We start from the raw sequence: 276,092 nt of genomic DNA, 5'->3' as shown, positions 1-276,092 counted from the left end.
CCCCCCAGGGGTGCTCAAGGGACTTGTTCAGGCTTTGTTAGAGGAACCAGAGGATGCCAGTGCCCAGTGTCCTCTATCCAGGCAGTGACAGCAACTGCAGGGACAGCAAGGATGAGGCCAGATGCTCTTTCCTGAGGGCACTGTGTGTGTTTTGGCAGTGCTGGGCCAGCAGGAATTCTCTGGCTCCCAGAGCTGGACAGGGATGCAGCAGAAGGCTGATGCTTGCTGGAATAATTCCTCCTCCTCCTCCTCCTCCTCCTTCTCCTCCCTGATTTATTTTGTCTGGCTGAGGCTGCTTTCTCCAGCCCTGAAAAAAACCCAGGGACAAATCCACCTTGCTGGGAGATGCTTCCTTGGGGGTCTGCAGTGTGTCCAGCTGCACAGAGCACATCCTTGGGCTGTGACAAACTTTTTTCCTGGTGGCTGCCCAAAGCTGGCTGCAGGAAGCTCTGCTTTCCACACAACCAGAGGGCTTTGGTGGCCAGTTTAGAGGTTTGGTGTTTCCCCTGGAGGCCTCTCCAGGAGGTGAGCTCCCTCTCATCACCCTCACTAGCTGCTCAGATCCACCACAGCCTCCTTCTGTACTTGTGGGGGTCCTAAATCTGCTGGTTGGATCCTCTGAGGAGGATCTTCTGAGTGAGGCTTTGGCTTGGTGCGTGGTGCACCTGGGGAGGATGGGTCTCAGCTCCATTGGTGCTGGCACCATGACCTCTGGCACAGGTTTCTCTGTGGGAGGTGCCAGAATCAGAGATTCATAGAATGGGTTGGAAGGGACCTTAAAGATTATATAGATCCAACCCCCCTGCCATGGGCAGGGACACCTCCCACCAGCACAGCTTGCTCAAGGCCTCATCCAGCCTGGCCTTGAACACCTCCAGGCAGAGGACAGCCACAGCCTCCCTGGGCAGCCTGTGCCAGAGTCTCCCAACCCTCACTGGAAAGAATTTCTTCCTCATCTCCAGTCTCAGTCTCCCCTCTCCCAGCTCAAAGCCATTGTCCTTCATCCTGACACTACAACTCCAGGACAAGAGGACACAGTCTCAAGCTGTGCCAGGGGAGGTTCAGGCTGGATGTTAGGAAGAAGTTCTTCACAGAAAGAGAGATTGGCCATTGGGATGTGCTGCCCAGGGAGGTGGTGGAGTCCCCACCACTGAAGGTGTTGGATGAGGCACTTGGAGCCATGGTTTCATTGGTCAGATGGTGTTGGGTGATAGGTTGGACTTGATGATCTTGAAGGTCTACTCCAACCTGGTCTATTCTGTGTTTTCCCTACCCCTAATTTCCCTGGCCAACGAATCCCTCTGTGCTTGAAGTGCCAGTTTGGAAGAAGCAGGCTCTGCCCAGCAGCCTAAGGGGGTTGCACTTTGAAAGGACAACCCAGCTGGTTCCTGAAGCTTCAGGTCTTCACTGGGCTTTGTGCCCAGTGGGCAAGGCATGGCCAAGGGAAATTCAGATCAATCCAAACTGGGCTAATCAGGGATTTAGAATAGAGTTAACCAGGTTGGAAAAGACCTCAGAGATCATCAAGTCCAACCTATCACCCAGCACCATCTGATCAACTAAACCATGGCACCAAGTGCCTCATCCAGGCCTCCTCCTAAACACCTCCAGGGATGGGGACTCCACCACCTCCCTGGGCAGCACATCCCAATGGCCAATATCTCTTGCTGGGAAGAATTTCTCCCTAACATCCAGCCTGAACCTTCCCTGGCACAGCTTGAGACTGTGTCCCCTTGTTCTGGTGCTGCTTACCTGGGAGACCAACCCCCAGCTGGCTGCAACCTCCCTTCAGGGAGTTGGAGAGAGCAAGAAGGTCTCCCCTGAGCCTCCTCTTCTCCAGGCTAAGCAACCCCAGCTCCCTCAGCCTTGCAATTTATTCCCAGCCCCAGGATGGACTGAGCTGCACTTGGAGATCAGCAAGGATGTGACCAGCTCTGTGCTGGAGAGAATAGAATAGAATAGAATAGAATAGAATAGAATAGAATAGAATAGAATAGAATAGAATAGAATAGAATAGAATAGGACTAGAGTAGAATTAACCAGGTTGAAAAAGAACTTTGAGATCACCAAGTCCAACCTATCACCCAGCACCATCTGATCAACTAAACCATGGCACCAAGTGCCTCATCCAGGCTCTCCCTGAATACCTCCAGGGATGGGGACTCCACCACCTCCCTGGGCAGCACATCCCAGTGGCCAATCTCTCTTGCTGGGAAGACCTTCTTCCTAACATCCAGCCTGAACCTCCCCTTGAACTTGGATCTCTGTTTGAACTTGGATCTCCCTTTGAGCTTGGATCTCTCCAAGACTGCCCCATGGAGTCATGGAGCCTCTGAAGGGAGGAATCACAGAACTGCCAGGGTTGGAAGGGACCTCAAGGACCATCTAGTTCCACCCCCCCTGCCATGGGCCAGGACACCTCACACTAGATCAGGTAGAGGTTGCCCTCTACAACTCCCTGACAGGAGTTGGTCTCTTCTCTCAGGACAAAAGGAAACAGCCTCAAGTTGTGCCAGGGGAGGCTCAGGTTGGATATCAGGACAAACCTCTTCCCAGATGTGGGAACAGGCTGCCCAGGGAGGTGGTGGAGTCCCCATCCCTGGAGGTCTTTGAGGATGCCTGGTCATGATGCTGAGGGATGTGGTTTAGTGGCAGTGGTGAGGTGGTGAGCTCTGGGTGAGTGGCTGGGCTTGATGACCTCAAAGGCCTCTTCCAACCTCAGTTCTATGGTTCTGGGATTCTACTCTTTGGGGATTTTGTGATTCTATGCAACCAAGAGAAAAAAAAAAACAACAAACTCCAGGGGTCTTGGGAAAAAAAACATTTGCAAGGTAGCATCACATCCTAGAGGCCAGGCTTGAGAAGCTCCCCTCTGCTTTCAGGAGGGGAATCTGACAGCTCCAGGGCACTGCAGTGGCACTGCCTGAGCAGCCAGGGGCTGTGCAGTGCGTGTGAGGGGGGGAGGTCAGTGCTTTTCCCTGCCTTCTGCTGCAGCACTCCCTGGGCTCTCCCTTGCCTGCAATGCAGCCCTTTTAGCAGCAGGTAACACATCCCCCACATGGGAGCAGTGGCACTAAACTGCTGCTCGTGTTTGCAAACTGCCCAGCCTGCCTGGCCCTGCTAAGTGATGTACTTTGCTTGCCAAGAGACTGGGATAAAATACAGCCTGCTTAAATCTTGTATGTGCTCACAGAGAAGCAAAACTAAGCCATTGTGGCAGCTTAATACGCTCCAGCTGCAGCACCTCTGAGACAGGGGAAGGGAACCTGGCCAGGAGCTTGGGAGCCTGGGTGCACAGAACCACAGGAGGTCAGAGGTTGGAAGGGACCTCCAAAGATCATCCAGTCCAACCCTCCTGCAGGACCATGGACACCAGCTCAGGTCACACAGGAACACATCCACATGGGCCATGAAAGGCTCCAGAGAAGGAGACTCCACAACCTCTCTGGGCAGCCTGCTCCAGGCCTCTGTGACCTTTACAGTGCAGAAGTTCCTCCTTGTCTTGAGGTGCAACCTCCTGGGCTGCAGCTTCCATCCATTGCTCCTTGGCCTATCCCAGGGTGCAGCTGAGTAGAGCCTGTCCCTGTCCCCTCCCTCCTGACCCCCAGCCCTCAGCTCTTGAGAGACATTGCTCAGATCCCTCTCAGCCTTCTCCTCTCCAGACTGGACAGCCCCAGGGCTCTCAGCCTCTCCTCCCCAGGCAGTGCTGCAGTCCTCTGATCATCCTCACAGCCCTCTGCTGGAGCCTCTCCAGCAGATCCCTGCCCCTCCTGAGCTGGGGAGCCCCAAACTGAACACAGTACTCAAGATGAGGTCTCAGCAGGGGCAGAGTAGAGGAGGAGGAGAACCTCTCTGGATCTGCTGGACTCACTCTCCTTAAGGCACCCCAGGCTCCCATTGGCCTCCTTGGCCACCGGGGCGCACCGCTGCGAGCCTCGGGCAGCCCTTCCCTCCCACTGCTCTGTGCCTATTCACCTCTGCTCTGTGTTGCAGGTTTCCTTCCAAACGAGTCCCTGAGGCTCCTGCTGGCAGCTCCAGCAGTGTCCTGTAGAAGTGCCCTCCTGCTCCTGGTCTCAGCAGCCGAGGCCCCTGCAAACCTGCTTCTGCAATGGGTGGGTTGTAAGCCCTGGTAAGACCCACGAGTCGTGTCGCCTTCGCTGCTCTCTGCCTCTCTCGCGTGCTCTCTCTCTCTTTCTCTCTCTCTGTCCTTGCTCCTTCTTGCCCATTTATTTCTGTTCTCCATGTGCTCTGCTGTTCTGTCTCTGGGGTTCTCACTGTCAGGTAATGAGGAGCTGTGGGTCCAGTCAGTCTTGGAGATGCCGAAGAGACGAGACATCCTGGCTATCGTGCTGATAGTTCTGCCCTGGACGCTGCTAATCACCGTCTGGCACCAGAGCACCATTGCTCCACTGCTTGCAGTGCACAAGGGTGAGAGAAATCAAACCAGCCCATGCCAAGTCTCTGCATCCCCCACTCCTCCACCTTCCCCTCGCCCTCCTCTCCTCTCTCATTTCATTCCTCCATGGCAGCCATGCTCATCTCAGCCCCCAGTCCGTGCTCCTGCAGTAGCCTTCCCATTGCAGCTCTTCAGAGACGTCAAACTCCAAGCCCTGGGATGTGCTTCCTGCACTTGGAGAGCTCTTTGTGGCCTAAATCCAGAGCACTGACGTTTGCCTTTGTCCCCCCTGATGATCCAGAGGAGAGTGAGTTCCTTCCTGCTGGCCCTCACAGCATTCTGCACACAAGCCAGGCCGCCCTGAAATGAGGGCAGATGAAACAAAGCTGCCACTTGAGACAGCTTCTCTGGGAGACAGGAGGCAAAGAGCAGGTTTGAAGTGCCCTCAAGAGAGCAGCAAACTGGGGCTGTTGAACTCTGAAGGGAAGGCAAGAGGCAGCCTCTCACCTGATTGTTTGGGGGAGCTATGCTGCTGCGAGGCAGGCAGCTTCCACACCGCCTGCCACACCAAACGCTTCATGGAGCCCTGGCCCAGCTCAGATGGATGCTGGAAGTCCTGAGGGATCATCTCTGGCCAGAAGGCTCCTCATTTTTATCCTGCTCTTGGCACAGCAGCAGCATCCAAGGGCTGTGAGGGCTCTTGAGGGCTGGAAGAAGCCACACTGCCTGCTTCTGCCTTTGTTCCTGGTCCTACCCTTCTGCTGAGCATCGGGGCAGCTAGGGAGGCTTGTCTGTGGAAAGAGGTCAGCTCATTCCCCCTCCTTCTCTGGGAGAGCCTCTCTCCTTGGGTACTGTGTCCTTGAGTCCTGTGTCCAGTGCTGGGCTCCTCAGTTTAGGAAAGATGTTGAGTTGCTGGAAGGTGTGCAGAGAGGGCAAGGAGGCTGGGGAGGGGTCTGGAGCACAGCCCTGTGAGGAGAGGCTGAGGGAGCTGGGGTTGCTTAGCCTGGAGAAGAGGAGGCTCAGGGGAGACCTTCTTGCTCTCTGCAACTCCCTGAAGGGAGGTTGGAGCCAGCTGGGGGTTGGTCTCCCAGACAAGCAGCACCAGAACAAGAGGACACAGTTTCAAGCTGTGCCAGGGGAGGTTCAGGCTGGATGTTAGGAAGAAGTTCTTCATAGAAAGAGAGATTGGCCATTGGAATGTGCTGCCCAGGGAGGTGGTGGAGTCAGCATCACTGGAGGTGTATAGGAGACTTGATGGGGTGCTTGGTGCCATGGTTGAGTTGATCAGATGGTGTTGGGTGATAGGTTGGACTTGATGATCTTGAAGGTCTCTTCCAACCTGGTTAATTCTATTCTATTCTATTCTGTACTGTTCATTTCAGTGCTCACACCTGTCCTCCACAAGTGCTCAGCCTTTTGCTGAACAGTCTGATCTGCACTTTGAGCTGCCCAAAACTCAGAGTCTGCCCCAAGCAGCTTAACCTTTCCCCATGACAGTGACTGCTTTGGGCAGTTCTGAAGGGCAGAGTGGCTGTGACCCCCTCTGGCAGCTGGGCAGCAGCTTGGAGGATGAGTGCTCTACTGGGCTGGGAAACAGGGCTTGAAAGCCTGCTTAGGAACACACTCTGTATCAGTTTGACTCACTGCCCTCAAAACTGGGAGCTGTTCTTTGGGAATGGCCACAGACACTGAAGTCAAGCACAGAGATTTGCTCTGCTCTGACTGGGTCCTGAACTTACTGATGGCCTTGATAAGACAATTCCTCTGCCTCTGCTTCTGTGAGTCCCAGTGGAAAATGAGTGGTGAGAGAGCCCAGCCTGAGAGCTCTTGGGAGAAACTGAATCTCCAAGTGCATCAGATTGGAGGGAGCCTCAAAGGTCAACTTGTCCAACCCCCCTGCAGTCAGCAGGGACATCTCTGACTAGGGCAAGTTGCTCAGGTCCACATCAAGCCTGACCTTGAGCATCCCTAGGAATGAGGCCTCCACCATCTCTCTGGGACAACCTGTGCCAACGTCTCAGCAGCCTCATTGTGAAGAGCTTCACATGGATGGCATTTGAGATGCCACTGGGGTCCTTCCTGGCTCCCAAAGGCCACAGGACCTGCAGAATGGAATAGAATAGAATAGAATAGAATATAATAGAATAGAATAGAATAGAATAGAATAGAATAGAATAGAATAGAATAGAATAGAATAGAATAGGATGGGATGGGATGGGATGGGATGGAATGGAATGGAATGGAATGGAATGGAATGGAATAGAATAGAATGAAATTGAGTGGAATGGGATGGGATGGGATGGAATGGAATGGAATGGAATGGAATGGAATGGAATGGAATGGAACAGAATGAAATTGAGTGGAATGGAATGGAGTGGAGTGGAGTGGAGTAGAATAGAATAGAATAGAATAGAATAGAATAGAATAGAATAGAATAGAATAGAATAGAATAGAATAGAATAGAATAGAATAGAATAGAATAGAATAGAATGAAATTGAGTGGAATGGAATGGAATGGAATGGAATGGAATGGAATGGAATGGAATGGAATGGAATGGAATGGAATGGAATGGAATAGACCAGGTTGGAAGAGACCTTCAAGACCATCAAGTCCAACCTATCACCCAGCACCACCTAATCAACTAAACCATGGCACCAAGCACCCCATCCAGTCTCCTCCTAAACCCCTCCAGTGATGGTGTTCCATATATTACATCTTACAGCCCAGAAGATACAGAATCATAGAACTGTTGAAGTTGGAAGGGACCTTTGATTCCATGAAGCCCAACCACTCCCCCAGAGCTCCCAACCCCACCTCTGCTGCTAAGCCACTGCCACTGATCCACCTCCCTCAGCACCACCATGGCCATTAAACCATGGCCCAGAGTCCCACAGTGCCATGGCCACAGGTTTCTTGAACACCTCCAGGGATGGGGACTCCACCACCTCCCTGGGCAGCCTGTTCCAGTGCCTGAGAACCCTTGGTGGGAAGAAATTCTTCCTGATACTTGGTTCTTGCCTTTCTGAGATGCTTTGGGAGGAGGTGCTGAAGAGGAGATGTGCATCCACACACCAGTGGGCATGGAGCAGCAGCCCTGGCATGTGCCAGGCTTCCCAGCTGAGGGGCTGGCCTGCAGGGCTCTGCACACTGTCTTGAGCCCCATCCTGGCTAATGGTATTTGTGTCTGTGTCCAATGCAGCTTGCAGATTCATCTCTGAGTTCATTCCAGGGCCCTCTGCTCACAGAGAGCTCTGTGTTGCTGCTCTGCTGTGCCTTACAGAAGGGCAAGGAAGCTGGGGAAGGGTCTGGAGAACAGGGCTGGGCAGGAGCAGCTGAGGGAGCTGGGGGTGTTGAGGCTGGAGAAGAGGAGGCTGAGGGAGACCTCCTTGCTCTCTGCAGCTCCCTGAGAGGATGTTGCAGCGAGGTGGGGGTTGGGCTCTTCTCCTTAGCATCAGGTGATAGAAGGAGAGGTTGGAAGGGAGCCTCAAAGGTCATCTTGTCCAACCCCCCTGTAGTCAGCAGGGACACCTCCAAGCAGACAGGTTACTCAGTGACCCCATCAAGTCTGAACTCCATCAAAGGATGGAGCCTCAGCCATCTCTCTGGACAACCTCTTCCAGTGTTTCACCACCCTCGTTGTGCAGAACTTCCTCCTGATGTCCAACCTCCATCTCCTCTGCTCCAGTTTCAAACCATTGCCTCTTGTCCTATCACCCCAAGCCCTCCTAAACAGTGCCCCCCCAGCCTTCCTGTGGGACCCCTTCAGCTCTTGATGTCCTGCTGTAAGATCTTCCCAGAGCCTTCTCTTCTCCAGGCTGAGCAGCCCAAACTCTTTGGCATAGAGGAGGTTCTCCAGCCCTCTGCTCATCCTCAGGGCCTCCTCTGGACCCATTGACAGCTCATCGATCCCTGTTGCTATTCTCTTTGTCTAGACCTAATTGCTGGCCCAGCCTGTCTCTTCTGGGTGCTTTCTGAAGCACTCACCTGCAGCCATTGTCCTGGGCTCTCAGGCCAGGCTTGGAGATGGATTTCTAGCAGCAGCAGCTTCTTTTCTCACCTGTGTTTGTCCCTGGTTCCTTTTATTTACTTCTGTATTTACTTATGAAAGCCTCCACCCAAATCTGATTCCTTTCCTCTGAACCCAGGAGGGTGACCTGCTCCTAACCAGCAGCCTGCTGGCTCACTCTGGGCAGGGGGAGGGAGGGGAGGATGCTGGAGGACCAATTCCACCCCAGCTTCTGGTTCTCTCTCATGCCCTTGCTCAGCTGATGGTGGTGACTCTGAACCCAGGAGGGTGACCTGCTCTTAGTCAGCAGCCTGCTGGCTCTCTCTGGTGTGTGTGTGGGGAAGTTCTGGAGGACCAAGTCCACCCAAGCTTGTTCTTCTCTCTCATGCCCTTGTCTAGATGATGGTGGAGACTCTGAACCCAGGAGGGTGACTTGGTAGAGACTCTGAACCCAGGAGGGTGACCTGGTGGTGACTGAACCCAGGAGAGTGACCTGCTCTTAGCCAGCAGCCTGCTGGGTCAATCTGGACAGGGGGAGGGAGGGGAGGATGCTGGCAGACCAAGTCCACTCAAGCTTGTTCTTCTCTCTCATGCTCTTGCACAGCTGATGCTGGAGACTCTGAACTCAGGAGGGTGACCTGGTGGTGGCTCTGAACCCAGGAGGGTGACATGCTCTTAGCCAGCAGCCTGCTGGCCCACTCTGAGCAGGGGGAGGGAGAGGAGGACTGAGTCCACCCAAGCTTCTTGTTCTCTCTCATGCCCTTGCCCAGCTGATGGTGGAGACTCTGAACTCAGGAGGGTGACTTGGTGGTGACTCTGGACTCAGGAGGGTGACCTGGTGGAGATTCTGAACCCAGGAGGGTGACCTGGTGGTGACTCTGGACCCAGGAGGGTGACCTGCTCTTAGCCAGCAGCCTGCTGGCTCACTCTGGGGGCAGGGGGAAGTGCCGGAGGACCGAGTCCACCCAAGCTTGTTCATCTTTCTCATGCCCTTGCCCAGATGATGGTGGAGACTCTGAACCCAGGAGGGTGACTTGGTAGAGACTCTGAACCCAGGAGGGTGACCTGGTGGTGACTGAACCCAGGAGAGTGACCTGCTCTTAGCCAGCAGCCTGCTGGCTCAATCTGGACAGGGGGAGGGAGGGGAGGATGCTGGCAGACCAAGTCCACCCAAGCTTGTTCTTCTCTCTCACGCTCTTGCGCAGCTGATGCTGGAGACTCTGAACCCAGGAGGGTGACCTGGTGGTGGCTCTGAACCCAGGAGGGTGACATGCTCTTAGCCAGCAGCCTGCTGGCTCATTCTGGGGGTGGGGGGAAGTGCCAGAGGACAGAGTCCACCCAGGCTTCTGGTTCTCTCTCATGCCCTTGCCTAGATGACGGTGGTGACTCTGAACCCAGGAGGGTGACCTGGTGGTGGCTCTGAACCCAGGAGGGTGACATGCTCTTAGCCAGCAGCCTGCTGGCTCATTCTGGGGGTGGGGGGAAGTGCCAGAGGACAGAGTCCACCCAGGCTTCTGGTTCTCTCTCATGCCCTTGCCTAGATGACGGTGGTGACTCTGAACCCAGGAGGGTGACCTGGTGGCGACTCTGGACCCAGGAGAGTGACCTGGTGGTGACTCTGGACCCAGGAGGGTGACCTGGTGGTGACTCTGAACTCAGGAGGGTGACCTGGTGGTGACTCTGAACCCAGGAGAGTGACCTGGTGGTGACTCTGAACCCAGGAGGGTGACCTGGTGGTGACTCTGAACCCAGGAGAGTGACCTGGTGGTGACTCTGGACCCAGGAGGGTGACCTGCTCTTAGCCAGCAGCTTGCTGGCTGACTGGGGGCGGGGGGAAGCGCCGGAGGACCGAGTCCACCCAAGCTTGTTCTTCTCTCTCATGCCCCTGCCCAGATGATGGTGGTGACTCCCGGCGTGATCTCGCTGCAGGCTTGGACTCCAAGGAGTACTGCTTGTCGGAGAGGGACATTGTGGAGGTGGTGAGGACAGAGTACGTTTACACCCGGCCGCCGCCCTGGTCGGACACCCTGCCCACCATCCACGTGGTGACCCCCACCTACAGCCGGCCGGTGCAGAAGGCGGAGCTGACCCGGCTGGCCAACACCCTGCTGCATGTGCCCAACCTGCACTGGATCCTGGTGGAGGACTCGCAGCGCCGCACGCCGCTCATCACCCGCCTGCTGCGGGACACCGGCCTCAACTACACGCACCTCAACGTGGAGACCCCCCGCAACTACAAGCTGAGGGGGGACATGCGGGATCCCCGCATCCCCCGCGGCACCATGCAGAGGAACCTGGCCCTGAGGTGGCTGAGAGAGACCTTTAACAAAAACAACAGCCAGCCGGGCATCGTTTACTTTGCTGACGATGATAACACCTACAGCCTGGAGCTCTTCGAGGAGGTAAGAGCCTGGGGGGAAGGGGGCGAAGGAGGGGGCTGCCCAGCTGGCAGATTGACACTGGGCTTGTAAAAAAGGTGCTGGGTGGTGAGATCATAGAATCACAGAACTGTCAGGGGTGGAAGAGACCTCAAGGAGCAGCCAGCTCCAACCCCCCTGCCATGGGCAGGGACACCTCACACCACAGCAGGTTGCTCACAGCCACCTCCAGCCTGGCTGCAAACACCTCCAGGCAGGAGGCTTCCACCACCTCCCTGGGCAGCCTGGGCCAGGCTCTCACCACCCTCCTGGGGAACAACTTCTTCCTCACAGCCAATCTCAATCTCCCAACTTCTATGCTGTGTGTGTCTCCTCTCCTGACCTGTCCATCAGTCTTGCCCTGCTGCAGCTGGGCTTTGATTTTCTCTGGGGCTTGGCTGCTGCTCTGCGTTCCCCAGAGCCAGGGGCAACCTGAGCTGGGTGCTGGGAGTCCCACTTGATCCTGGGACCAGAAGCAGAGAGTTTTACTGTGAAGGAGGCTAATGAGGAGCTGCCTTGTCCTGTGGGCAGCCTTCTCAAGGCTGGACCATCACCTGCTGTCTGCCATGCCCAGCAAAAGAAACCTTGGCCACCCTCCTTCCATGCCCCACCTTGGAGGAGACTCCTGCTCCACCTTTCTTCTCCGCCACCCCTCTGCTGCACTTGTCTGTTCATTCCTGTTCTTGTCTGAGGAGTCCCTGGGGTTTCTCTTCCAGCCTTGCTGGCTTTATTTGTTTACTCCCTACCCCAGAGTGCCCACTGCTTACATTCTGTAGCTGCCCAGAGCCTGGCACCTGCTCTGCTCGGGTCCCCAGCTGGGGTGGCAGCGTGCTTTTAGAGGCAGGACTGGATGGTGCCAGCACAGTGCCTGCAGGATGCTCAGAGAGGCTCTGTGCAGCTGTCTCTGGCTTGCTGCACACCCAAGGAGTGTGCTTTTGTCAGGGCTTGCTTCTCCTCCCAGCAGCAGGGGAGCCCCCAGTGCAGTGCTCCAGGGGGGCTGTCTCTCTGCCAGCAGCCCTGTGCAGCACTCCCCTCCAGAGCTCCTCCTCTTGCAGCACCAGGGCTGGGATGGCCTCTCAGGCTGTTGGGGCTGAGATCTCAGCCTGGAAGTTTGTGGCTCCAGGATCTGTGGTGGGAGGTGGAATTTCAGCCTGTCATAGTATAGTATCATAGAATCAGTCAGGGTTGGAAGGGACCACAAGGATCAGCCAGTTCCAACCCCCCTGCCATGGGCAGGGACACCCCACACTAGATCAGCCTGGCCACAGCCTCAGCCAGCCTGGCTGCAAACACCTCCAGGGCTGGGGCCTCAACCACCTCCCTGCACAACCCATTCCAGGGCTTCATCACTCTCATGGGGAAGAACTTCCTCCTCACCTCCAGCCTCAATCTCCCCACCTCCAGCTTCATTCCATTCCCCCTAGTCCTAGCACTGCCTGAGATCCTGAGCAGTCCCTCCCCAGCCTTCTTGGAGCCCCCTGCAGATCCTGGAAGTCCACAATGAGGTCACCTGGGAGCCTTCTCTTCTCCAGACTGAACAGCCCCAACTCCTTCAGTCTGTCCTCACAGCAGAGCAGCTCCAGCCCTCTGCTCATCCTCCTGGCCCTGCTCTGGACACCTTCCAGCCCCTCCAGATCCCTCTTATCATAGGGGCTCCAGAACTGGAGGCAGTACTCCAGGTGGGGTCTCCCCAGAGCTGAGCAGAGGGGGAGGATGTCCTGACAGTCTTGGAACAGGGGATGGTTCCCATGTGCTTCCCCCCCTTGCCTGTTTCTTCCATTCCTCCTGGGGCTCTAAATAAACTCCTGATCCCCTCCCTGTCTGCAGGTTTGCAGTGGTGTTAGTGCCAGGCACACCTGGCTCCTAGCTCAGACATCTCTTGCTCCCTTGCTCTCCTGAGGCTGGGCCCTTGCAGCAAGGGGTAAAGCAGGAGGATTATTCCTCCCCCAGTTTTCCTACCAGGGCTTTTCTGTGCCCCCTTTCCCTTCACTGATGGCTCTCACTTGAGCTTGGACAGCCACGGGAACAGAGGAGCTTTTGAAGCTGCAAGCAACTGCAGACTGAGTGCTTTCCACAGCCCCCTCCGAGCCCGGCTCTGGCAGCATCTTGAGACAGACACTGCACATGAATAAAGCAGGAAGGCTTCCTTCCTTCACTCGTGTGCTTTGCTCACAGAGGCTTCTCCTCGCCGAGCTGCAGCTGCAGTTAAGGTCAGACGGAGCCACTGAGCTGTGCTGTGCAATGCAGGAGGCAGTCGCTATAGCTCCCCGTGGACAGGGGCTGCCGTTAGCCTCCGGGTAATGCAGAAGGGCATCTGCCAGAGCTCTTCTGCTCTCGTTTGCGGTAATTAGCAGTGATGAGATTAGCTCTGGGAGATCCCTGATCTGAGGGACTGGGCTGAGAGCAGAAGGCGAGGCTGAGCCTGCCGGCAGAGCAGGGCAGGGCGCTGGGGGCGGAGCGGCGCTCGGAGCATCTCTCTGCCTCGGCAAGTGTGGGCATCCCAAGTGTCCCCTGGTGCCTCCTGCCCCTTGCTGTGGACTCTGCGAGGAGCAGAAGCATCCAGTGTGGATCTGCTGGGCAGCAGGAGCAGCTCCAAAGCTCTGTCCTGCCTGCTGGGAGCTCCTGGAGAGGCTGCACCTCGGATGTCCCTGAGGCTGTGAGCGGCCTCCCTCTGTGGATGCTTTGAGCCTTTCCTGTGCCTGAGGCAGCAGCTCACACTCCCTGGCTTGCAGAAAAAAAGCTTTCTAGGGAGGTAGTGGAGTCATCATCCCTGGAGGTGTTCAGGAAACATGTGGCCATGGCACTTGGGGACATGGTTTAATGGTTTGGGACATGATGGTTGGACTCAATGATCTTAGAGGGCTTTCCCAACCCAAGGAAAGAACCTGGAGATGCCATTCCTGCACTTCTGGGTGGCTTTGGACAAGGTGCTGTCTCCCACTGTGCCCTGACTTCCCCAGCTGTCCATGGGGAGGTCTGGTGTCCCACAGCTCTGAAGACTTTTGCCTCAGTTCTGTGTATTATCAGCAGCTTTGTCTTGAGTGTTGAGCTCACCCTTGGCTCCCTGGCTGTCCATTACCATTGCTATTGTTAGCTGCCACTTACCACAGCACTTTGCTTCTCCAGCCCCAGGATGTTCACCCTTGTGCAGGTGAGTTATGAGCTCTGCAGCTTAGCCCAGGCCTGGGAAGCTGCCCCAGGATCTTAGCTGTAAGTTTTGTTCTTGAGCTCAGGGGCATGGTAGAATCAGAATCGCCCAGGTTGGAAGGGACCTCTAAAGGTCACCTGGGCCAATGCCCCTGCAGTGAGCAGGGACACCCTCAACTAGATCAGGACCTCCTCCACTGCATCAGGGCACCCTCAGATAGACCAGGACTCCCTCAGCCAGACCAGGGCACCCTCAGGTAGATCAGGACACCCTCAGCCAGACCAGGGAACCCTCAGCCAGACCAGGACACCCTCAGCCAGACCAGGGCACCCTCACCCAGACTAGGACACCCTCAGCTAGACCAGGACACCCTCAGTTAGATCAGGACTTCCTCAGCCAGACCAGGGTACCCTCAGCCAGACCAGGGCACCGTCAGTTAGATCAGGGCACCCTCAGCCAGACCAGGACACCCTCATCAAGATCAGGACACCCTCAGCCAGACCAGGGCACCCTCAGCTAGATCAGGGCACCGTCAATTAGATCAGGGCACCCTCAGCCAGACCAGGACACCCTCATCAAGATCAGGACACCCTCAGCCAGACCAGGGCACCCTCAGCCAAATCAGGACACACTCAGCCAGACCAGGGCACCCTCAGCCAGACCAGGACACCCTCAGCTAGATCAGGGCACCCTCAGCCAGACCAGGACACCCTCAGCCAGACCAGGGCACCCTCAGCTAGATCAGGGCACCCTCATCCAGACCAGGACACCCTCAGCCAGACCAGGGCACCCTCAGCTAGACCAGGACACCCTCAGCCAGACCAGGGCACCCTCAGCCAGATCAGGGCACTGTCAGTTAGATCAGGGCACCCTCAGCTCGGTCAGGACACCCTCAGCCAGGTCAGGACCCCCTCAGCCAGACCAGGACCCCCTCAGCCAGATGATCTCCTGCAGGGCAGGGAGCCAGGTGCCGTTCTGCCGGGGGGTGCTGGGCGGGAAGCCCCCCGCAGCCCATCCCTGTGCGTCCCCCCAGCATCCGCTGCTCTCGCCCCGCCCGCAGATGCGCAGCACCAGGAGGGTGTCGGTGTGGCCGGTGGCCTTCGTGGGCGGCCTGCGCTACGAGTCGCCCAAGGTGAACGCGGCCGGGAAGGTCTACGGCTGGAAGACCGTGTTCGACCCGCACCGCCCCTTCGCCATCGACATGGCAGGCTTCGCCGTCAACCTCAGGCTCATCCTCCAGCGCTCCCAGGCCTACTTCAAGCTGCGGGGAGTCAAGGGAGGCTACCAGGAGAGCAGCCTGCTGCGGGAGCTCGTCACCCTCAACGACCTCGAGCCGAAGGCTGCCAACTGCACTAAGGTATGGACCCTGCAGCCAGCTGGGCTCAGGTGTGGTGCCTGCAGCCAGCTGGGCTCAGGTGTGGTGCATGCAGCCAGCTGGGCTCAGGTGTGGTCCCTGCAGCCAGCGGGGCTAAGGTGTGGTGCCTGCAGCCAGCTGGGCTCAGGTGTGGTCCCTGCAGCTAGCTGGGCTAAGGTGTGGTGCCTGCAGCTAGCTGCACTCAGGTGTGGACCCTGCAACCATCTGGGCTCAGGTGTGGTCCCTGCAGCCAGCTGGGCTAAGGTATGGACCCTGCAGCCAGCTGGGCTAAGGTATGGACCCTGCAGCCAGCTGGGCTCAGGTGTGGTGCCTGCAGCTAGCTGCACTCAGGTGTGGACCCTGCAACCATCTGGGCTCAGGTGTGGTCCCTGCAGCCAGCTGGGCTAAGGTATGGACCCTGCAGCCAGCTGGGCTAAGGTATGGACCCTGCAGCCAGCTGGGCTCAGGTGTGGTGCCTGCAGCTAGCTGCACTCAGGTGTGGTCCCTGCAGCCAGCTGCACTCAGGTGTGGTCCCTGCAGCCAGCTGGGCTAAGGTATGGACCCTGCAGCCAGCTGGGCTCAGGTGTGGTGCCTGCAGCTAGCTGCACTCAGGTGTGGTCTCTGCAGCCATCTGGGCTCAGGTGTGGTCCCTGCAGCCAGCTGGGCTCAGGTGTGGTGCCTGCAGCCAGCTGGGCTAAGGTGTGGTGCCTGCAGCCAGCTGCACTCAGGTGTGGTGCCTGCAGCTACCTGCACTCAGATGTGGTGCCTGCAGCCATCTGGGCTCAGGTGTGGTGCCTGCAGCCAGCTGCACTCAGGTGTGGTGCCTGCAGCCATCTGGGCTCAGGTGTGGTGCCTGCAGCCAGCTGCACTCAGGTGTGGTGCCTGCAGCTACCTGCACTCAGATGTGGTGCCTGCAGCCAGCTGGGCTCAGGTGTGGTGCCTGCAGCTACCTGCACTCAGGTGTGGTGCCTGCAGCCATCTGGGCTCAGGTGTGGTGCCTGCAGCTACCTGCACTCAGGTGTGGTGCCTGCAGCCAGCTGGGCTCAGGTGTGGTGCCTGCAGCCAGCTGCACTCAGGTGTGGTGCCTGCAGCCAGCTGCACTCAGGTGTGGTCCCTGCAGCCAGCTGTGCTAAGGTGCGGTCCCTGCAGCCAGCTGGGCTCAGGTGTGGTGCCTGCAGCCAGCTGGGCTCAGGTGTGGTCCCTGCAGCCAGCTGGGCTCAGGTGCGGTCCCTTCATCCAGCTGTGCTAAGCTATGGTCCCTGCATCCAGCTCTGTTAAGCTGTGGTCTCTGCATCCAGCTCTGCTAAGGTGTGGTCCCTTCATCCAGCTGCACTAAAGTGTGGTCCCTGCAGCCAGCTCTGCTAAACTATGGTCCCTTCATCCAGCTGTGCTACGGTGTGGTCCCTTCATCCAGCTGTGCTAAGATACGGTCCCTGCATCCAGCTGCACCAAGGTGTGGTCCCTTCATCCAGCTGCACCAAGCTGAGGGGTGCTGCCTCCATGGCCCCTTTTGCAATCTCTGCTGTGTTGCCCCTGCTGGAAGCAGCTCTTGGAAGCAATCTGTGCTAACATGCTGGGGAGAGGAAATGATGGCTGGGGAGGAGCACATGGAGGAAGGAGAGGAAGGGAAAGGTTGCCTGCAGGCAGGAGGTGAGAAATGATGGTGCCAGCCAGGCTGCTGTGTCAGTGCTGCCACACAAGAGCTGCAGGTCAGAGCTGGAGGGGAAGCAGGACTTGCTGGCCAGGATCTGAAGCAGACTCTGTGTCTCTTTTTTGGCTGGGCTGCAGGGATCTCTCTCACAAGGGTCCTTGTTGTGCACTGAATGCTGTCTGCTCCTGGCAAGCTCTGAGTGCAGCTTTGCAGGTTCAGCTTTGCCTTTCTGCTTTTCACTGGTGCCAGCAGCCTCCATTTCCCTGCTGCTGTTTTGCTCACCCATTTGAGGAGGAGGAGGAAGAGGAGGAGGAGGAGTGTCCAGCCAGGCTAAAAGTAGGCTGTGGTCTGGGGGTGCTCTTGCCCCAGATCTCCTCTCTCTCTGTGCTCCCAGCAGCCCTCAGGGTTGGCTGCTGTTCAGCAGGGTGAGGTTTGCATTAGCAGCAATGATGTGCTCGGCTGCAGACACAAGGAGGGATCAGAGCAGGGTGCAAGATAAGCACAGCCATCTGCTCACTGGAGATGCTGCCTTGCATCTGTGTGAGGCTGGGAGCTGGGGGAGGTTTATCAGACCTCAGCCCACAAATGCACAGAGAAAAAAAGCTGGAAAGCAGACACAAAGGCTGCTACTCATCTTTCTTTCCTGGCCCAAACAGGGCTGGGGACCTGGCTCAACAACAAACTGTATCTGCTGCCAGTAGCAACCAAAACCAAAGGAATGATCCTCTTGGGATAGATAAGCAAGAAAGAGTCCATAAATCAGACTGCCTGGAGAAGAGGAGGCTCAAGGGAGACCTCACTGCTCTCTACATCTGCCTGAAGGGAGGTTGGAGCCAGGTGGGGGTTGGTCTCTTCTCCCAGGCAAGCAGTGACAGGAGAGGACACAGGCTCAAGCTGTGCCAGGGGAGGTTCAGGCTGGATGTGAGGAGAAAATTCCTCCCAGCAAGAGAGATTGGCCACTGGAATGTGCTGCCCAGGGAGGTGGTGGAGTCACCATCACTGGAGGTGTTTAGGAAGAGCCTGGATGAGGCACTTGGTGCCATGGTTTAGTTGATCAGATGCTGTTGGGCAACAGGTTGGACTGGATGACCTCAAAGGTCTCTTCCAACCTGGTTAGTTCTGGATTCTGTGATGCTGTGTGCCTGTTACAGACAAAGAGAGTACAACAGAGACACAGAACCACAGAATGCTTTGGGCTGGAGGGGACCTTTTCATGTTGTGTAGAGGAGCGATGGATGTAAGCTGCAGCCCAGGAGGTTCCACCTTCATCACGAGGAGGAACTCCTGCACTGTAAGGCTCCCAGAGCCCTGGAGCAGGTTGCCCAGAAAGGTTGTGGAGTCTCCTGCTCTGGAGCCTTTCCAACCCCATGTGGATGTGTTCCTGTGTGACCTGAGCTGGATTCCCTGCTCCTGCTCTGGCAGGGGGGTTGGACTGGGTGATCTCCTTGGGTCCCTTCCAACCCCTCACATCCTGTGAGCCTGTGACTTTGTCATGTTGTGCAGGCTCCATCTCCAATAACAGTTATTGACATCCTCCACAGGGGAGCTGTGTGCTTGAAATCCTGACACCCCCTCCAGCTGCAGCTCAGCTTGCCTGCTTGCTTTTTGATTTCCTGTTAGAAGACAATGAAGAAGTCTGCTGTGGAGATTCACAGAATGGGTTGGGTTGGAAGGGACCTTGAAGATCATTCAGTTCCAGCCCCCTGCCATGGGCAGGGACACCTCCCACCAGCCCAGGATGCTCAAGGCCTCATCCAACCTGGCCTTGAACACCTCCAGGGAGGGGACAGCCACAGCCTCCCTGGGCAACCTGTTCCAGTGTCTCCCCACCCTCACTGGAAAGAATTTCTTCCTCATCTCCACTCTCAATCTCCTCTCTCCCAGCTCAAAGCCATTGTTCCTCATCCTGGCACTCCCAGCCCTTGGCAAAAGTCCCTCTCCAGCCCTCCTGGAGCTCCTTCAGTTACTGGAAGCTTGCTCTCAGGTCCCCCCAGTCCTATCACTCCCTGACACCCTCAAAAGTCCCTCCCCAGCTTTCTTGTAGCCCCCTTCAGATACTGGAAGGCCACCAGAAGGTCTCCTCAGAGCCTTCTCCTCTCCAGGCTGAACAGCCCCAACTCTCTGAGCCTGTCCCCATAGGAGAGGTGCTCCAGTGCTTTGATCAGCAGTGCTCCAGCAGTGCCTTTCTTGTGCTGGGGGCACCAGAGCTGGTGATATAACCTCTTGGATCCTGTGGTTCTGCACAGCAGGGCTGGAAAGGGTTGGAAATGTTCTCCAGGGATTTTTAAAGGTGACCTGTCTGAAAGCACTGCTCTGGATGAGCCAGATCCTTGCTCCACCTCAGCTCTTACTCCCTTGCTTACTTCTCAGGGGAGGTGGTGGAGTCCCCATCCCTGGAGGTGCTCAGGAAACCAGTGGCCATGGCCTTTGGGGACAGGGTTTAGTGGCCATGGTGGGGTTGGGTTGCTGGTTGGGCTGGATGAGCTTAGAGGCCCTTTCCAACCCAAACACCTCCATGACTCTAAGCTGTACTTTTTGCATGAGCCAAAGCTTCCCTGAGGCATCAACCAAACACGCTGCTTGTGGAGGGAGGGGGGGAAAAAACCCACCCCAAACCCAGGAGGTGGCTGAGAGGCAAAGCAGGTGTTGCTGTGCTAAATGGTGATCTCCCTCCCACATTAAAGAACCCAGCATGAAAAGAGGCAGAAGCTGCTGGATCAGGCTGCAGACTCTGCAAATGAGGCCATTGCAGTTAATGGAATGTAACTGCCTCTGCTGGCAGCGTGCTTCCACACTGCCGAAGTGGGGTCTGCTTCAAAGCAAAGCTGCTGCTGCCTAGCTGTGGGCTTTGTTCGTGCAGCAGGTGGGGAAGCTGGGGAAGAGGAGGCTCAGGGGAGACCTTATTGCTCTCTACTGAGAGGAGGTTGACTTTGAGAGACTTGAAGGTGTGCAGAGAAGGGCAAGGAGGCTGGGGAGGGGTCTGGAGCACAGCCCTGTGAGGAGAGGCTGAGGGAGCTGGGGTTGCTTAGCCTGGAGAAGAGGAGGCTCAGGGGAGACCTTCTTGCTCTCTCCAACTGCCTGAAGGGAGGTTGGAACCAGGTGGGGGTTGGGCTCTTCTGCCAGGCAAGCAGCCCCAGAACAAGAGGACACAGTCTGAAGCTGTGCCAGGGGAGGTTTAGGCTGGATGTTAGGATGAAGTTCTTCCCAGCAAGAGAGATTGACCACTGGGATGTGCTGCCCAGGGAGGTGGTGGAGTCCCCATCCCTGGAGGTGTTCAAGAGGGGATTGGATGTGGCACTTGGTGCCATGGTTTAGTTGTCAGCAGGTGTTGGGTGAGAGGTTGGACCTGATGATCTCTGAGGTCTTTCCCAACCTTATTGATTCTCTGATTCTATGAATCTACTCCTAGGGGGAAATGGTCTCTGCTGAATGAGGAGGTGAGGGTTGGTCTCTTCTCCCTTGGATCAAGTGACAGAAGGAGAGGAAATGGCCTGAACTTGTGCCAGGGGAGGCTTAGGTTGGAGCTCAGGAACAATTTCTTCACTGCACTGTCTCATTGTCAAAAACACTTGTGGGGGCAGACAGGGAATGGAGAAGGGAAGGGCTGTGGGGAAGGTGTGAGCTGTGGCTGTGGCACTTGGAGCCATGGTTTAGTTGGCAGGAGGTGTTGGGTGCCAGGTTGGCCTTGATCATCTCTGAGGTCTCTTCCAACCTGCTTGATTCTGTGATTCTATGACTGTAAGTGTGAGCCCCATCCCTGGCAGAGAGAGCAGCCCCAGGCTGGCAGCAGGTTGAGTGTTTGTGTGTCAGAGAAGGAGAAAGAGAGCTCTTACCTGCTGCTGCTGGAGAGGAGGCTTGGCTCCAAGACTCTCCCAGCACCTGGACTGCATTAAGGTTGATTAAGGATTCAGTTTGGTGGATGAGGAGCCCACAACTGCTGCTTGCACAGCCCTGAGAGCCACTTGTGGAGGGCAGTTTTGGGTTTGCTTTTGCAGAGGCAGGTGAGGCAGTAATTGCAGCAGCAGCAGCAGCAGCATGGCTGCAGTGGCTGAGCAGGGCTCTAATGAAGGCTAACTTTGATCAGCAGGCTCTGAAGTGCTTGTGGGGGAGCCACAAAATGGTTCTTTGGACCCACTCCAGGCAGCAGTTGGTCTCTGCTGCCTCAGTGTTAGCAGGAGAGGTTTAAAGCCCTGCACAGGAGGTGACTGCTCACAGCAGAGCCAAATTTGGTCCAACAGCTTCTTGGGAAGCTGGGGGAGCTCCTGGTTGAGCAGAAGGGTTTGGGAAGGGCTTTGTTCTCCCTCTAGCAAGGCCCTGGTTTGTCAGCAAGGCAGAGACTGGGGATGGAGGGCTTGCAGCTCCCTGGATGGAATGTGCTGAGCATTGTCATAGCAACGAGAGGGAAACCCCTGCCAGGTAGGAAGTGTCAGCACCAACAGGTGAGGGGAAGCAGCAAACTGTGGCTCTGAAAGGATAAAGCTGCTCCCAGCAATTCAGGCTCCAGGAGCACAGCAATAAATGTAATTGAGTCTAGTGAGGAGAGAGGGTTTGGAACAGCTTCCAGAGCTGGGTCTGCCAGCAGCACAGCACGGCTAGGAGAAGCTTTTTACCTGTGATGTTAACATCCTTGTCAGCAATGGGGGCAGAGAGACCCAATGTGGGCACATGACACCAAGCCTTGGGGCCCAGCTGGGAGGCTGGAGGGGAAAGATCCATCCAGAGGGACTTGGGCTTCAGAGGTGAGTCCAAGCTCAACCTCAGGAAGTCCAACAAAGCTAAGTGCAAGGTCCTGCAGCTGGCTCAGGGCAATGCAAGCACAAATCCAGGCTGGGCAAGGAGTGGTGGCTCAAGATTAGCCTGGAGGAGAAGGTCTTGGGGGTGTCAGTTGGTGACAAAGTAACCAGGAGCCAGCAGTGGTCCCTGGCAGCCCAGAGCCAGCTGAGTGCTGAGCTGCAGCCAGAGCAGGGAGAGCAGCAGCACAGGGAGGGGATTCTGCCCCTCTGCTCTGCTCACCTGCAGCACCGTTGTGGCAAAGCCAGATCCTTGCTGCACCTCCCCTGTTACTCCCTGGCTTCCTTCTCAGGGAGGTGGTGGAGTCCCCATCCCTGGAGGTGTTCCAGAAACCTGTGGCCATGGCCCTTGGGGCTGTGGTTTAGTGGCCATGCTGGTGTGGGGTTGGGCTGGGGGTTGGGCTGGCTGCTCTCTGAGGGCTTTTCCAACCCCAGCCAGCTCTGTGACTCTCTGCTCCTGCAGTTGTGAGGGAACTGCCTTCCATCACTGGGGGAAGCTGATGAGCCTTTCAAGGAAGATGGTTGATAACTACATGGAAGGAGCAGGTTAATGTCCCAAGACAGCACACTGTGAATTGGGTAATTCCTGGGCACTGTGCAGGGTGGGTAGCCCAGCCCTGCCTAAATGAAGCTTTATTTTGCAAACCTCCTCTCGGCTCTGAATGCCCCATTAGGCTGCAGGCTAGCTGGAGCCGCTTAACTTGGGCTGTTGGTTTAATGTGCAAGAGTATTTGTTCGTGCAGTGAAGGGGGGCAGCTAACGACTCCTGCCGGCTTCCTCAGATCCTCGTCTGGCACCACAAGGACAGAAAAGCCTGTGGCTGGTGACCGAGGGGAAGAAAGGATTCACAGATCCCAACGTGGAAATCTGACTGGGCATGGCCGAGTGGAGACCAACAGCAGGTAAGGGCTCGGGGGACTGAACTGCAGTGGCAAGCAGCAGGCCAGGGGAAAAGACTGGAGGGTGGGGAGGGGAAAGAGAAGAGCTTTGGGAAGCTGCTTTTCAGCTTCCCAGTTTTCACAGCTCTCGCCCTCCCTGTCTTCTTCACTCATTTTTCCCTCCCTCCTCTCCTTCCTCTCTCTCCCTCCCCTCCTCTTCTCTCCCTCCCCTCCTCTTCTCTCCTCCCCTCCTCTCTCTCCCTCCCCTCCTCTTCTCTCCCCTCCCCTCCTCTTCTCTCCCTCCCCTCCTCTTCTCTCCCTCCCCTCCTCTTCTCTCCCTCCCTCCTCTTCTCTCCTCCCCTCCTCTTCTCTCCCTCCCCTCCTCTTCTCTCCCTCCCTCCTCTTCTCTCCCTCCCCTCCTCTTCTCTCCCTCCCCTCCTCTTCCTCTCCCTCCCCTCTCTCCTCTTCTCTCCCTCCCCTCCTCTTCTCTCCCTCCCCTCCTCTTCTCTCCCTCCCCTCCTTTCCTCTCCCTCCCTCCTCCTCTTCTCTCCCTCCCTCCCTCTTCTCTCCCTCCCCTCCTCTTCTCTCCCTACCCTCCTCTTCTCTCCCTCCCCTCCTCGCCTCAGCCTCTCCCCTCCTCCCTGCCTCAGTCTCTCCTCCCTCAGCCTGTCCTTTCCCTCCCTCCCTCTCTCCCCTCCCTCCCTCTCTCCCCTCCCTCCCTCTCTCCCCTCCCTCCCCTCTCTCCCCTCCCTCCCTCTCTCCCCTCCCTCCCCCTCAGCCTCTCCTCTCCCCCTCAGCCTCTCCTCTCCCCCTCAGCCTCTCCTCCCTCAGCCTGTCCTCTCCCTCCCTCAGTCTCACCTCTCCCCTCTCCGCCCCTCTCCTCCCCTTTAAGTGAAGCTGCTAAAGGGCAAACACCTGGTGAGAGGCTGGGGAGCAGAAGAGACACCCAGGGAATGAGAATTTAGCCAAAGCTGCATCAGGAGCCAGCAAAGCTCTGCCTAAACAAGGAGGCTGCCCCCTGACTGCACCAAGGCAGCACCGGGGCAGGGATGTGGATTCAGCCCCCTGCAAAGCCTGAAGCAGTAGCAGTGAGGGCAGGTCTCAGAGGGGGAGAGGCTTGGAAGAGCTCAGTTTGCATCCCCATCAAAGCCACACAAAGCCGGTGGCAGGGAAGGGAGGGTGTGGACTGAACCCCACCTTGCCCAGGGGAAGGTGTGGACTGAACCCCGCCTTGCCCAGGGGAAGGTGTGGATTGAACCCCACCTCGCCTCAGGGGAAGGTGTGGACTGAACCCCACCTTGCCCAGGGGAAGGTGTGCACTGAACCCCGCCTCGCCTCAGGGGAAGGTGTGGACTGAACCCCACCTCGCCTCAGGGGAAGGTGTGGACTGAACCCCACCTCGCCTCAGGGGAAGGTGTGGACTGAACCCCACCTTGCCCAGGGGAAGGTGTGGACTGAACCCCACCTTGCCTAGGGGAAGGTGTGGACTGAACCCCACCTTGCCCAGGGGAAGGTGTGGATTGAACCCCGCCTTGCCCAGGGGAAGGTGTGGATTGAACCCCACCTCGCCTCAGGGGAAGGTGTGGACTGAACCCCACCTCGCCTCAGGGGAAGGTGTGGATTGAACCCCACCTCGCCTCAGGGGAAGGTGTGGACTGAACCCCGCCTTGCCCAGGGGAAGGTGTGGACTGAACCCCACCTTGCCTAGGGGAAGGTGTGGACTGAACCCCACCTTGCCTAGGGGAAGGTGTGGACTGAACCCCGCCTTGCCCAGGGGAAGGTGTGGATTGAACCCCGCCTCGCCTCAGGGGAAGGTGTGCACTGAACCTCACCTTGCCTCAGGGGAAGGTGTGGACTGAACCCCACCTCGCCTCAGGGGAAGGTGTGGACTGAACCCCGCCTTGCCTCAGGGGAAGGTGTGGGGACTCCTGCAGCGGGGGAAGGAGGAAAGACCAGGCAGAGGCATGGCTGACTCCCTGCCCTGGCTGCTCGCCCTCCACCCCCCTGCTGCACTTCCTCTTCCCTCTTTCCAGAGTGCACTCTGCAGGTGGTTGGCTGGAGTGCAGGGTGGGCTGCTTGCCTCTAGCTGCCCCCAGACTCTGCTTTGGGGATCCAAAGAAGTGCTCAGCTCCCTTTCACTGGAGCGCAGAACCAGGCCTGGGAGGGGGGGAGAAGGTTGCTGCTGCTTCTCCCAGCAGGAGCAGCCAAGGCAGGGGGTTGCTTGGCTGAGCAGTGGTGTATTGGGGGCAGGGGCGAGCTTAGAGCACACTGCCTCAGGCTAAGCGGCTGGAGCCCTGCCTGCTGCAGGGGGCAGCCCCTGGCAGGCCAGCAGAGGAAAGCCTGCACGGCTCTGTTGGCAGCAGCTTTGCAGGGAGCTGTCACCACCGCTCGGTTTGCCTAGCAGCAGGCCTCAACAGATCTGCCATCCCAGCTGGGTTTTGGGGATGGCTCCAAGGGGGGTGGCAGCTAGCTGCAGCGGGGGGATGGACGCTGCAGCGGGGGGGACGGACGCTGCAGCGGGGGGACGGACGCTCCAGCAGGGGCATGGACGCTGCAGGGGGGGGATGGACGCTGCAGCAGGGGGGACGGACGCTGCAGTGGGGGGGGTGGACGGTGCAGCAGGGGGGACGGAGACTGCAGCGGGGGGATGGATGCTGCAGCAGGGGGATATGGACGCTGCAGCAGGGGGATGGACGCTTCAGCAGGGGGATGGACGCTTCAGCAGGGGGAATGGACGCTGCAGCAGGGGGATGGACGCTGCAGCTGGGAGTGCTGCAGCAGGGGGGATGGATGCTGCAGCAGGGGGGATGGATGCTGCAGCAGGGGGATGGACGCTGCAGCTGGGAGTGCTGCAGCAGGGGGATGGACGCTGCAGCGGGGGGGATGGACGCTGCAGCGGATGGACGGACGCTGCAGCAGGGGGACGGACGCTGCAGCTGGGAGTGCTGCAGCAGGGGGATGGACGCTGCAGCAGGGGGATGGACGCTTCATCAGGGGGATGGACGCTGCAGCTGGGAGTGCTGCAGCAGGGGGATGGACGCTGCAGCAGGGGGATGGACGCTGCAGCAGGGGGATGGACGCTGCAGCAGGGGGATGGACGCTGCAGCTGGGAGTGCTGCAGCAGGGGGATGGACGCTGCAGCAGGGGGATGGACGCTGCAGCAGGGGATAGACGCTGCAGCAGGGGATAGACGCTGCAGCAGGGGATAGACGCTGCAGCGGGGGGCTGGACGCTGCAGCAGGGGGACGGACGCTGCAGCAGGGGGATGGATGCTGCAGCAGGGGGATGGATGCTGCAGCAGGGGGGACGGGCGCTGCAGCAGGGGGATGGATGCTGCAGCAGGGGGGACGGGCGCTGCAGCAGGGGGGATGGATGCTGCAGCAGGGGGGACGGGCGCTGCAGAGGGGGACGGACACTGCAGCAGGGGGATGGACGCTGCAGCGGGGGGGACGCTGCAGCGGGGGGGACGCTGCAGCGTGGGGACGGACGCTGCAGCGGGGGGACGGACGCTGCAGCTGGGGGACGGACGCTGCAGCGGGGGGACGGACACTGCAGCAGGGGGACGGACGCTGCAGCGGGGGGATGGACGCTGCAGCGGGGGGATGGACGCTGCAGCGGGGGGATGGACGCTGCAGCGGGGGGGATGGACGCTGCAGCTGGGGGGGTGCTGCAGCAGGGGGATGGACGCTGCAGCAGGGGGATGGACGCTGCAGCAGGGGGATGGACGCTGCAGCAGGGGGGTGCTGCAGCAGGGGGGATGGACGCTGCAGCTGGGGGGTGGACGCTGCAGCTGGGGGATGGACGCTGCAGCGGGGGGATGGACGCTGCAGCTGGGGGATGGACGCTGCAGCAGGGGGATGGACGCTGCAGCTGGGGGTGCTGCAGCAGGGGGATGGACGCTGCAGCAGGGGGATGGACGCTGCAGCGGGGGATGGACGCTGCAGCTGGGGGATGGACGCTGCAGCTGGGGGGATGGACGCTGCAGCTGGGGGGTGGACGCTGCAGCTGGGGGATGGACGCTGCAGCGGGGGGGATGGACGCTGCAGCTGGGGGATGGACGCTGCAGCGGGGGGATGGACGCTGCAGCAGGGGGTGCTGCAGCGGGGGGGATGGACGCTGCAGCAGGGGGATGGACGCTGCAGCAGGGGGTGCTGCAGCAGGGGGACGCTGCAGCAGGGGGATGGATGCTGCAGCAGGGGGATGCTGCACATGCTGCTTGTGTCTGTGTTGCAGAAGGCCTCTCCGTGCACAGCCTGCAGGGCTCCTCTCGGCGGCGCCCTGGACCTCTGCCGACTTCAGGACCTCTGCTGACCTCCCAGAGGTTTAGTGTACTGCAAACGAGCAACACTGCATCCATCAACTCCCTGGATCCACCCCCACCACCACCACCACCACCTTGCCCTTCCTCCTGGACTCTGAGCAGAAGCTCTGGAGGTGGAGAATAAGCACAGCAAAGCCAGGACTGACGTCAGCTGCAGCACGGAGCCCGGCGGGGAGGAGGGCACCCAGGGCGCTGGGGCCGTGGCCCAGCTGCGCTGCAGGGGAGTCTGGACTCGGGCAGGACCTGGAAGCGAGGCTGGGAATGCCCACAGGAGCATGCTGGCCCCTGCTGACTTGTCCCCCACCCTGAGCCAGGGGGACCTGGTGGCCTAAGCAGCTCTCCGGTGAGGGAGGGGACAGCTGCCTTCTGAGATGGCAACCTTAGCCCTCAACCTTAGCCCTCAACCTTAGCCCTTAATCCTAACCCTCCTTTAATCAGTGTTGGTGATGCTGCACAAGACAGGAAGGGGTGGGGGTGGGGGTGAAAAGCCAGGCAGGTTAGGCCAAATCCACTGAGTTTCTCTCTTTGCATTCCCTTCACTGGCTTCATGGGTTGGAGAGCACTCTGACAGACCTCTGGGAGCAGAGGGGCATGGGATGGGACCTCCAAAGTTCACCTAGTCTAACCCTCCTGCAGGCAGCAGGGACAGCTCTAGCTACAGCAGGTTGCTCAGAGCCCCATCCAAGCTGACCTGGAGTGTTTTTAGGCATGGGGCATCTCCCACCTCTCTGGACAACCTGGGCCAGGCTCTCACCACCCTCAGTGTAAAAACAAGGTCTCCCCTCCCACCTCAATCTCTCCCTTTCAGTTCAACTCCATCCCTCCTCACCCTGTCCCTGCTCAAAACTCTGTCCCCAGCTTTCTTGAAGCACTGAAAGGCCACCAGGAGGTGTCCCTGGAACCTTCTCCTGACCAAGGCCAACTCTCTCAGCCTGGCTTCCAGCCCTGCCAGCACTGCTGTGGCCTCCTCTGGCCCTGCTCCCCCAGCTCCCTGTCTGTGCTGAGGGCTCCAGAGCTGCCCCAGCACTGCAGGGGGGGGTGAGCAGAGCACAGCAGAGGGGCAGCATCCCCTCCCTGCCCCTGCTGCCCACACTGCTGTGGCTCAGCCCAGGCCAGGCTGGGGCTGGGCTGGCAGCACTCAGTGCCAGCTCCTGTCCAGCTTTGCACCCCCAAATCCTTCTCCACAGGGCTGCTCCCCAGCCCTTCATCCCCAGCTTGTGTTGAGCCTGAGGGTTGCCCTGACCCAGGTGCAGGACCTTGCTCTTGGCCTTGTTGAGGACCACACAGAGCCACTTCTCAAGCTTGGCCAGGTCCATCTGGCTGGATCCCATCCCTCAGGGGGGGCCACCCACACCCCTCAGCTTGGTGTCACCTGCAGGCTTGCAGAGGGTGTGCTCAGTGCCCTGGGGTCACTGATGAAGATAGTGAACACACAAAGCCCTGAGGGACACCACTTGGCACCTGCCTCCATCTGGACAGCAGCTGTTGACCACTGCCAGCTGAGCACTGCTCCTGGCTGGAGCTGTGCCTGCAGCATGTGGCTCCCTGCCCACCCATGCTACAATGCTGGCAAGTGGCTTGGAATGAGATTGTAGTGGCCACACACAGCAGAGCCCTTCATCCAGGCTCAGCTCTTGGCTCTGAGTTGGTTCAGGGGAGGCTCCCTGGAGGGTGGCTCCTACCCTGAAGGCAGATTTTCACTCTGAGAAACAACAAAGGAATGAAATTGCTGACCAGGAGAGCCTGGCTTTTGAAAGCTGATGCTGCTGCATTTGCCAGGCTACTGCAATGCATCCTTCAGCCCCAGCCCCCTTCTCAGGGCCAGGCCATGCTACTTGCAGAGCTCCTGGTGGGAAGAGCCACACTGGAGCAACTGGGGGTGGATGTAGAGCAGCAGCCTGGCAAAAGGGATCCTGTGCTCAGTGCTCTGCTTCTTCAGCACCTGGCTGGAGGCAGGCTGAACAGCGCTCTAAGCAGACCAGCACTCACTCATCAGAGCCCCTGAGGGAGCACTGAGGGAAGGTCTCTCTGCTGGCACTGTGTTTTGCTTCTCAGTGAGCCCCAGGACAGAAGGAGCAGCACCTGGCTGCCACCACCCACCTTGGTTGGCTGTCTCTGAGCTTGACAACCTTGCTGGAGAAGAAACTGAGGGGCACCAAACCCCTTCTCCCCAACCTCCAGCCCCTTTACACAGCCTCCCTCCAGCCCTAAACTTCCCCTCTCCCAGCTGGTGTCCAACCTTCCATCAGCTCCCCCTGCCCCCAGTTCTTTCCAAAAGGTCTGAAGCACAATTTTGCCCTCTTGAGAAAGCCTGGAAAAAGAGAGTTGGTTCTTTTTTTCCCTCCTAGCCCTAACACCTAGAACTATTAAAATGCTCTAGAGCTAATTGCTAGCTTTGACTGACTCCTTCCCAGGGCAGGAGTCTCCCTCTGGACTAATTGTCTGTGCCCTGATAGCTGGGGGAGGGGGAAAGGAAAAGATTCATGGTTATGTTTTCCCCCTAAGGAATCACAGAGCTGTCAGGGTTGGAAGGGACCCCAAGGCTCAGCCAGCTCCAACCCCCTGCCATGGGCAGGGACACCTCACACCACAGCAGGTTGCTCACAGCCACCTCCAGCCTGGCTGCAAACACCTCCAGGCAGGAGGCTTCCACCACCTCCCTGGGCAGCCTGGGCCAGGCTCTCACCACCCTCCTGGGCAACAACTTCTTCCTCACAGCCAATCTCAATCTCCTCACTTCTAGTTCTGCTCCATCCCCCCCAGCCCTATCCCTCCCTGACACCCTCAGAAGAGTTCCCTTTCTCCCTCTGTGCATGAAAACCATCAGGGGGGGAAGTTGCACTCTTCAGCTCCCAGCCACAGGAGCCTTGCTGGGGTGCAGCCTTCACCCAAAGGTTCCTTGGGATGCACTGGGAGAGAAAAGGATTTGCTGCTGCTGCTGCTCTCTGGGAGCAGCTTCTTGTTCTCTTGTATTAAAAGAGCTCTCTGCACCCAGATTTCCTCTCTTCTCTGTTCAGGTGCTCAGGAGGGGGCTGGAGGTGGCCCTTGGAGCCATGGTTTGGTTGTCAGGAGGTGCTGGGTGCTAGGTTGGACTTGATGAGCTCTGAGGTCTTTTCCAACCTTATTGATTCTTTGATTCCTGTTAGCCTTCCAAGCTGACTTCAGCCTGCACACCCCAGGGTGGAAAGAGACCTTGGTAAAGGACTGCAAACACCTCAGAGCCTTCCAGGAGTTTCCAGCTGAGGTCAGCTCCTAGCTGCATGCCTGCTTCACAGGATAGGCAAAGAAAATGACTGTGCTGGCTTCAAAATGGCTTGAAGGAGGCTGTTAGAGACTCATGGAAGGGATGAGGTTGGAAGGAACCTTTAAAGCTCATCTAGTCCAACCCTCCTGCAGTCAGCAAGGACATCCAGGCAGAAAGGGACCTGGGGGTGCTGGTGGACAGCAGTTGAACAGGAGCCAGCAGTGTGCCTAGGTGGCCAAGAAGGCCAAGGGCATCCTGGCCTGCATCAGGAAGAGTGTGGCCAGCAGGAGCAGGGAAGTCCTTGTGCCCTGTGCTCAGCACTGGTTAGGCCACCCCTGGAGTCCTGTGTCCAGTTCTGGGCTCCTCAGCTCAAGAAGGAGATTGAGAGACTTGAAGGTGTCCAGAGAAGGGCAAGGAGGCTGGGGAGGGGTCTGGAGCACAGCCCTGTGAGGAGAGGCTGAGGGAGCTGGGGTTGCTTAGCCTGGAGAAGAGGAGGCTCAGGGGAGACCTTCTTGCTCTCTGCAACTCCCTGAAGGGAGGTTGGAGCCAGCTGGGGGTTGGTCTCTTCTCCCAGGCAAGCAGCACCAGAACAAGAGGACACAGTCTCAAGCTGTGCCAGGGGAGGTTCAGGCTGGAGGTGAGGAGAAAGTTCTTCCCAGCAAGAGGAATTGGCCATTGGGATGTGCTGCCCAGGGAGGTGGTGGAGTCCCCATCCCTGGAGGTGTTCAAAAAGGGATTGGATGAGGCACTTGGTGCCATGGTTGAGCTGATCAGATGGTACTGGGTGCTAGGTTGGCCTTGATGATCTCTGAGGTCTTTTCCAACCTTATTGATTCTATGATTCTATGATCCCTAGCTAGATCAAGCTGCTCAGAGCCCCATCCAACCTTATCCTGAATGCTTCCAGGGCTGGGGCATCTCCCAGCTCTCTGGGCAACCTGGGCCAGGCTCTCACCACCTTCCCTGCAAAACTGGCCTCAGGTTGCCCCAGAGGAGGTTTAGGTTGAACATGAGGAACAATTTCTTCTCCTTGAGGGTTGTCCAGGCCTGGCCCAGGCTGCCCAGGGCAGTGGTGGAGTCCCCACAGCTGGAGGGGTTTGAGAGCAGTGTAGAAGTGGTGCTGAGGGCCCTGGCTTGGGGGGGAGCTGGCAGTGCTGGGGGGAAGGGCTGGACTCAGTGACCTTGGAGGCCTCTTCCATGCAGAATGATTTTATGATCCTCTGATTCTTTGGATGACCTTGGAGGCCTCCTCCATCCAGAATGATGTCCTGTTCCTCTGATTCTTTGGATGACCTTGGAGGCCTCTTCCAACCAGAATGATTTTATGATCCCCTGATTCTTTGGATGACCTTGGAGGCCTCCTCCAAGCAGAATGATGTTCTGATCCCCTGATTCTTTCCTGATCTTCACCCCAGTCCCTGCTGGGTTGCTACCTTCCCTGCCCGGGAGGAAACAGCTTGCAGGAAACTGCAAGGGATGGAGTCCTGCTCTGAGCTGCTCACACAGGCCTGGCCCCTTCCAGCTTGCAGAGAGGCTGCTGTGCTCCTGGGGAAGCAGAGAGCTGCTGAGAGAGAACAGCTCTGGCCAGCAGGGAGGGGATTCCAGCTGCACTGTCTGTTCTCAGTTTTCAACAAACTGTATTGAACTTTGTTAAATAAAAGGATGGTTTCTAAGAGCCCAGCACCCCCTGCACCTCCCTGCCCAGGGCCAGGGGCACACCCCTGGCCTTTCTCTCACACCCTGCCCCCTCTGCAACAGACAAGCAGAGGCTGAGCAGCTTCTGGGAGATTCCCAGCAGCATCACAGCTTGGATTTGGTCTCCTCCTCTCTCCAAAGAGATGGCAGCTCCTCAGGGACTGCAGAGCTGGTGAGTTAAGGAAGCCTCTCTTCCCTTCCCAACCCCTGGGGTTCCTGTCTGGAGGGACAAACTAAAGCACCAAGAAAGGAGAGCCCTCAGTTCCCAAGCTTTCCCAGCAGGTTTAAGCAGGAAGCAGGGATGTGCTGTCCCCTAGGGATCCAACCCTTCCACTTCCCACACAAAACCCTCCTCCCTGTCCCCCTGCAAGGGGGAACTTCCACCTTGAGAAGTGTTTCACAGGGAGAGCAGGGCTGGAGGGGGGAACTGGGAGCCCAAGCTGCCCTTTTCTGCTCCTTGGGAGCAGGGAGCAGGGATGTGCTGTCCCCTAGGGATCCAACCCTTCCACTTCCCACACAAAACCCCCTCCTCCCTGTCCCCCTGCAAGGGGGAACTTCCACCTTGAGAAGAGTTTCACAGGGAGAGCAGGGATGTGCTCTCCTCTAGGGATCCAACCCTTCCACTTCCCACACAAAACCCTCCTCCCTGTCCCCCTGCAAGGGGGAACTTCCACCTTGAGAAGTGTTTCACAGGGAGAGCAGGGCTGGAAGGGGGGACTGGGAGCCCAGGCTGCCCTTTTCTGCTCCTTGGGAGCAGGGAGCAGGGATGTGCTGTCCCCTGGGGATCCAACCCTTCCACTTCCCACCCAAAACCCTCCTCCCTGTCCCCCTGCAAGGGGGAACTTCCACCTTGAGAAGAGTTTCACAGGGAGAGCAGGGATGTGCTCTCCCCTAGGGATCCAACCCTTCCACTTCCCACCCAAAACCCTCCTCCCTGTCCCCCCTGCAAGGGGGAACTTCCACCTTGAGAAGAGTTTCACAGGGAGAGCAGGGCTGGAGGGGGGCACTGGGAGCCCAAGCTGCCCTTTTCTCCTCCTTGGGAGCTCTGCTTCCTGCCTGAGCAGAGCTGTTTGACAGAGGACAAAACACACTGCATTTGTTAAAACCATTTTCTTCTTTGCCTTTTGAGAGAGAGAGAGAGACAACCTCCAGAGTAAAACTTGGTGGGAGGGGAAAAGAAAACCAACCCCCAAAAGCCTTGAATTCAAGTCCTTTTGACAACCAGCTTGGCTTCCAACAAGTGAACAAGTAGTGGCCTCTTTGCAGTGAGCAGCTCCTGCTGCCTGGAAGCACAACCAAGTGGTTCTCCACAGCTGCTTGCTCACAGCTTCACCACCTCTCTCCTCCCTACCTAATGGTAAAACACCAAGGAGGCCAGGAATAAACAGCTTTAAAGTCACTGGGCAGCTGAGCTCAGCTTCCAGCTCAGATGGCCTCAGGGCTTTCTTTCCTCTTTCCTGCCTCCAGCACCTTTGCACTCTCCCCCATTCACCCAAGGTCCACAGCCCAGCCCAGCCCTGGGGGCCTCAGCAGGGAGATCAGCTTCCACATCCACCTATGAAACAAGGAGCTTGGGGGGCAAGGGTGGGGGTTCCTCCAGGGCCCTTTGCCTCTTCTGAACTTCCAGGCAGAGAGCAAATCCTTGAGCTGGGTCTAGTGGAAATCAACATGCCCCAAGTGGCTGAGCCATCCAGCGTGCCCCCAGACATGTAACCAGGAATCTTCAGGGTGAACCAAACGTGGGGGAAGCAGCTGTCCTCAGTCCACATACTGGCTCCTGCCTAAGGAAGGGATGTCCACAGACTGGATGATCCTCCCTGCAGTGTGCTCCTCAAAGATGACAATCTGCAGAGGAGAGAGGGACACAGAAAGCTCCTTTGTGCAAAGGCTGAGCCTGCTTTAAATATTTATAGGAGGGAAAGGCATCTGATCACAGCAGGGGAAGGAAGCAGCATTTCAGGAGATCAATCAATAGCAGCCTCAACAGTGACTGAAATTCCCCTTCAGCACCTCATGATGCAGAAAATCAACCAGCAGCAGAGGAGGTCTGGGCTTGATTTTGAATGTGATGCAGTGCTCTGAGGCTTAGCTGCCAGCCTCCTCACGTCCCCTTGGCTGTCAGAGCAGCTCCTTCCCTGCCTTCCACAGCACTCAGCTTCAGAGCAGCTCCTTCCCTGCCTTCCACAGCACTCAGCTTCAGAGCAGCTCCTTCCCTGCCTTCCACAGCACTCAGCTTCAGAGCAGCTCCTTCCCTGCCTTCCACAGCACTCAGCTTCAGAGCAGCTCCTTCCCTGCCTTCCACAGCACTCAGCTTCAGAGCAGCTCCTTCCCTGCCTTCCACAGCACTCAGCTTCAGAGCAGCTCCTTCCCTGCCTTCCACAGCACTCAGCCTCAGAGCAGCTCCTTCCCTGCCTTCCACAGCACTCAGCCTCAGAGCAGCTCCTTCCCTGCCTTCCACAGCACTCAGCTTCAGAGCAGCTCCTTCCCTGCCTTCCACAGCACTCAGCTTCAGAGCAGCTCCTTCCCTGCCTTCCACAGCACTCAGCTTCAGAGCAGCTCCTTGCCTGGCTTCCACAACACTCAGCCTCAGAGCAGCTCCTTCCCTGCCTTCCACAGCACTCAGCTTCAGAGCAGCTCCTTCCCTGCCTTCCACAGCACTCAGCTTCAGAGCAGCTCCTTCCCTGCCTTCCACAGCACTCAGCTTCAGAGCAGCTCCTTCCCTGCCTTCCACAACACTCAGCCTCAGAGCAGCTCCTTCCCTGGCTTCCACAGCACTCAGCTTCAGAGCAGCTCCTTCCCTGCCTTCCACAGCACTCAGCTTCAGAGCAGCTCCTTCCCTGCCTTCCACAGCACTCAGCTTCAGAGCAGCTCCTTCCCTGGCTTCCACAACACTCAGCCTCAGAGCAGCTCCTTCCCTGGCTTCCACAGCACTCAGCTTCAGAGCAGCTCCTTCCCTGCCTTCCACAACACTCAGCCTCAGAGCAGCTCCTTCCCTGGCTTCCACAGCACTCAGCTTCAGAGCAGCTCCTTCCCTGCCTTCCACAGCACTCAGCTTCAGAGCAGCTCCTTCCCTGGCTTCCACAGCACTCAGCTTCAGAGCAGCTCCTTCCCTGCCTTCCCCAGCACTCAGCTTCAGAGCAGCTCCTTCCCTGCCTTCCACAACACTCAGCCTCAGAGCAGCTCCTTCCCAGGCTTCCACAGCACTCAGCTTCAGAGCAGCTCCTTCCCTGCCTTCCACAGCACTCAGCTTCAGAGCAGCTCCTTCCCTGCCTTCCACAGCACTCAGCTTCAGAGCAGCTCCTTCCCTGCCTTCCACAACACTCAGCTTCAGAGCAGCTCCTTCCCTGCCTTCCCCAGCACTCAGCTTCAGAGCAGCTCCTTCCCTGCCTTCCACAACACTCAGCCTCAGAGCAGCTCCTTCCCTGGCTTCCCCAGCACTCAGCTTCAGAGCAGCTCCTTCCCTGGCTTCCCCAGCACTCAGCTTCAGAGCAGCTCCTTCCCTGGCTTCCACAGAGGCCAGGAGATAAGAGTCTGCTTCCTCTCTGCTGGGTTGGCTTCCAGCTAGGGACAGGGTCCTGCACTTGGGGCACACCAAGCCCGTGAGCACTGCAGGCTGGGGGCAGAGTGGCTGGAAACTGCCTGGCACAAAAGGACCTTGGGGTGCTGGGTGACAGTTGGCTGAAGATGAGCCAGGGGGTGCCCAGGGAGCCAAGAAGGCCATCAGCAGCCTGGCCTGGATCAGCAATGGTGTGGCAAGCAGGGGTAGAGAAGTGATGTTGCCCCTGGTCTGGGCATTGGTGAGGCCACACCTTGAATCCTGGGTTCAGTTTTGGGCTTACACTCCAAGAAGGACATTGAGAGGCTGGAGCAGGTCCAGAGAAGGACAACAAAGCTGGGGAAGGGGCTGGAGAACAGGGCTGGGGAGGAGCAGCTGAGGGAGCTGGGGGTGTTCAGTCTGGAGAAGTAGAGGCTGAAAGGAGACCTCAGTGCTCTCTGAGAGCAGGCTGCCCTGGGGTGGGGGTTGGGCTCTGCTCCCTAGTCTCAGGTGATAGGAGAGGAAAGGACCTGAAATTGTGCCAGGGGAGGGCTAGGTTGGAGGTCAGAAACCATTTCTGTGCTGCAAGAGTGGTCAGGGATTGGCACAGGCTGCCCAGGGAAGTGGTGGAGTGCCCATCCCTGGAGCTGTTCCAGAAAGGTGTTGGCCATGGCACCTGGGGCCATGGTTTGATGGCCATGCCAGAGCACCCCCCCAGAGCCTCTCACCTCATTGCTCCCTTTCCTCAGCCAGGGGCCAGGCAGGTAGAGAGTCTCCTGAGGTCCAATCTTCCAGTAGCGGCCCAGGTTCCGGCCATTGGCAAACACAACTCCTTTTTCCCAGCCCTAGGAGCAAGGCAGGGCACACAGTCACTGATCACACAACCATCACAGAATGCTCTGGCTTGGAAGGGACCTCCAGGGGTCATCCAGTCCAACCCCCTCTGCAGTCAGCAGGGACATCCTCCACCAGGGCAGGTTGCCCAGAGCCCTCTCCAGCCTCACCTTGAATATCTCCAGGGATGGAGCCTCAACCATCTCCCTGGGCAACCTGCTCCAGTGTTCCACCCCCCTCATGGTGAAGAACTTCTTCCTAACACCCAGCTAGACTGCCTGGTAAGCACCCCCACAGGAAACCAGGCCTGCTGCCACACTTGCATTCTGCCAGGCCACTTTCTGCTTGCTTTCCATGGAGCCCTATGGAGCCTATAGAGCCCTACCAAGCCCTATGGAGCCCTATGGAGCCTATACAGCCCTATGGAGCCTTACAGAGCCCTATGGAGCCTATAGAGCCCTATGGAGCCTATAGAGCCCTACGGAGCCTATAGAGCCCTACCAAGCCCTATGGAGCCTATACAGCCCTATGGAGCCTTACAGAGCCCTATGGAGCCTATAGAGTCCTACAGAGTCCCGTAGAGCCTTATACAGCCCTGTGGAGTCCTGCAGAGCCTTATAGAGCCCTATGGAGCCTATAGAGCCCTATGGAGTCCTGTAGAGCCTTATAGAGCCCTATGGAGTCCTGTAGAGCCTTATAGAGCCCTATGGAGCCTATAGAGCCCTATGGAGCCTATAGAGCCCTGTGGAGCCCTACGGAGCCTATAGAGCCCTATGGAGTCTTATAGAGCCTACAGAGCCCTATAGAGTCCTACGGAGCCTATAGAGCCCTATGGAGCCTATAGAGCCCTATGGAGCAATATGGAGCCCTGTGGAGCCTATAGAGCCCTATGGAGCCTTGTAGAGCCTACAGAGCCCTATGGAGCCTTGTAGAGCCTACAGAGCCCTACGGAGCCTTGTAGAGCCTACAGAGCCCTATGGAGCCTTGTAGAGCCTACAGAGCCCTATGGAGCCTTATAGAGCCTACAGAGCCCTATGGAGCCTTGTAGAGCCTATAGAGCCCTACGGAGCCTTGTAGAGCCTATAGAGCCCTATGGAGCCTTGTAGAGCCTACAGAGCCATATGGAGCCTTATAGAGCCTACAGACCCCTATGGAGCCTTATAGAGCCTACAGAGCCCTATGGAGCCCCATAGAGCCCTCTGGAGCCCTACGGAGTCTATAGAGTCCTATGGAGCCCTATAGAGCCCTACGGAGCCTATAGAGCCTACAGAGCCCTATAGAGCCCTACGGAGCCTATAGAGCCTACAGAGCCCTATAGAGCCCTATGGAGCCTATAGAGCCCTATGGAGCCCTCTTGAGCCTATAGAGCCCTATGGAGCCTTATAGAGCCTACAGACCCCTATGGAGCTTTATAGAGCCTACAGAGCCCTATGGAGCCCCATAGAGCCCTACGGAGCCCTCTGGAGCCCTACGGAGCCCTCTGGAGCCCTACGGAGTCTATAGAGCCCTATGGAGCCTATAGAGCCCTATGGAGTCCTGTAGAGCCTTATAGAGCCCTATGGAGCCTTACAGAGCCCTATGGAGCCTATAGAGCCCTGTGGAGCCCTATGGAGCCTACAGAGCCTTATAGAGCCCTATGGAGCCCTACGGAGCCTATAGAGTCCTACGGAGCCCTATGGAGCCTTACAGAGCCCTCTTGAGCCCTATAGAGCCCTATGGAACGCTCCGTGCCTGAAGCCAGGCACGCTGAAGTGAGCCCTGCTGAAGAGCAGTTATCCTTCATGTGCTAATTAAAAGGAGCAGGCTTTCACTTCATGATTGGTGCTTGTGGAGAAGCTTGATCCTTTTGATCAGAGATGCCTTCAGCGCTTCCCAGGCACAGGACTCTCTCCCCTCCCCTGTTTCCCAGGGGTCAGGAATCCTCTCTTGCTGCTGGCTGCTGCTGCCTAGCACAATTTACAACGCAGCACAGATGTGGAAGTGAGCAGCAGAGCAATGGTTGGCATGAGCCTGGCCTGGGAGGGAGTAGAATCAGAGGGGGAAGTTTTAATATCTCATCTTAAGGCCTGTGCAACAGCAGCAATCTGCCACAGCAGGGAGGTGTGAACACCAGCTCTGGTGGCACATCCACAAAGGAGGAGCAGGAGGGGGATGACAAAGGAGACTTGCCTGGAGCTTCAGGAAAGTGTCCTGGGGCTGATGCTCTATCCACAGCCTCCCACGGAAGAAAGCTGGGCCCACAAAGTAGTCTGGGACTGAACTCCATCCAGCAGTGTGCTTCAGGCTGCAAGACAAGGAGCAGACACAGCAGGGAAGCACCAGGCAGCACTGACAGGAGGGAGAAGTGACCAACCCCCAGCTCACTGCAACCTCCTTGCAGGGAGCCCCAGAGAGCAGGGAGGTCTCCCCTCAGCCTCCTCCACACTAAACACCCCCAGCTCCCTCAGCTGCTCCTCCCCAGCCCTGTTCTCCAGACCCATCCCCAGCTTCATTGCCCTTCTCTGAACCTGCTCCAGCCCTGCAATGTCCTTCTTGGAGTGAGAAGCCCAAAGCTGAACACAAGATTCAAAGTGTGGCCTCACCGGTGCCCAGGGGCAGCAGGAATGGAATGGAGTGGAATGGATGGAATGGAATGGAATGGAATGGAGTGGAGTGGAATGGAATGGATTGGAATGGAATGGAATGGAATGGAATGGAATGGAATGGAATGGAATGGAATGGAATGGAGTGGAGTGGAGTGGAATGGATTGGAATGGAATGGAATGGAATGGAATGGAATGGAATGGAATGGAATGGAATGGAATGGAATGGAATGGAATGGAATGGAATGGAATGGAATGGAATGAAGTAGGTTGGAAGAGACTTTTGAGATCACCAAGTCCAACCTATCACCCAGCACCATCTGATCAACTCAACCATGGCACCAAGCTCCCCATCCAGGCTCTTCTTAAACACCTCCAGGGATGGGGACTCCACCACCTCCCTGGGCAGCACATTCCAAAGGCCAATCTCTCTTCCTGGGAAGAATTTGTTCCTAACATCCAGCCTGAACCTCCCCTGGCACAGCTTGAGACTGTGTCCTCTTGTTCTGGTGCTGGCTGCCTGGGAGAAGAGACCAACCTCTGCCTGGCTACAACCTCCCTTCAGGCAGTTGGAGAGAGCAAGAAGGTCTCCCCTGAGCCTCCTCTTCTCCAGGCTAAGCAACCCCAGCTCCCTCAGCCTCTCCTCACAGGGCTGTGCCCCAGACCCCTCCCCAGCTTTGTTGCCCTTCTCTGGACACCCTCCAGCAAGTCAACCTCCTTCCTAAACTGAGGAGCCCAGAACTGGACACAGGACTCCAGGGGTGTCCTCAGCAGTGCTGAGCACAGGGCACAAGGACTTCCCTGCTCCTGCTGGCCACACTCTTCCTGATGCAGGCCAGGATACCCTTGGCCTCCTTGGCCACCTGGCCTTGCACAGGCTAAGGGACAACCTGCACAACTGGTAGGATTCCCTCCCTGCCCATGTGCTTATCAAGGTCCATGAACACATCCTTGCAATCAGGAGCAACCTGGCTTTATTTCTTCCCTCTGCCACACTCTGGGAGCAGGGGACAAACCTAAGAGAAAATAAGGGTTGTGGAAGTGCCACTGAAGCCTTGAGCTGCTGCCAGCACAAGCTCCTCCCAACCCTTACAAACAGCAGCTCTTGGACTCAGCTGAGTTATTGATCCAGTGCAGCCTGGCTGCTGCTGAATTATTCAGCTAAAAGCCTTCCACAGTGGCAGGCTCCATCCTCCCACACAGGGGCTGGAAGCTGATTGTGCTCCCTTGCTCCTGGTCAGTTGCCAATCTTGCTTCTCTTTGCCCATGGCACTGCCCTTGCCTCACTGGGAACATGCTTCTAAACCCCTGCAGCCTAAGGTTAGCCCCCATCAAGAGGAATCCTTCAGGTAGCCCTCACCCTGACCCAGCAACTGTGAAGATTGGCCTTAGCAATTTCAGAGGCATGGGTCAGGTTGGAAGGGCACTCAGAGATCATCTACTCCAACCTCCCCACTATGGGCAGGGACACCTCTCAACGAGGCTTGGCTGCTCAAGGCCTCATCCAGCCTGGCCTGGAACGTGCCCAGGGAGGAAGCATCCACAACCTCCTTGGGCAGCCTGCTCCAGAGTCTCTCCTCTCACATACTGAAGAATATATTCCTCAGCTCCAGTCTAACCCTGCTCTCCCTCAGCTTCAAGCCATTCTCCTTGTCCTGTCTCTAGACACCCTCATGAAAAGTCCCTCTGCAGCCTTCCTGTAGGATCTCTTCAGGTACTGGAACACAGCTCTAAGGTCCCCATGGAGCCTTCTCTGCAGGCTGAACACCCCCAGCTCCCTCAGCCTGTCCCCATAGCAGAGCTGCTCCAGCCCTTGGATCATCTTTGCAGCCTCCCCTGGGCCTGCTCCAACACTTCCATGTCCTCCTTATGGTGGGGACACCAGGACTGGAGGGGGAGGTCTCACAGCAGCAGAGTGAAGGGGCCAAATCACCTCTCTGGAGTGCAGCCTTTTCCCCTGTGAGAGCTATTTCAGTTGAACATGGCCTCCCTCTCCTTCCTACACAACATGCAGGAGCTGTGATATCTTGGGGGACTGCACATGTGTTGCCTTCTGGTGTTAAACAACAGAGCTGCAAACGCTCTCTCTGGAGCCTGGCCAGAGTCCATAGGGCATCTGTTGCCTTCCAAGTTTGCTGAGGTTTTCTCTAGCCTGCCAGAGGCTTCCTTGCCTCACCCCTGCTGCATTTCTTTTTAAGCCTCCCTTCAATTCAGGCAAAACAGCTTAAAAGAGAGGAAGCCATCTGGGCTTGTTAATGTACTATTAGTAGCTTCCTTGAATTAATCTGTCCCTGGTGAGTTTGCCTGCCTAAAGATATCAGCCAGCCTGCTAATTTCAAGAGAGACACCGACTCCTCCGAGCTGTGGGGGTGTTGGGACCCTCCCCTTTGGCTTAAGTCATCCTTTCACCTGAGCTGATCCTGTTGTACAGGCTGGGAGGAAGGCTTCAGATCCTCTACAGCAGGAATGCATTCCATGGAATCATGGAATGGGTTGGGAGGGACCTCAGAGATCAGCTACTCTGACCCCCCCCCCCCACCATGGGCAGGGACAGCTCCCACCAGCCCAGGCTGCTCAAGGCCTCATCCAAGCTGGCCTTGAGCACCCTCCAGGGAGGGGACATCCACAGCCTCCCTGGGCAGCAAGTTCCAGAATCTCACCCCCTTGAACTGAAGAACTTCTTCCTCAGATCCAGTCTCAACCTTCTCTCCCTCAGCTTCAAATCATTTCCCCTTGTCCTATTCATGGATTCATAGAATGGGTTGGGTTGGAAGGGACCTTAAAGGTCATCCAGTTCCACCCCTTGCCATGGGCAGGGACACCTCCCACCAGCCCAGCTTGCTCAAGGCCTCATCCAGCCTGGCCTTGAACACCTCCAGGGAGGAGGCAGCCACAGCCTCCCTGGGCAACCTGCGCCAGTGCCTCACCATTGCTAGACACCCTCATGAAAAGTCCTCCTCCAGCCTTCCTGTAGGACCCTTTCAGGCACTGGAAGGCAACTCTAAGGTCCTCCTGGAGTCCTCTCTTCTCTAAGCTGAACAACCTCAGCTCCCTCAGCCCATCCTCAGAGCAGAGGTGCTCCAGCCCTTGGATCACCCTTGTGACCCTAAATAATCACAGAATCACCAAGGTTGGAAGAGACCTCAAAGATCATCGAGTCCAACCTGTCACCACAGACCTCATGACTAAACCATGGCACCAAGTGCCACATCCAATCCCCTCCTGAACACCTCCAGGGATGGGGTCTCCACCACCTCCCTGGGCAGCACATCCCAATGGCCAATTCCTCTTGCTGGGAAGTACTTTCTCCTCTCCTCCAGCCTAAACTTTCCCTTGCACAGCTTGAGACTGTGTCCTCTTGTTCTGGTGCTGGTTGCTTGAGACAAGAGCCCAACCCCCTCCTGGCTCCAACCTCCCTTCAGGGAGTTGGAGAGAGCAAGAAGGTCTCCCCTGAGCCTCCTCTTCTCCAGGCTAAGCAACCCCAGCTCCCTCAGCCTCTCCTCACAGGGCTGTGCTCAAGGCCTCTCCCCAGCCCTGTTGCCCTTCTCTGGCAGGGATAAGAGGGCAGCCTTCTCTGCACTGCTTCAGGCAAAAGCTATCAGCAGGGAACTGGGCAGTTCAGACCCCCACCTCCCTGCTTTGACCTTGGTCTTGCCTTTCTGATGCATTTATAAGCTACCTGCCAGGTTTTGCACTGCTGCTCCAAGCAGCTTGGTTTGGTATGGGGGAGCAAACAGTGTGGAAATGCCACAAACCTTTCCATGAAGCTGGGTTTCATCTCCAGGCTGTAAATCTTGAAGTTCTTCAAGGGGGTTTTGTTCAAGGAGATATCACCAACCAAGCCTGCAAGAGCAATGGGGGTAATGAAGAGTTGCAAAACAGCTGAAGCTGAGAGATTTTTCCCTATCTGGAGGAGAGGAACAGCAGGAGATGGAAAGCAGCCACGTTCTGCAATGGCATTAGAGTCCATATGGTCCCATTGCTCATCCAGATTGAGTGGGGAACATTGCTCTGCATTTGGCCTCCCCACACTCTCTGCTTTGCTTCAACTCACCAAGCAGAAAACACTGCTGGCACAGGCAGCAGAGGAGGCTGGGTTGTCACTGGTGGGTTTTTAGTCAGCTGTCCATGTGTGGAGTTTTTTAAAGCAGCAGATCAGTTCCTTCTCTCCCAGGCACAGCAGAGCAGAGCATGGGGAAAGTGCTGCCCCTGCCTCCTGCAGAAGGCATGGGACTGGATGACCTTTGGAGGTCCCTTCCCACCCAGACCACTCTGTGGTTCTGTTTGTCCAGTGCTGACCCAGGGCTTTGCATCCAAGGACCTCAAGATACCTTCAGAGGTAATTTACCTTTAGCATTCTCCTGGTCAAGATATTCTCCATGTAGGAAGCAAAGCCCAGGTCCTGATCCAGCCTCCTAATTACAGCACTGCAGCTGAGGCTGCCTAAGCAGCTCAGAGGCTTTATGAACCTCTTCTGCAGTGAAATCAAATTAGTCCAGGCATGTGCTGAACTCCAGGAGTTGGGTTTGGACAGCTGCTGCAGACAGTTCCCCACTAAAACAGAGTCCTGGGGTTCTGACCTCTTTCAGCCTCACCACTGTGTGTGATACACTTAATGAGTTCTGCTCAACACAGGGCAGGTCACTGCTCCTGATACTGTGTGAGCTGGGCCCAGAGGAGACCACAGAGGGGATCAGAGGGCTGGAGCACCTTGCCCTATGGGGACAGGCTGAGGGAGTTGGGGTTGTTCAGCCCCAAGAGGAGAGAAGGCTACAGGGAGACATTAGAGCTGCCTTTCAGCTCCTGAAGGGGCTACAGGAGGGCTGGGGAGGGACTTTGGACACTTTAGACAAGGGCTGGGAGTGCCAGGATGAGGGGAGAAAGGCTTTGACCTGGGAGAGGGGAGATTGAGACTGGAGATGAGGAAGAAATTCCTTCCAGTGAGGGTGGGGAGACACTGGCAGAGGTTGCCCAGGGAGGCTGTGGATGTCCCCTGCCTGGAGGTGTTCAAGGCCAGGCTGGATGAGGCTTTGAGCAAGCTGTGCTGGTGGGAGGTGTCCCTGCCCATGGCAGAGGGGTTGGAACTGGATGACCTTTAAGGTCCCTTCCAACCCAACCCATTCTATGAACCAGTGAAAATCAGAAGCCTTAATGCAAGCCAGCAAGCAGCCACTGCTTGCCACCTGCCATGCCTGCAGCCCAGGGCTGAGGAGCTGTGGATTTAACACATTCCCTCTGCCACACCATTTCCCACCCACCCCCAGCCAGCAGGCCTGGCTAGCACTGTTGACAGCTGGACTGGGTCTCCAGTTTGGCTCTGTGTAAAGCACAGCAGAGAGGCAGCTCCCCAGTGCTGCAGCTCTGAGAGCACCCAGGGCCAGGGGGAGCAGAGGGAACTCCACTGACCTTTCCTCTGCTCGTTCAGGGCCAGCCCGTAATTGACACGACCACGGTTCTCCACCAGCAGCCTCAGCTGCCTGAAGCCCTGTGGGAAAGCAGAAGGAAGAGCATCAGCTGGAGCAGAGAGAGGCATCTGCTGTGTCAGCCACGGTGCTGAGGGCAGTGGAGGTGCTTAGGAGGGGAGGTGGCACCAACACCCCTGGCAGCTGCAGTTTAGCTGTCTAAAGCCTGCAGAAGAGGAGGCTCAGGGGAGACCTCCTTGCTCTCTCCAACTCCCTGAAGGGAGGTTGCAGCCAGGTTGGGCTCTTCTCCCAGGCACCCAGCACCAGAACAAGAGGACACAGCCTCAAGCTGTGCCAGGGGAGGTTCAGGCTGGAGGTGAGGAAGAAATTCTTCCCAGCAAGAGAGATTGGCCATTGGGATGTGCTGCCCAGGGAGGTGGTGGAGTCAGCATCACTGGAGGTGTGTAGGAGACTTGATGGGGTGCTTGGTGCCATGGTTGAGTTGATCAGATGGTGTTGGGTGATAGGTTGGACTTGATGATCTTGAAGGTCTTTTCCAACCTGGTTAATTCTATTCTATTCTATTCTGTACTGTTCATTTCAGTGCTCACACCTGTCCTCCACAAGTGCTCAGCCTTTTGCTGAACAGTCTGATCCGCACTTTGAGCTGCCCAAAGCTCAGAGTCTGCCCCAAGCAGCTTTACCTTTTCCCATGACAGTGACTGCTTTGGGCAGTTCTGAAGGGCAGAGTGGCTGTGACCCCCTCTGGCAGCTGGGCAGCAGCTTGGAGGATGAGTGCTCTACTGGGCACAGTCCCCATCCCTGGAGGTGTTCAAGATGAGGCACTTGGTGCCATGGTTTAGTTGATCAGATGGTGCTGGGTGACAGGTTAGACTTGGTGATCTCAAAGGTCTTTTCCAACCTGGTTAACTCAGTTCTATTCTAAAGCTCTGCATTACCTGACATTACCAGAGAGCTCTGCACTGAGAAGCCTTCAGCCTTTCCAGAACACTTTTCTTGCTTTCCTCCCTCTTGAATCTTTAAATTCCATTTGGAGATCGCCCACAGAGCCAGAAATGGAGTTTGACAGAGCACAGGCTTATGTCATCCAGCTCTCCCACAACCCAGAACAACAACTGAGGGTATCCACCCCCTCAGCTGCTCCCCAGAGCCATGCTCAGCTCTGCTGACTTGCATGCAATCCCAGCCTGGGCTGGCTGGAGCTGCTCAAGAGACCTGTGGCCATGGCTCCTTGGGACATGGTTTGATGGCCATGGTGGTGTTGGGTTGCTGCTTGGACTCAATGGCCTTGGAAGGCTTTTCCAACCCAAACAGCTCTATGATACCATTAATTTCCCCAGTGAAGTGGTGTCCAACCAGGGTCTAACAACTGTTCCCTGTGCCAGCAGCACAGGGATTGGGTGGGAGGTGTTCTTGAGGGCTGTGCTTCTTCAGAGGTCTCATTCTGCTCCCCACACATCACTGCTGTGAGCAATCTCCACTTACTTACCTGTCCTTCAGGAAGGGTGAGCTCCACTGTGTCGTAGTCCAGCTCACCAACATACATAGTGTTAACAAAGACCTGCAGAGGGGAGCACAAGAGGGGAGAGCAACTTCTCAGCAATTCTGCTATCATCTTCTCTTGCTCAGGGTCCTGTCAGGTCAGCAAAGATGTTGAGGTGCTGGAAGGTGTCCAGAGAAGGGCAAGGAGGGTGGGGAGGGGTTTGGAACACAGCCCTGTGAGGAGAGGCTGAGGGAGCTGGGGTTGCTTAGCCTGGAGAAGAGGAGGCTCAGGGGAGACCTTCTTGCTCTCTCCAACTCCCTGAAGGGAGGCTGTAGGCAGGTGGGGGTTGGACTCTTCTCCCAGGCAAGCAGCACCAGAACGAGAGGACACAGTCTCAAGCTGTGCCAGGGGAAGTTTAGGATGGAGGTGAGGAAGAAGTTCTTCCCAGCAAGAGAGATTGGCCATTGGGATGTGCTGCCCAGGGAGGTGGTGGAGTCTCCATCTTGGAGTGGTTTAGGAAGAGCCTGGATGAGGCACTTGGTGCCATGGTTTAGTTGATTAGATGGTGTTGGGTGAGAGGTTGGACTTGATGATCAAAAAGGTCTTTTCCAACCTGGTTAATTCTATTCTACTCTACTCTATTCTACTCTATTCATGGTGCCCCTGGGCACTGGTGAGGCCACACTTTGAATCTTGTGTTCAGCTTTGGGTTTCGTTGATTAGATGGTGTTGGGTGATAGGTTGGACTTACTGATCTCAAAGGTCTTTTCCAACCTGGTTAATTCTATTCTATTCTATTCTATTCTATTCTATTCTATTCTACTCTACTCTACTCTACTCTACTCTACTCTACTCTACTCTACTCTATTCTATTCCTAAAGTATTCAGAGAGGAAACTGCCTCTGAAACCAGAACTCAGCCCCTGCAGCTGTGTCACTGACTCAGACTAAGTGGGGAAAACCAAACTCCCAACATTTCTCAAGTCCTTCAGTACTCTGAGGTCTGTGGGGACAGGCTGGGACAATTGAGGTTGCTCAGCCTGGAGAAGAGAAGGCTCCAGGGAGCCATTGGAGCAGCCTTCCAGCACCTGAATGGAGCTCCAGGAGAGCTGGGGAGGGACTTTTCACAAAAGCTTGGAGTGCCAGGATGAGGGACAATGGATTAGAGCTGGAAGAAGGGATATTGAGACTGGAGCTGAGGAAGAAATTCCTTCCATTGAGGGTGGGGAGACACTGGAACAGGTTGCCCAGGGAGGTTGTGGATGTCCCCTCCCTGGTGATGTTCAAGGCCAGGCTGGATGAGGCCTTGAGCAAGCTGTGCTGGTGGGAGGTGTCCCTGCCCATGGCAGGGGGGGTGGAACTGGCTGATCTTTGAGCTCCCTTCCAACCCAACCCAACCCAACCCAACCCAACCCATTCTGTGCTTCTATCCACCTCTGAGTTTTAGCAGCCTGGGACCTCAGGCTGATTTCCAAAGGATGAGGCTTGGGGCTTAGCTGAGCACTGCAAGCAGGGAACCACCCTTCTAATCTAACCCTTTTTCAAGGCATTTCACATCCAGCTGCCCAGAGCCAAGCAGTTGCCCCTGCCTGAGGCCGGTGCCAGGGGGCCTCTGCTCCTCACCTGCGCTCGGTCGCGGACGTGGTGGTGCGAGTGCAGCTGTCCCCCGCCGAAGATGATGGTCTCATACAGCACATAGCCATAGGACTGCCCAATGCTCCTGTTCAGGGGCAGGTTCTCCATGTTAATGGGGAACTCTGACTTGATGGGCTGCACAGGAGAAGCACAGTTAGCAGCAGAAGTGGCCTCTCAGCACCATCAGGCCAGCCTGGAGGTGTTCAAGGCCAGGCTGGATGAGGCCTTGAGCAAGCTGGGCTGGTGGGAGGTGTCCCTGCTCATGGCAGGGGGGTGGAACGGGATGAGCTTCAAGGTCCCTTCCAACCCAACCCATCCTATGAATCTATGAATCAAGGCATGGGCTTCACTTCAAAAGATGGAAGTGGCATCTGCCCAGGGAGGTGGCGGAGTCCCTGTCCCTGGAGGTATCACAGTATAAATAAGATTGGAAGAGACCTCGAGGATCATTGAGTCCAACCTATCAACACAGACCCCATGACTAGACCATGGCACCAAGTGCCACATCCAATCCCCTCTTGAACACTTCCAGGGATGGGGACTCCACCACCTCCCTGGGCAGCACATCCCAATGATGAACGACTCGCTTGGTGAAGAACTTTCTCCTCACCTCGAGTCTAAACCTCCCCTGGCACAGCTTGAGACTGTGTCCTCTTGTTCTGGTGCTGCTTGCCTGGGAGAAGAGACCAACCCCCTCCCAGCTACATCCACCTTTCAGGTAGTTGTTGAGGGCAATGAGGTCTCCCCTGAGCCTCCTCTTCTCCAGGCTAAACAATCAAGAGGGGATCAAGAGGGGATTGGATGTGGCACTTGGTGCCATGGCTTAGTTAGTCAGGAGGTGTTGGGTGATAGGTTGGACTTGATGATCTCTGAGGTCTTTTCCAACCTTATTGATTCTATGATCTTCACCCAGAACCAGCACACAGACCCTCCCCTCAACAGCAGGCTTTGATACCAGAGCTCTCTGTCCCACATACTCCAGTTCCAGGTCCCTTCCAACCCAAACCATTCTATCAGTCTCTGAATCCACTCAAGACAGGGCTTCCACTCTGCCACAGGCTGCATTTTTACCCTGTGAGCCTCCAGAGCTCTCTTCCAACCTGAATTACCCTTAAGGCTCTGTGAAAGCTGCAGCAATGAAGACAAGGTACCAGAGAAGGGAGCCAAGGATGTGCCAAACTGGCATCCCAAGAGAACAGAAGTAAGAGAGAGAAGGTTGAAATTGGCCTTCTCTGCACATCCTTCACACAACATTCCCCAGCCTCATGCTCATGGGCTATCAACCCACAGCACTAATCACCTTTTCCAGCTAAGAGGTGGTGCCTTTTAGTGCTGAGGTGCATGACAATGGGGGCAGGCTGAGGGAGCTGAGGCTGATCAGCCTGGAGAAGAGAAGGCTCCAAGGAGACCTTAAAGCAGCTTTCCAGTACCTGAAGGGGGCTACAGGAGAGCTGGGGAGGGACTTTTGACAGGGGTTGGTAGTGCCAGGATGAGGAACAATGGCTTTGAGCTGGGAGAGGGGAGAACAGGAGAGCAGGGGAGGGACTTTTGCCAGGGGTTGGTAGTGCCAGGATGAGGAACAATGGCTTTGAGCTGGGAGAGGGGAGATTGAGACTGGAGATGAGGAAGAGAATGAGGGTGGGGAGACACTGGCACAGTTTGCCAAGGGAGGCTGTGAATGTTCCCTCCCTGGAGGTGTTCAAGGCCAGGTTAGATGAGGCCTTGAGCAAGCTGTGCTGGTGGGAGGTGTCCCTGCCCATGGCAGGGGGTTGGAGCTGGATGAGCTCTGAGGTCCCATCCAACCCAACCCATTCTATGAATCCATGAACCTGGTGGTAGTACCTGCAGAAGAGCTGGTAACACATCCCAGAGGGAGATGTACTGATGCATCAGGATTGCACCATAGGATGCCTTGCTCTCAATCATGGGAGGCAGAGGAAGAGGCTGGTCTGTGATGCAAAAAGAAGAAGAAGAAAGATGGAACCACTTCAGGCACAAAAAGCCAGCACAGATTTAAGGCCCCCGCTCCAGACCTCCCATGGTTATCACAGTATCACTCAGGGTTGGAAGGGACCACAAGGATCAGCCAGTTCCAACCCCCCTGCCATGGGCAGGGACACCCCACACTAGATCAGCCTGGCCACAGCCTCAGCCAGCCTGGCTGCAAACACCTCCAGGGCTGGGGCCTCAACCACCTCCCTGCACAACCCAGTCCAGGGCTTCACCACTCTCATGGGGAAGAACTTCCTCCTCCCCTCCAGCCTCAATCTCCCCACCTCCAGCTTCATTCCATTCCCCCTAGTCCTAGCACTGCCTGAGATCCTGAGCAGTCCCTCCCCAGCCTTCCTGGAGCCCCCTGCAGATCCTGGAAGGCCACAATGAGGTCACCTGGGAGCCTTCTCTTCTCCAGACTGAACAGCCCCAACTCCTTCAGTCTGTCCTCACAGCAGAGCAGCTCCAGCCCTCTGCTCATCCTCCTGGCCCTGCTCTGGACACCTTCCAGCACCTCCAGATCCCTCTTGCCATAGGGGCTCCAGAACTGGAGGCAGGACTCCAGGTGGGGTCTCCCCAGAGCTGAGCAGAGGGGGAGAATCACCTCCCTTGCCCTGCTGGCCACACTTCTCCTGCTGCAGCCCAGGCTCTGCTTGGCTTTCTGGGCTGCAAGTGCACACTGAGAGCTCCTGCTGAGCTTTTTGTCCACCAGCACCCCCAAGGCTCTCTCCTCAGGGCTGCTTTCCAGCCAGTCCCTGCCCAGCCTGCATTTGTGCCTGGGATTGCCTCCACCCAGCTGCAGGACCCTGCCCTTGGTCTTGTTGAACCTCCTGAGGTTGGCTTGTGCCCAGCTCTGCAGCCTGTCCAGCTCCCTCTGGATGGATCCCTTCCCTCCAGCTGTCTGCTGCCCCACACAGCTTGGTGTCATCAGCAACCCTGCTGAGACTGCACTCAGTGCCACTGTCCATGGCACCCACAGGGATGTTGAACAAGACATCCCTCCCATCTTTTGCAGAAAGCCCCAAGCAGAGCCAGAGAGGAGCAGCAGCAGAAGGGGCAGTTAAAGCAGGACTCAGCCTCAGGGCTGTGGGGGGCAGAGTGCTGTGGATCCTGGGTGGCTGCTCACCAATGATGGAGCTGAAGAGCTGTCGCAGCTTGAAGAATTTGGAGGTGTAGTCCCCAGCCTCTGTCAGCACAGCGTCGTAGTCTGGAAGGGAAGCACAGGGGCTTGAAAGCTGGCAGCAGCTCTGGGACAGCCCTCAGGGAGAAGGGAAAGGCCAAGGCACAGTGTCCTTGGCACTGCCTGTGTTATGGACACCTCTGCACTTGCACCAGGCTGAAGGCAGCTAGGGGCTGGAAATGGGAAGCACAAATGGAAGTCTCTCCTCAGAGCTGTGCGCAGAGTGCCCTGCAATGGGGGAGCTGGAGGTGGAACTTCCAAGTTCAGAGATTCATACAGTCACAGAATGGGTTGGGTTGGAAGGGACCTCAAAGCTCAGCCAGTTCCAACCCCCTGCCATGGGCAGGGACACCTCCCACCAGCACAGGCTGCTCAAGGCCTCATCCAGCCTGGCCTTGAACACCTCCAGGCAGGGGACAGCCACAGCCTCCCAGGGCAACCTGTGCCAGAGTCTCCCCAGCCTCACTCTCAACAATTTCTTCCTCATCTCCACTCTCAATCTCCTCTCCTCAAGCTTCCATTCATTCCCTCTCATCCCATCACTCCAAGCCCTTGTACAAAGTCCCTTCCCAGCTTTCTTGTAGCCCCCTTCAGGTACTGGCAGGCTGCTCTAAGGACTCCTTGGAACCTTCTTTTGCTTCAGGCTGCACAACTCCAACTGCCTCAGCCTGTCCCCACAGGGAAGGTGCTGCAGCCTCTGACCATCTTCGTGGCCTCACTGATTGAGAGATTGCATTGGGTTGGAAGGGACCCTCAGAGGTCATCATGTCCAACCCCCTGCACTGAGCAGGGACATCTGCAACTAGATCAGGATGCCCAGGGCCACATCCAGGCTGACCTGGAATGCCTCCAGGGATGGGGCCTGAACCACAGCTCAGGGCAGCCTGGGAGAAATTGGATTGGAATGGAATGGAATGGAATGGAATGGAATGGAATGGAATGGAATGGAATGGAATGGATTGGAGTGGAATGGAATGGAATAGACCAGGTTGGAAGAGACCTTTGAGATCATCAAGTCCAACCTCTCAGCCAACACCATCTAATCAACTAACCCATGGCACCAAGCACCCCATCCAGGCTCTTCCTAAACACCTCCAGTGATGGTGACTCCACCACCTCCCTGGGCAGCACATTCCAATGGGCAATCTCTCTCTCTATGAACAAGTTCTTCCTAACCTCCAGCCTAAATCTCCCCTGGCACAGCTTGAGACTGTGTCCTCTTGTTCTGGTGCTGGCTGCCTGGGAGAAGAGACCAAGCCCCACCTGGCTCCAACCTCCCTTCAGGGAGTTGGAGAGAGCTGCACCCTCACCCCCCAGGGCATGGAGAAGGCAGCAGAAGCAAACTCACCATAACTTGTGACATCTGCTTTGTACTCATCAGTCTGCAAAGCACCATTCATGAAGCCAAAGTTGGTGCCCCCATGAAACATGTAGAGATTGATGGATGCTCCTAGTTTGAGGATGCTTGCAACAGTATTCACCATTTCTGTGAAGGAAGAAGGGCAGTGCCAGGGAGGTCACAGAGCAGGAATCATAGAATCATGGAATCAATAAGGTTTGAAAAGACCTCAGAGATCATCAAGCCCAACCTGTCACCCAGCACCTCCTGACTACTAAACCATGGCTCCAAGTGCCACATCCAATCCCCTCCTGAACACCTCCAGGGATGGGGACTCCACCACCTCCCTGGGCAGCACATCCCAATGGCCAATTCCTCTTGCTGGGAAGAACTTTCTCCTCACCTCCAGCCTGAACCTCCCCTGGCACAGCTTGAGACTGTGTCCTCTTGTTCTGCTGCTGCCTGCCTGGCAGAAGAGACCACCCCCCAGCTGGCTCCAACCTCCCTTCAGGCAGTTGCAGAGAGCAAGAAGGTCTCCCCTGAGCCTCCTCTTCTGCAGGCTAAGCAACCCCAGCTCCCTCAGCCTCTCCTCACAGGGCTGTGCTCCAGACCCCTCCCCAGCCTCCTTGCCCTTCTCTGGACACCTTCAAGTCTCTCAATGTCCTTCCTAAACTGAGGAGCCCAGAACTGGGCCCAGGACTCAAGGTGTGGCCTCAGCAGTGCTGAGCACAGGGCAGAATGACCTCCCTGCTCCTGCTGGCCACACTGTTCCTGATGCAGGCCAGGATGCCCTTGGCCTTCTTGGCCACCTGGGCTAACACTCTTTCAAGGATTCCCAGTAGGCAGCAAAGTTCATAGACTCATAGAACTGTTTGGATTGGAAAAGCCTTCTAAGAGCATTGAGCCCAAGCATCAACCCAACAGCACCATGGCCATTAAAGCATGGCCCAAAGTGCCCTGGCCACAGGTTTCTTGAGCACCCCCAGGGATGGGGACTCTACCCCCTCATGTGTGGCTCTCTGCACACCCCAGGGAGTTCCTCTTGGAGGAACAAAGAGAAAAATGGTTATTTACTTTCAAAAAGAGCACTGCCAAAGAACCACAGAATGGCTTGGCTTGGAAGGAACCTCAGAGATCATCTACTCCAAACTCCCCACTGTGGGCAGGGACACCTCTCAACTAGCCCAGGTTGCTCAAGGCCTCATCCAGCCTGGCTTTGAACACCCCCAGGGAGAAGGCATCCACAACCTGCCTGGCCAGCCTACTCCAGAGTCTCACCACCCTCACATTTCTTCCTCAGCTCCAGTCTAACCCTGCTCTCTCTCAAACTATTCCCCCTTGTCCTGTCTTTAGACACCCTCATGAGAAATCCCTCTGCAGCCTTCCTGTAGGATCCCTTCAGGCAGCTCTAAGGTCTCCCTGGAGCCTTCTCTGCAGGCTGAACACCCCCAGCTCCCTCAGCCTGTCCTCCCAGCAGAGCTGCTCCAGCCCTTGGATCATCTTTGTGGCCTCTTCTGGACTCACTCCAACAGTTCCATGTCCTCCTTGTGGTGGGGACACCAGAACTGGAGGGGGAGGTCTCACAGCAGCAGAGTGAAGGGGCCAAATCACCTCTCTGGAGTGCAGCCTTTTTCCCCTGTGAGAGCTATTTCAGTTGACCATTGGCCTCCCTCTCCCTCCTGCACAGGCTGAACACCCCCAGCTCCCTCAGCCTGGCCTCAGAGCAGAGGTGGTGCAGAAAAGCCAGGCACAGGACCTGACCCTCAGCCATTCACAGAGCCTGGCACAAAGCAGAGGTGAGAGCAGGACAGCAGCTGGGTTGTATCTCCTTTTGCCCTGTCTGTCTAGCAATGAAGCCCAGTGTCCACCAGAGCAGGAGAAGGTGCTCACCATCTGCATCAAAGACGTAGTGAGGTCCTCCCCAGCTATCAAACCATCCAGTCCAATACTCCATCACCATCTTGGGCTGTTTTTCTGCAGCAAAGCACAAGCAGAGAGTTAAATGGAGACAAGGCAGGCCTAGTGCTCAGCCCCTGCTTTCCAGGGAGGCACTGTCCAAATGCAGTTTGGAGGCAGGTCTTACAGGAGCTTTTCCTTCTCAACTTGGCCTAAGAAGAAGTGGCTAAGGAGGAAGAAAGGAGCAAGGTGCTGCAAACCAACCATGCCCACAGCAGGCAAGCAAAGCAGAGAATTACTGTGTCCAGGTCTGGTCTCCAGGCTGGTGACACTTGGGTGTGATGGGTGACCACTAGATGGATAAGGAACTGGCTTGATGGCTGCACCCAAAGAGTGGCTGTCCATGGCTCCATGTCCCAGGGGAGGCCAGGGACAAGCAGAGTCCCTCAGGGATCAGCCCTGGGACCAGGCTTGTTCAACATCTCTGTGGGTGCCATGGGCAGTGGCACTGAGTGCAGCCTCAGCAGGGTTGCTGATGACACCAAGCTGTGTGGGGCAGCAGACAGCTGGAGGGAAGGGGAACCATCCAGAGGGAGCTGGACAGGCTGCAGAGCTGGGCACAAGCCAACCTCAGGAGGGTCAACAAGACCAAGGGCAGGGTCCTGCAGCTGGGTGCAGGCAATCCCAGCACAAATCCAGGCTGGGGCAGGGACTGGCTGCAAAGCAGACCCTGAGGAGAGAGCCTTGGGGGTGCTGGGGGAGGAGAAGCTCACCAGGAGCTCTCAGTCTGCACTTGCAGCCCAGAAAGCCAAGCAGAGCCTGGGCTGCAGCAGGAGAAGTGTGGCCAGCAGGGCAAGGGAGGTGATTCTCCCCCTCTGCTCAGCTCTGGGGAGACCCCACCTGGAGTCCTGCCTCCAGTTCTGGAGCCCTCTATGCAAGAGGGATCTGGAGGTGCTGGAAGGTGTTCCAGAGCAAGGCCAGGAGGATGAGCAGAGGGCTGGAGCTGCTCTGCTGTGAGGACAGACTGAAGGAGTTGGGGCTGTTCAGTCTGGAGAAGAGAAGGCTCCCAGGTGACCTCATTGTGGCCTTCCAGGATCTGCAGGGGGCTCCAAGAAGGCTGGGGAGGGACTGCTCAGGATCTCAGGCAGTGCTAGGACTAGGGGGAATGGAATGAAGCTGGAGGTGGGGAGATTGAGGCTGGAGGGGAGGAGGAAGTTCTTCCCCATGAGAGTGGTGAAGCCCTGGAATGGGTTGTGCAGGGAGGTGGTTGAGGCCCCCAGCCCTGGAGGTGTTTAAGGTCAGGCCTGGCTGAGGCTGTGGCCAGGCTGCTCTAGTGTGGGGTGTCCCTGCCCATGGCAGGGGGGTTTAGAACTAGCTGATCCTTGTGGTCCCTTCCAACCCTGACTGATACTGTGATACTATGACAGAGACCTGCTGGAGAGAGTCCAAGGGAGAGCCAGGAGGATGCTTAGGGGACTTGAGCATCTCCCTGTGCAGAGAGACTGAGAGCCCTGGGGCTGTTTAGTCTGGAGAGGATAAGACTGAGGGGATCTGATCAATGTCTATCAAATATCTGAGGGCTGGGGGGCAAGGGGAGGGGGCCAAGCTCTTTTGGGTGTGCTCAATAATAAGCCAAGGAACAACAGGGTCAAGCTTGAGCATAGAAGGTTCCACCTTCAACATGAGGAGGAACTTTACTGTGAGGGTGACAGAGCCCTGGAGCAAGGCTGCCCAGAGGGGTTGTGAAGTCTCCTCTGGAGCCTTTCCAGCCCCATCTGGATGTGTTCCTGTGTGCCCTGTGCTGGATTCTGTGCTCCTGCTCTGGCATGGGGGGGCTTGGACTGGAGGATCTCAGGAGGTCCCTCCCGACCTCTACCGCCCTGTGATCCTGCGACGCTCTGCTGGGCACGAAGCCACAGCCAGGTGACAGCACACAGTTGTGGGTGTGCTGCTGTTGTGGCAGAGCTGGAGCAGAGAGACAAACCAACTGTCAGTGTTTAGCTTCTGCTAGGCACAGCCATTTGTAAATGTCTGCTTAGCAGCCAGGCAGCTGCCAGCTGAGCTCTCGCAGGTGCAGCGCAGCCACTGCCTGCCAAGGTAGGAACAGCAGACACTGAGCAGCTTAATGCCTTTTTAATGCTGCATATGGTGCTGGCAGGAAGGAATTAGCCTTTGCAGGAATTAGGTCTTCATTAAAGAGGCTCTGCACACAGAGCAATTGCTTCCCATTTGTCACCACGGGCCAGCTCCCTCGGCTCCTGCAAGCGCTCTCCTCCCGGCCCCCACGGCAGGCACCCCATGGGGCAAGGTGTGCTCAGACCTGCCTGGCACTGGCTTCTCCTGCCTCAAGGCACTGTTGCCCTCTGGTTCAGGGCTTTACCTGATGCCACAGGAGCTGGCCAAGGTGAGGGGCATTAAAGGAATTCCTGTTTCCTTAGGGGAGAAGGACTGCAGGTGCCTGTAAGAACCTGATGGTCCCAGGTGGAGAGCAGCTGCTGGGTGCCATGGGTTAGTCCTGAGGTCTGTGGTGACAGGTTGGACTGGATGCTCTTTGAGGTCTCTTCCAACCTTGGTGATTCTGTGCAAGGGGTTGGGAGAGACCTCCAGAGATCATCCAGTCCAACCTCCCTGCCAGAGCAAGTCACACAGGAGCACATTGGGATTGTTTAGCCTGGAGAAGAGGAGGCTCAGGGGTGACCTCATTGCTCTCTACAGCTCCCTGAAGGGAGGTTGGAGCCAGCTGGGGGTTGATCTCTTCTCCCAGTAAACCAGCCCCAGAACAAGAGCACACAGTCTCAAGCTGTGCCAGGGGAGGTTTAGGCTGGAGGTGAGGAGAAAGTTCTTCCCAGAGAGAGTTGTTAGCCATTGGGATGTGCTGCCCAGGGAGGTGGTGGAGTCCCCATCCCTGGAGGTGTTCAAGAGGGGATTGGATGTGGCACTTGGAGCCATGGTTTAGTCATGAGGTCTGTGGTGACAGCTTGGACTTGGTGATCTTTGAGGTCTCTTCCAACCTTGGTGACACTGTGATACATCCAGCTGGGTCTTGAAAGGCTCCAGAGCAGGAGCCTCCACAGCCTCTCTGGGCAGCCTGCTCCAGACCTCCAGCAGCCTCACACCAGAGAAGTTTCTCCTCACTTCCTGGGTTCCAGCCCTTCTTCCCTGGGCACCACTGAAAAGAGCCTGGCACCTTCATCTTGACATCCATCCCTCAGATGTTTATGGACATTGATCAGATCCCTCTCAGCCTTCCCTTCTCCAGACTAAACAGCCCCAGGGCTCTCACTCTTTCTTCACAAGAGAGATGCTCCAGTCCCCTCATCATCCTCATAGCCTCTATTGGACTCTCTCCAGCAGCTCCCTGTCTCTCTTGAGCTGAGAAGTCCAGAACTGGACACAGTATTCCAGGTGTGGTCTCACCAGGGCAGAGCAGAGGAGGAGGAGAACCTCCCTAGCCCTGCTGGCCACACTCTTCCTGATGCACTCCAGGTTGCCATTTGCCCTCTTGGCCCCCAGGGCCCATTGCAGCCCCATGGAGCACTTGCTGCCCACCAGCACTGCAAGAGGATATATTCCATCAATCCATCTCCCAGCCAAAGACAGAGTTTGATCACCCTCAGGAATAAAAGCCCCTGAGAAGGAAGAGCTAATCTTTGATAATCCTTGCAGGCATGAGTGACAGCTGCCTGCCTTGTAATCAGGGAGTGTGGCACAGGAGGAGCTGCTTCTCTACAGCCATGCTGCATTTGTGTTCAGCTGGGGGTGGGGGAGGGGAGGGGGAGGGGAGGTGCCTCCTTCTGCTCATTTGCAGGGGTTGGGGGAAATTGTGTAAGGCCTGAAGGAGGCAAAAGCACAGGCAGCAGAGCCTCTGTAGCCTGTAGAGGGAAAGGAAAGAGCAGTGGGATTCAACATGCAGCACGGCAGCAGCGGGAAGGGAAGGGAAGGGAAGGGAAGGGAAGGGAAGGGAAGGGAAGGGAAGGGAAGGGGAAGGGAAGGGAAGGGAAGGGAAGGGAAGGGAAGGGAAGGGAAGGGAAGGGAAGGGAAGGGAAGGGAAGGGAAGGGAAGGGAAGGGAAGGGAAGGGAAGAGGAAGAGAAAGAGAAGAGAAGAGAAAAGAGAAGAGAAGAGAAGAGAAGAGAAGAGAAGAGAAGAGAAGAGAAGAGAAGAGAAGAGAAGAGAAGAGAAGAGAAGAGAAGAGAAGAGAAGAGAAGAGAAGAGAAGAGAAGAGAGAGAAGAGAAGAGAAGAGAAGAGAAGAGGAGACAAGACCAGGTTGGAAGAGACCTTCAAGATCATCAAGTCCAACCTATCACCCAACACCACCTAATCAACTAACCCATGGCACCAAGCACCCTGTCAAGTCTCCTCCTGAACACCTCCAGTGATGGGGACTCCACCACCTCCCTGGGCAGCACATCCCAATGGGCAATCCCTCTTCTCTGTGTAGAACTTCCTCCTGACCTCCAGCCTGAACCTCCCCTGGCACAGCCTGAGACTGTGTCCTCTTGTTCTGGTGCTGGCTGCCTGGGAGATAAGACCAACCTCCACCTGGCTACAACCTCCCTTCAGGTAGTTGTAGAGAGTGATAAGGTCACCCCTGAGCCTCCTCCTCTCCAGGCTAAGCAACCCCAGCTCCCTCAGCCTCTCCTCACAGGGCTGTGTTCCAAGCCCCTCACCAACTTTGTTGCCCTTCTCTGGACACCTTCCAGCAGCTCAACCTCCTTCCTAAACTGAGGAGCCCAGAACTGGACACAGGACTCAAGGGGTGGCCTAACCAGTGCAGTGTCCAGGGGCAGAATGACCTCCCTGCTCCTGCTGGCCACACTCTGCCTGATGCAGGCCAGGATGCCATTGGCCCTCTTGGCTGCCTGGGCACACTGCAGGCTCATGTTCAGCCTACCATCAACCAACACCCCCAGGTCCTTCTCTGCCTGGCTGCTCTCAGCCACTCTGCCCCCAGCCTGTAGCACTGCCTGGGGTTGCTGTGGCAAATGTGCAGCACCTGGCACTTGGATGTGTTCAATCTCCTGCCCTTGGCCTCTGCCCATCTGCCCAGCCTGGCCAGGTCCCTCTGCAGAGCCTCTCTGCCCTCCAGCAGATCAACTCCTGCCCCCAGCTTGCTGTCATCTGCACATTCACTGCTGATGGACTCAATGCCCTCATCCAGATCATCAATGAAGATGCTCCTTTATCAATGAAGAGCTCCTTTCAGAGGCCAGGGGAGGCGATCAGACAAGAATCGATCCCAGCCTGGAGCATCTGGCGGCTGTTCACACTCCTCCAGGCTGGCATTTGGAGCAAGCAGAGCAACAGGGAGAGAAAAGACCAAGGGATGCAAAGAGAGAGAGGGAATTTGTCACCAGAAAGCACAACTTGTTATTGCCTCACTGCTCCCTCCCTGCACCACCCAGGTGCTCTTCACTTCGAGTGCTCATTAGGCAGCTCCCTCGCCCTGATTCACAGCTCTGACAGCACAGGGGGTTCCAGGCACTGAAGTGCCACACTGGATCAATGCCTTTCTGCAGGCAGCGCTGCTGAGTGCCAGGGAGAAGGCAGGAAGAGCCTGGGACTGCTGTGGGGAAGGTGTTTCATGACATAGCTGAAATCCAAGCGCTCCCCTGCTCGGTTCTGCTGCAGGTCCTGGCAGCAACAGGACCAAATGCTCGGTGCAGTCACCACCCAGCACACCCTGAATGCAGCTTCACTTCTCTACACTGAATATGAGGCAGTGGAGATGACTGAAGCACCCTCTGCACCCTGAGAGAAGGTCAGAAGATCAGCACCCAGCACGCTCCTGAGGGCCTCCACAGCACCAGGGGGAAAGACCTGGGGGACAAGATGATTGAGCTTCAAGAGAGAGCTCTGAGGGTTGCAGAGTGGGATGAAACAGGGCTGAAACAACCTGATCTCCTTCCATGCCCAGGTGACTGCCTGGTGGATGTGGGGAGGCCTGTGAATGTGGTCTGCCTGGACCTCAGCAAGGCCTTTGACACCATCCCCCACAGCAAACTCCTGGCCAAGCTGTCAGCCCCTGGCTGGGACAGCAGCTCTCTGAGCTGGGTTAGGAAGTGGCTGGAGGCTGAGCCCAGAGAGTGGTGGTGAATGGTGCCACAGCCAGCTGGCAGCCAGGCACCAGTGGTGTGCCCCAGGGAGCAGTGCTGGGCCCTGTGCTCTTTATTGATGATCTGGATGAGGGCATTGAGTCCATCATCAGTGAATGTGCAGCTGACACCAAGCTGGGGGCAGGAGTTGATCTGCTGGAGGGTAGAGAGGCTCTGCAGAGGGACCTGGACAGGCTGCACAGATGGGCAGAGGCCAAGGGCAGGAGACTGAACACATCCAAGTGCCAGAGGCTGCACATTAGCCACAGCAACCCCAGGCAGTGCTACAGGCTGGGGTCAGAGTGGCTGAGAGCAGCCAGGCAGAGAGGGACCTGGGGGTGCTGGTTGATGGTAGGCTGAACATGAGCCAGCAGTGTGCCCAGGCAGCCAGGAGGGCCAATGGCATCCTGGCCTGCATCAGGCAGAGTGTGGCCAGCAGGAGCAGGGAGGTCATTCTGCCCCTGGACACTGCACTGGTTAGGCCACCCCTTGAGTCCTGTGTCCAGCTCTGGGCTCCTCAGGTTAGGAAGGAGGTTGAGCTGCTGGAAGGTGTCCAGAGAAGGGCAACAAAGTTGGTGAGGGGCTTGGAACACAGCCCTGTGAGGAGAGGCTGAGGGAGCTGGGGTTGCTTAGCCTGGAGAAGAGGAGACTCAGGGGAGACCTTCTTGCTCTCTCCAACTGCCTGAAGGGAGGTTGTAGACAGGCAGAGGTTGGTCTCTTCTCCCAGGCAGCCATGGGAGCACCAGAACAAGAGGACACAGTCTCAGGCTGTGCCAGGGGAGGTTTAGGTTGGATGTCAGGAAGAAGTTCTATACAGAGAGATTGCCCATTGGGATGTGCTGCCAGGGGAGGTGGTGGAGACACCATCACTGGAGGTGTTCAGGAGGAGACTTGATGGGGTGCTTGGTGCCATGGGTTACTTGTTTAGGTGGTGTTGGATTGTTTGAAGGATTGGATGTGATGATCTTAAAGGTCTCTTCCAACCTGGTTTGGTTTATTCTAAATAAAGGTTTACCAACACCTGAAAGGGAGAAGGAATCTACCACCTAGCAGCTAAACACAGGCCAGAGGGCACTGCTGACTGGAAAGCCTTTAAGCAGGCTCTGGGGAACAGCACACTCCAGACCTCCCTCACCCTGCAGAGGAATCCTCCTGGGGATGCTCACTGATTGCAGGAGGATTTATTTGGGCCAAACCATCACACAAAACCAAAGCAGACCATCAGAGCTTCATTTCCAATGCTGTCCTGGGAAATCCTGAGGAACAAAGCTTTTCTGCCCCTTACCTGTAGTGTGTCCAGGTATTTCAGCAGCTCAGGGTGCAGTTTCTGGAAGTTAATAGTGGCCAGTGCTAGTGGGAGAGAAAAGGGGGAGGTTAGTACAGAGACACAGAAAATGCCTAAGGGATCATCTCCACCTCCTTAGCTATCAGACCTGCACCAGCTCAGTGGGAACTGCAACATGGAATCATTGAATGGGTTGGGTTGGAAGGGACCTCAAAGCTCAGCCAGTTCCACCCCCCTGGCCATGGGCAGGGACACCTCTCACCAGCACAGAGTGCTCAAGGCCTCATCCAGCCTGGCCTTCAACACCTCCAGGGAAGGGACATCCACAGCAACCTGTGCCAGAGTCTCCCCAGCCTCACTCTCAACAATTTCTTCCTATCTCCAGTCTCAGTCTCCCCTTTCCCAGCTCAAAGCCATTGTCCCTCATCCTGTCCCTCCCAGTCACAGAATCACTGAATCACCAAGGTTGGAAGAGACCTCAAAGATCATCAAGTCCAACCTGGCACCACAGACCTCATGTCCAAAGTCCCTCCCCTGCTCTTCTGGAGTCCCTTCAGGTACTGGGAGGCTGCTCTGAGGTCTCCCTGGAGCCTTCTCTTCTCCAGGCTGCACAGCCCCAACTCTCTCAGCCTGGCCCCACAGGAGAGGTTCTCAGCTCTCTGATCATCTTTGTGGCCTCCCCTCCACCCTCTCCAACAGTTCCACATCCTGCTTGTGCTGTGGGCACCAGAACTGGAGGCAGTGCTGCACCTCAGAACAGAACAAAGCTGGAAGGAAGAAGCTCCCCTTCCACTCAGCACAGAGGAGCAGCAGGTTCCTCCTTCCCAGCCTCAGCATTCCCCTCAGCACTAAGCCCTGCTGCCATCAGAAAGCCAGCCCTGCAAGAGGAGGCATCCTGGAGGATGGAGGCACTGCAGCCCTGCATGCAGAGCAAGGCCAGCACTGAACATGTCTGTGCAGGCAGCACTGGGCACAGCCATCAGCTGCTGCCTTTGGCTGCCCCAGCATGACCACAGCACCATCCCCAGACCTGAAGCACCAACACAGCCTCCTCAGCAACCTCCCAGCAAGGCCTCCAGAACCTCACAGCATCACAGCACATCGAGGAAGCCTTGCAGGCCACCCCTGCAGCTCTAACATTCAGAGAGAGCAGAAAGAGAGAGCATCAGAGCAGCTCATGGGGTGTCAGAGGCTTTAATTAGATGCTCTAAAGCACTTGGAGAGCCTCAGGTAAAAGGAACCACAGCAAGGCAAATGTCTTATTAGAAAGCCCTGTCTGGATGCCATGCTGATCTCCCAGGCTGTAGCTGCAGGGATCACTACCCAGGCAGTATCTTCCAGCTTGTCATGTCTGTGGGGGTGGGCAGAGAAACCCCAGCAGAAGGGAAGAAGAGAGAAACTGTTAATTGGCAGGTGATTGTGCCTCTGCCCTGGGCAGCCCAGGGGAACCAGCAGCTGCTCTGTGTGTGTGCTGCAGGGGAAGATCACAGCACCACCAAGGTTGGAAGAGACCTCAAAGATCATCCAGTCCAACCTGTCACCACAGACCTCATGACTAAACCATGGCTCCAAGTGCCACATCCAATCCCCTCCTGAACACCTCCAGGGATGGTGACTCCACCACCTCCCTGGGCAGCACATCCCAATGGCCAACAACTCTCTCTGGGAAGAACTTTCTCCTCACCTCCAGCCTGAACCTCCCCTGGCACAGCCTGAGACTGTGCCCTCTTGTTCTGGTGCTGGCTGCCTGGGAGAAGAGACCAAGCCCCATCTGGCTCCAACCTCCCTTCAGGGAGTTGCAGAGAGCAAGAAGGTCTCCCCTGAGCCTCCTCTTCTCCAGGCTAAGCAACCCCAGCTCCCTCAGCCTCTCCTCACAGGGCTGTGCTCCAGACCCCTCCCCAGCCTTGTTGCCCTTCTCTGGACACCTTCAAGTGTCTCAATGTCCTTCTTCAACTGAGGACACAAGGACTTCCCTGCTCCTGCTGGCCACACTCTGCTTGATGCAGGCCAGGATGCCATTGGCCTTCTTGGCCATCTAGTGTGAGGTGTCCCTGCCCATGGCAGGGGGGTTGGAACTAGATGATCCTTGTGGTCCCTTCCAACCCTGACTGATACTATGGTAGTGGTGGACAGCAGCTGAACATGAGCCAGCAGTGTGCCCAGCTGGCCAAGAAGGCCAAGGGCATCCTGGCCTGCATCAGGCAGAGTGTGGCCAGCAGGAGCAGGGAAGTCCTTGTGCCCTGTGCTCAGCACTGCTGAGGCCACCCCTGGAGTCCTTTGTCCAGTTCTGGGCTCCTGAGGTCAAGAAGGAGATTGAGAGAGTTGAAGGTGTCCAGAGAAGGGCAAGGAGGCTGGGGAGGGGTCTGGAGCACAGCCCTGTGAGGAGAGGCTGAGGGAGCTGGGGTTGCTTAGCCTGGAGAAGAGGAGGCTCAGGGGAGACCTTCTTGCTCTCTCCAACTCCCTGAAGGGAGGTTGGAGCCAGCTGGGGGTTGGGCTCTTCTCCCAGGCAAGCAGCACCAGAACAAGAGGACACAGTCTCAAGCTGTGCCAGGGGAGGTTCAGGCTGGAGGTGAGGAGAAAGTTCTTCCCAGCAAGAGGAATTGGCCACTGGGATGTGCTGCCCAGGGAGGTGGTGGAGTCCCTGTCCCTGGAGGTGTTCAAAAAGGGACTGGACATGGCACTTGGAGCCATGGTTTAGTTGTCAGGAGGTGTTGGGTGACAGCTTGGACTTGATGAGCTCTGAGGCCTTTTCCAACCCTATTGACTCTATGTTTCCCCTAGAAACTCTGAAGCTGCAGGAGCAGTGCCAGGCTTCTGGACCCAAAAGTGACTTCTTCCCAGAGAGCTGGTATCAAATGCAGCCCCAGTTGTGTCAGCCAGAGCACTTCAAACAGAATATGTACAGAAGCAAAAGCTCACTTCTCACTGTTTATACCTTGCTTGGAACAGGATGAACCATGCAGAGAGCTGAGCTGAGGAGCTTGGCACAGGCAAACAGGGTGGGAGGACAAAGGAAAACAGGGATTTAGCCTGGCTGGGACAGGTGAGCTGGCAAGCCTGAAGGCAAACATGGCCAGCTCTGCTCTCCATGCAGATTAACAGCTCCCCACTGACAGTGGTGGAAAGGTGTGAAGAGGCAGGTCCCAAACCCTCAGTTATCCTTTCCACAGCAGGGATGTCTGCACACAGACACAGATTTCCACCCTGCTGCTTCAGCCAGGGCCTGGAGGGAAGGCAGAGTTTTCCTGGAGAAGAGGAGGCTCAGGGGAGACCTTCTTGCTCTCTCCAACTGCCTGAAGGGAGGTTGGAGCCAGGTGGGGGTTGGGTTCTTCTCCCAGGCAAGCAGCACCAGAACAAGAGGACACAGTCTCAAGCTGTGCCAGGGGAGGTTTAGGATGGAGGTTAGGAAGAAGTTCTTCCCAGCAAGAGAGATTGGCCATTGGGATGTGCTGCCCAGGGAGGTGGTGGAGTCCCCATCCCCGGAGGTGTTTAGGAAGAGCCTGGATGAGGCACTTGGTGCCATGGTTGAGTTGATTAGAAGATGCTGGGTGATAGGTTGGACTGGATGAGCTCAAAGGTCTCTTCAAACCTGGTTTATTCTATTCTATTCTATTCTATTCTATTCTATTCTATTCTATTCTATTCTATTCTATTCTATTCTACCCTCTCCTATCCTACCCTACCCTATCCTACCCTACCCTATCCTACCCTATCCTATCCTACCCTACCCTACCCTACCCTATCCATCTTGCCACCCATCAGCTCCCAGAGGGGCTGTGCCAGGTCAGACTGGAGCCAGCCCCCTGGTTAGTGACAGTGCCTGGGAAGGGAGGAGGACTGCAGGGGCTGCACAGGTACTCTGAGACTGCCCAAGGTGTCCTCCCTACAGCATGGGGCACTCCACTGTACCTGCCAGCATGAGGGGACCCACACCAACAAAGGCTTCCCCTCCCCCTCCTGAAAATGTGCTGGGACCACTGAATGAGAGCTACAGTCCTGCAGTCTCATTGAGTCCTGCAATGGGCTGGGTTGGAAGGGAGCTTAAAGCTCAGCCAGCTCCAGCCCCCTGCCATGGGCAGGGACACCTCCCACCAGCACAGCTTGCTCAGGGCCTCATCCAGCCTGGCCTTGAACACCTCCAGGCAGGGGACAGCCACAGCCTCCCTGGGCAGCCTGTGCCAGAGTCTCCCCAGCCTCACTGTAAACATCTCCAGTCTCAATCTCCCCTCTCCCAGCTCAAAGCCCCTGCCCCTCATCCTGGCACTCCCAGCCCTTGTCCAAAGTCCCTGCCCATCCTTCCTGTATCCCCTTCAGGTCCTGCAAGGCTGCTCTAAGGACTCCTTGGAGTCTCCTCTTCTCCAGGCTGAACAACCCCAGCTCTCTCAGCCTGTCCCTAGAGGGGAGGTGCTCCAGCCTCTGGTCAGCTCCTTCTTACAACAGCTTTCTCTGCTCCTGGGCATTCCCAGACCCCTGCAAAAGCTTCCTGGGATGAAGTTGGGGCAGCACTGATGAGAAGAACAGAACCACAGAATCACTGCATTAGCTTTGCACTTTGGGATGGAACCTTCTGTTGCCTCACCTCATTTCTCCAGTGGATTTTGGTTCCCCCTCCTTGAGTGCTTTCCTAACCACCCTGCTGCTAGAGCATTTTGAGCCCTAGTTCTTCCACCCATCTGATTACTTGACATGTTGACTCTAATGAGCAGATTGTTATGACATCTAAGAGGCAAATGGGTATCAAAGAGCTCTCAGCCTGCAACATGCTTGGGAAAAGACAACTGCAAACAGCAACGAGCTCTGAGGCAGTAAACATTCCCAGGGAGGATGGGGAGGGCTAGGCAAGGCAGTGCCACACCAGCCCCTTCTGCTGGCAGCAGGCTGGCAAGGCAGAGAGTGACTCTCTGTGGCCAAGGCTGGGAACTGCTGCAAAGGCAGCACCAGGCAGAGCTTGGAATTTTAGAACAGACCAGGTTGGAAGAGACCTTCAAGATCATCCTGTCCAACCCATCAACCAATCCAACCCACCTAAGCAACTAACCCATGGCACCAAGCACCCCAGCAAGTCTCCTCCTGAACACCTCCAGTGATGGTGACTCCATCACCTCCCCAGGCAGCACATCCCAATGGCCAATCACTCTCTCTGTAGGACTACTTCCTAATATCCAACCTAAACCTCCCCTGGCACAGCCTGAGACTGTGTCCTCTTGTTCTGGTGCTGGCTGCCTGGGAGAACAGACCAACCCCCAGCTGGCTACAACCTCCCTTCAGGGAGTTGTAGACAGCAATGAGGTCTCCCGAGTCTCCTCCCGGCTAAGCAACCCCAGCTCCCTCAGCCTCTCCTCACAGGGCTGTGCTCCAAACCCCTCACCAACTTTGTTGCCCTTCTCTGGACACCTTCCAGCAACTCAACCTCCTTCCTAAACTGAGGGGCCCAGAACTGGACACAGGACTCAAGGTGTGGCCTAACCAGTGCAGTGTACAGGGGCAGAATGACCTCCCTGCTCCTGCTGGCCACACTCTGCCTGATGCAGGCCAGGATGCCATTGGCCCTCTTGGCTGCCTGGGCACACTGCTGGCTTCTGTTCAGCTGCTGTCCACCACTCCCCCCAGGTCCCTCTCTGCCTGGCTGCTCTCAGCCACTCTGCCCCCAGCCTGTAGCACTGCCTGGGGTTGCTGTGGCCAATGTGCAGCCCCTGGCACTTGGATGTGTTCAATCTCCTGCCCTTGGCCTCTGCCCATCTGTCCAGCCTGTCCAGGTCCCTCTGCAGAGCCTCCCTACCCTCCAGCAGATCAACTCCTGCCCCCAGCTTGCTGTCAGCTGCACATTTACTGCTGATGGACTCAATGCCCTCATCCAGATCATCAATGAAGATGTCAAAGAGCACAGGGCCCAGCACTGCTCCCTGGGGCACACCACTGGTGCCTGGCTGCCAGCTGGCTGTGGCACCATTCACCATGAGAGCTGGGAGGATCAGAGCATCACCAAGGCTGGAAGAGACCTCAAAGACCATCAGGTCCAACCTGTCACCACAGACCTCATGATCAGAGTGGGGAAAGCCTCTGGAGCTCACAGTTGGTCAGCCTGGCCCTCTCCTACTGCCATGTGGAAAGAAGAAGAAGAGGGGGGAATAAAAGGAGGGAACAACCTTTGCCTTTAATCATTTCCATCTCCAAAGCTGAGGTTAGAAAATGCTCAGCAGTTCTGCACCAGGGGAGGCTTAGGCTGGAGGTGAGGAGAAAGTTCTTCCATAGCAAGAGGAATTGGCCATTGGGATGTGCTGCCCAGGGAGGTGGTGGAGTCCCCAGCCCCGGAGGTGTTCAAAAAGGGCTTGGATGTGGCACTTGGAGCCATGGTTTAGTTGTCAGGATAGGTTGGACTTGATGATCTCTGAGGTCTTTTCCAACCTGCTTGATTCTATGATTCTATGACTGAGCACTTCTGGCTCTTAGGGAGTTTGTCATCAAGACCAAGGGCAGGGTCCTGCAGCTGGGTGGAGGCAATCCCAGGCACAAATCCAGGCTGGGCAGGGACTGGCTGCAAAGCAGCCCTGAGGAGAGAGACTTGGGTGTGCTGGGGGACAAAAAGCTCAGCAGGAGCTCTCAGTCTGCACTTGCAGCCCAGAAAGCCAAACCAGAGCCTGGGCTGCAGCAGGAGAAGTGTGGCCAGCAGGGCAAGGGAGATGATTCTCCCCCTCTGCTCAGCTCTGGGGAGACCCCACCTGGAGTCCTGCCTCCAGTTCTGGAGCCCCTAGGACAAGAGGGATCTGGAGGGGCTGGAAGGTGTCCAGAGCAGGGCCAGGAGGATGAGCAGAGGGCTGGAGCTGCTCTGCTGTGAGGACAGACTGAAGGAGTTGGGGCTGTTCAGTCCGGAGAAGAGAAGGCTCCGAGGTGACCTCATTGTGGCCTTCCAGGATCTGAAGAGAGCCTACAGGAAGGCTGGGGAGGGACTGCTCAGGATCTCAGGCAGTGCTAGGACTAGGGGGAATGGAATGAAGCTGGAGGTGGGGAGATTGAGGCTGGAGGGGAGGAGGAAGTTCTTCCCCATGAGAGTGGTGAAGCCCTGGAATGGGTTGTGCAGGGAGGTGGTTGAGGCCCCAGCCCTGGAGGTGTTTAAGCCCAGGCTGGCTGAGGCTGTGGCCAGGCTGATCTAGTGTGGGGTGTCCCTGCCCATGGCAGGGGGGTTGGGACTGGCTGATCCTTGTGGTCCCTTCCAACCCTGACTGATACTATGATACTATAAGTGACACCCCCAAAAGTCCTTCTCCTTACCTTGCCCTCCCACAAGCACTTACCTCCTTTCACCAAGCCAAGAGACAGCCCATTCTTGTTGTCTGAGGTCATCAACAGCTCCACAATCCCTCTCTTTAGCAGAGCCTAAATGAAAGAGAGCAAACCCACACTTTGTTAGCAGCCTGAGCTTAGTACCTGTGGGATATTAAAGCACTGAAGTACCTAACCACCCTCCCTGGGGATAGCCAGAGCAGCAGCTTGGCATAAACCCATCATTCCTCTGACATCTCCCATTCCTCCTGAAGCTTCCCTGCCTCCTTCCTCCAGCTTTAAAGACAACTCCAAGATCTGATTTTGATTTAGAGAGCAGGATTAGCTTCTTGCTGATACATAGAATATATAGAATAGAAAATATAGAACAAACCAGGTTGGAAGAGACCTTCAAGATCATCGTGTCCAACCCATCAACCAATCCAACACCACCTAAACAACTAACCCATGGCACCAAGCACCCCAGCAAGTCTCCTCCTGAACACCTCCAATGATGGTGACTCCATCACCTCCCCGGGCAGCACATTCCCATGGCCAATCTCTCTCTCTGTATAGAACTTCCTCCTAACCTCCAGCCTGAACCTCCCCTGGCACAGCCTGAGACTGTGTCCTCTTGTTCTGGTGCTGGCTGCCTGGGAGAAGAGACCAAGCCCCACCTGGCTACAACCTTCCTTCAGTTAGTTGGAGAGAGCAAGAAGGTCACCCCTGAGTCTCCTCTTCTCCAGGCTAAGCAACCCCAGCTCCCTCAGCCTCTCCTCACAGGGCTGTGCTCCAGACCCCTCCCCAACTTTGTTGCCCTTCTCTGGACACCTTCCAGCAGCTCAACCTCCTTCCTAAACTGAGGAGCCCAGAACTGGACACAGGACTCAAGGGGTGGCCTAACCAGTGCAGTGTCCAGGGGCAGAATGACCTCCCTGCTCCTGCTGGCCACACTCTGCCTGATGCAGGCCAGGATGCCCTTGGCCCTCCTGGCTGCCTGGGCACACTGCAGGCTCATGTTCAGCCTACCATCAACCAGCACCCCCAGGTCCTTCTCTGCCTGGCTGCTCTCAGCCACTCTGCCCCCAGCCTGAAGCACTGCCTGGGGTTGCTGTGGCCAATGTGCAGCCCCTGGCACTTGGATGTGTTCAATCTCCTGCCCTTGGCCTCTGCCCATCTGTCCAGCCTGGCCAGGTCCCTCTGCAGAGCCTCTCTACCCTCCAGCAGATCAACTCCTGCCCCCAGCTTGGTGTCATCTGCAAATTTACTGCTGATGGACTCAATGCCCTCATCCAGATCATCAACAAAGATGTTCAGGAGTTGATCACCTGCTGCTGAGAGCAGGTCAATAGACAGCTTCAGCAAACGAGGGCTCCAGGTGGAAGGAGACAAAGCAAAGCAGCTTCCCCTTCCTGGCTGGCTGGCAATGGGAGCTGAAAGGAGGAAGGAGCTGAAAGGAGGAAGGAGCTAAAAGAAGGAAGGAGCTGCACAGCACAGCTCAAGTACCTATGGTCCTCAGCAGTCAGTGCTGAATGAGTTTCCTGGTTCTTCAACACCACAGCAGCAAGGTGCTTAAGATGCACACACAAGGCTCACCCCAGCAGGGCTGCCCTCTCCCAGCTGCCTTTTGAAGGAGAGGGGCTGATGTTTGGAGGAGAGCAGAGGAACTCCTAGCTGCAAATCAACTCCTCCTCTCCCTGTGCCACCCTGGAAGTCACTCCTCCAGCTTCAAGGGGCTTTGGAAACAGGACTTGAGCCTCTGCATTCCGAATTCCCACTGGAAATGGGGAGGAGAACACCTGAGGAGGTCACCTGTGTCACATGCAGCCAGCACTCAGGGGCTGCTGTGTGTTTGAGGAAACCTCTGCCTGCCCAGCCTGCACAAGGAGCAGGCTTCAGCACTGCACACAGCCTGCACCTGAGCAGCTTCACAACTCAGGGTGCAAAGACAAAGCCAGGAGGGGGAAGGCATGGCACTTCAGGCCAGGGGTTGGTGGGCAGGGTGGTGGTGGGCTGATGGTTGCACTTGATGATCTCTGAGGTCCTTTCCAGCCTTAATGATTCTCTGAGTCTGTTCTAATTCAGAGTTTAGACAACCTGGTGAGCTTGTCAAGCTCCCAGCCCTCAGCTGACAGCTGAACAGAGACATCAGACAGGAAGGTGTCCCTGCCCACGGTGGGGGGGTGATGGGTTGAGCACAGCAGGATGGCATTGAACAAGTCCAAGTGCCAGGGGCTGCACTTTGGCCACAACAACCCCAGGCAGTGCTACAGGCTGGGGGCAGAGTGGCTGAGAGCAGCCAGGCAGAGAGGGTCCTGGGGGTGCTGATTGACAGCAGCTGAACAGGAGCCAGCAGTGTGGCCAAGAAGGCCAAGGGCATCCTGGCCTGCATCAGGCAGAGTGTGGCCAGCAGGAGCAGGGAAGTCCTTGTGCCCTGTGCTCAGCACTGCTGAGGCCACCCCTGGAGTCCTGTGTCCAGTTCTGGGCTCCTGAGGTCAAGAAGGAGATTGAGAGACTTGAAGGTGTCCAGAGAAGGGCAAGGAGGCTGGGGAGGGGTCTGGAGCACAGCCCTGTGAGGAGAGGCTGAGGGAGCTGGGGTTGCTTAGCCTGGAGAGGAGGAGGCTCAGGGGAGACCTTCTTGCTCTCTGCAACTCCCTGAAGGGAGGTTGGAGCCAGGTGGGGGTTGGGCTCTTCTCTCAGGCAAGCAGCACCAGAACAAGAGGACACAGTCTCAAGCTGTGCCAGGGGAAGTTTAGGCTGGAGGTGAGGAGGAAGTTCTTCCCAGCAAGAGGAGTTGGCCACTGGGATGTGCTGCCCAGGGAGGTGGTGGAGTCCCCATCCCTGAAGGTGTTCAGGAGGGGATTGGATATGGCACTTGGAGCCATGGTTTAGTTGATAGGAGGTGTTGGGTGATAGGTTGGACTTGATGATCTCTGAGGTCTTTTCCAACCTTATTGATTCTATGATGACCTTTAAGGTCCCTTCCAGCCCAAACCATTCAAGGATTCTCTGATTTCAAGCCTCAGTGCTTTTGGCTGAACCCTGTGGAGCTCTGCTCTGTCCAGCCAGGGATGATTCTGTGGCACCTGAGCTGCCAGAATTCAGCTGCTGGGGGAAGTGGAACTTCTGACAAGTTTCATGAAGGTGTTTTTGGAGCACTGCCTCAACACCAAATTCCTTCCCAGCCAGCTGCCGCACACACACATTGAAATGCACACCAGGATTGCAGGGTGCAGCAGAGGCACCAGGAATAGAAACAGTGTCTGAAGCAGCTGCAGGTGTGTGCTCAGCTAATCCCAGCTCATCTCCTCTGGGGGCAGGGAGGTGCCAACACACCCTTTCCTGGCCTTCACCTCTGGGGAGGCAAAGGCTCTGTGCTCCAAAGAGAGAGATCAAGAGAGGGGAACCTTCCCCTTCACTCTGCTCTTGTGAGACCCCAGCTGCAATACCACCTCCAGTTCTGGAGTCTCCAGCAGGAGGACACAGAGCTGCTGGAGGGAATCATAGAATCACTAAGGTTGGAAGAGACCTCAGAGATCATCAAGTCCAAGCTGTCACCCAACACCTCCTGACAACTAAACCATGGCTTCAAGTGCCACATCCAGGCTCTTCCTAAACACCTCCAGGGATGGGGACTCCACCACCTCCCTGGGCAGCACATCCCAGTGGCCAATCTCTCTTGATGGGAAGAATTTCTTCCTAACATCCAGCCTGAACCTCCCCTGGCACAGCTTGAGACTGTGTCCTCTTGTTCTGGTGCTGCTTGCCTGGGAGAAGAGACCAACCCCCTCCTGGCTACAACCTCCCTTCAGGGAGTTGGAGAGAGCAAGAAGGTCTCCCCTGAGCCTCCTCTTCTCCAGGCTAAGCAACCCCAGCTCCCTCAGCCTCTCCTCACAGGGCTGTGCTCCAGACCCCTCCCCAGCCTCGTTGTCCAGAGGAGGCCACAAAGATGATCCAAGGGCTGGAGCAGCTCTGCTGTGAGGAGAGGCTGAGGGAGCTGGGGTTGCTTAGCCTGGAGAAGAGGAGGATCAGGGGAGACCTCATTGCTCTCTACAACTACCTCAAGGGTGATTGTAGCCAGGTGGGGGTTGAGCTCTTCTCTCTAGCAACCAGCACCAGAACAAGAGGACACAGTATCAAGCTGTGCCAGTGGAAGTTTAGGCTGGAGGCGAGGAGAAAGTTCTTCCCAGAGGGAGTTGTTAGCCATTGGGATGTGCTGCCCAGGGAGGTGGTGGAGTCCCCATGCCTGGAGGTGTTCAAGAGGGGATTGGATGTGGCACTTGCTGCCATGGTTTAGTCATGAGGTCTGTGGTGCCAGGTTGGACTTGATGATCTTTGAGGTCTCTTCCAACCTCAGTGATGCTGTGATGACTCCATGAGGGTGAGGATTCCATGCTTTGTGTGAGTTGTGAGGGGATTTTAATGAGTGTGTTAACTCCAGGGAGGTTGCAACATTGTCAGCCAGATTAGATGTGAAGGAAGCACTTGGCCACATTCAGAGCTTGAGGCCCAACCCAGAACAGAGCCTAGGAGCTCCACCTCACATTAGATCCCACTCCAAGCCAAAAGGCAGCCCTGCAAATCCTGCTCTCCCACATTTTCACCCTTCACCACTCTTAAGACAGCTCCTCAGATGCCAGCTGCACACAACAGCAGAGCATGATGCAAACAGCACTGCAGAAGTGCAGCCACAGGCCTGGCATGGGAATCTGTTCTGACAAGCCTGGGAACCATCACAAGCTCTCTCATCACTGAGGTGGGGAACAGCAAGCAGCACCCAGGGAGCACTTGGTTCAGCCACAGGAGCCTCTCTCTGCCCCATCCACTTAGGGCTCTGAAAGCCACCTGCTCAGGGGCTTGCCACTGGTGGGACACAGGGAGGAAGCAGAGAGGTTTGACATTGCCAGTTCAGGTGGGCAATTAATTCTTTAGCTTCCCAGTGAGGGTGAAGTACTGGAAGCTGCTGCCCAGAGAGGTGGTTGAGGCCCCATCCCTGGAGACATCAAAGGTCAGACTTGCTGGGGCCCTGAGCAACCTGACTGAGTTGTAGATGTGTCCAGTTCTGGGCTGCTCAATTGAAGAAGGACATTGAGAGACTTGAAGGTGTCCAGACGCACCTGGGGAGGGGTCTGGAGCACAGCCCTGTGAGGAGAGGCTGAGGGAGCTGGGGTTGCTTAGCCTGGGGAAGAGGAGGCTCAGGGGAGACCTTCTTGCTCTCTGCAACTCCCTGAAGGGAGATTGGAGCCAGCTGGGGGTTGGTCTCTTCTCCCAGGCACCCAGCACCAGAACAAGAGGACACAGTCTCAAGCTGTGCCAGGGGAGGTTTAGGCTGGAGGTGAGGAGAAAGTTCTTCCCAGAGAGAGTTTTTAGCCACTGGGATGTGCTGCCCAGGGAGGTGGTGGAGTCCCCATCCCTGGAGGTGTTCAAGAGGGGATTGGATGTGGCACTTGGAGCCAGTGTCTAGTAGTCAGGAGGTGTTGGGTGCCAGGTTGGACTTGATGAGCTCTGAGGTCTTTTCCAACCTTACTGATTCTATGGTTCTATGTCCCTGCTGACTGCAGGGGGCTTGCACAGGATGACCTTTGAGAGTCCCTTCCAGCCCAGTGCACTCTGTGACCTCATTCCTGTGCACACTTCACACTGAACCTTCCAAGCAATGCTAAATCACTCCACGAGATGGAGGTAGTGCAGGAGCAGGCAGCACTCTAAGCAGATCAGGACTCCTGCCAGGCCATTATTTGGTTCAAGGCCTTCTGTATAGCTTGTGCCAGAGCACAACCTGAGCCAGAGCTAACCTCAGGGTGCTCAGGGCAAAGCTGGAGTACACAAAGGGGTTCAGAAGATCATGGAATCACAGAAGTGTTTTGGTTGGAAAGGACCTCTAAGGTCATCAAGTCCAAGCACCAACCCAGCACCACCATGGCCATTAGAAGAGCAGGGACTGTCTTCTGCTACAGGACAGGCTGAGGGAGCTGGGGTTGCTCAGCCTGGAGAAGAGAAGGCTCCAGGGAGACCTAATGGCAGCCTGCCAGTACCTGAAGGGGGCTACAGGAAGGCTGGAGAGAGACTGTGTGCAAAGCCCTGCAGGGACAGGACCAGGGGCAATGGCTTCAAACTAGAGCAGAGCAGATTGAGATTGGATATCAGGAGCAAGCTCTTCACCATGAGGCTGCTGGAACACTGCAACAGGCTGCCCAGGGAGGAGGTTGAGGCTCCATCCCTGGAGATATTCAAGGTGAGGCTCAAGGAGGCCCTGGGCAGCCTGTTCTAGCTGGGGATGTCCCTGCTGACTGCAGGGGGGTCAGACTGGATGAGCTCTGCAGGTCCCTTCCAGCCTGGACCATTCTAACTCCCAGCACCTACTCACACACCCCTGGATGGGTAACCTCTCTCACCTGCTACCAGGGGGAGAGCATTCAGTGGGGAGAAATGAAGCCATGACCCTTGGGAGCCACGCTGCAGACCTTGTCAGCTGGCTGCCCTGCAGCTGTTAGCAGGGACAGAGGAGCAGGTCAGCCTGCTGTCAGATCCAGCAGGAGAACCTGGCCTCCTTGGGCACTGGCCAGCTCCTTCATGAATTCAGTTCAGGGGCAGGAGCCAGGGCACAGCCTAAGGGCTAGGGAGGCACTAGGCAAATGAAGCAAGATTAGGAGCATGCTGGTGGCTTGGTTACAGAAAACTTCCTCCTAGCACAGTCAGCAAGGACAAAGAGAAACTTTTCTCCAGTGTCAGCCAAGAGAAGCAAAACAGGACCAGCAGGAAAGAGCAGGCCAGCCCCAGGTCACCTCTCCTCCATTTCCCTGTCACCCTTTTGTCTGGAAGAGGTAAGAACACAGACTTCTCAGTGCTGAGCAGGTCACAGGCCACCTCTGCCACTGCAGAAGGAACCACCCAGGGAAACAGAATAGAATAGAATAGAATAGAATAGAATAGAATAGAATAGAATAGAATAGAATAGAATAGAATAGAATGGAATAGAATGGAATAGGCCAGACCAGACCAGGTTGGAAGAGACCTTCAGGATCAATGTGTCCAACCCATCAACCAATCCAACACCACCTAAACAACTAACCCATGGCACCAAGCACCCCAGCAAGTCTCCTCCTGAACACCTCCAGTGATGGTGACTCCACCACCTCCCCAGGCAGCCCATCCCAATAGGCAATCACTCTCTCTGTGTGGAACTTCCTCCTAACATCCAACCTAAACCTCCCCTGGCACAGCTTGAGACTGTGTCCTCTTGTTCTGGTGCTGGCTGCCTGGGAGAAGAGACCAACTCCACCAGGCTACAACCTCCCTTCAGGTAGTTGTAGAGAGTGATAAGGTCTCCCCTGAGTCTCCTCCTCTCCAGGCTAAGCAACCCCAGCTCCCTCAGCCTCTCCTCACAGGGCTGTGCTCCAAGCCCCTCACCAACTTTGTTGCCCTTCTCTGGACACCTTCCAGCAACTCAACCTCCTTCCTAAACTGAGGAGCCCAGAACTGGACACAGGACTCAAGGGGTGGCCTAACCAGTGCAGTGTCCAGGGGCAGAATGACCTCCCTGCTCCTGCTGGCCACACTCTTCCTGATGCAGGCCAGGATGCCATTGGCCCTCTTGGCTGCCTGGGCACACTGCAGGCTCATGTTCAGCCTACCATCAACCAGTACCCCCAGGACCCTCTGTGCCTGGCTGCTCTCAGCCACTCTGACCCCAGCCTGCAGCACTGCCTGGGGTTGCTGTGGCCAATGTGCAGCCCCTGGCACTTGGATGTGTTCAATCTCCTGCCCTTGGCCTCTGCCCATCTGCCCAGCCTGTCCAGGTCCCTCTGCAGAGCCTCTCTGCCCTCCAGCAGCTCAACTCCTGCCCCCAGCTTGCTGTCAGCTGCACATTCACTGCTGATGGACTCAATGCCCTCATCCAGATCATCAATAAAAGATGTTCAGGAGTTGATCACCTGCTGCTGAGAGCAGGTCAATAGACAGCTTCAGCAAAAGAGGGCTCCAGGTGGAAGGAGACAAAGCAAAGCAGCTTCCCCTTCCTGGCTGGCTGGCAATGGGAGCCCATCTGTCCAGCCTGGCCAGGTCCCTCTGCAGAGCCTCTCTACCCTCCAGCAGATCAACTCCTGCCTCTGGATGATGCCCCTCCACTTTCAAGGGTCAGAAGTTACTCAGGAGAGAGCAGATGGTGTCAGGAGATGTGGTTTGGAGAGGGATGGCCCCCAGCTCACGAGCCAACATTACCCGTTTGACGTAGGCCATGTAGTTGGGGTCCTTGGCGTAGGAGCCATACTCATTCTCCACTTGCACTGCAATGATGGGGCCTCCTCTCTTGTACTGGTGGGAACAAAAGGCAGAAGCTGGTCAGCATGCTTTGCTGAACTCCCAGTGGCACTGCCTTGCAGGGAAGATGCAGGAGTCTCACACAGGCAAAGCTCCACCCTCCCATCCTCCCAAGCTCCCAGGGTGATTCTGCCACTCTGCTCTGGGGAGACCTCACCTGCAGTACTGTGCACAGGTCTGGAGCCCTCAGTGTAGGAAGGATCTGGACCTGATGGGGAGGGTCCAGAGGAGGGCCATGAAAATGAGCAAGGGGTTGAAGCAGCTCTGCTATGAGGACAGGCTGAGGGAGTTGAGAGAAGCCTAGAGAAGAGGAGGCTCCTGGGAGACCTCAGAGCAGCCTTCCAGTACCTGAAGGGGCTCCAGGAGAGCTGGAGAGGGACTTTGGACAAGGGCTGGGAGTGGCAGGATGAGGAACAATGGCTTTGAGCTGGAAGAGGGGAGACTCAAACTGGAGATGGGGAAGAAATTGTTTACTATGAGGGTGGTGGAGCACTGGAACAGGTTGCCCAGGGAGGTGCTGGAGGCTCCATCCCTGGAGACATTCAAGGTAAGACTTGATAAGCCCCTGGGCAACCTGATCTAGTTGGGGATTTCCCTACTGACTGTGGGGAGGTCAGACTGGATGACCTTTGGAGGACCCTTCCAGCCTGGACCATCCTATGCATAACCAAAGGGTTAGCTCTGGAGAGCTGACACAGACAGCTACAGCCCAGCCTGGGTCCCAAAGGGAGGCTTTTATCTTTGTAACTGCTTCAGCCTGCTGCTAGCTCTCACTCATCTGTGGAGACAGTGCCCAGCTGTGGGCAGAGAGGCTTAGGGATTGTACTTGCCTGAAGAGGGGCAACAATGGGCATCAGATGATCAAAATAGGCATCCACAGCCTCTGTGAAGCCCTTGTAGGTCGTCCTCAGGTGCATCTCTGGGTCCTGCAGCAGCCAGCTAGGAGAGAATCAGCAAACAGCATCCATCACCCTGCTCACTCAAGGCTGCCAGAGGTAGCACCAAACATCAAGTCACATTTGGGTGCAGGTATGGGCAACATCCTGAGGCAGTGAGTGACACAAACTGTCAGCCCATGGCTTGGACAGCAGCTCTCTGAGCTGGGTTAGGAAGTGGCTGGAAGCTGAGCCCAGAGAGTGGTGGTGAATGGTGCCACAGCCAGCTGGCAGCCAGGCACCAGTGGTGTGTCCCAGGGAGCAGTGCTGGGCCCTGTGCTCTTTAACATCTTTATTGATGATCTGGATGAGGGCATTGAGTCCATCAGCAGTAAATTTGCTGATGATCTGCTGGAGTTGATCTGCTGGAGGGTAGAGAGGCTCTGCAGAGGGACCTGGACAGATGGGCAGAGGCCAAGGGCAGGAGATTGAACACATCCAAGTGCCAGGTGCTGCACATTGGCCACAGCAACCCCAGGCAGTGCTACAGGCTGGGGGCAGAGTGGCTGAGAGCAGCCAGGCAGAGAGGGACCTGGGGGTACTGGTCGATGGGAGGCTGAACAGGAGCCTGCAGTGTGCCCAGGCAGCCAAGAGGGCCAATGGCATCCTGGCCTGCATCAGGCAGAGTGTGGCCAGCAGGAGCAGGGAGGTCATTCTGCCCCTGGACACTGCACTGGTTAGGCCACACCTCGAGTCCTGTGTCCAGTTCTGGGCTCCTCAGGTTAGGAAGGAGGTTGAGCTGCTGGAAGGTGTCCAGAGAAGGGCAACAAAGCTGGTGAGGGGCTTGGAACACAGCCCTGTGAGGAGAGGCTGAGGGAGCTGGGGTTGCTTAGCCTGGAGAAGAGGAGGCTCAGGGGAGACCTTCTTGCTCTCTGCAACTCCCTGAAGAGAGGTTGGAGCAAGCTGGGGGTTGGGCTCTTCTCCCAGGCAAGAAGCACCAGAACAAGAGGACACAGTCTCAGGCTGTGCCAGGGGAGGTTCAGGCTGGAGGTCAGGAGGAAGTTTTACACAGAGAGAGTGATTGCCCATTGGGATGTGCTGCCTGGGGAGGTGGTGGAGTCCCCATCCCTGGAGGTGTTCAGGAGGAGACTTGCTGGGGTGCTTGGTGCCACGGGTTAGCTGTTTAGGTGGGTTGGATTGGTTGATGGGTTGGATGTGATGATCTTGAAGGTCTCTTCCAACCTGGTCTGGTCTATTCTATTCTATTCTATCCTATCCTATTCTATTCTATATTACACCACGTGGGGCTACCAACCACTCACACCTGCAAAGGAGTCCAGGCTGCAGCTGCCAAACTGTTCTCCTCTTTTCCATTCTGTATTTTGGGGCCAAGCTTGCCCCAGTACAATCTCAAGAGCTGAACTTACCACTCCCAAGGTTCCTCTGGAATTCCCTGCATCCCCAAGGGCACTCTGCAGCCAAGTGCTGCCTCCTAAAACCCCCAGCACCATTCAGCAGATTCCAGGAATTGTTCCCATAGTTTCTGCTCCTCATTCACCAGAGTCACCTCTCTGCTTTGGGGTTAACAAAGTAAGAGGCAGCTTGTTTAAACAGCAGAGCAGTGCTGGGAGAGTTTGAGCAGGGGGAGCTTGTGCCTTCCTTGTCCCTGCAAAGGGAGGCACTAACCAACAGTGCCTCCAGAAGGACTCAGCTCCTGTGTGCCACAGCTCAGCTGGGCTTCCAGAAACATCTCCTCTCTCTCTGCAAAGTGTTCACAGAATGGCTTGGGTTGGAAGGCACCTCCAGAGGTCATCAAGTCCAAGCACCCTGCCCTGAGCAGGGACATCCTCCACTAGATCAGGCTGCCCCAGGGCCTCGTTGAGCCTCACCTGGAATATCTCCAGGGATGAGGACTCAACCACCTCCCTGGGCAACCTGTGCCAGCGTTCCACCTCCCCCATGGTGCAGAACTTGTTCCTCACATCCAAGCTAAAGCTGCTCTGCTCTCATTTCAAACCAGCGCCCCTCATCCTATCACTGCAGGCCTCTGTAAACAGCCTCTCTGCAGCCTTCTTGTAGCCCTCTTCAAGGACTGGAAGGCCACTATTGGGTCCCCCCAGAGCTTCTCTTCTTCAGGCTGAACAACCCCAGCTCCCTCAGCCTGTCCTTATAGGAAGGGTGCTCCAGCCCTGTGAAAGTTCTTCACAGAGAGAGTCATTGGGATGTGCTGCCCAGGGAGGTGGTGGAGTCCCCATCCCTGGAGGGGTTCCAGAGGGGATTGGATGTGGCACTTGGTGCCATGGTTTAGTCCTGAGGTCTGTGGTGACAGCTTGGACTTGATGATCTTTGAGATCTCTTCCAACCTCAGTGATACTGTGACTCCTCTGGAGCCACTCCCTCAGGTCCATGTGCTGCCTCTGTTGAGGGCTCCAGAGCTGGATGCAGTACTGCAGGTGGACTTGAGGATCATAGAATCAATAAGGTTGGAAAAGACCTCAAAGATCATCAAGCCCAACCTGTCACCCAACACCTCATAACTAACTGAACCAGGGCTCCAAGTGCCACATCCAGTCCCCTCTTGAACACCTCCAGGGATGGGGACTCCACCACCTCCCTGGGCAGCACATCCCAATGGCTAACAACTCTCTCTGGGAAGAACTTTCTCCTCCCCTCCAGCCTAAACTTCCCCTGGCACAGCTTGAGACTGTGTCCTCTTGCTCTGGTGCTGCTTAGAGGCCTTGTCCAACCAAAACAACTCCATGATCCTATGACCTAAGAGCCAGCTACTCTAAATCTTTATTAGGGGCTCAACTGTGTGCTCAGGGGTTTGGCTTCTCTTGCCACACTCCCAAGCACTTGCCTGGACTGAACTCTCTGCACACTTACCTGGGCAGCCCACCAAGGTCCCATTCAGAGCAGATATAAGGTCCAGGACGCAGGATCACCCAGAGTCCATTTTTAGCTGCCAGTGAAAGGAAGGCCCTGGAGATGCAGACAGTGTAATTATTGTCTGACCACAGGATCCCTGCTCCATGCACTCCCAGTACAGCCATCACCAGCAGATCTAGGTACCAGAACCAGAAGTGGATTGCCTGATGAAGAAGCTATACTGGACTGGCACCAAACCTCTGTGTCCCCAGGACTCCAGAAAGCAGGGCAAGGGATTAAGAGTCTCCACTGGTTGATCAAGGTGAGGGCTGGAGCACCTCCCCTGTGGCAGTATGAGAGAGTTGGGGCTGTGCAGCCTGGAGAAAAGAAGGCTCCAGGGACACCTTAGAGAAGCCTTCCAGGACCTGAAGGGCTCCAGGAGAGCTGGGAAGGGACTTTGGACAAGGGCTGGGAGTGCCAGGATGAGGGACAATGGCTTTGAGCTGAGAGAGGGGAGATTGAGACTGGAGATGAGGAAGCAAGTTTTCACAGTGAGGTTGAGGAGACACTGGCACAGCTTGCCCAGGGAGGTTGTGGATGTCCCCTCCTTGGAGGTGTTCAAGGCCAGGCTGGATGAGGCCTTGAGCAAGCTGTGCTGGTGGGAGGTGTCCCTGCCCATGGCAGGGGGTTGGAGCTGGCTGAGCTTTAGGGTCCCTTCCAACCCAACCCATCCTATGAATCTACAAATCAAGGCATGGGCTTCACTTCAGAAGATGGAAGTGACACCCACAACCAGCACACAGACCCTCCCCCCAGCAGCAGCCTTTGATACCAGAGCTCTCTGTGCCACATACTTTAGATCCAGGTTTTGACTGAAGTCGAACTTCCCTCTCTCTGGTTCGTGGAGGTTCCATGGCACGTACCTGAAACACAGGAGTTAGGGCAGGGCAGGTGAGGGCCCTGCACTGGTGAAGCACAGTCCCACCAACTGCTGTGAATGAGAGGAGAGGAACAGGTTGCCCAGGGAGGTGGTGGAGGCTCCATCCCTGGAGATATTCAAGATCAGCCTTGGTGTGGCCCTGAGCAGCCTGATCTAGTTGGAGATGTCCCTGGGTTGCACAAGAGGAGTGTGGCCAGCAGATCCAGGGAGGTTCTCTTCCCCCTCTACTCTGCCCTGCTGAGACCTCACTTGGAATATTTTAGAATAAATCTTTATTTAGAATAAACCAGACCAGGTTGGAAGAGACCTTCATCGTGTCCAACCCATCAACCAATCCATCCCACCCAAACAGCTAGCCCATGGCACCAAGCACCCCAGCAAGTCTCCTCCTGAACACCTCCATTGATGCTGACTCCACCACCTCCCTGGGCAGCACATCCCAATGGGCAATCACTCTCTCTGTATAGAACTTCTTCCTAACATCCAACCTAAACCTCCCCTGGCACAGCTTGAGACTGTGTCCTCTTGTTCTGGTGCTGCTTACCTGGGAGAAGAGACCTACCTCTGCCTGTCTACAACCTCCCTTCAGGGAGTTGGAGAGAGTGATAAGGTCACCCCTGAGTCTCCTCTTCTCCAGGCTAAGCAACCCCAGCTCCCTCAGCCTCTCCTCACAGGGCTGTGCTCCAGACCCCTCCCCAGCCTCCTTGCCCTTCTCTGGACACCTTCCAGCAGCTCAACCTCCTTCCTAAACTGAGGAGCCCAGAACTGGACACAGGACTCAAGGTGTGGCCTAACCAGTGCAGTGTCCAGGGGCAGAATGACCTCCCTCCTGCTCCTGCTGGCCACACTCTGCCTGATGCAGGCCAGGATGCCATTGGCCCCCTTGGCTGCCTGGGCACACTGCATGCAGCTCTGGGCTCCCCAGCTCAGGAGGGACAGGGATCTGCTGGAGAGAGTCCAAGGGAGGGCTGCAAGGATGCTGAAGGGACTGCAGCACTGCCTGGGGAGGAGAGGCTGAGAGTCCTGGGGCTGTTCAGGCTGCAGAGGAGAAGGCTGAGAGGGATCTGATCAATGTCTACCAACAGCTGAGGGCTGGGGGTCAAGGGGCAGGGGACAGGTTCTGCTCAGTTACACCCTGAGATACGACAAGGGACAATGGATATAAGCTGCAGCCCAGGAGGTTCCACCTCAACAGGAGGAGGAACTTCTGCACTGGGAGGCTCCCAGAGCTCTGGAGCAGGCTGTGCAGAGAGGTTGTGGAGCCTCCTTCTCTGGAGCCTTTCCAGCCCTGTCTGGCTGTGTTCCTGTGTGCCCTGAGCTGGGTTCCATGGTGCTGCTGTGGCAGGGGGCTGGGCTGGACGATCTCCCGGGGCCCATAACACCCTTCGAGGCTCCCTGGCAGGGCGGCGCGGGAGGGCAGGGGGGGAGGACACTCACGTGGTGAGGGTGTTCAAGCCACAGGCCTTCATCTTCAGCATCCTGTCCTCCCAGTACTCCCTGGGCACTCGGAAGTAGTGCACGGAGCCCCCGAAGATGCGGAAGGGCATCCCCTCCAGCAGGAAGCGGGAGCGGCCTGTCTGCAAGCCCAGCGCCCGGCCCCGCAGCCGCGCCGGCACCAGCTCGCTCCAGTTGAACCTGCAACGGCAGCAGCGCCAGGTCAGGCTGCGCCATGGAGCATCCCCCACGGGGAGGAGGGGGTGGGATGGGGTGGGATGGAATGGGATGGAATGGGATAGGATGGGATGGGATAGGATAGGATGGAATGGGATGGGATAGAATAGGATAGGATGGGATAGGATGGGATGGGAGAGGATGGAATGGGATGGGATGGAATGGGATGGGATGGAATGGGATGGGATGGGATGGGATGGAATGGGATGGAATGGGATGGGATGGAATAGGATAGGATAGGATAGAATGGGATGGGATAGGATGGAATGGGATAGGATGGAATAGGATGGGATGGGAGAGGATGGAATGGGATGGGAGAGGATGGAATGGGATGGGAGAGGATGGAATGGGATGGGATGGAATGGAATGGGATGGAATGGAATGGGATGGAATGGAATGGAATGGAATGGGATGGAATGGAATGGGAGAGGATGGAATGGGAGAGGATGGAATGGGAGAGGATGGAATGGGAGAGGATGGAATGGGATGGGAGAGGATGGAATGGGATAGGAATGGGATGGGATGGAATGGGATAGGAATGGGATGGGATGGAATGGGATGGGGTAGGATGGAATAGGATGGGATAGGATGGAATAGGATGGGATAGGATGGAATGGGATGGAATAGGATAGGATAGAATGGGATGGAATAGGATAGGATAGAATGGGATGGAATAGGATAGGATAGGATAGGATAGGATAGGATAGGATAGGATAGGATAGGATAGGATAGGATAGGATAGACCAGGTTGGAAAACACCTTTGAGATCACCAAGCCCAACCTATCACCCAACACCATCTGATCAACTCAACCATGGCACCAAGTGCCTCATCCAGGCTCTTCCTAAACACCTCCAGGGATGGGGACTCCACCACCTCCCTAGGCAGCACATTCCAATGGCAAATCTCTCTTTCTATGAAGAACTTCTTCCTCACCTCCAGCCTAAACTTCCCCTGGCACAGCTTGAGACTGTGTCCTCTTCTTCTGGTGCTGCTTGCCTGGCAGAAGAGACCAACCCCCACTTGGCTACAACCTCCCTTCAGGGAGTTGGAGAGAGCAAGAAGGTCTCCCCTGAGCCTCCTCTTCTGCAGGCTAAGCAATCCCAGCTCCCTCAGCCTCTCCTCACAGGGCTGTGCTCCAGACCCCTCCCCAGCCTTTGCTGCCCTTTCACAAACTTATGAAATGCAAGAATCATCTTTCTGTGCAGCAGGGTGACACAGGCTGGCTGATTTCCAGCTCCTCACTCCAGCAGCAGCTGTGTGGATCACTGCCTCAGGATGAGAGAACCTCCTCCTTCATTTAAAGAAAGCCCCTGGGTTCTATCCACCCCTCAGGGAAGACCAAGTCAGCTGTCACCATGAACTTACCTCTGCCCACATCACTCCTGGGCATGGTATTTGCCCAGGGAGCTGGAGCAAGGCAACACCAGGTTCCACAGCACTTACCAGCTGGAGCACTCCTGCCATCCCAGCTCCCTCTGGGTCAGTTCCTGCATGCAAGAACCTACCTCCAACTGCCTGACAAGGCTGCCCAGCTCGTTCTGCCTGAACCAAGAAGTCCTGTTAGCAGCTAGCCCAGACTCAAAGCAGTCACATCCATCCCAGCTCCACAGCTCTGAATAGACAAAAGAGTCAGACAACAGCAGCTTGTTGCTCTGGGAGGGTTGCACAGCCAGAGGCCAGCGGTGAATTCCCATCTCAGGACAGCAAAAGCTTTCACAGCATCACCAAGGTTGGAAGAGACCTCAAAGATCATCAAGTCCAACCTGTCACCACAGACCTCATGATTAGACCATGGCTCCAAGTGCCACATCCAATCTCCTCATGAACACCTCCAGGCACAGGGACTCCACCACCTCCCTGGGCAGCACATTCCAATGGCAAACGACTCTCTCTGGGAAGAACTTTCTCCTCACCTCCAGCCTAAACCTCCCCTGGCACAGCTTGAGACTGTGTCCTCTTGTTCTGGTGCTGCTTGCCTGGGAGAAGAGCCCAACCCCCACCTGGCTACAACCTCCCTTCAGGGAGTTGCAGAGAGCAAGAAGGTCTCTGTGAGCCTCCTCTTCTCCAGGCTAAGCAAGCCCAGCTCCCTCAGCCTCCCCTCACAGGGCTGTGCTCAAAGTCTCTCACCAGCCTTGGTGCCTTTCATTCTACAGTAGGAGAGAGGGGAGCAATACCTCAGCCTCTGGCTGCTTTCTAGACTACAGCAGGAATTAGCAAAGGGTGAAGGCTTCTCAGAACTCAGGGCTTACAGGGATTGCTCAGCAGGAGCCTGCAGCAACTACCTGCCCTCCGACACCGGGCAAGGAGACTACAAAGGGACTACATCTAAGAGCTGCAGGACACTGCACAGGCTGGCTGAGAAGCACAGACATACCTGTGTAGCACAGGGCTCTCACAGGGCTCTGAGAGAACAGGCAGCTGGCATGGGTAATACCTGGAAGAGGAAGCCTGGATTAGAGAGTCTCTGCCTTCAGTCAACAAGCATTTATGGCCACACCGCTGGGGGAGAGCAGAGCTGGGCAAGGAGACGGCAACACACCCTGCTCAGAAGGTGGTGCAGGAACAGCAGAGCTCTCATGAAGGTGGCACAGCTCTGAGCAAGAGAAATAAGCAAAAAAATACCTCACTGCCATACTTCAGAGCCATAGAATGGGTTGGGTTGGAAGGGACCTCAAAGATCATCCAGCTTCAAACCTCGTGCCCAAGGGCAGGGACACCTCCAACCAGCACAGGTTGCTCAAGGCCTCATCCAGCCTGGCCTTGAACACCTCCAGGGAGGAGACATCCATAACCTCCTTGGGCAACCTGTTCTAGTGCCTCTCCACCCTCACTGACAAGAGTGACTTCCTCCTCTTCAGTCTCAATCTCCCCTCTCCCAGCTCAAAGCCTTTGCCCCTTGTCCTTGTCTCTCCCCAGCTCTCCTGTAGCCCCCTTCAGGTACTGGAAGGCTGCTCCAAGGTCTCCCTGGAGTCTTCTCTTCTCCAGGCTGAACAGCCTCAGCCTGTCCCCATCAGGGAGGTTGTCCAGCCCTCTGATCATCATTTAAGAGGTAGCTGGTGAGTAGGAATGGGATTTGACCTACAGAAGAAGCTGAGTACTGCCAGAGAATGATGACATGAGCTAGGGACTGGGAGCATTGCTGCCAAGGAGTTGCTATCAGTGTTAGCAGCAGGGAAGGTGGTTGTCCATCCCCATCCAACATATCCTATGGGTACCTGCCCCTCAGCTACCCTAGAACTACATCTTGCACAGACTGCATCCTTTGCACATCACATCCCAAACCAGCAGCCCTCTCCACTTCTGTTGGCCAGCTCGAGACAGAAAGCTCTAAGGGGGCTGCAGGCACCAAGCTTTATTAGAATAAACCTTTATTAGAATAAACCAAACCAGGTTGGAAGAGACCTTCAAGATCATCGTGTCCAATCCATCAACCAATCCAACCCACCCAAACAGCTAACCCATGGCACCAAGCACCCCAGCAAGTCTCCTCCTGAACACCTTCAATGACGGCGACTCCACCACCTCCCCAGGCAGCCCATTCCAATGGGCAATCACTCTCTCTGTATAGAACTTCTTCCTAACATCCAACCTGAACCTCCCCTGGCGCAGCCTGAGACTGTGTCCTCTTGTTCTGGTACTGGCTGCCTGGGAGAAGAGACCATCATCAGCCTGTCTACAACCTCCCTTCAGGTAGTTGTAGAGAGTGATAAGGTCATCCCTGAGTCTCCTCTTCTCCAGGCTGAGCAACCCCAGCTCCCTCAGCCTCTCCTCATAGGGCTTGTGTTCCAAACCCCTCACCAACTTTGTTGCCCTTCTCTGGACTCGTTCCAGCAAGTCAACCTCCTTCCTAAACTGAGGGGCCCAGAACTGGACACAGTACTCGAGGTGTGGCCAAACCAGTGCAGTGTACAGGGGCAGAATGACCTCCCTGCTCCTGCTGGCCACACTGTTCTTGATGCAGGCCAGGATGCCCTTGGCCCTCTTGGCTGCCTGGGCACACTGCAGGCTCATGTTCAGCCTACCATCAACCAGCACCAATTTTAAAGATCAAGGTGGGAAAATCCTAAGCTGTCCAAGCTCTTCCCAAGCCAGGTAAAGCTCCACATTACCCCTGCACTGTGCTAACTGCCAGTGGTGCCTGAATGCAGGCTGTGCTCAGGAAGTGCAGATAGCCAGATCACAGAACATTAGAGGTTGGAAGGGACCTCCAGAGATCATCCAGTCCAAACCCCTTGCCAGAGCAGCATCACCCAGGGCAGTCTGCACAGGAATGCATCCAGATGGGTCTGGAAAGCCTCCAGAGAAGGAGACTCCACAACCTCTCTGGGCAGCCTGCTCCAGGGCTCCAGCACCCTCACTGTGAAGAAGTTTCTCCTCATGTTGAGGTGAAACCTTCTATGCTCCAGCTTGTACCTGCTGTTCCTTGTCTTATTATTGTGCACCACCCAAAAGAGCTTGGCCCCCTCCACTTGCCCCCCACCCCTCAGATATTGATATACATCGATCAGATGCCCTCTCAGTCTTCTCTTCTCTAGACTACACAGCCCCAGGGCTCTCAGCCTCTCTCTTCATAGGGGAGATAAAACATCACTTAAACTCATCTTCTTAATCCTGGACATAACTTGCTTGGCAAATTTCCCACCTTAAAACTCTCCAGTTCCAGTGGTTTCTCACCTAGGACAACTGGTAGGAGGCTCTCAGGCTCCCATTATTTCCTACTGACTATCCTGGATACCCTGAAATCCATCTCCCTCCCTGGGATGGGTTCAAGTGATTCCTGAAACAAACCCACAAACCTCTTCCATGATTCAGCAGAGCTTCATGCTGTTACCCTCAGCTAGGTTTCCACAGCTCAAAGTCCACCTGGGCTCTGTGCTTCCTCTTGAGAGCAACACACAGCTCCCAGCAGATTATTTTCCTCCCTTCTGTAACAGCAGCACAGGTTGCAGTGAAGCTTTTTGTGTGCTGTTGCTAGAGGTTACTGATCTGCTTGCCCCTCTCTGCAGCCATCTCCACCCTGCTGTGGGGGAAGTTTTTGTCCTCTTTTTGCCTTCCCCCCCACCCCCAACAGGATTAGATTACAAAGTGATAGAAGCATTATTAAGGTTGGAAATGACCTTTGAGATCATCAAGTCCAACCATTAACCCAACACCACCGTGCCCAGTAGATCATGTCCCAGAGTGCCCTCCCTACACACAGAATCATAGAATCAGCCAGGCTGGAAAAGAGGGAATGGAATGGAATGGAATGGAATGGAATGGAATGGAATGGAATGGAATGGAATGGAATGGAATGGAATGGAATGGAATGGAATGGAATGGAATGGAATGGAATGGAATAAACCAGGTTGGAAGAGACCTTCAAGATCCAACCTCTCACCCAGCACCATCTAATCAACTAAACCATGGCACCAAGTGCCTCATCCAGGCTCTTCCTAAACACCTCCAGGGATGGGGACTCCACCACCTCCCTGGGCAGCACATCCCAAAGGTCACTTCCTCTTGCTGGGAAGAACTTCTTCCTAACATCCAGCCTGAACCTGTTCTGGTGCTGCTTGAGACTGTGTCCTCTTGTTCTGGTGCTGGGTGCCTGGGAGAAGTGACCAACCCCCACCTTCAGGGAGTTGCAGAGAGCAAGAAGGTCTCCCCTGAGCCTCCTCTTCTCCAGGCTAAGCAACCCCAGCTCCCTCAGCCTCTCCTCACAGGGCTGTGCTCCAGACCCCTCCCCAGCCTCCTTGCCCTTCTCTGGACACCTTCAAGTCTCTCAATGTCCTTCTTGACCTGAGGAACCCAGAACTGGACACAGGACTCCAGGGGTGGCCTCAGCAGTGCTGAGCACAGGGCACAAGGACTTCCCTGCTCCTGCTGGCCACACTCTGCCTGATACAGGCCAAGATGCCATTGCCCTTCTTGGCCAGCTGGGCACACTGCTGGCTCATGTTCAGCCTACTATCAACCACCACCCCCAGGTCCCTTTCTGCCTGGCTGCTCTCAGCCACTCTGACCCAGCCTGTAGCACTGCCTGGGGTTGTTGTGGCCAATGTGTAGAACCTGCCACTTAGATGTGTTCTCAAAGATGAAGTCCAACCTATCACCCAACACCTCCTGACTAACTAAACCATAGTTTCAAGTGCCATATCCAATCCTTTGTTTTGAACACCTCCAGGGATGGTGACTCCACCATCTCAGGCCAGGATGATGTTCCCCTGGAGGAGAAGCTTTTGGGTTGGACAAGTTAGTTCCTAACACACAGGTCTGCCTTTTTAAGAGGCAAGGTGAAGTGCAAGACACTGCAAGTGGAAGAGGAAAGGCTCAGTTCGCTCTGTGCCAGTGAGCAGATGTACCAGACACAATCCTAGACCAAGTCCTCCCTGCATGAGACAAGAGATTTACTTTGGTGTTGGTCTGTGGTGGACCAAGGACAGCTGGGTGAAGAACCAAATGGAAAAGACAAAGCAAGACAAGCCAGAGCAAAAAGCATGGAGGACACGAGCTTGCTTTGCCAGCACTGAAGGGCATGCTTCAGAGGACGAAAGACTTTGCAGCTAATCCCTAAACCCTACTTAGACCTCCCCCAGAGGGCTTTGCTGGTTATTCTGAGCTTCCCCAGGCCAGGGGAAAGTGAAAGCTTTGAGTTGCCTTCGCTCACAACTCATTGCCCCGCAGCCATGGGGTCCTGTGCCATTCAGGCAAGCCCTGGGAGCACATCTGAGGTGGCTGGGACAACGATTGCTGCACTCTGTAGCACAGTTCACTCTCAGGTGACTTGGGCCATGGAGAAAAACACAGGGTAGGAAGGGACACAGCATGTTCTAGATGCACTGGCACCGGAGCCGGGCTCCCACACGTCACCAGGTATCGCTCTGCAATAATCCTCCAAGCACAGATGTGGCACAAACCCAACACCAGCTGAAAAAGAACTTGGCCTCCAGTCCTGCAAGGATTTGTCAAGGCTTCTCCAGAGCTCTGAGAATCAGGTAATGTCCTACTGTGAATCTAGAAGCACAGAATGCATCGGGTAGGAAGGGAGCCTCGAGGGTCATCTGTGGTCAGCAGGGACGTCCCCAACAAGATCAGCTTGCTCAGGGCCACATCAAGTTTGGCCTTGACTGTCTCCAGGGATGGAGCTTTTGCCACCTCTCTGGGCAACCTCTTCCAGGATTTCACCACCCTCACTGTGAGGAACTTCTTCCTAACATCCAACCTTGGTCTAGTTTCAAACCGCTGCCCCTTTTCCTATCCCCACAGGCCCTTCTAAACAGCCCCTTCACAGCCTTCTTGTAGGTCCCCTTCAGACATCAAAGTGCTGCTCTGAGGTCTCCCCAAAGCCTTCTCCAGGCTGAACAGCCCCAACACTCCCAGCCTGTCCCCGTAGGGAAGGTGTTCCAGCCTCCTCTGGAGCTGATCAGAGGGCTGGAGCACCTGTCCTGGAGGAGATCTATAAGAAAACACTCAAGTTCTGAACAGAGCTGAGCAGCTCTGAATCCCCACATCTTCCCTGGGAGGGGGGACACAGAGCAGGGAGAGCTGGACCCAGAGCAGTCTGGAGCGAGAGGGAAACGAGGCTGTGGTGTGAGCATGCTGGGGACAGCAGTGGCAGCTTCAGAGGTGAGTTGGACGTGAGGGAGTGATTGATTCGTGACCGTCCATCACTCACCAGAGCCACGGTGACAGCACCGAGGTCAGCTGGGGTGGCCTTAGCCCCAGGTAAGGGCTGAGTGACAGCGCAGGCAGTGGCTCTTCCCCCAGCCAGGGCTTTTCGGGACGGAGAAGTTGCGCGGCCGGCGGTGATTGAACTGATTTCAGGCTGGAAGCTGACTGCGGCTGACGCTGATCGAACTGATTTGAGGCTCGGAATTGAGCGACACCAATGGAGGGCTCGGGGATGACCCTGCCGGGGGGCAGCTCCGCTCGCCCCGCCGCTGACAGCTGCGGAGCGCTCGCTCTCCCCGCGCGTTCCCCGACGGGAAGGAGCTTGGAATTCCCTGGGAAGGAGCTTGGAATTCCCTGGGAAGGAGCTTGGACCGCAGCGAGCCCGGCTCGCCGCGCACTAATCCTGCCGCGGCGCGGGGGAAGCCCAGTGGTAACCATCGCGCCCCCCGTCAAAGGAGCCTCCGAACCCCCTCTTCAAGCTCGGGTCGCGGCGGCAGGCCTGCGCTCGGAAGCGTGCGGACCCGCTGCCCTCCCTGCCCCTGCCCCTCCGGGGATCCGCATAGCCGCCGCGCCACCTGTGTGCTCCCCATCGCCCCCGCCGCCATCCCTACCGAGGTACGACCCCCGGAGGCGCGGCGGGGCCGGCAAGGCTCTCACCTGCGCAGCAGCAGCCACAGCATGAAGATGAGCAACGCGAAACCCCCGAGGCGGCGCTGCCGCCACCCGCCGCACGGCCACATGGCGACCACCGGCCGCGGTCCCCCGGCCCCTGCCCGCCGGTATCGCCGCCGCCGCGCCCCCCCCGCCCCGCCCGCGCCTTGGGCCGCTCCGCCCGCCGCTCGCTCGCCATTGGCTGTTGATCTCGCTGCGCCCCGCCCACTAACCCCTCCAGCGGCTCCCATTGGCCAACGCTCACCCGCTCGCAGGGTGAGGCGGCGGGGCCGGGGGGACTCCCCTGGCTCCAGGGCGCGCCGGGGCGGGACCCTGAGCCCGCTAAGGGCCACAGCCGCATCTCCCGGGCACCCCCCGGGGCCGGGGGGCGGTGGGGAATCTCCTCTGGCCGCGGGCAGCCTGGGCAGGCGGCGAACTTCGGGGAGAGGCCTGAGCGCTTTAAACTACCCTACGAGAGAAATTGGCTGCGCAGGGCGTGCGGGGAGCAGCCTCAAGGGCCTGCTGCCATAGCACAGAGCCAAGCCCCGAGCGCACCTGCGCCTGCCGGTAACGCCCGGGGATGGCCCTGCCCTGCCCTGCGGGAGAAGAGCGGCCGTCTCCTTTGAAGGGGTTAGCTGAGCCACTGCAACCAGCATCATAGAATCAAGCAGGTTGGAAAAGACCTCAGAGATCATCAAGTCCAACCTGTCGCCCAGCACCTCCTGACTAACTAAACCATGGCTCCAAGTGCCTCATCCAGGCTCTTCCTAAACACCTCCAGGCACAGGGACTCCACCACCTCCCTGGGCAGCACATCCCAATGGCCAATTCCTCCTGCTGGGAAGAAATCTCTCCTCACCTTGAGTCTAAACTTCCCCTGGCACAGCTGAGACTGTGTCCTCTTGTTCTGGTGCTGGGTGCCTGCCTGGGAGAAGAGCCCAACCCCCACCTGGCTACAACCTCCTTTCAGGGAGTTGGAGAGAGCAAGAAGGTCTCCCCTGAGCCTCCTCTTCTCCAAGCTAAGCAACCCCAGCTCCCTCAGCCTCTCCTCACAGGGCTGTGCTCCAGATCCCTCCCCAGCCTCCTTGCCCTTCTCTGGACACCTTCCAACATCTTTCCTAAACTGAGGAGCCCAGAACTGGACACAGGACTCCAGGGGTGGCCTCAGCAGTGCTGAGCACAGGGCACAAGGACTTCCCTGCTCCTGCTGGCCACACTCTTCCTGATGCAGGCCAGGATGCCCTTGGCATTCTTGGCCACCTGGGCACACTGCTGGCTCATGTACTGGACACAGTAACCTCACAATATAACCTCAACAGATGAGTTTTGCAACCCCACTACCTCCAAGAGCTCCTCAAACCCCACAGAAGAGAACAATCACTGCCTCTGCCACTCAGTACTGAGTTGCCACCATTGCTTTATTGATTTAAAATCACTGTGCTTTAAAAAAAGCAATTTAATACAGCACTGTTTTTACTCCTTCCCTGCACACAGCAGGGAGGAGTGATTGGAGGCAACAGAATCAAATGTTTCTGTGCAGAACCTCAGCTCCTGATGTTGGCTTCTGGACTGCAAAGGCTTCTTCGAGGTGAAGCACCAGTGTGTGGTGGGAAGGGGGAGAAGAAGCAGCAGTGGCTGCCTGAAGGGAGGTGTGCTGGGGAAAGGAGTGCTCCTAGATCCCCAAGAGGCAGCCAGCTCCTTGCTCACAAAGCCACTGCGCTCTGCAGGCGATTAGAGCTGCAGTTCTGGTGGCTACCTTGTCCCCAGAGGTGCAGTCAGCACACAGGAGAGCAGGTTTCTAAGCACAGCAGTGAGTTCCCTCCACCAAAAGATTTCACTGATGGAGAAGAGGCCTACGGCGATCGGCTGCACCTCTGCCTGGAGCTCCTGTTTCAGTCCTGACTCAGCAGAGATGACCAGCAGGCCTAGTGCTTCCCTTTCCAAGCAGCCCAGGAGCAAGATTTGGAGACAGAGGCTCCTATTGATGACTCTGATTTGTAGCTCCAGGCTGCACAATGCGAGCCCAGGAACAGCAGCTCTGCCAGGCACAGCGTGCAGCTGTGGCAGCCTGCGGTCGGCATCCAGCTGTGATCCCAGTCAATGTTAAGGCAGAAAGCCTCTGTCCACTGGGGTATCCCTGCCTCCCCTCCCAGGGAGAGGAGAAAAACAGACCAGGCTGTAGCAGAGGAAGGAACTGAAGGTTGGAAACTAGCTCCTGGCTTCAGGCCTGTAGCAGGTTCCTGGCCACTATCATCCGCATCACCTCATTGGTACCTGCAGCAGAATGAGAGAGTGATGGTAAGAGATGGTTCAATTCCAACCCTCACAAAGACAAAAGGAGTCCTACCCCTGATCAGCACAGCAAACCTCTTCCCACCACTGGAGAGAGCAAAAGACAGCCAAGAGATGGTTCAATTCTACCCCTAGTAAAAGCAAACAGAATCCTACCCCTGGTTAGCACAGAAAACCTCTTCCCAACAGTTGAGAGAGCAAAAGACAGGCAAGAGATGGTCCAGTGCTAACCCTAATAAAAGCAAACAGAATCCTACCCCTGGTTAGCACAGAAAACCTCTTCCCAGCACTTGAAAGAGAAACAGACAGGCAAGACATGGTCCAATTCTACCCCTAGTAAAAGCAAACAGAATCCTACCCCTGATCAGCACAGAAAACCTCTTCCCACCACTTGAGAGAGCAAAAGACAAGCTAGAGATGGTCCAGTGCTAACCCTAATAAAGGCAAACAGAATCCTACCCCTAGTTAGCACAGCAAACCTCTTCCCACCACTGGAGAGAGCAAAAGACAGCCAAGAGATGGTTCAATTCTACCCCTAATAAAGGCAAAAGGAATCCTACCCTTGATCAGCACAGCAAACCTCTTCCCAGCACTTGAGAGAGCAAAACACAGCCAAGAGCTGGTCCAATTCTACCCCTAATAAAAGCAAACAGGATCCTACCCCTGATCAGCACAGAAAACCTCTTCCCACCACTTGAAAGAGAAAAGACAGGTAAGAGATGGTTCAATTCTACCCCTAATAAAGGCAAAAGGAATCCTACCCCTGGTTAGCACAGAAAAACTCTTCCCAGCTCTTGAAAGATAAACAGACAGCCAAGAGCTGGTCCAATTCTACCCCTAGTAAAAGCAAACAGAATCCTACCCCTGACCAGCACAGCAAACCTCTTCCCACCAGCTGAGGTAGCATTTCAGAGGTGTTGGGCCAAAATACAGCTGCCCAAGTGGCAGCACATTGCTCAGGAAAGGCTGCAGGGAGATAGATGCTGGTGCTTTTTATTTGGCCATTGAGAAGGTGCAGGCAGCAGGAGTCAAGCAGAACTGGATACAGACCAACACCTGAGTGCTCTGCTTTGGTATTTAACACATGCACAACACAGAGGCAGAAAGGCTGCAGAGCCACTGGGTATGGAGAGGTGTCTCTCCCTTCTCAGGTACCTAGGATGTATGTAGGTGAAGGGATTTCAAAGGAGGGAAAACAAATGGCTAGGAGGCTGAACTGAGACCAATAAAGGGCAGACACTGTGAGATCAAACTGGACAGAGGCACCACTAACATAGTATCATAGTATTACAGTATCATAGTATCAGTCAGGGTTGGAAGGGACCACAAGGATCAGCCAGTTCCAACCCCCCTGCCATGGGCAGGGACACCCCACACTAGATCAGCCTGGCCACAGCCTCAGCCAGCCTGGCTGCAAACACCTCCAGGGCTGGGGCCCCAACCACCTCCCTGCACAACCCATTCCAGGGCTTCACCACTCTCATGGGGAAGAACTTCCTCCTCCCCTCCAGCCTGAATCTCCCCACCTCCAGCTTCATTCCATTCCCCCTAGTCCTACCTGAGATCCTGAGCAGTCCCTCCCCAGCCTTCCTGTAGGCTCCCTTCAGATCCTGGAAGGCCACAATGAGGTCACCTGGGAGCCTTCTCTTCTCCAACATGGCTGCTGGAGATCTGCCCCTGCTGCATGGCTCTTAAGATGCAGTCACTGCTGCCACACACTGAGAGCTCTGGGCCAGGGGATTCACACACAGCACCCAGGGACACCCTGTGCTCAGAGCAAAACAGGATTCTGCCACCCAAGAGTCAGAGTTATGTGGGGAGGTGGTGGCCTCTGGAGGGCCTGTTCTCTCTCCTGGCCTCTGTGCCCAGTCACTGGCAGTGAGAATGTCTTTTACCTTCCAGGATCTGGTGCACTCTGATGTCTCTCACAAACTGCTGCACAGCATAATCCTTCAGGTAGCCGTAGCCCCCATGCATCTGTAGAGCCTGGTTGCAGATCTGAGGAGACAACATCAGTGGTGAAGGGACATGCATGGTGTCAAGGACAAGTCAGTGACAGCAGCTTGGTAAGACCCTGGGCTCTGGGGTTTTTTTTCCTGGGCATCCCAATCTCCATGCAGCAGTACAGGTTAGGGGTTGAGCTGCTGGAAAGCAGCTCCATGGAGAAGGACATTCTGGGCCTGGTGCACAGTTAAGTTCTCCATGAGACAGCAATGTGCCCTGGTGGCCAAGAAGGCCAAGGGTCTCCAGGGGGACATGATGAAGGGTGTGGCCAGCAGGTCGAGTGAGGTTCTCCTCCCTTCCACTCTGCCCTGGTGAGACCACATCTGGAGTATTGGGTCCAGTTCTGGGCTCCCCAGTTCAAGAGGGACAGGAATATGCTGGAGAGGGTCCAAGAGAGGCTATGAGGATGCTGCAGAGACTGGAACCTGTGTGATGAGGAAAGGCTGAGAGACCTGGGGTTGTTTAGCCTGGAGAAGAGAAGGCTGAGAGGAGATCTTATTAATGTCTATAAATGCCTGAAGGGTGGGGGGCAACAAGGGGCCAGGCTCTTTTTGGTGATATCCTGTGACAGGACAAGGAGCAATGGACACAAACAGGAACCCAGGGAGCTCCACCTCAACAGGAGGAGAAACTTCTTTGCTGTGAGGGTGCTGGAGCCCTGGAGCAGGCTGCCCAGAGAGGTTGTGGAGTCTCCTACTGTTGAGACTTTCAAGCCCCATCTGGATGTGTTCCTGTGTGACCTGCCCTGGGTGATCCTGCTTTGGCAGGGTGGGGTTGGACTGGATGATCTCTGGAGGTCTCTTCCAACCTCTACCATTTCATCTCTTAGCAAAGCATGGGGTGAGAGCAGGGTGCCCTCAGTGCCCATCAGTCCTGCTCTCGGGGCTCTCACATTACCCAAGGGCTGTTTCACACTGCTGCTGCATTGATGTGAAGACAAGCAGGTGGAAGTGCCCAGGAAACACTCTGCTCAAGCAAAGCCAAGTTTTGCTGCATTTCCATGGGGCTGCTGAGAGCAAAACCACACCATCAGATCACCATCTAGTGGTCAGACCGGCCGGGAACCTGCCCAGGGATCTGGTTTGTGCTGAAAGAGGACTTCATGTGCCCACCATCTGCCAGCTTGGGACATAAACACAGCAGCAGAAACGCAGAGTGCTGAGAAAACACAGCAGCTTCTTCCCCATGAGGGTGGTGAGAGCCTGGCACAGGTTGCCCAGGGAGGTGGTGGAAGCCTCATGCCTGGAGGTATCACAGTCTCATAAAGGTTGGAAGAGACCTCGAGGATCATCGAGTCCAAGCTGTCACAGGGGCTTTGATTCCAGAGGGTGATCAAACTCTGTCTTTGGCTGGGAGATGGATTGATGAAATATATCCTCTTGCAGTGCTGGTGGGCAGCAAGTGCTCCATGGGGCTGCAATGGGCCCTGGGGGCCAAGAGGGCAAATGGCAACCTGGAGTGCATCAGGAAGAGTGTGGCCAGCAGGGCTAGGGAGGTTCTCCTCCTCCTCTGCTCTGCCCTGGTGAGACCACACCTGGAATACTGTGTCCAGTTATGGACTTCTCAGCTCAAGAGAGACAGGGAGCTGCTGGAGAGAGTCCAATAGAGGCTATGAGGATGATGAGGGGACTGGAGCATCTCTCTTGTGAAGAAAGACTGAGAGCCCTGGGGCTGTTTAGTCTGGAGAAGGGAAGGCTGAGAGGGATCTGATCAATGTCCATAAACATCTGAGGGATGGATATCAAGATGAAGGTGCCAGGCTCTTTTCAGTGGTGCCCAGGGAAGAAAGGCTGGAACCCAGGCAGTGAGGAGAAACTTCTCTGGTGTGTGGCTGCTGGAGGTCTGGAGCAGGCTGCCCAGAGAGGCTGTGGAGGCTCCTGCTCTGGAGCCTTTCAAGACCCAGCTGGATGTATCACAGTGTTACCAAGGTTGGAAGAGACCTCAAAGATCATCAAGTCCAAGCTGTCACCACAGACCTCAGGACTAAACCATGGCTCCAAGTGCCACATCCAATCCCCTCTTGAACACCTCCAGGGATGGGGACTCCACCACCTCCCTGGGCAGCACATCCCAATGGCCAACAACTCTCTCTGGGAAGAACTTTTCTCCTCACCTCCAGCCTAAACCTCCCCTGGTGCAGCTTGAGACTGTGTCCCCTTGTCCTGGTGCTGGTTGCTAGAGAGAAGAGACCAACCCCCACCTGGCTACAGCCACCTTTCAAGTAGTTGTAGAGGGCAATGAGGTCTCCCCTGAGCCTCCTCTTCTCCAGGCTAAGCAACCCCAGCTCCCTCAGCCTCTCCTCACAGGGCTGTGCTCCAGACCCCTCCCCAGCCTCCTTGCCCTTCTCTGGACACCTTCAAGTGTCTTGATGTTTGCAGCCAGGCTGTGAGCAACCTGCTGTGGTGTGAGGTGTCCCTGCCCATGGCAGGGGGGCTGGAACTGGCTGGGCCTTGAGGTCCCTTCCAAGCCTAACAATGCTATGATTCTAAGTGGCACTGATCTAGGAAGTGTCAAGGTGCTGTTCTCCTTTTCCTTTCTTTCCCCCCACTCTTGCTTTGCCTTTCCAGGGGCATTTTATGGTAACCTCTTTCTCAATGGGCTAGGGAAGTCCTCATCTGCTCCTTAGGAGTGATCAGCCTGTAACTTGCATATTATCCTTGGGAAACAAGAATGCTCTGCTCCCTCTCCTGTCCTGTCTCCTTGCATGGTCCCCTAGACAGCAGTGTAGAAAGCACTGAGGCCTGAGCTGTGGAGGGGCTGATCCTGCAGCCTCTAGGGAGTGCAGAATGGTACTGTAAAACAACCTGAGGTCCTGAAGTGAGGGTTCTGAGTCTGGGATGCTACCAGGTCAAACCTCTTTCTGACATCCTGGGTAGCAAGAGAGGTTTCCAAGCTGAGTTTCCAGCAGGAGCAGGGGGAGGTGATTCTGCCCCTCTGTTCTGCTCTTCTGAGACCCAACCTGCAGTACTGCATCCAGTTCTGCTGCCCCCAGCACAAGGACACAGAACTGTTGGAGAGGGTCCAGAGGAAGCCACAAGGATGATCAGAGGGCTGGAAAACCTCTCCTACGGGGACAGGCTGGGAGAGTTGGGGCTGTTCAGCCTGGAGAAGGGAAGGCTCCAGGGAGACCTTAGAGCAGCCTTCCAGTACCTGTAAGGGCTCCAGGGGAGCTGGGGAGGGACTTTGGACAAGGATTGGGAGGGACAGGATGAGGAACAATAGCTTTGAGCTGGAAAAGGGGAGATTGAGACTGGAAATGAGGAGAAATTCTTGAGAGGGAGGCTGGGGAGAGCCTGGCACAGGTTGCCCAGGGAGGCTGTGGATGGCCCCAGCCGGGAGGTGTTCAAGGCCAGGCTGGATGAGGCCTTGAGCAAGCTGTGCTGGTGTGAGGTGTCCCTGCCCATGGCAGGGGGTTGGAACTGGATGAGCTTTGAGGTCCCTTCCAACCCAACCCATTCTATGACTCCATGAATCAAGGCATGGGCTTCACTTCAGAAGATGGAAGTGACATCCACGCCCGGAGCCACCACGCAGACCCTCCCCTCCACAGCAGCCTTTGATACCAGAGCCCTCCGTCCCCTATACTCTAGATCCAGGTCCCTTCCAACCCAAACCCCTCTGTGAATCCAGGAATCTCTGAACCTACCCCAAAGCACTCATCAGTAGCAAAGAGCTTGGCCATGGAGCAGAGCACAGCTGCGTCCTCCCTGCCCTCCTGCAGCGCCCTCGCCGCCTGCCGCACCAGCAGCCGCGCCGCCACCAGCCGCGTCGCCATCTCCGCCAGCCTGAACTGCAGGTACTGCCAGCAGGCAGCACGGGGGGGGGGAAAGGTGAGGTCAGCATCCTTGGAAAGCCTGGAGCACAGCCCCACCACCCTGATCAGCCAGCAGCAGAGCCCTGGAGAGGTTACCTGATTGTTAGCGAGGGGCTCTCCAAACTGTTTGCGCACGGTGAGGTGCTCCTGAGCCAGCAGAACGCAGGCGTGAGCGGCGCCCAGCGAGCAGGAAGCTGGTGGGAAAAGCCAAGGACACAGCACAGGAGGCTAATGCAGATGGGTGACAAGATGACCCTGCTCTCCTCCCCTGGCCCTGCCTTACCAATGTTGATCCTGCCTCCGTTCAGTCCCTTCATGGCAATGTTGAAGCCCTGCCCTTCAGCTCCCAGCCGGTTGGCAACGGGAACAGCGCAGTCCTCAAAGATCACAGCCCGAGTTGGCTGGGAATTCCAGCCCACCTGGGGAGAAAGGGCAGCTGCCAGAGAGCCTGAGCACACCTCCACCTCAGTGAGCTCCTTCCAGAGAGCCTGAGGAACAGCACACCTCCAGCTCAGTGAGATCCTTACAGAGTGCCTGAGGAGCAGCACACCTCCAGCTCAGTGAGCCCCTGACAGAGTGCCTGAGGAGCAGCACACCTCCAGCTCAGTGAGCCCCTGACAGAGTGCCTGAGGAGCAGCACACCTCCAGCTCAGTGAGCTCCTTCCAGAGAGCCTGAGGAGCAGCACACCTCCAGCTCAGTGAGCTCCTTCCAGAGAGCCTGAGGAGCAGCACACCTCCAGCTCAGTGAGCTCCTTCCAGAGAGCCTGAGGAGCAGCACACCTCCAGCTCAGTGAGCTCCTTCCAGAGAGCCTGAGGAGCAGCACACCTCCAGCTCAGTGAGCTCCTTCCAGAGAGCCTGAGGAGCAGCACACCTCCAGCTCAGTGAGCTCCTTCCAGAGAGCCTGAGGAGCAGCACACCTCCAGCTCAGTGAGCTCCTGCCAGAGAGCCTGAGGAGCAGCACACCTCCAGCTCAGTGAGCTCCTTCCAGAGAGCCTGAGGAGCAGCACACCTCCAGCTCAGTGAGCTCCTTCCAGAGTGCCTGAGGAGCAGCACACCTCCAGCTCAGTGAGCTCCTTCCAGAGAGCCTGAGGAGCAGCACACCTCCAGCTCAGTGAGCTCCTTCCAGAGAGCCTGAGGAGCAGCACACCTCCAGCTCAATGAGCTCCTGCCAGAGTGCCTGAGGAGCAGCACACCTCCAGCTCAGTGAGCTCCTTACAGAGAGCCTGAGGAGCAGCACACCTCCAGCTCAGTGAGCTCCTTCCAGAGAGCCTGAGGAGCAGCACACCTCCAGCTCAGTGAGCTCCTGCCAGAGAGCCTGAGGAGCAGCACACCTCCAGCTCAGTGAGCTCCTTCCAGAGAGCCTGAGGAGCAGCACACCTCCAGCTCAGTGAGCTCCTGCCAGAGAGCCTGAGGAGCAGCACACCTCCAGCTCAGTGAGCTCCTTCCAGAGAGCCTGAGGAGCAGCACACCTCCAGCTCAGTGAGCTCCTTCCAGAGAGCCTGAGGAGCAGCACACCTCCAGCTCAATGAGCTCCTACCAGAGTGCCTGAGGAGCAGCACACCTCCAGCTCAGTGAGCTCCTTCCAGAGAGCCTGAGGAGCAGCACACCTCCAGCTCAATGAGCTCCTACCAGAGTGCCTGAGGAGCAGCACACCTCCAGCTCAGTGAGCTCCTTCCAGAGTGCCTGAGGAGCAGCACACCTCCAGCTCAATGAGCTCCTTCCAGAGAGCCTGAGGAGCAGCACACCTCCAGCTCAATGAGCTCCTACCAGAGTGCCTGAGCAGCAGCACACCTCCAGCTCAGTGAGCTCCTTCCAGAGTGCCTGAGGAGCAGCACACCTCCAGCTCAGTGAGCTCCTGCCAGAGTGCCTGAGGAGCAGCACACCTCCAGCTCAGTGAGCTCCTTCCAGAGAGCCTGAGGAGCAGCACACCTCCAGCTCAATGAGCTCCTACCAGAGTGCCTGAGGAGCAGCACAGCTCCAGCTCAGTGAGCTCCTGCCAGAGTGCCTGAGGAGCAGCACACCTCCAGCTCAATGAGCTCCTGCCAGAGAGCCTGAGGAGCAGCACACCTCCAGCTCAATGAGCTCCTTCCAGAGAGCCTGAGGAGCAGCACACCTCCAGCTCAATGAGCTCCTACCAGAGTGCCTGAGCAGCAGCACACCTCCAGCTCAGTGAGCTCCTTCCAGAGTGCCTGAGGAGCAGCACACCTCCAGCTCAGTGAGCTCCTGCCAGAGTGCCTGAGGAGCAGCACACCTCCAGCTCAGTGAGCTCCTTCCAGAGAGCCTGAGGAGCAGCACACCTCCAGCTCAATGAGCTCCTACCAGAGTGCCTGAGGAGCAGCACAGCTCCAGCTCAGTGAGCTCCTGCCAGAGTGCCTGAGGAGCAGCACACCTCCAGCTCAATGAGCTCCTGCCAGAGAGCCTGAGGAGCAGCACACTACCAGCCCCCAGCAGAGAACTTCCCAGCCTGCTCTCAGCCCCTCAGGCTCATTGCCAACTGCCCCAGAGCATCTGTGGTTAACATGGTTTGGCCTGAATGTGCTGAGCTGGAAACTGCAATGAATGTATCTGAGAAGAGGAATCCAGCAAACCCTTCCTGATGTGAAAACCCTTCAGTCACCAAAGAGATGGATATTGATCACACTTCACCAAAGCTGGACTTGGCTTGGACATAACCCACCAGGCTGGGACTCTGGGGCCATCATGAAGGCACAGATGAGCCCATCTCTGCCCTGTACTTCCCTCAAGCACACACAAAGTGAAAAGCAACCCTCATACCTTCTTCTCTTTCTTGCCAAAGCTGAGCCCTGGTGTCCCCTTCTCCAGCACCAGGCAGGAGATGCCCTTGGGGCCTGGGCCTCCCGTGCGACACATGACCACGTACACATCAGTGTCACCTCCTCCACTGATGAAGGCCTGCAGAAGGACATGAGAAGGCTTTTGTCTGCTAACCCTGAGCCTGCAGAAGCAGCTGGGGTACAAAGATGGAGAAGCAAAGACCCCACAGCCAGAAAATATTGAGGCACCCCACTGTACTAAGCTCTGGTGAATGCCCCGAGGTCCTGCCCTGGGAGAATGCAGAGATAAGGAGAGAGCAGGAAATGGACAAGGTGGGGAGACCCAGACCCCCTTGTGCAGGCAGTGCCAGGCAGCAGCTTTAAGATGAGCAAAGAGGTACCTTGGAGCCATTCAGGATGTAGGTGTCCCCTTTCCTCTCAGCTGAGGTCAGCAGGGAAGCTGCATCACTCCCACTTCCTGTAGGAAGGTAAAGAAGCAGCCAGTGAAGCAGCAGCTCCAGAGCCTGCAAACGCTCCCAGGGGTCACACCCCAGGCTCAAGCATCCCAGCAACCTTTATCTTCCTGTCCCCACATCCTGCTGATTGCCCAAATGAAGGAACTTTCCACCTCCAACTCTGTGCAATGCTCCTGCCCAGCTAAGCCATGCTAGGACTGAGGGGAAGGAGAAGGTGTCTTGGTGGAGGATGCTCACCTGGCTCAGTCAGGCAGTAAGAAGCAAACTTTTCCATGCTACAGAGCGATGGGCAGAACTTGTGCCTCTGTTCCTCATTGCCAAAGGTGTCTATCATCCAAACACACATGCTGGAGCAGGAGAGAAGGAGCAGCAGTGTGAACACAGCCCTGGGAGGAAGCTGGGTCATACAAGAACACCCCTGGCACAGCAGAACGAAGCTCCATGGGGTTCAGTCACAAGCACTGAGGCTTGAAATCCCTGAATCATTAAATGGTTTGGGTTGGAAGGGACCTCAAAGATCATCTTGTTCCAAGCCATGGGCAGGGACACCTTTCACTGGACCATGTTACTCAAGGCCTTGTCCAACCTGACCTTGAACACCTCCAGGCAGGAGGCATCCACAACCTCCCTGGGGAACCTGTTCCAGAGTCTCCCCAGCCTCACTCTCAACAATTTCTTCCTCATCTCCAATCTCAGTCTCCCCTCTTCCAGCTCAAAGCCATTGTTCCTCATCCTGGCACTCCCAGTCACAGAATCACAGTATCACCAAGGTTGGAAGAGACCTCAAAGATCATCAAGTCCAACCTGGCACCACAGACCTCATGTCCAAAGTCCCTCCCCAGCTCTCCTGGAGCCCCTTCAAGTACTGGAAGGCTGCTCTAAGGTCTCCCTGGAGCCTTCTCTTCTCCAGGCTGCACAACCCCAACTCTCTCAGCCTGGCCCCATAGGAGAGGTTCTCAGCTCTCTGATCACCTTTGTGGCCTCCCCTCCACCCTCTCCAACAGTTCCACATCCTGCTTGTGCTGTGGGCACCAGAACTGGAGGCAGTGCTGCACCTCAGAACAGAACAAAGCTGGAAGGAAGAAGCTCCCCTTCCACTCAGCACAGAGGAGCAGCAGGTTCCTCCTTCCCAGCCTCAGCATGCCCCTCAGCACTAAGCCCTACTGCCATCAGAAAGCCAGCCCTGCAAGAGGAGGCATCCTGGAGGATGGAGGCACTGCAGCCCTGCACGCAGAGCAAGGCCAGCACTGAACATGTCTGTGCAGGCAGCACTGGGCACAGCCATCAGCTGCTGCCTTTGGCTGCCCCAGCATGACCACAGCACAAAGGCCTTCCCAGCATGTTGCTATTTATAGCCACCTTACATGGCAGAACAGGGAACACAATCCAGAGCTTAATCCTGCCATGCATGCCACAAAGCTCAAGTTACTTCTTGGGGGCACTTTAGGTTTAGTAGCCTGTCTGCTTACTGCCATCAAGAGATGCTCCCAGGGATGTGTCTGCTCAGAGACCCAAATGTGACCAAGAACAGCAGCAGGAGAGCTGCCTCCAGATAAATTTAGAGCCCTCAGACCATCCCTGCTTCTCAGCCAGGCTGCCACATAGAATCACAGAAGTGTCAGGGTTGGAAGGGACCTCAAGGATCATCCAGTTCCAACCCCCCTGCCATGGGCAGGGACACCTCACACCACAGCAGGTTGCTCACAGCCACCTCCAGCCTGGCTGCAAACACCTCCAGGCAGGAGGCTTCCACCACCTCTCTGGGCAGCCTGTGCCAGGCTCTCACCACCCTCATGGGGAACAACTTCTTCCTCACAGCCAATCTCAATCCACCCATTTCTATTTTGTTTCCATTCCCCTCAGTCCTATCCCTCCCTCACACCCTCAAAAGTCCCTCCCCAGCCTTCTTGTAGCCCCCTTCAGATACTAGAAGGTCTCCTCAGAGCCTTCTCTTCTCCAGACTGAACAGCCCCAACTCCCTCAGTCTGTCCTCACAGGAGAGGAGCTCCAGCCCTCTGCTCATCCTCCTGGCCCTTCTCTGGACATGCTTCAGCACCTCCAGATCCTTCCTGAGGATCCAGAGGCTCCAGAACTGGATGCAGTACTCCAGCTGTGGTCTCACCAGAGCAGAGCAGAAGGGCAGAATCCCCTCCCTGGCCCTGCTGGCCACACTTCTCTTGCTGCAGCCCAGGCTCTGCTTGGCTCTCTGGGCTGCAAGTGCTCACTGCTGGCTCATGTTGAGTTTCTCATCCACCAGCACCCTCAAGTCCTTTCCTGGCTCTCAAGCCAGTCCCTGCCCAGCCTTTAATAGTGCTTGGGATTGCCCTGACCCAGCTGCAGGGCCTTGCAACTTGGTCTTGTTGAACCTCCTGAGGTCGTCATGGGCCCAGCCCTGCAGCCTGTCCAGGTCCCTCTGGCTGGACCCCTCCCCTCCAGCGTGCCTGCTGCACCACACAGCTTGGTGCTCCACACATCCAGTGCTCCAGAGCCACACTCACTTGTGGATGCTCATGTAAGCAGTGGTGCTGGTACAGCCTGTGGATAAAGCTTCAAAGATGATGGAGGTGTCGAGCCGTGACAACCCCGAGCCCCCCACGTCTGGTCTCACATAGATGCCACCGAAGCCCAGCTGGGCTGCCCTCCTCATGGTCTCCACAGGGAATATTTCCTGTGGGGACAAGGAACAGTCAGGATGAACTCAGTCCTGGTATTCAAACTCTCCTTTCTGGTATAGCTGGGCCACCAAGCCCAGTCCCAAACACCCCAGAGCTGAAGCTAACTGGGTGGGTTAAAGAGGTGACAGCTACCTAGACCAAGGTTCCTACCACCTTCAGGAGTGAACTCCAGGGTGTCAGAGCGAACAGCCTGGCTTGGGAAGCTGCAAGGGATTGCTGATGGCTCCCACCCAAAGCACAGCAGCAGAATCACAGAGTGTTAGGGGCTGGAAGGGACCTAGAAAGATCATCTAGTCCAACCCCCCTGCCAGAGCAGGATCACCTATACCATATCACACAGGGGAGCAGCTTCAAAGGCAGTCTCCACAGATGCCATCACAGCACCAAGAAGCAGGAACCCCTCTGATGAGACCCAAGGCCCCTCACACCCTAAGGGCAGTGCCACCCTTCTGAGGCTGCCATACCTTTTGGTCCCACTCAGCCATGTGAGGAGCCATCTCCTTGGCAGCAAAATCAAAGGCAACCTTTTGGAACTCCTTCTGCTCCTCAGTCAGGCCAGTGGATGCTGGAAAAGCAGCAAGAGATCTTAGTGCACGCCTGGCGTGGCAAAGCAAGAGCTGCCACATCTTCTGTACCCCAAAGAGCTGCTGAGAGGGGTTGGAAGTGACCTCTGGAGGCCATCAAGTCCAACCCCCAGGCCAAGGCAGGGTCCCCAAGAGCAGGTCACACAGGAACACATCCTGGCAGGTTTTGGAAGCCACCAGAGATGGGACGTCCTTAACTCACACGAGCAGCTCAGAGAGCACTTCTCTGTTCCCTGGGGCCATCGTGAACCGTGCTGCCCGGGGGTGGTGGGCTCTGGGAGGGGGCTCTCTTGAGACCAAACCAACCCAAGGTCCCAGCTGTCTCTGCTCAGCCCTCAGGACCGAGCGAAGGTCAGCACAGCCCCTGGCAGCCGTCAGTATCACAGTATCATAGAATCAGTCAGGGTTGGAAGGGACCACAAGGATCAGCCAGTTCCAACCCCCCTGCCGTGGACAGGGACACCCCACACTAGATCAGCCTGGCCACAGCCTCATCCAGCCTGGCCTTAAACCCCTCCAGGGCTGGGGCCCCAACCACCTCCCGTAGCACAGTGCTGCAGACACAGGACACAGCGCTGGGGCGTCCGAGCGCTGCCATCTCTCTGGGACATACTCCGTGCCTCAGCCCCAGGCTTGCCGACCCCTGGCGCTCCGGCAGAGGTCTCGGGAAGGCGCTTCCCGTGCGGGGGGCACCGCCGGGGCCTGCCGCCCTGCTTGGCGCAGGAGCTGGAGCAGAAGCAGGAGCAGGAGCAGAGGCAGGAGCAGGAGCAGGGCCACCCCGCTGCTGCGCCCCGCGGTCACCGACTCGCCCGCAGCCTACCCGCGGCGCCGCCGCCTCCCCACCCCCGGGCAGCGCTGGCGGCGGCTCCCCGCGGCCGGGCGGGCCGGCGGAGGGGCCGAGGCTCGCCGCCCCGTTCTGCCGGCGGCCGCGGAGCCTTACGGTCGATGCAGGAGGCGATGCCCCGCCGCGGCGGCGACAGCAGCAGCCGGGCAGCGAGGCGGGGAGCCGCTCGCCAGGCCATGGCGGGGCCGGGCGGCAGCGGGCGGCAGGCGGCAGGCAGCGGGGGGCAGGCAGGCAGGCGGCGGGCAGCAGGGCAGGCTGGGAGCTGTAGTCCTGCCCGGCGCGGTGGCTGCGGGGAAGGCGGCGAGGGCTGAGCCTCGGCTTTGCATAACGGGCACCGCTTCCGAGCGGGCGGGACGGCGGCGCCGCGCTTCCTCCTGCCGCTGCCCGGCCCCGGCACAGGCGGCAGCAGCATCCCGCCGCACGGCCCCGCTCCCGCTCCCGCTCCCGCTCCGCGGCGGCCACAGCCGGTGAGGGGCAGCCGGGGCTGGATGGGAGGGAAGGAGGGAGGGAGGGGAGCTGGAAAAGTTGATGCCAGCCGCCCCGGCCGGAGGAGGCCAGCTCCGAGGCAGAGAACTTGCGCAGGGCTGCTGGCTGAAGGGGGCAGGGGCAGGGGCAGGGCAGGCATCTCGCTGCCCTTCCCGAAGGGGCTCTGCACGCCCCAGCCCTGCCGGCAGCAAGCGGAGCCGGAGCCCGCGGTGCCAGGCTGGGCTGGGCTGGGCTGGGCTGGGCTGCGAGGCGAGCGGTGCCCTTCCTTCGAAGGCACGGCTGCCCTCGCACGGCAGAGAGAGGCCAGGCTTCGGCCAGGCACCGTCGGGACCTTTCCTTCCCCAGGGCTGCGGGGCAGAGCAGCCGGTGGTGGTGTCCAGCAGCGCGGGTGTGGAGGGCCCTGCTGCCTCCAGCTCACCACGGGTGTGGTCCTCGGCCGGTGCCAGCGTTCGCACTGATAGAGGAAATGGCTGAGCCGAAGGCAGGACACCGATTTACTCTCCGCTTAGCCGTGCAGCTTTCGCTGCTCCTCTCTTTCGTCACCTCTCCTGAACGAGCAGCACTCCTCTCTTTTCTCCTCTCGTTCAGCAGGTGCTCCTCGGGGAGGAGAAGATAATTCAAAGAGAGCAGAGATGCCTTGGCCGAGCAGGAAGAGAGACAAAGGAGCAGCAGCAGGTCTGTGCTGGCATCCTGACTGATTTAGCCTCGCTCACGGGATCCAAGCTGTAGTGAAAGTACAGACAGTCACCTTAACTGCCTGCCTCTCAAAGCCACATGTCTGACAGGCAGCATTTCCTCTGTCTAACAGCCTGGGCAGCCATGTGTGGCCCAGACAAGGCTGCCAGCTGTACCCCAGGGGCAGTGAGGTATTCTCAGCACGATGTGGTTAAGAACTACAACTCATGAAGAGCTTTCACATCCTCTAGGTGGCCAGCCAAAGGACACCCAGGGTAGTGGCAGGAAGCTGATGTGAGACCATCTGTAAAGCAACCCCAAAAGACCCCCTGCTCTGGCAGGGGGGTTGGACTAGATGACCTTTCCAGGTCCCTTCCAGCCCCTGAAATTGTGTGGTTCTGTGGACAAAAAGCCTTGCACTTGAGGCAGCATTACATGGGGTTCAAGGTGTGAGATGAGTATCAAGTCCAGAGGAGGGTCACAAAGATTGTCCAAGGGCTGGAGCACCTCTGCTATGAGGATGGGCTGAGGGAGCTGGGAGTGTTCAGCCTGGAGAAGAGAAGGCTCCTGGGAGACCTTACAGCAGCCTTCCAGTACCTGAGGGGATCCTATGGCAAGGCTTCAGAGGGACTTACCAGAAGGGTGTCCAGCAATAGGACAAGGGGGGATGGCTTGAAGCTGAGGGAGAGCAGGGTTAGGCTGGATCTTCAGTACCAGGGTGGTAAGACTCTGGAATGGGCTGACCAGGGAGGCTGTGGATGCCTCCTCCTTGAGGGTGTTCAAGGCCAGGCTGGATGGAACCTTGAGCAGCTGAGTCTAGCTGAGAGGTGTCCCCCATGGCAGGGGGGTTGGAGTAGATGATCTCTGAGGCCCATTCCAACCTAAGCCATTCTATGTCTGTGCCACTCATCTGCTTAACTGACTGCAGCACATCACCACCTCCTCACCCTTTAATCACTTCATATTAACTCTTGGGGTTGGTTTTTTGCTGTCTTGAGTGGGGATCTAAACCCCTCCCTGGAGAGGAAGCACAGTGGAGGCTTCATCAAAGCCCTCCAGCTACTGCAGTGGTTTAAATCTCTTCCTTTGCTGATCAGTTTTCCTCTTACTCACTGGGTTCCCCTCCATCCACTTTGGTGCCTGCAGTCAAACACCCATATGTGGAACCAGCCTGGCCAGCTGAGAAGTGTTTCAGCAGCAGTTTCATAGTTTCATAGTTTCATTCAGGGTTGGAAGGGACCACAAGGATCATCCAGTTCCAACCCCCCTGCCATGGGCAGGGACACCCCACACTAGATCAGCCTGGCCACAGCCTCAGCCAGCCTGGCTGCAAACACCTCCAGGGCTGGGGCCTCAACCACCTCCCTGCACAACCCATTCCAGGGCTTCACCACTCTCATGGGGAAGAACTTCCTCCTCCCCTCCAGCCTCAATCTCCCCACCTCCAGCTTCATTCCATTCCCCCTAGTCCTATCACTCCCTGAGATCCTGAGCAGTCCCTCCCCAGCCTTCTTGGAGCCCCCTTCAGATCCTGGAAGGCCACAATGAGGTCACCTGGGAGCCTTCTCTTCTCCAGACTGAACAGCCCCAACTCCTTCAGTCTGTCCTCACAGCAGAGCAGCTCCAGCCCTCTGCTCATCCTCCTGGCCCTTCTCTGGACACCTTCCAGCACCTCCAGATCCCTCTTGTCATAGGGGCTCCAGAAGTGGAGGCAGTACTCCAGGTGGGGTCTCCCCAGAGCTGAGCAGAGGGGGAGAATCACCTCCCTTGCCCTGCTGGCCACACTTCTCCTGCTGCAGCCCAGGCTCTGGTTGGCTTTCTGGGCTGCAAGTGCACACTGAGAGCTCCTGGTGAGCTTCTCCTCCCCCAGCACCCCCAAGGCTCTCTCCTCAGGGCTGCTTTCCAGCCAGTCCCTGCCCAGCCTGCATTTGTGCCTGGGATTGCCTGCACCCAGCTGCAGGACCCTGCCCTTGGTCTTGTTGAACCTCCTGAGGTTGGCTTGTGCCCACCTCTCCAGCCTGTCCAGCTCCCTCTGGATGGATCCCTTCCCTCCAGCTGTCTGCTGCACCACACAGCTTGGTGTCATCAGCAACCCTGCTGAGGGTGCACTCAGTGCCACTGTCCATGGCACCCACAGAGATGTTGAACAAGCCTGGTCCCAGGACTGATCCCTGAGGGACTCTGCTTGTCCCTGGCCTCCCCTGGGACATGGAGCCATGGACAGCCACTCTTTGGGTGCAGCCATCAAGCCAGTTCCTTATCCATCCAGTGGTCACCCATCACACCCATGTGTCACCAGTCTGGAGACCAGGATGTGGTGGGGACAGTGTCGAAGGCTTTGCTCAGGTCCAGGTAAATGACATCAGTTGCTCTCCCCTCATCTATTAATTTTGTCACCTGCTCATAGTTCTTAGCAGGCTCAAAGTGTGGTCCAGCTGAGAAGTGTTTCAGCAGCAGTTCTTAGCAGGCTCAAAGTGTGGTCCAGCTGAGAAGTGTTTCAGCAGCAGTTCTTAGCAGGCTCAGAGTGTGGTCCAGCTGAGTGTGGTTGGGGGTGTTTTAATTGTTTCTTTTAAGATAAAAAAGAGCCTGATGCTAAAATGGCCAAAACTGAGGAGGAGGCTTCGGATAAGGAGGAAGAAGAGAAGTCCACGAAACCTCCAGCAACCTCCAAGTCAGGATGGAAGAACTGGAAGAAGGCAAAGGAGTCTGACTCTGGTGGGGAGGAAAGCAAGATCACATATTGCCACTGGCTGCTGAAGTCAGAACCAGAGAGCAGGCTGGAGAAAGGAGTGGATGTGAAAGTAAGCACCAAAACCTTCCTCACTCAAGGTACAGCAGCAGCTCCTCCAGGGGCCAGGGCATCAGTGCCTGGCTGCTGAGGTACAGGGTCAGACAGCTCAGACTGTGTGCAGTATTAACACACTTGTGCTTTTACTTCTCAAAACCCTCCTTCTGAGTTGTAAACCTGCCCTGGTGGCCAGGAAGGCCAATGGCAGCCTGGGGTGGATTAGAAGGGGTGTGGTGAGTAGGTATAAAGAGGTTCTCCCCCTCCCATTCTGCCCTGTTGAGGCTGCAGCTGGAATATTGTGTCCAGTTCTGGGCCCCTCAGTTCAAGAAGGGCCTCAGGGATCTGCTTGAGGGAGTCCAGCACAGCCATCAAGCTGCTGCAGGGCAGTGGAGCATCTCTCTGTGGGGACAGCTGAGGGAGCTGGGGCTTAGAGCAGAGGAGCCTGAGGGCTGCCTTCGTTGCTGGGGATGAAGATGTGCAGGGCAGTGTGGGGAGGATGGAGCCAGGCTCTGCCCAGGGACGTCCCAGGACAGGCCAAGGGGCACTGGGGGCAAGCTGGAGCAGGGGAGGTGCCAGGGGAACAGGAGGGAAAACTTTGTGAGGGTGCTGGAGCCCTGGAGCAGGCTGCCCAGAGAGGTTGGGGAGCCTCCTCTGGAGACTTTCCAGCCCCACCTGGATGTGTTCCTGTGTGAGCTGCCCTGGGTGACCCTGCTCTGGCAGGGGGGTTGGAGTGGGTGCTCTCTGGGGGTCCCTTCCATCCTGTGAAGGAGAAGGCCATTATGTTGTTCTCTGCCAGGGGGTTTGGTACTTGAGTAAGAGGGGGAGTCAGGTGCTGAGGAGGCTCAGCTGTTGACAGCAGGGGCAGCATCTATTGCAGACTGTGCCCTTACACTGCTGCACTGCTCCTCCTTTGTGAAGGCTTTTCTCTGGTCCCTGTGGGAGCAAAAGGAAGATGGTGTCAAGCTTGTGCTAGAACCCAAGGAGCTCCTAGGAACAAATGCTGAGGCAAAATGCAGACAATAAAGGCCAGGCCACCTCCTGAACTTCACCTGCATTTCCCTTCCATTTGGCAGTTCAGCATTGATGACTTGAAAGCCCAGCCCAATCAGACAACCTTTTGGGATGGAGTAAGGAACTATCAGGTAAGGAGCACGTGGCAGAGATGGGAGATGCTGAGCTAGCAATGGAGAAGGAGGTGCTGTCCCCACAGCTAACTCATTGCCTTTGCCTGGAGCATCTCCTTCTGCCTGGTTTTCCAGTTGCATTTGGATGGGAGTCAGAGCACCAGGCCAGGCTGGATGTGGCTCTGGGTAACCTGATCTAGTGGGAGGTGTCCCTTCCCAGGGCAGGGGGTTGGAACTGGATGATCCTTGAGGTCCCTTCCAAGCCTGACAAGTCTGTGAGTCAGTGAGTCTAAATTCCTGCTTAATTGTGTCTAGGTCAAGTCAGGTTGAGGCTGGGTAATGTTCTGTCAAGTCACCCAGGTGTTCTTTAGCTGCCACCAGCCTGTATTTCCCTTGGCACCCTTCAGCAAGTCTGTACTTACCCAGGCACTGAGCCCTGTCAGTCTACAGCTTTCCATTCCAGGCTCCCAGTCCACACTGGCTTCCCTCCCATGTGTGATCCCCTCTGTTGCCTGGCTGCTGGCAGCTAAGTGAAGTCTTCTGCTGCCTCTGAAGGAGTGAGGTGAAGCTGTTGAATTCACACACACCTTAGCATCATAGAATCACAGCGCTGTCAGGGCTGGAAGGGAGCTCAAGGCTCAGCCAGCCCCAACCCCCCTGCCATGGGCAGGGACACCTCACACCACAGCAGGTTGCTCACAGCCACCTCCAGCCTGGCTGCAAACACCTCCAGGCAGGAGGCTTCCACCACCTCCCTGGGCAGCCTGGGCCAGGCTCTTGCCACCCTCATGGGGAAGAACTTCTTCCTCACAGCCAATCTCAATCTCCCCACTGCTAGTTTTGCTCCATCCCCCCCAAGTCCTATCCCTCCCTGACACCCTCCAAAGTCCCTCCCCAGCTTGCTTGCAGCCCCCTGCAGACACTGGAAGGCCACCAGAAGGTCTCCTGGGAGCCTTCTCCTCTCCAGCCTGCACAACCCCAACTCTCTCAGGCTGTCTCCATAGCAGAGCAGCTCCAACCCTCTGCTCCTCCTCCTGGCCCTGCTCTGGACAGCTTCCAGCACCTTCTAACCCAACAGGATCTTGCTCCTTACCCTTAGTTTGTGTCACTGCAGCAGGAAACATCTGTATGACAGCTGTAGGAAACCTTAACCTGAGTAGCTCTAAGCACTTTGCTTGTTAGTTCTTGTTCCTAGCTGCTGGTGGTGAAACCCCAAGAGCTTGATACAAAGAGCTCAGAGTCTCCTTTTGACACCTGACAGGCAAGGAATTTCCTGAGAGCCATGAAGCTTGGGCAGCAGGCCTTCTTCTACCACAGCAACTGTAAAGAGCCTGGCATTGTTGGCATTGTCAAGGTGAGTGCCTTCATCTCCTCCTGTGTGTGATAACTGATACCTTACCAAATTGCTCCTGGGCCCTACTCCTGTCTCAGCACCAAAGCAGTGCAAGAGTTGCTCAGGCAGAGCAGCAAAGGAGCCTGGGCTCATTGGTGCCTATCACAGCAGGGCTGGCTCAGGTGCCACAGAGGCTGACAGCACTGGGACAGGCTGCCCAGGGAGGGAGGTGGTGGAGTCCCCATCCCTGGAGGGCTTCAGGAATCATAGAATCATAGAATCAATAAGGTTGGAAGAGACTTCAAAGATCATCAAGTCCAACCTGTCACCCAACACCTCCTGACTACTAAACCATGGCACCATGGTGCCATGGGATAGGGATGGGGACTCCACCACCTCCCTGGGCAGCACATTCCAAGGGCTAACAGCTCTCTCTGGGAAGAGCTTTCTCCTCAACACCATAATTAACTTCATGAAGTGCAGAGAGGTGGATTAGAATAGAATGAACCAGGTTGGAAGAGACCTTCAAGATCACCAAGTCCAACCTCTCACCCAACACCACCTAATCAACTAACCCATGGCACCAAGCACCAAGTCTCCTCTTGAACACCTCCAGGGATGGGGACTCCACCACCTCCCTGGGCAGCACATTCCAAGGGCTAACAACTCTCTCTGGGAAGAACTCTCCTCACCTTCAGTCTAAACTTCCCCTGGCACAGCTTGAGACTGTGTCCTCTTGTTCTGGTGCTGCTGGTGCTTGTTCTGGGACAAGAGACCAATCCCCTCCTGGCTGCTGTGGCCATGGCACTTGGGGCCATACTTTAGTGGCCATGGTGTGGTTGGGCTGCTGGTTGGACTGGATGGTCTTAGAGGCCCTCTGCCTGGCTTGCAGTGCTGCCTGTGCTCCTTCACACTGCCTCCAAGAAGGTGATGCTGCTTCCCCAGCAGCCTTGCTGCTCTGCAGTGCTTGGACCCAAGGCACATAAAGGAAGGGAATCAATCTCTCACCATCAGAGTGGAGCTCAGGGAAAGCCAGGCTGGGGGTTTGCAGCAGGAGTGTTCCTTGTGTCCACTCCCAGCTTGCTGAAGGATGTTTCATGCCCTTGGCTGGCTGTGCTTTCCAGCTGACTGTCTCCCATTCCTCTCCCCTTCTGCTTCAGGTTGTAAAGGAGGCATACCCTGACCACACCCAGTTTGATGAGAAGGATCCTCACTATGATGCCACCAGCAGGAAAGAGAACCCCAAATGGTCCATGGTAAGGTAGCAAACCAAACCAAACTGTTTCAGGCTCTGGCTGCAAGCCCAGTGAAGCTAGAAGCCTCCTGCCATCATATTCCACATCTTAAGCTTCTGGCCTGCCTGCCTGCCCTTTTCTCTTTCAGGCAGGTGTTCAAACAAGGCTTGGATGTGGCACTTGGAGCCATGGTTTAGTTGTCAGGAGGTGGTAGGGATTAGGTGCTAGGTTGGATTTGATCTCTGAGGTCTTTTCCAACCTGCTTGACTCTGTGGTTCCAAGGGAAAAGCCAGGCCTGATTGTTCCCTCTGCCTTTCCCCCCTGTTTCTTCCAGAAGCCCCCCAAAATGTGTCTCCCCTAACTTCCCACATCTTGCTTGGATGCAGAGCTGCCCTCCATGCAGGGCAGAATTGCAGGTTGGGAAAGGGAAGGAACACCTCTGAGTACCACTGATGGCTGTGCAGCCTTGTTTGCAGCTGTTCTGAGGCACAGCAAATTACAGGGGAGTGACTCTGCAGGGGCTGGCTGCATCCCACAGCTTAATCCTGCACTGTCAGTGCCAAGGGGAATGTGTGTTGCTAGTGCACAGGGCAGGGAGTCATGCAAACAAATCACCTGCCAGCATAGCTGGGAGTTCTTTTAGCCTGCAGCAAGCAAAAGCTTCCAAACCATTCTGGGGCAGAGCAAGTCAGCCACCAGCTGCACTTCATAGGATCACAGACTTGGAAGGGTTGGAAGGGACCTCAAGAAGCCCTATGAGGAGAGGCTGAGGGGGCTGGGGTTGCTTAGCCTGGAGAAGAGGAGGCTCAGGGGAGACCTTCTTGCTCTCTGCAGCTCCCTGAAGGGAGGTTGTAGCCAGGTGGGGGTTGGTCTCTTCTCCCAGGCAGCCAGCAGCAGAACAAGAGGACACAGTCTCAAGCTGTGCCAGGGGAGGTTCAGGCTGGAGGTGAGGAAGAAATTCTTCCCAGGATGAGGAATTGGCCATTGGGATGTGCTGCCCAGGGAGGTGGTGGAGTCCCCAACCCTGGAGGTGTTCAAAAATGGATTGGATGGGTAGGGTAGGGTAGGATAGGATGGGATGGGATGGGATAGGGTAGGGTAGGACAGGGTAGGATAGGATGGGATGGGGTAGGATAGGATGGGATAGGATAGGATAGGATAGGATAGGATAAACCAGGGTGGAAAAGACCTTTGAGATCATCAAGTCCAACCTATCACCCAACACCATCTAATCAACTAAACCACAGCACCAAGCTCCCCATCAAGTCTCTTCCTAAACACCTCCAGTGATGGTGACTCCACCATAGCACCTGGGGCCATGGTTTAGTAGTCAGGAGGTGCTGGGTGCCAGGTTGGACCTGATGATCTCTGAGGCCTTTCCCAAGCTCACTGATTCAGTGATCATCCAGTTGCAACCCCCCTGCCGTGGGCAGGGACACCTCCCACTAGATCAGGTGGCTGTATTCTCTATCCTCTCACACACACACACACACACACACCCCCCCCAGTCTTCTGGAGGCCAGCTCCTTCTCCAGCCATGCTCCCTGGCTCCCCCTCCCGTCCCAGGTGGATGTGCAGTTCGTGCGGATGACGAAGCGGTTCCTGCCCCTCTCCGAGCTGAAGGCTCTCCACCTGGCGCACAAGGCAGAGGGAGGGCCCCTCAAGGACATGATGCTCTTCACCAGGCAGCGCCTCTCCATCCAGCCACTCACACAAGGTGAGAACCTCCTTCCTCTGCGCTGCTTAGGCCACACCTGGAGTCCTGGGTCCAGTTCTGGGCCCCTCAGGTCAAAAGGACATTGAGAAACTTGAAGGTGTGCAGAGAAGGGCAACAAAGATGGGGAGGGGTCTGGAGCACAGCCCTGTGAGGAGAGGCTGAGGGAGCTGGGGTTGCTTAGCCTGGAGGAGGCTCAGGGGAGACCTTCTTGCTCTCTGCAACTGCCTGAAGGGAGGTTGTAGCCAGGTGGGGGTTGGTCTCTTTTCCCAGGCAGCCAGCACCAGAACAAGAGGACACAGTCTCAAGCTGTGCCAGGGGAGGTTTAGGCTGGAGGTGAGGAAGAAATGCTACAGAGAGAGAGAGAGATTGGCCATTGGGATGTGCTGCCCAGGGAGGTGGTGGAGTCACCATCACTGGAGGTGTTTAGGAAGAGACTGGATGGGGTGCTTGGTGCCATGGGTTAGTTGATCAGATGGTATTGGGTGCTAGGTTGGACTTGATGATCTTGAAGGTCTTTTCCAACCTGATTAATTCCATTCCATTCTATCCTATCCTATCCTGCCCTACCCTTCCCTACCCTATCCTACCCTTCCCTACCCTATCCTACCCTTCCCTACCCTATCCTACCCTTCCCTATCCTACCCTTCCCTACCCTATCCTACCCTTCCCTACTGCCCTACCCCCTGAGAGGCAACCCTCAACTCCCAGAGCTTACCCCACTGACAGCACTGCATCCCAGTTCTGGGCCCCCCAGCCCAAGAGGGACAGGAAACTGGTGGAGAGGTCCAGAGAAGGCTACAGAGATGATCAGAGGGATGGAAAACCTCCCCTGTGGGGACAGGCTGGGAGAGTTGGGGCTGTGCAGCCTGGAGATGGCTCCAGGGAGATCTTAGAGCAGCCTTCCAGTAGCTGAAGGGCTCCAGGAGAGCTGGGGAGGGGCTTTGGACAAGGGCTGGGAGTGCCAGGATGAGGAACAATGGCTTTGAGCTGGGAGAGAGGAGATTGAGACTGGAGATGAGGAAGAAATTGTTGAGAGTGAGGCTGGGGAGACTCTGGCACAGGCTGCCCAGGGAGGCTGTGGCTGTCCCCTGCCTGGAGGTGTTCCAGGCCAGGCTGGATGAGGCCTTGAGCAGCCTGTGCTGGTGGGAGGTGTCCCTGCCCATGGCAGGGGGTTGGAACTGGCTGAGCTTTAAGCTCCCTTCCAACCCAAACCATTCAATGATTCTATGAATCTCTGAGCTTGGAAGTTCCACTTAGAGCTTTTCCTTCCTTCCCTTCCCAATGCAGAGGAGTTTGATTTTATATTGAGCCTGGAAGAGGAAAAGCCCCAATGAGAAACTGAGAGCAGCACAGCTTCTCCCCAGCCTGCTGATGCCTCCTGCCTAGCCCAGCTGTAACCCTCACATCCCCTGGCTGAATCACAGCAACCAGACCCTGCCTGCACACACCCTGGAGCCCTTCTCCTGACACAACTTAGTTCTGCTTCTTTTTAAATAAAGCCTTTTGGAATCACTTCCAGCCTTCAGTTCTTCACAGGGGGAAGACCTGCATTTGACCTCTTCCTGAAGAGCCAAACAGCTTCCTTCTCCCTGAGGATGCTTACTGCAGGACCCAGGGGCTGCAGAGGGATGGGTTTGTGCAGAAAGGTGTCACTAAGCAAGGAAATGGAGATCTAGACACTGGCACAGGCTGCCCAGGGAGGCTGTGGATGTCCCCTCCCTGGAGGTGTTCAGGTTGGGTGAGGCCTTGAGGGAAGTTGGAAGTAGATGGCCTCTAAGTCCCTTTCAACCTAAACACTCTGAAGCCTGAGCAAGCTGGGCTGGTGGGAGGTGTCCATCCCCATGGCAGGGGGGTGGAACTAGATGGCCTCTAAGTCCCTTCCAACCTAAAGCATTCCATGAAGCCTGAGCAAGCTGGGCTGGTGGGAGGTGTCCATCCCCATGGCAGGGAGGTGGAACTAGATGGCCTCTAAGATCCCTTCCAACCTAAACACTCCCTGAAGCTTGAGCAACCTGGGCTGGTGGGAAGTGTCCGTGCCCATGGCAGGGGGGTGGAATTAGATGGCTTCTAAGGTCCCTTCCAACCTACAGCACTCCCTGAAGCCTGAGCAAGCTGGGCTGGTGGGAGGTGTCCATCCCCATGGCAGGGGTCTGGAACTAGATGGCCTCTAAGGTCCCTTCCAACCTACAGCACTCCCTGAAGCCTGAGCAAGCTGGGCTGGTGGGAGGTGTCCATGCCCATGGCAGGGGTCTGGAACTAGATGGCCTCTAAGGTCCCTTCCAACCTACAGCACTCCCTGAAGCTCTCCATCCTCTGCCCACACCCTGCACAGCAGATCACAGTTAGCTTCCTGCAGGCACAACCCTTCCCATCAAGGGAAATGGGGGGGGAAATACAGCTGAGTTTTCAGCTCTGTTGGGACCTCCACCTTCCAAGCAGTGCCAGAACTTATGAAGACCAAGGGTCTCTCAAAGGAGAGCAAAAGACAAACTTCAATGAGCACCTTTGGAGGGGCTGCACAGGATGGCACTGAACAAAAAGGGGAGGAGGGGGGAAAGAAAACCCCAACCAACCAACCCCAAAGCAACAACACAACCAGACCCAGGCCAGGCCAGGCAACAGAAACCATAGCAGACAAACTCATGCACAGCATTTGACAGCCAGGGCTGGCTCTTTTTAATTGAAGAGACAAACTCCCCCTCCACCACCCCCCAGACCTCCCCCACCCCACCCCACCCCCGGGTTTTAAAATACAGCCATTGAAAAGACAACGAATTAAGAAACATGTAAACACAGCAGAGGCTTAATTACAGGTTGCACTGCTTGGTTTAGGGCTTGCACACTCCCCCTCCCCACCCCCTGCCCACCACCCCCCGGCTGACTCTGCCCGGGAGAGAGGATGAGATCCAAGTAGTGAAGAGAAAGCCTCCCAGCTGGGGGCCACAGCTGCTGGAGGGCTCTCTGCCCCTCCCCGTGCTCATGAAATGCTCTCCCCAAGTACCTTGTCCTGGAGTGACCTCAGGCTTCGGCTGCTCGCTGGGGACGGCCAGGGAGGGCCCTGCCGGCTGGCAGGGGGAGTGGAAATGGAGGCTTCCCCCACAAAGTCTGGTTGCACAAGGAGGGCACACAGGAGAGGAGAGGAGGGCACACGGGAGAGGAGGGTACAGAGGAGAGGAGGGTACAGAGGAGAGGAGGGCACACGGGACAGGAGGGCACACGGGAAGGCACACAGGAGAGGAGAGCACAGAGGAGAGGAGAGCACAGAGGAGAGGAGGGCACACAGGACAGGAGAGCACAAAGAAGAGGAGGGCACACAGGAGAGGAGGGCACACAGGAGAGGAGGGCACACAGGAAGGCACACAGGAGAAGAGGGCACACAGGAGAGGAGGGCACACAGGAGAGGAGAGCACAAAGGAGAGGAGGGCACACAGGAGAGGAGAGCACACAGGAGAGGAGAGGAGGGCACACAGGAGAGGAGAGGAGGGCACACAGGAGAGGAGGGCACACACGAGAGAGCACAAAGGAGAGGAGGGCACACAGGAGAGGAGAGCACAAAGGAGAGGAGGGCACACAGGAGAGGAGAGCACACAGGAGAGGAGAGCACACAGGAGAGGAGAGGAGGGCACACAGGAGAGGAGAGGAGGGCACACAGGAGAGGAGGGCACAGAGGAGAGGAGAGCACACAGGAGAGGAGAGGAGGGCACACAGGAGAGGAGAGGAGGGCACACAGGAGAGGAGGGCACAGAGGAGAGGAGAGCACACAGGAGAGGAGAGGAGGGCACACAGGAGAGGAGGGCACACAGGAGAGGAGAGGAGGGCACAGAGGAGAGGAGAGCACACAGGAGAGGAGGGCACAGAGGAGAGGAGAGCACACAGGAGAGGAGAGCACACAGGAGAGGAGAGCACACAGGAGAGGAGAGCACACAGGAGAGGAGAGGAGGGCACAGAGGAGAGGAGAGCACACAGGAGAGGAGAGCACACAGGAGAGGAGAGCACACAGGAGAGGAGAGCACACAGGAGAGGAGAGCACACAGGAGAGGAGAGCACACAGGAGAGGAGAGCACACAGGAGAGGAGAGCACACAGGAGAGGAGAGGAGGGCACAGAGGAGAGGAGAGCACACAGGAGAGGAGAGCACACAGGAGAGGAGAGCACACAGGAGAGGAGAGCACACAGGAGAGGAGAGCACACAGGAGAGGCGAGCACACAGGAGAGGAGAGGAGGGCACACAGGAGAGGAGAGGAGGGCACACAGGAGAGGAGGGCACAGAGGAGAGGAGAGCACACAGGAGAGGAGAGGAGGGCACACAGGAGAGGAGGGCACACAGGAGAGGAGAGGAGGGCACAGAGGAGAGGAGAGCACACAGGAGAGGAGGGCACAGAGGAGAGGAGAGCACACAGGAGAGGAGGGCACAGAGGAGAGGAGAGCACACAGGAGAGGAGAGCACACAGGAGAGGAGAGCACACAGGAGAGGAGAGGAGGGCACAGAGGAGAGGAGAGCACACAGGAGAGGAGAGCACACAGGAGAGGAGAGCACACAGGAGAGGAGAGCACACAGGAGAGGAGAGCACACAGGAGAGGAGAGCACACAGGAGAGGAGAGGAGGGCACAGAGGAGAGGAGAGCACACAGGAGAGGAGAGCACACAGGAGAGGAGAGCACACAGGAGAGGCGAGCACACAGGAGAGGAGAGCACACAGGAGAGGAGAGCACACAGGAGAGGAGAGCACACAGGAGAGGAGAGGAGGGTACAGAGGAGAGGAGAGCACACAGGAGAGGAGGGCACACAGGAGAGGAGAGGAGGGCACACAGGAGAGGAGAGCACACGGGAGAGGAGAGCACAACGGAGAGGAGGGCACACAGGAGGGCACACAGGAGAGGGCACAAATGAGGTGACCTAATTGTGGCCTTCCAGGACCTGAAGGGGGCCTACAGGAAGGCTGGGGAGGGACTGCTCAGGATCTCAGGCAGTGCTAGGACTAGGGGGAATGGAATGAAGCTGGAGGTGGGGAGATTGAGGCTGGAGGGGAGGAGGAAGTTCTTCCCCATGAGAGTGGTGAAGCCCTGGAATGGGTTGTGCAGGGAGGTGGTTGAGGCCCCAGCCCTGGAGGTGTTTGCAGCCAGGCTGGCTGAGGCTGTGGCCAGGCTGATCTAGTGTGGGGTGTCCCTGCCCATGGCAGGGGGGTTGGGACTGGCTGAGCCTTGTGGTCCCTTCCAACCCTGACTGATTCTATGATACAGGGGAGAGCAAACCCAACCCCACCCCAGGCTCATGCACCTTTTGCAGCTAACCCCTCCAGGAGTTGAATGATCTCCTTACACTGCCTTGCCAGTTTTGCTTACAGCCAGGACTGCTCCTGTTGGGCCACTAGAGCAAACACTCCTGGAATGCAAAGACATCTTCATCCATAGGGTTTCTTCAACACCACATGGCCTCCAGTCCAGGGGAGCAGCCTGTAGGTGGGATGGGAGGTGAGGGAAGGCTAGGGGGGGGTTTAGGGCTGCTGCTGTGCTCAGCTTAGCTACGTGTCACGGGGTGAGTCGACATCGTGCTGGATGCCTGCTGGCCCCAGAGGCTCCCAGAGGAGGATTGTGTGCTGCCACAGCACAGGTGGCTCCCCCTGGGCAGAGGGAGAGTTGAGTGAGTGTCAAAAGCAACATCCACATTCCTTTGCCACCTGAGCCCTGCAGCAGGCCACCAGCCCTCGCCCTGGCCTAACAAGGTAGCTGTCCCAGGGCAAGCTTTGGCTTCAGCCTGAGGCAGACAGGGCTGCAGCCCACGGCACCGACTCCTCAGGCAAGGAGGAGCCACAGCTGCACTGCCAGAGAGCAGAAACACGGGGTGACACAAGCAGTCAGCAAGAGATGAGATCATTAGTGTCCTCTACGACAGAGACTGGCCAGCTCTACTAACAACCACAGCCTTACACATGGTGAGTAAAAGATAACTGACTTTGGCAAGCAGAAACACACATTTATCACTGAAATACAGTAGCTGTCTTAGTACAGAAAAAGCTTCCCTTCCCCACCCAGGCCCCACTCCCTCCACCAGCACAAAGCAGAGGATACTTCCATTTCCCAGCTGCAAGACAAGGGTTCTACATTCAGCTGTAGGACAGAGGCAGAGGACATTCATTCCACAGTCCAAAGGAAGCTGGGCAGAAACCCCAGCGAGCCACGACCTCCCAGGGACCATCCAGAGCAATCCCACTTGGACAGAGCTCATATCCCAGCACTCAGTGCAGGCTTGGCTCTCCACCTGGCAGGGGGACTGACCACCTGCCTCCCTGAAGGACATCTACACAGGATGGATGTTCCCCAGACTGGGTCAGCCTGGTCTGCAAAAGCCACATCTACCTTTTCATGGAGGAGTGACTCCTGTCTGGCAATGCTCTCATCATTCTACTTAGCTGAAGACTAAAAGCAGCTTATTTTAGAAGGGAAAACAACCACCTGCTGGTCAGGTCCTCAGCTCAAGGCATACCCTCAGCTCTCAGTGGTGACCTCGGCTCAGGCCTCAGGAACGTGTCTCTGCAGCCAGAGCGCTCTGCCGTCCTTCCCGCTGCCTCTTGCCTTCATCTAGCAGCACACACAAGGCCATGAGCTTCTTAGACCAACTGCATCCCCCCTCTGTCCCTGCTGACCCTCACCCCAGGGGCACAAGTGTCACACCCCCCACCACACAGGAGCTTCTGTGCTGCTGTCTGTCCCCACTCCAAAGCCTGCTCTGTCACAGGGGCGCAGACAGGAGCGGGGCAGCGTGTGCGGCGTAAGCCCGCTCCCAGAGCAGCCTCCCTGTCGCTTCTCACCTCCCCAGACCCTCCTCCAGACATCTCCCTGCTGGTCTGCCCCTGCTCTGCAGCAGCAGCTGGCACCTGCAGGAGTGCTGCAGCCAGAGTCTGGACCTCAGGGGCGCTCAGGCAGCTGCCAGGACAAGACGAGGAAGGCACTGCTCTTGGTCAGGAGCCTTCCTGCCCCTGTTCCTTGCCCACCCAGCAGCGCTGGGACCTTCACTGCTCTGCCCTACCTGTGCCACCTCCTCCTCCACTCACATGCAGCCACAGCAGGGCAGGCAGGAGCTGCACAGCCAAGGGCACAACCATGCCTGCTGCCCGCAGCACTCCACGGCTGCCCGGCGGTCCCGGGGCTGAGCCAGCTCTGCTACCTAACTGCTTGTGACAAGGAATCCAACAGCAGCATGAGGAGGAAGGGCAGGCAGCCAGGGGCTAACACTGAGCCACTTCAAGCAGGCCACACCTCAGCCTGCCTGCCTGCTCTACCTTCCAGCCACCACTGTGCCGCTCTCAGAGAGGCAAGGAGAAAACCCCGAAGTCTCCATCCTAGAGAGCCCCCAAGCAGCCTCCCCAGCGCTGGCAAAGAAGCAGCAGATTTGGCCTTCACTTGCTCTCTCCCTCCCCAACGCCAGGCTGAAAGGCTCCCGGGGCAAGGAGGAGATCAGGCAGCTCCACAGCCTCCAGCCCCCAGCCCAGAGGCAGGTGGGTGGCTCGGGAAGCGCCAAGGAGCCTGCAGCTGGGCAGCCGGCCCCGGCCCTCCCGGCCCCTTCCCACCCTGCCAGTCCTCTGAAGAAAGGAATTAAGTCAAAAACGGATATTTATTGTCACCAAGTCTCTGAAGTGTGGGGGGTCTGTGTTTGTTTTTCTTCTCTTCTTTCCTCTTCTCTCTTCCTCCTCGCTGCTGTCCCCCACCGGCTCCCCAGCAGCCTTCCTCTGCGTGGCCCCTCACTGCCGGCCGTTGTTCTCTGGGGGCTGGCTGGGGGTCTTGGCCTCGGGGTGCGAGGACGTCCCCTCGAAGCGCTGCGCGGCGATGGCTGCTTGGTGGGACATGCTCTTCCTCACGATGTCTCCTTTCCTCCAGAGCACCACCTCCTGTAGCGACACGGCCGGGCGCGGGGGGGCGCTCGTCAGGGCTGGGGAGGCCTCCTCCCGGCCCCCCCCCCCCAGCCGCCGAGGCTGTGGCAAGCTGCCAGGGCAGGAGCCTGGCCAACTCGGCCCAGGCTGGCAGGTTCCACCTGCAGCCCGGGTCCACCTACAGCCTGGGTCCACCTGCAGCCCGGGTCCACCTGCCGCCCGCGTCCGCCTGCAGCCTGCGTCCACCTGCAGCTCGCGTCCGCCTGCAGCCCGTGTCCATCTGCTGCCCGCTTCCACATGCAGCCCACTTCCACCTGCAGCCCGTGTCAACCTGCAGCCCGCTTCCGCCTGCAGCCCAGTTCCACCTGCAGCCCAGTTCCGCCTGCAGCCCAGTTCCACCTGCAGCCCAGTTCCACCTGCAGCCCGCGTCCGCCTGCAGCCCAGTTCCACCTGCAGCCCGCTTCCACCTGCCGCCCGCATCCGCCTGCCGCCCGCTTCCACCTGCAGCCCAGTTCCACCTGCAGCCCACGTCCATCTGCAGCCCAGTTCCACCTGCAGCCCGATTCCACCTGCAGCCCAGTTCCACCTGCAGCCCACGTCCATCTGCAGCCCAGTTCCACCTGCAGCCCGCTTCCGCCTGCAGCCCAGTTCCACCTGCAGCCCAGTTCCGCCTGCAGCCCAGTTCCACCTGCAGCCCAGTTCCATCTGCAGCCCGCTTCCACCTGCAGCCCAGTTCCACCTGCAGCCCGCGTCCGCCTGCAGCCCAGTTCCACCTGCAGCCCGCTTCCACCTGCCGCCCGCGTCCGCCTGCCGCCCGCTTCCGCCTGCAGCCCGATTCCACCTGCAGCCCGCTTCCGCCTGCAGCCCGCTTCCACCTGCAGCCCGCTTCCACCTGCAGCCCGCTTCCGCCTGCAGCCCGCTTCCGCCTGCAGCCCAGTTCCACCTGCAGCCCGCTTCCGCCTGCAGCCCAGTTCCACCTGCAGCCCGCATCCACCTGCAGCCCGCATCCACCTGCAGCCTGCTTCCACCTGCAACCCGCTTCCACCTGCAGCCCAGTTCCACCTGCAGCCCGCGTCCGCCTGCAGCCCGCTTCCACCTGCGGCCCAGTTCTACCTGCGGCCCAGTTCCACCTGCAGCCCGCATCCGCCTGCAGCCCAGTTCCACCTGCTGCCCACTTCCCCCTGCCGCCCACTTCCCCCTGCAGCCCACTTCCGCCTGCAGCCCGCATCCGCCTGCAGCCCGCATCCGCCTGCAGCCCAGTTCCACCTGCTGCCCACTTCCCCCTGCCGCCCACTTCCCCCTGCAGCCCACTTCCGCCTGCAGCCCGCATCCGCCTGCAGCCCGCATCCGCCTGCAGCCCAGTTCCACCTGCCGCCCACTTCCCCCTGCCGCCCACTTCCGCCTGCAGCCCGCTTCCACCTGCAGCCCAGTTCCACCTGCAGCCCGCATCCACCTGCAGCCCGCATCCACCTGCAGCCCGCTTCCACCTGCAGCCCAGTTCCACCTGCAGCCCAGTTCCACCTGCAGCCCGCTTCCACCTGCAGCCCAGTTCCACCTGCAGCCCAGTTCCACCTGCAGCCCGCATCCGCCTGCAGCCCAGTTCTGCCTGCAGCCCGCGTGCGCCTGCACCCCAGTTCCACCTACCGCCCACTTCCGCCTGCCGCCCACTTCCACCTGCCGCCCGCTTCCACCTGCAGCCCACATCCGCCTGCAGCCTGCTTCCACCTGCAGCCCACATCCGCCTGCAGCCCGTGTCCGCCTGCACCCCAGTTCCACCTGCCGCCCACTTCCCCCTGCAGCCCGCTTCCACCTGCAGCCCTGCACGTCAGGCCACTCGCGGTGGCCAGCAGAGGCCCTGCAGCGCAGCCTGCCTGCACACCGGGGTAGAGCCCAAATTCTGGGTAGATCCATGGGATCTGGAGCAGGTTTAGGCTCTTGCAAAAGTGGGATAGAATTAACCAGGTTGGAAAAGACCTCAGAGATCACCAAGTCCAACCTCGAATCAACTAAACCATGGCACCAAGTGCCTCATCCAGGCTCTTCCTAAACCACTCCAGGGATGGGGACTCCACCACCTCCCTGGGCAGCACATCCCAAAGGCCAGTCTCTCTTTCTATGAAGAACTTCTTCCTAACATCCAGTCTAAACCTCCCCTGGCACAGCTTGAGACTGTGTCCTCTTGTTCTGCTGCTGCTTGCCTGGGAGAAGAGCCCAACCCCCACCTGGCTCCAACCTCCCTTCAGGCAGTTGGAGAGAGCAAGAAGGTCTCCCCTGAGCCTCCTCTTCTCCAGGCTAAGCAACCCCAGCTCCCACAGCCTCTCCTCACAGGGTTGTGCTCCAGACCTCTCCCCAGCTCTCTCCTCTCTCTCTTTTCCCTTGCCTGGGCTGGGGCAGCTATTGGGAGCCCCTGGCTCTGTCCAGGGGGAGGTTCTTGTGTTGCTTATCAATATATGTAAACATGGTGTATCTTGTAGGTATTCCTTGCATTTCATACTTCCAGGTTGTAGTTTTGCTTGTAAACAGAGCTTCATTTGCTTCCATTTCAGCTGGTCTGGCAATTTTTATGTGGGAGGGGGGAGTAATTTCAACCCACCACACAGAGGCAACCCTCTGGACCCTCCCACAGAGGCAGCTCTGCCCTCTTGCTGTTGGCTACCACCACTGGAACTGATACTGTGGTTGAGGCCCCCTCCCTGAAGACATCCAAGATCACTTGGCTTGGCCCTGAGCAGTCTGATCTAGTTGGAGGTGTCCCTGCTGCCTGCCAGGGGGAGTTGGACAAGATGACCTTTGAGGGTCCCTTCCCACCTGAAGCAATCTGTGGAGCACAGAAGCTCCACCCCTGGGCAGCAGAGCAAAAAGGAAGCCTCAGGCGGGCAGCTCCACACACAGCCCCAGCACCGCCTGCATCTGACCTGCATGGAGCAGATCACCTCTGCCCACTCTATAATCTGTTTCATCCTTAGAGCCAGTCAGAAACACGACTCTCCCCCCAGAGGAAGCCCAGCTTCCCAGGAGATCCCAAGAAGAAGCAGCTGCCTCTCACCTGCTGTTTAAAGTAGCGTCTCTCTTCCTCATCGATCAGCACCAGGTTGAGGTAATAACGCACCGAGAACTTCTTATTGATGTCCCTCATCGTTGGAGTCAGCTCATAGCCAGCCAGAAAGAGCCTGATGGGAATGGACTCCCCTGCAAGGTGCAGAGGAACATCAGCACAGGCACAAACCAGGAGAGCAGCAGCAACAATCTCACTGGGCCACAAACGTTGTGAGCGTTTCCACGAGCGGAGTAGGAGGAAGACCTCAGCAGGCAGGGTCCAGACCCAGGGGGGCAAGAAGGCCAAGGGCATCCTGGCCTGCAGCAGCAATAGTGTGGCCAGCAGGAGCAGGGAAGTCGTTCTGCCCTGTGCTCAGCACTGCTTAGGCCACCCCTTGAGTCCTGGGCCCAGTTCTGGGCCCCTCAGTTTAAGAAGGACATTGAGAGACTTGAAGGTGTCCAGAGAAGGGCAAGGAGGCTGGGGAGGGGTCTGGAGCACAGCCCTGGGAGGAGAGGCTGAGGGAGCTGGGGTTGCTTAGCCTGCAGAAGAGGAGGCTCAGGGGAGACCTTCTTGCTCTCTGCAACTCCCTGAAGGGAGGTTGTAGCTAGGTGGGGGTTGGGCTCTTCTCCCAGGCACCCAGCACCAGAACAAGAGGACACAGCCTCAAGCTGTGCCAAGGGAGGTTCAGGCTGGAGGTGAGGAGGAAGTTCTTCCCAGCAAGAGGAATTGGCCATTGGGATGTGCTGCCCAGGGAGGTGGTGGAGTCCCCATCCCTGGAGGTGTTCAAGAAAGGCTTGGATGTGGCACTTGGAACTATGGTTTAGTTAGGCAGGAGGTGTTGGGTGACAGGTTGGACTTGATGATCTCTGAGGCCTTTTCCAACCTTATTGATTCTATGATCCTGCTCTTGCTGACAGCTGTTCCATCTCCTCTTACTCATAGATTCATAGAATGGTTTAGGCTAGGAAAGACCTTGAAGATTATCCAGTTCCAACAGCTTTCTATCAGCCCAGGTTGCTCAAGGCCTCATCCAGCCTGGCCTTGAACACCTCCAGGGAGGGGGCATCCACAACCACCCTGGGCAACCTGTTCCAGTGTCTCACCCATCACCTATCAGCACAGGACTCATTTGTGACCTGCATCAAGACAGCACTGCAGGGGAAGAAAAAAACCCAAGTAAGGTGACATTTTCTCTGGCAGGTGACTCTGCTGGGCAGCAGAGCTGCAAAACAAGTGGCACAGGGGATTGGCAGAGAGCTAGAACATCATCTTTCTGCTCCAAGTTGCAGCAATGCCAGCTGGTGGCCCATGCCAACTGGGAATTTAGATCTATTCCTGGTTCTGCCACTGCTTCATCAAAGGAATTAAATCACTGCAACTCCTTCTGCCTCGATCCCCCCTCAGCAGAGCAGAGAAGGGGACTGCATTTCATCACTTAAGAGAAACTGCTCTGTGCTGCTCCTGAGCACACAGATCACAGGCACAGAATGGGAGGGCTTGGAAGGGACCTCTGAAGATCATCCAGTCCAACCCCCTCCCTGCCAGAGCAGGGTCACTTAGGGCAGGTCATACAGGAACATCCCCAGATGGGGCTTGAAAGCCTCCAGAGAAGACTCCACAACCTCTCTGGGCAGCCTGCTCCAGGGCTTCAGCACCCTCACATCAAAGCTGTTTTTCCTCATGCTGAGGTGGAACTTCCTGGGTTCCAGTTTTGTCCCTTGCCCCTTGTCCTATGACAGGACAGCACTGAAAAGAGCCTGGCCCCTGCTTCTTAACACCCACCTCTCAGACACTTATAGTTAACAAGATCCCCTCTCAGCCTTCTCTCCTCCAGACTAAACACCCCCAGGTCTCTCAGCCCTCTCTCACAGGAGAGATGCTCAAGAATCAGGCTGAAGATGCTGCAGGGCTCATATTCCCACCCCCAAAAGACATCAGAAGAGGAACTCTGAAGGGTTCCTCTGCCTCCTCACCTCTCACAGGTGCCCCATCCATGATCTCATATTTAGCTATTGTGTCATTCTCATGGTAGACGTTGGGCCCAGTCCCCGTTGTTTCTCTCTTGATGATGTCTATCTCCATGTGCTTGATCTTGATCCTCACCAGCAGGAAGTAGATCTTCCCAACAATCACATCTTTCAAGTGATACCTAGCAAGGAGAAGAAGCAAGCAGCACAATCAAACCCTGCCCAGCAGCCCACCACTCGAGACTTGTGTTTCTTCTCTTTTTCAGGCACTTGGCTTTCATCTGCAGCCTCAGCTGGAAATTGCAGGTGGCAACCACCTCCAGCAAGGCTGCTGGAAAACAGCACCTCCTCTGTCATCCTCTGGCCTTCTGGAAATCAACAGGGGCAGGCAGCAGGATCAAGATGAAACCAGAACTCCAGGCTGAGTTATCTGCAAGAAACCCCTGAGACAGCAAAGCCTCCAAACCCCCTTCTTTTTTAGGTCAATTAAAACTAACCCAGATGTTAGACTGCAGGGAGAGGTTTGCTAGCATCAGCATTAAAAGCATTCCAAAAGAGTTCTTCCCAGCTTCTGAACCTGAATTAAGGTCAGCCTTGAGCTGTGCTGTCTTGGAAAGAGCAAATGTTCTACTGTGAAGACCCCTGGCAATAGCTGAGGGTAGAGGGAATGTGTAGTTAGTGCAACAGCCTCCCACAGTTGCTTCCCACTCTTTGGGCCAGAGAGCACATCAAAGGGGCAAGGAGAGGAACTCCCAGATCCTCAGCCAGGATCTGACCTGTCTGCCAGCCTTGCTGGAGCACAGCAAGCAGGAACCCCCTGGAGGGCCGCAGGCAGGCTTCCAAACCAAGCTGGCCCCTGTAGTGGATGACTCCCCACAGCCACTGGCTGCTCTTGAGGCACTTACTTGGACTTGTTGTACTCAAACTCGATGTGCAGGCAGTCCTCAATCCCCACCTCCATCTTAATGGAGGAGTTGAGCTCAGGGTAGGTGCTCAGGGTGTGCACGACGATGTCCATCTCCTTCACCACATCGTTCAGGCGGCGGCTGACCGTCGCTCGCAGGAAGTACCTGCAAGGAGAGGCCTCTCTCAGGGCTGCACAGGCACCAGCTGGCACTGAGCAGGGAGGGACAAGGGGCTGAGAGGATGGCACTGGGCTGCCCAAGCCCTCTCACTGCTCCAGGCAACTCCTGGAGAGAGTGCAACGCAGGACTACCAATGGATGATGAAGGGCCTGGAGCTCAGGAGGAAAGGCTGAGAGCCCAGGGGCTCTTTAGCCTCCAGAAGAGAGGGCTGGGAAGGAACCTTGTCCATGTCTACAGATCTCTGAAGGGTGGCTGTCAGGAGGACGGAGCCAGGCTCCCCTCAGTGATACCCAGTGATAGGATGAGGGGTAATGGACATAAACTCAATCCCAGGAAGTTCCAACTCCACACAAGAGAAAACTTCTTGGGTGTGAGGCTGCTGGGGGCCTGGAGCAGGCTGCCCAGAGAGGCTGTGGAGTTTCCTTCTCAGGAGGGCTTCAAAACCTGCCTGGACATGTTCCTGTGTGATCTGCCCTGGGTGATCCTGCTCTGCAGGGTAGGGGTTGGACTGGGTGATCTCTGCAGGTCCCTTCCAACCCCTACCACCCTGTGATTCTATGAGACTGGTAGCACAGCTGCAGGAGCAGCCAATCCCCCATGCTGGCAAAGTCAGAGGGGCATTTTCAAAGGGAAAAGCAGACTGAGACTTCCCTGAGCTCTCAAGCACTTGTAAGCCTGAGATACCTCAGCACCATTTTGGAGCTCTGAGTAGCAGCCTGCACATGTTCAAACCACTGCCCTTCTGCAGGCCATTAGCTCAGCCTCACAGACACACCTCTTGCTGCAGCTCTCAGCACCCTCCACCCCCCACCCCCCTTCCCAGGCCACTGACTGCACTTCAAGTCAGCTGCAGCACCTAGATGTGAAACAGAGCCTCCAACAGGGGAGCAAGAGCCAAGCTGGGCATCTCCTTGCATCCAGAGCACGATTACTGGTGTCAAGGCTGATTACAAAGCCTCAAACACCTCCCTGCTGGAGACTAAAGCAAACAACTCCTTTTGGGTTGTGAATTCCCACAGAAATTAGAATAGAATAGAGTAGAGTAGAACAGGAATAGAATAGAACAGGAATAGGATAGAACAGGAATAGGATAGAACAGGAATAGGGTAGGGTAGGGTAGGGTAGGGTAGGGTAGGGTAGGGTAGGGGAGGGTAGGGTAGGGTAGGAATAGAATAGGAATAGAATAGGAATAGAATTAACCAGGTTGGAAAAGATGTTTGAGATCATCAAGTCCAACCTATCACCCAGCACCATCTGATCAACTAAACCATGGCACCAAGTGCCTCATCCAGGCTCTTCCTAAACACCTCCAGGGATGGGGACTCCACCACCTCCCTGGGAAGCACATCCCAATGGCCAATTCCACTTGCTGGGAAGAACTTTCTCCTCACATCCAGTCTAAACCTTCCCTGGCACAGCTTGAGACTGTGTCCTCTTGTTCTGGTGCTGCTTGCCTGGGAGGAGAGACCAACCCCCACCTGGCTCCAACCTCCCTTCAGGCAGTTGCAGAGAGCAAGAAGGTCTCCCCTGAGCCTCCTCTTCTCCAGGCTAAGCAACCCCAGCTCCCTCAGCCTCTCCTCACAGGGCTGTGCTCCAGACCCCTCCCCAGCTTTGTTGCCCTTCTCTGGACACCTTCCAGCAAGTCAACATCTTTCCTAACCTGAGGAGCCCAGAACTGGACACACACAACCACATAAAGGGTTTGGCTGATTCAGCAGGGGCTGGTTTCTCTTGCCACTTTGATGGGGTAAAGCAAGCTCCACAAAACCTGATGGTTGCTTGTGAAAGTAAGAACCTTCAAAGACAAGACTCTGACAGCTCAGCTCACCAAACTCCATTTGGAGTTCCAAGAGAAGGGCAACAATGTTGGGGAAGGCTCTGGAGAACAGGGCTGGGGAGAAGCAGCTGAGGGAGCTGGGGGTGTTCAGTGTGGAGGAGGCTGAGGGGAGACCTCATTGCTCTCTGCAGCTCCCGGCAAGGAGATTGCAGTGAGCTGGGGGTTGGTCTCGTTTGCCTAGTATCAGGGAATAGGAGGACAGGAAATGGCCTGAAATTGTGCCAGGGGAGGCTTAGGTTGGAGATGAGGAACAATTTCTTTCCTGTGAGAGTGGTCAGAGACTGGCACAGGCTGCCCAGGGAGGTGGTGGAGTCGCCATGCCTGGAGGTGCTCAAGACACTCATGGCCATGGCACTTGGGGACAGGGTTTGGTGGCCATGGTGGGGTTGGGTTGGTGTTGGTCTGGATGATCTCAGAGGCCTTTTCCAACCCCAACAATCCCATAAGCATGCAAGGATGACCAGGACACTGCAGTACCACAATGATGAAGCTCAGCACTGGCACACTGCACTGCAGTACCACCATGCTGGAGCTCAGCACTGGCACACTGCACTGCAGTACCACCACACTGGAGCTCAGCACTGGCACACTGCACTGCAGTACCACCACACTGGAGCTCAGCACTGGCACACTGCACTGCAGTACCACCACACTGGAGCTCAGCACTGGCACACTGCACTGCAGTACCACAATGATGGAGCTCAACACTGGCACACTGCACTGCAGTACCACCAGGATGGAGCTCAGCACTGGCACACTGCACTGCAGTACCACCACACTGGAGCTCAGCACTGGCACACTGCACTGCAGTACCACCACACTGGAGCTCAGCACTGGCACACTGCACTGCAGTACCACCATGCTGGGGCTCAGCACTGGCACACTGCACTGCAGTACCACCAGGATGGGGCTCAGCACTGGCACACTGCACTGCAGTACCACCACACTGGAGCTCAGCACTGGCACACTGCACTGCAGTACCACCATGCTGGGGCTCAGCACTGGCACACTGCACTGCAGTACCACCAGGATGGAGCTCAGCACTGGCACACTGCACTGCAGTACCACCACACTGGAGCTCAGCACTGGCACACTGCACTGCAGTAACACCATGATGGAGCTCAGCACTGGCACACTGCACTGCAGTACCACCAGGATGGAGCTCAGCACTGGCACACTGCACTGCAGTACCACCATGCTGGGGCTCAGCACTGGCACACTGCACTGCAGTACCACCACACTGGAGCTCAGCACTGGCACACTGCACTGCAGTACCACCATGCTGGAGCTCAGCACTGGCACACTGCACTGCAGTAACAGCACGATGGAGCACAGCACTGGCACACTGCACTGCAGTACCACCACACTGGAGCTCAGCACTGGCACACTGCACTGCAGTACCACCATGCTGGGGCTCAGCACTGGCACACTGCACTGCAGTACCTCCATGCTGGGGCTCAGCACTGGCACACTGCACTGCAGTACCACCAGGATGGAGCTCAGCACTGGCACACTGCACTGCAGTACCACCTTGCTGGGGCTCAGCACTGGCACACTGCACTGCAGTACCACCAGGATGGAGCTCAGCACTGGCACACTGCACTGCAGTACCACCACATTGGAGCTCAGCACTGGCACACTGCACTGCAGTACCACCAGGATGGAGCTCAGCACTGGCACACTGCACTGCAGTACCACCACATTGGAGCTCAGCACTGGCACACAGCACTGCAGTACCACCAGGATGGAGCTCAGCACTGGCACACTGCACTGCAGTACCACCATGCTGGGGCTCAGCACTGGCACACTGCACTGCAGTACCACCAGGATGGAGCTCAGCACTGGCACACTGCACTGCAGTACCACCATGCTGGGGCTCAGCACTGGCACACTGCACTGCAGTACCACCATGCTGGGGCTCAGCACTGGCACACTGCACTGCAGTACCACCAGGATGGAGCTCAGCACTGGCACACTGCACTGCAGTACCACCACACTGGGGCTCAGCACTGGCACACTGCACTGCAGTAACACCATGATGGAGCTCAGCACTGGCACACTGCACTGCAGTACCACCATGCTGGAGCTCAGCACTGGCACACTGCACTGCAGTACCACCATGCTGGAGCTCAGCACTGGCACACTGCACTGCAGTACCACCAGGATGGAGCTCAGCACTGGCACACTGCACTGCAGTACCACCAGGATGGAGCTCAGCACTGGCACACTGCACTGCAGTAACACCAGGATGGAGCTCAGCACTGGCACACTGCACTGCAGTACCTCCATGCTGGAGCTCAGCACTGGCACACTGCACTGCAGTACCCCCACACTGGAGCACTGGCACACTGCACTGCAGTACCTCCATGCTGGGGCTCAGCACTGGCACACTGCACTGCAGTACCACCACACTGGGGCTCAGCACTGGCACACTGCACTGCAGTACCACCATGCTGGGGCTCAGCACTGGCACACTGCACTGCAGTACCACCAGGATGGGGCTCAGCACTGGCACACTGCACTGCAGTACCACCAGGATGGGGCTCAGCACTGGCACACTGCACTGCAGTACCACCAGGATGGGGCTCAGCACTGGCACACTGCACTGCAGTACCCCCACACTGGGGCTCAGCACTGGCACACTGCACTGCAGTACCCCCACACTGGGGCTCAGCACTGGCACACTGCACTGCAGTACCACCACACTGGGGCTCAGCACTGGCACACTGCACTGCAGTACCACCAGGATGGGGCTCAGCACTGGCACACTGCACTGCAGTACCACCAGGATGGAGCTCAGCACAGGCACACTGCACTGCAGTACCCCCACACTGGAGCACTGGCACACTGCACTGCAGTACCACCACATTGGAGCTCAGCACTGGCACACTGCACTGCAGTACCACCAGGATGGAGCTCAGCACTGGCACACTGCACTGCAGTACCACCATGCTGGAGCTCAGCACTGGCACACTGCACTGCAGTACCACCATGCTGGGGCTCAGCACTGGCACACTGCACTGCAGTACCACCATGCTGGAGCTCAGCACTGGCACACTGCACTGCAGTACCACCATGCTGGGGCTCAGCACTGGCACACTGCACTGCAGTACCACCACACTGGGGCTCAGCACTGGCACACTGCACTGCAGTACCACCACGCTGGAGCTCAGCACTGGCACACTGCACTGCAGTACCACCAGGATTGAGCTCAGCACTGGCACACTGCACTGCAGTACCACCACACTGGGGCTCAGCACTGGCACACTGCACTGCAGTACCACCACACTGGGGCTCAGCACTGGCACACTGCACTGCAGTACCACCACACTGGGGCTCAGCACTGGCACACTGCACTGCAGTACCACCACATTGGAGCTCAGCACTGGCACACTGCACTGCAGTACCACCAGGATGGAGCTCAGCACTGGCACACTGCACTGCAGTACCACCAGGATGGAGCTCAGCACTGGCACACTGCACTGCAGTACCACCAGGATGGAGCTCAGCACTGGCACACTGCACTGCAGTACCACCACACTGGGGCTCAGCACTGGCACACTGCACTGCAGTACCTCCATGCTGGGGCTCAGCACTGGCACACTGCACTGCAGTACCTCCATGCTGGAGCTCAGCACTGGCACACTGCACTGCAGTACCACCACACTGGAGCTCAGCACTGGCACACTGCACTGCAGTACCACCACACTGGAGCTCAGCACTGGCACACTGCACTGCAGTACCACCATGCTGGAGCTCAGCACTGGCACACTGCACTGCAGTACCACCAGGATGGAGCTCAGCACTGGCACACTGCACTGCAGTACCACCAGGATGGAGCTCAGCACTGGCACACTGCACTGCAGTACCACCATGCTGGGGCTCAGCACTGGCACACTGCACTGCAGTACCACTATGCTGGGGCTCAGCACTGGCACACTGCACTGCAGTACCTCCATGCTGGGGCTCAGCACTGGCACACTGCACTGCAGTACCACCAGGATGGAGCTCAGCACTGGCACACTGCACTGCAGTACCACCACATTGGAGCTCAGCACTGGCACACAGCACTGCAGTACCACCAGGATGGAGCTCAGCACTGGCACACTGCACTGCAGTACCACCATGCTGGGGCTCAGCACTGGCACACTGCACTGCAGTACCACCAGGATGGAGCTCAGCACTGGCACACTGCACTGCAGTACCACCATGCTGGGGCTCAGCACTGGCACACTGCACTGCAGTACCACCATGCTGGGGCTCAGCACTGGCACACTGCACTGCAGTACCACCATGCTGGAGCTCAGCACTGGCACACTGCACTGCAGTACCACCAGGATGGAGCTCAGCACTGGCACACTGCACTGCAGTACCACCAGGATGGAGCTCAGCACTGGCACACTGCACTGCAGTAACACCAGGATGGAGCTCAGCACTGGCACACTGCACTGCAGTACCTCCATGCTGGAGCTCAGCACTGGCACACTGCACTGCAGTACCCCCACACTGGAGCACTGGCACACTGCACTGCAGTACCCCCACACTGGGGCTCAGCACTGGCACACTGCACTGCAGTACCACCATGATGGAGCTCAGCACTGACACACTGCACTGCAGTACCCCCACACTGGGGCTCAGCACTGGCACACTGCACTGCAGTACCACCAGGATGGAGCTCAGCACTGGCACACTGCACTGCAGTACCACCACACTGGGGCTCAGCACTGGCACACTGCACTGCAGTACCACCATGATGGAGCTCAGCACTGACACACTGCACTGCAGTACCACCAGGATGGAGCTCAGCACTGGCACACTGCACTGCAGTACCACCATGCTGGGGCTCAGCACTGGCACACTGCACTGCAGTACCACCATGCTGGGGCTCAGCACTGGCACACTGCACTGCAGTACCCCCACACTGGGGCTCAGCACTGGCACACTGCACTGCAGTACCACCACGCTGGAGCTCAGCACTGGCACACTGCACTGCAGTACCCCCACACTGGGGCTCAGCACTGGCACACTGCACTGCAGTACCCCCACACTGGAGCACTGGCACACTGCAGAGAGCCCAGGGCTGGGTGAGCACGGGCAGGGGACTCACCTTAGCTTCACGTTCTGCCCCGTGTAGGACTCGTAAGGTTTCTCCACGTGTGTGAACTCAAAGTCAAAGGTCTGTGACTGAGTGAACTCCCCAGGCCTGGCCAGGTCCTTCACCAGGGACACGAACTCGTGGTGGTTTCCTCGGTCATAGTAGAGTTCTAGGAAGACAGAAGCCCAGGGTAAGCAGTGATGCTCAGTCCCACAGGACACAGTGAGGAAAGGCAGGAGGATTCACAGCTATGAGCAACTCTCTTGTCCAGATCACTGCTTCCTTCACCACTGTTCTGAGAACCTACCAGGGGAGCCTGTGGCTGCAGCACACTGCACTTGGTCACTGCTCTCCATCGGAGCCAGGTGCAGCCCAGGTCTTTCCTGCCTGGAACAGGAATTACAACAAATCATGAGCTGGGCTTGCCTCAGAGTGGACACAGGTCACCCATCATCAATGTCAGTCATGGTCAGGCTGTCTGGGGAGAGGAGCCAGCAGCTCATGCAACCCCTTCCAATGCCTTTCTACACAATTCCAGGCATGGACCATTCTGTGACTGCCACTGCAAGGAGAGGAAAAGGCCTCAGTGCTCTCTGGAACAGAAAGTAGAGAGCACTAAAACAAGGGCCCAAGAACCTTCTTCCTGTTCCTGCTCATCCTTTGACAAGAAAGAGTTGCAGTGGTCTTGACTGGCACCAGGGAAAAAGTAGCAGTGGAGACCCTCAGTGTTTGCTGGAGCAGGACCAGAGAGGGACAACAAAGCTGGAGAAGGGTCTGGAGAAGAGGGCTGGGGAGGAGCAGCTGAGGGAACTGAGGGTGTTTAGTGTGGAGAAGAGGAGGCTGAGTGGAGACCTCATTGCTCTCTGCAGCTCCCAGAAAGGAGGCTGAAGCCAGGTGGAGGTTGGTCTCTTCCCCCTAGAATCAGATGATAGGAGAGGAAATGGCCTGAAGTTGTGCCAGGGGAGGGTTAGGCTGGAGATGAGGAACAATTTCTTTGCTGCCAGAGCGGTCAGGGATTGGCACAGGCTGCCCAGGGAGGTGGTGGAGTTCCCATGCCTGAAGGTGCTCAAGAAACCTGTGGCCATGGCACTTGGGGACAGGGTTTGGAGGCCATGGTGGGGTTGGGTTGAAGGCTGGACTCAGTGATCTTTGAGGCCTTTTCCAACCAAACCAGTTCAGTGATTCTAACTCTGCACAGCGTCAGTGCTCAGCGTGGGACTGCCCGGTGTGTCAGCTGAGTCAGCTGTTCCACCAGCTCCTCCCCAGCCACGTGAACACCATGAGGGAAGAGCATTCACCTCTGGAAGCACTCTTCAAGCCAGCTCAGGTAACCAACATGGTCATGTTGCTTCAGCTTTCCCCACAAGCTCCTTGCATCAGCAGGAAATGACTGCAGGTTTCCTCCCTCCACGGCACCAATCCTCTCTGCGCTCCCAGAGAGTTTTCTCCCCCCCCCCAAGTCAAAGCAACAGAAGCTTGAAACTCCTCAGTCTGCATTTAACAGCTCAGTGTTAGACACAACCATCCATGAAACCTGCCCTTCCCAGCCCTGTGTGACTACAGGACACCCACACAGCCCTGCTCAGAGGCACAGCCTTAGCCAATCTGATCTGGGCAGATGAGGCAACAAACTCTGAAGTCATAAGGCAATCACCTCCACACCAGCTCGCTGTCAGCACTAAACCGTGCACAGGAGGCTTCTGAGAGGGTTTAGCAAGAGCTGGGAGGAAGGCCCAGTCCTCTGCTCCTTGAGATGCAAGATGAGGCTTCAGCTTTTAAGTGATGGCTGCTCCTCACCCCCCCCCTCTGCTCACCTTATCTCTCTAATGGAAGCCCTGGCAGCAGAGCTCCCCTCGCTTACACACCACGGCCCAGGGCCATCCAGCCCTTCAGGTGACAGAAATAACCCCACTCTGCACCCAATCTGTGGCCACTGAGAGGAAAGTGCCAGGGAGGAGCCATGTGCCACAGGAAAAAAAAGAGCAATAGATCATCTTGCCACACCATGCAAGCAAGGGGAGGCAAATGTCACTGCGCTGGAGTTCTCTGCTGCCTGGGAAGGGCAGAGGTTGGAGCTCTGCAGCCTTCAGAGGAGGAAGGATTGATGGTTCCCACACTCTGGAGTGTCAGCTCTAAGCTGTGATTTCAGCTTTTCAGGTGAAGAAGGGAAGTTGCCCAGGACACAGCAACCACAGGCAGACTGCAGCCTGACCATTAATGGTTCTGTGCTCACTGGGAGCCCTGCAGGCTCACAGCCTGGACTCAGCTCCCCAGTCTGGAACAGCCACTGGGAGGGAAGTCTTTAGAGGAAGGGTGAGAGACATTGGCACAGGTTGCCCAGGGAGATTGTGGATGCCCTCTCCCTGGAGGTGTTCAAGAGGGGATTGGATTTGGCACTTGGAGCCATGGTTTAGTTGTCATGAAGTGTTGGGAGACATCTTGGACTTGATGATCTTTGAGGTCTCTTCCAACCTTGGTGATTCTGTGATTCTGTGACTGGGAGTGCCAGGATGAGGAACAATGGCTTTGAGTTAGGAAAAGGGGAGATTGAGACTGGAGATAGGAAGAAATTGTTGAGAGTGAGGCTGGGGAGACTCTGGCACAGGTTGCCCAGGGAGGCTGTGGCTGCCTCCTCTCTGGAGGTGTTCAAGGCCAGGCTGGATGAGGCCTTGAGCAACCTGGGCTGGTGGAAGATAGCCCTGACTGTGGTAGGGGGAATAGAACTGGATAAGCTTTAAGGTCCTTTCCAACCCACAAATCTCTGATGGGCAAAAGGAGAGGCTAATGTGTGGCCAGAGCAGCTCCCAACACACCCTGCTTGGGCAACACTGTGAATTCAAAGCAGTTGCTCTAAGCATGCATGGCACAAAAGTCTTCCAAGATGGGTCTGAGAAGCAGGTGAGGCAGCAGAGAGGAGACAGAATGGAGCAGGAAGCAAGGTTTGTGCTTAATTTCCCCTGACAAGCATAACCAAACAGCTGAAGGTCACAAGCTAGCTCCTCAAGAACAGCCTCACTTCTGCTCCATGGTGCCCAGGCTCTGCTGTCCTCCCCTTACGACCCAAAAGCAGAGTCACACACAAGTCAGGCCAGCAAAGCCATTACAGAGCAGCATGGGGGCCATGTGGGACAAAGCTGGAGACCCCTTCCCTGCAGCACAAGGTTTGCAATGCAAGGGCTGGGGGCCCACAGCTCAGGCAGCGACTCTGAGGGTGAAACCTGAGCACGGAGGACTCCCAGACGTGAGGCATCTCACGTGCTGAGCTCAGCCACACCGCTGGGAACATCCTGAAGGGGTTGGACATCTCTCAGGTGGAGGAGTGAGTGTGCAGCTACCCTCCCTCTAAGAAGCAGGAAACATTAAATCTCAATTGGCTGCATGCAGAGATGGACATGAGAAAACCTCTCTGCTCTCTACAGCTACCTGAAAGGGGTCTGGAGTGGGGTTGGGGTTGGTCTCTTCTCCCAGATAACTCATGACAGAAGAGGAAAAGGCCTGAAGCTGCACCAGGAGAGGTTTAAGTTGGGGATCATGAACAATTTCTTTGCTGCAAGAGTGGTCAGGTACTGGAAGAGGCTGCCCAGGGAAGTGATGGAGTCCCCATCCCTGGAGGTGTTCCAGAAAGCTGTGGCCATGGCACTTTGAGACATGGTTTAATGGCCATGGTGGTGTTGGGTTGGACTCAGTCTCAGAGGACTTTCCCAACCAGCTGGGGAGGGACTTCTCAGGATCTCAGGTAGTGATAGGACTAGGGGGAATGGAATGAAGCTGGAGGTGGGGAGATTCAGGCTAGATGTGAGGAGGAGGTTCTTCCCCATGAGAGTGGTGAAACCCTGGAATGGGTTGTCCAGGGAGGTGGTCGAGGCCTTGTCCCTGGGGGTGTTTAAGGCCAGGCTGGCTGAGGCTGTGGCCAGGCTGATCTAGTGTGGGGTGTCCCTGCCCATGGCAGGGGGGTTGGAACTAGCTGATCCTTGTGGTGCCTTCCAACCCTGACTGATACTGTGATACTATGAAACCTTAATGGCTCTCTGATTCAGTGCTAAGTTCTACACAACTTGAACTGACCCAACTCAGAGATGTGTGGGCACTCAGAGGAGAATAAAAGGTGGAATCAGCCCAGCTGAGCCCCTAGGCCTCAAGAAAGCCAACTTTTGTGTTGGGGGACAGGGGCTGGGGAGGTGCAGCTGCTGATTTGAGAGGCAGGGGCAACCCCCACCGTCCTCAGCAGAGCCACTGCTTCCCTAACTGCACTAGAGGATCTTTAACGTCCCTTCCAACCCCAACCACTCTATGAACCCACAGGCACGCCAGCAACACACAGAGCTGTGAATGGACAGCTTGGGAGCCTCACCTGGGAGCTGGTGCTGCTGGAATATCCAGGCTCAGACCTGCAGGTGCAAGATGGGAGCCCAGTTTCATCCCACCTGCCTCCGAGCCTGTGTGTTGCAGGGCTGAAATTGGTGGCCGAGAAGAAGCCAAGAAACAGGGCGAGAGAAAAAAAGGCTGGAGGTCCCTTCCTCCTGCCAGGGCTGGAGCCTGAAAGGGTTGCCCAGAGGGGCTGCCAGCTCGGACGCTACCGGGCGTTCTCCGTGCCGCTCGGGAGCGAGCGTAACCTACTTGGCAGCAGCAGCAGCAGCAGCAGCAGCGCTGCCTTCCGCGCCGCCGGGCGCGGCGATGCTGCCCGGTTCTCAGCGCCCTGCGTGCGAGCCCCCGGCGCTGGGAGGCCGAGAGGGATCCGCCAGCCCCCGCGCAACGCGCCCGAGCCGGGACGGGACGGGACGGGACGGGAGGCAGGCGGGCCGGGACGTCACGCACCGGCGCGCCACCCCCGAGCCCGGGCCACCCCCGAGCCCGGGCCACCCCCGGGACCCCGCAGCAGGCCGGCTCCCCGCGCCCCTCTCACCGATCTGCCCGATGAACTCCACTTTGATGCCCTGGTGCTCCAGCCGCCTGTGGGGGTTCTTGAGGGTGAGCACCACCCGCCCGGAGACGGTCTCTCCGTCGTAGAAGAGGAAATATTTCTCCTTCTTGCCTTCCTCCGTCTTGTGCTCCACACGCCGCCGGCTCTCGGCGTCGCTGAGCACCAGCTCCAGCTCCGGGGTCTGCCCGAACCCGAAGAAACTCATGGCAGCGGGAGAGCAGGGCCCCCGCGGCCCCGCTGGCAGATCGGCGGATCCCGGCCTGCCCGCAGGCACCACGGACAGAGCCCGACGGCGACGGGCGGCGGATCAGCCTCGGCCCGCTCGGAGACGGGGCTGCCGCGCGGGGCGGCCAACAGCACGGCGGTGACAGCGGCCCCGCGGCCGGCTCTCAGGGCAGGGCCAGGGCGGTAGGGAGAGAGTTGGGGGGCCGCAATGCGGCAGGGACGCCGGGGCCGGGGAGGCAGCGACGGCGGCGGCGGCGGCGGGTCCCTTGCGGCCCGGCTGCCGCTGGAGGGAGCCCGGAGCGGGCGCGGCCCCGCAGCCCTGCGAGCGCTGCCTCCCCGTCTCGCCGCGCCGAGCGCTGCCGCCGTCCCGGGCCGCGGAGCCGCGCACCGCGCATGCGCCGCCGGGCCGGACACCGGGGCCGCGGTCGCGCAGGCGCCGCCCGCCCCTGGCCCCGTCCCTCCTTCCGGCCTGCGCGCATGCGCGGCGCTGGGACCGGAAAGGAGGGCGGGAGCAGGGGTAGGCAGAATCAATGGCGGCAGCCGCCCCGGCTGCTTCCGGGAGCGGGGCGGGCAGCGCGCGGTGATTGGCTGCGGGCGGCGGACGCGCGCCGTGATTGGCTGCGGGCGGCGGACGCGCGCGATTGGCCGGTTCAAAGCGCTCGGCGGAGGCAGGATGGCGGTGGATCGGTTGTTGTCCGCCCTGGACGGGTGGCGGATTCAGGATGTCAGCGCAGGTACGGGAGCCAGCGATAAGGGGCAGAGGCGAGGGGAGCCGGGACGGTACCCCCACCAGGGCGGTAACGACGGCTAGCGTCACGCTTGGGATTGTTCGCTACTGTGCCCGGGCTTGGGGTCCTGCTTCCTGGTCGGGTTGTTCCGTGTGTGCTCGGAGGTGTTGTTTAGGAGACTTGGTCTCTTCCCCTCAGCTTGGGCGAGCAGCGTCTGGGATCTGGATTTTACCGCAGTGGATCCCCTGGATTCCCTGATAGTGGAGAGGATCGCAGGAGATGGCCTGGATGCTTTCACCTGCCTTTACCAGGCCCTGGAACCCTTTATAGCCCCGGGCAGCAACCGCATAGAGGTAAGGTCAGCACACGGAGTCGAGAACTGCTTAACACAGGCCCTGATCTGCGCTGTTGTTTGTGCCCTTCCTGCTCTGGCACAAAGCATTTCAGGTTCTTGTCATGTGTGCTGCAATGCTTCTGAGGAAGGCTTTTCCCTAAGGATAATACATCTGTTTATGACTGAGCACAATGAGTATGGTACTCACAGAGTTATGGCAGAGTCTTGCTTGGAAGAGACCTTCCAGGTCATCGAGTCTGGCCATTAACCCAGCACTAAACCCTGTCCCTCAGCACCACATCTGCATGGCTTTGACACCTGCCCAGGGATGTGGACTCTACCACTGCCTTGGACAACTTGTTTCATCCCTTTGGGAGAACAAATCGTTCCTCATCTCCAACTTAAACCTCCCCTGGGGCAGCTTGAGACTGTTTTTTTATTGTCCTGTCCCTTCTTATGTGGGAGAAGAGACCAAGCCCCACGTGGCTCCAACCTCCTTTCAGAGAGTTGTGGAGAGCCAGAAGGTCTCATTTAAGCCTTCTCCAGGTTAAATAACCTTAGTTTCCTCAGCTGTTCCTCACCAGCCCTGTTCTCCAGCCCCTTCACCAGCTTCTCTGGCTGCTCCCCAGCGCCTCAGTGCCAAGTCTTAAAACACATTGGTGGGTGGTCGCAGTAGCCGCGATTAAGAAAGGCACAGAAGCTGCTTGTAGAGAGCTGTGTTCTCACAGGATTTCTTGCTCTTGCTGTCTTTTCCTTCAGAATGCCTGGACTGTGTTTGCTAAGCACAGCTTCAGCCCTAAAAGCTTCGTGGCTGTGCTGTACCACTTTGTCCATGCCGGCCAGCAACGAGCAGCTCACGCGGGGCAGAGGCTGCAGGCGCTGCACGCAGCTGGGTTGTACTTCTTGCTGCTGGAGATCCCAGGTGAGCAAAGGGCTGTGCCTCCCCACTGCTGGATCAAACACTCCTCTGGCAGAAACAGCCTTCCTTCATTCCTAAGAATTCCAGGGGGAGCCAGTGGTGGTGTTTGAACTGTCCACTTGATGTCCCTGCAGCCCCTGGGGACCAGGCTCGGGCGGGCTGTTGAGCGGTGAGCAGCTGTTGCACTCTGAGAGCAGCTTGGTTCTCCTGTCAGAAAGTGGCTTGATGGCCTCAGCCAGGGTCTGTGCTGCAGTTTGTCTTCTCAGGAGCTCTGACAAGGTCGCCAGAGGAGTCAGCAAGGCACACAGAGCTCAAACTCTCTGCTTTGACAGTAATTCTCAGTGAAGGCAGAGCTGTTTCCTGCTCTCTCACTAGACAGCATTTCACTGTGCACTGCTTTTAGAATCATGGAATTGTTTCAGCTGGTAAAGCCCTCTAAGGCCATTGAGTCCATCCATCAACCCAACACCACCATGGCCCTTAAAACCATGTCCCCAAGTGCCATGTCCATAATGTTTCTTGAACACCTCCAGGGATGGTGACTCCACCACCTCCCTGGGCAGCCTCTGCCAATCCCTGACCACCCTTGCAGTGTAGAAATTGTTCCTGCTTTCCAACCTAACCCTCCCCTGGCACAATTTCAGGCCACTTCCTCTCCATCACCTGAGACCAGGGAGAAGAGACCAACCCCCTCCTCACTCCAACCTCCGTTCAGGGAGCTGTAGAGAACAGTGAGGTCTCCCCTCAGCCTCCTGTTCTCCAGGCTGAACACCCTCAGCTGCTCCTCCCCAGCCCTGTTCTCCAGACCCTTCCCCAGCTTTGTTGCCCTTCTCTGAACCTGCTCCAGCCTTCAGTGTCCTTCTTGGAGTGAGGAGCCCAAAACTGCTCCCCACTGTGTGTGGCCTCAGCAGTGCTGAGCAGAGGGACACCATCACTTCCCTGCTCAGGCTGAGCTGTGAAAACTGAAGCACTGTTGCAAATAACAAACTGCTGGAGTTCTCTCAGGGTCATGCACAACAATATCCTTTGACATTCAGAGTTCTGCTGCTGTGGGTTGTGTGGCACATCACCAGCTGGAAGGAGCCAAACTGGTGCTGCTACTGGGGAGTGCCATTGCTGATGCAGTTGGGCTTGGTTCAAGCAATTCTTTCTTGTCTTGCCCTGAGCTTTCCTAGGCTCCCAGGACAGTGCCTTTGTCTTGGCTGTCTCCTTGGCTGGAGCAATGACCAGATGATTTAATGAGTGTCTCTTGTCTGGGAGGTGTCTGATGCTGTCTTTTCTGGGCAGGCAGCATAGTTAACCAGCTCTTCCATCAAGTGATGTTTGATAAGTGCCTTTACACCCTGACAAAATGCTGGCCTCGAGACTCGGACGTGATGAGGAAGAGGAAGAAGAACCAAGCTCAGAGCACCGTGGGGAGGAGCACAAAGAGAGGAAGAGCCTGCAGGAATGGCCATGTAAGATGTGTGTGTGTGCTCTCTGTGCAGAGAAACCTCTATTCATGCACAAATTGTTGGCAGGCTGGTTCACTTCTAGGTCAGTGTTACACTTCTCTTCCTCCCTCCCCCCTCAACTATTCTCCACCTTTCATTCATCTGTGCTCTTGATCCTTTACCTATTACTAGGAATTTCAAAGGTGTGATGATTCAACATTAGGAGCAGGTTCCTGGCTGCTGACTAATCGAAAAACTGCAGCTTATTTCCCTCTGCCTTACTGTTAGAGAGCTCAGTAGCAAAGGGGAGGGGGGGAAACTAATTCATATCAGCTGCTTTGAGTCAGTGTGTGACCTGCTTGCAAATGGTGTTTGTGTTTCTCTGGCAGCTGACTGATGAGGAGTTAAGAGCTGAATGCTGTGGTGAGCTGCACTCAGCTGCTCCTGACATTTGCATGTTGTTATTCCCAGGCACCTGTGGATTACACATCAGAAATCCTGAGAGAGCATCAGTGCTGCAGGGTCATGGCAAGCAAGGGAAGGAGGTCGTAGGCATGATGGGAATTGGTTGAGAGGACTCTCCAAGTGTCAGATGAGAAGGCAGATCATTGTCTGCTGCTCTGATGGACTTTCTCACAGAATCAAAGGCTGGGAGAGGTTGAAAGAGGCCTCTAGAGATCAAGTTCAACCCCCCTGCCAAAGCAGGATCACCTAGGGCAGGTCACACAGGGACACATCCAGATGGGTGTTGAAAGTCTCCAGAGTAGGAGACTCCACAACCTCTCTGGGCAGCCTGCTCCAGGGCTCCAGCACCCTCACAGTAAAGAAGTTTCTCCTCCTGTTGAGGTGGAGCTCCCTGGGTTCCTGTTTGTGTCCATTGCTCCTTGTCCTGTCAGAGGATATCACCAAAAAGAGCCTGGCCCCTTGTTGCCCCCCACCCTTCAGGCATTTATAGACATTAATAAGATCTCCTCTCAGCCTTCTCTTCTCCAGTCTAAGCAGCCCCAGGTCTCTCAGCCTTTCCTCATCAGACATGTTCCAGTCCCTTCAGCATCCTCATACCCTCTCTTGGACCCTCTCCAGCATATTCCTGTCCCTCTTGAACTGGGGAGCCCAGGACTGGACCCAATACTCCAGATGTGGTCTCACCAGGGCAGAGTAGAAGGGAGGAGAACCTCATTTGACCTCTCTGGGCAGCCTGCTGCAGGGCTTCAGCACCCTGACATCAAAGAAGTTTCTCCTCATGTTGAGGTGGAACCTCCTGGGTTCAATCTTCTTCAAGTTTCATCTTTCTGTCTGGTTTGGTTTTTCCCCCTCCTGTTAAGTGCATTAACTGATCTGAAAGGGAAGATTTAGATGTCTGGATGTGAAATCCTCCAGGCCCCAGCCTGAGAACTGTGTGAAATGTGCAAAAGAGGTTAGCCAGGGCTGTGAGACAGGGCCATGCTGTTTCTCTTTTCTGCCAATGCAGAGGGAAGAGGTCTTGGAAGAGGAGGAGGAAGAGGACTGTGAAAATGTTTACTTCTCAGCGGATGATCTCCTGCAAGTTCGCAACTCGACCTTCTTCCTTCTGAAAAGCTTCTTGAGGCTTCTGCCCAAGTTCTCCCTGAAAGAAAATCCTCAGTCTATCCAGAACTGCCTGAAGGTAAGGCATTCATAGATTCATTGAATGGCTTGGGATGGGAAAGGACCTTAAAGATCATCCAGTTCCAGCTCTTCGGCCACCAGCCCAGCTTGCTCAAGGCCTCACCCAGCCAGGCCTTGAACACCTCCAGGGAGAGGGAATCCACAGCCTCCAAGGGCAACCTGTGCCAGTGCCTCAGCACCCTCACTGGAAAGAATTTCTTCCTCATGTCCAGTTTCCATCTCCTCTGTTCTAGCTTCAATGCATTGTCCCTCATCCTGTCACTCCAAGCCCTTGAAAAAAGTCCCTCCTCAGCTTCAAGGTACTGGAAGGCTGCTCTAAGCTATTCCTGGAGCCTTCTCTTCCAGGCTGAACAGCCCCAACTCTCTCAACCTGTCTCCATAGGAGAGCTTTCTCAGCTGCCCTAAGGTCTTCCTGGAGCCTTCTCTTTTCCATACTGAACAGCCCCAACTCTCCCAACCTGTCTCCATAGGAGAGCTTCCTCAGCCCTTTGATCATCTTCATGGCCTCCTCTGGACCTGTTCCAGCAGTTCTGTGTTCTCCTTATGATTGACCCTCACTGCCCCAGGGGGAAGATGCTTGCTGAGCCTCTGGGTTTTGTAGTTTGCTTCTGTTGTGCTTTTGGGGGGACACACACCGTGGTTTGAAAGTTTGCAGAGGGACCTGGCCAGGCTGGACAGATGGGCAGAGGCCAAGAGCAGGAGATGGAACACATCCAAGTGCCAGGTTCTGCACATTGGCCACAACAACCCCAGGCAGTGCTACAGGCTGGGGTCAGAGTGGCTGAGAGCAGCCAGGCAGAGAGGGACCTGGGGGTGCTGGTTGATGGTAGGCTGAACATGAGCCTGCAGTGTGCCCAGGCAGCCAAGAGGGCCAATGGCATCCTGGTCTGCATCAGGAGGAGTGTGGCCAGCAGGAGCAGGGAGGTCATTCTGCCCCTGTATACTGCACTGGTTAGGCCACACCTCGAGTCCTGTGTCCAGTTCTGGGCTCCTCAGTTTAGGAAGGAGGTTGACTTGCTGGAAGGTGTCCAGAGAAGAGCAACAAAGTTGGTGAGGGGCTTGGAACACAGCCCTGTGAGGAGAGGCTGAGGGAGCTGGGGCTGCTTAGCCTGGAGAAGAGGAGGCTCAGGGGAGACCTTATCACTTTCTACAACTACCTGGAGGGAGGTTGTAGCCAGGCAGAGGTTGGTCTCTTCTCCCAGGCAGCCAGCACCAGAACAAGAGGACACAGTCTCAGGCTGTGCCAGGGGAGGTTTAGGTTGGATGTTAGGAAGAAGTTCTACACACAGAGAGTGATTGCCCACTGGAATGGGCTGCCCAAGGAGGTGGTGGAGTCACCATCACTGGAGGTGTTCAGGAGGAGACTTGCTGGGGTGCTTGGTGCCATGGGTTAGCTGTTTGGGTGGGTTGGATTGGTTGATGGGTTGGATGTGATGATCTTGAAAGTCTCTTCCAACTTGGTTTGGTTTATTCTTAAGTTCTCTGTGCCCAAGCAGCCCTCACACCTTGCCCTCACGTGGATTAGCTAATCTTTGCCTTTCTCTTGTTTCCCTTTGCAGATCTTTGTGGAAATGGCAAGCTTTGAGCCAGCTGTGCAGGAGTTCAAGGTTTCAGCAGCAATGTAAGCAGAGCGTTGTCGATGCTTGTGTGGTGATTTGGAGCCCGCTGCTTGTGTTGCTATTATCCTGTTTGTGTGGAGATGAAAGCAGTGATTTCTTTCACTAAAGATAATTAGAACCTGTTCCACCCAGCTCACAGTAAACAACACTTAGTGAATATTGAATCTTTTCCAGTCAGTGGGCACGTTGGGTTGTGATAGTTGTAGTAAAGGTTCCTCTGATGAGAGATGAAGACTTCCCTTTGCCTCCTTTTGCTTAGGGATGTGAATGAAGCCAAGTCCATTCCTGAGCTGGCCTATTATGGACTGAGATTGCTGTGTTCCCCTCTGCATGGTTCAGAAGATAAGGTAAAAGTGAGACCAAACCTTTTCAAAGCAGAGGCAAGCTGTCTTTTGTCCACCCCAGTCCTTATTTCCCTTGCCTGCTACAATGATGCATTCCAAGGTCATTGAATTCTCTGCTCTAGTGACTCCTGTGGCAGATGAAGCAGAACCAGAGGACAGGACAGCTGCAGTGATACTAGATCTCTGCACCTCAAAAGGGGGGATTCTGGGCTTGCTGTGCTTGCCTGGAGTTTTCTTCTTCCCTGCTAGATGGAGCTCCAGCACTGCTTGGCAGCCTGCTGTGGCGCTGGGCTGTGCAGCAGTGGAGCATGCTGGGGAAGTGCTCTGTGCAGATGATGGGAAGCAGGGCTGATTCTCATTCAGAGAGCACTCAGCCCTCATGGGACATCCAGCTCGATCAGAAATGTGCCTCTAGCTTTACATTTACTTTGTTCAAGCCCTCTCTGTCATCTCCCACTTCCCTGTGTGCTGCTCCTGTGCAGGGGTTTGGAGTGTTGGGTGTGACCCTGCTGCTGTGTTAGTCTGGAAACCACCTGAGCATCTCAGGGCATTAGCAGCTGTCTAGTCAGGAAAGCCTGGAGCTCAGTGCATGCCAATCTGACACCCACCTGAGTGCTTGCCCAGCTTTAACAGCCTTAGACCTGTGTGCTTCAGCCTCCCTGGTTTCTTAGCCCAGCACAAGCTCCTCAAACTGCTGACATGAGTGGTGTCAGGAAGGTGTAGCAGCTCTGCTTCTGAGCCCTGCCTCATCTTCCCTGCCTCTGACTGCTCAGTGAGGCACAGAATCATAGAGTTGTTTGGGTTGGAACATCCCTTTAAGATCATCCAGTCCAACCATCAACCCAAGCTCGTGGTTTAGAAGCAAAATAAATCTGAGCTGAGGGGAGTGAGAAGGTGCTGAATGTCCAAGGGCAAAGATTAGAAGGCTGGGGGGACATCTGCAGGGCAAGCTGTGGGATTGTAGAATTGTTTGGGTTGGAAAAGACCCCCCCAGGATCATCCAGTCCAACCATCAACCCAACCCCACCATGGCCTCTAAACCCTGTCCCCAAGTGCCATGGCCACAGGGTTCTGGAACACCTCCAGGCATGGGGACTCCACCACCTCCCTGGGCAGCCTGTGCCAGTCCCTGACCACTCTTGCAGCAAAGAAATTGTTCCTCATCTCCAACCTAACCCTCCCCTGGCACAACTTCAGGCCATTTCCTCTCCTGTCTTGGGATTCTAGGGGAAAGAGACCAACCTCCACCTGGCTTCAGCCTCCTTGCTGGGAGCTGTAGAGAGCAATGAGGTCTCCCTCAGCCTCCTCTTCTCCACACTAAACACCCTCAGTTCCCTCAGCTGCTCCTCCCCAGCCCTGTTCTCCAGACCCTTCCCCAGCTTTGCTGCCCTTCTCTGGACATGAGCTGACCCTGCAAACAACCTTTCCTCCCCAGATCCTGCGCCAGGTCTTCCGGCACCTCCTCAACGTCGCCCTCATGCAGGAGCGTGGGGTGGGTTCCCGCTGCACACCCCTTGCCATCACATCCCCTGTGATCTCTGCCAGGAACCAGGCTATAAAGTTCATCAGGTGAAGCACAGAGCTCTGGCACTGCCCTTCCTGGGAATGCCTGCTCTTTCTTCTGGCACACCTTGGCTTTTGCTCTGGAGCTGATAAAGGGAGGAGACAAAGTGGCACTGACTTTGAAGCTGTTTGTGCAAATGAGGTTGAACTACAGGGTCTGTAATGGGGAATTTACTGAACTTGCTGGGGGAGGGGTGGGGAGGGGGAGGAAAAAAAGGGTTCTGTTTGACAGCAAAGCAGGACCTAACTTCTTGGTGTCAGGCTTTTAGGTTTTGTAGTTGCCTACAGAGTGATGTAAAAGAGAGGAAAGGTTAGTGTGGAGCTCGCTGCTTGCTGCTTTGCTTAAACATAGGCAAAAGAGATCCTTATTGTATGCCCTGCCTGGGGAATCCATCTTGCTTGAAAGCAATCTTTGTGCAGAGACTCCCCAGCCAGCAGCCAGTGTGTAGATTGAGAATGAAGGAGCTTTTCCTGTTGCCCTTCTGCTTGCAGAAAGGGGTTGGAAGAAACAATCTGCCTGCCCTGCCAAGCCAGGTTTGTGTAGCGAGGAAGTAGGTCTGCTCCCTGCCTGTATCCTCTTGGGCTAGTGCTTGTGATTGCAGAACTCCTGAAGCTCCTTCCCAAAGGAATGGCCTTGATTTGTTGGGGTTGTTTTTTTCCCCTCCTCTGTTCCCAACACAGCCTCTTTAAAGCCTGTTTGTTTTGCTTGTGTGCAGTTGTGTGGTGGATGAGCTGAAGGAAGCTGTGTTCCCCGTGCTCCGAATCTTCCTGCAGTACATCTGCACCAAGGTATGCTGAGCTCTGGGGGCACCTTGAGCAAGCTCCTGTGTGGGTACATGTGCAGTGCCTGGAGCAGTTAGGAAAGCCATTTGCACAATATTTTGTGAGGAGTGAAAAGGGTTTGCCTGCCTTCTTCATCCTTGGCAAGATTCTTGACAGCCTGATTGTGTTTTGATCTCTGTCAGAGAAGGCTGTGGGTGAACACTTCCTCGTTCACAGATGATTGTGCTCTGCTTGTGACCTCTCCTAAATCTGCTGGTTGCTCTTACCACTGATTTGGTACAGGGGAAATAGGAATTCTGAGAGCTCTGTGCCTGCCTGACTTAACTTACCCTGTGGAAATATTGCCTCTGGATTTAATCCAAGCTGCAGCTTTGCCTTGGGGGATCTCTTGTGAGAACAAGAGTGGAGTGGTGACCAAGGAAGCTGTGATTGCTCTCCCAGTCACAGCATATCTTTGGTTGGAAGAGACCTAATCATAGAGTCAATAAGGTTGGAAAAGACCTCAAAGATCATCATGTCCAACCTGTCAGCCAAGACCTCATGACTACTAAACCATGGCTCCAAGTGCCACATCCAATCCCCTCTTGAACACTTCCAGGGATGGGGACTCCACCACCACCTAGATCATGTACTCCAACCTTTGACTCAGCACTGCAAGGCCACCACTAAGCCACCTTCCTGAGCACTGGCTCCACATGCCAGTGAAATACCTCCAGGGATGAGGACTCCACCACTGCCCTGAGCAGCCTGTTCCAAGGTTTCAGAACCCCTTCAGAGACGAAAATGTCTGATATCCAGCCTGAAGCTCCCCTAAGCAGCTTGTGTCCCTTGCTGCTTACAATCATTCAGGTTGGAAAAGAGCCTTGAGATCATCAGGTCATAGAAGCATAGAATCACTAAGGTTGGAAAAGACCTCAGAGATCATCAAGTCCAACCAATCACCTCATGACTAACTAAACCATGGCTCTAAATGCCACATCCAGTCCCCTCCTGAACACCTCCAGGGACAGCGATTCCACCACCTCACTGGGCAGCCAATGGCCAATTCCTCTTTCTGGGAAGAACTTTCACCTCACCTCCTTTCCTCATTCTGCCCTGTACTCAGCACTGCTGAGGCCACCCCTGGAGTCCTGTGTCCAGTTCTGGGCTCTTCAGTTTAAGGATATTGAGAGACTTGAAGGTGCCCAGAGAAGGGCAAGGAGGCTGGGGAGGGGTCTGGAGCACAGCCCTGTGAGGAGAGGCTGAGGGAGCTGGGGTTGCTTAGCCTGGAGAAGAGGAGGCTCAGGGGAGACCTTCTTGCTCTCTGCAACTGCCTGAAGGGAGGTTGTTGCCAGGTGGGGGTTGGTCTTTTCTCCCAGGCAAGCAGCACCAGAACAAGAGGACACAGTCTCAAGCTGTGCCAGGGGAGGTTCAGGCTGGAGGTGAGGAGGAAGTTCTTCCCAGCAAGAGAGATTTGCCATTGGGATGTGCTGCCCAGGGAGGTGGTGGAGTCCCCATCCCTGGAGGTGTTCAGGAGGGGATTGGATGTGGCACTTGGAGCCATGGTTTAGTTGTCAGGAGGTGCTGGGTGCTAGGTTGGACTTGATGATCTCTGAGGTCTCTTCCAACCTTATTGATTCTATGACTTGTGCCTTAGGTCCAAATCTTTGTTCAGTGGGATCCTATCACCTCATTCAATAATAAAAAGGGTTCTCTTAAGCCCTGGAAAGCCTTTCTGGGTGTAGAGCAGAGGATGGGAATCTTGCAGCCTGCCCCTGTGCTTGTTTTGCAGGTCCCAGACAAGGCTGACTACCGCACCTACGCCGCACAGGCCCTGGTGACTTTGCTGACCAAATTCCCTTCTGCTGAGTTTGCTGACTTCATCTCCTGGCTACATAAATACTCAAGGCACACTAAAGTAAGTGCATCTCCTGGGCCTTCCAGGCCTCAGACAGCAGTGTGGGGAAGAGGAAGGATTCAGCTGTGCTATTGGTTAGCGTTGTTCCTGCTGGTACCTGAAAATGGGTAACAGGAGCAGGCCCTGCCTGTGCCTTTGCTTGCCCTGACAGACTCAATAAGGTTGGAAAAAATCAGCAAGTCCAATCTGTCACCCAACACCTCATGACTAATTAAACCATGGCACCAATTGCCACATCCAATCCCCTCTTGAACACTCCAGGGACAGGGACTCCACCACCTCCCTGGGCACCACATCCCAATGGCCAATTCCTCTTGCTGGGGATAACTTCCTCCTCACCTCCAGCCTAAACCTCCCCTGGCACAGCTTGAGACTGTGTCCTCTTGTTCTGGTGCTGGGTGCCTGGGAGAAGAGCCCAACCCCCACCTGTCTACAGCCTCCTTTCAGGGAGTTGGAGAGAGCAAGAAGGTCTCCCCTGAGCCTCCTCTTCTCCAGGCTAAGCAACCCCAGCTCCCTCAGCCTCTCCTCACAGGGCTGTGCTCCAGACCCCTCCCCAGCTTTGTTGCCCTTCTCTGGACACCTTCAAGTCTCTCAATGTCCTTCTTGAGGGGCCCAGAACTGGACACAGGACTTAAGATATGGCCTCAGCAGTGCTGAGCACAGGGCAGGATGACTTCCCTGCTCCTGCTGGCCACACTCTTCCTGATGCAGGTGAGATCACAGAATCACCTGGGTTGGAAGGGACCTCTTAAAGTTATCTAGTCCTGCAGGTCAGCAAGGACATCCTCAACTAGATCAGGTTGTCCAGAGCCTTGTCAAGCCTCCCCTTGAATATCTCCAGGGAAGGAGTCTCCACCCCCTCCCTGGGCAGCCTGTCCCAGTGCTCAACCACCCTCATTGCAAAGAACTTCTAACAGAGCTCCTTGTGTGCTTTTTCTTCCAACAGGTTGCCTACAGAGTGTTTGCTCTTGATGTGGTGTTGGCTTTGTTGGAGGTGCCTGAAAGGACTGTGGACAGCTCCTTGTCCCTGGAGCAGCAGAAGCTTCTGAAGCATCAGTTTTTGGTGGAGGCCATGGTGTTTGGGCGCTGTTCAGACAGAGCCCCTGCGGTCCGTAGCAAGGCTTTAAGCAGCTTTGCCCACTGCCTGGAAATGAAAGGCTCTCCTGCCTTGGAGAGCATACAGCTCCTCTTGCAAAGCTGTGAGTGTTGTGGACAAATTGAAGAGGGGAAAGTATTTCTGGAACCTTCTGGGCAGTGAGTGCTGGCAGACAGGAGAGGGGGTTGGCAGGAACCTGAGGGTCTCTCCCTGTGTGCTGGATCCTGAGGAGAATCCTGAAATGGTTTAGGTTGGAAGGGACCTTCTAGATCAGGTGGTTCAACCTTTGACTCAGCACTGCAAGGCCACCACTAAGCCATCTCCCTGGGCACTGGGTCCACATGCCAGTGAAATACCTTCAGGGATGGGGACTCCACCACCACCTAGATCATGTACTCCAACCTTTGACTCAGCACTGCAAGGCCACCACTAAGCCATCTCCCTGGGCACTGGGTCCACATGCCATTGAAATACCTCCAGGGATAGGGACTCCACCACTGCCCTGAGCAGCCTGTTCCAAGGTTTCAGAACCCCTTCAGAGAAGAAAATGTCTGATATCCAGCCTGGAGGTCCCCTAAGCAGCTTGTGTCCCTTGCTGCTTACAGTCATTCAGGTTAGAAAAGAGCCTTCAGATCATCAGGTCATAGAAGCATAGAATCATTAAGGTTGGAAAAGACCTCAGAGATCATCAAGTCCAGGCAATCACCTCCTGACTAATTAAACCATGGCTCCAAGTGCCACATCCAATCCCCTCTTGAACACCTCCAGGGAGGGGACTCCACCACCTCCTAGATCATGTACTCCAACCTTTGACTCAGCACTGCAAGGCCACCACTAAGCCATCTCCCTGAGCAATGGCTCCACATGCCATTGAAATACCTCCAGGGATGGGGACTCCACCACTGCCGTGAGCAGCCTGTTCCAAGGTTTCAGAACCCCTTCAGAGAAGAAAATGTCTGATATCCAGCCTGAAGCTCCCCTGGCACAGCTTGAAAGCCTCCATCCATAAGGTTTTGTTCTGGTGCTGGTCCTCTTGGGCTGGTGCTGGTTGCTGAGAATCTATCCCTGTGTGCTCTACCATGATGAGAATCCTAAAATGGTTTAGGTTGGAAGGGACCTTAAAGCTCATCCAGTTCCAACCCCCTGCCATGGGCAGGGACACCTCCCACCAGCACAGCTTGCTCAAGGCCTCATCCAGCCTGGCCTTGAACACCTCCAGGGAGGGAACAGCCGCAGCCTCCCTGGGCAGCCTGTGCCAGAGTCTCCCCAGCCTCACTGCAAAGAAGTTCTTCCTCATCTCCAGTCTCAATCTCCCCTCTCCCAGCTTAAGAAGGAAGTCTTCTTTCTCATGAAGCCTTATTTTTGGAAGGGATTTATTCTGGTCTGGAAGCTCTAAATAGAGATCACTCTGTGAGATACCTTTGAAGGCTATTTACAGCTGACTGAAATTGCTCATTGAAGAGAGGGGAAGGGGTGGTGGGGGGAAGGGAGGGGGGGAAAAGGTGGATTCTTGCCTGGGAGATGATTAAATCTTGAGTTGCCTTTTGCTTCTGCTAGGTTGTTGTGTTGGTGATTGGCATGCAGAGCTCCCTCAGGTGTGCTGAGGGCCAGATGGCCCAGTTCAGGAGCCTGCACATGGCTGGCTTGCCTGAAAATAGAAAGACCAAATCAGGCATGCCAAAATAGCCAGGATTAAAATACTTCATTTTAATATCTCTTTCTTTAATGTCTTTTTGTTTTGGCAGCCTCTGACCACACAGCCCTGGATGCAAACACCAACACTGCCAGCGCGCTAGTCGGTGCAGGAGGCACGGAGCTCTTCCCTTCCAGTAAGTCTCAGGCTGCTCTTGGCTTGCCTCTCCCTCTCAAACCTGGGGCAGGCAGGAGGCTCTCTGTTTACCAGTGAACCAAATGAACATTTGCCTCTCTTTGTTTCTTTCATCCCTTTTTTTGTTTCCATTCTCCTTTGGGCCCCATCCTCTTTAACATCTTCATTGATGATCTGGATGAGGGCGTTGAGTCCATCAGCAGTAAGTTTGCAGATGACAGCAAGCTGGGGGCAGGAGTTGATCTGCTGGAGGGTAGAGAGGCTCTGCAGAGGGACCTGGACAGGCTGGACAGATGGGCAGAGGCCAAGGGCAGGAGATTGAACACATCCAAGTGCCAGGGGCTGCACATTGGCCACAGCAACCCCAGGCAGTGCTACAGGCTGGGGTCAGAGTGACTGAGAGCAGCCAGGCAGAGAGGGACCTGGGGGTGCTGGTTGATGGTAGGCTGAACAGGAGCCTGCAGTGTGCCCAGGCAGCCAGGAGGGCCAATGGCATCCTGGCCTGCATCAGGCAGAGTGTGGCCAGCAGGAGCAGGGAGGTCATTCTGCCCCTGTACACTGCACTGGTCAGGCCACCCCTTGAGTCCTGTGTCCAGTTCTGGGCTCCTCAGTTTAGGAGGGAGGTTGAGCTGCTGGAAGGTGTCCAGAGAAGGGCAACAAAGTTGGTGAGGGGCTTGGAGCACAGCCCTGTGAGGAGAGGCTGAGGGAGCTGGGGTTGCTTAGCCTGGAGAAGAAGAGACTCAGGGGAGACCTTCTTGCTCTCTGCAACTCCCTGAAGGGAGGTTATAGCCAGGTGGGGGTTGGTCTCTTCTCCCAGGCAGCCAGCACCAGAACAAGAGGACACAGTCTCAGGCTGTGCCAGGGGAGGTTCAGGCTGGAGGTCAGGAGGAAGTTTTACAGAGAGAGAGAGATTGCCCATTGGGATGGGCTGCCTGGGGAGGTGGTGGAGTCCCCATCACTGGAGGTGTTCAGGAGGAGACTTGCTGGGGTGCTTGATGCCATGGGTTAGTTGTTTAGGCGGTGTTGGATGATAGGTTGGACTTGATGATCTTGAAGGTCTCTTCCAACCTGGTTTATTCTCTTCTATTCTTTCCTCCTCAGCTGTGTCCAACCATCCCCTGAAGACTCTGCCTGCCTTCAGAACCACGGAGCTGAGTGACAGTGCTGATACCACCAGGCACAATGGTATGGCCAGATGACAGGAAGCTTTTCAGAGCACTTTTCCAAGCCTTAAGTGAAATCATAGAATCATAAGGGATTGGAAGGGACCTCATGGCTCAGCCAGTTCCAACCTCCTCCATGCCATGGGCAGGGACACTTCACACCACAGCAGGTTGCTCACAGCCACCTCCAGCCTGGCTGCAAACAACTGGAACTAGATGATCCTTGTGGTCCCTTCCAACCCTGACTGATACTATGATACCTCCAGGGATGAGGCTTCCACCACCTCCCTGGGCAGCCTGTGCCAGGCTCTCACCACCCTCCTGGGGAACAGCTTCTTCCTCACTGCCAATCTGAAGCTCCTCACTTCCAGTTTTGCTTCATCCCCCTCAGTCCTATCACTCCCTGACACCCTACACACTCCCTTCCCAGCTTTCTTGGAGCCCTCTGCAGATCCTGGAAGGCCACCAGAAGGTCTCCTGGGAGCCTTCTCCTCTCCAGCCTGCACAACCCCAACTCCCTCAGTCTGTCCTCATAGCAGAGCAGCTCCAGCCCTCTGCTCCTCCTTGTGGCCCTTCTCTGGGCATCTCCAGATCCTTCTTGCAATAGAGGCTTTCTAGACTGTGCTCAGTGTCCATTCCTCAAGGAAAGCAGAGGGTAGAGCTGCTAAAAAAGTGCCACAGCACTTAGGAGTGATGGAGGGGGTGGAAGTGCCAGGCACAAAGAAAAACCTCTTCCTCCTAGAGTCTGATAAATAACATTTCATCTTGAAACAGCCATGTTCACTTGTATTAATGTGGTGGCAACACCTCTTGGGGAGCAGGTAACTCATGCCTTCCATGGGAAAACAAGGATGGCAACTGATGTGGGACATCACACTTGTGACTCCATGAATTTCAGGGTGATTAAATACCTTGCTCTGGTGCACAGACAGCTGATGGAGTTTTGCTACATAAAACACAGCACTAGTGCCTGCCCCTGTGGTGTGGGGAGGGGGTCCCTGCCCTCTGCAGGCTGTGTGGGGAGGGAGGGAGTTCCCTGCCCCCCTGCAGGCTGTGTGGGGAGGGAGGGAGTTCCCTGCCCCCCTGCAGGCTGTGTGGGGAGGGAGGGAGTTCCCTGCCCCCCTGCAGGCTGTGTGGGGAGGGAGGGAGTTCCCTGCCCCCCTGCAGGCTGTGTGGGGAGGGAGGGAGTTCCCTGCCCCCCTGCAGGCTGTGTGGGGAGGGAGGGAGTTCCCTGCCCCCCTGCAGGCTGGGTGGGGAGGGAGGGAGTCCCCTGCCCCCTTGCAGGCTGGGTGGGGAGGGAGGGAGTCCCCTGCCCCCCTGCAGGCTGTGCGGGGAGGGAGGGAGTCCCCTGCCCCCCTGCAGGCCGTGGCTGGTGTGGGGAGGGAGTCCCTGCCCTCTGCAGGCTGTGTGGGGAGGGAGTCCCTTCCCCCTGCAGGCTGTAACTGGTGTGGGGAAGGGTTCCCTGCCCCCCTGCAGGCTGTGTGGGGAGGGAGTCCCTGGCCCCCTGCAGGCTGTAACTGGTGTGAGGAGGGAGTCCCTGGCCCCCTGCAGGCTGTAACTGGTGTGAGGAGGGAGTCCCTGCCCCCCTGCAGGCTGTGTGAGGAGGGAGTCCCTGCCCCCCTGCAGGCTGTAACTGGTGTGAGGAGGGAGTCCCTGCCCCCCTGCAGGCTGTGTGAGGAGGGAGTCCCTGCCCCCCTGCAGGCTGTAACTGGTGTGAGGAGGGAGTCCCTGCCCCCCTGCAGGCTGTAACTGGTGTGAGGAGGGAGTCCCTGCCCCCCTGCAGGCTGTAACTGGTGTGAGGAGGGAGTCCCCTGCCCCCCTGCAGGCTGTGTGGGGAGGGAGTCCCCTGCCCCCCTGCGGGCTGTGTGGGGAGGGAGGGAGTCCCCTGCCCCCCTGCAGGCTGTGTGGGGAGGGAGGGAGTCCCCTGCCCCCCTGCGGGCTGTGTGGGGAGGGAGGGAGTCCCCTGCCCCCCTGCGGGCTGTGTGGGGAGGGAGGGAGTCCCCTGCCCCCTTGCGGGCTGTGTGGGGAGGGAGTTCCCTGCCCCCTTGCGGGCTGTGTGGGGAGGGAGGGAGTTCCCTGCCCCCTTGCGGGCTGTGTGGGGAGGGAGGTCCCTGCCCCCTTGCGGGCTGTGTGGGGAGGGAGGGAGTTCCCTGCCCCCCTGCGGGCTGTGTGGGGAGGGAGGGAGGTCCCTGCCCCCTTGCGGGCTGTGTGGGGAGGGGGTCCCTGCCCCCTGCAGGCCGTGGCTGGCGTGGGGAGGGAGTTCCCTGCCCCCTTGCAGGCCGTGGCTGGCGTGGGGCAGGGTTCCCTGGCCCCTGCAGGCCCTCCCTGTGGCCTGGGGAAGGATTGAGTTCCCTGCAGCATCAGGGCTTGGCTGGAGTTGAAAGCCAGGTGTGAGGCTAACCGGAGCCCTGGGGCATGGCAGGCAGAGAACTTGTTGCCAGCATGGGATCAGCACCTACGTTGGCTTTTGTGGCCATGCTGCCCCTTCTCTGAGTCTCTCCTTTTCTTTTGCATGTCAAAGCTTCCCTTCCCAGCCTGTAGGCCTCTGCCAGCATCATTGCTCTCAGCTCTTGCTGTTCACCCCTCTTGAACTGCTGACAGTTCCATTCACTGCTTGCTTCCCATCCTGCAGTCGTGTCTTTGTTGCCTGGCTCACGCTGCTCTTCACTTGGGATCTCTCTCCCTATCTCCAGGAGCCAGGCTCCAATCTCCTCCATTGAAAGCTTGCTTTTAAAACATTTCCCTGATAAATTTCCCTTAATCTGCTCTCTCAGATAGAAAAGTCCTCCAGGCCACTTGAGGTATTGTGTGCTCCCTGTTTAGTTGCAGGCTGCTTGTGGCAGAGGATGCCTGGGTTTGTATCTGATCCCCAGCTGAGCACACACTTGGCACTAGGCAAAATAAATGAAGGGGAGGGAGGAGGGTTGGATGGAGAAGGTCTGTCTGGAGCTCAGGAGGACAGCCTGAATGCAGGGCTCCCAGGGTGCATTAGCAAAGCTGTCTGGCACAGGCTGCTGCTTGGCTTAAGCCTCTGCTCGTTTTGCACTTCTCTGGGGGCTGAGCAGCTCGTGGCTTAGAAGCAAAATAAATCTGAGCTGAGGGGAGTGAGAAGGTGCTGAATGTCCAAGGGCAAAGATTAGAAGGCTGGGGGGACATCTGCAGGGCAAGCTGTGGGATTGTAGAGGTGTTTGGGTTGGAAAAGCCCTCCAAGATCATCCAGTCCAACGTCAACCCAACCCCACCATGGCCTCTAAACCCTGTCCCACAGTGCCATGGCCACAGGGTTCTGGAACACCTCCAGGCATGGGGACTCCACCACCTCCCTGGGCAGCCTGTGCCAGTCCCTGACCACTCTGGCAGCAAAGAAATTGTTCCTCAGCTCCAACCCAACCCTCCCCTGGAAGAATTTCCAATCATTTTCTCCTCCTCACCTGAGACAGGGAGAAGAAACTGACCCCCACCTGCCTCCAGCTTCCATTCAGGGAGCTGTAGAGAGCAATGACCACCCCCAGGCATGGGGACTCCACCACCCCCCTGGGCAGCCTGTGCCAATCCCTGACCACTCTCACAGGAAAGAAATTGTTCCTCATCTTCACACCTCATTGCTCTCTACAACTACCTGAAGGGAGGCTGGAGCCAGTGGGGGTTGGTCTCTTCTCCCATGCCCCCAGCACCAGAACAAGAGGACACAGTCTCAAGCTGTGCCAGGGGAAGTTTAGGCTGGAGGTGAGGAGGAAGTTCTTCCCTGAGAGAGTTGTTAGCCATTGGGATGTGCTGCCCAGGGAGGTGGTGGAGTCCCCATCCCTGGAGGTGTTCCAGAGGGGATTGGATGTGGCACTTGGTGCCATGGTCTACTCATGAGGTCTGTGGTGACAGGTTGGACTTGATGATCTTTGAGGTCTCTTCCACCCTTGTTGATTCTGTGATCTCCAACCTAAACTTCCCTTAGCTTGCCCCCAGTGCCCCTTGGCCTGTCCTTGGACATCCCTGAGCAGAGCCTGGCTCCATCCTCCTCACACTGCCCTGCACATTGGCCACAACAACCCCAGACAGTGCTGCAGGCTGGAAGCAGAGTGGCTGAGAGCAGCCAGGCATAGAGGGACCTGGGGGTGCTGGTCGATGGTAGGCTGAACATGAGCCTGCAGTGTGCCCAGGCAGCCAGGAGGGCCAATGGCATCCTGGCCTGCATCAGGCAGAGTGTGGCCAGCAGGAGCAGGGAGGTCATTCTGCCCCTGGACACTGCACTGGTTAGGCCACACCTTGAGTCCTGTGTCCAGTTCTGGGCTCCTCAGTTTAGGAAGGAGGTTGAGTTGCTGGAAGGTGTCCAGAGAAGGGCAACAAAGTTGGGGAGGGGTCTGGAGCACAGCTCTGTGAGGAGAGGCTGAGGGAGCTGGGGTTGCTTAGCCTGGAGAAGAGGAGGCTCAGGGGAGACCTTCTTGCTCTCTCCAACTACCTGAAGGGAGGTTGTAGCCAGGCAGAGGTTGGTCTCTTCTCCCAGGCAGCCAGCACCAGAGCAAGAGGACACAGTCTCAGGCTGCAGCAGGGGAGGTTTAGGCTGGAGGTCAGGAGGAAGTTTTACACAGAGAGAGTGATTGCCCACTGGGATGGGCTGCCTGGGGAGGTGGTGGAGTCCCCATCCCTGGAGGTGTTGAGGAGAAGACTTGCTGGGGTGCTTGGTGCCATGGGTTAGCTGTTTGGGTGGGTTGGATTGGTTGAGGGGTTGGACATGATGATCTTGAAGGTCTTTTCCAACCTGGTTTGTTATTTTTCTCCCCAGCAATGAGGGCAGCCCTCAGGCTCCTCTGCTCCAAGCCCCAGCTGCCTCAGCCTGGCCTCCCAGGGAGATGTTCCACTGCCTGCAGCAGCTCTGTGGCTCTGCACTGGACTCTTTCAAGCAGATCCCTGAGGTCATTCTCAAACGGAGGCATCTGGCTGTGCTCTGCCCTCAAGATGCTTTTCCCCCAGGTGGCTGTGCTGCAGGTTTTTGTTAGGGAGCTGTGCAGGCTCCCTCTGATGAGCTTTCAAACCAGGCAGGGAGCCTCCCATCATCTCTGCAGACAAATGCAGCAGCAGCTACAGATGGCTTTTGCTTTCTGCTGCGTGGATCAAAATGATTTGGTGTCTCACTTGCCTTTGTTGATCTATTGTCAGATGAAAGAACCTGGAAAAATGGGTTGGGTTTGGCTTGTTGTTTTTCTTCCCTGGCTTATATCTCCTCCTGAATTGTTTTGGATGGGGTGTTGGGGTTTTTATTTCATGCTGTGTTTTATTCACACTCTGAAAGGCTCAGGCAGCAGGTTGTTGCTCAGAGCTGGTTTCCTCCCTGGCTGTTGGTGCTGCTAAGTGGTGGTGAGGCTAATTCCTTTTCCTCATGGTTTTGGATAGGGAAAGAACTGGTGGCCATGCTGAGAGTGAGAGCTGGGGATGAGAAACCCAATGTGAGGAGATCTGCTCTGCAGGTAGGATGTTTGCTGCATGCTCCCCTCTTTGGAGGTTCATAGAATGGTTTGGAAGGGACCTTAAAGCTCACCCAGTTCCAACCCCCTGCCATGTGGGCAGGGTGTGGTAGCTTCATTTGCTGCTGAGTTGGGCTGGCTGAAAAGTTAATGCTGGGAGAAATTTCAGCCCACCACAACAGGGACACCTCCCACCAGCCCAGGTTGCTCAGGGCCTCATCCAGCCTGGCCTTGAACACCTCCAGGCAGGGGACATCCACAGCCTCCCTGGGCAGCCTGTTCCAGTGTCTCCCCACCCTCAATGTAAAGAATGTCTTCCTAATTTCCAGTCTCAATCTCCCCTCTCCCAGCTCAAGGCCAGTTCCCCTCATCCTGTCACTCCAAGCCTTTGTCAAAAGGTGGCACTTGGTGCCGTGCTTAAGTCATGAGGTCTGTGGTGACAGGTTGGGCTTGATGATGATCTTTGAGGTCTCTTCCAACCTTGGTGAGTCTGTGAAAAGTCCCCCCTCAGCTTTCCTGCAGGCTCCTTTCAGGTGCTGGGATGGCAGCTCCAGACCCACATTGAACTCAGGGTTTCTCTGGTGATGTCATAGTATCAGTCAGGGTTGGAAGGGACCACAAGGATCATCTAGTTCCAACCCCCCTGCCATGGGCAGGGACACCCCACACTAGATCAGCCTGGCCACAGCCTCAGCCAGCCTGGCTGCAAACACCTCCAGGGCTGGGGCCTCAACCACCTCCCTGCACAACCCATTCCAGGGCTTCACCACTCTCATGGGGAAGAACTTCCTCCTCAAGCAGACAACATCTCTTTGCTCGCCTCCAGGGAGGGGACATCCACAACCTCCCTGAGCAACCTGTTCCAGTGTCTCCCCACCCTCACTGGAAACAATTTCTTCCTCATGTCCAGTCTCAATCTCCCCTCTTCCAGCTTCAATCCATTGCTCCTCATCCTATCACCACCAGCCCTTCTCCAGAGTCCCCTCCCCACCTTTCCTGGAGCCCCCTTCAGTTACTCAGATCACAAACACCGAGGGCCCCGCTCCTGCAGGGAGCTGCTCTGGAGCTTTGCTCCCAGGTAGCTTCCTGCTCTGCCTGCAGAGTGTCTCCAGGGGAAATAATGCAAGCATGATGATGGAAAATTTTTCTAGCACTCTTTGCTGGCATTCTCTTCTTCTGTCATTTGGAGGAGAGGCTCTTTTCAAATGTCAATAGGCATTTCAATTAAGTGACTTCCTTATAAACTGAAGCATATTAGCTGCTCAGTTTGTTTTGACCTTGTTAACAAAGAGAGTAGGATCTCTCCAGCCTTCTGGAGGTGTGCTTGGCTTTGCTCCTTGCTGGGGTGTGGGTTTTTTTGTTTAAATGAAGCCATTAGCTTTTAAAGAGACACAGCTACAGGGGAAATTTTACCCTCTTAACAGCCAGCCCTCTTCATCCCCAGCTCTTCATCCTCAGCTCGCACGCTGAGTTGAGCTTCCCAGTTAAGGCTGTAATGATGGAATTGTTTTGCTTGGAAAAGACCTCCAAGATCATCCAGTCCAACCATCAGCCCAGCACCCCCATGGCCATTAAACCATGTCCCCAAGTGCCATGGCCACAGGTTTCTTGAACACCTCCAGGGATGGGGACTCCACCACCTCCCTGGGCAGCCTGTGCCAATCCCTGACCACTCTTCCAGCAAAGAAATTCATAGTATCATAGTATCATTCAGGGTTGGAAGGGACCACAAGGATCATCTAGTTCCAACTTCCCTGCCATGGGCAGGGACACCCCACACTAGATCAGGCTGGACAGAGCCTCATCCAGCCTGCTCTTAAACACCTCCAGGGCTGGGGCCTCGACCACCTCCCTGGACAACCCATTCCAGGGCTTCACCACTCTCATGGTGAGGAATCTCCTCCTCACATCTAGCCTGAATCTCCCCACCTCCAGCTTCATTCCATTCCCCCTAGTCCTATCACTGCCTGAGATCCTGAGAAGTCCTTCCCCAGCCTTCCTGTAGGCCCCCTGCAGATCCTGGAAGGCCACAATGAGGTCACCTGGGAGCCTTCTCTTCTCCAGACTGAACAGCCCCAACTCCTTCAGTTTCTCACCTCCAATCTAAACCTCCCCTGGCACAATTTCAGGCCTGTTCCTCTCCTTCTATCATCTAGGGAGGAGAGACCAACTCCCAGCTCACTGCAACCTCCTTGCAGGGAGCTGCAGAGAGCAATGAGGTCTCCCCTCAGCCTCTTCTTCAGACTGAACACCCCAAGCTCCCTCAGCTGCCCCTCATGAGAGGTGTTCGCCAAATGTCCTCTAGTGCAAGGTACACCTCATTTTCAATGGGGAAATTGTGCCATTCACCCTATCCAAATGCTGCTACAAGATCAGAACAACTGCAGAGATGTTTCCTGTGCCATTCTGCATCCCTTGGCTGTGCCCAGTGCTCATAAATTGTTAATGTGATGTTTTGCTCTCAGCAAGAGAAATTAATCTCTAGTTAAAGGTGTGTGAGGGGGGGTAGATTGTATTCCTGATTTGCTACCCACTGCCCATGTCCCCATCAGGATTGTGCTGCTGTTTCACTTGCAGGTCTTCCTGAGCATCCTGAAGCACAAAGTGATCCCCTGCACTGCAGAAGATTTGTCTGCTCTTCAGGATCACTGCCGGGACCCTGCTGTCTCGGTCAGGAAGCAGGCCTTGCAGTCTCTGACAGAGCTCCTCCTGGTAAGCAAAAGCAGCTTCATAGAATCATGGAATGGTTTGGGTTGGAAGGGACCTTGAAAGTCATCTAGTTCTATCCCCCCTGCCGTGGGCAGGGACACCTCCCACCAGCCCAGCTTGCTCAAAGCTTTATCCAGTCTAGCCTGGAACACCTCCAGGCAGGGGGCATCCACAGCCTCCCTGGGCAACATGTGCCAGTGTCTCACCACCTTCACTCTATAGAACTTCTTCCTTATCTCCAGGCTCAGTTTCCCCTCTTCCAGCTCAAAGCCATTGCTCCTTGTCTCTCCCCAGCTCTCCTGGAGGCCCTTCAGGTACTGGAAGGCTGCTTTAAGGTCTCCCTGGAGCCTTCTTTTCTCCAGGCTGAATAGCTCCAACTCTCTGCTTGGTTGCATGCTTTAGTTGGTTGGGTGGTGTTGGATGATAGGTTGGACATGATGATCTTTGAAGGTCTCTTCCAACCTGTTCTGTTCTGTGCTGTGCTGTGCTGTGCTGTGCTGTGCTGTGCTGTGCTGTCCTGTCCTGTCCTGTCCTGTCCTGTCCTGTCCCCACCCCTCTCCTTGTGTCCTCCCCCTTAGGAGGTCCATGCCTCAATATGCCACACTCTGGCTGCACTCCAACAGCTCCCTGTCCTCAGTGGAACTGGATGGAGTGTTCCAAGTGGAGGGGTCTCAGCAGAGCAAAGGTGCAGAATCCCCTCCCTGTCCTGCTGCCCTCCCTGCTTTGGATGCAGCCCAGCACACAGCTGCCTGCTGGGCTGTGATCTTGAGCTTGCATCTCGAGGTCTTCTGCAGGCCTGGGATGAGCAAGCAGGGAGTTGGAAGAGGGAGGAAACAGAGAGGTCAGAGGTCAGCCCCACGTCAGCTGCTCAGTCAGGGAGTTGCATTTCATGGCTGCATTTAAATTTGGGTTGTCTTTTTTGGGTTGGTGGTGTGGGGTTTGGTTGGTTTTTGGGTTTTTTTTGTTGTTGTTCTTGATTACCTTTTGACTTGGAAGCCATGACTCATCCTTCTCCAGACTTGTGATTTCGGCTTCCAACAGTTGGAAACGTTTCTCTTCCTGACTGTTGATTTCTGTGTCATGGGAGAAAATGTTTCTGTGGCTGGCCTCCTTGAGCTCAAAAAAAGAAGCACCAAAGAAGAGCTCAAACCCTCTGAATCACTTCAAGACGTAATGTGGAGATGATTGCCCTGCAATATTGTCCATTTTTCCTCCCCCTATTTATTCACTAAGGGTGAGGAACTGAGGCTTGGAGCATGGAGATGATAGCCCTGCAATATTGTCCTTCTATTTATTCACCAAGGGTTAGGAACTGAGGCTTGGAGCATGGTGGAGAAGATAGCCCTGCAATATTGTCCATTTTCCCCCCTATTTATTCCCAGTGGGTTAGGAACTGAAGCTTGGAGCATGGAGGTGATAGCCCTGCAGTATTGTCCTTTTTATTCTATTTATTCCCAAAGGGTTAGAAACTGAGTCTTGGAGCATGGTGGAGATGATAGCCCTGAAATATCTTCCTTCTTATTCTACTTATTCCCAGTGGGTTAGGAACTGAGGCTTGGAACATGGAGATGATAGCCCTGCAATATTGTCCTTTTTTCCCCCCTATTTATTCCCAGTGGGTTAGGAACTGAGCCTTGGAGCATGGAGATGATTGCCCTGCAATATTGTCCATTTTTCCTCCCCCTATTTATTCACTAAGAGTTAGGAACTGAGGCTTGGGACATGGAGATGATAGCCCTGAAATACCTTCCTTCTTATTCTGTTTATTCCCAAAGGGTTAGGAACTGAGGCTTGGAGCATGGTAGAGAAGATAGCCCTGAAATATCTTCCTTCTTACTCTATTTATTCCCAAAGAGTTAGGAACTGAGGCTTGGAACATGGTGGAGGTGATAGCCCTGCAATATTGTCCATTTTTCCTCCCCTTATTTATTCACTGAGGGTTAGGAACTCAGGCTTGGAACATGGAGATGATAGCCCTGCAATATTGTCCTTCTGTTTATTCACAGAGGGTTAGGAGCTGAGGCTTGGAACATGGTGGAGATGATAGCCCTGCAATATTGTCCTTCTTATTCTATTTATTCACCAAGAGCTAGGAACTGAGGCTTGGAGCATGGTGGAGAAGATAGCACTGAAATATCTTCCTTCTTATTCTATTTATTCCCAAAGGGTTAGGAACTGAGTCTTGGAGCATGATGGAGAAGATAGCCCTGCAATATTGTCCTTTTTTCCCCCCTATTTATTCCCAGTGGGTTAGGAACTGAGCCTTGGAGCGTGGTGGGGATGATAGCCCTGCAATATTTTCCCTCTATTTATTCACCAAAGGTTAGGAACTGAGCCTTGGAACATTGCAGGGCTATCACCTCCACCATATTGTCCTTTTTCCCCCCTATTTATTCCTAAAGGGTTAGGAACTGAGCCTTGGAGCATGGTGGGGATGATAGCCCTGTGATATTGTCCTTTTTATTCTATTTATTCCTAAAGGGTTAGGAACTGAGGCTTGGAGCATGGTGGAGAAGATAGCCCTGCAATATTGTCCATTTTCCCCCCTATTTATTCACTAAGAGTTAGGAACTGAGGCTTGGAGCATGGAGATGATAGCCCTTCAATATTGTCCTTTTCTCCCCCCTATTTATTCCCAGTGGCTTAGGAACTGAGGCTTGGAGCATGGTGGGGATGATAGCCCTGCAATATTGTCCATTATTCTCCCCCTATTTATTCACTAAGGGCTAGGAACTGAGGGCTGGAACATGGTGGAGATGATAGCCCTGCAATATTGTCCATTATTCTCCCCCTATTTATTCACTAAGGGCTAGGAACTGAGGGCTGGAACATGGTGGAAATGATAGCCCTGCAATATTGTCCCTTTTTTGCCTCTATTTATTCACAGAGGGTTAGGAACTGAGCCTTGGGGCATGGTGGAGATGGTAGCCCTGCAATATTGTCCCTTTTTTGCCTCTATTTATTCACAGAGGGTTAGGAACTGAGCCTTGGAGCATGAGGTTTATATGAAGCAAAGCTCTCTCTCTTTTGGCTGTTAAATCATCTGCTCCACAGCTTTATTGCAGTGCTGTTCTCTGTCTGTAGAGTTTCAACCCAATGTATGAGCAGGGCTTTAGCAGGAGCAGCAGGTACCTTGGTCACATCTGATCCAATCCCCTCCTGCTGTCAAGGAGATGCAAGCTCTCTTGTTCTATTCTGCTGCCACCTTGCAGTGCTGGTTGGGCAGCTTGCTGGGCTTTGTTAAAATGTGTTTTCAAGCTTAGCAGCTGAACCTGGATGTTTCTGTAGCTGAAGAGAGGGAAATCTGCCACTCTGGCCTGCTCTGGTGAGACCTCACCTGCAGTACTGTGCCCTGCTTGGGAGTCCTCACTGCAAGAAGGATGTGGAGCTGCTGGAGCAGGTCTAGAAGAGGCCACAAGGATGATCAGAGGGCTGGAAGTATCCCTGCTCTGAAGACAGGCTGGGAGAATTGAGGCTGTTCAGCCTGGAGAAGGCTCTGGGGAGAGCTTAGAGCAGCATTTCAGTATCTGAAGGGGACCTGCAGGAAGCTGGGGAGGGGCTGTTCAGGAGAGCCTGTGGGGATGGGGTGAGGAGCAAAGGTTTGAAACTGGAGCAGGGGAGATTTAGGTTGGGCATCAGGAGGAAGCTCTGCACAGTGAGGGTGGGGAAATCCTGGCACAGGTCACCCAAAGGGGTGATGGAAGCTCCATCCCTGGAGATGTTCAAGGTTGAACTTAATGGGGCCCTGAGCAGCCTGCTCTGGCTGGAGATATCTCTGCCCAGAGCAGGGGGTTTGGAGAGGATGACCCTCAAGGGTCCCTTCCAACCCAATGCACTGTGTGATTCTGTGTCTGCAGGCCTTTGCTGGTCTCCCTCTATGCATCTGGGGTCCTCCAGTGACTTACAGAGGTTGCTAACCCCAGGTGTGCTTCCCTCAGGCTCAGCACTACAACGTGGCAGTGCAGAAGGCCTGGCTGAATGGAGTGGTGCCTGTTGTGATGGACCCTGAAACCTCTGTCCAAGAAAAGGCCTTGGACTGCCTTGATCAGCTCCTGTTGCAACACATAAAAAGCTATAATAGATTCAGGAGTGAGGACAAGGAGCAGACTCTAGCGTGGGATCTCCTTACCCTCTTGACTTCAGAAGAGCAGGAGCTGAAGTAAGTGCCTGCAGCCCTCCCTTCCTTTCCTTGCCTGCCTGCCTGCAGCCCTTCCCTTCCCTTTCCCTGCCTGCCTGCAGCCCTCCCTTCCTTTCCTTGCCTGCCTGCCTGCAGCCCTTCCCTTCCCTTTCCCTGCCTGCCTGCAGCCCTTCCCTTCCCTTTCCCTGCCTGCCTGCAGCCCTTCCCTTCCCTTTCCCTGCCTGCCTGCAGCCCTTCCCTTCCCTTTCCCTGCCTGCCTGCAGCCCTTCCCTTCCCTTTCCCTGCCTGCCTGCAGCCCTTCCCTTCCCTTTCCCTGCCTGCCTGCAGCCCTTCCCTTCCCTTTCCCTGCCTGCCTGCAGCCCTTCCCTTCCCTTTCCCTGCCTGCCTGCAGCCCTTCCCTCCCCTTTCCTGCCTGCCTGCAGCCCTTCCCTCCCCTCCCTTTCCTTGCCTGCCTGCTGCCCTGCCCTTTCCTTTCTGCCTTGGGGCTCTGCTGGCTCTCCTGTAGCAGCCCTTTGTCCTCTGCATTCCATGCTTTTGTCACCTTTGCCATGTTAGTATGCAGGGACAAAACCCTTCCCTTTCTGTGTCTTTGGAGTCCTGTTCGAATATGCAAGTTATGATTTACAGAAGGAAATTGCCTCTTGACTGGAGGAGTAAGATAAGGCTGAGAGTTGATACTTGGAGTGCTCTCATTCTCCCTGTGGCCACAGGCCATTAGCTCTCAGAGCTTACACCCTGGTGCAATGCATGTGCTGCCCATTGTGCAAGGGCAGCAGGCTACACCTGCTGGCTTTTGGGGGTTTTTCAGCTCTTTCAATTCCCTGCTTGAAACCATCACTATAAAAGCACATCACTGCTGGGGGTGGGAGCTCTCCTGGTGTGAGGGGCTTCTGTTGCTCTGCCAGCTCCTGGGACAGAAGAGCTTGTGAGCATGGACCAGCTGGCAGTGCTGGGTCCAGTCTTCTTCAGTGTTTTCTGGATGAGGGTGCAGCAAACTCAGCCAGTTTGCTGCTGAGCTGAAACTGGGAGAAGTGGCTGATGCACTGGGAGGCTGTGCTGCCAGTCAGCCAGACCCTGGACAGGCTGGGTTGGTGATGGAGAGGAAGCCTGGGGGGTCCAGCAAGAGTCCTGCACCTGGGGAGGAGCAGCACCATGCATCAGTACAGCTTAGAGGCTGACCTGCTGGAAAGCAGCTCCATGGAGAAGGACCTTGGAGTTGTGGTGGACAGTAAGTTCTCCATGGGACAGCAATGTGTCCTTGGGGCCAAGAAGGCCAATGGTCTCCTGGGGTGCATTGAGTATGGCCAGCAGGTCAAGGGAGGTTGTTCTCCCCCTCTACTCTGCCCTGCTGAGCCCACATCTGGAGTATTGTGTCCAGTTCTGGGCTCCCCAGTTCAAGAGGGACAGGAAATTGCTGAGGAGAGTCCAAGAGAGGCTATGAGGATGAGGAAGGGACTGGAACCTCTGTGTGATGAGAGCCCTGGGGCTGTCTAGCCTGGAGAAGAGAAGGCTGAGAGGAGATCTTATGAATGTCTGTAAATAGCTGAAGGGTGGGGGGCAACAAGGGGCCAGGCTGCTCTCAGTGCTGTCCTGTGATAGGACAAGGAGCAATGGACACAAACTGGGGCACAGGAAGTTCCACCTCAACATGAGGAGAGACAGAAGTCTGAGGGAGCTGGAACCCTGGAGTCAAGCTGCCCAGAGAAGTTGTGGAGTCTCCTCCTCTGGAGACTTTCAAGACCCATCTGGATGTGTTCCTGGGTGACCCTGCTCTGGCAGGGTGAATTGGGCTTGATCTCTGGAGGTCTCTTCCAACCTCTGCCACACTGTGGTGAGAAGAGTGCAGTTTTCCTTGGGTGTGAGGTAGATTAGAATAGACCAGACCAGGTTGGAAGAGACCTTCAAGATCATCATGTCCAACCCATCAACCAACACCACCCAACCAACTAACCCATGGCACCAAGCACCCCATCAAGTCTCCTCCTGAACACCTCCAGTGATGGTGACTCCACCACCTCCCCCAGCAGCCCATCCCAATGGGCAATCACTCTCTCTGTGTAAAACTTCTTCCTAACATTCAACCTGAACCTCCCCTGGCACAGCCTGAGACTGTGTCCTCTTGTTCTGGTGCTGGGTGCCTGGGAGAAGAGACCAACCTCTGCCTGGCTCCAACCTCCCTTCAGGTAGTTGTAGGCAGCAAGAAGGTCTCCCCTGAGCCTCCTCTTCTCCAGGCTAAGCAACCCCAGCTCCCTCATCCTCTCCTCACAGGGCTGTGCTCCAGACCCCTCCCCAGCTTCGTTGCCCTTCTCTGGACACCTTCCAGCAAGTCAACCTCCTTCCTAACCTGAGGAGCCCAGAACTGGACACAGGCCTTTCACTTGCAGCTCCCTGCCTGAGCTGGAGCGTTCCTGTGCTGGAACAGGTTGCTGATGGAGGTGGCAGAGTCATCATCTCTGGAGGTGTTCAGCAAATGAGTAAATGTGGCACTCTGGGACATGGCCTGCTGGTCATGGAGGTGTTGGGAGGAAGCTTGGGCACGTTCTCAGGGGGGGCCTCTTCCAGCTTGAATGACTCCCTGGCTCTTGCCGGGCATGCTTGGCATGCTGTTCCCGAGGTGTTGAGAGCAGCAGGAGTATTTCAGTCAGCTGGAGGTGTGCTAATGGCAGGAGTCAGAGAAGATATCTAAAGAAAGGAGAGCATCACCTTTGATTAATTCTGCTCCACAATATGTTCCTTGTCTTGTGACAAATAGAATTATCCTGCCTTTTGCAGGATGCTGTGGGAAGGAGCAGAAGCAAGGAGATGACACACAGGATGACAAGGACACAACATTGATTAAAGACAGCTGTATGTTTATTAGTCAACAGGGCATAATTGCTCAGGAATAGAAGATGAGCTCCTGGTTGTGCTGCCTCACCACTCTGGGAAGCTGTCAGTGTTCTAATTTGGGCTATTTTATAACAGTTTGCAGCTTCATGATACCTTCTTTGTGACCTCAGAGTACCTTGCAGCTTGGTTGAACCTCACAACTCTCTCAGGATGAAAGGGGGGGGAAGGGGGGCAAAAAATGAGCAAGTTCTGGTGCCTTCAAGTTGCTGTTGCCCTCTGTCACCAGGGTGTTCAGTGGCAGCTGCTGGAGAGGCTTTGCTGCAGTGATGTTTTCTTGATGTGTCACAGAAGCAGTCAGGTTGGAGAAGAGCCTCAGGGTCACCAAGTCCAACCATTAACCCTGCTCTACAAGGTTCATCCCCAAGCCCCACATCCAAACCACCTTGAAACACCTCCAGGCTTGGTGACTCAACCACCTCCCAGGGCAGCACATCCCAGTCCCTGACCACTCTTGCTGGGGAAAAAGGCTTCCTACTGTCCAGTCTAAACCTACTCACTCCCAGCTTGAGGCCATTCCCTCTTGTTCTGTCACTCATTACCTGTGAGAAAAGACCAACACAATGTCCACAATGTCCTGTCAGGTGGTTGTACAGAGCCATGAGGTCTCCCCTCAGCCTCCTCTTTATCACACTAACCAGCCCCAGCTCCTTCAGTTGGATCTTCATCAGCCATGGCAGCAATTGGACCTTCTGCCTTAACCTGACACACAGCACTAAGCCATGGCCTGGTATAGGAATGGAATGAAGCTGGAGGTGGGGAGATTCAGGCTGGAGGGGAGGAGGAAGTTCTTCCCCATGAGAGTGGTGAAGCCCTGGAATGGGTTGTCCAGGGAGGTGGTTGAGGCCCCAGCCCTGGAGGTGTTTGCAGCCAGGCTGGCTGAGGCTGTGGCCAGGCTGATCTAGTGTGGGGTGTCCCTGCCCATGGCAGGGGGGTTGGGACTGGATGATCCTTGGGGTCCCTTCCAACCCTGAATGATACTGTGATAGGACAAGAAGCAATGGCTTGAAACTGGAGCAGGGCAGATTTAGGTTGGACAACAGGAGGAAATTCCTCACAATGAGGATGGCTGCCCTCAACTGGAACAGGTTGCCCAGAGAGGTGGTTGAGGTCCCATCCCTGGAGACATTCAAGGTCAAACTTGGCTGTGGCCCTGAGCAACCTGATCTAGCTGGAGGTGTCCCTGCTGAGTGCAGGGGGGTTGGACAGGATGACCTTTGAGGGTCCCTTCCAACCCAATGCAATCTGTATCAGGATTATGAAGTGAAAGATTGAAAGTGCTGCTGGTAAAATCCATCTTAGAAATGTTCTGAGCAGAATAGAATTAACCAGGTTGGAAAAGACCTCAGAGATCATCAAATCCAACCTCTCACCCAGCACCATCTGATCAACTCAACCATGGCACCAAGTGCCTCATCCAGGCTCTTCCTAAACACCTCCAGGGATGGGGACTCCACCACCTCCCTGGGCAGCACATCCCAATGGCCAATCTCTCTGGGAAGAATTTCTTCCTCACCTCCAGCCTAAACCTCCCCTGGCACAGCTTGAGACTGTGTCCTCTTGTTCTGGTGCTGGGTGCCTGGGAGAAGAGCCCAACCCCCACCTGGCTCCAACCTCCCTTCAGGGAGTTGCAGAGAGCAAGAAGGTCTCCCCTGAGCCTCCTCTTCTGCAGGCTAAGCAACCCCAGCTCCCTCAGCCTCTCCTCACAGGGCTGTGCTCCAGACCCCTCCCCAGCCCCCTTGCCCTTCTCTGGACACCTTCAAGTCTCTCAATCTCCTTCTTGACCTCAGGAGCCCAGAACTGGACACAGGACTCCAGGGGTGGCCTCAGCAGTGCTGAGCACAGGGCACAAGGACTTCCCTGCTCCTGCTGGCCACACTCTGCCTGATGCAGGCCAGGATGCCCTTGGCCTTGGGTAGTGGCAGTGCCAAGCTTTGTGGGGTTGCCCAGTGTGCCCTGGCCAGGCATGTTGGATTTCACTGCCAGCATCAGGACCCAAGTGTTTTGCTTACTGCTCCTTGAACTTCCTTTTCCTTCCTCCTCGTAGCCGCTTCCTGAACAAAGCTTTCCAGCTGTGGTCTGGTCAGAAGAAGTTCACCTCCACTTTCATCAGCAATGTCATGTCTCATGTGGCAACAGAGCATGCTGCAGCAGCCTGGATGCTGCTAGCTAAGGTGGCAGGTTCCTCACCCAAGCTGGATTATTCCAAGGTCATTGAGTGCTGGGATGACATCAGCAGGTACGTGTGTGCTTGGAGCTCCCTTCTGCAGGGAGGAGGTGGGGGGGAAGAGAAGGAGCAAAGCAAGTGAGCTCTTTCTGTCCTTCCCCAGGCAGATTGCTGTGCAGCTGCTTGGAGCAGGGCTCTTGATTCAGGCAGGCAGCTCTGCAGCTAGGAGGCAAGCCCACAGATTTTTGTGCAGCAACCAACTCTTGCCTTAAGCTCTTTGAGCTTTCATTTGCTTGGACAGCTCTGCCTTAATAATGCATGCCCCAGCTGCAAGGAGTTTTGCCTCCTGTAATTGGGTGGTGCTCCTCTGTGTTAATGTTAGTTTGTCTGCTCTGCTCTTTTCCAGGCAGCAGAGCACCAGCACTGACACCACAGGACACATACTGTCTGTCATTGGTCATGTTGCAAAGCACCTTCCTAAAAGCACCTCTGAGAGGCTGATTGGTGAGTGGCCCTGAGAAACTGCAGAGGGGAAGGCAGGGTTCAGGCCTCCTCTCTCTATAGAATCATGGAATGGGTTGGGCTGGAAGGGACCTTAAAGCTCATCCAGTTCCAACCCCCCTGCCATGGGCAGGGACACCTCACACCAGCCCAGGCTGCTCAAGGCCTCATCCAACCTGGCCTTGAACACCTCCAGGGAGGAGGCAGCCACAGCCACCCTGGGCAGCCTGGGAGACAGCATCACAGTATAGCCAAGGTTGGAAGAGACCTTGAGGATCGAGTCCAACCTGTCACCACAGACCTCATGACTAGACCATGGCACCAAGTGCCACATCCAATCCCCTCTTGAACATCTCCAGGGACAGGGACTCCACCACCTCCCTGGGCAGCACATCCCAATGCCTAACAACTCTCTCTGGGAAGAACTTTCTCCTCACCTCCAGCCTAAACCTCCCCTGGCACAGCTTGAGACTGTGTCCCCTTGTTCTGGTGCTGGGTGCCTGGGAGAAGAGACCAACCCCCACCTGGCTACAGCCTCCCTTCAGGGAGTTGTAGAGGGCAATGAGGTCTCCCCTGAGCCTCCTCTTCTCCAGGCTAAGCAACCCCAGCTCCCTCAGCCTCTCCTCACAGGGCTGTGCTCCAGACCCCTCCCCAGCCTCCTTGTCCTTCTCTGGACACCCTCAAGTCTCTCAATCTCCTTCTTAAACTGAGGAGCCCAGAACTGGACACATGACTCAAGGTGTGGAATAACCAGTGCTTAGCACAGGGCACAAGGACTTCCCTGCTCCTGCTGGCCACACTCTTCCTGATGCAGGCCAGGATGCCCTTGGCCTTCTTGACCCCCTGGTCACACTGCTGGCTCATATTCAGGCAGCTGTCAATCAGTATCCCCAGGTCACTCTCTGGCAGCTCTCAGCCACTCTGCCCCCAGCCTGTAGCTCTGCATGGGGTTGCCATGGCCAAAGTGCAGCACCTGGCACTTGGATTTGTTGAATGCCATCCTGTTTGCCCCTGCCCATCTGTGCAGTTGGTCGAGGTCCCTCTGCAGAGCCCTTCCACCCTCTAACTGACCAACATCTGCTCCCAGCTTGGTGTCATCTGCAAACTTGCTGATGACTGACTCAATCCCATTGAAGATCAGCCAGCTCCAACCCCCTGCCATGGGCAGGGACACCTCCCACCAGCCCAGGTTGCTCAAGGCCTCATCCAGCCTGGCCTTGAACACCTCTAGGGAGGGGGGCATCCACAGCCTCCTTGAGCAACCTGGGAGACATTGAAGGTCATCTAGTTCCAACCCTCTGCCATGGGCTGGGACACCTCTCTCTAAACCAGGCCCAACCTGGCTTTGAACACTTCCAGATATCTCCAGCTCTCTCCAGCCTTGGCAAATTCAGGTCAAACCCTCTTGGCACAAGCTGGGCTTCCCTGAGGGCACCCAAGCTCTGCTCCAGCAGTAGGTTGCAAGACAAACAACCCCCTCACAGTGCAGTTCTCTGCAAGCAGTTGACCAGCTCTGAAAATTCCTCTTGGCTTTGTGTGCTCTCATTTTCAGGTAGCTTCAAGTGGTGGCTGAAGGAGTCTGGGTGTCCCTTGGAGGTGATCAGCCCAGCTGTAGAGACTCTGCAGAAGCTCTGCCATGCATATGCAGATGTGCCTGAGGAGGCACAGGTAGGACTTCAAATGTGGCTTTTCAAGCAGCTTCTTTCACCCTTAGGGAGGGCTGTGTCTTGTAGGCAGCTTCTCTCTCCAGCCTGTAGGTTGCTTAACTCTCTAAACAAAGAGTCACAGAATGCTCTGGGTTGGAAGGGACCTCCAAAGGTCATCTAGCCCAGCCCCCTCTGCAGTCAGCAGGGCCATCATAGTATCATTCAGGGTTGGAAGGGACCACAAGGATCAGCCAGTTCCAACCCCCCTGCCATGGGCAGGGACACCCCACACTAGATCAGCCTGGCCACAGCCTCAGCCAGCCTGGCTGCAAACACCTCCAGGGCTGGGGCCTCAACCACCTCCCTGCACAACCCATTCCAGGGCTTCACCACTCTCATGGGGAAGAACTTCCTCCTCCCCTCCAGCCTCAATCTCCCCACCTCCAGCTTCATTCCATTGCCCCTAGTCCTATCACTGCCTGAGATCCTGAGCAGTCCCTCCCCAGCCTTCCTGGAGCCCCCTGCAGATCCTGGAAGGCCACAATGAGGTCACCTGGGAGCCTTCTCTTCTGCAGACTGAACAGCCCCAACTCCTTCAGTCTGTCCTCACAGCAGAGCAGCTCCAGCCCTCTGCTCCTCCTCCTGGCCCTGCTCTGGACACCTTCCAGCACCTCCACATCCCTCTTGTCCTAGGGGCTCCAGAACTGGAGGCAGGACTCCAGGTGGGGTCTCCCCAGAGCTGAGCAGAGGGGGAGAATCACCTCCCTTGCCCTGCTGGCCACACTTCTCCTGCTGCAGCCCAGGCTCTGCTTGGCTTTCTGGGCTGCAAGTGCACACTGAGAGCTCCTGGTGAGCTTCTCCTCCCCCAGCACCCCCAAGGCTCTCTCCTCAGGGCTGCTTTCCAGCCAGTCCCTGCCCAGCCTGGATTTGTGCCTGGGATTGCCTCCAGCCAGCTGCAGGACCCTGCCCTTGTTGAATCTCCTGAGGTTGGCTTGTGCCCAGCTCTGCAGCCTGTCCAGCTCCCTCTGGATGGATCCCTTCCCTCCAGCTGTCTGCTGCACCACACAGCTTGGTGTCATCAGCAACCCTGCTGAGGCTGCACTCAGTGCCACTGTCCATGGCACCCACAGGGATGTTGAACAAGTCTGGTCCCAGGACTGATCCCTGAGGGACTCTGCTTGTCCCTGGCCTCCCCTGGGACATGGAGCCATTGACAGCCACTCTTTGGGTGCAGCCATCAAGCCAGTTCCTTATCCATCTAGTGGTCACCCATCACACCCATGTGTCACCAGCCTGGAGCCCAGGATGTGGTGTGGGGCAGTGTCGAAGGCTTTGCTCAGCTCCAGGTAAATGACAGCAGTTGCTCTCCCCTCAGCTATTGTCCAGCCTCACCTTGAATATCTTCAGGGCTGTGGCCTCAAGAAGAGAAAGGTTTGACTTGAGTCACCTTGTGCCTCAGCAGCCAGGGTGGATTGATGGTTTCTGGGTGTCCTAATTAATCAGGTAGGATCATCAGAGTGTGTTGGCTTACTGCCAGGTGTAGATGTGCCTGTTCTAGGACTCCTAATCATTAGATGGAACTTCTTATTTTCATGTCTGTGCCCATTGCCCCTTGTCCTCTCACTGAGCACCACTGGACAAAGCCTGGCCCCATCCTCCTGACACCCACCCCTGAAGTATTGATCAACCTCCCTCAGGCTGCTCTTCTCCAGACTAAAGAGCCCCAATTCTCTCAGCCTTTCCTTCTCACAGAGCTGTTTCACTCCCCTCAGCATCCCTGCAGCCCTTTGCTGTCCCCTCTCCAGCAAGTCCCTGTCCTCCTTGACCTGGGGAGCTTAGAACTGGACACAGCATTCCAGATGTGACCTCACCAGGGCAGAGCAGGAGGAGAGGAGAACCTCCCTTGACCTGCTGCTGATGGTTCTGCTGGAAAGCTGTGTCAGTCTAACAGGTAGCCACAGGGCTGTAGATGGTAGCAAAAGAGAAATGATGCTTTATAGTGCTGGGCCCCTTGCTCTTTAATGTCTTCATTGATGAGCTGGAGGAGGGCATTGAGTCCATCAGCAGTCAGTTTGCAGATGACACCAAGCTGGGGGCAGGAGTTGAGCTGTTAGAGGATAGGAGAGCTCTGCAGAGGGACCTGGCCAGGCTGGACAGATGGGCAGAGTCCAAGGGCATGAGACTGAACACATCCAAGTGCCAGGTGCTGCACATTGGCCACAGCAACCCCAGGCAGTGCTACAGGCTGGGGGCAGAGTGGCTGAGAGCAGCCAGGCAGAGAGGGACCTGTGGGTACTGGTTGACAGCAGCTGAACATGAGCCTGCAGTGTGTCCAGGTGGCCAAGAAGGCCAAGGGCAGGGAAGTCCTTGTGCCCTGTGCTCAGCACTGCTGAGGCCACCCCTTGAGTCCTGTGTCCAGTTCTGGGCTCCTCAGGTTAGGAAAGATGTTGAGATGCTGGAAGGAGTCCAGAGAAGGGCAAAAAAGCTGGGGAGGGGTCTGGAGCACAGCCCTGTGAGGAGAGGCTGAGGGAGCTGGGGTTGCTTAGCCTGGAGAAGAGGAGGCTCAGGGGAGACCTTCTTGCTCTCTCCAACTCCCTGAAGGGAGGTTGTAGCCAGGTGGGGGTTGGGCTCTTCTGCCAGGCAAGCAGCACCAGAACAAGAGGACACAGTCTCAAGCTGTGCCAGGGGAGGTTCAGGCTGGATGTTAGGAAGAAATTCTTCCCAGCAAGAGGAATTGGCCATTGGGATGTGCTGCCCAGGGAGGTGGTGGAGTCCCCATCCCTGGAGGTGTTTAGGAAGAGCCTGGATGAGGCACTTGGTGCCATGGTTGAGTTGATCAGATGGTGTTGGGTGACAGGTTGGACTTGATGATCTCCAAGGTCTCTTCCAACCTGCTTAATTCTATTCTCTCCTGATCTGGTAGAGAATCAGCTTTTTTGGTTTCCTCTCCACCCTTTGGAACCTCTTTGCAGCAGGGTGGAAGTTGCCTTTTCCACCCAGCACTCAAAAATCCACACAGGGGCTGCCTCAAATGTGTTGGACAGCCATGAAACAGTCCCCTGCCTGCATCCCTCTTGCTGGAGCCTGTGATGGCTCATTAAGAAGCCAGCTTCTCCAAGGTGTTTTGACACTTGCTTGCATGCTTTGATGTGCAGGAAGAGTTTTGAAGCTCTGAGGCACTGTCTGATTGATTTCAATGGGCCCCAGATTATTAGGAGGACTTGGAGACTTTGGCAGCCACGTGTGGAGAGGGTTTTTAAAGCTACATCTTGTGTAATTAAGAAAGTGCTGACTTAATTTGGCTTAATTATGGAACAGGAGCTGCTCAACCAAGTGTGTGGAGATTTGGTAGCCACCTGTGCAAGCTACATTTCCAGCATAGTCCTCAAAGAGGATGGAGCAGAGCAGCTGCAAGAGGATCTCTTGGTAAGTGGTGGTTCCCCTGCACTGCCTGGGGGAGGGGGACTGGAAGTTGGTGTTTCTCCAAGGTCACACCACCAGCTGGTGAGCATACCTTGTTGCCACCTCCTGGTGGAAGCTGCTAGAGATGGGAGCATAAAACAGCTCTCCAGAACCACAGAGTTGGTGGGAAGAGACCTCTAAGGTCATCCAGTCCAGCAATCAACCCAACACCACCATGGCCATCAAACCCTGTCCCCAGTGCAATGGCCTCAGGCTTCTTCTGGAGAAGAGGAGGCTCAGGGCTGACCTTGCTGTCTACAACTCCCTGAAGGGAGGTTGTAGCCAGGAAGGGGTTGGGCTCTTCTCTCAAGCAAACAGCACCAGAACAAGAGGCCACAGTCTCAAGCTGTGCCAGGGGAGGTTTAGGCTGGAGGTGAGGAGAAAGTTCTTCCCAGGGAGAGTTGTTAGCCCTTGGGATGTGCTGCCCAGGGAGGTGGTGGAGTCCCCATCCCTGGAGGTGTTGAAGAGGGGATTGGATGTGGCACTTGGAGCCATGGTTTAGTCATGAGGTCTGTGGTGCCAGGTTGGACTTGATGATCTTTGAGGTCTCTTCCACCCTTGGTGACTCTGTGGTTGTTGAACATCTCCAGACATGGAGTTAAATTCTCTGCTGCCTTCCCCATGACACTGCTGGGAGGACTTCTGTGTGTGATAGGATCATAGGATTGTTTTGGTTGGAAGAGACCTCTGAGGTCAAGGGGTCCAACCATCACCCTAACCCCACCATGGCCACCAAACCCTGTCCCCAAGTGCCATGGCCACAGGTTTCTGGAACACCTCCAGGCATGGGGACTCCACCATCTCCCTGGGCAGCCTGTGCCAATCCCTGACCACTCCTACAGCAAAGAAATTGTTCCTCATCCACAGCCTAAGCCTCCCCTGGCACAATTTCAGGCCATTTCCTCTCCTCCTATCACTTGATCCTAGGGAGCAGAGCCCAACCCCCACCTCACTGCAGCCTCCTTGCAGGGAGCTGCAGAGAGCAATGAGGTCTCCCTCATCCTCCTCTTCCCCAGACTGAACACCCCCAGCTCCCTCAGCTACTCTTCACCGTTCCTGTTCTCCAGATCCTTCCCAAGCTTTGTTTTCATTCTCTGGCCCTGCTCCAGCCCCTTAATATCCTTCTTTAGACTGGGGGGCCCAAACATGAACCCAGGATTTGAGGTGAGGCCTCATCAGTGCCCAGTACAGGGGCACCATCACGTTGCCTCACTCCTGCTGGCCACACAGTTGCTGGTCCAGGCAAGGATGCTGCTGTTCCCCATCAGCAGTGGCTTCCAGGATCTGATCCCCTCTGTATTTCTAACAAAATAGCTTTCTTTTTCCCCCCTTCCTTTGCTTTTCTAACACTTCTTAGAGGAGCTGGTTGGGAAATGATCCTGTAAAACTCATGGAGTGCTTTGAGGTCTATTTCAATGCTGTTAGTTGCTGGGGGCAGGTTCTAGCCTGTTAAACACACACATGCTCCCCCTCTTCCCCCCCTCTCCATTTCTCTTTCAAAGCTTCACCTTCTGTTCTTTAGCCACTGCCACCTTGAAAGGACTGAAGGCATTTCAGGTTGCTTTTGGAGGAGCACCACACCAGCTCCTGCTGACTTAATTTGCAGCTCAGCCATTGCCTTTTGACTGCAGTGTTGCTCTTTCCCTGTAGGTGAGACACCTCTTCATCTTGGGTGAAGCTGCACAGCTGTGTCCAGCCAAAGTGGAGAAAAGAATCTTCCTTTTGATTCAGTCCATCCTGGCTGCTGGCAGTGAGGACCAAGGTGAGGCTCCCCCCTTGCTGCCTTCAGTTTTGCACTTGCAGACAACACTCTTCAGCAGGGCAACATGGTTTCATTCCTCACCTGCTCTTTCCTAGCTTCTAGCTCTGCAGATGGGGAGGAAATTCCAGCTTCTCAGCCCCTGTCTCAGTTCAGAGGATCAGCCATGCCTCCAGTGATCAGAGCTCATGCCTTCATGACTCTGGGTAAGTGTCATGCTGCAGCAGAAGCCTGCCCTAGAGGATCCAGCTCTCAGCCCTTCTGGTGGAGGATCTGCTGGGAAGCTGTCCTAGATTCATAGAGTGGTTTGGGTTGGAAGGGACCTTTTAAGATCAGCCAGTTCCAACCTCCCTGCCATGGGCAGGGACACCTCCCAACAGCCCAGGATGCTCAAGGCCTTGAACACCTCCAGGGAGGGGAGGTGGGGAGATTGAGGCTGGAGGTGAGGAGGAAGTTCTTCCCCATGAGAGTGGTGAAACCCTGGAATGGGTTGTGCAGGGAGGTGGTTGAGGCCCCAGCCCTGGAGGTGTTTAAGCCCAGGCTGGCTGAGGCTGTGGCCAGGCTGATCCAGTGTGGGGTGTCCCTGCCCATGGCAGGGGGGTTGGAACTGGCTGAGCCTTGTGGTCCCTTCCAACCCTGAATGATACTATGATACATCCACAGCCTCCCTGGGCAACCTGTGCCAGTGTCTCCCCAGCCTCACTGGAAAGAATTTCTTCCTCCTAGCAGTGGCAGTTGCAGCAACCACAGTGCTCAGTGTTTGCACTGCCTCAGCTCACAGCTTTCAGCTGTGCAAATGTCCATGGCAACAACTTGCACACACCACAGCTGCTGCCATCTATGTGGTTGCTGTGCTAATGGTGATCAATGATTGGCAAGGCCCTTCAGAACTGCACTGCCCTTGTACTTGGGGCTGGTCACAGTCTGGCTGGAGGATCATAGAATTCTTTTGCTTGGAAAAGACCTCTGAGGTCAGGGAGTCCAACCACGAACCCAACACCACCATGGCCACAGGTCTCTGAACACCTCCAGGGATGGGGACTCCACCACCTCCCTGGGCAGCCTGTGCCAACCCCTGACCACTCTGGCAGCAAAGAAATTGTTCCTCATCCCCAACCTAACCCTCCCCTGGCACAATTTCAGGCCATTTCTTCTCCATCTATCACCTTACAGGTGCTCCCCAGAGGATGAAGAAAACTTTCTGCTCTTGGTGCAGTTCAGAGCAGATTGAGTGCAGACAGAAACTTGTTACCTGCATGAGCTTAAGAGCTCCTCTGTGCCAGCAGCCTGGACAGATCTCCATCTCCAGTGTTAGGCAGAGCACTGAGTGGAAGTTCTGCTTTGGTGGTGCCTCTGTGGTTAGGAGCAGGTCTCTTGCAGCCAGGCAGCATCATCCTTTCCTGAACTGCTTTGGGGAGCTGAATGCTGCTGTAGGGAGCTTAGCAATAGCACTGGAGCCAGGGATGTTAGCAGGGAGGCTGTTTTATATAGAGCTGGGTTAGTGATGCTCCTCGAGGTGGGTGTCTCCCTGCCATGCCTATGACAGCTGGGGCTGTTCTTTTTAGCTGCCTTGAATAATACCCTGTGCACAGAAATAGCTCCCTGTGAGGGAGGGAACCTGACATAGAGACCCACACTATAGGTCTGAGAGGAGTTTGGAAGAGCTCCTTGAAGCATCATCTCTTTGAGGGGTGGTGCAGATTGCTCACCAGGTTTCAGCATTTGTTTCTTGTTTATAGAAGAGAACAGAATGAAGCAGGTGGGAAAAGACCTTTTGAGATCCTCCAGTCCAACCTCTCACCCAACACCATCTAATCAACTAAAGCATGGCACCCAGTGCCTCATCCAGGCTCTTCCTAAACACCTCCAGGGATGGGGACTCTACCACCTCCCTGGGCAGCCCATGAGATGTAGGCCAAGAGAGATCTGTCCCCTCCCAATCCCTTGTGATCTTAAACATCAGAAGGAGAAGGTTATGCTGCAACTCTGGTGACTTTCATGTCAACTAAACCATGGCACCAAGTGCCTCATCCACTGATGGTGACACCACCACCTCCCTGGGCAGCACATTCCAATGGGCAATCTCTGTCCCTGGGAAGAACTTCCTAACATCCAGCCTGAACCTCCTCTGGGCACACAGCTTGAGACTGTGTCCTCTTGTTCTGGTGCTGCTTGCCTGGGAGAAGAGCCCAGCCCCCACCTGGCTCCAATCTCCCTTCAGGGAGCTGGAGAGAGCAAGAAGGTCTCCCCTGAGCCTCCTCTTCTCCAGGCTAAGCAATCATAGAATCAATAAGGCTGGAAAAGACCTCAAAGATCACCAAGTCCAAGCTGGCACCACAGACCTCATGACTAAACCATGGCACCAAGTGCCACAGCCAATCCCCTCTTGAACACCTCCAGGGATGGGGACTCCACCACCTCCCTGGGCAGCACATCCCAATGGCTAACAACTCTCTCTGGGAAGAGCTTTCTCCTCACCTCAAACCTAAACTTCCCCTGGCACAGCTTGAGACTGTGTCCTTTTGTTCTGGTGCTGCTTGCCTGGCAGAAGTGTCCAACCCCTACCTGGCTCCAACCTCCCTTCAGGCAGTTGGAGAGAGCAAGAAGGTCTCCCCTGAGCCTCCTCTTCTCCAGGCTAAGCAACCCCAGCTCCCTCAGCCTCTCCTCACAGGGCTGTGCTCCAGACCCCTCCCCAGCCTCCTTGTCCTTCTCTGGACACCTTCAAGTCTCTCAATGTCCTTCTTGAACCTCTAGCTGGCTACAACCTCCCTTCAGGGGAGCTTGTGTGTGTCCCCCCCCCTTGTGTGTCGTCCCCCCTCTTGTGTCCGCGCTTCCTTCCCCAGCCCCCGCTGGGCTCCGGGGCGGCGGTGAGCCGGGCCGTGGCGCTCAGGGAGGGGCAGTCCCTTGCCAGCCCTGAGAGCCCGGGCCGGTGCTTCGCAGGGAAGCTGTGTCTGCAGCACGAGGAGCTGGCCAAGAAGTGCATTGCGGCGCTGGCTCGGGAGCTGGAGGTGTCGCCGGAGGTGGCGGTGCGCAACAACGTCGTCATCGTCATGTGCGACCTGTGCGTGCGCTACACCTCGCTGGGCGACCGCTACGTCCCCAACATCTCCCTCTGCCTCAAGGACCCCCAGCCCTTCATCCGCAAGCAGACTCTCATCCTCCTCACCAACCTGCTGCAGGTAAGGCAGGCCTCAAGCCTGGCAGCCTGAGCGGCCAGGGCGATCCTGCGTCTCACTCTGGGGGGAGTGGGTTGGAGGGGACCTCTGCAGATCCGCAGGCTCAGAATGGTTTGGGTTGGAAGGCAACTTAAAGGTCATCCAGTGCCAGCCCCCTGCAGGGACACCTCCCAGTAGCCTCATTGGGCACCTCCAGGCAGGGGGCAGCCACAGCCTCCCTGGGCAACCTGTGCCAGAGTCTCCCCAGCCTCACACTAAACAATTTCTTCCTCATCTCCAGTCTCAGTCTCCTCTCTCCCAGCTCAAAGCCGCTGCCCCTCCTCCTGGCATTACAAGTCAAAAGTTCCCTCCTGGCTTTCTTCTACTCCCCCTGCAGGTACTAGTTCATCTAGTCCAAAAGCAGGTTCTGTTGGAGCAGGCTGCACAGAGCAGCATCCAGGCAGGTTTTGAATGACTCCAGAGATGGAGACTCACAGTGAACCACAGAATCACCAAGGTTGGAAGAGACCACAGAGATCCTCAAGTCCAGCCTGTCACCACAGACCTCATGACTAAACCATGGCTCCAAGTGCCACATCCAATCCCCTCTTGAACACCTCCAGGGATGGGGACTCCACCACCTCCCTGGGCAGCACATTCCAATGACAAATGACTCTCTCGGTGAAGAACTTTCTCTTCACCTCAAACCTAAACTTCCCCTGGCACAGCTTGAGACTGTGTCCTCTTGTTCTGCTGCTGGGTGCCTGGGAGAAGAGACCAACCCCTTCCTGGCTACAACCTGCCTTCAGGGAGCTGCAGAGAGCAAGAAGGTCTCCCCTGAGCCTCCTCTTCTCCAGGCTAAGCAACCCCAGCTCCTCAGCCTCTCCTCCCAGGGCTGTGCTCCAGACCCCTCCCCAGCCTCCTTGCCCTTCTCTGCACACCTTCAAGTCTCTCAATGTCCTTCTTGACCTGAGGAGCCCAGAGCTGGATGCAGGACTCCAGGGGTGGCCTCAGCAGTGCTGAGCACAGAGCACAAGGACTTCCCTGCTCCTGCTGGCCACACTCTGCCTGCTGCAGGCCAGGATGCCCTTGGCCTTCTTGGCCCCCTGGGCACACTGCTGGCTCATGTTCACGCAGCTGTCAATCAGCACCCCCAGGGTCCCTTTCTCTTTGGCAGCTCTCAGCCACTCTGACCCCAGCCTGTAGACTCCACCACCTCTCTCTTTTTCCTGTCTGCCCTTTGTTTCTTTGATTTCCCTTCAACTTCACTCCTGGGTGAATGAAGATAATGAGCATCACAGCACTGTTTTTCTCCTGCTGTCTCTGCTTATTGTTGTGAAGATGGAAATCATAGTATCTTAGTATCACTCAGGGTTGGAAGGGACCACAAGGATCAGCCAGTTCCAACCCCCCTGCCATGGGCAGGGACACCTCACACTAGATCAGCCTGGCCACAGCCTCAGCCAGCCTGGCCTTAAACACCTCCAGGGCTGGGGCCTCAACCACCTCCCTGCACAACCCATTCCAGGGCTTCACCACTCTCATGGGGAAGAACTTCCTCCTCCCCTCCAGCCTCAATCTCCCCACCTCCAGCTTCATTCCATTCCCCCTAGTCCTAGCACTTCCTGAGATCCTGAGCAGTCCCTCCCCAGCCTTCCTGTAGCCCCCTTCAGATCTTGGAAGGCCACAATGAGGTCACCTGGGAGCCTTCTCTTCTCCAGACTGAACAGCCCCAACTCCTTCAGTCTGTCCTCACAGCAGAGCAGCTCCAGCCCTCTGCTCATCCTCCTGGCCCTGCTCTGGACACCTTCCAGCACCTCCACATCCCTCTTATAACACAATTGTCTAGGTTGGAAAAGCCCTCACAGGTCATCCAGACCAAGCATCAACCCAGCAGCCCCATGGCCAGTAAACCCTGTCCCACAGTGCCATGGCCACAGGTTTCTTGAACACCTCCAGGGCTGATGACTCTGCCATCTCCCTGGGCAACCTGCCCAAGATGTTTACCCTCCTGCTGTTCACATGGAGCTAACCAAGGCAGATTTGGGAGTGCCTTTGGCTCTGGGAAGGGTGTGGAAGAGCCCTTGTGCCTCAAGATGGGAGAACAGGCTTTTCTCTTCATGTTTCTACTGGGTTTTGAGGGGGAGTTTCTTATTCATAGCTGTGGTAAACCTAGCTGCTTGCTGCTGTGGCATTCATGGTGTTGAAAGCACCCTCCAAAACTCTGGCTGCTGAGGGTTTGGTTTGTGTATCTCCAGCTGCAGTTGTGCAGCTTGCTCATTCTCTGCCTGAGGTACAGTCTGTAGGGCTGCCTTGGCTCCTGGTCCTGCCTCTGGGGACTGCAGGGCTGCCTCTGGCCCTGGTCCTGCCTCTGGGGACTGCAGGGCTGCCTCTGGCCCTGGTCCTGCCTCTGGGGGCTGCAGGGCTGCCTCTGGCCCTGGCCCTGGGGGCTGCAGGGCTGCCTCTGGCCCTGGCCCTGTGGTCTGCAGGGCTGCCTCTGGCCCTGGTCCTGGCTCTGGGGGCTGCAGGGCTGCCTTTGGCCCTGGTCCTGCCTCTGGGGGCTGCAGGGCTGCCTCTGGCCCTGGTCCTGGCTCTGGGGGCTGCAGGGCTGCCTCTGGCCCTGGTCCTGGCTCTGGGGGCTGCAGGGCTGCCTTGGCTCCTGGTCCTGCCTCTGGGGGCTGCAGGGCTGCCTCTGGCCCTGGTCCTGGCTCTGGGGGCTGCAGGGCTGCCTCTGGCCCTGGTCCTGGCTCTGGGGGCTGCAGGGCTGCCTCTGGCCCTGGTCCTGCCTCTGGGGGCTGCAGGGCTGCCTCTGGCCCTGGTTCTGGTCCTGGCTCTGGGGGCTGCAGGTCTGCCTCTGGCCCTGGTTCTGGCCCTGGCTCTGGGGGCTGCAGGGCTGCCTTGGCTCCTGGCCCTGGCTCTGGGGGCTGCAGGGCTGCCTCTGGCCCTGGTCCTGGCTCTGGGGGCTGCAGGGCTGCTTCTGGCCCTGGTCCTGGCTCTGGGGGCTGCAGGGCTGCTTCTGGCCCTGGTCCTGGCTCTGGGGGCTGCAGGGCTGCCTCTGGCCCTGGTCCTGGTCCTGGCTCTGGGGGCTGCAGGGCTGACTTGGCTCCTGCTGCTGGCTCTGGGGGCTGCAGGGCTGCCTCTGGCCCTGGCTCTGGGGGCTGCAGGGCTGCCTCTGGCCCTGGCTCTGGGGGCTGCAGGGCTGCCTCTGGCCCTGGCTCTGGGGGCTGCAGGGCTGCCTCTGGCCCTGGCTCTGGGGGCTGCAGGGCTGCCTCTGGCCCTGGCTCTGGGGGCTGCAGGGCTGCCTCTGGCCCTGGCTCTGGGGGCTGCAGGGCTGCCTTGGCTCCTGGTCCTGGCTCTGGGGGCTGCAGGGCTGCTTCTGGCCCTGGTGCTGGCTCTGGGGGCTGCAGGGCTGCCTTGGCTCCTGGCCCTGGCTCTGGGGGCTGCAGGGCTGCCTCTGGCCCTGGCCCTGGCTCTGGGGGCTGCAGGGCTGCCTCTGGCCCTGGTCCTGGCTCTGGGGGCTGCAGGGCTGCCTCTGGCCCTGGTCCTGGCTCTGGGGGGCTGCCTCTGGTCCTGGTCCTGGCCCTGGCCCGGGGGGCTTCCTCAGGTCCAGGTGTCTGCCCAGGGGGCCACTGGGCTGCCTCTGGGGGCTGTGGGGCTCCCACACTGGGTTTTTCTTGCTTCAGGTTGAATATTTCCCAGTCCAGGCTGAATGCTTTCTGCCTCTTCTTCCAGGAGGAGTTTGTGAAATGGAAAGACTCTCTCTTCTTCCGTTTTGTCAGTGTCTTGGTGGATCCAGACCCAGATATTGCCAGGTAAGATAGCCACCTCTGACACAGCCAAGGGGTTGAAGATCAGGAGTACTCAAACCTGTCTCAGTCTTGCACCTTCAGGCTGCAGAGGAAATGAAGGCAGTGACACAGCAGATTGCACCCAGGTCAAAGCAATCCCAGGTATCAGTCCAGGCTGGGGGATGGTAAGGCTGAGAGCAGCCCTGCAGAAAAGGGCTTGCAGTGGATGAGAAGCTGGACATGAGCCAGCAGTGGGCACTTGCAGCCCAGAGGGCAGAATCCCCTCCTTCAGGTCCATGCTCTTCCTGCATTGAGGGCTCCAGAGCTGGATGCAGTGCTCTAGGTGAGGTCACCCCAGAGCAGAGGGGCAGGATCCTCTCTCCAGCTCTGGCCACACTGCTTTGGATCTGCCCTTGGCCTTCTGTGCTGCCAGTGCCCATTGCTGGCTCCTGTCCAGCTTTCCATCCCCCAGCACCCCTGAGTCCTTCTCTGCAGGGCTGCTCTCAATCTCCTCATCCCCCAGCCTGCCCTGATCACACAGCATGCTGCTGGATGCAGGGGGAGGCTTGGACCCCCTTGCTGTGTGTTCTTCCCTGGAGCAGTTCCCATGAAGGTTGGTGTTTCCAAAGCCCCCACCCTGGCATTGCTTCCTAGGCACACTCACCCTCTCTTCTCCTCAGTGAGTTTCCAAACAGCTACAAATGTCTTTCCAGTAGATGGTGACATTGCAGCATCATGCTCCTAGGGCTTTAGCTCAGGAGCAGGGTGCTCTTTCTTTGGGAGCCTTTTTGCTCTGCATCTGCATTCAGTGCCTGCTTCCAGAGGAGAGAACACATTCCCCAGGTCTGGGATTGACTTCCACCTCTTGCAGGGCTTTGATTAACTCCTCTCTTTTTTTTGGCAAAGCACTTCTGAGTGTCTTGGCCAGAGTGAAACTGAAGTTATTCAAATAATGAAAGTTTGGGGGGGGGGGGGACCTGAGTTGGAGTTCCAATTGATTTCTCTCACTGGTTAATGGCAAAAGCTTGAAGCAGTGGTGTGGCTGCTGAAAGCTTCCAGCCCCCTTCTGGAGGGCAAAAAGGCTTCATGTCACAGTATCAGAGTATAACTAAGGTTGGAAATGACCTTAAGGATCATTGAGTCCAAGCTGTCACCACAGACCCCATGACTAAACCATGGCACCAAGTGCCACATCCAATACCCTCTGGAACACCTCCAGGGATGGGGACTCCACCACCTCCCTGGGCAGCACATTCCAATGGCCAACAACTCTCTCTGGGAAGAACTTTCTCCTCACCTCCAGCCTAAACCTCCCCTGGCACAACTTGAGACTGTGTCCTCTTATTCTGGAGCTGGGTGCCTGGGAGAAGAGACCAACCCCCACCTGGCTCCAACCTCCCTTCAGGGAGTTGTAGAGGGCAATGAGGTCACCCTGAGCCTCCTCTTCTCCAGGCTAAGCAACCCCAGCTCCCTCAGCCTCTCCTCACAGGGCTGTGTTCCAGACCCCTCCCCAGCCTCCTTGCCCTTCTCTGCACACCTTCAAGTCTCTCAATGTCCTTCTTAAACTGAGCAGCCCAGAACTGGACACAGGACTCAAGGTGCAGCCTAACCAATGCAAAGCACAGGGCAGAATGACCTCCCTGCTCCTGCTGGCCACACTATTCATAATGCAGGCCAGGATGCCCTTGGCCCTCTTGGCCAGCTGGGCACACTGCTGGCTTATATTCAGGCAGCTGTCAATCAGCACCCCCAGGTCACTCTCTGGAAGCTCTCAGCCACTCTGACCCCAGGGGATTGGATGTGGCACTTGGTGCCATGGTTTAGTCATGGGGTCTGTGTTGATAGGTTGGACTCGATGATCCTCCAGGTCTCTTCCAACCTTAGCTATACTGTGAGACTGTGATCCCACTGCTTTACAACTCCTGACCTTGCACCATGCCTCAGGGGTGGCTTTTGGAAGCTAGCAGCTGATGAGCTCTTCCTTTCCCTCCTTTCCAGGTTTGCAGAGTTCTGCTTGGTGCATCTCTTGCTGAAGAGGAATCCAGTCATGTTCTCCCAGCACTTCATTGAGTGCATCTTCCATTTCAACAGCTATGAGAAGCATGAGAAGTACAACAGGTTCCCCCAGAGTGCAAGGTTTGTGTCTCCTCAGTGCCCCCTGAGGGGCTGCCTGGCCGTGCAGCAAAGTGCTGGTGGTGCAGTGGGGGGAGGAACAGGGTTCAATTGTCTGCTGCCTTCCCCATGACACTGCTGGGAGGGCTCCTGGGTGTGACAGGGTCATAGAATTGTCTTGCTTGGAAAAGACCTCTGAGGTCAAGGAGTCCAACCATCAACCTAACACCACCATGGTGGAGCTGCCATCCCTGGAGGTGTTTAGGAGGAGACTGAATGGGGTGCTTGGTGCCATGGTTTAGTTGATTAGGTGGTGTTGGGTGGTAGGTTGGACTCGATGATCTCAAAGGTCTCTTCCAACCTGGTTTATTCTATTCTAAACCATGTCCCCAACACCTCCATGGCCACTAAACCATGTCCCATAGTGCCCTGGCCACAGGTCTCTTGAACACCTCCAGGGATGGGGACTCCACCACCTCCCTGGGCAGCCTGTTTCAATCCCTAACCATTCTTCCAGCAAAGGAATTGTTCCTCATCTCCAACCCAGCCCTCCCCTGGCACAATTTCAGGCCATTTCCTTTCCTTCTATCACCTGAGACTAGGGAGTAGAGACCAGCCCAATCCCTGGGACTCCACCACCTCCCTGGGCAGCCTGTTTCAATCCCTGACCACTCTTCCAGCAAAGAAATTGTTCCTCATCTCCAACCTAAGCCTCCCCTGGCAGAGGAGAGGTTCATGATCTCTGGGCTCTTGCTGTATCTTAACAGGTTTCTGGGTGTTGAAAGTGACATTCAACTCTTCCTTGCTGGTTTTTGGCAGTCTTAGTCTCTCTGTGAGCTGTCATGATGTGACTTGGCCCTCTGTGACATGTCTTGCTCTGCCACAGGGCCAAGAGTCTCTTCTCTCTGAAGGGAAAAGATAACAGAGAGAAAAGGATGAGCATCTACAGGTTCCTGCTGGAGCACTTCACAGATGAGCAGAGGTTCAACATTACAACAAATATCAGCCACAACATCCTAGGTAAGGCTCTGCCTCTCAAAATCTGGCAAGCAAAGTGCTGGTGTCTGTGGATCTTATTGCCATCTACAGCTACCTGAAGGGAGGTTGTAGCCAGGTGGGGATCATAGAATCAACCAGGTTGGAAAAGACCTCTGAGATCATCAAGTCCAACCTATCACCCAACACCTCCTGACAACTAAACCATGGCTCCAAGTGCCACATCCAATCCCCTCTTGAACACCTCCAGGGATGGGGACTCCACCACCTCCCTGGGCAACACATCCCAATAGCCAATCACTCTCTCTATGAAGAATTTCTTCCTCAGCCTCCCCTGGCACAGCTTGAGACTGTGTCCTCTTATTCTGGTGCTGCTTGCCTGGGAGAAGAGACCAACTCCCACCTGGCTTCAACCTCCCTTCAGGGAGTTGGAGAGATCAAGAAGGTCTCCCCTGAGCCTCCTCTTCTCCAGGCTAAGCAACCCCAGCTCCCTCAGCCTCTCCTCACAGGGCTGTGCTCCAGACCCCTCCCCAGCCTCCTTGCCCTTCTCTGCACACCTTCAAGTCTCTCAATGTCCTTCTCAATGTAGGTCTCTTCTCCCAAGCAAGCAGCAGCAGAACAAGAGGACACAGTCTCAAGCTGTGCCAGGGGAGGTTTAGGCTGGAGGTTAGGAAGAAGTTCTTCCCAGAAAGAGAGATTGGCCCTTGGGATGTGCTGCCCAGGGAGGTGGTGGAGTCCCCATCCCTGGAGGTGTTTAAAACCTGCCAGGATGAGGCACTTGGTGCCATGGTTTAGTTGATCAGAAGGTGTTGGGGGATAGGTTGGACTTGATGATCTCTGAGGTCTTTTCCAACCTGGTTAATTTTGTATTCTGTACACTGGTGGAAAGCAAAAGAAAAGAAATGAGAATGAAGCAAAAATCTTTCTGAAGTAGAGAGATTTGCTTCGATTCTGATGGGAGATGCTTCTGTATTCATAGGCAGAACTGGCTGTGCAGCAATCATCTGGCATTTTGCAGCTCTCATACCAGTTGAATGCAGAAATGAGGAGACATACATCACAGAATGGTAGGGGCTGGGAGGGACCTCTAGAGATAAGAGTCCAACCCCTGCCAAAGCAGAGTCACCCAGGGCAGATCACACAGGAATCCATCCAGATGGGTGTTGAATGTCTCCAGAGAAGGAGACTCCACAGCCTCTCTGGGCAGCCTGCTCCAGGGCTCCAGCACCCTCACACCAAAGAAGTTTCTCCTCATGTTGAAGTGGAATTTCCAGGCCTCCACCTGGTCTCTGTGCCATCAGGCTCTCAACCCAGCTCTGCTGTCTTCTTGCCTTTCCTGGCACTGCCCATCCCAGTGAGTACTTACTTCCTCCCTGTGTTTTTGCAGCATGTTTTGTGGACATGGTCCTTCCACTGGACATGGAAGCCAGTGAGCTGCTTTCAGACACATTTGGAGTCCTCAGCTGCAAAGAAATCAAGCTGTCAACCATGAGATCAAAGCCTGATGATGATTTGCAGCCTGATGAAGATGAGTTGGCCATGGCCAATGCTGTCATGCAGGTGGCACAGAAAAAGATCATCTCACAGGTGAGTGGCACTTGATTGTGGTGTGGGCAGGGGGCTTGCCATACTGGAAGGCTCTGTGACTGGTGCAAGCCAGCCAGCAGGAGTGGCCAGCGTTAGTGAGGCCACCCAAATCTAAGTCAGACATTGAGGGGCTGGAGTGGGTACAGAGAAAGGCAGTGAAGGTGGTGAGGGGTTGGTGAGGAGAGGCTGAAGGAGCCTGAAGAAGAAGCTGAGAGGAGCACTCATTGCTCTCTACAGCTGCCTGAAAGGAGGCTGCAGTGAAAGCAGTGTTGGACTCCTCTCCTAAGTCACTGCCAGGACAAGAGTTGGCCTCAAGCTGCACCTGGGGAGGCTCAGGTTGGACATGAGGAACTATTTCTTTGCTGCAAGAGTGGTCAGACTCTGGAACAGGCTGCCCAGGGAGGTGATGGAGTCACTGCCCCTGCAGGTGTTTGAGGAGCAAGCAAACATGGCAGTTGACTCATGCTCATGGAGGTGTTGGGCAGAAGGTTGGACTTGGTGATCTTGGAGTTGTTTTGCCACCATAACGATCCTATGAGGACACTCCAGGGAGCATACACAGGAATGCCAGTGACCTGCTGTGCCCAGAGGCTGTTACTGAGAGTCTGTAGGGCCAGCCTGATCCAAGGGCACCTGTGGAAGCTCTGGATGTTGTCCAAACACAACCTTCTGGCTAGATTGGTGAAGAACAACCTTAGCCAAGGGATCCCTTGGCGCGCTCAGGGTTGCATTTCCTCTGCGGGCTGTGAAGCTACGCCAGGCTCCATTTGTTCTGCAGCTTTCATGCTTGTGAAGCATTTGAGTGGAACAATGGGGTTCTGGGGGCATCTTTTGGCCCTTTGCCTTGGGTGGGAGTAGGCAGGCAATTACTGATGGCTCTTAGACGTCTCCACTGACGTTAAAAGCCCAGCTCTGGGCGCGGCTTAAGAGCAGCTTAATTGCGGTGATTCCCCTTCCCTGCTGCGGGAGCGCTGCTCGCTTTAGGCCACTCAGCCGACCCCGGAGTGGCTTCTCCTCCTAACTGTTCATGCCTCCTTCACACAAAGGTTCAAAAGAAGAACTTCGTGGAGAATGTCATCCCAATAATCACATCCCTGAAGACTTTGATGGAGCAGAAGAGGATCCCGGCCCTTAGGGACCTTATGAACTACCTTCGGGTAAGGGGAGGCGTTTCCTTCTCGGGACTTTATTCCCCCCCCAACCTTTCCTCTCCCCAGTTAATGTGTTAGATGTGCAAGCAGCCATGGAACAAGCAGCCTTCTGAGAAGGAAACTGAGGAGGCATATGATGTTGTGCCACTGCCACTGTGCTAAATAATGTAGGAGGTGGAGGGGATTTGAGATAAGGATCTCACAGTGTGTTAGGTGTGAACCTCCTCAGTGGGAAGTGGGCAGAAGGCTTGGATGCTGGAAAGCTCTTTTTTTTTTCCCCTCTCCCTCCATGTTCTGAAGCTCCAATTGGAATCCAAACTCTTAGTCTGTTAAAAACACCTCTGCTCTACCAACTGGTATTTCCTTTTGCACTCGAGCAGCTGTGAGCCGAACGGAGATGTTGAGGCAGTAGACGGGGAGAGGTTTCCCAGAGCGTTTCACCCTTCCTTATTGCTGCAGGAAATGATGCAAGACTACAGAAATGAAATCAAAGACTTCTTTGCTGTGGACAAGCAGCTGGCAGCCGAGCTGGAGTATGACATGAAGAGGTATGAAGAGCAGCTGGCCAGCGAGGAGGAGTCGCAGCAGGAGCAGGTCGCGGCGGCGGCGGCGCAGGCAGAGGTTGGTGGTGCCGCCGTTAACTCCGTCCACATCCTGGCTCTGCTGAAGCCGGTGTGCACATCACAGCCAGCCCCTCTGTGTGTGTGTTACAGCACTGGGAACAGAGTGTTTGTGTAATGTTCTCATTGCTCTTGGTGTTGGCTGGCAGAAGCTTGGCTTGTCAGAGTCCCGGAGTGCGCTCAGAACGACAACAAACCCCGCGTGCTAAGAGGAGCAGCAAACAATTGATGGGAGGAGAGCTGAATTGAGAGGGAAAGCAAAGTTGAAGTCACCACAGGCTGTGCTCGCATGTTGTGTTGCTCCCTGTTCCCAGAGTGGTGAAAATGAGCCCCTTTTGCTTGGCTTGTTTGTTTTGGCTGATTTATAGGGCTACACAGAGTGGAAGCTTGCATCTGTCCTAGTCAGGCAGATCCTCTTTGGGAGGCAGTGTAAAGAAACGAGCTGTGTGCTTGGGGCAATTGTCCTGAGCTATTTTAGATGCCTACCTTAAGATGAGATGACTTCTACCCTGGAAGTACCTTTCCCTCTCTGCTGACTTTTTGAAAGAGCACCTATATATAGACCTCTAAACTAGGACATATGTACCCCATCAAGGCTCCCTGCTCGCTCCTTGGTAACGCTTTGTCCAGCAAATCCTTTCTCCCTGGCACCCCCTTTACATCCATCACACAAAGGGCACTTCTCCAGCACACAGCACCTTGTACCCATTGTTAGTCACACCATCCATTCTCCTGTTTTCTGTAGCAACCTCCATCTTTGGAGACAGCTGTACCTTCTGGTGGCTGGAATGACAATGCTCAGGCTCTTGTACGTGGGAGGCAGTCCCTGCCAGCTGCATTAAGGCTTTCCTCTGTGCCATTGGAGTCTGCTGCAGCTAAAGCTCTGAAACAGCCATTGCTCAGACACAGGTATGGGTTTCTTTGTGGTACCAGTTGGGATCTTCTGCAGGGCTGTTGCTCTGCTTATCCCCTCACAGAATGGTAGGAGTTGGAAGGGACCTTTGGAGTATAGTTTCATAGTTTCAGTCAGGGTTGGAAGGGACCACAAGGATCATCTAGTTCCAACCCCCCTGCCATGGGCAGGGACACCCCACACTAGACCAGGCTGGACAGAGCCTCATCCAGCCTGCCCCCAGGGATGGGGCCTCGACCACCTCCCTGCACAACCCATTCCACCCAGTCCAACCCCCCTGCCAAGGTAGGTTCACCTAGAGAAGGTCACACAGGAGCACCTTCAGGTGGGTTTGGAATCACAGAATCACCAAGGTTGGAAAAGACCTCAAAGATCATCAAGTCCAACCTGTCACCCAAGACCTCATGATTACTAGACCATGGCACCAAGTGGCATGTCCAGCACTGTCTCCAGAGATGGAGACTCCACCAACCTCCTGTGCAGCCTGCTCCGGGGCTCCATCACCCTTCAATTACAGAAGATCCAGCTCACCTTTATATGGAACTTCTGATGTTCAAGTTTGTTCCTGTTACCTTTTGTCCTGTCACTGGGCCCCACTGTCCCATTCTCCTGACACCCACCTTTGAAGTATTGATCAGCATTGATCAGATCCCCCTCAGGCTGCTCTTTTCCACACTAAACAGCCCCAACTCTCTCAGCCTTTCCTCCTCACAGAGGTGTTTCAGTGCCCTCAGCATCTTTGTAGCCCCTTCCTGTCCCCTCTCCAGCAAGTCCCTGTCCTCCTTGAACTGTAGAGCCCAGAACTGGACACAGTATTCCAGATGTGGCCTCACCAGGGCAGAGTAGAAGGGGAGAAGAACCTCCCTTGAGCTGCTGGCCACACTTATTGATGGAAGTCCTTACTTATTGACATGAAAGTCACCAGAGGTGCAGCATAACCTTCTCCTTCTGATGTTTAAGATCACAAGGGATTGGGAGGGGGCAGATCTCTCTTGACCTGCACCACTGAGGTGGTGGAGTCACCATCCCTGGAGGTGTTTAGGAAGAGCCTGGATGAAGCACTTGGTGCCATGGTTGAGTTGATCAGATGGTGTTGGGTGAGAGGTTGGACTCGCTCTCAAGGGTCTTTTCCAGCCTGGTTAATTCTGTTCTGTTCTATTCTATTCTTCTGGGCTTGCAGGAGGAAATCACCTGCTTGTTTCTGTCCCCTTCTTTGCCTTGCAGGCCAGCATCCTTGAGCACCCTTGCCATCCTGAACTCTGCCAGGAAAGCCATGGAAGCCCAAGGCAGGCAGCGCAGCAAGAGCATCGGAGGATGTTTGTTGGCTGCATCCCTTCCATCCAGCACGGCTGGCAGCAAGCAAGGTACGAGCTTGCCTTGAGCCAGTTGTCACAGCCTGATTGTTAGACCCTTGAGGTTTCTAAGTGAATATACTCCTGTCTTTAACCATTTCCTTGTCATTTCTAGCATCCTTTCAAAGCCAGAGGTCTTCTGGAGGAAATGATTTGGTGGCAGGCCGAGCGATCAGCACACCGGAACGTGAGTGTCCCCCAGAGCAGCCCTGCCTGCCCACGCTGGGCTGAGCACTGGTGCCCTCAGCAGAGCCATGCACTGCTGCCTCTCTGAAGAGCAGAGGAAGATCAGTCATGGATTATTGATCATTGATCCAGTCATGGATTATTGATCTCTCTAAATGGTTGTGGTAGAACCATGGAACTAAGAGGAGATCTGATCAATGTCTGTAAATATCTGGGGGGTGGGTGTCAAGGAGAAGGTGCCAGGCTCTTTCTGGTGGTGCCCAGTGATAGAACAAGGAGCAATGGATACAAGCTGCCACACAGGAAGTTCCACCTCAGCATGAGGAGATGCTTCTTCACTGTGAGGGTGCTGGAACCCTGGAGCAGGCTGCCCAGAGAGGTTGTGGAGTCTCCTCTGGAGACTTTCAAAGCCCATCTGGATGTGCTTTTGTGTGACCTGTCCTGGGTGATCCTGCTCTGGCAGGGGGATTGAATTTGATCTTTACAGGTCCCTTCTAACCTCCACCACTCCTATTCTATGGGTGCTTTCTGCCAGCCCTGCAGCACTCTGCAGTGTCCCCTGCTGAGGTGCAAGAGGCAGGTGTAGTCAAACACAAGTGGAGCTGAGTTCAGCAGTAGATTCCTGTCCTTTATGCCAGTTTGTTGCTGAAATCCTTTAGGGCATCTCTGTTGTAATGTGAATTGTGAGTGTGATGAGCACAGATTCAGATTACATTGGGTTGGGAGGGACCTTCAAAGGTCATCTTGTCCAACCCCCTGAAGGCAGCAGGGACATCTCCAACTAGATCTTGGTGCTGAGGGCCACATCAAGTCTGATCTTCAATGTTTCCAGGGACTCAACCACATCTCTGGGCAACCTGTGCCAGGATTTCACCACTCTCCTTGTGCAGAACTTCCTTCTGATGTCCAACCTGAATCTGCCTTGCTCTAGTTCCAAATCATTGCCCTTTGTCCTGTCACTGCTAGCCCTCCAAACAGTCCCTCCCCAGCCTTCCTGTAGGTCCCTTCAGATCCTGAAATGCAGCCCTAAGGTGTCCCTCACACGCTCCAGAGGAAGCTCCAGCTAGCTAAGCTGGGAGCACAGTGTCTGAGGGGGCAGCTGTCCTGAGGCAGGGGTGAGATGTTTGGGGAGGGGTGGGTGTTGCAGAAGCAGGGCTGGCTGCCTGCCTGTGCTGTGGGGCTGTCTGTGCAAACAGGCAGAGATAAGGCAGTCAGCTGTGCAGCACTCTGCAAATACCTGACAGCGGCGGGCAGGCAGCAGCGGTGTGCAGCCACTGGAAAATCTGACCCTGCTCTCCTCTCTGCTCTGCTGTTCAGCCACATTTGTCTGCTCAGTGCTTCTTTTTGCTGCCTGAGCAACAAGCAGTGCTGAAGGGTCTGGAGAACAAAGCTTATGAGGAGCAGCTGAGGGAGTTGGGGGTGCTGAGCGTGAAGAGGAGGCTGAGGGGAGACCTCATTGCTCTCTGCAGCTCCCTGAAAGGAGGTTGGAGTGAGGTGGGGGTCAGCCTCTTCTTCCTAGTATCACAGTATCAGTCAGGGTTGGAAGGGACCACAAGGATCAGCCAGTTCCAACCCCCCTGCCATGGGCAGGGACACCCCACACTAGATCAGCCTGGCCACAGCCTCAGCCAGCCTGGGCTTAAACACCTCCAGGGACAGGGCCCCAACCACCTCCCTGCACAACCCATTCCAGGGCTTCACCACTCTCATGGGGAAGAACTTCCTCCTCCCCTCCAGCCTCAATCTCCCCACCTCCAGCTTCATTCCATTCCCCCTAGTCCTATCACTGCCTGAGATCCTGAGCAGTCCCTCCCCAGCCTTCCTGGAGCCCCCTTCAGATCCTGGAAGGCCACAATGAGGTCACCTGGGAGCCTTCTCTTCTCCAGACTGAACAGCCCCAACTTCTTCAGTCTGTCCTCACAGGAGAGCTGCTCCAGCCCTCTGCTCATCCTAGTATCAGGTGATAGGCCTGAAATTGTGCCAGGGGAGGTTCAGGTAGGAGATGAGGAACAATTTCTTTGCTGGAAGAGTGGTCAGGGGTTGGAGCAGGCTGCCCAGGGAGGTGGTGGAGCCCCCATCGCTGGAGGTGTTCAAGATACATGTGGCCAGGGCACTATGGGGACGTGGTTTAGTGGCCATGGAGGTGTTGGGCTGATGATCTTAAAGGTCTTTTCCAACCAAAACAATGCTGGGGCTGTGTGATGTCTGTGCCAACAAGGAAAGGGGAGGGTCGTGTTTTCCGAGGGCAGGGATCTCGAGGCACCACATCTCCGTCTGGAAGCCTGTACTTAAGGCTGTTTCCCTTAAGCACCATATGGTGGGAAAGGAGGAAGAGGAACGTTAATCTGCAGTGCTACTAGTGCTGAATTGCTTCTCTTGGAGGCAGCATGTGTCCTTCAGCAGGGAGACAAACTGTACAGAGCAGCTCCATCACTGGATGAGCGTGTGTTGAGCCATCTGCCTGGCGGTGCTGGGCCTTGCAGGCTGACAGACAATCAACATAAAGCCTCCTGATTCCTCTGCTCCAGCATTCCAGAGCTAGCACAGATGCAGTGCTTTGTACACCACTTTGTACTTGAGGAGTTAAGAGCAGCTGTCTCCCCTCTTCATCTTGACTCTTCTGGCTGTCACTCCCTTCCCTGCTGTCTTTTGGGTCTCCTCCTCAGCTCCTGCTGCTTCCTTTGAGGAGGGCTGGGTGGGTCTGGTGCTTTGCCATGCACTAGTCACAAAGCCTGGACACCTACAGGGCAGTCCTAAGAGATGGCAGGAGCCACCTAAGGAATTGGATTTCCATTACAAGCTTCAGTGATTGCTTTCCTGCACAGGGAAGCAGCTACAGAGCAGACTCAGTGTGTGGAGAGAAGTCCTCTCAGCAGAGTTTCCAACTCCTGCCCTGTAAAGCTCTTTCTACCTTAATTCCTTCTGAAAGCTTCTGGGAAACATCAGCATAAAACAGAGCTCTGAATAAAGTAAAATCTGAATATTGTGACATCTTTCCTGAGATAAATGACAGGGAAGAGACAGCTGACAACTCTGGCCTATTCAGGCAAGCTAAATTTTATCTGGCTCCCTTGTCAAGTGATTCCTCTTGTCTGGCTGCAGGCAGCTCCTCCTGGAACGGCTGCTCAGGTCCTCTGCCGGTCTGCAGGGGCCCCCACTTCTGACTGGGCAAAGCAACTGGGCTGAGACTAACCTCTTGTTGGGAGAGATGGCAAAGCTTCAGTGGGAGCTAAGGCTTTCCCACCTAGGCAGCACAAGGAGCTGCCTGACTGAGGTCAGGTGGTAAATCTGGAGCAGGAAGCTGATGGGCACAGCAGGGTCAGCAGCGTGGTGAGGCTGGGTGGGACACACTGAGCATCTCCCTGATGGGGACAGGCTGAAAGAGTTGGGTCTGCTCAATCTGGAGAGGGGAAGGCTCTGAGGGAACTTAGAGCAGCCATCCAATACCTGAAGGGGGCTGCAGGAGAGCTGGGGAGGGACTTTTGACAAGGGCTGGGATTGACAGGAGGAGGGACAATGGCTTTGGGCTGGGAGAGGGGAGATTGAGGGTGGAGATGAAGAAGGAATTCTTTCCAGTGAGGGTGGGGAGAGACTGGAACAGCTTGCCTAGGGAAGTTGTGGATGTTCCCTCCCTGGAGGTGCTGGATGAGGCCCTGAGCAAGCTGGGCTGGTGGGAGGTGTCCCTGCCCATGGCAGGGTGGGGGTTGGAACTGGATGGTATTTCAGGTCCCTTCCAACCCAACCCATTCTGTGAATCTGGGAGTTGCTGTGCTGCGAACCAGAGCTCTGTCTGTGCTTGCAATTAACTGGATGCTCTTCCTCTGTGACACTGAAGTGCTCTAAGACAGCATGCCTTGCCCTCTGGCCATGTCACAAGCTGACTGCTGATGTGTGCTTGTCCTTTCAGAGACCATCCATGACTTGACTTTCGGGGCTGGGGTCAGTTACATCAGCTTGACGCACACACCGGGTTCAGCTCCTCCAGGCAAGTTATTTCTGTGGCTCTAATTTGGGAGGGGGGGGGGAGAAGGGAAGGGAAAAAACCAACCCAAATGATCAAGTCTTTAGCATTTTTTTTTTTGAAATATGAAAATATCTGCATTGTTTGCAGGGGAGGAGGAGGCTGAGGCTGAGCAGAGAGATGTTATCTGTTTGACGTCACCAGAGAAACCGTGAGTTCAGTGTGGGTCTGGAGCTGCCATCCCAGCAGCTGGAAGGAGCCTGCAAGAAAGCAGGGGAGGGACTTTGGAGAAAGGCTGGGAGTGACAGGATGAAGGGAACTGGCTTTGAGCTGGGGGAGGGCAGCTTGAGACTGGAAATCAGGAAGAAATTCTTTACATTGAGGTGGGGAGACGCTGGAACAGGCTGCCCAGAGGGGCTGTGGATGTCCCCTGCCTGGAGGTGTTCAAGGCCAGGCTGGATGAGGCCTTGAGCAACTTGGGCTGGTGGGAGGTGTCCCTGCCCATGGCAGGGGGTTGGAACTGGATGATCTTTAAGGTCTCTTCCAACCTAAACCACTCTGGAATTCAATGCTTCTATGATCCTTCCACTACCTGAAGGGCATTGCAGGAGAGCTGGGGAGGGACTTTTGGCAAGGGCTTGGAGTGACAGTGGGGGACAATGGAGTGATGAGGGACAATGGCTTCGAGCTGGAAGATTAGGAAGAGATTCTTTAGAGTGAGAGAGTGAGGGTAGGGAGACTCTGGCACAGGTTGCCCAGGGAGGCTGTGGCTGTCCCCTCCCTGGAGGTGTTCAAGGCCAGGCTGGATGAGGCCTTGAGCAACTGGGGCTGGTGGGAGGTGTCCCTGCCCATGGCAGGGTGGTTGGAACCAGATGATCTTTAAGGTCCTTTCCAGCCCAAACCATTCTATGAAAAACTGGTGAAGTGCTTCAAGTGGCCAAGAAGGCCAAGGGCATCCTGGCCTGCAGCAGGCAGAGTGTGGCCAGCAGGAGCAGGGAAGTCCTTGTGCCCTGTGCTCAGCACTGCTGAGGCCACCCCTTGAGTCCTGGGTCCAGTTCTGGGCTCCTAAGCTTAAGAAGGACATTGAGAGACTTGAAGGTGTCCAGAGAAGGGCAAGGAGGCTGGGGAGGGGTCTGGAGCACAGCCCTGTGAGGAGAGGCTGAGGGAGCTGGGGTTGCTTAGCCTGCAGAAGAGGACGCTCAGGGGAGACCTTCTTGCTCTCTCCAACTCCCTGAAGGGAGGCTGTAGCCAGGTGGGGGTTGGTCTCTTCTCCCAGGCAAGCAGCACCAGAACAAGAGGACACAGTCTCAAGCTGTGCCAGGGGAGGTTTAGGCTGGAGGTCAGGAGAAAGTTCTTCCCAGAGAGAGTTGTTAGCCATTGGGATGTGCTGCCCAGGGAGGTGGTGGAGTCCCCATCCCTGGAGGTGTTCCAGAGGGGATTGGATGTGGCACTTGGTGCCACGGTTTAGTCATGAGGCCTGTGGTGACAGGTTGGACTTGATGATCTCTGAGGTCTCTTCCAACCTTGGTGATTCTGTGTGAAATGGTTCTGCTTCTTCCTTCCAGCCTGCCCCAGCTCCGGGAGTGGAAGGTGGAGTCCCCAGCGAGGAAAAGCAGCAACCTCCGTGGCCCTTTGCGACGGTCCCAGCGCAGAGCTCCGCTGAAACCAGAGCACTGATCCCCCCTTGGGACCTTTGTACAGAACCCTCATGCTGCCTGGACTCTTGTCCTCTGGGAAGCACTGCAGGCACACATCCTGCCCTCCTCCTCTCTTCACAGTTAGCCTTCAGCTGAGAGTGTCTGGACTCTGGGCACCCAAAGCCTGGATTAGCACGTGTGTGTATTATAAGCTGCTGCTGCTGGCCAAGCTCTCTGGAGTATAAAGCTGCAGTATAAAGGGAGCCTTGCACTTCACTCCCAGGATGTATAATTTGTCCATTTGGGAGAAGTAAAGAGCAGAATGCTGCCATGAGCTTAGCACTAAATGCAACTTAGCTTGGCAGGGGAAGTGAGTGCTTTGAGCTTATTCACTCCAGCCCTCATTGTCCCTCTTGCTTATATTCTGGAGCTGCTTTCATTGCAACAGAGGCAAAGCAGCTTGGCACTGCCCCACCCCTAAATCTGCTAATTGCACACTACATCACCTCTTATTTGTTGTGCAGGCTCCTGTGTGTGTGAGCAGCCTTCAGGTGCTTTTGTGCAGGGGGGGATTTCCATCCTTCAGCTGTGTTATTTCCAGCTATTAACATTTTATCAAAATAAATGGTTACAGAATTAATTCCACCCACAGCTCCTTCCCCCCCTCCCTTCTTTTTCCCCTCCTTCTTGAGCTGACAGAGAAATTATTTTATTATATTGGGTTTTTTTTTCCCCCTCTGTGGATTTCTGCAGCCTCTGAAGTTTTTTTTCCCTCCTGCTAGGTGGCTGCTACCTCGGGCACTAAGTCCATCTGATGGTGGGACACCATCTCAGCTCTTGCCTGGCTCCAAGGAGGATGGGATCCACCCCCCAAACCCGAGGTTGGGAAGTCACACCCCACAGCTTTGTGCTCTGCAGGGAGTCACAGAGTGGTTTGGGTTGGCAAAGCCCTCCCAAGGTCATCCACTGCAGCCTGCAACCCAGCACCACCCAGGCCCTTAAACCATGTCCCCAAGTGCCACGGCCGCACCTTCCGTGGGTTAGGAGCTGGCTGGAGGCTGAGCCCAGAGAGTGGTGGTGAATGGTGCCACAGCCAGCTGGCAGCCAGGCACCAGTGGTGTGCCCCAGGGAGCAGTGCTGGGCCCCAGCCTGTTCAATATCTTCATTGATGATCTGGAGGAGGGGATTGAGTCCATCAGCAGTAAGTTTGCAGATGACACCAAGCTGGGGGCAGGAGTAGAGCTGCTGGAGGGTAGAGAGGCTCTGCAGAGAAACCTGGACAGATGGGCAGAGGCCAAGGGCAGGTTGAACACATCCAAGTGCCAGGGGCTGCACATTGGCCTCAGCAACCCCAGGCAGTGCTACAGGCTGGGGGCAGAGTGGCTGAGAGCACCCAGGCAGAGAGGGACCTGGGGGTGCTGGTTGATGGTAGACTGAACATGAGCCTGCAGTGTGCTCAGGCAGCCAAGAGGGCCAATGGCATCCTGGCCTGCATCAGGCAGAGTGTGGCCAGCAGGAGCAGGGAGGTCATTCTGCCCCTGGACACTGCACTGCTGAGGCCACACCTTGAGTCCTGTGTCCAGTTCTGGGCTCCTCAGGTTAGGAAGGAGGTTGACTTGCTGGAAGGTGTCCAGAGAAGGGCAACAAAGTTGGTGAGGGGCTTGGAACACAGCCCTGTGAGGAGAGGCTGAGGGAGTTGGGGCTGCTTAGCCTGGAGAGGAGGAGACTCAGGGGTGACCTTATTGCTGTCTACAACTACCTGAAGGGAGGTTGTACACAGGCAGAGGTTGGTCTCTTCTCCCAGGCAGCCAGCACCAGAACAAGAGGACACAGTCTCAAGCTGTGCCAGGGGAGGTTCAGGCTGGATGTTAGGAAGAAGTTCTATGCAGAGAGAGTGATTGCCCATTGGGATGGGCTGCCTGGGGAGGTGGTGGAGTCACCATCCCTGGAGGTGTTCAGGAGGAGACTTGCTGGGGTGCTTGGTGCCATGGGTTAGTTGTTTAGGTGGGTTGGATTGGTTGAAGGGTTGGACAGGATGATCTTAAAGGTCTCTTCCAACCTGGTTTATTCTATATTCCTGGAACACCTAATGGGCTCTCTAAGGGGTGGAAGGTGACCAGGCCTGGGTCTCTCTGCTGCCCTGTGAACCTCACTGAAGTTTCCCCATTGTTAGCTTCTATTACAGAGCTCTTGTCCTAGATTTCATTGAAACTGGGATCTGGTGGGGGTTGTTTCATGCTGCTTTGTCCTGCTCAGGCCTGAGAAGGTTTTCTTTCCCTGCTCAAGTAGGAACAGAGGCTGAGTGTGCTTTTGCCACAGCCCTGCCAGAGGCACTTGCCTCCTGCCCTGGAATCTCCCAAGCTGCCCTCACTTTCCCTCTTCTCTTTGGAGAAAGCTTCAAGTGAGGTAAAGCTTTGCTCCCCACAAGTCAAAGCCTGGAGGACAGGGACTGTATGCAATGGCTTTGGCTTCAACCAGGGCTGATTGTGGCCACATCCATTTATTTTGTACCTTCTCTTCTGCCTCAAAATCATAGTTTTGGTTGGAAGAAGTCTGAGTCCAACCCAACCCCACCCTGGCCATTAAACCATGGCCCCAAGTGCCATGGCCACACATTTCTTGAACACCTCCAGCAGTGAGGACTCCACCACCTCCCTGGGCAGCCTGTTGCAAATGCCTGAGCCATTCTGATGAAGAGCAGAGGAAACAAGCTTGGCTTAACCACTTGGAATGGCACACTGGAATAGTTTATTGCCTAGCTTGTCCCTTTCTGGTCTTCCTTCTGTCCTGCAGCAGCACTGAGCTGGGCCCTGTGAACATTAACCTGTCTCCTCCAGAGAAGAACTAGGGCTAGATTGATGTCCAAGACTGAACTGATTAACAGCCCCCGGGCCTGAGTGCTCTGCCCCAGAAGGCCTTCCCTTACCTCACTGAAGGGAGAAGAGAAGCCCCCAAGGTGAGGGCTGCTGGAAAAACCCCAACCCCAACAAAAAGCCCTGCAAGAATGCTTTGCAGCTTGGTATTTATGGCAAACATTCTTGGCAGAAGTTAAAACATCAGACATTAGTCCAAACCTGCATGTTATTCACACTGGTACAATGAAGTCATCAAGCAGATCTCATGAGCTGTGGCAGGGAGGGGTTCCCCTCCTCTTCTTAGGGCTGCCTCAAAGTGAAGTGGATGCTGGTTTGTCACAGGGAGGCTGCCTTTGGCTCAGGGTGAGACTGTAGATTGTGATCCCATAGCTACCCTGCTTCAAACCCCCTCCTTTCTCTCCCTTCTTGCAGGTCCCCCTCTAAGCAGCACAGCACAGGAGTAGTGGCTAGAGAGAAGGGGCAGAGGACTATTAGCTCCCTCCTGCCCTGCTGAGCAGAGGCAGCGTGCAGCTAGTGGGCAGCCCCGGGTGGCTTGCTTGGTGGGGTGGGAGCATGTTTTAAGCAGGTAACCAGCATGGAGCATTGGTGAGGGCCAAGTTACACAGAGGACATGGGGTTAGTGCTGCCCCATCCTTGGTTTTCACTTTGGCTAGCAAAAGGAGGAGCAGAGGTAACACTTTGCTTAGGCAAAACAAAGGCAGCGCTGGCAGGTCCGGCGAGGCCCCGAGGGAAGGAAGCAGATTAATGCAGGACACTGGAGAGAGGAGGGGGGGGAAAAAAACCACCACTGACAGTCCAAAGCATCAAGTATCCAAAATACTGTATACAGGAAAAGTTAAAGACAACTCCATTCATATTGGAAATACAAGAACACTAACTTCTGCTACAGTAAAAAAATCCCCCCCCACCGCTTCTTGAACCACAGCCCCCTCCCCGTGCTGCAGCCACAGCTTGCAGGCTCAGGCCACCCAATGCTGTTCAACACTGCCCCCTTGCCTGCTCCTGGGCACCAAGGCTTTCCCATCACACAAGCCCAGCAGGGTAAAGCCTTGGAAGAAACCTCTGGAGGCCATCAAGTCCAACCCCCCTGCTAAAGCGGGGTCACCTAGGCCAGGCTGCACAGGAGCACAGCGGCCAGGTGGGTTTGGAATCTCTCCAGAGGAGGAGACTCCACCACCCCTCTGGGCACAGATTAAAGCCAAGAGGGTGGTGGTTTGGGTTTTGCTTTGAGTTTCCTTTTGCCAGCTGGAGGAAAAAGGTTGCAACTGACACTACCAAAGTGCTTTTTGCTCTTCCCCAGCTCCAGGAGCAGTCGCCTTGACTGCAGTTTAAACCTGTGAAGGCTGCCAGAGCTGTCCCCACCCTCTTAGTGCTGTAGGGAGCTTGCAGAGGGGCTAGCACACAAAGTCACTCTGTGCCAACCTTGTTGGAACTGAACCCCAAAAAGCTTAAAAAGCCATCCCTGGCTCTTCCTTGCACCAACAGACTACAAAGTGTTGGTCTCTGGGCAAGGAAAAGGACAACTTTGTTCTACCTATATATAAAACAGTTGATAGCTCCTGCCATAAAGGTACAAAAACTATCCCTGAGTGACTCTGCTCTGTGGCTGGTTAAGACCTCTTGTGACAAGGAGATTGCTGAGGAGGCAAAGAGAGGCTGTTCCACCTTGATGACACTTGGCCACGACACCGCTCTGCTCTGACAGCGCCGTTGGGGAGCAACCCTCGGAGCTCCTCCCTGGAGCTTGGGGGGGTGGGGGGTGGGGGACACACACACACACAAAAAAAAAGGAGTAAAAAAATAGCTACCTTACTTCAAACCCTGCTGGCATCACCTATTTACACTTTAAATAGAAAGGTTACCTTTGTGGGTTTGTTTTCTTCCACCTGAAGTAATCAAAATAGAGCTTTGCGAGAAAAAGTTAGGGGAGAGGGAGGGAGAGGGAAAGGGAGGGAGGGAGGAGAGGTTTTACAAAATGAATGGAGAAGGGAGAAAAGGAAAAAGGCTTGAAGCTATCTCAGTACCTTTGCTGGCAGCCCAAGAAAGCTACTTGGCTTGGGGTTTTCCTGAAGAGGATGTCTCAGCACTAAGGTCTCTGCCTCCCCTCTCCGAGCCTCTTGCGAAGCCTGAGCGCCGCTCGGTGCAGGTTAGAGTGGGGGGGTTGCCTGCGGGCAAGCAAGCAAGCAGGGGCCAGGAGCCACCCTTCTGGCCTGCTGCTGCTGCTGCCCAGGGGTCAGGTTAGAGGGAGCAGCAGCCAGGTTTCAAGGAGCTTACAAAAAGGGTGGGGGGGGGCTGAGAAGGTTTAGTTGTGTTCACCCCTTCTGGGAGGCCACCCAGCTAACCCTTTCTCCGCTCAGGAGCGGAGGCCGAAGAGCAAGACAGTCACAAATGAGTGAAAAAGGTCACCAGCCAGGCCTGGGCAGCAAGCTGCTGAGAGGAAGACTCAGTATTCAGTATCACTAAGGTTGGAAGAGACCTCAAAGATCATCGAGTCCAACCTGTCACCTCATGACTAGAGTAGGGAGGACACTACTGCCCACTTCAGGCTTGAACTCACAACCTTCCCATTAAGGGTCTGATGCGCTCCCAACTGAGCCACATCCTGACTCCCTCCCTCCCTTCCTCCCTCTCCCCCTCCCTTCCTCCCTCCCCCCTTGCACAGATCAGTCTCATTCTTTGCAGTCCACCTCTTGCTCTGTCAGCACCTTTGGGTTTTCCCTCTACTTGAGGAACATCTCCCGCTCCTGGCTGCTACACCTTCTACCTAACGCTGTCCCCCCGCTTGCTTTGCACCTGGTGGCTGTGTCCCTGCAGCACAAAGTAGAAGGCAAATCCACAAACTTCCCCAGCCCAGCCTCTTGGGAAAGGATTAAAATGCTGCTTTAGTCCAAGGAGAGAGGTTTAGGTGATCCTGGTGGTGCCTCCAGAGGCGGGGGAGACGCGAGTTGGGCAGTGAGGAGTTACTTGAAACTTTGGCAAAGAAAAACAGAGAGAGATACAGAGAGCTGTGGAGTTCTGGTGTGGCCCAGACTCTTCCAAGCGCACTTAATTCATCCTTTGCTCTTGCTTTGAGTTCCTGGAGGAGGTATTTTCACACTTGGCTGTTGCTGGTTTGCAGTATCCTGTTGGGAGTCTTAGATGACGAACGAAGACTTGTGCCGGAAGTCACCCTGCAACGGAAGCGGTGATGGCTTCAGAGGGCTTGGGGGTGGAAGGGACCTTCAAGATCGTCCAGTTCCAAGATCATCCACTTCCAAGCCCTCTGCCATGGGCAAGGACACCTCCCACCAGCCCAGGATGCTCAAGGCCTCATCCAACCCAGCCTGGAACACCTCCAGGGAGGGGACATCCACAGCCTCCCTGGGCAACCCATTCCAGTATCTCACAGGCACCTCTGGGGTTGATCAGCCTGGAGAAGAGGAGGCTCAGGGGAGACCTTCTTGCTCTCTCCAACTCCCTGAAGGGAGGTTGGAGCCAGGTGGGGGTTGGACTCTACTCCCAGGCACCCAGCACCAAAACAAGAGGACACAGTCTCAAGCTGTGCCAGGGGAGGTTCAGACTGGATGCTAGGAAGAAATTCTACAGAGAGAGAGAGATTGGCCATTGGGATGTGCCACCCAGGGAGGTGGTGGAGTCCCCATCAGTGGAGGTGTTTAGGAGGAGACTTGATGGGGTGCTTGGTGCCATGGTTTGGTTGATTAGGTGGTGTTGGATGACAGGTTGGACTTGATGATCTTGAAGGTCCCTTCCAACCTGGTCTGGTCTGGTCTATCCTATCCTACCCTATCCTATCCTACCCTACCCTATCCCATGCCATCTGCATGACTTCCAGCACTCCCTCCTAGCTGGTAAGGAGTGGAAGCCACCACTCAGACTGGTCAGGTGCTCCTTCTGCCTCTGTCCTTACTTTACCAAGGCATGGCAGAAGACTTTCTCATTCCCTCTTCAGTATCTCTGCTAAGAGGCAGAGGCTTTTTTTACTCCTCCTGATCTTCAGCTTAGTGATCCTACTCAAATCCCAAAATGCAGATTCTCTTGTAACAGCATCATGGCCTCCCCTCTTAATCCAATGAAGCTCATCCTCAGGGGGTCAAGCCATCAGCTAACAGCCAGAGCAGGGCTGTGTTTGATAGCTCTTGGCATCAGTCACTTAAGGCAACTTAAACCCTCCATCATTTCTAAAGGAAATGACTCAGCTTTCACCCTTCTGTTAGCTTCTCTCTTCTCCAGCCTTCTGAGTGATGCCCACTCTGAGATGGAAGCCTGCAGGCCCTAAAAAAGCTGGGAGTCCTCTGCCCACCCTCCTCCTCTCCTCAGCAGGGAGATGCTCAATGCAAATCGTTTGTTACCTCATCATCTGTCCGGATGTAGTTAACACCATCAGGCTTTCCTGGAGTCTTGTAGCTGAAAGAGAGGAAAAGATCTCATTCCTGGGACAAAGGAGACTGCAGGGGAGGGGAGGGGAGGTCATTCTGCCCCTGTACTCAGCACCTTGAGTCCTGTGGCCAGTTCTGGGCCCCTCAAGAAGGAGATTGAGAGATTTGAAGGTGTCGAGAGAAGGGCAAGGAGGCTGGGGAGGGGTCTGGAACACAGCCCTGTGAGGAGAGGCTGAGGGAGCTGGGGTTGCTTAGCCTGGAGAAGAGGAGGCTCAGGGGAGACCTTCTTGCTCTCTGCAACTCCCTGAAGGGAGGTTGGAGCCAGGTATGGGTTGGGCTCTCCTCCCAGGCACTCAGCAGCAGAACAAGAGGACACAGTCTCAAGCTGTGCCAGGGGAGGTTCAGGCTGGAGGTGAGGAGAAAGTTCTTCCCAGCAAGAGGAATTGGCCACTGGGATGTGCTGCCCAGGGAGGTGGTGGAGTCCCCAGCCCTGGAGGTGTTCAATAAAGGCCTGGATGTGGCACTTGGTGCCATGGATTAGTTAGTTATGAGGTGTTGGGTGACAGGTTGGACTTCATGATCTCTGAGGTCTCTTCCAACTTTATTGCTTCTATGATTCAAAGATGACAGTGAGGAGGAACAATTGAAGAGAGAGCAGACTGAACAGCAAAATGATAGAGCTGGGCTGGTTCCAGCATCCAGCCTGCCTGGGGACTTCTCCTAAACTCCCCTTCAGCAAAAGGTAGAAAGATTGCTGGATGCACCCTGCTTGAGTGCACCCTCAGCAGGGTTGCTGATGACACCAAGCTGTGTGGTGCAGCAGACAGCTGGAGGGAAGGGATCCATCCAGAGGGAGCTGGGCAGGCTGCAGAGCTGGGCACAAGCCAACCTCAGGAGGTTCAACAAGACCAAGGGCAGGGTCCTGCAGCTGGGTGCAGGCAATCCCAGGCACAAATCCAGGCTGGGCAGGGACTGGCTGGAAAGCAGCCCTGAGGAGAGAGCCTTGGGGGTGCTGGGGGAGGAGAAGCTCAGCAGGAGCTCTCAGTCTGCACTTGCAGCCCAGAAAGCCAAGCAGAGCCTGGGCTGCAGCAGGAGAAGTGTGGCCAGCAGGGCAAGGGAGGTGATTCTCCCCCTCTGCTCAGCTCTGGGGAGACCCCACCTGGAGTCCTGCCTCCAGTTCTGGAGCCCCTATGACAAGAGGGATCTGGAGGGGCTGGAAGGTGTCCAGAGCAGGGCCAGGAGGAGGAGCAGAGGGCTGGAGCTGCTCTGCTGTGAGGACAGACTGAAGGAGTTGGGGCTGTTCAGTCTGCAGAAGAGAAGGCTCCCAGGTGACCTCATTGTGGCCTTCCAGGATCTGAAGGGGGCTCCAAGAAGGCTGGGGAGGGACTGCTCAGGATCTCAGGCAGTGCTAGGACTAGGGGGAATGGAATGAAGCTGGAGGTGGGGAGATTGAGGCTGGAGGGGAGGAGGAAGTTCTTCCCCATGAGAGTGGTGAAGCCCTGGAATGGGTTGTGCAGGGAGGTGGTTGAGGCCCCAGCCCTGGAGGTGTTTGCAGCCAGGCTGGCTGAGGCTGTGGCCAGGCTGATCTAGTGTGGGGTGTCCCTGCCCATGGCAGGGGGGTTGGAACTGGCTGATCCTTGTGGTCCCTTCCAGCCCTGACTGATACCATGCTACTATGCTTCCACAAGCCCTGCAAAGAGGTGGTTATTTTCCCCCCTGGGCTCTCCTGCCCTGCTCCCTGGGAGCCTCCTGCATTGTTTGCTGTGGCAATTGGAAAGTTCATCTGAAACCTTTGCCGCGCTCCAAGGGAGCACCACCCCCTTTGTTTGCAGCCCCACTGGGATGCAGTTTATGTGCTGCTGTCAAGTCCAGCATGTGCCAACCCTCAGCTGCATTTCAATAGGGTAGTTGGGAGCTTTTGCTGTGAACCCAAAGATTAAACCCCTCCCCACTCCCCCCCAAACAAAAAACCCCACCACAGAAGAGGGCTCCTGAAAAACATTTGCTATGGAACAAATCTCTCTGGTGAGCAGCTTGGGCTTCCATATATTATCTCTCCTCCCTGTTGTGTGAGGACATCAGGGCCTGTTTCTGATGCTAATGCTGCTGCGTTGAGTGTTTTGCTGGGTTTGATGTTTTGCTGTGCATCCTGCACTGCCTGGCTGGGATCCCAAAGTTAGGCTCCCACAGCTCGTGAGAGCTCCTGCAGAGAGCCAATTCCCCTGCATACATTTTCAGTGCATGTCCTGAAGCTTTCCACTAACAGTGCAGAGAGCTCTGCTCAGTGCAGAGCTCAGCTGCAGGCTTTTACCTGGGCTGGTCCCCACTTGCCAGGCAAATATGAGGAGAGGTCAGAGTTTGGACTTGATCTCACCCCTGTGCTCAGCACTGCTTAGGCCACACCTGGAGTCCTGTGGCCAGCTCTGGGCTCCTCAGCTCAAGAAGGACATTGAGAGAGTTGAAGGTGTCCAGAGAAGGGCAAGGAGGCTGGGGAGGGGTCTGGAGCACAGCCCTGTGAGGAGAGGCTGAGGGAGCTGGGGTTGCTTAGCCTGGAGAAGAGGAGGCTCAGGGGAGACCTTCTTGCTCTCTGCAACTCCCTGGAGGGAGGTTGGAGCCAGGTGGAGGTTGGTCTCTTCTGCCAGGCAAGCAGCACCAGAACAAGAGGACACAGTCTCAAGCTGTGCCAAGGGAAGTTTAGTGTCAAGGAGAAAGTTCTTCCCAGCAAGAGGAATTGGCCATTGGGATGTGCTGCCCAGGGAGGTGGTGGAGTCCCTGTCCCTGGAGGTGTTCCAGAGGGGATTGGATGTGGCACTTGGAGCCATGGTTTAGTTAGTCATTAACTGCTGGGTGATAGGTTGGACTTGATGATCTCTGAGGTCTTTTCCAAGCTGGTTGCTTCAATGACATGTTGATGGGCAGAGGGATGTGATGCCATCCCCAAGGACCTGCCCAAGCTGGAGAGGTGGGCCCAGGTAAAGCTCAAAAGGTTCAACAAGACTAACTATAGGGTCCTGCATCTGAGTCAGAACACTCCTCATCATTAATCCAGGCTGGGGAATGAGGATAGGAAGCAGCCTTGTGGGAAAGGGCTTGGGGGTTCTGGTGGGGAAGAAGCTGGACAGGAGCCAGCAATGGACACTGGCAGCCAATGGCAGCCTGGGCTGCACCCAAAGCAGTGGGGCCAGAAATGGAGAGAGGGGATCCTGCCCCTCTGCTCTGCTCTGGGGAGACCTCACCTGGAGCACTGCATCCAGCCCTGGAGCCCTCAGTAGAGGAAGGACAGGGATCTGATGGAGCAAGTCCAGAGGAGGGCCACAAAAATGCTCAGGGGCCTGGAGCACCTCTTTGAGGACAGGGTGAAGAAGCTGCAGTTGTGCAGCCTGGAGGAGAGAAGGCTCCAGGCAGCCCCTAGAGCAGCCTTCCAGTATCTGAAGGGGGCTACAGGAGAGCTGGGGAGGGAGTTTGGACAGTGGCTGGGAGGGACAGGATGAGGGACAATGGTTTGAAACAAGAGAAGAGATTTAGATTGGATGAGAGGAACAAGTTCTGCACCATGAGGGTGATGGAACACTGCAACAGGTTGCCCAGGGAGGTGGCTGAGACTTCATCCCTGGAGATATTCAAGGTCAGGCTCAAGAAGGCTCTGAGCAGCCTGATCTAGTGGAGGATGTCCCTGCTGATTGCAGGGGGGTTGGAGTGGATGACCTCTGGAGGTCCCTTCCAAGCCAAACCATTCTGGGACTCTACATTAGAGCACAGCTTCCACTCCTCTGACTGGTCTGGGTAGCAGCCACCACAATCTCCCTTAAGCAAATCAACCTTGGCCATGGTGCAGGGTTTAGAGTGGGGAATTGGATACTTCAGGTACTGGGTTTGCCTGCAGCCTTTGGTAGGGAGCTAGGAAGGAGTGTCCAAGCCAGGCACTTGTAGCCACCAACTTGTTCAGGAGCTTGTGTAAGAACACTTTGAACCCCAGCTTACCTTTCCCCACTCTCTTTGCTGTTTGCAAAGTAACCCCTCCTGTAGGCACAGCAGATCCCAAGGGTGATGAGCACCAAAACTGCTAGGACCACCAGGACTCCACCAATTATCCCACCAATATTGAGGTCATCTGGCAAAGAGACAAACACATCATCCCATGTTTCTCTAAGGCAGTAGCAATAAATGGCCCTGAAACTGTGCCAGGGGAGGTTTAGGTTGGAGAGGAGGAGCAATTTCTTTGCAGCAAGAGTGCTCAGGGGTTGGAAGAGGCTGCCCAGGGAGGGGGTGGAGTCCCCATGCCTGGAGGTGTGTGGCCATGGCACTCTGGGGCATGGTTTAGTGGCCATGGGGGTGTTGGGTCAAGAGCTGAATGTGATTATCTTAGAGGCCTTTTCCAGCTGAAATGATTCTCTGATAATCTTAAAGGTCTGGAGGATCTTAGAGGGCTTGGAGTGACAGGTGGTGAAACAGGTTGCCCAGGGAGGTTCCCTGGTCAGCTTGGATGAGGCCTTGAGCAACCTCAGCTAGTGTGAGGTGTCCCTGCCCGTGGCAGGGGGCTTGGACCTGGATGATCTCTCAGGTCCCTTCCAACCCAACCCATTCTGTGATTGTGTTGATCAGGATTGAGAAACAAAGGCCTGCAGAGCTACTCACAGACTTCCATCTCCTGCTCCTCACACTTGGCAAAGCCAGCATCGTTGGTGGCTATGCAGGAGTAGCGGCCTGTGTCCCCCTTGTGCACGGCATGGAACACCTGGGGAGGGGAAAAGGGAGGGTGTGAGAGACAGGAGGCACTGTGGGAGCCTATCACCATGCATAACCAGCTCTACCAAGCTTCACAGTGGGCTGTGAGACATCTTCCTTCCCTCCTTCTAAAAAGAGAAGTGGTAGGAGCAGTGATCAAACCCAACCAGCTAGGATCTTCCATCTGGAACCTTCCCTTTCCCAACTCACCCCGGTCCTACCACCCCTAACCTGCTTCACACTACACCCTCCTTGAAGGCCATGCAATGACTTTTGTCCTTCTAAAGCAACCTTTTGAACAAAACAGGTCTTGATTGTGTCTGCAAGGGCAGTAACAGAGTGCCTGTGGTGGATCTTCCATCTGGCATCTTCCCTTTCCCAACTCACCCAGGTCCTACCACCCCTAATATGCTTCACATCACACCTTCCTTGAAGGCCATGCAATGACTTTGGTCCCTTTAAAGCAAGCTTAAAAGCAACCTTTTCAACACAACTCTTGTTTATGTCTGCAAGGGCAGTAGCAGAGTGCCTGTGGTGGATCTTCCATCTGGCATCTTCCCTCTCCCAACTCACCCAGGTCCTACCACCCCTAACCTTCTTCATACTACACCCTCCTTGAAGGCCATGCAATGACTTTTGTCCCTCTAAAGCAACCTTTTCAACAAAACAGGTCTTGATTGTGTCTGCAAGGGCAGTAACAGAGTGCCTGTGGTGGATCTTCCATCTGGCATCTTCCCTTTCCCAACTCACCCAGGTCCTACCACCCCTAATATGCTTCACATCACACCCTCCTTGAAGGCCATGCAATGAGTTTGGTCCCTCTAAAGCAACCTTAAAAGCAACCTTTTCACCAAAACAGGTCTTGACTATGTCTGCAAGGGCAGTAGCAGAGTGCCTGTGGTGGATCTTCCATCTGGCATCTTCCCTTTCCCAACTCAGCCTGGTCCTGCCACCCCTAACCTGCTTCACACTACACCCTCCTTGAAGGCCATGCAATGACTTTGGTCCCTTTAAAGCAAGCTTAAAAGCAACCTTTTCAACACAACTCTTGTTTATGTCTGCAAGGGCAGTAGCAGAGTGCCTGTGGTGGATCTTCCACCTGGCATCTTCCCTCTCCCAACTCAGCCTGGTCCTACCACCCCTAACCTGCTTCACACTACACCCTCCTTGAAGGCCATGCAATGACTTTTGCCCTTCTAAAGCAACCTTAAAAGCAACCTTTTCACCAAAACAGGTCTTGATTGTGTCTGCAAGGGCATTACCAGAGTGCCTGTGGTGGGGTTCAAGGTGTAGGAGGAGTTGTGGTGTTTGGAGCTGGACTTGGTGTCGGGTGACAGAGGCTCGCTGTTGCGGTACCAGCTGTAAGTGGACTTGGGGTACCCTTCATTCTCGTGGCAGTGGAGAGAGGCTGTCTTGCCAACAGGCACAGCCTTAGGCACAGTGCATCTAGGAGTCATTGGCTTCACTGTGGGGAAGAGACAAACCATGTAAGTGGCCCTGCTGAGTGGAACTAAACCATTCCTGATGTGCTTTCTGAGGTGGCAAAACTCTCCCCCTCCCCCTCCTCCTCCCCCCATCTCCAGCTGCTTTTAAACCATTTCCAAGAGTGTCACTGTTTCACAGAACCATAGAACTGTTTGGGTTGGAAAAGACCCCCCCCCCCAAGATCATCCACTCCAACCAGCAACCCAACCCCACTGTGGTCATAAAACCATGTCCCAGAGTGCCATGGCCACAGGCTGCATGAGCACCTCCAGGGCTGGGGACTCCACCACCTCCCTGGGCAGCCTGTTCCAAGGCCTGAGCACTCTTGCAGCACAGAAGTTGCTCCTAATCTCCAACCTGATCCTCCCCTGGCACAATTTCAGGCCATTTCCTCTCCTCCTATCACCTGAGACTAGGGAGAGGAGACCAACCCCCAGCTGAGAGCAATGTGGTCTCCCTCAGCCTCCTCTTCTCTACACTAAACACCTCCCTCAGCTGTTCCTCTCCAGGCCCTTCACTCGTTTCTGGCCAGCTGTGGGGAGCCCCTCAGCCTCTCCTGTTAGCCAGCAGTGCTTGAAATATCACAGTATTCAGTATTCCTAAGGTTGGAAGGGACCTCAAAGATCATTGAGTCCAACCTGTCACCACAGACCTCATGACTAGAATAGGGAGGACAGAACTGCCCACTGCAGGCTTGAACTCAAGACCTTCCCATTAAGGGTCTGATGCATTACCAACTGAGCCACCTGAGAGGGTAACCTAAGCTTGCAGAGCTGTGTGGCTTTACAGTATCACCAAGGTTGGAAGAGACCTCAAAGATCATCAAGTCCAACCTGTCACCTAACACCTCATGACTAAACCATGGCTCCAAGTGCCACATCCAATCCCCTCTTGAACACCGACAGGGATGGGGACTCCACCACCTCCCTGGGCAGCACATTCCAGTGGCCAATTCTTCTTGCTGGGAAGAACTTTCTCCTCACCTCCAGCCTAAACCTTCCCTGGCACAGCTTGAGACTGTGTCCTCTTGTTCTGGTGCTGCTTGCCTGGGAGAAGAGACCAACCCCCACCTGGCTCCAACCTCCCTTCAGGCAGTAGGAGAGAGCAAGAAGGTCTCCCCTGAGCCTCCTCTTCTCCAGGCTAAGCAACCCCAGCTCCCTCAGCCTCTCCTCACAGGGCTGTGCTCCAGACCCCTCCCCAGCCTCCTTGCCCTTCTCTGCACACCTTCAAGTCTCTCAATGTCCTTCTTGACCTCAGGAGCCCAGAACTGGCCACAGGACTCAAGGGGTGGCCTCAGCAGTGCTGAGCACAGGGCACAAGGACTTCCCTGCTCCTGCTGGCCACACTCTGCCTGCTGCAGGCCAGGATGCCCTTGGCCTTCTTGGCCAGCTGGGCACACTGCTGGCTCCTGTTCAGGCAGCTGTCCCCCAGCACCCCAGGTGCAGCAGTACCTTGGACTGTCAGCTGGATGTTGATCTCGTCGATGGTTTTGGTGTCGGCAGGCGCGGCCACCTCGCAGCGGTACGTGGCCGTGTCCATCCTGGTGGTGTTCTTAATCACCAGGGAGGTCCTGCTCAGGATTTCTGCACGAGTTGCAAAGTCTCCTGATAGGGGAGAGAGGGAGAGAGAGAGAAAAAACCCATCAGGGTAGTCACACAGAGTCATTTGAGGCATCTGAATTAAGCAGTTGATCTTGGATGGAGGCCAAAGGGGGCTGCAGGAGAGCTGGGGGAGGGACTCTTGACAAGGGCTGGGAGTGATAAAGTCAGACTCTGAGCTGGGAGAGGGGAGACTGAGACTGGAGATGAGGACAGGTAGTGTGGGGAGACACTGACACAGGTTGCCCAGGGTGTCCCCTCCCTGGAGGTGTTCAGGGCAGGCTGGATGAGGCCTTGAGCAGCCTTGAGCATCCCTGCCCATCCAGGAACTGGCTGAGCTTTAAGGTCCCTTCCAACCCAAACCATTCCATGAACCCATGATTAACAAAGCAGCAAGGCAGCAGGAGGGTCCTGCCTCTGACAGACTTGTTTGTCTGTATTGTTTCTGAGGCTGTTTGGGGAGTCTGAGAACAGGAAATCTCCCTACCCTGCATTTTATTGTCAAAGAACACATAAGAGGTTTCCCCATCTTGGATCTTCTTCCACTCAATCCTGGGGTCTGGTGTTACAGTGGATTTAATGATGCAGGACAGCTCCACACCTGGCAATGAAGGAGGAGAAATGAAGGAGGTTCAGGTCAATAGGAAGCAGCTGTACTTTTGCTCTGCTTTGAGCTGCCTTGCCCAGGGTTCAATCAGGAGATGCTGCCCACAAAGCCAGACCTTCCCTTTCATCTGTCTCAAAACCAGCAACACTGCTGGGTTCCAGGAGCTATGGGGGGAGGATGGATGTGGGCCAGCAAAAATAATGGCCCAGCAGCTCTCAGCCATGGAGAGGAATGAACACACTGTTCTCTCCAGGCTCTCACTTATGACAAACAAGACCTCCTGACAAGGGTGAGGCCACAGCACTGTCTTGCTGCTAACCACAGCCTGCAACGTGAGGCAGGGCTGCAGGATCTCCCTGGGTGGTGGCTGGTAATGGACTGAGGACTGGGCTGCCTGGGGCTAAATGCAGCAAACCCTCTCCCCTTTGAAGTATGAAGTATGACAACTCCATCTCCTCCTCAGGAGAGGGCTGGGAGGTGGCCTTCCCAGTACCCCTGGCCTCTGCAGCGGGGCCAAGAGAAAGCAGCAGCGTCCCAGCTCCCTTGTCAGGCTATGAACTGCCAGGCCTCTGCCTCTCCTCCTTTTGGGATCCAGTTCAAAAAAGCACTTAGGCAGACACTCTGCAATGCCAGGGGCTTGCAGGGGCCTTCAATAAACCATTTCCACTCAAGTGCTGTGCTGAGCAGGGAGACAGCCAGCCACGCTCCTGAGTGTTCTTCCAGGCTGTGGGCTCTGCCTCTCCCCAGGAACCACATCCCATGCACAACAAGCAGGGCTTCTCCCAGCTAGGGCACAACAAGCCTGGCTTTTCCCCAGTTAGGGCACTGGAAACACAGTTTGCCCCACTCTGGGCACAACAAGCATGATTTTTTTCCCCTGTTAGGGCACTATAAACATCATTTTTCCAGCTCTGGGCACCAGAAGCATCATTTTTCTCCCAGTCAGGGCACCATAAACATGATTCTTTTCCCACTTTGGGCACCATAAACATGATTTTCCCCACTTTGGGCACAACAAGCATGATTTTTTTCCCCACTTAAGGCACTATAAACATCATTTTCCCAACTCTGGGCACAAGAAGCATCATTTTTCTCCCAGTCAGGGCACAATAAACATGAGTTTTTTTCCCAGCTAGGGCACCATAAACATGACTTTCTCCCAGTTAGGGCACAACAAGCATCATTTTTCTCCCAGCTAGGGCACCACAAGCATGATTCTTTTCCCACTTTGGGCACAATAAACATGATTTTCCTCACTTTGGGCACCATAAACATGATGCTTTCCCAGTTAGGGCACAATAAGCATCATTTTTCTCCCAGCTAGGGCACCATAAACATGACTTTCCCCCAGTTAGGGCACAACAAGCATCATTTTTCTCCCACTTTGGGCACCATAAACATGATTTTCCTCACTTTGGGCACCATAAACATGATGTTTTCCCAGTTAGGGCACAAGAAGCATCATTTTTCTCCCAGTCAGGGCACCATAAGCATGATTCTTTTCCCACTTTGGGCACAATAAACATGATTTTCCCCAGCTGAGGCACAACAAGCATCATTTTTTCCCAGTTAGGGCCCCATAAACATGAGTTTTCCCACTCTGGGCACAACAACCATGATTTTTCCCCCTCTTTGGGCACCATAAGCATCATTTTCCCCCAGTTAGGGCACCATAAGCATCATTTTTCCCCCCCTTTGGGCACCATAACCATCATTCCCCCCCACCTTGGGCACCATAACCATCATTCCCCCCCCACTTTGGGCACCACAACCATCATTCCCCCCCCCACTTTGGGCACCACAACCATCATTCCCCCCCCACTTTGGGCACCATAACCATCATTCCCCCCGACTTTGGGACCATAAGCATCATTTCCCCCCCCACTTTGGGCACCATAACCATCATTCCCCCCGACTTTGGGACCATAAGCATCATTTCCCCCCCACTTTGGGCACCATAACCATCATTTCCCCCCCACTTTGGGCACCACAACCATCATTTCCCCCCACTTTGGGCACCACAACCATCATTTCCCCCCCACTTTGGGCACCACAACCATCATTTCCCCCCACTTTGGGCACCACAACCATCATTCCCCCCCCACTTTGGGCACCACAACCATCATTCCCCCCCCACTTTGGGCACCACAACCATCATTTCCCCCCACTTTGGGCACCATAACCATCATTCCCCCCCCACTTTGGGCACCACAACCATCATTCCCCCCCCACTTTGGGCACCATAACCATCATTCCCCCCCACTTTGGGCACCATAACCATCATTCCCCCCCACTTTGGGCACCATAACCATCATTTTTCCCCCAGTTAGGGCATAAGCAGCCTGATTTTTTCCTAGCTAGGGCACTATAAACATAATTTCTCCCCAGTTAGGGCACAATAAACATCATTTTGTCTCCATTTAGGGCACAATAACCATGATTTTCCCCCACTTTGGGCACAAGAAACCTGGTTGCTTGGTGGTTGTTTTTCCCCAGGCAGAGGGCAGTGCAGGCAGCAAGCCCTCCCAGCACTCACTCTGGAATTCCTGCACCACGGGTTTGGTGTTGCTGGATGTCAGCTCCACAGCCAAGAGTCTGCAGCCTGCACACACAAAAAAAAGACAACAAACAGAAGGTAAAAATGAAACAGCAGAGCTCATAAGTCAGCCAGCTAGGAACATGCTGCCTGCTGAGAGACCTTCGCAGCCAGCCATGAGGAATTGACTTCCCCAGATGAAAAGCTGTTCCCAAGGCACCCAGTCCAGCAGCCCTGAGATTGTTCAGGAGTTGTGCTGGAAATAGAGGAAAGTAGAGTGGTTAGGAGGGGCAATTGTAAGAGGGAGGTTAACACAATAGCTGAGGGGAGAGCAACTGATGTTTACCAGGGCCTGAGCACAGCCTTCGACACTGTCCCCACCACATCCTGGGCTCCAGGCTGGTGACACATGGGTGTGATGGGTGACCACTGGATGGATAAGGAACTGGCTTGATGGCTGCACCCAGAGAGTGGCTGTCCATGGCTCCATGTCCCAGGGGAGGCCAGGGACAAGCAGAGTCCCTCAGAGGCTGGAGGGGAGGAGGAAGTTCTTCCCCATGACAGTGGTGAAGCCCTGGAATGGGTTGTGCAGGGAGGTGGTTGAGGCCCCAGCCCTGGAGGTGTTTCATAGTTTCATAGTTTCATTCAGGGTTGGAAGGGACCACAAGGATCAGCCAGTTCCAACCCCCCTGCCACGGGCAGGGACACCCCACACTAGATCAGGCTGGACAGAGCCTCATCCAGCCTGCTCTTAAACACCCCCAGGGACGGGGCCTCGACCACCTCCCTGGACAACCCATTCCAGGGTTTCACCACTCTCATGGTGAAGAACCTCCTCCTCACATCCAGGCCAGGCTGGCTGAGGCTGTGGCCAGGCTGATCTAGTGTGGGGTGTCCCTGCCCATGGCAGGGGGGTTGGAACTGGCTGATCCTTGTGGTCCCTTCCAGCCCTGACTGATACCATGATACAATGACCCAAAGCCCAGTGCCAGCATGAGCTGCTTGTGTGTGCCTTGTGCTCATGTTAAATGAACAGCTCTGGTGAGACCTCACCTGCAGGGCTGTGCTCAGCTCTGGGGCCCCAACACAAGAGGTCTGGATCTGCTTGAGAGGGGCCAGAGAAAGCCACCAAGATGATCAGAGGACAGGCTGAGAGGGTTGGGGATGTTCAGTCTGGAGAAGAGAAGGCTCTGGGGAGACCTTGGAGCCTGAAGGCTGGGGAGGGACTGATTAGAAGAGCTTGGGGTGATAGGGTGAGGAGCAATGGTTTGAAACTGGAGCAGAGGAGATTGAGGTTGGACATCAGGAGGAAGCTCTGCACAGTGAGGGTGGTGAAATCCTGGAACAGGTGGTCCAGAGAGGTGGCTGAGGTCCTGTCCCAGGAGACATTCAAGACTCAGTGTGGCCCTGGGCTGCCTGATCTGGTTGCAGGTGTCCCTGCTGACTGCAGTGGGGTTGGACAAGATGACTTTTGAGGATCCCTTCCAACCTGATGCAATCTGTCAGTCTCTGAACTCTTCCTCTGGCAGTGCAGGAGTGGATGTGTTTTTCTGTACATTAATTTGATGGCCAGGAGAGGACAGGGAGCAGAGCAGCCTCTGGAGGTCTGGCTCCTTCCCAGAGGATGAAATGTGCCAGGCCTCCAGCACATGCTGACTACAGCCTCAGGAATTCTAAGACTCAGCATGGTCATGCAAAATGTGAGGCAGTGAATCTGGAGAGGGCTGTGACTCAGGAGGAGCCTGGAGTTCAGCTCCCTGGGTAGAGTCCCAGCCAGACTGACACTGGCACAGAACCAGTGGCAGGGGTTAGAAGGGACCTCTGGAGATCAGCGAGTCCAACCCCCCTGCCAAGGCAGGGTCACCTAGAGAAGGTCACACAGGGACACATCCAGGTGGCTTTGGAATGTCTCCAGAGAGGGAGGCTTGGAGAGAAAAGCTCAGCCATGCAGTGCTGCAAAGCATCCTCACATGACAAGCTCTGCCCCTTCACTGTCCTCCTTGCTCTGAGCACCAAAATGCTGTTTCCTTCAAGCAGGGCAGATTCAGGTTGGGTATCAGGAACAAGCTCTTCACTATGAGGCTGCTGGAACACTGCAACAGGCTGCCCAGGGAGGAGGCTGAGGCTCCATCCCTGGAGATACTCAAGGTGAGGCTCAAGGAGGCCCTGGGCAGCCTGACCTAGGTGGGGGTGTCCCTGCTGACTGCAGGGGGGTCAGGCTGGATGAGCTCTGCAGGGCCCTTCCAGCCTGGACCATTCTGTGATCCTCTCTGTCACATATTAGTTTGGTTTGAAATAAACCTCTGTCTTTTCTGCTGTGCAAACAGAAGTCTGCTGAAATCCAGGGGAGGAGGCTCCCTGATTCCCTTGGGCAGCCCACAGTATCACAGTATCATTCAGGGTTGGAAGGGACCACAAGGATCAGCCAGTTCCAACCCCCCTGCCATGGGCAGGGACACCCCACACTAGATCAGCCTGGCCACAGCCTCAGCCAGCCTGGCTGCAAACACCTCCAGGGCTGGGGCCCCAACCACCTCCCTGCACAACCCATTCCAGGGCTTCACCACTCTCATGGGGAAGAACTTCCTCCTCCCTTCCAGCCTCAATCTCCCCACCTCCAGCTTCATTCCATTCCCCCTAGTCCTAGCACTCCCTGAGATCCTGAGCAGTCCCTCCCCAGCCTTCCTGTAGCCTCCTTCAGATCCTGGAAGGCCACAATGAGGTCACCTGGGAGCCTTCTCTTCTCCAGACTGAACAGCCCCAACTCCTTCAGTCTGTCCTCACAGCAGAGCAGCTCCAGCCCTCTGCTCATCCTCCTGGCCCTGCTCTGGACACCTTCCAGCCCCTCCAGATCCCTCTTGCCATAGGGGCTCCAGAACTGGAGGCAGTACTCCAGGTGGGGTCTCAGCAGAGCTGAGCAGAGGGGGAGAATCACCTCCCTTGCCCTGCTGGCCACACTTCTCCTGCTGCAGCCCAGGCTCTGGTTGGTTTTCTGGGCTGCAAGTGCAGACTGAGAGCTCCTGGTGAGCTTCTCCTCCCCCAGCACCCCCAAGGCTCTCTCCTGAGGGCTGCTTTCCAGCCAGTCCCTGCCCAGCCTGCATTTGTGCCTGGGATTGCCTCCAGCCAGCTGCAGGACCCTGCACTTGCTCTTGTTGCACCTCCTGAGGTTGGCTTGTGCCCAGCTCTGCAGCCTGTCCAGCTCCCTCTGGATGGCCTCCCTTCCCTCCAGCTGTCTGCTGCACCACACAGCTTGGTGTCATCAGCAACCCTGCTGAGGCTGCACTCAGTGCCACTGTCCATGGCACCCACAGGGATGTTGAACAAGCCTGGTCCCAGGACTGATCCCTGAGGGACTCTGCTTGTCCCTGGCCTCCCCTGGGAGGCCATCAAACAGCAAGTCAAAGATGATGGAAAACCAGTGCCTCAGAGGCTTGAGCAGAGATGGATCTGGAGGTTCAGACTGCCTTACTCAGAGTAAATAAGAGCCCTAACAAGCCTGAATGGCCTGAAATTGTGCCAGGGGAGGGTTAGGTTGGAGATGAGGAACAATTTCTTTGCTGCAAGAGTGGTCAGCCTCTGGCACAGGCTGCCCAGGGAGGTGGTGGAGTCCCCATCCCTGGAGGTGTTCCAGAAAGCTGTGGCCATGGCACTTGGGGACATGGTTTAGTGGTGGTGCTGAGTTGATGGTTGGACTTGATGACCTGAGAGGGCTTTTCCAACTCAAACAATTCTATGACTTGAAAGCAGAAAGGGCAGCTTGAAGGGAGCTGTGGAGAAGGAAAGGCTCTCCAGCATCATGACAGGCAGCTGGCCATCCCTGTGTGCTGCCCTTCAGGCTGGGTGGGAAGCTTCTGGACAGAGAGGATCTGCCAAGGCAGGGGCGAAATGCCTCTGGTGGAACAGATCAGACTGCAGGGCAGCAGCCTGAGAGCTGCCCAAGAGCTGCAAAGCTTCTCCCACTGACAGCAGCAGGGCCTGGAACACCTACAGTCCTTTCAGCACTTAGGCAATGTTCCCTGCCAACTCTTAGCCCTCATTGTTTGCTGAATGCTGAGGCCCTCCTCGGCGCCTCAGCTCCCAGCACTTCTGCCCCAAAGAGAGCAGGAGGGCTGGAGGGGAGAGCTGGAGCCTGGCAGGGCTTAGCAGCTGCCTTTTGTGTGCAAAACAATTGCTACTCACAACAAAAAAGAAGCCAGCAGCTGATGCAAGCTAAGAGTTGGCCCAAGCCACAACTGCTTAGCAGGACCTTTCCACCCCTCCCCTTCTGCACTGGAGAAAGCCTTTGGGAGAAACCCAGCACTGAGCTGGCCTGGAATGGAGCTGGCTGGGGGAGGTCCTGAGCTGCAGTGAGTAATGGGGCAGTGCAGTGAGCTCACCCTGCTCCTGCTTGCCTTCAGAGAGCCAGGAGGATGCCACTGCCAGAGCTGGGCCTCAGCAGGTTGGGGCAGGTGCTTCAGGCTTGCTCTGTTTCAGTCAGGAGGTGGTGTAAGCAACCACACAGAATGGGAGGGGGTGGAAGGCACCTCTGGAGATCATTGAGTCCAAGAAAGGTTCACCCAGAGCAGGCTGCACAGGAAAGCATCCAGATGGGTTTTCAAAGTGCCCAGAGAAGGAGACTCCTCCCTGGGCAGCCTGCTCCAGGGCTCCAGCACCCTCACAGCAAGGAATATTCTCCTTAAGTTCAAGGGAAACCTCCTGGGTCCCAGTCTGTACCCTCTGCCCCTGGACCTGTCACTGGGCACCACTGAAAGAAGCCCAGCCCCATCCTTTTGCCCTACTCCTTTAGCTCTTGCTCAGCACTGAGAAGACCCTTCTCAGGCTGCTCTTCTCCAGGCTGAACAGCCCCAGGGTCTCCCAGACTCCCCTCCTCAAAGAGATGCTCCAGGCCCCACAGAGAACTTGTTTGAGCCAGCTATGAAACAGGCCTGGTGCCTCCAGACCTAAGGAATTATGCCCTGAGACACTGACAGGTTCCTCTTCCTCTGTCCATCCTCTTTGATCCTCTCAGCTCATCTGCCTGGGGTTGTGACCCTTGCTGAGCAGAGATTTCACTGATCCTAGCACAACCCCATGGCATTAGAAGGAGCCACTCAGCAGAGACAAGGAACAGTCTTGGGGAAGTCCTTTGGAAGCCTCTGGGCACCTTTTCAGCACCAGTGTTGGGCACTTTGTATTCACAGATCCATGGAATGGGTTGGGTTGGAAGGGACCTTAAAGATCATCCAGTGCCAATCCCCTTGCCATGGGCAGGGACACCTCCCACCAGCCCAGGTGGCTCAGGGCTTCATCCAGCCTGGCCTTGAACACCTCCAGGGAAGGGACATCCACAGCCTCCCTGGGCAGCCTGTGCCAGAGTCTCCCCAGGCTCACTGGAAAGAATTTCATCCTCATCTCCAGTCTCAGTCTCCCCTCTCCCAGCTCAAAGTCTCATTTTGTCACTCCAAGCCCTTGTCAAAAGTCCCTCCCCAGCTCTCCTGCAGCCCCCTTGAGGTACTGGATGGCTGCTCTAAGTTCCCTCAGAGCCTTCCCTTCTCCAGGCTGAACAGCCCCAACTCTCTCATACCTTTCTGTCCCCAGAGGAAAGGTTCTCCAGCTCTCTGATCATCTTTGTGGCCTCCTCTGGACACACTCCAGCAGCACAACACAGACTTCATACAGAGAAGGCATAGAACTGCTTGTGCTGTGAGGTCCCTGCTCCTGGAACCAAGAAGGCTTCTCTTGAGAGCCCAGCTCTGACCACTCAGCTAACTATGGGGACCCTGATTGGCCTTCTCTTTGGGGCAGGTGGCTCTGATCATGAGTTCTCATGAAGGGAGAAGTTGTAGGAGCTGCATTCTTCAGAGAGCACTCTCCTCAAGCAGGGACCTGCCTTACAGACCTTCTACATAGGAGAGCTTTCCTCTGAGACCTGAACTAGCAGATGGCTCTAGGGAGCTGCACAGCACCTGGAGGGCCACAGAAGGCAGCTGGAAGAGCATCTACCTGGTCTGTTCTATCCTGGAAATCATGGAATCAGTAAGGCTGGAAAACCTCAAAGATCAAGTCCAACCTGTCACCCAGCACCTCCTGACAGCTAAACCATGGCTCCAAGTGCCACATCCAATCCCCTCTTGAACACCTCCAGGGATGGGGACTCCACCACCTCCCTGGGCAGCACATTCCAATGGCCAATTCCTCTTGCTGGGAGGAACTTTCTCCTCACCTCCAGCCTCAACCTCCCCTGGCACAGCTTGAGACTGTGTCCTCTTGTTCTGGTGCTGCTTGCCTGGCAGAAGAGACCAACCCCCACCTGGCTCCAACCTCCCTTCAGGGAGTTGGAGAGAGCAAGAAGGTCTCCCCTGAGCCTCCTCTTCTCCAGGCTAAGCAACCCCAGCTCCCTCAGCCTCTCCTCACAGGGCTGTGCTCCAGACCCCTCCCCAGCCTCCTTGCCCTTCTCTGGACACCTTCAAGTCTCTCAATGTCCTTCTTGAGCTGAGGAGCCCAGAACTGGCCACAGGACTCCAGGTGTGGCCTCAGCAGTGCTGAGCACAGGGCAGAATGACCTCCCTGCTCCTGCTGGCCTTTTGGAACAGCTAGGGGAAGATGGGGAGGGCAAGGTCTCCTTGTTCCTTACATGAGCAGTTTGCTGGAGCAGGCTGGGGGGTGTGTTGTATTTTGTTGTGCTTACAGAAGGCCTTTCTTTAGAAAAATGGTGTCCCCTCAAGTAGCCAGCACGGTGACATGGCTCTTCTGAAGTACATCTACTGCTGGGTCAATTCAGCTGGGGGAGGAGGCAGTAATCCCCCAGTGTGGTGTTGCTCTGAAGGAGTTACGACTCCAGCAGCACTCAGCCCAGGGCAGTGGGGCTCCATCTCACTCCAGCCCCCTCTCATTTCTCACCAGCTGCTCACAGCAGGCCCTTCCCCAGCCACTGAACACAAGGGGTTTAGCTCTGTCCCTCAGGCACACAGCAGAATGTCAATAAAATCTGAGACAGAAGCTGAGCCCTTGGAGGCTGTGGGAGAGGGTCTGACTTTCCTCCATCTATTGAGTGTGGGCAGAGATCAATGTGGCTGCTCGACTCACTGCTGTGCCAGATTTATTCTGTCTGTGGCAGCAGGATGCTGCAAGTAGCATGCTCTAAATTACAAGAAGGCTAAAGGTCTGGAAGGGAGCAAACCAAAGCAAGAGCCTCAGATGGAGGCTGTAGAGCAGGAGCAGGACACCCTGTGAACATTACTTTGGGGTTTCCCTTGTTGAGCAGCCTGCCTGAGGCTGGGGGAATCACAGAACAGAATCAAAGTATCATAGAATAGAATCAAAGAATCACAGAATCAACAAGGTTTAAGAGGGGAAGTGATAATTGATACCTTACCAAATTGCTCCTGGGCCCAGCTCCTGTCTCAGCACCAAAGGAGTGCAAGAGTTGCTCAGGCAGAGCAGCAAAGGAGCCTGGGCTCATTGGTGCCTCTCACAGCAGGGCAGGCTCAGGTGCCAGAGAGGCTGACAGCACTGGGACAGGCTGCCCAGGGAGGGAGGTGGTGGAGTCCCCATCCCTGGAGGGCTTCAGGAATCATAGAATCAATAAGGTTGGAAGAGACTTCAAAGATCATCAAGTCCAGCCTGTCACCCAACACCCCCTGACTACTAAACCATGGCTCCAAGTGCCACATCCAAGCCCCTCTTGAACACCCCCAGGGATGGGGACTCCACCACCTCCCTGGGCAGCACATCCCAGTGGCCAATTCCTCTTGCTGGGAAGAACTTTCTCCTCACCTTGAGTCTAAACTTCCCCTGGCACAGCCTGAGACTGTGTCCTCTTGTTCTGCTGCTGGGTGCCTGGGAGAAGAGACCAACCCCCACCTGGCTACAGCCTCCCTGCAGGGAGTTGGAGAGAGCAAGAAGGTCTCCCCTGAGCCTCCTCTTCTCCAGGCTAAATCAGCCTCCTGCCCCTGCTGTTAGCACTCTCCTGTTCCAGGAGCCAGGGCATGCCTCCTCTGAGACATTTCCCTGCTCTTGGCAAGTGGTGGTTCTCTGGTGACCACACTTATGGGTGGCTTTGCTTTGCCTCTTAAATCATCATTAGTGGCAACCACACCACCTCCTAAAATGAGTCTTCCAAAGATGTTCCTTTAGGCTGCTTCCAGCCCAGTACAAACAGGCAGCAAAAGGCTTTGTGTGATGAAGTAAAATCCCACTTCAAAGGCCTCAGCACCCAGGAGCTGGAGAGCTGCCTGGCACAGACATGGATTCCTTCCCAGAGCAGCACCCATTGCAGCATGTTCTTAAGGGTTGGAAGGGAGCTCTGGAGATCATAGTGTCAGGGTTGGAAGGCACCACAAGGATCATCTAGCTCCAGATCACTGAGTTCAACCCCCCTGCCAAGAAAGGGTCACCTGGAGAAGGCCACACAGGAACAGGATGAGGCCTTGAGCAACCTGGGCTGGTGGTGTCCCCTGCCCATGGCAGGGGTTTGGAACTGGATGATCTTGAGGGTCCCTTCCAACCTAAACCATTCTGTGAATCTGTGAACACATCCAGGTGGGGTTTGAATGTCTGCAGAGACAGAGACTCCACCAGCTCTCTGGGCAGCCTGCTCCAGGGCTCCAGCACCCTTCAGTTAGAGAAGTTCCTCCTCTTCCTCTTCAGATAGAACTTCTGCTCAAGTTTGTGTCTGTTACCCATTTGTGCTGCCACTGGGCACCACTGCAGCAAGCCTGGTCCCATCATCTGAGGAGAGGAGAGGAGAAGGAGAGGAGAAGGAGAGGAGAGGGAGAGGAGAAGGAGAGGAGAGGAGAGGAGAGGAGAGGAGAGGGAGAGGAGAAGGAGAGGAGAAGGAGAGGAGAAGGAGAGGAGAAGGAGAGGAGAAGGAGAGGAGAAGGAGAGGAGAGGAGAGGAGAGGAGAGGAGAGGAGAGGAGAGGAGAGGAGAGGAGAGGAGAGGAGAGGAGAGGAGAGGAGAGGAGAGGAGAGGAGAGGAGAGGAGAGGAGAGGAGAGGAGAGGAGAGGAGAGGAGAGGAGAGGAGAGGAGAGGAGAGGAGAGGAGAGGAGAGGAGAGGAGAGGAGAGGTTCGGAGAGGAGAGGAGAGGAGAGGTTCGGAGAGGAGAGGAGAGGTTCGGAGAGGAGAGGTTCGGAGAGGAGAGGTTCGGAGAGGAGAGGTTCGGAGAGGAGAGGTTCGGAGAGGAGAGGAGAGGAGAGGAGAGGAGAGGAGAGGAGAGGAGAGGAGAGGAGAGGAGAGCTTCAAGATCATCAAGTCCAACCTATCATCCAACACCACCCAACCAACTAACCCATGGCACCAAGCACCCTATCAAGTCTCCTCCTGAACACCTCCAGTGGTGGTGACTCCACCACCTCCCCAGGCAGCACATTCCAATGGGCAATCACTCTCTCTGTGTAAAACCTCCTCCTAACCTCCAGCCTAAACCTCCCCTGGCACGGCCTGAGACTGTGTCCTCTTGTCCTGGTGCTGGGTGCCTGGGAGAAGAGACCAACCTCTGCCTGTCTACAACCCCCCTTCAGGTAGCTGTAGACAGCAATGAGGTCACCATCCTGACACCCACCCTTGAAGTATTGATCAGCACTGATGAGCATCCCCTCCTCTACAAAGCCCCAGAGCCCCAGTTTCCAGCCTTTCCTCCCCAGAGCGATGTCACCATGCCATGTCCCCCGTGCCACAACGGAGGCACCTGCCAGCTCCCTCTGTGCTGCAGGCTCAGCCAGACACATGGCTGGATCCCAAATGCCATCAGTTCTCCAAAATAGAATCCAGGACAAGGCAGTGAAGTCTCTAGCATGCTTCTTATGGCACTTCTTTTAGCTCGAGAGCTCCAGCCCATGCTTGTCACCGTGACTCATGGTAGCTGAATCACTTTCAAATGCTACACTCAAACTGGAGCTTCAGAGAGAAATTTGCAGCTTTACAGACAGCTCTGCTGTGTTAAACCTCCTCTGTGTGCTGGGTTTAAAGCCAAGCCTGACCTTCCATCTCCTTCCTTCCCAGGCTCTCTTTAAAACCTCTAAGCAGCAATCCGAAGAGGAGGCGAAGCCTTCCTGCCTGGATACGTTCCTGGGTGACCTGCTTGGCCGCGGGGGCTGGGCTGCAGGATCCCTTCCAACCCCCTACCGTTCTGTCATTCTGTGGGGCCTCTGCACCACCCTGGGGTTGGAAGGGCAAGGTAAAAAGGCTCAGCGGGAACCGGGGCCGGTTGAGCCGGTGCCAGCACTGCGCTGCCGCGCACCGGGCGCTGCCGCTCCGGCGCTTCCCCGCTCCGGCGCTTCCCGGCTCCGGTGATGGTAATCAATGCACTGTCAGGCACAAGCAGTACAGAAACATGCAGCTGTATTTAAACACCTGCCCACCAAAGCAACCAAAATATGCCTTGCTTGAGGTGTCCATCAGCACTAAGCCTTGCCTTGATTTGCAATTCAAAAGGGAGGGGGGGAAAAAAAAAAGGCATCCGAGCCACGTGGGGCTGCTGCTGGAAGCCGCACGCCTCGTTCGGCGCCTCGGCCCTCTGGGTGCAGAGAGGGAGCTGCTGCTGGGTGTTAGAAACACATCAGCTGAACTCTCTGCATGCCAGCACGGTGCTGGCTGCCCGTTTGGAGAGGCTCCCTAGGGCATCCCTCCTCAGGACCCTGAGCGGCAGCTCAGCAGGTGCCCTGCTTCCCCCTGGCAGCTTCTCATTCCCACCCCAGACACCCCCAGGGCAGCTTCTGGGGGTCCTCATGGGACATTCCTGTGACTGGAAGCTCCATGGGCTGTGAGTGGTGTCAGCTTTAAGCTGGGTATTAGGGGTCTGGAGCACAGCCCTGTGAGGAGAGGCTGAGGGAGCTGGGCTTGCTTAGCCTGGAGAAGAGGAGGCTCAGGGGAGACCTTCTTGCTCTCTACAGCTACCTGAAGGGAGGTTGTAGGCAGGTGGGGGTTGGTCTCTTCTCCCAGGCACCCAGCACCAGAACAAGAGGACACAGTCTCAAGCTGTGCCAGGGGAAGTTTAGGCTGGATGTTAGGAAGAAGTTCTTCCCAGCAAGAGAGATTGGGATCTGCTGCCCAGGGAGGGGCTGGGGTCAGCATCCCTGGGGGTGTTTAAGAAGAGCCTGGATGAGGCACTTAGTGCCATGGTCTGGTTGATAGGGTTGGGTGATCAGTTGGACCTGGTGATCTTGGAGGTCTCTTCCAACCTGGTTGATTCTGTGTGTGAAAAGTCTCTTCTGTGTGTAAAGGACTCGGTGACAAGGACAGCGCAGCCGAGACGCTCACAGCGGCAGGCAGCAGAGGAGCTGCGTTTGAAGGGCAGCTTGGCTGACCCCCAGCACTGTCCCGGCCTCAGAAGTGTTGTGTAGGCAGCAGGGAGGAAGCTGACTGCTAAATGTGTGAGAAGCCTCCAGAGGAAGCCACTCAATGCTGGGGACTGGGTCAGGCAAGGAAAAGGGAGGCCAGGTTTCTGCCCTTGGCTTATTCAGAGGAAATCACCATAAGCCCTCACTCCCAGGAGCATCTGACCATCTGCACCTCCAAACACCCAGCCTGTTGGCTCCCTGTGCTTCAGCCTCTCTACCCTCCCTCCTCTCTACCCCCAGTGCATCCCACTGCAGTTCCACAATGCAGCTGGTGCCAGTGTAGAGAAGGTGGTGGAGGATGGGCAGCATGGCACAGGAGTGAGATGCCACAAAATGCCTAAGCCACTGCTAAGTCTTTTCTGGGGTTGTTCTGTCCAACTGTCTTTTGCTTGGAGTTCTGGGGGTAGTTTGGGGGGACTGAAGTGTACCTGTGTTATCTAGAGACAGAATTTATGAAGGGTGCATAAAGAGAATCATGGAATTGTTTTGGTTGGAAAAGACCTCTAAGACCATCCAGGCCAACCATCAACCCAACACCACCACGGCCTTTAAACCATGTCCCAAAGAGCCATGGCCACAGGTTGCTTGGGATGGGGACTCATAGAATCATTAAGGCTGAAAAGGACCTCTAAGATCATGTCCAACCTTCTACCCAACACCACTAAACCACGTCCCACAGTGCCATGGCCACACATTCCTTGAACACCTCCCAGGATGGGGACTCCACCACCTCCCTGGGCAGCCTGTTCCAGAGTCTGACCACTCTTGCAGCAAAGAAATTGTTCCTCATCTCCAACCTAAACCTTCCCTGGCACAGTTTCAGGCTATTTCCTCTTGTTCTACCACCTGGTACTAAGGAGAAAAGACCAACCCCCACCTCAGTCCAACCTCCTTTCAGGAAGTTGTAGAGAGCAAAACTCCTTTCAGGGAGTTGTAGAGAGCAAAACTTCCAACCCTTGCCTCCAAGTCCAAGGGGCTGGCTGCATGTTTGCTCTGGCCTCCAAGCTGCAGGTGAAAAGCTCCTTTGGGCTGACAGAAGGCAGCAGGCAGGAGGACCACACTGGTCAAGGAAGCAGAGGGAGCTGGGTGCTTTGCTTTCATTCCAGTTTTCATAGAATCAATAAGATTGGAAAAGACCTCAGAGATCATCAAGTCCAACCTCTCACCCAACACCTCCTGATGAATAGAACAGAACAGAACAGAACAGAATAGAATAGAATAGAATAGAATAGAATAGAATAGAATAGAATAGAATAGAATAGAATAGAATAGAATAGACCAAACCAGGTTGGAAAGACCTCAGAGATCATCAAGTCCAACCTATCACCCAACACCACCTAATCAACTCAACCATGGCACCAAGTGCCTCATCCAGGCTCTTCCTAAACACCTCCAGGGATGGGGACTCCACCACCTCCCTGGGCAGCACATCCCAATGGCCAATTCCTCTTGCTGGGAAGAACTTTCTCCTCACCTCCAGCCTAAACCTCCCCTGGCACAGCTTGAGACTGTGTCCTCTTGTTCTTGTGCTGGCTGCCTGGGAGAAGAGACCAACCCCCACCTGGCTACAACCTCCCCTCAGGGAGTTGGAGAGAGCAAGAAGGTCTCCCCTGAGCCTCCTCTTCTCCAGGCTAAACAACCCCAGCTCCCTCAGCCTCTCCTCACAGGGCTGTGCTCCAGACCCCTCCCCAGCCTCCTTGCCCTTCTCTGGACACCTTCAAGTCTCTCAATGTCCTTCTTGACCTGAGGAGCCCAGAACTGGACACAGGACTCAAGGTGTGGCCTCAGCAGTGCTGAGCACAGGGCAGAATGACTTCCCTGCTCCTGCTGGCCACACTATTTCTGGTGCAGGCCATGCCCCCTCCCCAGAGACCAGCAAGCCAAGGCTGACTCAGGGGTGGGCTGCCCTCCTGGAGAACAATGTAGATGTGCAGCCAGAGATTAGTGAACAAAAGCTGAGGAGTGCCTCTGCTCAAATCAAGTAACAGATGGGCCTGGTCTGCGTGGGAGCTGATAAGGGTTATAAAAAGGCCATCACCAGACTGTGGCCAGCCCACCCTGGAAAAAAAACCACCACCACTCAGTCATAAATCCTCTGGGCTGTTATAGCTGCTTGTGCTCATGAGGCTTTATTTTTACCAGCTCTCCTAAACCAGCAGGACTTATTTTAGCTGCATGGCTTGCACTGCTCAGTGAGCAGGGTGCCAGCTCTCTGGTAGCCACCTACAAAGAGAGGAGAGGTGCCCGCCTGGGCAGGGGACATGAGGCAGAATTAACCTAGGGAAGGCAAACCCAACATTACAGAGCAGTGTTTGGCAGCCCACAGGGTTCTGGCTTTGGCTTCTCCCTCAGGTAGCTGGCTGATGGCAGTGGTTTCTTCTGCCAGGCTGGCAGTAAGGCTGTTTCTGGTGCTCTCTGCAGGACCAGGACCCCACAGGACCAAGCTGCGTGGAGGAGCATTGAATGTTTGTTCAGAGAAGGGCAACCAAGTTGGGGAAGGGTCTGGAGAACAGGGCTGGGGAGGAGCAGCTGGAGAACAGGGCTGGGGAGGAGCAGCTGAGGGAACTGGAGGTGTTTAGCCTGGAGAAGAGGAGGCTGAGGGGAGAGCTCATTGCTCTCTGCAGCTCCCTGCAAGGAGGGTGCAGGGAGGTGGGGGTTGGTCTCCTCTCCCTAGTATCGGGTGATAGGAAGAGAGGAAATGGCCTCAAGTTGTGCTAGGAGAGTCTTAGTTTGGAGCTGAGGAACAATTTCTTTGCTGCTAGAGTGGTCAGACTCTGGCACAGGCTGCCCAGGGAGGTGGTGGAGTCCCCATCCCCAGAGGGGTTCAGGAACCCTGTGCCCATGGCAGCTGGGGACAGGGTTTAGTGGCCACGGTTAGGTCAGTGGTTGCTCTCAAGGACCTTGGAGGTCTTTTCCAACCAAACCAATCCTCAGATTCTATTTGTGGTCATGTGAAGATGTAAGAATTTACTCTTCCTTTCACTCTCCTCCTGCTCCCCAGCAGAGAAGGCAAGGAGAAGCCTGTCTGTCAGGAGAGCACGTACGGCTCTGGAACCAGATCTGAACCTGTTTAAATCTCCTGATTTAAACTGGCACCTTAAAGACCTTCCCTGTGTTTGCTGCAGAGAAGGCCCATTAGCATCCAGGCCATGCACACAGTCTTTTTATGCCTTCTGGGGTTTTTTTCTCCACCCCCCCCCCCTCCTTTTTCCTCTCCATTTTGGACAGGAGGATTTACTGTTCCACCTCCTCGTCAGCCAGCAAAGCCCTTGGTAGACACAGAGCCTGCACAGCCCCACTCAGCAGGGGAAGAAGTGGCTATCAAGGAGACATGGAGCCCTCTCAAGCCAAAAGCCTCTCTGAAGAGCAGCCTCCTGCAGACAAATGTTCCTCCTCTTTCCCATGCAGGGAGCTGCCTGGTGAAAGCCACACAGTGCTCTCTGATGGGCTCCCAGAGCTTGGTTTCATCACCTTGGGCTGCAGCTGCAGACACACTGCCCCCAAACACCCCTCTGACAAGGGCTCTGCAGGTAAGAATTTCACAACCCTTGGCTGCTGTTTTGCTTGTGGCATTTCAGGGTGTTTAGAGATGAGATGTTAAGGCTCTGCCCATCTGCACCTTCACAAAGCCAAGGCAGGATCAGATCTGCACCGCCACCCACTTAGGCCTGTGAGAGGAGGAGGAGGCATCCTGAGCCATGCTGCAGAGCCCTCTGAACAGGAAGAGTTCAAGATTACTCATGGTCTTAGCATAAGCCTGAGCTCTTGGCTGGACATGTTGAGCTTGGACCTAGTCCACTAGCAGGCTCTCATGCTCTGCTCTCCCTAAGGGAGCACAGAGAGAGCCAGAGCTGAGCTGATGGCTGGCAACCTGGAGAGACAGCTCCCAGGTTGAAGAGCTTGGCACCCTTAGCCCATCTTAGTGAGATGCATGAAAAGCCTTCTGCTCTGCTCTGGTGAGACCTCACCTGCAGTCCACCTATGGCACCCCCAACACAAAAGGCACATGGACCTGCTGGAGTGGGTCCAGAGGAGGCCACAAAGATGATCAGAGGGCTGGAGAACCTCTGCTGTGGGGACAGGCTGAGAGAGTTGGGGCTGTTCAGCATGGAGAGGACTCCTGGGAGACCTTAAAGTATCACTTCAGCATCTGAAGGGGATCTGCAGGAGAGCTGGGGAGGGACTCTTTTCAAGGGCTTGTAGTGATAGGCTGAGGGGCAGTGGTTTGAAGTTGGAGCAGGGGAGATTTAGGTTGGACATCAGGAGGAAGCTCTGCACAGTGAGGATGGTGAAATCCTGGCACAGGTTGTCCAGGGATGTGGTTGAGGTCCTGCCCCTGGAAACATTCAAGATCAGACTTGCTGGGGCCCTGAGTAACCTGATCCAGTTGGAGATGTCCCTGCTGAGTGCAGGGGGGTTGGAGAAGATGACCTTTGAGGATGCCTTCCAACCCAATGCAATCTGTGGATCTGTCAGACACAGCCCAGGAGCCAGCTCTGCAGAGCTATCTACATGCTGCTGCCTTCCAGGGGAAGATGAGCAGATAATGCTTTGCAGATGTGGCTGTTCATGCCTTGCCCAGCCCCTTCATCTCTGCATGATCTACTCCTAGCTCTCCTGTTTGGCCAGGCTCAGCCCCTGGCTCCTGGCTCCTCTCCTGGGAAGGACTGACTGTACGTGCAGGATGGGGAGGAAGCAATACTTGGGTGGATGACTAATGCCTAATACTGGAGAGAGATTAGGGGCTCGAGAGCTTCCAGCCTGTCAGACTGCATCTCCTTCTCTAAGATATTTCAGCTCCAAGAAAACATGGCAAGAGTGAGAATTTGCCCCTCAGAATCTGGGATGAAGAGGAGTGGGGGGAGGGAACAGCAAGGGAAGAGGAAAGCTGTGCATGGAAGAGGCTGTTCTGACCAGCCCCTGCACTCCTGAATTGCTTCTCCCTTCCCACAACAAAAAGAAATGTGAGGCTGAGCTGAAAGTCTCATTTTTGCCTTGGGTAAGCATCAGGGAACAGGGCCTGAAGGCTCTGCACTGCATTAGATCCCACTGACCAGGGGATTAAGTCCTGCCCAGATCATTTATTTTGCCTTGCTACTTGCCTCTGAGGTCAAGGCCTTTGCACAGATGCTTTGGGCTTGCACTGAGAGCTGGAGTCTCCAGAAGGGAAAAACAGGGGCAGGTGGCTGTGCTGTGTGGCTCTGAGGGGAGACCATCAGGCAGGAGAGCTTCTACTGCCACCTGCACCAAGTCTTTGGCAGAAGCCAGAAGTAAGGCAAGAAGGAAACAGTCAGAGATCCCTTGGCTAGGGGTGCAGCCTGTCCTGAGTGCTGGGCTTGCCATTTGCATGAACAGATGGACAGGGGAATGCCAGAGCAAGAAAATCACTGCCCTCACAGACACTGGGACAGGAGGGGGATCTCAGGTGGTCAGCTGAAACCCCAAGGAATGCAGCTGCTGAGGTTCTCCCAGGCAGTGTTTCCCCATGATCATTTTCATCTGCTAAAGGGCTGCAGAGAAGCCTCAGGCCCTCTGAAGTCAGTGTCTCCTCCGGTTCAGTCAGGATGCACAGCTCCAGCTCACTGGAGGGAAAAAAACCAGAACTGAGGCATGGGAAGTCACAGGAAGGGTATAGAAGACACTCAGCTGGCAGGAGAGAGACCACTCTGTGACCTCTCTGCCTTCCACCAGCAAAAGGAAAGGCCAGGAACAGAAATGGTGAGCACTGCAGTGAAGTGGGAATACTTGCAGAGGGCAGGCTTGACACCAACCCTTCCTGCCTATTCCCACTTGCCTTCTTCCATTGTTCCCCCCAAGAACTGCCACACAGGCACATCCCACATTGCTTCTCACTTCAGCAAGTCCCTTTCCTCCCCAAAGTGGCAGATGCTGATACCAAATTAGTGCCAAGTAGGAGGGAAGCAGAAGATAACTGCGATAAGAGCTGGGGGCAATGGTCTTCCTCCTGCCCTCTCCCTTCCTCTTGGCAGGGCTCTCGTTGCAGCAGACAGATGCTAGGGGAAGTCTCCAGGGCAGAGCCAGGTTGGTGAGACATGGCAGGCATCTCTGGCCAGGATCAGGGAGGCAGACTGAGCAGCAGTGGGAAAAGGGGGCAAGCTCCTTTATTTTTGTCTTGTGTGGGAATTTGACTCAAGGATTGCTGAGAAGCTCATAAGCCACAGTGACATTTTCCAGGCTGAGTGCCAGCCAAGGCACAGACTTGATCTCAGCAGGTATTTGACTTCTACAGGAGCTAGGATGCTTGGTACCTGCCTGACCCTGGTTTCTGATGAGGACACACGTATCAAAAGCTGCCTGAACTGCAAAGACAGGAAATAAGAGGATATGCTATCAGCACCAGGCTTTGCAGTGCTCCTTAGAGTCTGGCTGGGTCCCAACCATCAATACAGAGACTCACAGGGCTTTAGCCTATAATCCTCTATTCCTCTGTCTGTGACTCTAATCTCTTGATCCTCCCTTCTCCTCCAGCCTCTAGCTTGACCAACAAAACACAGAGCCAAAGGTCTGCTTATCAGAGAACAGCCATGTCATCTTCCTGTGGAACATGGCAGCTGGGAAGAGAGGAGAGGTCAGCAGTGGAGAACCTCCCCTGTGGGGACAGGCTGGGAGAGCTGGGGGTGCTCAGCCTGGAGAAGAGAAGGCTCCAGGGAGACCTCAGAGAAGCCTTCCAGTACCTGAAGGTGCTCCAGGAGAGTTAGATGTGTTCCTGTGTGACCTGGCCTAGGAATCTGCTTTGGCAGTGGGGCCAGACTGGATGATCTAGAGAAGGGTCTGCAGGGACCTTAGAGCAGCCTTCCAGTACCTGAAGGGAGCTACAGGAAAGCTGGGGAGGAACTTGTTACAAGGCTTTGTCCTGAGAGGACAAGGGGGAATGGCTTTGAGCTGGGAGAGGGGAGACTGAGACTGGAGATTTCTCCCAAACAACCAGCACCAGAACAAGAGGACACAGTCTCAAGCTGTGCCAGGGGAAGTTTAGGCTGGAGGTGAGGAGAAAGTTCTTCCCAGAGAGAGTTGTTAGCCATTGGGATGTGCTGTCCAGGGAGGTGGTGGAGTCCCCATCCCTGGGGGTGTTCAAGAGGGGATTGGATGTGGCACTTGGAGCCATGGTTTAGTCATGAGGTCTGTGGTGCCAGGTTGGACTTGATGATCTTTGAGGTCTCTTCCACCTTGGTGATTCTGTGAAATTGTTTAGAGTGAGGCTGGGGAGACTCTGGCACAGGCTGCCCAGGGAGGCTGTGGATGTTTCTTCCCTGGAGGTGTTCAAGGCCAGGCTGGATGAGGTCTTGAGCAGCCTGGGCTGGTGGGAGGTGTCCCTGCCCATGGCAGGGAGGTTGGAACTGGATGATCTTGAAGGCCCCTTCCAAGCCAACCCATTCTGTGGTTCCATGAATCAGAGCTAAGAGCAGGCTGGGGGAGGGAAGAGGAGAGGGCCTGAGCAAGAAGGCAGAGAGATCATTTCTGACAGGACTGGAAGCAGCTTGCCTTTTAAGAACCACATTTTTTTCCCCCCCAGTTGTACAGTATCATCTTTGTCCTTTCTTTTGTGTGTGTGTGTGTGTGTGCTTAATTCCAGCCTGGGGTGCAGAGCACAATTGCCTGGCTAGTGTGTGGTACAACACATGTACAAATGAAGGCTGCAGGCACCGGGGGGAGCTTCCCATCTGCCCCTGAGCCTGCCACCCAGAGCCAGGGGAGCCACTGCTGTCACTCCAGGCTGGGGAGCTGAAGCCACCCCCTTGCAAGGCAGCTTTGAAGCTCTGCAGTGACTCTGGCAGAACAAAGCATGAGGATCTACAAGGGAGAAAAAGGCTTTCAGCAGGAAGCTGTGGGAGCCATGTGCAGGCCAGGAGATGTGAGCTGAGGGAAGGATGTTCCAGGGGCAGCCCTGACTCACACAGCCAGGTCTGAGGCTTACCTGCTTGGCATCAGGCTGAGCACAGGCTGCAGACCCACAGAGGCTGCAAGGGAGATTATTTTCTTAGGTAGGGAATTAAAGGGAGCCCAAATGAAGTCACAGCCAGATAAAAGTGGAAAGGCTGACGCAGAGCATCTTAGGGAGATGCTGGCATAAAGGAGCAGGGGAAGGGGGGGGGACAGGGATTCACAGACTGCATCAGGTTGGAAGGGACACTCAAAAGTCAGCAGGGACATCTCCAACTAGATCAGGCCATGTCAAGTCTGATCTTGAATGTCTCCAGGGATGGAGCCTCAACCACATCCCTGGGCAACCTGTGCCAGGATTTCACCACCCTCACTGTGAGGAGCTTCCTCCTGATGTCCAGCTAAATCTGCCCTGCTCCAGTTTCAAACCATGGCCCCTTGCCCTGTCACTCCAAGCCCTTCTGAGCAGCCCCTTCCCAGCCTTCCTCTAGGTCCCCTTCAGATACTGCAATGTAGCTATAAGGTCTCCCTGGAGCCTTCTCTTCTCCAGGCTGAACAGCCCCAACTCTCTCAGCCTGTCCCCATACCAGAGGCTCTCCATCCCTCTGACCATCTTTGTGACCTCCTCTGGACCCACTCCAGCAGGTCCATGCCCCACAGCAGGACACAGCACTGCAGGTGAGGTCTCACCATGCCATGTCAGAGCAAAGCCATTGTGCCTAGCCCCAACCTGGCTTCCTGGGCAAGGCAAGCTTGTTTGGTAGGGCAGAAATGAGCCTTGGCACGGAGGGGTTAAAAGATGACTTGTCCTGGGGGATTTGAATGAGATGAGTATCTGGGAACTAACTTCTCCCAGCCCCTGACTTGTTTTCCTCCTCAAACATCTCCTGCTGCTATTTTTAGCAGGGAATTTTCTCAGCTGAATGCTCCCAGTTGAGTCCTGGTCAGAGGCCCTTTTCCCAGAGTGACACAGGCCCAGCAGCATGTCCTGGTCCCCAGTTCAGCTTAGCTCTGTCTCACTGCTGGCTTTGGGCTGTACATGCCACACTGCCATGCTTCTCCTCAGGCATGGAGGGGGCAGCCCTCCTACCACATTAAATGCTCTCACAGCCCCTAAGAGCCAGGGGAGGCTGCAAGAGGGAGCTGAAGAAGGGGAATGGACTGGTCTTGAGGGATGCCTGTGGGGTTTTAGGAGTATAAATGGCAAAAGAGGTGGGCAGGAGATAGAGAGAAATGATTAAGCTGACATTAATAACAAGGTTTGCTTCTCAGCACTGAGATCTGCTTGGATCCATTCCAGTTCCTCCAAGGGAAACCGTGGAAGCCTTCATTGTTCCTGAGAGTTGCAACTAAAATCAGACTGAATAAAGCTTGAGGAAATACCTCTGAGAGGACAACCCTGCCTTGGCTGCTGGGACTGAATGAGGAAACTCCCTTCCTCTCCTCTGCATTTCTTGGGGCCCTCATTCCTCCAAATGGGGTCACCTGTCCTTCAGTCCATCATTCCCCTTCCCTGGCTCCTCACTGCTCAGCCTCCAGCCATGTGTCACTGGAGCCCTGGGGTGGTGCACAGGGAACAGGGAGAGGAGAGGAGAGGAGAGGAGAGGAGAGGAGAGGAGAGGAGAGGAGAGGAGAGGAGAGGAGAGGAGAGGAGAGGAGAGGAGAGGAGAGGAGAGGAGAGGAGAGGAGAGGAGAGGAGAGGAGAGGAGAGGAGAGGAGAGGAGAGGAGAGGAGAGGAGAGGAGAGGAGAGGAGAGGGGAGGGGAGGAGAGGGGAGGAGAGGGGAGGAGAGGAGAGGGGAGGGGAGGAGAAGGGAGGGGAGGGGAGGGGAGGGGAGGGGAGGGGAGGGGAGGGGAGGGGAGGGGAGGAGAGGAGAGGAGAGGAGGAATAGAATGAACCAGGTTGGAGAAGACCTTTGAGATCAGAAGCAAGGCTCTCCTCACTTCTTCCAGCTACAGCTTGCTTCAGTGCCTGCCTGGAGAGATGGGCATGGCAATCAACAGGCCAGATCAGGGCACATGGATGGACAAATTGAGTAAAGCAGGAATGAAGCCCTGGCTCCTCTGTGCTGCTGTGCAGTTGCAGCTGGGGGATCCAGGAGGATGAAGCTCTGGATGCAGTGAATGGAGCACAGACAAGGCTGGTTCCAGCAGAGAAGGTCCCTCTAACAATGGCCCCTTCTTGGGCAGTGGATCTGTTGCCTGTGTGCCTTGGAGTCATGTCAGTGAAGCAAACAGATTGGGAACATATTTGCACTCCCCACAGCAGTACAGAAGCCAACCCATACACAGAGGAGCAAGCTGGGCTCCTTTCTGCTCCTCGCCTCAGTGCCAAGTTTCCAGCTCTGCTCAAAACCTGTGGCCAAGCCCTGCTTTGGCAGGGCTGAAGGGAGGGGACAGGAGGGTCAGGGAATACTCTGCCTTCAGCTCCTGCTTGCAGCAGTTGGCAGCTGGCTGGAGGAGAGAGGAGCCAGGCTGAACTCGACTGCACACCTCTGAAGGTCCCCCCAGGAGATCAGCTCTGGCACCATGTGGCCGTGCTCCTCCAAATGGGGCCTGGAGCAGCACTCACCTGGGCAACCCACAGATGCTGCAGAGGGACTTGTCCCAGCGGCAGGAGCTGCCTTCCAAAAGCTTCCCCAAGCCCAGCAGGAATCCCAGGAGCCCAGGATTCCTCTCTTGACCTCCATGCACACGATCCAACACACGGGCACTTAACCTTTGAGGCTCCTCTGGAACGCCAGCGCTCCACGGCTCAGTCTGCTTCCCCTAACATCTGCCCCTGCACCAGATGCTTCCAGAGCCTCTCTCTCTCTCTCCTGGCTCTGCTCCCAGCTGAAGGACAGACAATAGGCATTTGAATCCAGGCTCCACTTCCCCTCCCCAACACCCTGGGGGAGATGGCACATCAGAGCCAAGGCAGCGCTGACAGCACAGCTTGCCAGCCGGCGACAAGTCTCTCCAGATCCTGCCCTGCCTTTTCTCTCCCTCCCAGGGTAGCTGAACCACTGCCTGCAGTTGTTACTGGGGCACACAGGCCAGCTCTGCTGGGCAAGCCCTGGCAGCATCCAGCTAGCCAGGATGAGGAACCATAGAATCACAGAATAGCTTCAGTTGGAAGGGACCTTAGAGCTCATCCAGTTCCAACCCCCTGCCATGGGCAGGGACACCTCCCACCAGCACAGGATGCTCAAGGCCTCATCCAACCTAGGGAGGAGGCATCCATAGCCTCCCTGGGCAACCTGTTCCTGAGTCTCACCACCCCTGTACTGATGAACTTCTTCCTCAGCTCCACTCTAACCCTGCTCTGCCTCAGCTTCAAACCATTCCCCCTTGGCCTGTCTCCAGACACCCCCAGGAAAAGTCTCTCTGCAGCCTTCCTGCAGGATCCCTTCAGGTACTGGCAGGCAGCTCTGAGGTCCCTCCAGAGTCTACTCTTCTCCAGGCTGAACACTCCCAGCTCCCTCAGCCTGTGCTCATAGCAGAGCTGCTCCAGCCCTTGGCTCATCTCTGTGACCCTCCTCTGGACCTGCTCCAACAGTTCTGACAGGGACATCAGAACTGGCTGCAGTGCTCCAGGTGGGGGTCTCACAGGGGCAGAGCAGAGAGGAGGCATTCTCTCAGCACACTGCTGCTGCTGCAGCCAGCCTGAGCCCTCAGCCACTGCTGCCAACATTCTGCCACCCTGGACTCCCAACCCCACCACACAGACCACTTGTTCATGGGCCTCTCCCAGAGCTCTGCACCTTGCCAGCTCACCTGGGAACACCACAGCCACCTCTCAATAGCCTCTAGCTGCAGTGAGCTGATCCAGGCAGTGCCCAGAGGAGCTGTCCCACCTGAAGGAGGTTCACCAAGGGTTCAGCAAGAGCTGGCTTGGCTTCTCCTGCAGAACCATTGCCCCATCTCTCTAGAAATAGCTCTGCCTCTCACATCCTGGAGCCACTCAGCCTGCTTGGCACCGTTTCTCCTGCTTCAGAGACAACAACAGGGAGTGAGAAAAACCTGTCTAGACACCATTTACCTTCCATGGACTCCCCTTGCCACATCAAAGCACCACTTCAAACAAGCCTACAAACTGGCCAGGTAATAACCCCCAGCTCTCCTGTGCCTGCTGCAGCCTGCAGCAGTCAGACCCATCCCATTGTGCTTCAGATCTCATCTGTAACCCAGCCCCTTCTGGCAGCAGGGGGGGATGAGAAATCTCTTCACAGGCACCTGGGCAGGTGACCTGGCCTCAGACTGCTCAAGTGGGGGCTCTCTCCTTTCTGCTCAGCATCCAGGTACAAGCAGAAGCCTTTGGTGAGGCACTGGCACAGGTTGCCCAGGGAGGTTGTGGATGCCTCATCCCTGGAGGTGTTCAAGGCCAGCTTGGATGAGGCCTTGAGCAGCCTGGGCTGGTGGGAGGTGTCCCTGCCCATGGCAGGGGGCTTGGAACTGGATGAGCTTTAAAGTCCCTTCCAACCCAACCCATTCTGTGACTCTATGAATCTGCAAATCTCCAGCTCCTTCCCAAAGCAGCTTGTCCCACTTGTCCCACCTGCTCTGATGCTGCAGCCCTCACCTTTCCAAAGGCATCTCTGTGAATGCTGGGCAAGATTCACTACAACCCAGAGTCCAAAGAATGGAATGAAGCTGGAGGTGGGGAGATTCAGGCTGGAGGGGAGGAGGAAGTTCTTCCCCATGAGAGTGGTGAAGCCCTGGAATGGGTTGTGCAGGGAGGTGGTTGGGGCCCTGTCCCTGGAGGTGTTTAAGGCCAGGCTAGCTGAGGCTCTGTCCAGGCTGATCTAGTGTGGGGTGTCCCTGCCCATGGCAGGGGGGTTGGAACTGGCTGATCCTTGTGGTCCCTTCCAGCCCTGCCTGATACTATGATACTATGATCTTCCCTGTGGCACCCAAGACAATGGAGGTCACCAAGAGCTACAGCAGCTTGTGCACCATGAGGCAGCAAGTGACTATCAGAGAATAGAATCACAGAGCTGTCAGGGTTGGAAGGGAGCTCAAGGACCATCCAGTCCCAGCCCCAGGGACACCTCACACCACAGCAGGTTGCTCACAGCCACCTCCAGCCTGGCTGCAAACACCTCCAGGCAGGAGGCTTCCACCACTGCCCTGGACAACCTGTGCCAGGCTCTCACCACCCTCCTGGGGAACAACTTCTTCCTCACATCCAATCTCAATCTCCCCACTTCTAGTTTTGCTCCATCCCCCCCAGCCCTATCACTCCCTGCCACCCTCAAAAGTCTCTCCCCAGCTTTCTTGGAGCCCCCTGCAGATCCTGGAAGGCCACAAGCCACAGCAGCTCAGGCAAATGCTCAAGGTACCTTCAACCCAAGGGAGCTGGAGAGGGTTTTTTTGGTGACCTGAGCACGAGTTCCTTGAAGCCAGAGCCCTGGGGAAGCACCTGGCACCAGCACCCAGCACTGACCCTCCGCAGCCGCCCCCAGAGCAGCATCCAGCTCATTATTTTAATAAGGGTCCTTTGAAATACCTTCTGTGTGAGGAGACAGCTAAGAAAATCCAGTCTGGCTTTGTTCTGTCTGGGGCAGGAGCAGCCTTTATTTAGCAAACTGCTGCTAACAGCTCTGTCTCATTAGTCAGTGTTTAGGGAACCAGGCTGCAATTGTTCTGAAGCCTGGCGTGGCAGAAAGAGCCTTGATAATGAGGTCTGCAGGAGACGATTCCTCCTGACAGGCCCACAATGACCTAGAAATCCTACTTAATTCCCTCTCAGGGAAAAGTGCTGAGTAACAGCGAGGTGCAGAGGCTCTGGGGGGGCTGAGCTGAGCGGGAGGACGCAGCCTCTGCTCGCACTCCGGGCAGCGATGCCGGAGCCGGAGGGTGGAAGAGCCAAGCGGCGCTGTGCGGCGGCTCCCCAGCCCAGGCCGAGGGGAGGCTTGCCAGGCACAGAGGTGTGCTCTGGGGAGGGTTGAGCCTCCTCTCTCAAAGAGTTGCCACCACACAGAGCATGCCGAGGGCTGGGAGCGAGAGTCTGTGTTTAACAGAGCGGTAGAGACACTCCGGAGCGGCTTGGCCACAGCAACCCCAGGCAGAGCTACAGGCTGGGGGCAGAGTGGCTGAGAGCAGCCAGGCAGAGAGGGACCTGGGGGTGCTGGTTGATGGTAGGCTGAACATGAGCCTGCAGTGTGCCCAGGTGGCCAAGAAGGCCAATGGCATCCTGGCCTGCATCAGGAAGAGTGTGGCCAGCAGGAGCAGGGAGGTCATTCTGCCCTGTGCTCAGCACTGGTTAGGGCAAACCTTGAGTCCTGTGTCCAGTTCTGGGCTTCCCAGTTTAGGAAGGAGGTTGAGTTGCTGGAAGGTGTCCAGAGAAGGGCAAGGAGGCTGGGGAGGGGTCTGGAGCACAGCCCTGTGAGGAGAGGCTGAGGGAGCTGGGGTTGCTTAGCCTGCAGAAGAGGAGGCTCAGGGGAGACCTTCTTGCCCTCTACAACTCCCTGAAGGGAGGTTGGAGCCAGGTGGGGGTTGGGCTCTTTTCCCAGGCAAGCAGCACCAGAAGAGGGCCACAAGCCACAGCAGCTCAGGCAAATGCTCATGGTACCTTCAACCCAAGGGAGCTGGAGAGGTTTCTTGGTGACCTGAGCACAAGTTCCTTGAAGCCAGAGCCCCGGGGTAGCACCTGGCACCAGCATCCAGCACTGACCCTTTAATTTTTTTCCATCCCCCCCAGTCCTATCACTCCCTGAGCCTCTCAAAAGTCCCTCCCCAGCTTTCTTGTAGGCTCTGGGTCCTGCAGGTGCTGCCTCCTCTCAGGTGGAGGTGAGCTGAGTGCCAGGCAGCGAGGTGGCGGGGAGCTTCGGAGACATTCTGCCCCAACCACTCTTCCTCATGTCTTTGAAGGAAGGAAAATGCAGGAGGCTGTGCCCACACAAACACAGCTTTCAAGTGGTTTGTTTTCAACCAGCAGTGTGGGCACCACGGTTAGGAACCCCCCCACCCCCACCCCCGGGGCTGGATGGCCCAGAGCCAGCCAGGCCAGCGGAGGAGGTAGAGGGATTGCCGGAATGTGGGCTGTGGATCCAGCTGACCTTGAGGACCACCCCCAGTAAAGACCCTTGCAGGCATGTGCTTGCCACCTGTTTCAGCCAGCAGCCCAGGGACTAAGGCAGGAATCCTGGAACTGAATGGAGGCTCTGTGAAAGAGTGGCCTGAGGACTCCCAGCCACGTGAAGCTGTCGCCAACCTGCGCTCCCGCATCCCTGCAGAGGAATGCATCCCTGCCCACCGCGTGCCAGGCTGCTCTCCCCCCTCACCCCACTACTGCACAGGCATTCCTGTTCAAAGCACAGCTCAAACCCACAAAGGACCTGCTGGGATGAGGAGAAGAAGAGGAGGGAGGAGGGGTGTGGAAAAAAGAGAGAACTCAAACTCACAAAGCAATGTGGAAATGAAACCAGCAGCCCAAACAGTGTCTAGAGACAACTGCAGCCAAGTCCCTCGAATGTCAGCACCAGAAGGAGGGCTCTGAAACGGAGAACCCAGCTCAGTCTGCACCAGCTCTGCTGGCACAGACAGAGGAGCTGCCTCAGAGACATGAGGAAAAGACATATGCTGAGAAAGGAAGGACCAGCTTTATTTTACCAGCCTGTGTTCCCACCAGAGATGTGCTTTCAAGGCTGCCTGGCAAAGCAGGAATGAAATCCAAAGGTGCCTCTGCATCTTCCTTGCTGTCATCCCTTTATCAGTTATCTCCAGCCTGCTCTGAGCCAGGAGATGAAAGGATCCTAACACCACTTATCTTCCCACTTAAGAACATGCTTAACAGCTTGCTGCTAAAGAGGAGGCCACTGGAGCCCGGGGAAGCAGCTGTAAATGCTGCAAATGGGTTCCCTCACATTTCTTTTGAAGGAGCTCCTGCTTCTCAATGAGGGACACAGAAAGGAGGGAGGGAGGAGAGGGGGGAAGCCTTTGTAGTGAAGAAACACTTTGCCTCGCCTCCAGAACGCGGAGCTGAGTGACAGATGTGAGATGTCTGTCTCAGGAGTGACCCAGGATGAGCCAGGAATTGAAAAGCTCTTGGGAAACATCTAAGCAGCCAGAATGAAGCTCCAGAATGTGCTCTCCTGGAGGCTGCTCAGCGTTACAGCCAGGGAGGTTTGGAATCCCCTCACATGCTGCAGGCAACCCAGCTCCAGCTCTGAGAGTCGAGGCCAGGTCACTGCCTCATCTCCTGAGCCTCTGCCACAGCCCCTGCTGCCTCACCTCTGAGTCTGACCCTCATCCCCTGAGCCTCTGCCACAGCCCCTGCTGCCTCACCTCTGGGTCTGACCCTCATCCCCTGAGCCTCTGCCACAGCCCCTGCTGCCTCATCTCTGAGCCTGACCCTCATCTCCTGAGACTCTCCTGCAGAGCCTGCTGCCTCATCTCTGAGCCTGACCCTCATCTCCTGAGCCTCTGCCACAGCCCCTGCTGCCTCATCTCTGAGCCTGACCCTCATCTCCTGAGCCTCTGCCACAGCCCCTGCTGCCTCACCTCTGAGTCTGACCCTCATCCCCTGAGCCTCTGCCACAGCCCCTGCTGCCTCACCTCTGGGTCTGACCCTCATCCCCTGAGCCTCTGCCACAGCCCCTGCTGCCTCATCTCTGAGCCTGACCCTCATCTCCTGAGACTCTCCTGCAGAGCCTGCTGCTTCACCTGAGCCTGACCCTCATCCCCTGAGCCTCTCCCACAGACCCTGCTGCCTCATCTCTGAGCCTGACCCTCATCTCCTGAGCCTCTGCCACAGCCCCTGCTGCCTCATCTCTGAGCCTGACCCTCATCTCCTGAGCCTCTGCCACAGCCCCTGCTGCCTCATCTCTGAGCCTGACCCTCATCTCCTGAGCCTCTCCCACAGCCCCTGCTGCCTCATCTCTGAGCCTGACCCTCATCTCCTGAGACTCTCCTGCAGAGCCTGCTGCCTCATCTCTGAGCCTGACCCTCATTCCCTGAGCCTCTGTCACAGCCCCTGCTGCCTCATCTCTGAGCCTGACCCTCATCCCCTGAGCCTCTCCCACAGCCCCTGCTGCCTCATCTCTGAGCCTGACCCTCATCTCCTGAGCCTCTGCCACAGCCCCTGCTGCCTCACCTCTGAGCCTGACCCTCATCTCCTGAGCCTCTGCCACAGCCCCTGCTGCCTCACCTCTGAGCCTGACCCTCATCTCCTGAGCCTCTGCCACAGCCCCTGCTGCCTCATCTCTGAGCCTGACCCTCATCCCCTGAGCCTCTGCCACAGCCCCTGCTGCCTCACCTCTGAGTCTGACCCTCATCCCCTGAGCCTCTGCCACAGCCCCTGCTGCCTCATCTCTGAGCCTGACCCTCATCTCCTGAGAGTCTCCTGCAGAGCCTGCTGCCTCATCTCTGAGCCTGACCCTCGTCTCCCCTCTTTGTAGAGCAACTTGTTATCGCGGTGAACCTGGGGCCAGCTTGCCTTTGTCATTTAATAGCTGAGTCAAACTGTCAAAACAGCCAAACAGGATCTGTTCCAAATATTTGCAGCAAGAGGAGGACCATGGAGCCTGCAGCAGAGCACCAGGAGCCTCCCCAGGCCAGGAGAACAGCCTCTATTGTTGCCCGCCAGTGAGCTGCTGGTGGGTGACCAGAAAGCCTCAGCACAACCTCAGGGACAGAGCCCCCGAGCCCTCCCATGCTCACAGAGCACCACAAATGACAGGAATCTGGAGTCTCCTCTGCCTGCTGGCAGAGCCCCAGCCAGCCAGCCCTGCAGATTCATCAGCCCTGATCAGCTGTTGACTTGGAGAACTCAAGGCATGGTCGGCAACTGGGAGAGGGAAGGCACCGGAGCGCCTCAGAAGCTGCTGCCAGCCCCCAGGCAGACTTCAAAGGGCTCCTCTGGCCCTGTTGTGTGGGAGAGCACGCAGGGCCCGTGGGTGACGACAGCTGTGTGTTGGCCAGGCCCACCAGAGGATTTTTGATGGAGGAAGGGAGAAGCTAGTACCTGGTTTAACCTCCCCTCCAGCAGGCACGAGGCAGCTGCGGCCGGCAGAGCTCCGCACCGCCCTGTGATTTATGGGATGTGAGGGCCTGGCCAAAACGAAGGGAAAACACCAGACACTGAGGGATGCTCCCACCTCAAACAGCCAGTTCTGCTTCAGGGACAGCCCATGAGACTCAGCAGGCACTTCCAAGGCCTTTCATCTGCAGATCAGCAGTTCAAAGATGACTCCATCAGCACTGACCAGCTGAGAGCCATTTGCTCCTGCAGAAGAACTGAGATAAGCCACCAGCTCCTCGCTCCCTGACAGATCAGATCTGCCCCATCCAAGTCCTTTTATAGGAGGCTGGTGGATCACTGGAACAGGTTGCCCAGGGAGGTGGTTGTGGCCCCTTCCCTGGAGATATTCAAGGTGAGGCTCAAGGAGGCCCTGGGCAGCCTGATCTAGTTGGGGATGTCCCTGCTGACTGCAGAGAGGTCAGACTGGGACAGTCTTTGGAGGTCCCTTCCAGCCCAGACCCTTCTATGACTCTGTGTGCACTCCAGCCTTAGCAAGGAGAATGGAATGGAATGGAATGGAATGGAATGGAAGGGACCACAAGGATCATCTAGTTCCAACCCCCCTGTCATGGGCAGGGACATCCCACACTAGATCAGGCTGGCCAGAGCCTCATCCAAATAGAATAGAATAGAAATAGAATAGAAATAGAAACAGAAACAGAAACAGAAATAGAAATAGAAATAGAAATAGAAATAGAAATAGAACTGAAGCGAACCGAACCAAACCAGGCTGAAAGAGACCTTCGAGATCATCGAGTTCAACCTATCACCCAACACCACCTAATCAACCATGGCACCAAGCACCCCATCCAGACTCTTCCTAAACACCTCCAGGGATGGGGACTCCATCACCTCCCTGGGCAGCACATTCCAATGGCCAATCTCTCTTGCTGGGAAGAACTTTCTCCTCACCTGCAGCCTAAACTTTCCCTGGCACAGCTTGAGACTGTGTCCTCTTGTTCTGCTGCTGGGTGCCTGGGAGAAGAGACCAACCCCCACCTGGCTACAGCCTCCCTTCAGGGAGTTGTAGACAGCAAGAAGGTCTCCCCTGAGCCTCCTCTTCTCCAGGCTAAGCAACCCCAGCTCCCTCAGCCTCTCCTCACAGGGCTGTGCTCCAGACCCCTCCCCAGCCTCCTTGCCCTTCTCTGGACACCTTCCAGCAGCTCAACCTCCTTCCTAAACTGAGGAGCCCAGAACTGGACACAGGACTCAAGGTGTGGCCTAACCAGTGCTGTTTTGTTTGTGTTTTGTTGTATTTTGGTTTGTTGTGGTTTGGTTTTGCTGTTTCTTCTTTTTGTTTTGGTTTGTTTGTGTTTTGGTTTGGTTGTGGGTTTTGTGTTTTGGTTGTGTTTTGCTTTGGTTGTGTTTTGGTTATGTTTTGATTGTGCTTTGGTTGTGGTTTGGTTGTGGTTTGGTTGTGTTTTGGTTGTGTGTTGGTTATGTTTTGGTTTTACATTGGTTGTGCTGTGGTTGTGTTTAGTTTGTGTTTTGTTTTGGTTGTGTTTTGGTTGTGCTTTGTGTTTTGGTTGTGTTGTGCTTTGCTTTGGTTGTGTTTTGGTTGTGCTTTGGTTGTGTTTTGCTTTGGTTGTGTTTTGGTTGGGCTTTGGTTGTGCTTTGGTTGTGTTGTGCTTTGGTGGTGCTCTGTGTTTTGATTGTGTTTTGGTTGTGTTGGGTTGTGGTTGTGGTTTGGCTGTGTTTTGGTTGTGTTTTGGTTGTGCTTTGGTTGTGTTTAGTTTGTGTCTTGTTTTGGCTGTGTTTTGCTTTGGTTGTGTTTTGGTTGTGTTTTGGTTGTGTTTTAGTTGTGCTTTGGTTGTGCTTTGGTTGTGTTTTGCTCTGGTTGTGCTTTGGTTTTGTGTTGGTTGTGTGTTGGTTGTGTGCTGATTTTGCTTTGGTTGTGCTTTGCTTGTGTTTAGTTTGTGTCTTGTTTTGGCTGTGTTTTGGTTGTGTTTTGGCTGTGTTTTGCTTTGGTTGTGTTTTGGTTGCATTTTGGTTGTGTTTTAGTTGTGCTTTGGTTGTGCTTTGGTTGTGTTTAGTTTGTGTCTTGTTTTGGCTGTGTTTTGGCTGTGTTTTGCTTTGGTTGTGTTTTGGTTGCGTTTTGGTTGTGTTTTAGTTGTGCTTTGGTTGTGCTTTGGTTGTGTTTTGCTCTGGTTGTGTTTTGGTTGTGTGTTGGTTGTGTGTTGGTTGTGTGCTGGTTTTGCTTTGGTTGTGCTTTGGTTGTGTTTAGTTTGTGCCTTGTTTTGGCTGTGTTTTGGTTGTGTTGTGCTTTGCTTTGGTTGTGTTTTGGCTGTGCTTTGGTGGTGCTCTGTGTTTTGGTTGTGTTTTGCTTGTGCTGGGTTGTAGTTGTGCTTTGGTTGTGTCTGCATTTTGATCGTGGTTTGCCTTGCCTTGCTTTGGTTGCAATGTTTAGATTCCCTCCCTGGAAGTCAGGCCTGGTCCAGAGGTGCAAGTCACTGCTGTCCACAGAGCTGGGACTTCCCTTCCTCAGGGCTGCAGAGGGCCTGGAGGATGCTCAGCAGGCTCTAAAAATAGCCAACTCCGAACCCCGCGGTGGGGTCTGAGGAAATGTTTCTCTTTGGGCTTTTGCAGGGATCAATGCAGAAGGGGGAGGGGGGGGAAGGCAAGATTAAAGCAAGGATTTAAGTGTGCATTAAAAATAGCTGTTGATAAGATCCTTTGAGGGGATAAAAGCTGTTTTACAGAAGCAGCAGGAACTGCAGGACTTTGCAACACCTTCCCTGCTGGCAAGCGTGGAAGCTCCCAGAAATCATTCAGGAGAGTGTTAGCAGCCAGAGCCCTCAGGAGGAAGTCCATTAGCAGGCAGCAATCTCCTTAATGGACCCTCAAGGTCCAGGGTAGAAGCTGCCCTGCCCATGGACACACTGGGTTCCTTCCACAGCTGCGACTGGGGGGCTGCTCACCCAGCCATTCTCATCAGGAGGGGCTGGAGCCTGCCCACAGAAGGGTCTGGAGAGCAGGGCTGGGGAGGAGCAGCTGAGGGACTTCAGCCTCCTCCACACTAAACACCCCCAGTTCCCTCAGCTGCTCCTCCCCAGCCCTGTTCTACAGACCCTTATCATAGTATCACAGTATCAGTCAGGGTTGGAAGGGACCACAAGGATCAGACAGTTCCAACCCCCCTGCCATGGGCAGGGACACCCCACACTAGATCAGCCTGGCCACAGCCTCAGCCAGCCTGGCTGCAAACACCTCCAGGGCTGGGGCCCCAACCACCTCCCTGCACAACCCAGTCCAGGGCTTCACCACTCTCATGGGGAAGAACTTCCTCCTCCCCTCCAGCCTCAATCTCCCCACCTCCAGCTTCATTCCATTCCCCCTAGTCCTAGCACTCCCTGAGATCCTGAGCAGTCCCTTCCCAGCCTTCCTGGAGCCCCCTGCAGATCCTGGGAGGCCACAATGAGGTCACCTGGGAGCCTTCTCTTCTCCAGACTGAACAGCCCCAACTCCTTCAGTCTGTCCTCACAGGAGAGGTGCTCCAGCCCTCTGCTCATCCTCCTGGCCCTTCTCTGGACACCTTCCAGCCCTTCCAGATCCCTCTTGCCATAGGGGCTCCAGAACTGGAGGCAGGACTCCAGGTGGGGTCTCCCCAGAGCTGAGCAGAGGGGGAGAATCACCTCCCTTGCCCTGCTGGCCACACTTCTCCTGCTGCAGCCCAGGATCTGATTGGCTTTCCAGGCTGTAAGTTTTGTTGCCCTCCTCCAGCCCCTCCACGACCTTCTTGGAGTGAGGGGTCCAAAACTGAACCCAAGCTCCCAGATGTTTTGTCTGGAGAAGAGGGGGCTGAGGGAAAGCCTCACTGCTTTCTACAGCTCCCTGAAAGGAGGTGGGAGCCAGCTGGGAATTGGTCTCTTCTCCCTAGAATCAGGTGATAGATGAAAAGGAAATGGCCTGAAATTGTGCCAGGGGAGGGTTGGGTTGGAGGTGAGGAACAATTTCTTTGCTGCAAGAGTGGTCAGGGACTGGAACAGGCTGCCCAGGGAGGTGGTGGAGTCACCATCCCTGGAGGTGTTCAAGAGGGGATTGGATGTGGCACTTGGAGCCATGGTTTAGTCCTGAGGTCTGTGGTGACAGGTTGGACTCGATGATCTTTGAGGTCTCTTCTAACCTTGGTGATACTGTGAGACTGTGAGATGTGTGGCCATGGCACTTGGGCACATGGTTTAATATCCATGGTGGTGTTGGGTTGATGCCCCTGCCATGGGCAAGGACACTTCTCAGCTAGACTTGGCTGCTCAAGGTCTCATCCAGCCTGGCTTGAAACACCCCCAGGGAGAGGGCATCAACAACCTCCCTGGGCAGCCTGTTCCAGAGTCTCACCACCTTCATACTGAAGAACTTCTTCCTCAGCTCCATTCTAACCCTGCTCTCCCTCAGCTTCAAACCATTCCCCCTTGTCCTGTCTCTACACACACAAAGAATTCCCCTCCAGCCTTCCTGTAGATTCCTTCAGGTGCTGGAAGGCAGCTCTAAGTGCCCCTGGAGTCTTCTCCAGGCTGAACAACCCCAGCTCCCTCAGCTAAACCCTTGCAATGCTGCTGAGCATCGTCAACTGCTTCCTCCTAGCCACATGCCCCAGCTCCAGCACCCTGCAGGGTTAAAGCTCAGTGCCTTCAGAGGAGCCAGCTGTGCCCAGCTCAACTAAGAGGACTCCTCAACCCCTCCCTGGGCTTACATTTGTGGCTTAATAATCAGGTACATCGATGGGAGGAGGTTAGAGCCTGTTCCTGGCTTTAACTCTCCAATCCCTGGGATTTATGACTTCAAAATCAACCACAAAAAGAAGTAAACCTTGAGCATTATCTGAACACAATTTAATTTCACCTCCTTCATCTACTGCTGGGCTGAATCCTTCATTTCCCCTTGTTAACTGCCTCTGTGCTGAGCCCCGTGCTCCAGCCCACCAGGAGCACTCCCCAGCCCAATCCATCCTGTTTATTTATCCTGACAACTGATTCTTGCATGACAGAACAATCCCCATTAACTTCTTGGAGCCTATCTCAGGTACCTGTGGGCTGTCAGGTTCCAGCATGCCCAGGGCTGCTTTCTCTCTTTAATTAGCTCATGCCAGCCCAGCGTGGACTGGACTCCCTTTGACAGCACTCAGCAGCTTGCAGGTTGAGTCCCTGGGAATCCTCCCCCAGCTGTGCTCTCAGGAGCCAGGGGGAATTGCAGAGATGATTCTGATTTTCACTTTTCACTCTCTTTTTTTTGCCAGCTCCCATAAATTTTCCTTCTGCATTTGCTGCTCTTTCTTTTCCTCCCTGCCACTGGGCTGGTTTGGAGCAGGCACCAAAAGCAATTTCCTTCCATACCCAAGGCAGCAGAGAAGGAGCTTTGACAAGACACTTCAAGAACTGCAGGGGAACTCTCTCTCTCTCTCTCTCTCTCTCTCTCTCCAGACCTCTCTTCTTGCATATGAGTGGGTTTGAAAGAGAATTTGAAGGCCAGGCTTAGGATGCTGCTCTAATAAGCACTGGGCACCAGCTCAGTGCTGCAGCTGTCCTGGTTTTGCACTTCCAAGCTGCGTGCTGGACAGCTGAGCTGGGGGCACAAGGAGCCACACAAAGCTCCCTTACAAGTGCAGCAGGGGGTGCTGAGGAAGGGGTGCTGACAGCCCCTCAGCTGGCCATTGCTGGGCAGGAAACATCACAGAGCCACGCAGAATTGTGAGGGTTGGAGAAGGCCTCCAAGACTGAGCGAGTGCAGGGGGCAAGGAGGCTGTGAGGGGCTGGGAGAATGAATCTGGTGACTGCAGGAGGAGCTGGGGATGGTTAGGCTGGAGAAGAGGAGGCTGAGGGGAGACCTCATGGCTGTCTACAGCTACCTGGTTGTGGAGAGGCTGCTGCTGGTCTCTTCTCACAGGGAATTAGTGGCAGAACAAGAGGGAATGGCCTCAAGCTGCCACTGGGCAGGTTTAGACTGGACAGTAGGAAGCATTTTTCCCCAGCAAGAGTGGACAGGGACTGGGATGTGCTGCCCAGGGAGGTGGTGGAGTCCCCAACCCTGGATGTGTTGAAAGGTCCTTTGGATGTGGTGCTTGGGGATATAGTTTAGAGGTGAACTTTGTAGTTCTGGGGTTCTGGGCTGGGCTTGGTGGTCCTGAGGATCTTTTCCCACCTCAATATTTCTGTGATCAAGTCCAACCACTGACTTAACACTACCATGGCCTTTAAACCATGTCCCAAGGTGCCATGATCATTAACACACACACACACACACACACACACAGAGACCCTCTCCCTCACTGCTCATCCCCAGGGGAAGCCTGCATGGCCTCTGCTTGTCTGAAGTGGGAAGGTTTGTGAGTGAGGAGTTGGTTATCCTTCAGACCAGTGCCCTGGGGAGGTCCCCAGAGTGCTTTGCTCTCCTGTCCACTACAGCTGCACATTTTGGCTGGTGAGGAGAGGCTGAGGGAGCTGGGGTTGCTTAGCCTGAAGAAGAGGAGGCTCAGGGGAGACCTTCTTGCACTCTGCAACTCCCTGAAGGGAGGCTGTAGCCAGGTGGGGGTTGGGCTCTTCTCCCAGGCAAGCAGCACCAGAACAAGAGGACACAGTCTCAAGCTGTGCCAGGGGGAGGTTTAGACTGGATGTTAGGAAGAAGTTCTTCATAGAAAGAGAGATTGGCCACTGGAATGTGCTGCCCAGGGAGGTGGTGGAGTCCCCATCCCTGGAGGTGTTCAAGAGGGGATTGGATGTGGCACTTGGAGCCATGGTTGAGTTGTCAGGAGGTGTTGGGTGCCAGGTTGGACTTGATGATCTCTGAGGTCTTTTCCAACCTGCTTGATTCTATGCTTCTAAGAAGAATTCCACTCTCCAAACAATCCCTCTGGACTCAATACTGAGGGTGTTAGCACTCTGAAGGGCCCTGAGCAAACAGAGACCTGAGCTTTCCAGCCCAAACCAGACCAACCCAGCCCAGATTTGCTGTGGTGGTTTATTTTTGCTGAAACTGAGCACTCTGCTTTCCAGCAGGAGAGCTGCAACCCAGCAGATGATTTCCTCCACCCCCCAGGCACAGCTATTGACACAGCTACACCCAAGCAGCAATCCAGCCCCTTTGGCTGAAAATTAAGCCTGTGTCCAGGACATTCATTAGTGCAATTAAAGCCATTAAGTGCTTCTCAGGCCATGTCCTGACTCAGCCAAGGGATGGGTTGTGGTGCAGGGCACACACCCTTCGCTCCTCCTCCACATGGAGCTGGGTTGGGTTTGGATCCTGTGTCTCCTCAACACATGATACTCCCTGGGGGGTTCAGAGGGAAGGCAAACAGCCCTTATCAATTGGGGAACGATGGTGCAGTGCATACTGCAGCTGATGGAGAAGCCAGATTGAGGCTGTAATTATCCTAATTAATTTCCTATCTCGACTTCATCTCTTTTGCTCTCAACAGCAGTTTCAAAGCAGGGCCACTGGCTTGCAGGCACAGAGCTGGTGTCTCACCTGGCTGAGGGGCAGGTCAGCAAGACAGGCTCCTGCCTTGGCAGAACAGTGCCACAGTATCACCAAGGTTGGAAGAGACCTCGAGGATCATCGAGTCCAAGCTGTCACCACAGACCCCATGACTAGACCATGGCACCAAGTGCCACATCCAATCCCCTCTTGAACACCTCCAGGGATGGGGACTCCACCACCTCCCTGGGCAGCACATTCCAATGGTGAATGATTCGCTCGGTGAAGAACTTTCTCCTCACCTCGAGTCTAAACCTCCCCTGGCACAGCTTGAGACTGTGTCCTCTTGTTCTGGTGTTGCTTGCCTGGCAGAAGAGACCAACCCCTTCCTGGCTACAACCTCCCTTCAGGGAGTTGCAGAGGGCAATGAGGTCACCCCTGAGCCTCCTCTTCTCCAGGCTAAGCAACCCCAGCTCCCTCAGCCTCTCCTCACAGGGCTGTGCTCCAGACCCCTCCCCAGCCTCCTTGCCCTTCTCTGGACACCTTCAAGTCTCTCAATGTCCTTCTTGACCTGAGGAGCCCAGAGCTGGATACAGGACTCAAGGGGTGGCCTCAGCAGTGCTGAGCACAGGGCACAAGGACTTCCCTGCTCCTGCTGGCCACACTCTGCCTGATGCAGGCCAGGATGCCCTTGGCCTTCTTGGCCCCCTGGGCACACTGCTGGCTCATATTCAGGCAGCTGTCAATCAGCACCCCCAGGTTCCTCTCAGCCTGGCTGCTCTCAGCCACTCTGACCCCAGCCTGTAGCTCTGCCTGGGGTTGCTGTGGCCAAAGTGCAGCCCCTGGCACTTGGACTTGTTCAATGCCATCCCATTGGCCTCTGCCCATCTGTCCAGTTGGTTGAGGTCCCTCTGCAGATCTCTCCTACCCTCTAACTGATCAACATCTGCTCCTAACTTGGTCTCACCTGCAAACTTGCTGATGACTGCCTCAATGCCCTCATCCAGATCATCAATGAAGATGTTAAAGAGCACAGGGCCCAGCACTGATCCCTGGGGCACACCACTGGTGCCTGGCTGCCAGCTGGCTGTGGCACCATTCACCACCACTCTCTGGGCTCAGCCTCCAGCCAGTTCCTAACCCAGCTCAGAGTGTTGCAATCCAAGCAACAGGACTCCTGAGGAGCCCCCTTGGGCTGTGGACATCTTTTCCCCTTGCTTTAACTCCCTCCCACCGCTCCAGGCCTGCTCTGTGAGGAGTTCACGAACCTCCTCCAGATCACCAGGGCTTGGAGCAATCAACTGTGAGGCATTAGCTCCAAATGTACAGCTGGGAGGCCAGCCCTGCTCCAGCACACACACAAACACTCCTCACTGGGGCTGATAAAGCAGCCAGCACCAGTTTGCAAGAGGAACTGACAGAATAACCCAAGTGAGCTGCAAGGAAACTGAGTCAGGGCTGAGCAGTGCTGGAGACCCTCAAGTGAGGATCAGGCTGCCTGGTGGGGCAGGAGCCAGAGCCAGCCACAGCAGAGCAGCTTTTGTCCTACTTTGTGAAGCTAAGTGCAGGAGCTCACTCCACTTCATTTACTTCTTTAGGTGGTTTCTGGCAACTCCCCCTGTGGAGAAAGGGGATTCTGCCCCTCTGCTCTGGTGGGACCTCACCTGCAGCTCTGTGTCCAGCTCTGGGGGTTCCAATACAAGAAGCATCTGCTGAAGAGGGTCCAGAGGAGGCCACCAAGATGATCAGAGGGATGGAGAACCTCCCCTGTGGGGATAGGCTGAGAGAGTTGGGGCTGTTCAGCCTGGAGAAGAGAAGGCTCCAGAGGGACCTTAGGGCAGCCTTCCAGTACCTAAAGAGGGCTCCAGGAGAGCTGGGGAGGGACTATGGACAAGGGCTGGGACTGATATGATAAAATGAAGGACACTGGTTTTGAGCTGGGAGAGGGGAGAATGAGACTGGAGATGAGGAAGAAATTCTTTCCAGTGAGGGTGGGGAGACACTGGAACAGATTGCCAAGGGACATGGTTGAGGCCCATCCCTGGAGACATTCAGGATCAGACTCAGTGTGGCCCTGGGCAGCCTGATCCAGCTGGAGTCATCCTGCTGACTGCAGGGGGATTGGACAAGATGCCCTTTGAGGGTCCCTTCCAACCCAATGCAACCTGTGACTGTGAGCCCTCAGTGTGTGGACAGATAACTGGACAACAGCTGCAGTGGACCAAGAGAGCCAGGATTCAGCTTGCAGAGGAAAATAAACAGGTCAGTGAAAGCAGCTGAGTTCACAGCAGAGCAGCACCTCAGTCCAGAGCTCCTGCTCCCCACTAAGAGAAACCAGACAACAGGAGGGAAGGGAGGCCATCCAGAGGGACCTGCACAGGCTGGAGAGGTGAGCCCATGACAACCTCTCAAGACAACCTCACAAGACCAAGGGCAAGGTCCTGCAGCTGGGGCAGGGCAATCCCAAGCACTGCTAGAGGCTGGGCAGGGACTGGCTGGAAAGCAGCCCTGAAGAAAAGGCCTTGGGGGTGCTGGTGGAGGAGAAGCTCAGCAGGAGCCAGCAGTGAGCACTTGCAGCCCAGAGAGCCAAGCAGAGCCTGGGCTGCAGCAAAAGAAGCACAGCCAGCAGGGCCAGGGAGGGGATTCTGCCCCTCTGCTCCACTCTGCTGAGACCACACCTGGAGTACTGCCTCCAGTTCTGGAGCCTCTGTGCCAGGAAGGCTCTGGAGGGGCTGGAAGGTGTCCAGAGCAGGGCCAGGAGGAGGAGCAGAGGGCTGGAGCTGCTCTGCTGTGAGGACAGACTGAGGGAGTTGGGGTTGTGCAGGCTGCAGAGGAGAAGACTCCCAGGAGACCTTCTGGTGGCCTTCCAGGATCTGCAGGGGGCTGCAAGCAAGCTGGGGAGGCACTTTTGAGAGTGTCAGGGAGTGATAAGACCGGGGGGGGATGATGAGATTGACATTGACTGTTAGGAAGAAGTTGTTCCCCAGGAGGGTGATGAGAGCCTGGCCCAGGCTGCCCAGGGAGGTGGTGGAAGCCTCCTGCCTGGAGGTGTTTGCAGCCAGGCTGGAGGTGGCTGTGAGCAAGCTGCTGTGGTGTGAGGTGTCCCTGCCCATGGCAGGGGGGTTGGGACTGGATGAGCCTTGAGTTCCCTTCCAACCCTGACCCTGTGATTCTGTTTTTCCTCTTGGACTCTGCTCGTGCTCCAGGGCTCAGGTCACCCTCAGAAACATCCAGAGCCAAGAGGGAATGTGCTGGTGTCACATTCTGTGTCAACAGCTGTAAAGTAGATGTGCCTCCAACCACGCTTTGGTGGTGATGCCAGATCTTGCTGACCCAAATAGGAACACCAAGCCCTTCCTAAGAATGTTGTTTTGGCATGGCTCTCAAAGTGTGCGCTCAAAGTGTGTCCAGTTCTGGGCCCTTCAGTTTAGGAAAGATGTTGAGATGCTGGAAGGTGTCCAGAGAAGGGCAAGGAGGCTGGGGAGGGGTCTGGAGCACAGCCCTGTGAGGAGAGGCTGAGGGAGCTGGGGTTGCTTAGCCTGGAGAAGAGGAGGCTCAGGGGAGACCTTCTTGCTCTCTCCAACTGCCTGAAGGGAGGTTGGAGCCAAGTGGGGGTTGGGCTCTTCTGCCAGGCAAGCAGCACCAGAACAAGAGGACACAGTCTCAAGCTGTGCCAGGGAAAGTTTAGGCTGGAGGTGAGGAGAAAGTTCTTCCCAGAAGGAGAGATTGGCCATTGGGATGTGCTGCCCAGGGAGGTGGTGGAGTCCCCATCCCTGGAGGTGTTTAGGAAGAGCCTGGATGAGGCACTTGGTGCCATGGTTTAGTTGACCAGATGGTGTTGGGTGATAGGTTGGACTGAGTCTCAAAGGTCTTTTCCAACCTGGTTAATTCTATTCTATTCTATTCTATTCTATTCTATTCTATTCTATTCTATTCTATTCTATTCTATTCTATTCTATTCTATTCTATTCTATTCTATTCTATTCTATTCTATTCTATTCTATTCTATTCTATTCCATTCCATTCCATTCTATTCCATTCCATTCCATTCTATTCCATTCCATTCTACTCTACTCTACTCATCCCAATTTCATTTAGTTCATGTATTTATTACTTCTCCCCTTCCCTCCCCCCTTGCCTGCAAAGCAAGCCTGCAAACACTTCCCATCAGAAAATCCCAGTGAGCAACTCATCACAACTGGAGCTGGGCTGACAGCATTTCCACCCAGTGATTTTTGGCACTGACAGCTGCCTCAACAGTTGTTGGTGGCTGGGACAGATGGACTTCACATATGAAATAACTGAAAGGAAGGAAGGGAGAAAGGGAGGGAGAGAAAGGAAGGGAGGGAGAGGGAGAGAAAGGAAGGGAGGGAGAGGGAGAGAAAGGAAGGGAGGGAGAGGGAGAGAAAGGAAGGGAGGGAGAGGGAGAGAAAGGAAGGGAGGGAGAGGGAGAGAAAGGAAGGGAGGGAGAGGGAGAGAAAGGAAGGGAGGGAGAGGGAGAGAAAGGAAGGGAGGGAGAGGGAGAGAAAGGAAGGGAGGGAGAGGGAGAGAAAGGAAGGGAGGGAGAGGGAGAGAAAGGAAGGGAGGGAGAGAAAGGAAGGAAGAGAGAGAGAGAAAGGATGAGAGAAGGGGGGAAGGGGGAAAGGGGGAAAGAGGGAAAGGGCGAAAGGGGGAAAGGGGGAAGCAAGGAAAGGGGGAAGGCAGGAAAGGGGGAAGGCAGGAAAGGGGGAAGGAAGGAGGGAGGGAAATGAGCCCTTCTGCTCTGGAGAGCTGAAGAAGCCTTTTCTGCAGAACCCAACACGTTAGCAAAACCTCGGAATGAAATCAAAGGGAGATTCGATACTCAGCTCCAAAACTGAGTATCAAAGCTGCCAGCAGCTTGCCCTATCTCCTCCCCACATCAACATTTTCGCTTCCAACAGGAAATACTTGAGAGTTCTGGGAGGGCCTCCACAGCTCTGCATGTGAAGCCCTCACCATCCAAATATCTCTTTCCACAGAGACCTCAGAGCAGGACCTAACACCGATGCCAGTCGCAAGCCCCTCTATCCACCCCTGCTGCCAACAGCTTCCACTGGTATGGCCATGGCATGTCCCTGATGTGCAGAAGCTTTAGATGCTCCTAGTGCCTGCAGCAGGGTATGCAGAGTGCTCCATGCTTCCCTGCCTCTTGCTCTGTGGCAATGTTTTAAGGCTGTGACCCAGAGCAGGGTCCATCCGGGCAGTACCACTGCAGGAGGAGGCAGTCCCTTAGACTTACACTCTCAACAGCACCTTAAGAGTCCAAAGCATGCTTAGAGTCCAACATGAGGAGAAACTTCTTTGCTGTGAGGGTGCTGGAGCCCTGGAGCAGGCTGCCCAGAGAGGTTGTGGAGTCTCCTTCTCTAGACACTTTCAAGCCCCATCTGGATGTGTTCCTGTGTGACCTGCCCTGGGTGACCCTGCTCTGGCAGAGGGGATGGACTGGATGATTTGGAGAAGGGTCTGCAGAGACCTTAGAGCAGCCTTCCAGTACCTGAAGGGAGCTACAAGAAAGCTGGGGAGGAACTTTTTACAAGGGTTTGTCCTGAGATGACAAGGGGGAATGGCTTTGAGCTGGGAGAGGGGAGTCTGAGACTGGAGATGAGGAAGAAATTGTTTAGAGTGAGGCTGGGGAGACACTGGCACAGGCTGCCCAGGGAGGTTGTGGCTGTCCCCTGCCTGGAGGTGTTCAAGGCCAGGCTGGATGAGGCCTTGAGCACCCTGTGCTGGTGGGAGGTGTCCTTGCCCACGGCAGGGGGTTGGAACCAGATGACCTTTAAGGTTCCTTCCAGCCCAAACCATTCTATGAATCTCCAGAGGTCCCTTCCAACTCCTACCCTTCTGACTGCAGTTTTGCAGCTTGAGATCTCAGCACCTCGCTGGCTTTGTCTGCTCCAGTTTTGTGCCCTGTTTCTTTTCCAAGCAGTCAGCTGGCATCTAACACACCCTGATGGTCTCACTCCTATCTCACTATCCAGCACCAAGCCTGGAGAATACTTCAGTACCTGTTTAACTTCATGTACTCCTGGCAGCACACCCCCAGCCAAGTGGGATGCCTCTCAGGATGTAAAGTCCCAAGTGTGTTGGAGCAAACTTTTGTAGTCTCAACCTCATCCCTGTCCATTCTTCTGGGCTTATGACCCCAAATCTGAGAACAGCTGGAAATCAGTAGAGGCTAAGGCACTTGGAGCTGGCCCTTTGCATTTAAATGGAGAGCAAACCCTGTTGCCACTTGGGTTTACTCACCAGATAAATGTGCTCAGGCAGAGGTGTGCCACCAGTGGTGTCCTGGCAACTTTTGCCTGCAGAAGTGCAGAAGTGTCTGCAGCTCACTCACAGTCTTGCTGCCTTTGTGGCCAGGTGGAGCAGGACACTTCAGAGCTGCTCACACAACAGAGGATGGAAATGGGGAAGGAGATGGGGAAGGAGATGGGGAAGGAGATGGGGAAGGCGATGGGGAAGGAGATGGGGAAGGAGATGGGGAAGGAGATGGGGAAGGAAATGGGACACCTTTCCACCTGCCAGCCCAGCTGCAGGGAAAAGTTGTGCTAAGTCTGTCCTCCTCCTCCTTCTCCTTCAAAGTGAGCATCCCACATCCCACTCCAGAGTCAGCACCTGGAAGAAGACTCTGTGATGCTCCAAGATCAAGCACTCCCCACCCATTTCTCCTGCTGAAACGGTTTCTGCCACAAACCACAGCGAGCAGCAAGTGAACAACAGACCCCAGAGCGCGTGACAACCACCTCCTCCTCGCAGATGAGCATCAGAGTCATCTTCTCACCCCTCCGCGTGCTTCTTTGGGTAAAGACTGCCCAAGCCTTGCCTTATTTGAGGCCCAAGAGGCTCTGCAAGTTGTTTGGGAGTCCTTGGGGAATTGTTGTGTCCTTAACTAAACTGTTGGAAGCGGAGTGAAAGTCTTGGGTTGGCCCCAAGCAGTGAGGTGTGTGCCTGCCCTGCTGCGCGGGTGTGTGCAGCCCTCTTTATTGTGGCCATCAGGCGCTGGTTGTCCTCCTCAGCCCCACTCCACCCCAGTTCTCCTCCTGCCACCTGGCCGAGGCAGCAGGGGGGGAGGGAGACTGCAAGCCCACCGGCTGCTGTCCCCCCTCCCCTTCTCATTTCCCCCCCTCCCACTATTAATAGCCAGACAACAAATGAGCCCAAATTCATTCCCGAGGGGGAATTAGCAAATGTTTTTGCAATTAAAACTGCAAACACTCATGCGGGGCCCCCGGAACAATGGGTGCCTGTGCCTGCTCCTGAATAGGCACCAGTGTCCTGCTGCCGAGCCTGCACATTCCTGGCACCCCCAGCCCTGGACCCGCTCCTTGCTCAGCTGGGTTTGGGCTGTTTCCCCCCCACTCTTGTTTCCGTCCACCCCCCCAGACACTCCCCGCAGCACCGCGCTCCTGCCCGGGAAGCAGGCGGATCCTCGCTGCGGGCAGCGGAGCCGATCCCGGTCCCCACGTCCCGCCCGGTGTCCCGTCCCTGCATCCCCCCGGGGCAGCGCATCCCTACCCTCCCCGGGACCGCGGCTCGGGGCCGCGCATCCTTCTCGGTACGGAGCCGGAGCAGCGCATCCCCTTCTTCTCCGGGACGGGCGACCGGGGCAGCGCATCTCCCCCCGTTCCCCAGGATCGCGAATCGGGACAGCGCATCCCCCCCTCTCTTTCCCCGGTGCCCGGCGGGTCCCTCCGGCCCGGGACGCGGGTGCGGGCGGGAAGAGGAGAAGCGGCCCCGCCGGCGCTTTAGCAGCGGGCCGGCTCCGGTGTGCGGGACTCACCGAGCAGGGGCAGGAGCAGCAGGAGCAGCGCCGGCCGCCGCAGCGCCATGATGGGGTGTGCGGAGCCGAGCCCGCCGCGCCGAGCCTGCGCACTCCCGGGCGGCGGCGGCGGCGGTGCGGGGGCGGCCCGGGGGCGGGGGGTGCCGCGCTCCCCGTTGCCGCGGAAACCGGGCGGGGAGGCGCGGAGCGCGGAGCCTGGCACCGCGGGGAGGGAGGAGGGGGCCGGCAGCGGGGCTTGCCCAAAGTGGGGAATAGTCCTCGGGGAGGAGGAGGGACAGGGGGAAAGGGGAGGGAGAGGGGGAAGGAGAGGGGCGGGGGGATGCCGAGCCGCAGCCCCCCATAGCGGGCGCATCCCGCGGGTCCTTCCCGGGAAAAGTTCGCCCCGCGGGTGGGAGGAGACGCTCCGGAGACGCTCCCTAAACGCTCCGGCGCCGCAGGGTGGAAATTCGCCCGGGGTGAGGGGCTGGGAGGACTTTAAACGGTTTCGAGCCAGGGAGAGCTGGAAGTTATCTTAAAGGCTGCCTTTTGGTTGTCAAAACACATCCGAGGCTGGCTCTGGAACGGGTGTTCGTTTCCCCTCTGTTGGGTGAGCAACCCCTAAACCAAATGATTTCTTGGTGAGAACTTTCCCTGGAAAGAGCTACCTGTGCACTTCACCATCAACTTTTCACCAACGCAAAGGCAGCAAGAAACTCAAACAGCTGGGGAGAAAGTTCTGCTCTGGAGGAGCTCCCCCGAACCCTCGCTCTGTACCTGCTACGGCTTAATTGGTCAGGCTTAAGGCTTAGCTGGCCAGGGTCCTGGGCCAGCTCCTTTCAACTCCACTATCCCCTAGGAAGGTTGGACCAGGGTGGTCCTTGGGGGCCCTTCCAACCTGGCACTCTGTGATTCTAACTCAGTGATTCCATCCTGGAACACAGCACCCCCAGGGCTGCTGTTTGCTCCTCAGAGGTGTTCCCAGAACTAATTTTCTTTCCTGCCTTTCATGAGCAGAAAGCAACCAAATTAATCAGCGGTGTCCAATCAGCCGGGGGCCAGCGAGTCGGGCTGGGCTCAGTGCGGGATCCTGCGTCACCACTTGTCACCAGCCCGGGATGGGGACGCGATTAAGATGCTGTTGGAGATCAAGCAGCTGGAACGAAAGCCAAGCTCTCCTCAGCCCTCCAAACCAGCTGGGCAGAGCTGCTAGGAATTAAGGGATGGAAACAAATAAATAAGCAGGCCAGATAGCTAGATAAATGCCTTTAACTTGGGGACGCAGCAAATCCACCTCCAGGCTCTAATGAGTAGATTGAAAGGGCTGATCTGAGCCGGGCGAAATGAATGCAGAGATTCTCATCAATGCAAATGGCCAGATGGGACAACTCCCTGAGGATGAAGGGCAAGGAATCGCCTAATAAGTCTGGATGGATTAAAAGCTGGCTCCATCAATCTTTGGGGCTGGGTCCCTGCTGAGTCAAGAGTCGTTTTAGTGCAGTCCATTTGGGCTGAAGTGACAGGAGGTGTGAAATATGAGAGCACAGAGTGCAATCAGTGATAAAATGTGATCGCTGAGGTGTCAGCTTCCTTTTGCCTCCCACAGCAGCTTGGTCAGGGGAGAGGGGAGCTGAGAAAGGAGAAAACAGAAAGGATGGGAGGGTTTCTAGCTCCTGCACGCCTGAGAGAGACCTCTCCAATGAGGAGAATCACAGAGTGTTAAAGGCTGGAGGGTCCTCAAAAGATCATCCAGCCTGAACCCCCTGCCAGAGCAGGAGCACCTAGAGCAGATCACACTGGAACGCATCCAGATGGGGCTGGAATATCCCCAGAGAGGGAGAAACCTCATTGCTCTCTACAGCTCCCTGGAAGGAGGTTGCAACCTATTGGGAGTCCATAGAGTCACTGAATCATAGAATCAATGAGGTTGGAAAAGACCTCAAAGATCATCAAGTCCAACCTAGCACCCAACACCTCATGACTAACTAAACCATGGCTCCAAGTGCCACATCCAATCCTCTCTGGAACACCTCCAGGGACAGGGACTCCACCACCTCCCTGGGCAGCACATCACAATGGCTAACAACTCTCTCTGGGAAGAACTTTCTCCTTACCTCCAGCCTAAACCCTGAGACTGTGTCCTCTTGTTCTGGTGCTGGTTGCCTGGGAGAAGAGCCCAACCCCCACCTGTCTACAACCTCCCTTCAGGCAGTTGGAGAGAGCAAGAAGGTCTCCCCTGAGCCTCCTCTTCTCCAGGTCTTTTGTCCCTAGAATCAGGTAACAAAAGAAGAGGAGATGGCTTGAAATTGTGCCAGGGGAGGGTTTAAGTTGGAGATGAGGAAAAATTTCTCTGTGCAAGAGTGGTCAGGGATTGGAACAGGCTGCCCAGGGAGGTGGTGGAGTCCCCATGCCTGGGGGTGTTCCAGAAATGTCTGGCCATGGCCCTTTGGGACATGATTTGGTGGCCCTGGGGGTGTTAGGTTAAGAATCACAGAATGGTCTGGGTTAGAAGGGAGCTCTGAAGGTCATCCAGTCCAACCAACCCCCTCTGCAGCCAGCAGGGCATCCTCCACTAGATCAGGTTGCCCAGAGCCCTGTTGAGCCTCACTTTGATTATCTCCAGGCTGAGGGTTGGACTTGATGGTCTTGGAGGTGTTTTCTAACCTGAACAAGTCTGTGATTCTGGCCTCCTAACCTGTGTGACACACGGACCTGCAAATGCTCTGCAGCACCCTCCACCGTGGGGCTTTCCATCTACTGCTGCTCCTCACCCCCACTGGCAAGCAAGCTCAGCCTGTCCGTGCTGGAGTGGGGAAGAGCCATGCTGGGAGAGTGGGTGGAGGACAGCCCTGCAGCGTGCCAGCTCCCCCCAGCCATCTGGGCCACGCGATGGGGAGCTGGAGCTGTGCTGAGAAGCTCCTCTGAGCCTTAGATTTGCCTCTCCAGGCTGCTGGAGCTTAGCCTAGGTGTGCATGGAGAGTGTGTTTGTGAATAATCAATGTAGACAGAGGCAGTCAGCTGGCAAAGCAGCTCTGGCCTGAGCAGATCACACCAGGAGATGAATCCTTGAACACTGCCTTGGGTGTGCATCCTTGCACAGGACATGCCTGCCAACAACCTACCTGGGGCAGATAGGACCAGAGCCAGCTCTTCTCTTTATGCTGAGTTTATTGCACCAAGGGTTCTGCCTTTCAATCTGCCATGGCCACCAAGGAGCCATCTGAGATGGCTTGAGAGCAGCCCTGAAGAAAAGGACTGGAGGTGAGTAGGAAGTTCCTCCCCATGAGAGTGGTGAAGCCCTGGAATGGGTTGTGCAGGGAGGTGGTTGAGGCCCCAGCCCTGGAGGTGTTTAAGGCCAGGCTGGCTGAGGCTGTGGCCAGGCTGATCTAGTGTGGGGTGTCCCTGCCCATGGCAGGGGGGTTGGAACTAGATGATCCTTGTGGTCCCTTCCAACCCTGACTGATTCTATGATACTATGACTTGGAGGTGCTGGGGGAGCTGAAGCTCAGCAGGAGCCAGCAGTCAGCACTCGCAGCTCAGAGAGCCAAGCAGAGCCTGGGCTGCAGCAAGAGAAGTGTGGCCAGCAGGGCCAGGGAGGGGATTCTGCCCCTCTGCTCCACTCTGCTGAGACCACAGCTGGAGTAGTGCATCCAGTTCTGGAGCCTCTATCACAGGAAGGATCTGGAGGTGCTGGAAGGTGTCCAGAGAAGGATCACAAGGAGGAGCAGAGGGCTGGAGCTGCTCTGCTCTGCAGACAGCCTGAGAGAGTTGGGCTTGTGCAGGCTGGAGAGGAGAAGGCTCCAAGGAGACCTTCTGGTGGCCTTCCAGGGTCTGCAGGGGGCTCCAAGAAAGCTGGGGAGGCACTTTTGAGGGTGTGAGGGAGGGATAGGACTTGGGGGATGGGGAAAAACTAGAAGTGGGGAGATTGAGATTGGCTGTGAGGAAGAAGTTGTTGCCCATGAGGGTGATGAGAGCCTGGCACAGGCTGCCCAGGGAGGTGGTGGAAGCCTTCTGCCTGGAGGTGTTTGCAGCCAGGCTGGATGTGGCTGTGAGCAACCTGCTGTGGTGTGAGGTGTCCCTGCCCATGGCAGGGGGTTGGGACTGGCTGAGCCTTGAGGTCCCTTCCAACCCTAACCATTCTGTGACTCCATGTGAAGCTCAGCAGGCAGAAGGAGTCAGGATAAATATTCCAGGAGCAGCCTGGAGCCCATCAAAGCCGGGCAGCAGAGCTGTGCTGTTGAACATTGATTTTCACACACAAATGGAGCTCCCATTTCATTATTTAATGTTGAAACAAGCAGGCAGAATCAAAGATGAGCTCAGAGCAGCCCTGTGCAGTGCAGGCATGAAGGAGGGGCAGGGTAAACCTGCCTCTTCCTATCATTTCTTCCTTCTCTCTGAAGAGCTTCCCATCTGTGCTCAAGAGGAGGAGGCTGAAAGATGAGAGGGCTGGAGCACTCATCCTGCAGCCCTCCTGAGCTCCAGTGAAGGCCTGTGGTAAGGAGTGGAGGGTAACAACCTTGGAGATCAAAGTACCACAGCATCACAGAGCCACAGAATTGTTTCAGGTGGAAAAGATCTCCAAGCCCATCCTGTCCAACCATCAACCTACGACCACCATGGCCACTAAACCATGTCCCAAAGTGCCATGGCCACAGACTTCTTGAATGACTGCAGGGACAGTGACTCCACCACTCCCTGGGCAGCCTGTGCCAATCCCTGACCACTAGCAGCAAAGAAGTTGTTCCTCATCTCCAACCTAAGCCTCCTCTGGCACAATTTCAGGCCATTTCCTCTCATCTTATCATGTGACACCAGGGGAAGAGACCAACCCCCACCTCACTTGCAGGGAGCTGTAGAGAGGATATAAGTCTTCCCTCAGCCTCCTCTTCACACTAAACACCCCTGTTCCCTCTGCTGCTCCTCCCCAGCCCTGTTCTCCAGACCCTTCCCCAGCTTTGGTGCCCTCCTCCAGCCCCTCAATGTCCTTCTGGGAGTGAGGGGCCCAAAACTGAGCCCAAGGTGCAGCCAGTACAAATGGCTTGACCCAAGCACAAGCAGTGGTGGTGGCAGTGGAGAGGTGGCAGTGGAGAGGTGGTAGTGGAGGTTGGCAGTGGAGAAGTGGCAGTGGAGAGGTGGCAGAGGAGAGGTGGTAGTGGAGAGGTGGCAGAGGAGAGGTGGTAGTGGAGAGGTGGCAGTGGAGAGGTGGCAGTGGAGAAGTGGCAGTGGAGAGGTGGCAGAGGAGAGGTGGCAGTGGAGAAGAGGTGGCAGTGAAGAGGTGGCAGAGGAGAGGTGGCAGTGGAGAAGATGTGGCAGAGGAGAGGTGGCAGTGGAGAAGAGGTGGCAGTGAAGAGGTGGCAGAGGAGAGGTGGCAGTGGAGAAGAGGTGGCAGTGAAGAGGTGGCAGAGGAGAGGTGGCAGTGGAGAAGAGGTGGCAGTGAAGAGGTGGCAGTGGAGAAGTGGTAGTGGAGAGGTGGCAGTGGAGAGGTGGCAGTGGAGAGGTGGTAGTGGAGAGGTGGCAGTGGAGAAGTGGTAGTGGAGAGGTGGCAGTGGAGAGGTGGTAGTGGAGAGGTGGCAGTGGAGAGGTGGCAGTGGAGAGGTGGCAGTGGAGGGGTGGCAGTGGAGAAGTGGCAGTGGAGAGGTGGCAGTGGAGGGGTGGCAGTGGGGAGGTGGCAGTGGAGAGGTGGCAGTGAAGAGGTGGCAGTGGAGAGGTGGCAGTGGAGAGGTGGCAGTGGAGGGGTGGCAGTGGGGAGGTGGCAGTGGAGAGGTGGCAGTGGGGAGGTGGCAGTGGAGAGGTGGCAGTGGAGAGGTGGCAGTGGAGAGGTGGCAGTGGAGGGGTGGCAGTGGGGAGGTGGCAGTGAAGAGGTGGCAGTGAAGAGGTGGCAGTGGAGAGGTGGCAGTGGAGAGGTGGCAGTGGAGGTTGGCAGTGGAGATTGGCAGTGGAGAAGTGGCAGTGGAGAGGTGGCAGTGGAGAGGTGGCAGAGGAGAGGTGGCAGTGGAGAGGTGGCAGTGGAGAAGTGACAGTGGAGAGGTGGCAGAGGAGAGGTGGCAGTGGAGAGGTGGCAGTGGAGAGGTGGCAGAGGAGAGGTGGCAGTAGAGAAGTGGTAGTGTAGTTTGGCAGTGAAGAGGTGGCAGTGGAGAGGTAGCAATGGAGAAGTGGCAGTGGAGAAGTGACAGTGGAGAAGTGGCAGTGAAGAGTTGGCAGTGGAGAGGTGGCAGTGGAAAGGTGGCAGTGGAGAGGTGGTAGTGGAGGTTGGCAGTGGAGATTGGCAGTGGAGAAGTGGCAGTGGAAAGGTGGCAGTGGGTCTTGTAAGAACAGAAGGAAGGTGACCAAGGACTAAACTGTAACCACGAATCACCTTAGGGATTTGTCAGGCTGGCATGAAGCACGTCCTGCACTGAGTGCTTGGGATCTGACAGCAGCTGAAGGCAGCTCAGGAGGCAAAGGATCTCTTTTTGATGCTTGTAGTGCCTGGAGGACCAACCTGAGGTTGAAGCCCTGCTGGGAAGAAGCTGCTCAGACCTGTATCAGCAGGCTGTGCCTGTCATGATGAGTTTTCAGTAGCAGCACACATGGCAGACAGAGCTGTTATTATCCAAGGGCTCTCCAATGAGCTGTGACATACCTTGCGTGCGGGGGGAGCAGCCTGTCTGAGTCCTCAGGGCTGTCCATCTGGACCTTCCCCAGCCAGGAGCTTTGCTCCAGACCTCTTTTCACTTCGAAGCTGTGATTGTGGCAAGCTGATCTGCTCTCCTGGGAAGGAGGAGGTCCTGGCAGACACCAGTGCCAAGAGTTTGGCTGCTCTCAGGGTGGGTAGGAGGTGGTGGTGCAGCCCTGTTGAGAGGACAGCCAGGTGGGGGTTGGTCTCTTCTTCCTGGCAACCAGCACCAGAACAAGAGGGCACAGTCTCAAGCTGTGCCAGGGGAGGTTCAGGCTGGATGTTAGGAAGAAATTCTTCCCAGCAAGAGAGATTGGCCATTGGGATGTGCTGCCCAGGGAGGTGGTGGAGTCCCCATCCCTGGAGGTGTTCAAGAGGGGATTGGATGTGGCACTTGGAGCCATGGTTTAGTTAGTCAGGAGGTGTTGGGTGATAGGTTGGACTTGATAATCCCTGAGGTCTTTTCCAACCTTATTGATTCTATGATTTTATGACAGCAGACCTGGAGGTAACCTGCTTTGCTTCATGTTAGAGAGACACTCCCTCAGGTGAGCAGGAAGCCAACACGTTCAGGAGGAGCTGTAGCCCAGCCCTGGCTGAACCAGGCTGTTCCATTCACAGACACACAGAATGGGTTGGGTTGGAAGGGATCTTAAACATCATCCAGTTCCAACCCCCTGCCATGGGCAGGGACACCTCCCACCAGCCCAGCTTGCTTAATGCCTCATCCAACCTGGCCTTGAACACCTCCAGGGAGGGGACATCCACAGCCTCCCTGGGCAGCCTGTGCCAGAGTCTCCCCACCCTCACTCACAAGAATTTCTTCCTAATCTCCAGTCTCAATCTCTCCTCCTCCAGCTTCAATTCATTCCCCTCCATCCTATCACTCCCAGCCCTTGTCAGAAGTCCCTTTGTAGGGGCTGGACAGGAACATTTGGAGGCAAAGACCTGCCTTGCCTTGCAGAATGTCTAGGGTGACTTCAGGCTTTGTAGATGGAATGACTCTGATGCACATCACCTCTGATCTGAGGATCTCAAAGCGCTTTGCAGAGCGGCCATTCACCCCAGGCCATTCTCAGCAGCTCTGGGAACAGACACAGGGACCTGGCCTGCTTCCCTCCCTCCTGAGTGCTGCTCCAGAGCTCCCTTCCAACCCCTACCCTTCCACAAGCGCTGCTGGGGCAGCTTCCCGCGGCGGCACTCCTGCTGCAGTGCCTCTCACTCCGAGCTTAGGATCTCTTTTTTTGTCTGCTGGAGTCTAGACAAGTTGTTGATTCCATGACCCTACTCCTCCTCCAGTCCCATCCTTCTTCCCAGTTCATTGCTCAGGCATATGCTGGGCTATTTTGAGTCATCTCGATGTGTGAGGCTGAGTCTCTCCTAATCTCGGCTCCCTCCCGGGGCGTCAGTCACACTGGCATCTGCCTTTTCCCTGTCTGCCTCCCTCTGTTTATGGACCAGGGATATTTTTAACTCCACCCTCTAATTAGAGGCAGTTTTCTGGGGATGTTTTCTGCACCAGGGCTCTCAGGCCTGTGGTCAGCAGGCCCTGCACAAAACCTTCCCTGCTAAATAAATACCCTGCCCTTCACCTCCCAGCAGCAGGTTCGCCACAGGGCCTGGGCTGGGGGAAGCTTTGCGTTCCTCAGGGGGGTGTCTGCAGCAGCGTGCTGGGGTAACAGCTAGCTAGAGGAGCCAGCCAAACCCCCCCCCCCGAGAGATGGGCACAGCTGCCTTCTGCTCCTGCAGCCACCGCTGATGGCTGCTCAGAGCTCCCTGCAGCTGTCTCCGTGCTGCTCACGACCTGGAGGAGTCTGCATCCCTGGGGAGCCCCGAGTCGAGCTCGCTCCCCCTGTGCTGGTCCAGAGGGTGGAGAAGAGAGTGATACTAATTAGAGACTGGGAACCTGGTGTCCCTGGCTTCCCAGCAGCAGGCTGCCTACCTGGCTCTCAGCATCCCGCCGGAGCTGCAGCTGGGATGGGAGCTGGGATGCTACCGGCAGCCCCAGCGCGGCACGGAGGTGTGAGGGAGCTGTTGCGCGGGGCTGGTGCTCACCCATCCTTTCCTCGCCTCGCTGAACAAACAGCATCTGGCTGCCCCATCAGGCACTGAGCACCCCTCGGGCTGCCGCCGCCGCCGCCGTGCTGCAGCTTTGCTCTCGCTCGGTTCACAGCCAGCTCCTCTCCCTCCTGCCCCCATCCCCCAGCAAAGCAGAGCCGCGGTTTACAAGGCCAGCTGGCCACATTACGCTGCCCTCCTCCCGTGCCGAGGGGAGCCTGGGACACGGCACCAGCCCGCAGAGCGGCAGGTTGGGCGCTCAGGCTGCTGCCCCTGCTCAGGACTTGATGCTGCTGGACGCTGGCAATGGCAAGTGGCACTTTCCCTGGGCTGGGGCTGGCTGGAGGGGGTGGATACTGCTCCTTTATCCCCTGCCTGGGGTGGGGCAGCAAGGTCTGACCCTCAGTGGGAAGGAGATCATAGAAACATAGAATTCACAGTATCACAGTATCACTTAGGTTGGAAAGGACCTCGAGGATCATCGAGTCCAACCTATCAACACAGACCTCATGACTAGACCACGGCACCAAGTGCCACGTCCAATCTCCCCTTAAACGCCTCCAGGGTTGATGACTCAACCACCTCCCTGGGCAGCCCGTTCCAATGACCAATGACTCGCTCGGTGAAGAACTTCCTCCTCACCTCGAGTCTAAACCTCCCCTGGCGCAGCTTGAGACTGTGTCCCCTTGTTCTGGTGCTGGTTGCCTGGGAGAAGAGACCAACCCCTTCCTGGCTACAACCACCCTTCAGGTAGTTGTAGTTGTGGTTGGAAAAGACCTCTAAGAACACTGAGTCCAGCCATCAAACCAGGACCACCATGCCCCAAACCATGTCCCAGAGTGCCATGGCCACAGGTTTTTTGGACACCTCCAGGGATGGGGACTGCAGCACCTCCCTGGCCAGCCTGTTCCAAGGCCTGCAGTTCCTCCTGCCTGATGCTTCCTCTCCCTTCTGATCC

General features: G+C 55.8%; 7 protein-coding genes across 9 annotated transcripts; 3 read left to right on the top strand and 4 right to left on the bottom strand.

Moving 5' to 3' along the window:
- The first annotated feature begins 4,270 nt into the window (after positions 1 to 4,270).
- On the top strand, positions 4,271 to 22,659 carry B3GAT1 (beta-1,3-glucuronyltransferase 1). Its single transcript, XM_068160075.1, has 4 exons — positions 4,271 to 4,428; positions 10,297 to 10,805; positions 15,029 to 15,325; positions 22,546 to 22,659. Exons 1-4 carry the CDS (start codon positions 4,317 to 4,319, stop codon positions 22,588 to 22,590), a joined length of 963 nt encoding a protein of 320 aa, XP_068016176.1. The 5' UTR covers positions 4,271 to 4,316; the 3' UTR covers positions 22,591 to 22,659.
- Positions 22,660 to 33,002: 10,343 nt separating this feature from the next.
- LOC137452016 (beta-galactosidase-1-like protein 2) lies at positions 33,003 to 91,535 on the bottom strand. The gene is made up of 21 exons (XM_068160074.1): positions 91,424 to 91,535; positions 85,488 to 85,547; positions 82,878 to 83,075; positions 81,355 to 81,423; positions 80,519 to 80,614; positions 77,588 to 77,696; positions 76,659 to 76,751; positions 68,471 to 68,552; positions 61,179 to 61,243; position 58,742; positions 53,794 to 53,877; positions 51,913 to 52,050; positions 50,511 to 50,591; positions 49,235 to 49,341; positions 47,381 to 47,527; positions 45,765 to 45,836; positions 44,259 to 44,337; positions 42,608 to 42,695; positions 38,440 to 38,554; positions 36,165 to 36,281; positions 33,003 to 33,746 (listed from the first exon to the last, which is right to left on the bottom strand). The coding sequence occupies exons 1-21, from the start codon at positions 91,504 to 91,506 to the stop codon at positions 33,660 to 33,662; spliced, it is 1,971 nt and encodes a 656-aa protein (XP_068016175.1). The 5' UTR covers positions 91,507 to 91,535; the 3' UTR covers positions 33,003 to 33,659.
- A 1,282-nt stretch (positions 91,536 to 92,817) lies between these two features.
- Positions 92,818 to 107,109, bottom strand: ACAD8 (acyl-CoA dehydrogenase family member 8). The gene is made up of 11 exons (XM_068160070.1): positions 106,978 to 107,109; positions 105,918 to 106,018; positions 105,277 to 105,446; positions 103,016 to 103,125; positions 102,704 to 102,780; positions 102,304 to 102,441; positions 99,811 to 99,946; positions 99,624 to 99,721; positions 99,360 to 99,512; positions 95,605 to 95,707; positions 92,818 to 93,691 (listed from the first exon to the last, which is right to left on the bottom strand). The coding sequence occupies exons 1-11, from the start codon at positions 107,057 to 107,059 to the stop codon at positions 93,639 to 93,641; spliced, it is 1,221 nt and encodes a 406-aa protein (XP_068016171.1). The 5' UTR covers positions 107,060 to 107,109; the 3' UTR covers positions 92,818 to 93,638.
- An 81-nt stretch (positions 107,110 to 107,190) lies between these two features.
- THYN1 (thymocyte nuclear protein 1) lies at positions 107,191 to 117,752 on the top strand. 2 transcript variants are annotated; one of them, XM_068160073.1, is made up of 8 exons: positions 107,191 to 107,348; positions 107,959 to 108,042; positions 110,617 to 110,843; positions 111,904 to 111,972; positions 113,216 to 113,308; positions 114,448 to 114,543; positions 116,089 to 116,239; positions 117,527 to 117,752. In XM_068160073.1, exons 2-8 carry the CDS (start codon positions 108,000 to 108,002, stop codon positions 117,571 to 117,573), a joined length of 726 nt encoding a protein of 241 aa, XP_068016174.1. In that variant the 5' UTR covers positions 107,191 to 107,348; positions 107,959 to 107,999; the 3' UTR covers positions 117,574 to 117,752. The 2 variants fall into 2 exon arrangements, with proteins under 2 accessions (XP_068016174.1, XP_068016172.1); XM_068160071.1 differs by having other exon boundaries at positions 107,956 to 108,042.
- A 3,344-nt stretch (positions 117,753 to 121,096) lies between these two features.
- On the bottom strand, positions 121,097 to 142,639 carry VPS26B (VPS26 retromer complex component B). Of its 2 annotated transcripts, XM_068160069.1 has the most exons (7): positions 141,478 to 141,560; positions 137,434 to 137,513; positions 137,139 to 137,295; positions 130,015 to 130,179; positions 129,116 to 129,291; positions 127,152 to 127,294; positions 121,097 to 124,123 (listed from the first exon to the last, which is right to left on the bottom strand). In XM_068160069.1, exons 1-7 carry the CDS (start codon positions 141,543 to 141,545, stop codon positions 123,977 to 123,979), a joined length of 936 nt encoding a protein of 311 aa, XP_068016170.1. In that variant the 5' UTR covers positions 141,546 to 141,560; the 3' UTR covers positions 121,097 to 123,976. The 2 variants fall into 2 exon arrangements, with proteins under 2 accessions (XP_068016170.1, XP_068016169.1); XM_068160068.1 differs by lacking the exons at positions 137,434 to 137,513; positions 141,478 to 141,560 and adding an exon at positions 142,030 to 142,639.
- Positions 142,640 to 142,706: 67 nt separating this feature from the next.
- NCAPD3 (non-SMC condensin II complex subunit D3) lies at positions 142,707 to 204,664 on the top strand. Its single transcript, XM_068160066.1, has 35 exons — positions 142,707 to 143,006; positions 143,199 to 143,353; positions 144,094 to 144,256; positions 145,541 to 145,710; positions 147,158 to 147,331; positions 148,893 to 148,954; positions 149,212 to 149,299; positions 150,732 to 150,865; positions 151,576 to 151,648; positions 153,414 to 153,539; positions 154,486 to 154,738; positions 156,381 to 156,464; positions 157,565 to 157,648; positions 163,012 to 163,085; positions 165,660 to 165,794; positions 169,730 to 169,950; positions 174,863 to 175,054; positions 175,389 to 175,486; positions 177,036 to 177,151; positions 180,448 to 180,555; positions 182,242 to 182,353; positions 182,449 to 182,556; positions 185,291 to 185,529; positions 189,238 to 189,317; positions 191,292 to 191,429; positions 192,292 to 192,425; positions 193,789 to 193,988; positions 195,035 to 195,145; positions 195,599 to 195,760; positions 196,505 to 196,668; positions 197,897 to 198,036; positions 198,140 to 198,211; positions 202,118 to 202,195; positions 202,322 to 202,382; positions 203,737 to 204,664. The coding sequence occupies exons 1-35, from the start codon at positions 142,946 to 142,948 to the stop codon at positions 203,846 to 203,848; spliced, it is 4,482 nt and encodes a 1,493-aa protein (XP_068016167.1). The 5' UTR covers positions 142,707 to 142,945; the 3' UTR covers positions 203,849 to 204,664.
- Positions 204,665 to 206,533: 1,869 nt separating this feature from the next.
- JAM3 (junctional adhesion molecule 3) lies at positions 206,534 to 266,809 on the bottom strand. Its single transcript, XM_068160067.1, has 9 exons — positions 266,443 to 266,809; positions 222,012 to 222,077; positions 219,356 to 219,469; positions 218,722 to 218,874; positions 217,048 to 217,250; positions 215,696 to 215,795; positions 215,042 to 215,171; positions 211,034 to 211,088; positions 206,534 to 209,854 (listed from the first exon to the last, which is right to left on the bottom strand). Exons 1-9 carry the CDS (start codon positions 266,792 to 266,794, stop codon positions 209,819 to 209,821), a joined length of 1,209 nt encoding a protein of 402 aa, XP_068016168.1. The 5' UTR covers positions 266,795 to 266,809; the 3' UTR covers positions 206,534 to 209,818.
- Between the last annotated feature and the right edge of the window lie 9,283 nt (positions 266,810 to 276,092).

Source organism: Melanerpes formicivorus, unplaced genomic scaffold (genome assembly GCF_026170545.1).
Source record: "Melanerpes formicivorus ecotype bairdi unplaced genomic scaffold, bMelFor1.0.p_v2 SCAF_47, whole genome shotgun sequence".
Classification (NCBI taxonomy): domain Eukaryota; kingdom Metazoa; phylum Chordata; class Aves; order Piciformes; family Picidae; genus Melanerpes; species Melanerpes formicivorus.
This window is presented reverse-complemented; position numbering and strand designations above follow the sequence as displayed.

Excerpts from the sequence above, each read along its gene's own strand:
- VPS26B (XM_068160068.1), bottom strand. The coding sequence starts at position 142,252 with ATGAGTTTCTTCGGGTTCGGGCAGACCCCGGAGCTGGAGCTGGTGCTC. Across the intron at positions 129,292-130,014 it reads TTTGAGTACAACAAGTCCAA|GTATCACTTGAAAGATGTGA; the intron begins GTAAGTGCCTCA and ends TCTCCTTGCTAG. Across the intron at positions 127,295-129,115 it reads GGATGGGGCACCTGTGAGAG|GGGAGTCCATTCCCATCAGG; the intron begins GTGAGGAGGCAG and ends TGCACCTTGCAG.
- ACAD8 (XM_068160070.1), bottom strand. The coding sequence starts at position 107,059 with ATGGCCTGGCGAGCGGCTCCCCGCCTCGCTGCCCGGCTGCTGCTGTCG. Across the intron at positions 99,722-99,810 it reads CGGAGGCAGGATCAACATTG|CTTCCTGCTCGCTGGGCGCC; the intron begins GTAAGGCAGGGC and ends TTTTCCCACCAG. Across the intron at positions 95,708-99,359 it reads CTACTGATGAGTGCTTTGGG|ATCTGCAACCAGGCTCTACA; the intron begins GTAGGTTCAGAG and ends TTGTCTCCTCAG.
- LOC137452016 (XM_068160074.1), bottom strand. The coding sequence starts at position 91,506 with ATGTGGCCGTGCGGCGGGTGGCGGCAGCGCCGCCTCGGGGGTTTCGCG. Across the intron at positions 85,548-91,423 it reads CTGTGGCTGCTGCTGCGCAG|GTATTACCCATGCCAGCTGC; the intron begins GTGAGAGCCTTG and ends TTCCTCTTCCAG. Across the intron at positions 47,528-49,234 it reads TGTTACCAGCTCTTCTGCAG|CCCATCAAGTCAGAGTTCCC; the intron begins GTACTACCACCA and ends TCTCCTGTGCAG.
- THYN1 (XM_068160073.1), top strand. The coding sequence starts at position 108,000 with ATGCCTTGGCCGAGCAGGAAGAGAGACAAAGGAGCAGCAGCAG. Across the intron at positions 110,844-111,903 it reads AGAAAGGAGTGGATGTGAAA|TTCAGCATTGATGACTTGAA; the intron begins GTAAGCACCAAA and ends TCCATTTGGCAG. Across the intron at positions 111,973-113,215 it reads ATGGAGTAAGGAACTATCAG|GCAAGGAATTTCCTGAGAGC; the intron begins GTAAGGAGCACG and ends GACACCTGACAG.
- JAM3 (XM_068160067.1), bottom strand. The coding sequence starts at position 266,794 with ATGCGCCCGCTATGGGGGGCTGCGGCTCGGCATCCCCCCGCCCCTCTC. Across the intron at positions 218,875-219,355 it reads CTTTGACAATAAAATGCAGG|GAGACTTTGCAACTCGTGCA; the intron begins GTAGGGAGATTT and ends CTCCCCTATCAG. Across the intron at positions 215,796-217,047 it reads ACCCCACCACAGGCACTCTG|GTGTTCCATGCCGTGCACAA; the intron begins GTAATGCCCTTG and ends TCCCCTCCCCAG.
- NCAPD3 (XM_068160066.1), top strand. The coding sequence starts at position 142,946 with ATGGCGGTGGATCGGTTGTTGTCCGCCCTGGACGGGTGGCGGATTCAG. Across the intron at positions 193,989-195,034 it reads AGAAAAAGATCATCTCACAG|GTTCAAAAGAAGAACTTCGT; the intron begins GTGAGTGGCACT and ends CTTCACACAAAG. Across the intron at positions 202,383-203,736 it reads TTGACGTCACCAGAGAAACC|CCTGCCCCAGCTCCGGGAGT; the intron begins GTGAGTTCAGTG and ends TCTTCCTTCCAG.
- B3GAT1 (XM_068160075.1), top strand. The coding sequence starts at position 4,317 with ATGCCGAAGAGACGAGACATCCTGGCTATCGTGCTGATAGTTCTGCCC. Across the intron at positions 10,806-15,028 it reads GCCTGGAGCTCTTCGAGGAG|ATGCGCAGCACCAGGAGGGT; the intron begins GTAAGAGCCTGG and ends CCCCGCCCGCAG. Across the intron at positions 15,326-22,545 it reads AGGCTGCCAACTGCACTAAG|ATCCTCGTCTGGCACCACAA; the intron begins GTATGGACCCTG and ends CGGCTTCCTCAG.